This window comes from Phascolarctos cinereus, unplaced genomic scaffold (genome assembly GCF_003287225.1).
Source record: "Phascolarctos cinereus isolate Bilbo 61053 unplaced genomic scaffold, phaCin_HiC Scaffold_1;HRSCAF=81, whole genome shotgun sequence".
NCBI classification, from domain to species: Eukaryota; Metazoa; Chordata; class Mammalia; order Diprotodontia; family Phascolarctidae; genus Phascolarctos; species Phascolarctos cinereus.
This window is the reverse complement of record NW_027555514.1, coordinates 283,348,724-283,580,005: the sequence shown is the minus strand read 5'-3', so window position 1 is coordinate 283,580,005 and position 231,282 is coordinate 283,348,724. Positions and strand designations below refer to the sequence as shown.

At 45.5% G+C, this 231,282-nt stretch overlaps 2 protein-coding genes, 1 long non-coding RNA gene and 1 pseudogene across 6 annotated transcripts; 2 read left to right on the top strand and 2 right to left on the bottom strand.

The window, feature by feature from the left end:
- Nucleotides 1-7,620: 7,620 nt before the first annotated feature.
- Nucleotides 7,621-96,971, bottom strand: GRAP2 (GRB2 related adaptor protein 2). Of its 3 annotated transcripts, none has more exons than XM_020982666.2 (9): nt 96,760-96,967; nt 45,368-45,473; nt 36,638-36,721; nt 24,641-24,732; nt 22,694-22,813; nt 14,532-14,700; nt 12,050-12,307; nt 10,367-10,480; nt 7,621-8,004 (listed from the first exon to the last, which is right to left on the bottom strand). In XM_020982666.2, exons 3-9 carry the CDS (start codon nt 36,713-36,715, stop codon nt 7,825-7,827), a joined length of 1,011 nt encoding a protein of 336 aa, XP_020838325.1. In that variant the 5' UTR covers nt 36,716-36,721; nt 45,368-45,473; nt 96,760-96,967; the 3' UTR covers nt 7,621-7,824. The 3 variants fall into 3 exon arrangements, with proteins under 3 accessions (XP_020838325.1, XP_020838328.1, XP_020838326.1); XM_020982669.2 differs by having other exon boundaries at nt 12,050-12,172; nt 96,760-96,965; XM_020982667.2 differs by having other exon boundaries at nt 7,911-9,708; nt 96,760-96,971.
- On the top strand, nt 94,802-101,283 carry LOC110205812 (uncharacterized). Its single transcript, XR_002323705.2, has 3 exons — nt 94,802-94,991; nt 96,046-96,698; nt 101,021-101,283. It is a non-coding gene; the product is annotated as an uncharacterized LOC110205812 (long non-coding RNA).
- A 4,881-nt stretch (nt 101,284-106,164) lies between these two features.
- Nucleotides 106,165-226,350, top strand: ENTHD1 (ENTH domain containing 1). Of its 2 annotated transcripts, none has more exons than XM_020982663.2 (7): nt 106,165-106,379; nt 112,332-112,840; nt 137,364-137,585; nt 148,966-149,084; nt 172,488-172,608; nt 210,874-211,341; nt 225,050-226,350. In XM_020982663.2, the coding sequence occupies exons 2-7, from the start codon at nt 112,492-112,494 to the stop codon at nt 225,796-225,798; spliced, it is 2,028 nt and encodes a 675-aa protein (XP_020838322.1). In that variant the 5' UTR covers nt 106,165-106,379; nt 112,332-112,491; the 3' UTR covers nt 225,799-226,350. The 2 variants fall into 2 exon arrangements, with proteins under 2 accessions (XP_020838322.1, XP_020838323.1); XM_020982664.2 differs by lacking the exon at nt 106,165-106,379 and adding an exon at nt 106,457-106,528.
- On the bottom strand, nt 208,147-208,397 carry LOC110205811 (small ribosomal subunit protein eS21 pseudogene; annotated as a pseudogene).
- Nucleotides 226,351-231,282: the final 4,932 nt, after the last annotated feature.

Genomic DNA, 231,282 nt, shown 5'->3' with positions numbered 1-231,282 from the left:
ACTGGTGGCCTCCAAGGTCCTTTCCAGCTTTGAGATTCTGTTATTTTGATACTTTCATTCTTATGTTAAAAAAAAAATACCGGCACACTTTAGTAATTTAGGACTTTACCTTCTACAAACCTGCCTCCACTTGGCTATCCCCTCAGGGTCCAAGGGCTGGCTTCTAACATGCATCCAAGTACCTCCCCAAACTGCCATCGATCTCCACTGTCCCCAAACTCATCTGGACCTACCCTGGAGACAACTCACTTAGACCTGGGCTCAGCAGCTGCATGCCATGCACAAGCAGCTCCTGGAAAACGGGCATAGCTGGGGAAGCAGGATGCCATGCTTAAGTTGCAGATGCCCAGGGGGAAAGTTGGACCTGTCAAGTTGGAAAATGGCCAAGAGTAACACTGGTTTATTCCTGACCTGGTGGCAGTTGGCAGCCTAGGAAACCTCTGGTGGATGACAGTGACTTGCTGGGAGTCTGGCACTGACCTTGGTGCAGCCAAAGCTTCTTGGAGGGGTGAGGAGAGGTACCACTTGTGACCCTAAGGCCCTTCTGGCAGTGTGGGTTTGTGTAGGCTCCTTGGCCCTGCCCTCATGTCGGCCACTTCCCGGTTTGGTTTGGGCGTGAGAGACAGCAGGGGAGGCACAGAAAGGGCCCTGGATTAGGGGTCTGAGGACACAGCCAGGTGACCTTGGACCAGTCACTGCCCCTCTCTGAACCTCATTTAACTCACCCGTAACATGGGAATAATATCACCTGCCCTGCCCGCCTCAGAGGATCAGCTGAGACGGTGTGTGGGAAAGTGTTGTTTTGTTGATTGTGAAGCCCTATAAACGTGTAAGGGATTGTTTTAAGAGTGTGAGGAAGCACCAGGTGGAGGAAGGGTGTGTGTATATGTGTGTGTTCACAAAGGACAGTCCTTTGGCCCTCTGGCCTCAGGTTCAGAGACTTGTAGAATTCTAAAGCATGTGTTTCATTCATTTTACAGATAAAGAAACTGAGGCCTGGAGGGGTCATAAGTCTAGAGCCAGAAGGGACCTCAGAGGCTGTCTGGGCTGACCTGGTCATATCCTCAAGCCCATCCATGTTAATAAGCACATATGAAGAACATCTTTATGTTCTTACATAGCACAGGGATATTTTTTCTTTTTCTTTCTTTTTATCTATTTATTTATTTTTAACATTCATTTAAAAATTTTTTGGGTTCCCAATTCTCTGTCTCTCCAGCGCCTCACCCCCCCCATTGAGAAGGCAAGCAAAATCATAGCAATTATACAGGTGAAGTCATGCAAAATATATTTAGGATAAGGATACGTTATGCACATCCTCAGCTCCTATCCATGTTAATTAAATACTTCAGCTTGCCTCCACCGGCAGTCTAACTCACCCGTCTTCTGTTCCCAGAAATCTCAGTTTGGCTTCTGTGTCTGAAAAAGGCTTTCCCCACCACTCCCCTTGACTAGCCTCACTTGGCTATCTCCAAAGAAGGTGTGTATCCGTGCTTTTTCGGCCAGTAGTGGTGGGCCATTTCAGCTGTCCATTGAGAAGGTTCCGGAAGTTATTTCTAGCCCCAGAACTGGTAGATCGTAAGCTCCTTGAGGGCAGGGAGTGTTTCTTTCTCTGTCTTTAGATGCCTAGTGTTTCCCTAGCACAGTCTAGTTAGTTTAGCACACAGAAGGCATTTAACACCTGGCTTGATTGTTAAATTAAACTGGGAAAAAAAAGGCCAGGAAACAACTAAGACGTGGTTTCACCAGCACCTGAGTGTTCTCCCCAAAGGGATGCTGGGAGTGAGAATCCTCCTGGGCCATCTTGCCCCTGATGGCCCCAGTGTCCCGAGTGGCCCAGCTCCTTCTCCTGCTTTTTAACCTGTGTCGTGACCAGCAGAGCAAGAATCCTACTGTCCAGAGGCCAGACTGCTGGATCTGGAGGCAGCATAATTTCTCCAAAGCTTTCTCTGCTTTCTGTCTCCTGGTGTGGTCATTCTCTTGACCGCCATTTTGTATTCAACTGACTTTGCAGATATTCAGAGCTGTGTCGACATGTCCCTGAATCTGGCCATGTTGCTATGGGTTCTCTCCAATCCCCCAAATTGGATGGGAGCTGAAGAAGCCAGGTAGGCCACTCCCGGCCTCCAGGTAGGACCACACCTGGTCTATTACTTGGTGAGAGCTGAGTTGGTGTTTAGCTTCCCAGAGGTTGTACCATCCTTTTTCCTCTTTGTTTTTCCCAGTAATGAGTCTTTACAGGAATCCTGGGAGAATCTGTGACCTCTTCACTTGGGGAGCTCCCAGCTTGGGAAGTCCTTCAGCCAAGCAGATCACACACACCCTATGACTTAACTCATGCTTCTCAACCTTTGTTTGTGTGTCTGAGACCTCTCTGGCAGGCTGGTGAAGCCCCTGACCCCTTCTCAGCATGTTTTTAAATAACTGAAGGAAATACTAAGTTTCAGTTAAAGGTTAATGAAAATAAAAGTGTTATTTTTTCCCATCCAAGTTCATGGACCCCTGAAATCTGTCCATGGACTGTGAACTCCAGGATAAAAACCCCTGACTTAATAAGAGGCAAGGCCTAGGATGTTTCCTGAGGAACAAACACATGAAGTGACTTGCCCATGGTCACACAGCTAGTTTGGCAGAGAGGGATAGGAACCAGGTCTTCCTGACTCCAGGCCCATTGCTGGATTCCCTAGATCTGAGCCTGCAGCCTCGAGGCCACATGTGGCCTTCTAGGTCCTCAAGTGCGGTCCTTTGACTGAATCCAAACTTTTCTGTGAAGTCTGTGATTCTGTGAAGTTTGGATTCAGCCAAAGGGCCACACTTGAGGACCTAGAAGGCCACATGTGGCCTCAAGGCTGCAGGCTCCCCACCCCTGCTCTAGATCATGCTGTTTCTGTTACCTCTAACCAATGTTTAAAGGGTTGGCATGTGGAACAGGGATTTTTGGGTTTAGTCCCAGAAGAAAGAATCCACATCCTGGTTTTGGAGCTGGAAGGGTCCTGAGAGGCCAGCTAGCCTAACTTTTTCATTTTACAGATGAAGAAACTGAGGTCCAGAGAGGGGAAGGGACTCACCCAAGATCACACAGGCAGGAAGTGTCAGCGATGGGATTTGAACCCAGGTCCTTGGACTCCATGTGAGGTGGTGCTCTCTCTGCAGTCCTGCCCTGCCCCGGGTCACTTACCTGACGTGGTGGGGAGGGGATGGCCTCAGAATAGCTCAAGAATTCTGTGATTCTGGGGCAGCTAGGTGGCTCAGTGGATACAGCACCAGCCCTGAAGTCAGGAGGACCTGAGTTCAAATCCGGCCTCAGACCACACACTTGACACTTACTAGCTGGGTGACCCTGGGCAAGTCTCACTTAACCCCAATTGCCTAAAAAAAAAAAAGACTTCCTGATCTCCCTAGTCAGAAATGATGATGATGATGATGATACAACTGGCATTTAGATGCTGCTTTAAGATTTGCAAAGGAAACCATTCATTTATATTTATTGTGTATATACTGTGTGTTTCATTATTTATGTACATGTCTTCTCCTCCCCCACAGTAAAATGTAAGCCCTTTGAGGGCAGGCAGGGGCTGTTTTCAGGGCAGCCAGGGGTCACAAGTAGATAGAGAGCTGGCATGGGAGTCAGGAGGACCTGAGTTCAAATCCAGCCTCAGATACTTCCCAGTTGTGTAACCCTGGGAAAATTACTTGACCTTGTTTGCCTCAGTTTACTCCTCTGTAAAATGAGCTGCAGAAGGAAATGGCAAATCCCTCCAGTATCTTTGCCAAGAAAATCCCAAATGGGGTTGGAAAATGACTGAGCAAAAGGGGCCACTTCACTTTTCTCACCTTCTAGCTTAGTGCCCGGTATATAGTAAGAACTTAGTAAATGTTCAAGTCCAGTTGCCCAAATTGATCTGCCCCTCCTGGGAATTCTCTCTAAGCACTTGTGCCATTCCATTTTTAAAAAAAACAGTTCTTCATGGCCTTGTATATGTCACCTACTAGATGGTAAGCTCCCTAAGGGCAGGAGCCATAGCTGACTTCTTTTTAAAGAGGATTATAAAGTAGGTTGTCCTTCTGGGCCCTTCCAGCACTTAATACTGCCCATTGGCTTCCATTAGGCCCAAGTATGAACATGTCCTGGTTTCTCTCTTCTTAGGAATAAAGTCTAGACTTGTGATCTCACTGGTGTAGGGAACTTCCAGATGAGGAAACTCTCTCCACCAGAGCAAGCTGGCGCCTTTGCTGAAGCTTGGGGTCCCAGAGGGTTGCCTGGGCTGGCAGTGAGAGGTTCAGTGACTTGCCAGTTCTCAGGGTCAGCCTAGGAGAGGCAAGGCTCTAAGTGAGTGGTCTTGGCTCCCAAACCCTCTTTCCCTCTGTTCCCTCCAGCGGCTTTACAATTGTGGTTGTTGGCTGTTGTGAAGAAGGGCTGAGCCTTGGGCGTACAGTGGCAAGGGCCAAGTGCGCAAGTGCCCATGCAGCCTGTGCAGGCTGCCAGCAGACCTTAAACTGGTCTAACAGGAACTTATCTCTTCCCTGGAAGTTCCCTGCTCCCCAGGCACGCACAGGGCCTTCCACAGAACCCATATGCAACAAGCTGGCTGCTTCTAGATGGGCCTGCTTCGGCTGATAGTGAAAGGGACAGGCTAACTTGCGCCTGGGCATCTGGCTTCCTACCAAGGCCCTGGCACTGGCTTACTCCAGGTCCTCCTGCTCCTTCCCAGTGACAGATTTCTGTGGAAGAGGCCAGACCTTCCCAGCTGTCTAGGCTTTCTTAACCTCTCACTTGAGCCCCCAAGCTTGGTGGGAGGCCAAGGAAGACCTCGGGTGGGGTGATATCACTAGGCATCTTCAATGCATGTAGCCCCAGACAGGAGATTTTTTAAAAAATAGCATTTGAGCCAATCCTACCATCTGAGGAATTCAGGAAGCCCTAAATGTGCAGGGCAGTCCATCTTCATCTACTGCTGCATGAGCCCCCACCTTTGGTCCCTGAGGTTGGCGCCTTCCTGCCCACTCCAGCCTCTGACCAAGGCCATATGGCTGGGTGGCCTGCAGGGACCGTTGCTGATATTCCAGATTTCTTGGGTAACGGCTCAGGGAGCAGAATTTATAGGCAAGAGCCAAGACTCCTGAATCGCCTGTCTCTGCCTCAGCCTCTCTCTCTCCTGAGCCTCTTCTTCCCATTCCCCCAAGGAGAGAGCAGCCTGCTGAAAACATATGGTCCACAAATACCGTGCAACCAAAAGTTGCTTGTGACTTTTATTTACTGTAATGTTTTCTTCCAGTGACTCGGCACAGAAATAGCTCCGAGGTCTCTGCCTTTGCTCCCTTCCCTTCTCTCTCAGCACCCCGTTCTTTTTTCATGCCCTTCTGCTCTTCGCCCTGGCGCTTGCCCTCCCCACCTCTGTCTTCCTCCTTGTAACTTTGGTTCTAATTTCTCATTTTTAAGTCTCCCTACTCCTCTTTCTTTTCTCTCTCTTCCCTTTCTCTCTCCTCTTTTCTCTCTTCCCCTTTCCTTCTTTCTCTCCTCTTTTCCCCTCTCCCTCTCCTTTTTCTGTCTCCCTCCCCCCTTTCTCTCTCTCTTCCCCTTTCTCTCTCCCTCTCCCTTTTTTCTGTCTTTCTCCCTCTCCCTTCTCTCTCTCTCTCTCTCTCTCTCTCTTCTCTCTCTCTCTCTCTCTCTCTCTCTCTCTTCTTTCTCTCTCTCTCCCTCCCTCCCCCTCCCTCTGTCTCTCATTCACTCCCTCCCTTTCTCTCACTCCCCCCCTCCCCAACTTAACTCACTCTTTAAATCCCCCCTCCCCCACTTTAAATCCATTTCTCTTTGGCTGACCCCACTTAACCTCTCCCCCCTCGCCTTTCTTTTGAGCTTTTCAGGCTGTGCCCTGATCTTTGGAAATCTCTCCCCTCCTGTTTCCCCCCTTTCATTGCTTCCCTTCCCTGGGGCCGCTGAGCACTCATCTCTCATCTTCTCCTGCCCCCCACCATTTCCCGGCCATCTTCTCGTCTTTCCAGCAGACCCACTGCTGGTCCCATTGTGCGGTGCCCTTTTGCTCTGAAGGCCCTCGGGGATCAGAATGCTCATTCTTCTGGGCCAGAGCTGCTCCTCCTCCCCCACCCCTCCTTTCCTCTAGCAGGAAGTAGGGCAAGAGAAAAAGAGAGAAGGGATGTTCCCCCATCCGCCACCCTCCCCGTTGCCACACTGGCACATTTGTCTTAGCACCTTCATCGGCTTCACCGTAAAGACTTGAGAAGACCCTCAATGTGGACATGTTTGCTGGGCATGTCCCCCCACAGCGAGGAGTCTCCAGCAGTATCCTCCTCCTTTCCCCAACTCTCCTGCCAATAAGCCCTGTTCCTTGTGCCACGCCCCCCCCCCCAGTCGGTTTCAAAAACATCTGGCACTCTTCTTGAGGAGAGCTGGGGATGGGAGATGGGGGGGGAAGTGGGGAGCACTTTCTCTCCTAAGCAATGCCGGTCACTTCACAGAGGCAAGGTTAGTGGCCAGACAGAGCTTGGGATGCCTCGTAAACCTAACACCCTGCCCCCTACCAGAGTCGCATTTAATTAGCTCCTCAGGGGACATGCGCATGAAGCCAGGTCTCCTTCCGGTGCCACCAAGCCAGACATCTCCAAAACAGAGAAAATCAGGAGGGGACATCCTTGGGCGTTATCAAGACGACTGTCCCTCCCCCTCTGGCCTCCAGGTCTCAGAGCACTTTGCAAATTCCACCCTCCTCCTTCTTCTAAGGAAAAGAAAGCTCTTGTTCAAGGGGGTCTCCTGAGGCTTGAGCACCCTTGCTTGGCGTGCTGTGCCTCAGTCTCTCCATCTATGCAATGGGGACATATGAACTATATGGTAGCTTTGAGGATGGATCAGCAAATGCATGCTAAGCCATACTGATGAATGACCGATCTCAACTCAGTGTTGATTGGATGCTTAGAAGAGAGGCTTGGGAAAGCCAGGGTTTCCTCAGCTGCCCATGGCAGAATCCCCAGGACTCTTGTTCCTCTTCCCTCATGCTATATGAGAGGCAGTGTGGTTCAGTGGTAAGAGAATTAGGAGATCTGGGTTCAAATCCTGATGAGATGCTTATGACGTGTGTGACTTGCCTGGGACTCAATTTTTTCATCTCTAGAATGAGGGGATTGGATTAGAGCGGGGATTCTCATCCTGGGACCTCTGAATTTAAAAAAAAGTGTGTTTTTGGATACCTGGTTTCCTTTATAATCCTCTGTACTTTATAGTACGCATTTAAAAACGTTATTCTGAGAAGAAGCCAATAGGCTTTCCCAGACTGTCTGTCCAAGGGGTCTTCCTGATTCCCATTTCCGTGCTCTGTCCCCCACACCCCCACTTTGTGTCTCCATCCACCGCCCTTTGTCTCTGCCGGGCAGAGCTGGGTCGGGGCAGGGAGGGGGTAACAGGCTGAAACCTGCCCTGGCCAAATACCATCGCACCCCTGTGGTTCTCCACCCCACTTTGGTCTCGGCTTTCCTGATCTTGGGGAAAAGTCCAGGAGCAGGGTGGAAGAGAACGCAGAGACAACTTTTAAGGACTGTTTTCGCCCACCCACCGCTCTCTTCCTGAAGGAGAGGGAGAGATGGAATAAAAATAACCCCTCAACTGGGTGCCTTTTCTGTAAACTACTTTATCAGCCACCTCACCATAAATTACAGTAATAAAACAGTATGTGTATGCAAATACGCATCGTGGGTCTTTGCAGGAGAATCCCTGTCCCTGTCCCCTTCCGCGCTCCGTGCCTGGCTCAGAGGCTTGGCGTCCACCCGAGATGATGGGGGCAGGAGTCGGGATCTGAACCCCAAGGCTTGGCTTCAGCGGAGGAGCGGGGTCACGTAGTTGGCTGGGAAGAGGCCCAGTCTGTTGTTCAGTCTGCCGGTCCACCAGGATGGGTTGGAGCTGTCTAGGACCTCGACCACCTCACCGATGCAAAAGCCAAGCTCATCCTCTTCCTCCGCCTCAAAGTCGTACAAGGCTCGAGCCCAGCGCACTCTCTGTAGGGGGCAGGGGAGTGGGGAAGAGGCAGAAGAAAATGAATCGGGGGACTCCGAGGCTCCGCCATTTCCTCCTCCCTGCCCGGGGAGAAGCTCCCTTCCCAAAGGTCCACCCCCAGGGGCAGAACCAGGAACCTTAGGTGGAATTCAAGGCAGATTGAGGCTTGCGGTCTCCATGGGAGGCCCCAGCCCTCCTCCTCCAGCAAATTAGTCCTGCTGCATGAGGAAAGGCTTCCTAGCAAGGCTTAATTCAGACCCGGGGACTCCTGGTGTGGAAACTCTCTCCACTGGTGCAGATCAGTGACTCTGTCTCCGAGGAGAGGCTGGAGCACTGGGTTAGACAACGTGCACGTGTCAGAGGCGAGACTTGAGGCCGGGTCCAAAGATTAGAACTATCCGAAGTGGAGCTTTGGGCTGCCTTGGAGGTAGTGGGTTCCCCGTGAGTAGAGGTCCTCCGGCAGAGGCTGGACGACCCTTGCTGGGCGCTATGACGACGGGGAATTTTGTTCAGGTCGTTGGCTGTTTGTCCTTCCTTCTCAAAGAGGACCATGTACATTTCATTAGAGTGTAAGCTCTTTGAGGGCAAGGACTGTTTAAATGTTGTCTTTCTATCACATACCGACACCTAGAAGAGTGCCTGGCGCCTAGTAGGGGCTTTATAAATGCTTGTTACTTGATGGGTTGAACGACTGAGGTCTGGTTTGGGGGCAGGTGGCCTCTGAGCCCTTCGGAACAGCTGGATTCCGAGTGGTCAGGAAGAGAAACGTCTAATTCTTGACCTTCATGAGGCCCCCTTGACCTCCTGAAACCACAGGAGAGAAACTTGAAACAGAAGGACCTTCTACAAACAAGATAAGGAGACTGCCTGCCAGCTATCCCCAGTCTCCCAGCCTTGTGCCTTGGCACAGCTGGGCACCATGTTCCCTTCCCTGCTGTGCCCACTGCCTCCCTGGCTTCCCTCAGGGCCTCGGGGTGGCCTTGTCCAGCCGGCATTTCCTGACCTCCCCCCCCCCACTTGTTACTGTTCTCCTCTTCCTGAGATTATTTTGTGTTCAGGAGCTCAGCTCTAATGCTGGAAAGGACCCCAGAAGCCACTTGGTTCAGCCCTCCCACTCTACAGATGAAGGAACTGAGCCCCAGGGACATTAAGTGACTTGTCCAGGGTCTCCTGGGTAGGAGGCCGCCCAAGTCAGTGCTCTCATTTCATATGAATTGGGTATCTTCTTATTAGGGGAGGGGTTACCTCTCCCAGTTAGAATGTCCACTCCTCAAGGGCAGGGACCATTCCCCTTCTGTCTTTGTACAGTCCCCGCACATAGTAGGTGCTTATTAAAAGCTTGTTACATTGACTAGAAAGGCCAGCTGGGGAGTCCAGAGAAGTCTCTGCTCTCCAGCTAACCCCTCGAAATCACTTCTGAGATTCTTTCAGTGACAGAAACAAACTGGCCTCAAGCTTGTAATAACAGAGCTCACAGTTACTGTCACAAAGCCAGGATGGATGGGTGATGAGTTGTCTCCTGGGTAGATGCTGCCCTGAGGGTGGCAATGCCTCACTTGGGGTGTGTTCACTGGAAGCAAGGTCCCTTGGCAAATATCGGTGCCTCAAGGCCCTGGGCCGAGCTGGACCAAGGAGACGCTTCCTGCCAGGCCCCTATCTTCCCTCATCTTCACAGGGAACGGAATTCCAGGCTTGCTTAAGAACCCCTGGATTGCAGAAGAGGAAGGAACCTCTGGATAGCCATCCCTCACCCCAGTGTAAGACCTCCTATGACAATGAGGAGCCCCTGACCTCCAAGGAGGCCAACTCATTCCACCCTCTCTCAGGTCAGGCAGACAGCCTTAAATCCAAGGCCTGCCAGGGCCCGAGGAAGACCCCTCCTGTTTGTCCCTGTGCCCCAAGGCCCTCAGCGCTCTACCCTGCCACTGCAGAATGCTGGCATCCAGCTCAATCCCTGCACTTCCATCAGCCTGAGCAGGCCCAGGGAGTTAGGGTGGGGAGGAGTTCCCAGCAGGTGTGCCCCATGTGGGGGCTTACTTCTGCCCGCTGCTCTCTGGTCTCATTCCAGCAGAGGCGAGGCCAGGAACTAAGCAAGTAGGTACAAGACAGGGCAACGTGATGTGAAGGTAACAGGCTGAATCCTCCTGCCTCCATCACCTGGGGTCAAAAGGGCTGGCTCTGGGCCTGGGATGGTTCATCTAGGTCCCTGCTGCTGCCCGAAGTACTGAGGGACAAGCTACCCCCCAGGGAAGAATGGCCCTCCCCTCCTCCTCCTCTTCCTCCTCCCTCCCTCCCCACTCCCAGCCCTCTTATCTCCACCTTCTTTCTGCTGCCTGGGAGAAGTCAAAAAGGCCCAGTGCCTACCCCAATCATCTGCAGCTGCTCAGGGTCCGTATGTCTCCGGTGCATGAAGGCCGGGTTCATCTCAGGGCTCATCCGATGCCCATCGCTGATGTCAAAGCTGCCTCCTCGACGGTCCTAGGCAGGGAGAGCATTAATACTCTCTGATTGAGGGGAAAAGGACCTGATCTGGAGTGGACTCAATGTCCTCATCTGTCAAAGGAGTATAATAACATTCCAACACTGGCTACCTGTGTGGCCCTGGCCAAGCCATTCAAACCCTCCAGGCCTCAGTTTCTTCATTTGTAAAATTAAGAAGGTGGACTCAGTGACCTCTAAGGTCCCTTCCAGCTCTAATTCTGTGATCTGGTGACCTTTCCGCTACCCTTCCTCCCCCCCCAGCAGTGCTGTGAGGAAAAGGTTTAAAGCGCTCTGTAACTACAGGTTATTGTTATTATTAATATTATGAATTATTGACATAGTGGCACATGTAGATCTGAGACCTGAAGGGACCCTGGAGGCCAATTAGGCCAACCTCTCCATTTTACAGATGGGAAAACTGAGGCCGGGAATAGGGAAGTGATTTGCCCACATCTTCTGACCTCAGATCCAGTGCTCTTTGTATTAGTTAATATTCAGATGGGACTAATTAATAATACTGGCATGACCTGCCTCCCAGGGTGGGTGTGAGGAAGATACTTCGTAAGCCTTAAAGTACTTAGAGAAACATGAATGATTTGGATTTGGGTTCAAACCCTGGCTCTGCCATTTATTACCAATGTGACGTCTGGCTGAGTCATTTTACTTTTCTGGACCTCAGTTTCCCCATCTATAAAATGGGGGAGGAGGTGAACTTAGATGTTCCTTCTAGCTCAGTTTCCTCTTCTGTAAAATGAAGCACAAGATAGCCTCTGAGCTCCTTTCTAGCTCTGAAGTTAAAAACTGTTGCTTTCAGCTACTCCTTCTTGGGGGTTAGAGGCCCTGGACAATGTGAATCCAAGGAAGAGGCCAACAAGCTTCTCTCCAAGTGACCTAATGGTCACCATGGTGCTCCTTTAATGCTTCAAGGAATGGCTTCACCTGCTTGAGTCCTTTTCACACCCTTGGATGCCTCTTACAGTCAGATGGTTTTTCATCCTGACTGGCTCTCAGACATCAAACTCACCTTCTCTTTTCTCCCCCACCACCCTCATCAGAAGCTTGCCCAGCTTGGGAGGACCCAACAGAACTTACGTGCCCCAACGCCAGCTTCTGAGAACCCCTGCTCTTTGTCTTGGGGCATCAGGAGGGGCTGCGTTCAACAGGGCTAACTCTGAGTTACCACCAAGAACTCTTGGCTTGGGTTAAGGGGCACTCTGCAGAGAGGACCCAGAGTGCTCTGAACCAAAGGCTTCCCTTGCATCTAACCTTTCTTTCTTCCTCATTACTTAGTTGTGGGAGACTTTATCTCCCTTCATCCTCAAAACAACCCTGTGAGGTATTCCCATGTAACAGATGAGGAAACCGGGAGTCAGAGAAATGAGTGACTTGCCCAGGATCACACAGTAGGTCAGTGTGAGAGGGAGGATCTGAACCCATGGCCTCCTGCTCCCAAGTCTGACATCCTTTCCTCTTGGCCACACAGCCAAGACTGGTCCTGTTGTTGACCCAGCCTTAGCCCAAGCCTCCTTGCCCCTGCCACACCCCAGGTTCCTTCTCCCAGGGTACCGGCTGAAGTTGATGGTGCTGCTGGTACCGCTGTTGCGGCTGCTGCTGGTACTGCTGGGACATCATGGTAGTCAGCTGCTGCTGGGGCAGTGGCTGCTGCTGCTGTGGTGGTGACTGCTGCACCTGATAATGGGATTGCAGGGTAGAAGGGTGATCAGACAGTTTCCTGTTTGTTGAAGGACGAGTCTCTTCTCCTCCACCTCCACCGATGTGAAGCCCTTCCTGGAGACGTCGTTCTAGGCTCCCACCCCACCGGTCCTAGCAGGACAAAGGGAGCCATAGGTCACATCAGATGCCTCATAGGATGCTACATCTGAAACTGGGAGAGACTTTAGAGCTAGTCCAACCTGCTCATTTTACGAGGAAGAAACTGACGCCCAGAGACAAGTGATAAATGGCAAAGATGGGATTTGAATTCACGACTCCCAAGTCCGCAATTTAACAAGAGCTTTCCCCACAAAAACCCTGTGAGGAGATGGTACAAATATTAACTTGCCCAATTTACATATGGAGAAACTGCGGTTCAGAGAGGGAAGGTGTCTTAACCCATTTCCTCCCACCAGCTCTCAACTTTGCCTACCTAGCACCAGCCTTCTCCTGATCCAGTCAAGTTAATAAGCCTGTATTAAGTGCCTGCTAAGTACCAGGCACAGTGCTAAGCATTGGGCTCAGCTCTCCTGTGTTTCTTCCGTGACCACCAGAAGTCCAAGAAGGAGGTGTTGAGGGCCAGCTCAGAGAAAGGGATCCATTCCAGTCCCCACACTTTTTCACAAGGGGACTTCCAAATTTCCCAGATACACTAAGGTTGCTTGAAACTTGAGAAATTCCCAAGCCTGGCATCCCTCACTCACAGACTCAAGCCTTCCCCTGGGAGTTAGGTCATGCTGACCCCTCCACACCCTCTTCTGGAAGATTCCTCCCAGACCTAGATTTAGGGTTCTTCTCTTATTCTAGGACTTTCGTTCTAGCTGTATCAATCAGAGGGCAGGGTCATAGCACATGGACACATCCTGGGAATTGGAAGCCTTTATTCATTTCCCATTTCTTAACCCTAGAGCAGAAGGGCCTCCGAGGTCATCTAGTCCAATGCTTTCATTTCATAGAGGAGGAAACTGAGGCCTGGGGGAGATGGAGTGACTTGCCTAAAGACACATAAGCAGTGAGAGTGAGAGGTAGGATTTGAACCCAGGTCTTCTGACTCCAAAGTCATTGCTCTTTCCACTGTGTCATGATTCAGGGAACTTCCTGAAACTGGAGCTGCTTCATCTCTTCCTACCTGAGCTTGCATGTGTCCCTAATGACCGCACTCCCTTGCCCCCTTTCCTCAGATTTTCAGGCTGGACCCCACTTGTCCAGTGGACCAGGAGGAGTTCCCTCCCCTTTGTCCTATAGCTCTGCTCTTCTCCAACAGCTAGGCCTTTCTGCATCTCCAGCCAATGCCCCCTTCTAGGAACTGCCTCTTAACCCTCTGCTGTTTCCTCTGAAAATGAGTCGATAGCTTCTAACAGAACGGTTGAGCTAATTAAACCCGTTAGCAAGAACTACTCCCATATGCACATCTCATTTTAAGGGTTACAGCGTGCTGTCCTCCTAAGGAAGCATTGGGTTATGTCAGAGGATCCTGGAAGGACCTCACAAGTCATTTATCCCAACCTCCCTCATTTTACAGAAAAGGAAACTGAGGCTCAGAGATGGAAGTGACTTGCTCCACATAGAGAGATTCAAACCCAAGACCTCTGACTTCTGACTTAGTGGTTTTTCCCCAGCACCATGTTATTTCTAGCATCTACTCCCTTTTTACTGAGAAGGAAACTGAGACCAGAGAGGGCAGGACTCAATCCAGATCTTCTTTACCTCTGGAGTGGCTTCTGTCCATTGTGCCATTTTGTCTCCATTTTAAAGATGAGGAAACTGAGGCGAGGCGATGTGATGTGACCGCTCGGGATCTCAGAGCTAGGAAGGGCTGGAGATACTCCATCTCCTGACTATGCCTCTGCTGGCCCCCAGCCTGGAATGCACATCCTCCTTCCCCTCTACCTCTTGGCTTGCTTCAAGACTCAGCCCTAACGCTACTTTGCGTGGGAGATTTTTCCTCCTCTTGTGGGCCCAGCCCCCAGGGCTGTCACTCTGTTATCTCCCAGTTAGCCAATATGTATCTTGTATGTATCTAGTTATTGGTACCTACTGGTACCCTATTCAAACTCAGTTTTGCTCAGCGAGTGTTTATTAAGCACCCACCAAATGCAAAGCTCTACTACATTCCATCAGAATGCCAGCTTTTTGAGGGCAGAGGCTGGTTTTGCCTTCCCTTCTATTTGCCTTTCTTTTTTTGCCCCAACACTTCCTGTAGTGGCTGGCACTCAGTAGGTGCTTAATAAATGCTGACTGACTGACTAACTGACTGTTGTACAAATGGCGCCCCCAAGTCTGATGCTCTTTCTCCATGGGGTTCCCTTGCCCTGGGAGTGTCCCCGGGTGCTACCTGGTCTTCTCGGCTCCCATCCCTTAGGTAGATTTGCTTCTGCTTTGAGATGGAGGAGGTCCGGTAGAAATTCACCAGCTGGTTCAGAGACTGAAACTTCTCCGTCCACAGGAAGTAGTGGCCCTTGGCATCTCTCATGACCTTGAAGTGCTGGACATCCTCTTCGTGCCTGGGCCCAAGCAGAACCCAGAGGGTCCATTACAAAAGGAGATCCTGCCGCATAGGCACCTCCAGGAGACTCACTCAGACCAGCCTGGACGTGCAGCTCTGTCTGGGGAGGATGGGGGCCACAACCCCAAGGGGACGGCAAGCCAGGTGCTCCCACCCACACAACCGGGGATTTTATATTGGCAGAAAGCCATTCTACAAGCCAGATTCTGTCAAGGACACTCAAACCAGCATCTCTACTAGAGACAAAAAATAAAATACAATCCAATAAACCCCAACAAATGGCAAACACTGCTGTGGGTTTCTTGAGGCCAAAGGGTGGTCAAGGACTCAGTTTCAAAACTCCTCTGGTGTCTGAAGGACTGTCCTGGGGAAGAGGGATTAGCCTGATTCTGCTTGGCCCTAGACAGTGGGAGGAGGATAGCTGGGCAGGAGCACAGCGGAGAATCAGATTTCAGCTTAATGTCAGGAAAACTTTCCTAGTAATTGGATCTACCAAAAACAAACAAGCAAACCAACAAAAAAACCCAACCCCAAACAGAACAAGCTGCTTTGGAAAGTCAGGGTCCCCATCATTAAAGGGAAGGCGAGGTGGGCAGGGGCTTGATGACCAGTCATCAGATATTCTAAGGTCAAAGATCGCAGGATTGAGAAGGGGAAGGAAGCTTAGAGACAGAATCTGAGGGTTGGAAGTCAAGGGGAGGAAGGTCACTGGAGAGAGAACTTGCCCCACTCCTTCCTCAGGCAAAGGGAGGGGCTGAACCAGAAGACCCCGGGTCCCTTCCAGCTCTAAATCTGGGACTGTAAAATTTTACTGGGACGCACACACTCTTGGGGATCTTCCCTAGTCAACAAGAATTTACAATAGCGCATAATAATTAGCATTAATCTAGCACTTGAAGGTTTAGGAAGCATTTTTACAAAGTGCTTCCTCATTTGATTTTCACAACTCAAGGAGGTAGGTGCTATCATTATCCCCATTTTACAGATGATGGAACTATGGCAGAAAGTGACTTGACCAGGGTCACTTGGCTAATGAGCCTCTGAGGCTGGTTTGAACTTGGGTCTTCCTGATTTTGGGCCCAATGATCTATGCACTATGTCACTCCCTAGCTGCTGATTTTTAAAGCATCTCTTATGAAGCAGGCAACTGCATGAGTCCTATGAAATCTACAATCCTAGGATCCTTGGAGGGATTAGACTTTGTTCTGTTTGACTCCAGAAGACGGAATTAGAAGTAATGGGGGAAATGGCTAAGAGGTTTGGGTCTGGAGGTCAGGAGAAGCTTCCCAAGGATGAGAGTGGGGTAGGGCTGCCTTGAGAGATGCCTCCTCCACGGAGGTCCTCCTCAGAGGAAGCCCGGGCAGCCTGTTGGTGGGGATGGGGAAGAGAGGGGTCACAGCCGTCAATGGACTAGACTCGAGGACCTTTGAGGTTTCATGAACCATCACAAGTCCTAATTGGAGGAGGATGATCCAGGGGGTGGAGCAGCTGGATTTTTTTCACCGGTCTTTGGGATAGGAGGCAAGATCACCATGAAGCTATCTATTGTCCTTCTATCTCCAGAGAGGTGGTGGACCTCTGTGTTTGGACCTGGCCAAGGGGAGAATTTGTCTTGGAGTATGGACTATTATTTGGACTATGACTATGAGGATTTTATCTTTATTTTTTAAACAATTTGTTCAGTAAGGGGAGGGGACAGGAGGGAGAGAGAATAAATGCTTGAAAAAAATGGACAAAATCCACTGAGAGAGATGAGCTTCATTCCAGCGGAATATAGACTCCTTGAGGGCAGAGAATATTCTGTCATTTTATGCCTAGAGCATATAGCATAGTGCTCGAAACATAAGAGATGATTGAATCTATTGATTCGATCAACTAATGGAAAGATGAGTATTTATTAATTACATTATATATTATTATACATATATAAGATATGTATTATAACATATAATTAATTCTAAGTGCTATATTCCAGGCCCTGTGCCCGGAGTTAGAACCACAAAAACAAAAATAAAAGTCTTTGCCCTCCAGGAACTTACATTTTAATAGGGGGTGATAAGATGGACATATGTGAGTCCACACAGAATAGGTACAAGATAATTTGGGGGGCGAGGCACTAGATGCAGGGGTGGAGGACCTGTGGCCTCGAGGCCACGTTGGCCCTCTAGATCCTTAAGTGTGGCCCTTGTCTGAATCCGTGAACCAGTCAAAGGGCTGCACTTGAGGACCTGAAGGGCACATGTGGCTTGGAGGCTGCAGGCTCCTCACCCCTGCTAGAATAATAGATTTAGAACTCAAAGAGACCTTAGAGGCCATGGAATCATTCTATAGATAAGGAGACTGAGGCACAGAGAGGTTGTAACTTGTCTAGGGTCACACAGCTAGTAAGTTGTCTGAGGTGAAATTTGAATCCAGGGCTTGACTCCTACTCCAGTGCCCTATCCGCTATACCACACTACCTCTCAGCTAGCAACCTGGTTGGGTGGGTGGAGTTGGGAAAGGCCTTAGGGAGAATTTGAACCTTGGAGGAAACCAGGAATTCTAAGAAGCCTAAGTGAAGAGAGAATGCATTCCAGGAATCGGAGACAGCCAGTACAAAGGCTTGGAGGTGAGAGATAGAATGCCAGTGGTCAAACAGTTTAGGCCCATTTTGCAGATGATGAAATTGAGGCTCAGGGTTTGTAAGTTCCAGACCTGATCCTCAGGCTCAGGACACTACCCCTTCCCTGGCTGTTGGACCTGCCTTGCCTGTCTGACAGGGCTACCGTGAGGTTTAAATAGATCAGGGATGGGAAGCGGCTCTGTAAATTGTTAAGAGCTCTCTGGTTGTTAGCTGTTGTTATTAACTTTGTCCCTGGGTGGCAGCTCTCTCCATTTCAACCCCACGTGATGGGGCAGGCATTCACTTGTGCTTGGGGGAAGGAGAAGAAGGAGGAAAAGAAGGAGCAGTGGGGGGGTGTGTGTGGGGGGAGATATTATCCCAAGGAAGTTATGATCATTCTTTTGTTATCTTTCATCCAAGGGTTCAAGCTATAAACTACACTTTTATTATCTGGAGGATTCCAGGTTAAAGATCCTGGTCAGAGTCGTCTAACAGATTATAAACCTGAAATTCTTGTTGCAGTCAATGCGGGCAGGGGTGGGAGAGAGTACTGAGGACAGCATATCCAGGCAAAATCATCCATCCCTCCTAGGCTGAGGCTGGGCTGGGCTCCTGTGGCTGAGCCAATAGACCCCAACCCACCTTCCTTGTGAGAGGAAGCAGAGAAGGCAAACCAGGGAGGAGAGGTGGAAGGCGATGGCCCATGGTGGAGGCCAGCCTTGTTTGCACTGGCCTGGGGCAGGGGCAGCCTGGCTAGAGGGCTTGGCATCATGGACCAAGTTCTGGGTGAGCCTCAGCCACCTGGGATGGTGACTTGGATTGCTGCGGATGGAAGCCACGTGCCCCTCTGGATGCTGGCATCCTGGGGAAGAGCCCTGCTTGCCCCATGGTCATTACAGCTCCGGTTCCAGGTGCTGGTTACAAGTGGCCAGCTGGGGGCCTTTAGAAATAAGGTACCAGAACCAAGGCTGAACCGGGCAGCTATTTCAGAGGCTTACTAGCTGGGCGTGGTGATCTGCGCTGAGGACAGGGAGAGAGGATTCATATTAAAAGATGAGTCTCTGGGTGACGTGATGAGGTGTTCCTGCCCAGATTTATGAGCTGTCCAGGATGATAACAATGACGTCAGCCACACTAACAGCTACAGCAAAGGGAGGCAGCCCTCCCAGGCCCTCACTGCAGATGGTTTTGAAGTCGTAGGTAAGGTAAAGCTAACAAGAATGCTGCCTGGAGGACGTTTTTGACGTCAAGTTAAGAAGGCCCCTGGGAGATTCCCCCTTGATCTCCTCAGATGCTGGGGCCAGCTGGATCCTGAGGAAAGGTGTTTCTGAGCTGCCCGGAACAGGGGAGGCCCAGGCTCCGAGGGGAAGGGAGGGATGGTCATCAAGCCCACTGCCTTCCTCTGGATGGATGAGGAAACTGAGGCTCAGACGAGGGCAGGGACTTGCCCAGGGTCACACAGCCAGGAAGTGCCTGAGGCAGGATTCAGATCCATACCTTCCTCACTCTAAGTCCTCTGTACCCAAGGGGTGCTGGAGTCAGCTCAGGCTTGTGGTTAAATGTTCAGTGTGGGTGTTTACACCTCAGAAATTGTCCAAACAATTCGTATCAGGACTCAATTTACTATTTAGTGATTGTCCAGTCTTAAGAAAGTATTAATAATGCAGGTGAAACTCCCCTCCCCTCCTCCAGAGAGCTGTTTGTTAAACATTTGCCTGCACACTCCTGCCTATACCCAGCGGCCTTCCAAGGATTGGAGTTCAGCTCCTGTATAGTTTACTTGTGTAGCCATGGGCAAATCACTTTCCTTTCCTGGGCCTCAGTTTCCTACCCTGTAAGAGGGTGGATTTTCTGAGATCCCTCCCAGCTCAAGATTCCAGATCTATCTCAATGGGAGTTTTCAGTATGGTAATAACCCTTGACACTTCGATGCACTGGACTTTATGGCACCTAAAGTCCTTCTGCATCTTCTCTGTTATAAGAGAGGCAGTGTGGGATTGTGGGAGTGGATGACCAGAGTTCGAATCCAACCTCAGGATTTCCTGGGCCCATGAACGTGGACCTCTGTCTTCCCAACAATAAAATGAGGGGCCGGATGAGACAGCTTTCGAGGTCCAGTGTAGGACTTGAGCTAGCATCCTGGGATCCCACACTCTCGCCCTGGGGCCCCTCATTTTACAGAGGAGGGAACTGAAACTCAAAGGGGAGGTAGGACATTTGAAAGGACCTTAGAAACCATCTGATTCCATCTCTTCCTTTTACAGGTGACTAAACTGAGTCCCAGGAGGGAAAAGAGGCTTAGCCAAGGTCACGAAGCAAGTTAGAGTCAGGCCCAGGATTCCGAGCCGGGGCTCCCCACTCCATTTCAGTGCCTTTCCATTCTTATGCATTGCTTCTCTGGACCACATTGGGGGGCCCTCCTGAAGTGGTAACTCCCTTCACAGAGACATATTGCAATCTATCTGTGGTTTAGTGTTGTTCAGTTGTTTTCAGTCTTGTCCAACTCTCTGTGACCCCATTTGGAGTTTTCTTGGAAAAGATACTGGTTTACCATCTCCTTCTTTAGCTCATTTTACAGATGAGGAAACTGAGGCAAACAAGGCTAAGTGACTTGCCCAGAGCCACACAGCTTCTGAGTGTCTGAGGCCAGATTTGAATTCAGGTCTTCCTGACTGCAGGCCAGATGCTCTATTCACTGAGCCACCCAGCTGCTGATGGCTTAGTAGATAAGTGCTGAAGAGTGGGTTAGGGTTAGAGGTCAAAGTGATCTTCTCAGGGTCACTCAGCTACCAAGCGTCAGAGGAAGGATTTGAACTCAGATCTTTTTGACTTAAGCCCAGCACTCTATGCCCACTGCCTCCGATATGTATTACGGCAAAAACAGAAGCGAGATAGTCCAGCCATGGCTCTCTGGGTAACCAAACCTCACTAGTTTAACCGTCACTCATTTGGAGTTTGTGACCTTTCATACCAGACCTGGGCTGGAAAAAGCACCTGCTAAGAAAATGAATTGGGATGTTGTCTCTCTCCGGCGCTGCTCCTTTCTTTTGGTTTTTTTTCTGCCTGATACACAGGAATACTTAACAAATGCGCTGATTGATCATCGAGCTGGGACTGGTGTGTGCTTCTCATGTGACACGTGGAGACATTGAAGCCTCTTGTCCAGGACCACGCAGCACATTACTGTCGTGACCAGCTCTAGAGCGTTCTTCCACCTCCAGTTAACCAATTTCAGTTCTGCTGGATTGATTTTTATTGAAGCACCTACTACGTGCCCCAAGCAAACTTCCAAGGGGAATGTTTAACCTGCCAAAGGGATGAGGTTACATCCAAACACTGGCAACCCCACAGCTGGATGGAAGTTGTTATGCTAATTACAAATCATTTCTCTGTGGATGGAAATAGAAATGATTTGCAATCAACATGACAATAATATTAAAACAGACCTCCGCAGGACTCCTAATTTGTTAACCTAGATTGTGATTAGAGTACTTAAAAACAATAAAGCAGCAATTATTTTAAAAATAGGGTGGGATTGGAAGGAGGGCCCCCCTCTGTCCCCTACAATCAAAGAGGCTTAATGAGGTTCACTGGTGAGTCTGCCCCCCTTGCCCTTGAAGACAAAGCTCATTTCCTGCCTACACACTTGGAGGTGGTCCCCAGGAGCAGCCAAGACCCTCCGCCTCTGATTGATGACTCGACTGACCAGGCATGCTGTGTGTCTTGGCATGCCCATCTTTCCGCCCAGCTCTCCTGGTATTGGCCCGCACCAGGGTCATGTTGGGGAGGCAGCTGGGTGTGTCACAGATAGAATGATGAATGGGGTGTCAGGAAGACCTGGGTTTGTATCCCACCTCAGACACTGTGTAGGTCATGTAACGTCTCTCAGCCTCAGTTTCCTTATCCTGAAAATGGGAGTAGTAATATTATCCATGGAGTTATCGTGAGAATATGAGACGATGATAATAATAATACCTAGCAGCATTTTAATAGTATTTTACAAATATGACTGCATTGAATCCTCACAACAACACTGGGAGTAGCTCTGTTATGATCCCCATTTTACAGTGGAAGAAACTGAAGCAGGTAGAGGTTATGTGACTTGCTCAGGGCCACATAGCCAGCCTGAGGCCAGATTTGAACTCAGGGCTTCCTGACTCAATCCAGGCCTCCATTTAGATGGCTGCAGAGTGCTTTCCAAACCCTGAGGGTTAAATGAAGCCAGCTGTTAACTCTTGTCGATATTTTCAGGTGGTCATCTTCTATTCAGTGACTTGTAAGGTTGAGAGCTGGGAGGGACCTTAGACCTTGTCTAATAACAACATAATGGCCAGTGTTTCTAAAGCACTTTTCACATATCATCTAGCTTGTTTACTCCAGTCCAGAGGAGGGGACTGAGGCACAGAGCCTTTAAGTGACTCGCCCAAGGTCACTAGGCTCGACAGTCACAGGAGCAGATAGCTCTGGAGCTGGCGGGGAGACCACACATCATCTGGTCTAACTTCCTCATTTTATAGAGAAGGAAACTGAGGCTCAGAGAGGGAAAATCACTTATCCAAGATCATCTAGTTAGTAAGCACCAGTGGTGGGATTTGAACCTGGTGCTCTGCAGAGCCGATGGACTTCCCCCCCATACTATGCAGCCGCCTCCATCAGGCTTTCAGGTATATGAGGCAGCAGCATTCTCCTGCCCCAGTGCGGTCCCCTCATTTTAGAAAGGAGGAAGCTGCCGCCTAAAGAGAGAGAGAAGGTGGCTGGAGGTGATGCAGGCAGAGGCCTGAACTTGGTGTCCCAGGGACCGAGTTCAGATTCTACCTCAGCCCCTCACTTCCTGTATAGCCCTGGGAGAGTCACTTAAGTCTGTTCCAGGGCTTGGGATCCCATGATTCTATGGAACATCTGCCCTGGCCTCCAGCCTCCAGCCAGCCTTTTATCTGGCCCTCCAACTCCCCCCCCCCATGTTCTCGATGGGATTGGGGAAGCTCCCTCAGGCTAATTGTAAGCATGTCACTTGTGGATTGACTATGGGATGGGCAGGTTCTGTTTCTGAAAGATCCGTCCTCTTGCGGCCAGGCTGCTGCTGAGCCTCTCCCAATGTCGAACATTGCTCCGCCTTGGGATGCCAGACAGAGGCCAGGCCCACCCCCGGCAGGGCCTCTGAGAAGGACTTTTGTGGGGGGTCAGTGAGAGTACAGACGTGTCAGAGTTTACACTCTAAGTCAGATGGACCATCTGGGAGTCCTGGGCTCTCCCCTGCCTCCCCCACCCCCCGCCATGTCCTGATATCCACTCACACATCTCATGGCTTCCAAAGGGATGGCTCCTTTGGTAAGTCTCCCCAGGCCCCCCACACCAGGCAGGCGGCTACCTGGGTAGCACCAGGCAGTACCTGACAGAAATGGAGAAGTCCCCAGGTGAGCTCTGGCTGGCTCGGATGATGAAGAAGCCCACGTCCCTGCCCATGAGCAAGCTCTCTGCTTCATGTCGGGAGATGTCCTCATGAAACCAGCTGTAAAGAGGAGACAAAGCAAGGAGATGATGAGGAGGAGGAGGAGGGGGAGGAGGAAGGGGAGCTGAAGGGCACAGTGAGGGGAGGAGAGCAGGGAAGATGGGCCAGGGCAGAGGGCAGAGATGGACAAGGCCCTGGAGGAAATCCCTTCCTCTGAAACAAAACCAATCCTCTGATTTTTTTTTGAGGGAGTGAATCTCACCAAAGTGAGTAATTCCCTAGCTGGGAAACCTTGAGTCACGGAAATATCCTGGGTGCAGAATCAGGACAATGTGGGCGTGAGTCATTGCCAGAAGGGGCACAAGGACCAGCCTCGTGGTGAGAAGGGCTGCTGGGAGCATGTGCCAGAGGGAGAATCCTCCGTTCCTGGGTATGGGGGCTCAGGACCAGAAAACTCCACGGGAGCAGGGAGTGAAAAGAGAGTGGCAGCCTTCAGTACAATGGGGAGGCAGGGAGGTCCTGGCTGCTCGATAAACGTTCAGAGATTGAATGATCGATCGAATGATAGGGGCCTGGATTTAGAGCCACGTGGGACCTCAGGGGCCACCTCGTCCAGCCTGTCATCTTACAGAGGAGGAAACTGAGGCCCAGAGAGCTCAAGAGCCTTGTCCAACATCACCCAGGTAGTTTCTATCAGAGCCAGGATTCAACCTCAGATCTTCAGATTCTTTCCCACTGTACACGCACTCTTTCCACTGCACTGCCTGTGAGGACTAAGGAACCACTAAGGATTTCTGAGCAGGGGACTGACAGCACAGAGCAACACACATTTACTAGGCTCTTGCTGTGTGCAGACCTCTGTGCTGACGTGGCCAGATCTATGTATGAAAGAGATTCTCCTGGGCGTGACAGAAAAGATGCAGGAGGAGGAGGGGAGAGAGCAGAGCTTGGAGGGTCAAGGGAAGCGTTTTCTTTTTAGAATCAGGGAGGCCTTTGTGACTTTGAGCTAACCATTGTCCCCTCTCCAGGCCTCAGTTTCCTATTCTGAAAAACGAGAGGGCTGGGTGAACGTTGAGGTCGTTTCCTGCTCCTATGAGCCTATATCCTATGAGAGTGTTGACAGGCAGAGGGAACAGCAGCAATGATAATAATAACGATGATAATTGGTGGTGATGGCTGGTGCTTCTATAGCTCTGGGAATCAACAGCCGGGGGCAGTGTCTGAAGAGGGAGAGAGACCCACAGAGAGACAGAGAAAGACAAAGACAGAGAGAGATACAGAGACAAAGGCTCACCGAGAAAGTCTGAGAGACAGAGACAAAGGCAGAGAGTCAGAGAGATAGAGAGACAGAAAGAAAGAAACAGAGACAGAGAGGGAGAGACAGGGAGACAGAAACAGAGACGGAGAGAGAAAGCTAGAGAGACAGAGGTAGAGAGGGAGAGATGGGGAGACAGAAACAGAGATGGAGAGACAAAGACAGAGAAAGAAAGCTAGAGAGACAGAGGTAGAGAGGGAGAGACAGACAGAAACAGATGGAGAGAGACACAAAAAGACAGAGATATGGAGAGAGAAAGCAAAAGAGACAGAGATAGAAAGACAGAGACAGAGAGAGAAAAAGTGACCCCTGTGTATACATATATGTGTGTGTATACATATATATGTGTGTGTATACATATATGTGTGTATGAATACATATATGTGTGTATACATATGTGTATACACATATGTGTGTATGTATACATATATGTGTGTGTACATATATATGTGTGTGTGTATAGTATATATAGAAAACTCTTCTACACACACACACACACACACACACACACACACACACACACACAATCCCCATTACTTCAGAAGGTTCTCTGATGCCCTGATGGTACTTACCTAGGGAAGCGAATGTCTATGAAATTTTTCGGTACGTAGCCCTCTTGACTCCTCAGCTCAGCTTTGAACCATTCGTCTTGGCTACTGAGAATCTGCATGGAAAAGAACCAGGCACCCAGATGTTCTATTGGACCATTTGCTGTATTGCATGCCCTCCCATCTCCTACCTCCAAACCTTTGCAGAAGCTGTTCCTAATGCCAGGCGTGCACGTCTTCCTCGCCTCTACCACACAGAATCCCCTGGCTTCTTTCAAAGCTCAGCTTCGGGCCCACCCCGTACAGAGCCTGTCCTGAACATAGGCTGATAGAAGCTCAGGGACTTTAGATGTCACTTCATCTAACTCCCTCATTTAATAGATGAGAAAACTGAGGCTTGGTAGTAGAGTGACAGGGGCTAGTGCCTCTCCCCAGAAACTGCTTTTTATCTTTGTTTACATTTCACGTTTACTTAGCTGTCTACACATTGTCACCAAATGAAATGATATTTGTAAAGGGCTTAGCCCAGTGCCTGGCACACAGCAGGCCCTTAACAAATGCTTACTCCCCCTCCCCCCACGAGAATGTAAGCTCCTTCAGGGCAGGTATTGTTTGATTTTTGTTTTTACGTCTCCAGCACTTTGCACAGGACCAGGAGCTTGGTAGGTGCTTAAGGAGTACTGTGGAATGAATGAATGAGCCTCATAGGGAAAGAAGAAATGATTGCCAAAGGGGAGGAAGAGAGAGGGAACCTCAAAGCAGTTATCTGGCCCCAGGCAGTGCCAAGGCCCCTGCGCTGTCTGCAGCAGGGGCCACTGCCTGGCTTGGCAAGGATTCCCCCCCACCCCTTACAGCCCCATGGCTCTCCATTCAAACCTCTAGAACTCAGATGCCCTTAAGCTCAGAACCTCAGGGCTGGGCTCTCCCAGGGGTGTTCACAGATGACAATTTGCTTTTCTGATCAAGGAAGCAGGTGCTAATTTGCTAATGGAAGGAAGCCAGAGGAGATCCTCAGACACCCTGCCCCAGCCTGTGCCGGCAGGGGAGGCAGAGAGGAGGACCTGGCTTCCATTCCTAGCCCTGACCTTGGTGGAGTCATTTCTAGTACTGTGGGCTTAGGGCTAGAAGGGACCTCCATCGCCTCAGAGCACGCTTATTAAACACCTTTGGTGTGCCAGGCACGGTGCATACTACCTGCATGGGGTCTCTGAATTGTTGTTAATAATAATAAATTAATAATAAAAAATAAAATTAATAATAGCAATAATAGCTATGGTTCAAAGTTATATGAGTTAATAATAATAACAGAGTAGAGATACAAAACAATAACGAGACCTCAAGGAAATTACAGTCTACTGGGGATTCAGCTGCACACGGAGAAGTAAATAGAGGGTACTTTGAGGAGAGAGGGAGTATTAACAAGGTGGAGAGGGGAGATCTGGAAGGACTCCTCGGAGAAGGTGACCATGAACTGTGCCTGAAGGAAGGGAAGAATTCTGAGAGGTGGTGAGGAGGAAGGTCTGTCCCACTCCTGAGGTACAGTTTATGCAAATGCCCAGAGGTGGGAGATGATCTGTCACTTCTGAAGAACATCCCACAGAGCTCATGATATGAATAAGGCACCATTGGGTGTATGCTTTTATGAGCTCAAGGGATGGGGACCCTTTGCTTGGGACTGCTTTCTTCTTACTTATGGTGGGCTTGCCAATGAACAGTGTCACTGAGAAGCTTGGGGGTGTGCCCTGTAATGCCTTATCCAGGATAAGGACCTCTCCTTGGGCACCATCCAGTGGGATGACCTGGCTGTCTCTGACCCATTGGTGCTGGGTCTAAATCACCCTTTGTGCTGGGCCTGAAAGAAAAAAGGAGGGTGTATTTGAAGACCTGACACTTCTCCCTTTTGGGACAGACCCCTTTGGCATGAAAAATGTCTAGAAGGACAAAGTCGGAGCCAGATTACGGAGGGTCTTCTGTGCCAGGCTGAAGAGTGTGGTGTACATCTTTTCCTAGAGGAAGTAGGGAGCTACTGAAGATTTATGAGCAGGAGAGTCACCTGGTCAGGGTATCTTAGGATAATTATTATTGGAACTCCTCTTTGGGAGTAAATGATGAGGGTTAACAGGGCAGCTACGTGGTGCACTGGGATGGAGCATTGGACTTGGAATTAGGAAGACTCATCCTCATGAGGTCCATCTGGTCTCTGATACTTCCTAGCTGTGTGACCCTGGGCAAGTCACTTCACCCTGTTGACCTCAGTTTCTTCATCTGTGAAATGAGCTAGAGATGGAAATGGCAAACCACTTCAGTGTCTCTGCCAAGAAAACCACAAATAGGGTCACAAAGAACTCATTTAAACTTGTTTGCCTCAGTTTCCTCATGTAAAATGAGCTGGAGAAGGAAATGGCAAACCACTCCAGTATCTCTGCTAAGAAAACCCCAAGAGGGGGTGATGAAGAGTTGGACAGGACGTACACGACTGAGTAACAACATGCAGATTATCAGAGAATATGGTTCCTCTGTGTTATTGTTGTGTTGTTTGCTGGGGAACGGTTGGATGGGAGGCACCAGCTGGGGCCTGAAGAGGGGCCTAGAAATGTTCTGTGTGATGGGGGCGGCCAGCCTGCTTCCCGGGGGGCCTGCTGGGAAAGGGGTGTGACAACTCTGCAAAGTTTGCAAAAAAATATTTAACTGTGTAATTATAATAACCAAGCGTGGCCTTGGAGAAACGAGCCTTCCTTTCTTCTTTGCGGAAGTGGGGGACTGTGGGTGTGGAATAGGGTATACACCATCAGAATTGGTTGATTTGTCCGTTGGCTTTGCTGAACTGTTTTTTTTTCTCCTTTAAGAATAAGGGGAGGGGGAAGGGCTGTATTTCAATCTATCAATCTACATGTATTTAGTGCCTTCTGTGTGCCAGGCACTATGCTAAGCACTGGGGATAGAAAAGGAGGTAAAAGAGAGGCCCTGCCCTCAAGGAGCTCAAATTTAATGAAATTATTATAATAGCTAACATTTGTAGAACAGTTTAAGGTTTGCAAAGTCTGCACAATAGGGGCTATTATTCTATCCCCATTTTACAGATGAGGAAACTGAGGCAAAGAAATATTTAAGTGACTTGCTCAGAGTCATACAGCTAGTAAGTGACTGAAGCAACATTTGAACTCAGGGCTTTCTGACTCCGGACCCACTGCTCTATCCACTGTGCCACCTAGTGTCCAATAAATTAAGGTGATACAAAAACCAAAGACGATAATAACAACAGGATTTTTTTTAAAGGGGGTGGTGGTGGTGGAAATCAGTACCTCCTTTTAACAATGACTTTTTGGAAACAATGTCCTAAGCATCCCTAGGAGGGACCTGGATGGGGTGAGGCTGGTGCCATGGGAGGCTAATGGGGAAGTGATGGAACAGTAGTCAAGGCCTTGGTAGTCTGGTCAGCCCTGGCTGTTTGTGTGAACAAAGCCAGGACCAGAGCCCCTGAACCACCTCCCCCCACCTCATCTTCTTCTCCTGGTGTGTGAGCAGCGAAAGGTCAGTAGAAAGCGAGCAGACTTGGGGAGACATAGAAAGACTTATTATTCTATGTGCTTCTGTAAGAGCATGTACAGAGAGGAGCTAGAACACCGAGGTCATAGTCACAGACCGACTGTCACAGCCGGGAGGGCCCTTAACAGGAGATAGGAGGGCCTGAGAACAGGGAACACCAAAGTAGCTGACATTACTAACAAGTTCCTATCCAACTCTGCCATTCCATAGGCTTATGGAAATAGGCTTCCAGCTCTAGAGCTCAAGAAACCTTAGTGACGATCTATTCCAACCCCCTTATTGGCCAGAAGAGGAGGTGGAAGCCCAGAAATGTTAAGGGACTTACCCAAGGCCACACAGATAGCAAATGGCAGAGCTGGGATTTGAACTCAGTTATTGTGTTCATCACTATATCTGTGTGACCTTGGACAAGTCCTTTCAGTTACAGGGGCTCAGCTCTCTCATCTGTATAATGACGGGGTCAGGCCAGGGCATCTCTGAAATTCCTTCCAGTGCCAAATAGTATGAGCCTCTGGTAACTGAAGGTGGGCAGTTACACACAAAGTAGGCTATTCAGGTAGTGTGGCACAGTGGATAGAGCACTGGATTTGGAGGCAGGAAGCTCTGGGTTATAAAATAAATAAGAAAGAAGTTAAGGAAAAAGAAGCTAAGAGATAGAATTTTAGAAAAGTTAGATAGGGTAGACTTCTGAAGAAAACCGAATGGGAATAGAAGGGAGTATACCTTTTTCTCAGCTGTACATGGCACCTTCACAAAAACTGACCATGTTTTAGGGCATGAAAACCTCAATCAAATGCAGAAAAGCAGAAACATTAAGTGCATCCTTTTCAGACCATAATGCAATAAAATTATATTCAATAAAGGGCTAGGAAAACATGTATTAAAACTTAATTGGAATCTAAATAATTTAATCCTAAAGAACGAGTGGGTCAAAGAACAAATCATAGAAACAATGATTTCATTAAAGAGAGGGACGACAATGAGACGACGTACCCAAAATGGGATGTAGCTGAAGTATTACTTAGGACAAAATTTATATCTCTAAATGCTTATATCAATAACTTGGAGAAAGAGCAGATCAATGAATTGGGCATATGACTAAAAAAACCTTAAAATAGAACAATTAAAAATCTCCAACTAAACACCAAATTGGAAATTCTGAAAAATCAAAGGGAAATTAATAAAATTGAAAGTAAGAAAACCACTGAACTAATAAATAAAACTAGGAACTGGTTTTATGAAAAAATAGTAAAAGGGATAAACCATTGTTCAAATTGATTTAAAAAAAAGAAGGAAGACAATCAAATTACTGATCATCAAAAATGAAAAGTGAATTCACCACCAATGAAGGTGAAATTAAGGCAATTATTAGAAGTTATTTTACTCCATTATATATGTCAATAAATTTGACAGTCTAAGTGAAGTGGACGAATATTTACAAAAGCATAAAATGCACAGATTAACAGAAGAGGAAATAGAATACTTAAATACCTATCTTAGAAAAAGAAATTGAACAAGCCATAAATGAGCTTGTGAAGAAAAAATTCCCAGGACCAGATGGATTCATCAGTGAATTCTGCCAAACATTTAAAGAACAATTAATTCCAATACTACATAAACTATTTGAGAAAATAGGCAAACAACTACCAAATTCCTTTTATGACACAAATATGGTGCTGATTCCTAAATCAGGAAGAGCAAAAACAGAGAAAGGAAATGAGTGTAGACCAATTTCCCTAATGAATATTGATGCAAAATTTTTAAATAAAATACTAGCAAGGAGATTAAAACAATGTATCACAAAGACCATACCCTATGATAAGGTGGGATTTACGTTAGGGATGCAGAGCTAGTTCAATATTACAAACACTATCAGCATAACTGACCACATCAATAACAAAATCAGTAGAAATCATATAATTATCTCAATAGACACAGAAAAAGCTTTTGATGAACACCCCTTCCTATTAAAAACACTAGAAAGCATAGGAGTAAATGGAGCTTTCCCAGAAATGATAAGTATGATCTATCTAAAACCATCAGTAAACATTATCTGTAATGGGCATAAAGTAGAAGATCAGGGTTGAAGCTAGGATGCCCATTATGACCATGATTAGTCAATATTGTTATAGAAATGCTAGCTATAGCAATAAGAAAAGAAAAAGAAATTGAAGGAATTAGAATAGACAATGCAGAAACAAAGCTATCACTCTTCATAGATGATGTCATGGTATACTTAGAGAATACTAGAATATTGACTAAAAAACTGGTTGAAATAATCAACAACTTCAGCAAAGTTGCAGGATAGAAAATAAACCCAATAAATCATTAGCATTTCATACATTACCAACAAAGCCCAGCAGGAAGAGATAGAAAAAGAAATTCCATTTAAAGGAACTACAGATCATATAAAATACTTGGGTATCTACCTGCCAAGATAAATCTAGGAACTAACTATATGTGAACATAATTACAAAACACTTTTCACACAAATAAAGTCAGATCTAAACAACTGGAGAAATATTATTTGCTCAGGTAGGCTGGGCCAATGTAATAAAAATGTCAATTCTACTTAAATTAATTTACTTATTCAGTGCCATACCAATCAGATTACCAAAAAATATTTTATAGAGCTAGAAAAAATGCTAACACAATTCATCTGGAAGAACTTTAAAAGGTTAAGAATATCAAGGGAATCAATGAAAAAATGTGAGAGAAAGTGACTTAGCAGTACCAGATCTGAACTGTATTACAAAGTGGTCATCATCGAAGCAATTTGGTACTGGCTTAGAAATAGAATGATGGATATGTGGAATAGATGAGGTACACAAGATACAATAGTAAATGACCATAGTAATCTAGTGTTTGATAAATGCAAAGATCTAAGGTTTTGGGATAAGAAATCGCCATTTGAAAAAACTTGCTGGGAAAACTGGAAATTAGTTTGATAGAAGCTAGAAAGCAAGGAACTGGGAAAAAAATTGCCGCAAGTTTTTTTGATAAAGGCCTCATTTCTCAAGTATATAGAGAATTAAGTTAAATTTAAAAGAATATGAGTCATTCCCCAACTGATAAAAGGTCAAAGGATATGAACTGGCAGCATTCAGAAGAAGAAATCAAAGCTATCTATAGTCACACAAAAAAAAAATGCTCGAAATCACTATTGATTAGAGAAATGCAAATTAAAAGAACCCTAAGGTACACTTCATACCTATCATATTGGCTAATGTGACAGAAAAGGAAAATGGCAAATGTTGAATGGGATGTGGGAAAATTCGGACATTAAGACACTGTTTGTGGAGTTGTGAACTGATCCAACCATTCTGGAGAGAAATTTGGAACTCTGCCCAAAGGCTATGCAATGTACATAACCTTTGATCAGCAATACCACTAGCAGGTCTATATCTCAAAAAGATCAAAGAAAACTGAAAAGGACCCACATTTACAAAAATACTTATAACAGCTCTTTTTGTGGTGGCGAAGAATTGGAAATTGAGGGGATGCCATCAATTGGGGGATGGCTGAACAAGTTGTGGTATATGAATGTAATGGAATACTACTGTTCCATAAGAAATGATGAGCAGGCAGATTTTAGAAAAACCTGGGAAGACTTATATGAAGTGACGTAAAGTAAAGCGAGCAGAACCAGGAGAACATTGTGCGCAGTAACAGCAATATCATATGATGAAGAACTGTGAATGACTTAGTTGCTCTCCACAATACAGTGAACCGAGACAATCCCAAAGGACTCACGGTGAAAAATTCTGTCCACCTCCATAGAATGAACTGACGGAGTCTGAATGCAGATCGAAGCATGCATTTTTTTACTTTCTTCATTATTCTTGTTTTTTTGGTCTGCATTTTCTTTTGCAACATGGCTAGTATAGAAATATATTTTGCATGATTGCACATGTATAATCTGTACCAAATTGTTTGCCTTGGGGAAGTGGAGAGAGGGAGAAAATTTGGAATTCAAAATTTTAAAAAATGAATGTTAAAATGTTTTGTTTACATGTGAGAAAAAAATAAAACGAAAACCAAATATATAAAAAAAAAAGAGAGCTGTGGTTCAAATCTTGAACTCGTCTTTATTAGCTATGTGACGTTGAGCAAATCACTTCTTCCCTCTATGCCTCAGTTTCCTCATCTGTTAAAAGGGGAAAATAAAAGCACCCATCTCTCAGGGTTGTTGTGATGATGAAATGAGATGATATAAGTAGAATGCTTTGCAAACCTTTGTTGATATGCCTGCTATTAAATAAGTCACTAGGACCTCTCTGTGTTTTCTCATCTGAAAAATGAGCCACGCCCCTTCCTCTCAGGGCTGTTTTTGAAACTCGAACCTGGAGAATGTATCTGGAAATGACGCCTGGCTATAAAGTACTCTCCAAACGGGAGGTCTGATGGTGGTGGAAAACCACAGCTCAGAGAAGCAAGGACGGGGTCAGGAGTTCTCTGAAGATGCTGTGTGCCAAAGCTTTGAACTTAATAGATTGCATGAGGGAATAAAAATGGGTCCCGTCTTTGACAGCTCGAGAAATTGCTAAGAAAGAGCTTCCAGGGGCCTTGACCGCCTTGGCTGGTCTCCTGCAGCGTGCGTGTTCGGGCACCCGTAAGAGGCAATCAGCATTCAAGCCCGGAGAGCTGGTGCTCACATCAAAGACGTAGGAGCGTCTCACTCCCAAGAATCCGTCTTCCCCAGGGCGCAGACCCGGGGAGTTCAGTCCGGGCAGCCGACGTTTTGTGCATAGATAAGTGAGGATATTACAGAGAAAGTAATTTAGACAGGGACGGCATGTCTGGATTGCAGGATTTACAGGGAGGAGGGACCTCAGAGGTGATGTGGGCCGACCTCCTCCTTGTACAGATGGGGAAGCTGAGTACTAGAGGGACGGAAAGACTTGTCTCGTGTTACGTAGGTAGGAGGATGTGGAGCCATAACCAGGGCGGGCAGCTGGGTCTTTGCCCCAGGGTGCCGAATTTGGAAGGTGCCCCCAGCCCCTGCCACACCCAGTCCTTCAGGGCCTTTGCTCTGAGGTTCCCTCCAATGCCCTTTTTCTCTGCCTCGGTCCCTTGGAGCCTGAGTGATGAGAGCCTGGGTTTCTAGCCCAGTTCGTTGGCAGGCCATCCAGGTGTGCCAAAGGCTCGTTTTCATCCCTCCCTTTCTGTGCCTGGGCTGAGGGGATGGTGCGTGGCGGTTTCCTCCCGTCGCTGTGGCGAGGGGCCTCCTGTTTCCTGTTCTCATCTCCCCATCAGTTTGGCTTCCTTATCTTCCACACTCATTATCTGAGTGCCAGCAGAGAGTTCTGGGTAAACGAGTGACGTCATAGCCACTGAGGTTTACTGCGCTTTCATCTTTTTGAAACTGCCAGCCTTCTGGTATCAAATGAGATACTATTTAAGCTTACCAAAGTGCCTGGCGTGTAGCAGGCGCTTAATTAATGTTTATTTCCTTCCCTTCTGAGGTGTGGGAAGAGATAGGCATCATGGGCAGTGGAAGGGCTGGGTAGAACTGGAGAACTCCTGAAGACCCAGGACCATGCACTCAGAGGGAAGGGATTGTAGAGATCATTCAGTCGAACCCACCCATTTCCCAGATGGAGAAACTGAGGCCCGGGGAAGGGACGTGACTTGCCCAAGGTCACACAGATAGAAAGTGGCAGAGGCAGGATTTGAACCCAGGTCCTCCGGCTCCAGAGACGTAGCTGTTTCCATTGAACTTGCAAAAGTCCTGGTAGATCTGCCTTGAGGCAGGAGGGGAAGGAGTGTGTTGAGATTAAGTATGGGGGGGGGGAACCAAACCACAATGTGCACATCCTTCTCTGCCCTGGGCTTCCTTCTCTTCTCTTCTACTCTTTTGCTGATTGTATCAATTACCATGGGTTGGAGGGCTCAAAGATTCAGAGCTGCAAGGGACCTTAGACACCACTCAGTCCAACCTTCTTATCGTATAGATGAGCAAACTGAGGTCCAGAGGGGTCGACCAACCTGGCTGTGGTCACATAGGTAGTAAGTTGCAAAATAGAATTTGAACCCAGATCTTCTGCCTCCAAATCTGCCTCCACAGTTCTCTCTACTGCACCAACCCCCCCCCCCCAGTCCATTTTATTAAAGTATGGCTGTGGATGTTCTCACGCCCAGACAGGGTGCAATGGCCAGGCGTGCTCACTATTGTGCTCCCAGGGCTGGCTGTTCTAAGGCTTTTCACATGCTCTCGAAGGAGTCCGTACTGCTTCCACATGTTCTGTCCAATTAGCATCCCTATCAAAGCCGAGACAGGAAGAGGAAGAAAAGGAAGGAGAAGGAGGAGGAGGAAGAGGAGGAAGAGAGGGAGGAGGAAGGAGGAGGAAGGAAAGGAAGAAGGAGGAAAAGGAAGAGGAGGAGAAGGAAGAGGAGGAGGAAGAGGAAGAGAAGGAAGAGGAGGGAAGAAGGAGAAGGAAGAGGAGGGAGGAGGAAGGAGAGGAAGAAGGAGGAAAAGAAGGAAGAGGAGGAGAAGAAGGAGGAGGAGGGAAGAAGGAGGAGGAGGAGAGGAGGAGGAAGAAGAGGAAGAGAAGGAAGAGGAAGGAGGAGGAAGGAGAGGAAGAAGGAGGAAAAGGAAGAGGAGGAGAAGAAGGAGAAGGGAGGAAGGAGTAGGAGGAGGAGGAGAGGGAGAGAGAATAACACATCCCTTGACGTAGTTTGCCAGAGTTGAGAGTGTTTCTGCGGGGAACCCAACCAGGCAGTGACCCAGCAGTGGGGTAAGGGGGGGGCAGTAGGAGTGGTTGAATAACCCTCTTCACCACTCCCCCCCATCCCCACCGTAGTGATAATACAAATGACTGTGCAGCTCCGCCTCACTTAAATCCAGTTCCCGCACAAGTCAAGGCATCACCTGGGATGTCATTGGCTCTGTTCAGAAACAAAGGACGGACAGCAGCAACAATCCCACAAGCAATAAGTGACATTTGTGTGGAGTTTCCAGGTTGGTGAAGCCCTTAATGTGCATTCTGTCATTTGAATCTCACAACAACCTTTTGAGGTGGATACTACAAATATTTTTATGCTCATTTCACTGATGAGGAAACTGAGGCTTGATGAGAGAAGTGACTTGCCCAGGGTCACACAGCTAGTAAGAGTTCTAGGCAGGTTTTGAACCCAGGTCTTTGTGACTGCAGGCCCAGCACTCCTACCTAGGAGGGACACCCAGCTGCTTGTCCTTCTCTGATGGTTCCCCTGTGCCTCAGGCTCATGCTGACAAGGCCCTTCCTCTTTTTTTTCGGGGGGGAGGGGTGGGGCTCCTGGGCTGTATACCCAGGGTGGCAGATGCCTCTGGAGAAGGTAGGAAAGGCCTTTTAGAGCTCTTGGAGCCTGAGTCTTGGCATAGCAGGGGAAGGGGTCAAGGGAGAGCAGTGGCACCATTGGAATGATTGGGCAAGGATGCTGGAAGGGAAGCCCCCCATCTCATCGTCTACCATGCTGGGGGCTGGCGGGTGTGCCCAATGCCAGCAGAGAGCAAGCTCACGTGGGCTGGCATCCATGTGCTAGCCCAGACATTGCAGATCGCGGGAAGGGGAGGTCCACAGGCTGCTCATGGCAAGGCCTTGGAATGGCTGTCTGCCCTTGTGGTCAGCATCTGGTCCATCTTCAGACAGAGGCCCACCAGCTAATGAACTATTGAGCGTCCGAAGCAAATGCTGAAGTTGTACAAAGGCCTGGCAGGGCTGTGACCACACCGATACAGTCACGGGTCTCTGGAAGTGCTGAAGGTGACCTGGGTCTGAGTTTGGGCTCACCGACCAGTCAGATGGCCTTGGGAAGGTCACTTCCTTTCTCTGCCTTGGCTGCAAGGTGAGGCTGGGACCAGATAGTCTCCAAGGTCTCTGCTAGCTCAAAGCTCCATGGGTTCCCTTTTCTAGAAGTCAACAAAGCACTTCACCCCGACTCTAGAGCTAAAGCAAAAACCCCCCAAAACAGACTCTGGCGACATGGGCTTTATTGGGTCACCCCTTGTCTACTTATTTTCTGAATCTCTGCCCTGCATTTAACTGATTTTAAAATATTTTATTGACACCTTTAATTTCTTGCACTCTGTAGTTATTTCCCAAAATATTCTGCACCCCCTCACAGTAGAACTCCTCTTCCTGATAAAGTAAAGAGTAAAGAAAAGCCGAGGGACCCGGGCTCTGGGACTGGACCTTTCAGTGTATTCCACATTCCATCCCTATAGTCCTCCACTTCTCTATGGGGAGGAGGAAGATGGAGTTATATTCCCTGTTCTCCAAGATCAAGCTGGAGGTGAGTCAGAGTTCAGCTGCCTCCCTGGGTTATTTTTGCTCATGCTGGACTAGTCTTCATGCAGCAAACTCATTCTTAGAGGAAAATGGTGCGGTTCCTAATGGAACCATCCATCCGGTGCTGGGCAGATGACTTAGACTGTTCATCCTCCAATAAGCTAAAAAAAAAAAGATACATGCTTTCTGGGGTTCTGTCTCTTACCTTCAGGACGTCTCCTGTGTGAAAACTTAGCTCATCCTCTCCGGAGGCGTTGAAGTCAAACTTGGCAATGGCCTCCATCCTGGCCTGGGGGAAGAGACAATTCTGTTATTCCTCCTTTCTGCCTGGGGAGGGCCGGCTGCCCAGCTGGTGGGCTTCAGGGCCGCTGGACCAGTCCATTGAGAGAGCCATCTGACTGTTTCCGTGACTCCAGAGAGGGAAATGCCCCCCAGGGAGGGTGCCTGTTTCTGGCTCAGGCCCTAGACTCCTTGGGAGGACATTCCCCTGCATTCCAGGGGTGCTCCCAAAAGTGGGCCATTGACCACAAGGGCCCACGGAGGCGAGCCCTCCTCAGCCTCTCCATTTCCCCTTTATCTCTTTTTTTTTCCTCTGGGGGCCTTGCCAGGCCTGCCACCCACATCTTCTGTGAAGCCTGTTTCCTTCTGATAATGACCCAGGGCTAGGCCATCCCCTCAGACTTGAAGTTGGAGGGGCTGGCAGCCCGGTGGGGAGGGCAAGATTGTCTTACAAATTTTGTGGAGGTTTTTCCATGGCAACTGGATCAAAGTGAGCATTTTTACGGTCTAGAGAACAGAAAGGCACCTTTGTGGAGAGCTGGATGGACTAATCTCGCTTTTGTCAGGTTCCTGAAATTATGTGGGAAAGTCCACTCTCCTCTTCAGATCTTGGTTTTACCATGTCTAAAAAGGGGCTAACCCTCTCTCCAACTCTCCTTCAAGGCTCAGCTTAGGAGCCGCCTCCGACAGGGAGCCTTCCCTCATCCCCTTGGAGGTAGGTGACTGCTCTTTTCCTCCTCCTCAGATTACCTTCTGTTTACATACTGCATCCTCCCGGAGAATGTGAACTCCTCGAACACAGGCCTTGCTTCTTCGTCATTATCTCAGAACCCCAGCACTGGGCACGGTGCTGGGCATACAGTAGGCACTCAATAAGTGAACTCTATTAAATCCACTGAGGACTTTGTTGGGGATAAGTGAGCTCATTTACAAGAAAGACTTTAAGAGAGAAGTGCTTTCTAAATTCTTGGAATTATTGTCTTCTCCTTCCTCTGCACTCCCACAAGCTGCAGCCAAAGCCTTTTTCCATCCTTACTCCATGTGTCTAAGGCCCTCCCCTCTTGGTTAAACTATTGCATTAGCCTTCTAATTAGTCTCTCTGCCTCCGGTCCATTCCTCCTAAAACACAGACTGAGAGGCATGATAGTTCAGGGGAAAGAGCTGAATTTGGAGACAGTTGGCCTGTTTCTCAGGTTTACTGTCTGTGTGGCCTTGGCGAAGTCACTGTCCCCCATGGGCCTCATCAGTAAAAAGAAAAGGGCTGGGCTAGATGGTCTCTGAGGCCCCTTTCTAGCTCTAAAAACTTTGATCCTCTTATTCTTCTGCTCAGTAAACTGCTCCGGCTCCCTATTGCTTCTAGAAGATTCAAAAGCCTCTGCCCAGAATGAAAGCCCTCCACAGTCTGGCTCCAACCTGGTTTTCCAGACTGATTTTACATGACTCTCCCTTGTAGACAGCATCCTCCAGTCACCAAACTGCTCCCTGCACGTGACAAGCCATCTCCTCTCTCCATGCCTTTGCCTGGGCTGTGATCCATACCAGGAATGCCCCCCCCCACCTCTGTTTCTTAGATCCCTTCCCTTCAAGGCCCCATGAAAGTGCCACCTCCTACGCACAAGGCCTTCCTTCATCCCCTTCGCTGTCTGTACCACCTTCCCCATCCTTAAATGACTTTGTGGGTTCATAGATTTTAGAGCTGGAAAGGACTTTAGAGGGCGTCTGGTGTAACTCCCTCATTTTACAGATGAGGAAACTGAGGCCCCAGATCATGAAATGGCTTGTGTAAAGTCACACGGGTAATAAGGTAGGAGAGTTGGGGATTTGAACCCAGAGCCCCTGAGTCTGTTCTCTCCACTGTGCCATGCTGTGCACCCCCAAGGGAATGAAAGCTCTATCGCCGTATCCCCAGGGCCTAGCATAGTGCCAAACGCAGCACAGACACAGCTTAATAGAGTGACCAGAGCACTAGGCCTGAATTCAGGAGGACGTAATTGAGAATCCTGTTTCAGACAGTTAGCCCTGTGTGACCCTGCACAAGTCACTTCACCCTGTTTGCCTCAGTTTCCTCATCTGGAAAATGAGCTGGAGAAGGAAATGGCAAACCACTCGTGTCTCTGCCAGGAAAACCCCAAATGGGGTCATGAAGAAGAGTCAGACACGGCTGAAGAACAAGACCTTGGGTGAGTCACTTAGCCCTGTTTGCCTCAGTTTCCTCATCTCTAAAGTGGGGCTAATAGTAGCTCTGACCTCCCAGGGATGCTGTGAGGATCGCATGAAACAATATGTCTATAGGGCTCTAGAAATATGAGCTAGAGCAGATGCTCAGTAACTGTTTGCTGAACTGGATCTAGAGATTTATCCTGTTATGGTGCCAGGCTTAGCCTCTGTGACCCCTGGAGTCCTTGGGCTCTGCGGGAAAGAGACCGGCTGTCAGGAAGACAGGAATCCTCAAAGCCGCAGTTTGGCAACAAAAACATTTCTGCTGCTGCTGCTGCTGCTGCTGCTGCAAATTTGACTGCATCTCAAACGCTCACTGGAGGTTGGCTAACAAACAATTCTCCAGCAGTAAGCACTTTCAATCACTAGTAAATTGGGACAGCTCTGAGTGGGAAGGTCTCCCCCTACTTCTGCGTCATTCCGTGTGGGCTGGGAGCCAGGACATGGGAGGCAAAGGGAGGGAAGCCGAGGGCCTCCTGGGCTGGGGTAGGGGCAGCTGGGGATGCTGGGGGGCTGCCCCACAGGCTGGCATGCCCCTGATAGATGCTGGCATGACCAGCCACACGCCTCTGTGTGAGCTAAGATCACCAGAGGCCTGGGCCTCTGGAATATAGTCGACAGTCTGCTCATGAGTCATGCCTGACACGGGGGCCCCCAAACAGACTGATTTCAGGTCCACTCCAGTTTGGCTCCTCAACTGTGTATTAAGCACACACAGGTTCAAATCCCACCCTTTATATACCTGCCTGGTGTGGTGGATAGGTCACTGGAGTCAGGAGGACCTGGGTTCCAGCCCTACATCTGACATTATGCGACCTTGGACAATTACTTTCTCTTCTCTGGCCTCAGTTTCCTCTTCTGTAAAATGAGAGGACTGGACTTAATGGTCTCTGGAGGCCCTTCCAGCTCTGAATCTGTGACCCTCTAAGTTACTGAGCCTCTGCTTCCTCTGGTAGTGACAGTATGGCCCCAGCGCCCCAGGAACAGGGCAGGGACACAGACAGGTGCCGGTCCTTGAGGCCATGTGCAGGGCCCTGTCCCGAGTGCTGGGGAGGCAAAGATGAACAGCCAGATGTCTCTGTTCTCCAGGGGCTGATACCCTGCTTGGGGACAGGCAGGCATGCTGGCAAGTCTAGTGAGGGGAGGCTGGGATGGGGGCATCAGGAAAGGCTTCCTGGGGCTGAGTCGAGGAGGATTCTGAGAGGCAGCTGTGAGGAGAGGGGGCCTGGCACATGTAGGGGTGAGTAGGCAGAGGACGGGAGATTTTGCAGGGCTTTGAGAGCAGAGGGAAGGCCTCATGTGGGGCCCAGCTGGCCGCCCTACAAAGCAGGAGAATGGAAGTGTCTCTCAGGAGCTGCTTTTTTTTTTTTTTGCTATGCATCCTTAGCAAATGTGAATTTCCGTGAACCCGTAGCAGAGAAACAGAAGCGGAGCACCCAGGACCCCCGGGGGTCATTGTGCAGAATTGTTTAGTTATAGAGCTATAGCTCTAGAACTGAAAGGGATCTCGGAGGTCATTTATGCAATACCCTCACCTACAGATGAGGAAACTGAGGCCCGCAGTGGAAAGTATGTTATCCTGGGTCTTTTAGGCTATAAGAGGGAGAGTAGAAATTCGAACTCAGGTCCTCAGTCCTCCAGATCCAGTGTTCCTTTCACTGAACGAGTGGACTCCCGCTGCTGACTGAGGCAGCTGGGTGGCCCAATGGATAGAGTTTGGGGCCTGGAGTCAGGAAGATCTGAGTTCAAATCTGGTCTTGGATACTTACTGTAATGGTGCCCTTGGGCAAGTCACTTCACCTCAGCTCTCTCATTTGTAAAACAGAGATAATAATAACACCTATGTCCCAGGGTTGTTGTGAGGATGAAAGAAGACAATAATTGTGAAGCACTTAGCCCAGTGGCTGCACATAGTTATCATTGTTCAGTCATTTCAGTCGTGTCTGACTCCTCGTGACCCCATCAGGGGTTTTCCTGGCAAAAATGCTGGTCTGGTTTGCCATTTCCTTCTCCAGCCCATTTTACAGATGAGGAAATGGAGGCAAACAGGGTCAAGTGACTTGCCCAGGGTCACACGGCTAGGAAGCGTCTGAGGCCAGATTTGAACTCAGATCTTCCTGACTCCAGGCCCGGCACTCTATTCACTGCACCACCTAGCTAACACGTGGCCGGTGCAATGTAACTGTTAGCTATTCTTATTACTAAATAAAGTGTGAACTCCCTAGGCAGGTGATTTTCCCTTAACATAATGGAAACAGCACTATGATTAGACGCTTGGGGCTTGGGTTCAGATCCTAGCTCTTCTACTTAATAGCTGTATGACCGTAGGCAAATCACTTCCTCTTTTTCAGCCTCAATTTCTTCATCTGTAAAAATGAAGGAGCTGAATTACATGGCATCGGAGGCCCCTTGTGGCTCTTAATGAGCGAGCTGATATCAAAAGGCTGTAGAATCCCCACAGCGGGTCCCACTTGAACGCTACTTATATTAAGGAATATCCGTTTATCCCTGGGCTTTCTAGTGTTTTAATTAGTTTTTTGGATGACTCTTGCGGATTTTCCAAGTAAACCATCATAGCGCCCACAAAAAGTGATACTTTTGTTTCCTCTTTGCTTATTCCCTAATTTCTGTTCCTCGTCTTGTTGAGTTATCTAGTGTTTCTGGCATGAAATATTGAGTAGTAATGGCGAGAAGCAGTCATCCTTGATCTTGTTGGAAAGGTCGGTGTGCTTGTTCATTCTTCCAGACCGGACTAGGGCGTTTTCTAGGTCTTTGTGGGAGAGGTATGGCGGGGTATGAGCCTGGCTGGGCCCCTTTCTACTCTGCATGCTCATTCTGTACTCTCCCTTCCTCTTTAATTGAAAACTAAGGAACCTGAAATCCCGAAAGGGGAGCCCAATGTCCTGGGGAGGAAGGGTATGTAGCATGAGCATGGATTGGAGCCCAGGGCTTCTGGGGCTCTCTCCCCAGCTGCCTTTCCAGGGAAGCTCACCAGGAGCTGGTCACTTTCTGAAGTCCCCCTGCGGTCCAACTCTACGGAATCATTTAAGGAGTCTTAAAACTGACCCATCTCTGGCTCAAAAAAAGCCATGGTCCTCAGAATTCCAGGTACCAGCAGGGGGCAGCAGGGCACACCGAGCCAGCCTCCAAACCCATGCTTTTTCCCACTGAAAGACTTCAGTTAATGCAGCAAAGCCCCCTGTCGAGTTGGGGCTGGTTTGGAGTGACAGCCCCAGACCCCCCAACCTGCATTTTCTTGAAAAGCCTCAGGGCTCCAAGGGTTTTCTCCTTTGGGTGCCTCCTCCCAGGAGGAGCCTGGGGCAGGGGGCAGAGAGCAGCGGGTCTGGAGTCAAAGATGTCTGGGTTTGAATCCTGGCTCTGCCGCTGGCTCCCTATGCGACCTTGGGCGAACTGCTTCATCTCCCCAAGCCTCAGTTTCCCCAAGTGTAAAATGGGAGGCCTCTGAGATCCCTTCCAGAGCTAAGCCTACCATCCTGCACCCTGTGCTCAAATCTCAGTTCTTCTACTTGCTGTCCAGGTGACCCTGGGTGAGTCACTTCCACCTCCAAGTCTTAGTGTCTTCACCTATGAAATGGTGGTGGTGGGGTTTTGAACAGTGGCCTTGAAGATCTTCCCCAGTTCTGTGAACTTTCGATTGACCAGTCCGTGAGCAGATGGCAACAGTCGTGCCCATAGAAGGCTCCCAGGTCTCCAGTGGAGAGGACCTGAGAAGCCTCCAAGGTCGGTCCCCTCTTTTGACAGACAGAGCTGGCCTGCAAGGAATTCCCTAGCATGCTCTATCAGTGCCAGCCCTTACTGTCCACCCTTTGACAGAGGACGAAGCTGCGGTCCAGGGAGGTGACCTGCCCAAGGTCACACAGTCGGACAGTGGCAGAGTGGAGCCGAGAACCCGTCCCTCTCGAGGCCCAGACCAATGTTCTTGCCTTGCTTCAAGAAACCTCCACCTTAAAGATGATTTTGCACATTCAGGACATGTCATCTTTCCCCCCTCCGTAGCTAACCCATTCATTTTTCCCTTTTAAGCCCCAGGAAGGCATTAATCCCTGCAAGGAGCAGCGTGAGGGAAAGCTGGGGCTGGGAGGCCATTCTCCACGGCTTGTCAGGGAACAATCATCCATCAGCTGCTGATCTGGTCATGCCGAGCTAGGGGGGAGGCCGCCCGGCAGGCCCTTCCTTGTGGCCCGTCTATTCCTGGCCTGAGCTCAGGTAGGCTCCCCAAACGGCCATTCATCCCTGCTGCCGGCTCGGCTCTTTCTGAAAGTAGCCAGCAGGGACGTCTGCCGTGACAAGAGACTAAGGGGAAGTGACTGAATTCTTTGGGGAGGGGCGGAGAGCTGTTGCCAATGGGCAGGACAAGAGGTGTGGGGGGGGCGTAGTTCGGCACCTCCTCCCGGCCTGCCAAGTGGATCGACGCCGTCCATCGGCAGTGGCGCTGGAGCCCACTAGCAGACCCCATTAGGGGGCTGCCCCTGCGTGTCCCTGAGAGACCACAAGCTGCTATCTCTGTAGTAACACAGGACCCTCTCACTGTAAAGATGGAGAAATGAGGCCCAGAGAGATGTGGGGACCTCGGGTCAGAGGACAGCAGAGACAGGGCTGGAAAGGGCCTCGAGGCCATCGAGCCCACCCCTCCTCATTTTCCAGAGGGAGCAGATGCTCAGGCTCCCCGGGGAGTAAGTGGCTGAGGCAGGATTTGAATCCTGGTCCTCAGATCTAATCTAGTGCCTGTGGCCACGTAGGAGGCCCCGTCAGCGCTGGGGTCTCCCCGTCCTCAGCTGATGCTCTCTCTGCTCTTCCCTGTGCCAGGTTTCAGATCTGGGAGCTCTGAGAGCAGGGTCAGCTTTGCCGTCGCTCTGGGGAAAGTTGGCGAGGCTGATGCCTGCCTCCTCCTCCATCCCCGTTTAATCAGCTCCCTCCCTCCTGGCTCTGCAGGCCCTGCCTGCCTCCCCAGATTGCATTTTTCTCATGAATGCTTTTCCTCTTTTTTAATCATCTCCCTCTTCTTCCTGAGAAGGTTTTTCATGGAGAGCGAAGGAGGACAAAGAAAGGGAGGGCAGAGGGTGGGCGTGAAAGACCAGGGAAGCCTAGGCACGAGGCTGGGCTTCCTCAGCTGGAGTCCGTGGCTTGCTTTGGAAAATGCTTGGATAACTGTATTTCCGTAGAATTGGTTTTCTTTGTATTTTTCTTTTATGCCTTTAACAACTTGGTTCTGAGAAGGGGCCTCTAGGTTTCACTAGACCAAATGCGAAAGGGGACTGAGACACAGCTCCTGGCTTAGTGGAAAGAGTGCTGGCTCAGGCAGCAGGCGGATCTGGGTCTGAATCCCACCTCAGACACCATTAGCAAGCCACTTCCCCTCTCTGGGGTCCAGTTTCTTCATCTGCAAAATGGGTACAAAATAGAATTCAAAGTTTTTGTTGTGAGGCCCCAGTAGGAGCATGGATGTAAAGCTATCAGCAACTTTCAAAGGCAGTGTGGTATAATGGGTAGAGAGTGTCCTAGACGTCAGGAAGACTTGGGTTCTAGTTCTGCCCCTGGCATTTACTGGCATGTGTAACGCTGGGCAAGTCACTGAACTTTTCAGTGGCTCAGGAAATGCATCAAGGCTAGAATTTGCAGAGCACATATTGATTTGTGTTGGTAGAATTTCCTAAGGAAGTGTTCTACAGGTGTCCCTATGGCAGGCAGGGCCCTTATGTCCTCCTCACTCATTTTCGGAGGAAGAAACCAAGGGTTAGAGGGAAAGTGTGTCACATAGGTAGGTGGTCAATATCTATGCTAAGATTTGAACCCAGGACCTCTGACTCCAAACACAGCCCCTTTCTACTGTTCCATACTGTCTCCCTTTATTTGAAGATAATTTTCAAATTCCTTAATCTGGCACTCAAGGCCCTTGATAATCTGTGTCTGATTTGCTTTTCCTATCTTCTAGTCCTTCCCAATAAGACCCCTGGTACAGTCACTGCTCCCAGAACATGTCTGGCTCATTCCCACCTCCAAACCTTTGCTCACATCTGGGACAGCCTCCTGTCTCCTCTCCATGTCCTCCCCAGGCTGCAAGGCCCCTCTCCCTGAAGCCTTCTCTGGTCACTATCCACCATGAACTGTCACAGCTTTTATTCCCTCCCCTTTCAGCCAGGTTACCAGACAGCTCTACAAGAGATGGCTGGTGTATATTTTGGCAAAACATTAGATAAAGTCTGTCCTTATAGACTTTCTGAGATGCAGAGGTGAGGGATGGATGAGTCTGCATTACGTGGATTCACAGTTGGCTGAATGATTTCTGCTAAAAGGAATGAGTGGATTAACGTCTCAGCTAGACATTCTCTGGATTTCTCATTGTGCTCTGTCCTTAGCTGTCTTGTATGTGACATTAATGGCTCTGAAGTCATGAATTAAGCATTGAATGCGTGCTTACCAACGACTTGGAGAACTCGAGGCTGGCAGGGGTAGCGAGCACGCTGGGTGGCTGAAGCAGGATCCCAAATCAGGCTGGAATGGTGGGCCAAACCTGCAAGACAAAACTGAAGAGGGACAAATGTAAACTTTATCAGGGCCAAAACAGCAACAGCTCGAGTACAGGGCTTTTAGTAACTACTAACTGCGTCACCCAGGACAAGTCATTTCATTTCTGTGATTTGGTTTCCTGGAAATGAAGAATTTGGACTTGGCCTCTTCTAGCACCAACTCTATAATCCCACAAATCAACAACACCGTGTCACTGCTAAAAAAAAAAAGCTGACATTTTTTAGGTTTCAATAAGAGAACGGCATAACCTCCCAGAGTTCCACTGTCCTCTGCTGGTCAGAGCTCCTTCCGCATTTTAGAAGGGCACTGATAAATTGGAGGAGGAGCAGGAGATGTCAGGGGTGGTGGTCAATCCCATGCCAGGCAAGGACAGGTGGAAGGAAAGGAGAATGTTTTAGCTGAAGCAAAAACAGGCCGCAGGGAGATGGCATGGTGTAGATGCCGACTTTAACGAATCAATCAATAAGCATTTATTAAGTGCCTACTTTGTGCCAGGCACTGTGCTGAGTGTGCAGGCACTGTCTCACCTAGGGTTAGCTAGGTGGCATAATGGATAGAGCCCCAGGCCTGGAGTCAGGAAGATCTGAGTACAAATCCAGCCTCAGGCACCTAAGAAGCTGTGTGACCCTAGGCAAGTCACTTCACCCTATTTGCCTCAGTTTCCTCATCTGTCAAATGAGCTGGAGAAGGACACGGACAGCCACTCCAGTATCTTTGCCAAGAAAACCCCACAAGGGGTAGGACATGACTGAAACTATTGAACAACAGTCTCAGCCGGAGAGGAGTCCAGCCATCACCCCCGTGGAGGCTGGAGGGGAGGGTGGGCTCTAAGAAAGGCCAAGAAAGTGGTTGGGCTTTGAGGGTGACAGCTGGAAGGGTGGAGGTGCAGACTATGGGAGGGCCCTGAAGGGAAGTGCAGGGAGGGCGGTTCCTTTTGAGAGGAAGCGTGTGCTCCTGGAGATGAGGCGTCCCTTTCCCTTGCACACAAGCAGCCTGCAACAAGCCTCCATTGCCCCCATGCTAGGTACAGGCTTGAAGAGAAGCTGAAGTATTATGGGATGCCTGCTTCAAGGATCTTTAAGACTGTTATGTGGGAGAGAGAGCGATGTTGTTCCACTTAGAACTGGGATTAAAGAATGGTAGTTCCAAAAACAAGGTTGAATTGGAGGTCGATGTGGAGAAGGTCTAACCGAGAATGGATCGTGCATTTATTAAACGCCTACTGTGTACTAAGCACGGAGGGCACAGAGACAAAGAATAAATCAGTCCTACTCTCCCAAGGAGGCAAATACTGAATAAATACCGGCTAGTCTGGGGACGCCATGAGAGCTTGGAGAAAGCTGCTCGCCACCGGCTGGTTTGATCAAACAGCCTGACCATGCAGTTATCTGATGTAAGCCTTCGTCCTCATTCCCAAACGAGAGCTGAGGCTGGCCTCCCTCCCCCTTCCCCAGACCCCTGGCCCCGAGGAGGGTTATGGCCAAGTGCTTGAGCGGCTACTGGGCCACCAGGATCGTTCCTTTCAAAGAGCAGCTTCCCATGCACAGCTCTACGGGCCGGCCTCCTTAAAATTCAATGCAGACTGAGAAGGGAAGGGAGAAACAGAGCAGGAAGGACCCGTGTACTATGGAGGGGGCGGGGCCTGATGGGAATCCCAGCCAGGGAGCAAGATGGTGCAGGGGAAATGGTGGGTTTTTCTTATTTTTTAGGCAATGGGGTTAAGTGACTTGCCCAGGGTCACACAGCTAGTAAGTGTTACATATCTGAGACCAGATTTGAACTCCGGACCTCCTGAATCCAGGGTCGGTGCTCTATCCACGACGCCACCTACCTTCCCTGCAGGGGAAGTGGTGTTGGCGGCGGTTGTCTCCTCACTGCCTTCTTCAGAGGCGGCCTGGGGGGCTGGAAAGATCACTGGGATCTGGGCTCCCACTGGCTGCGCGATGCTGGGTAAGTCGCTTCCCCTCTGAGCCTCAGTTTCCTCATTTGTAAGACACAGTCCTCCTTCATCTTAGCGCTTCCTTCTGGGGCCAGCCCCACTCGATCCCTTCTGAATCTTGCGTGTGCATTAACTGTTTGCCTGTTGTCTCCACATTACACCACGATCTCCCCTTAGAGCAAAGACTGGTTTGGGTTTTTCCTTTCTTTGTATCTGCAGCACTTAGCCCAGTGCCTGGCACGTCGTAGGCGCTTAATAAATGCTTCTTCCCTTCTCCCCCACGACGACCTTACAGGATTTTTCTGAGGACCGAAGGAGATGAAAAGACTTTTCGAGCCTTAATGTGGGCCGTGTTAATGTCAGCTGCTGTAATGATCATTCATGATGTTTCAGTGTCGGCCGCCACGTTTGCCTCCTGAGGAGGGCTGCAAGTGACAAGCCCAGATTTTCCCCTCAGATTGATGTTTTTGAGTTCTAATGCTAATAAACCAATGTCGGTCTACTAATGAGGCTGGCCCCCGTGGCATTCAATTTCCTCTGATTCGATAACCATTTAGCAGCATGTGACTATAGAGAGAGCTGAGGTCCCCTCAGAGGCTAGGAGCTCCAACTCTTTCCTTTTACAGATTGGGAAACAGGATCACAGACACAGAGCTTGGATAACTCGCCAAAGTCACGCAGGAGCTAGTGGCAGAAAAAGAATTTGCACTCTTGTCTTCCATTCCAAATCCAGCATTTTCCCCACAGCACCAGGCTGTGACATCATAGCTGGCCTTTTTGCAGCGCGTTAAGGTCTGCAAAGCATTTTTACGAACATCATCTCATTTTATCTTCATAGTAATGCCGGGAGATGGGTGCTATTATTATCCCCATTTCACAGTTGAGGAAACTGAGGTAAAAATAAGTGAAGTGACTTGGTCAGGGTCACAGAGCTAAGTGTCTGAGGCTGGATTTGAACTCATGCCTTCCTGACAACAGGCCCAGTACTCTGGACTACGGCATCCCCTACCTTCTTCACAGAGCACTTTTCTTGAAAAAGCCCCTTCAGTGGAGCAAGGTAGAGACCTTTTGTTGTCCAGACCTGAGACACATTCAGATTCCTGGTGTAGAAACTCCCTCTGTTAACCCAGACCAGCAACTCATCTGTAACAGATTCTTTCAGAATTTTCCTTTGATTTTAATTTGTATTGATATATTTTGGATTTTTAAAAAAAATCTTCACTTCCCAATGATTTTTTCCTCCTCTCCCCCCAGAAAACCATCTATCCCTTAAATAAAATAAATAAAAAAGAGAGGTGGGGTGGGGAAAGGCGATCAGTTCAGCAGATCTAACCCTTGATGCAGTCTGACAGTTTATGCAATGTTCTCCACCCATAAGCCCCTGCCTCTATCAAACAGGGGCCAGGTGCATTTTCTCATTTTTCATTCTTTTCTAGGGCCAGGCTTGGCCATTTTAATCACATAACTTCTTGTCTAAGAGATGGGTGAATGGGAGGAAATGGAGAGGCAGCTTGGTACAAGGAGGAGAGCAGGGGACCTGGGTTCCCTTTCTGCCTCCAGGCAAATTGCTTTAATTCCCTGAGTCTCGGTTTCCTCATCTGTAAAATGGAGATAATACTAGTAGAGTTTCAGTCGTGTCTGACTCTCTGTGACCCCATTTGGGGTTTTATTAGCAAAGATACTGGAGTGGTTTGCCATTTCCTTCTCCAGGTCATTTTACAGATGAAACTGAGGCAAACAAGGCTAAGTGACTTGCCCAGGGTCACATAGCTAGGAAGTGTCTGAGGCCAGATTTGAACTCAGGAAGAGGAATCTTCTTGACTCCAGGCCTGGCCACTCAATACATATTGACTATAAAACTATTAAGCTCTTACAGTCTTAAAGAGTTGCCTGGGGAAGTTAACTGACCCTCATTGAGAAATTAAATGACCCTCAACCCTCAAAAGGGAAGGAAGAAAGATCTTAGAACAGTATAAAAAAATGAAAAGACAAATCTATCCGTTTGATGGGTGGGAAGATGGATGATGGATGGCCCTGGATGGATGGTGTCATTTTCCTGGTGGAGAGAAGGCCTCGTGAGGACATTCTCTCTGCCAATATAGATCAGTACCCCTTCTTTGACTTAGAGTCTTTGGGAGCTTCCTAGGGCACTGAGAAGGTGACTTGTCCAATGTTATACATTCATAGGTGACATTTGAACTCAGGACTCCCTGACGCCAAGAGCAGCTCACTTTCCGCTAAGATGGGGGCCTCTGATACAAGGCTAGAAAAGGCCCATATCAGTACATGACAATTGGACAAGGTGTTAGTTATGGCCGGACTTACACTTCTGTGTCAGCTATGACCTTTGTGGAAGGCCGTACACCTTGTTTTATTGCAGTCCTTCCTGACTTGACCAAGACACTGAGGTTGGCTCATATTTCCAGAGAACCTCGACTCTGCCTCAGATGCTCGTCCTTGTCCCGGGGTGACCCCGGGCTCTGTCATTGGAGCGTGAGTGCTAGCAGGTGTGGCCAGATGCAAAAGGCAGTGAGGGCAGGCCTGGGAAGCCCATTCCCCAGGCTGGCAAGGGACAGGTGAATTTTTCAACCAGACCTGATCCTAAGTCCTAGAGAGGGCACAGGGAGCTTCGAAATACTGAAAGATCATGAATTAGCTGGGTTGCTATCTCAGTCAATGTATTTCTCTAATGGCCTCTCTCGGGAAGGTAGAGGGTCTTTATTTAAGTTAATAAGCAATTACTCTTCAGAACAGAATTATACCTAGGCAACAATTACTGCATTTGTGGCATGGGATGGTGGATGAGGTGCTGGACGTGGCAGCCTGGCTTAAATCTTACCTTGGCAATTTCTAGCTGTGTGACCTTGGGAGACACACTAATCTTAGGCAACATTCTAAGGTGCTAAGTTCTATGGGGGAGGGGGAGAAGGGGAGGTGATTAGCTTGGGTGTGCAGAATTGTCACACTGCGAGTTCCTATACTGAAAGTCACAGGTCTCCTGATCACTGATCTCAAGCTGGAAGGGACCTGGGAGGCCATTTAGTCTGACCCCTTCCTTTTACAGATGGGGAAACTGAGGCCTAGAGAGTAGAAATGACTTACACATGATCACACACAGGACCACAGACCTAGACTTGGAAGGGCACTCAGGGGTCATTTAATCTGACTCCCTAATTTTACAGATGGGGAAACTAAATCCCAGAGAATGGACGCAATTTCCCTAAGGTTGCACAGACAATAAGTCTTAGAGGTTATATTCAGCCTCGGGTCTCCCCAACCCAAAGTCCAGCACTTTCACCCAATGGCCAAGAATTGTCATCTCTGTGTAATTTTGTTATGGAGAATAATTGTCTTACATAATTATAAATTATTAATAACAATAAATTATTATTAAATAATGAAAGTTTAAATAAGTAATAAGTCAGCATCAGGGTCAGGATTCAAATCTGAATTCTCTTACTTGCAATGCTTCTTCCATTAGACTATGATGTTTCAAAGAGAAATCTTTGGCAGAAATGGGGCATCCTGAAATATTGGATTCACTGGTGGTTGTTACTTGCTTCTGGACATGGACCACATGTAGCTAATATTACATATGCTCATGTATTTCTTTTTTTCCCTTCCAGTGATAACACAAATGGTGATTGATGTCTGCATGAGGGAATGTTTTAGATAAAAGACTAATACTTCAATTCAACAAACATTTATTAGGCACTTACTATATGTAAAGCACTGTGTTGGAGTTCAAACACAAAACTAAGGTGGAGCAATGTATAACTTGTCCCAGGGTGCCGAATTTAGAGGGTGCTTACAGGACTTTAATTCCTTCAGAAGTCTGAAAACCGGATAGAACATAAACCTGAGAATAGCATTATTTCATTTTTGACTTTGTATATCTCTCATGACTAGCATGGTGCTGGGCACAGGGTAAATATACTTATTTAATAAATGATTGAATGAATTATTATTGAATGCTTGATTGAAACAACAGAGCTTGGCACCTAGCTAGGAACAATAATTAGTTGAAACAAGAAGTTACCAGATGGAGGGTGGGACAATCCATTTCCACCCCACTCATTATTTTTCTTCCTTCTCTATAGTGGGGTCCTCAGGATCAGCTTTGGACTAGGGTTCTTAGGCTTTTGTCTTCCACCGATGGGGTAGTGTTCTACCTGACTTCTTCAACTGAAGGATGCTTTGTGCAAAGTGTCTGGTTATTTCTCTGTAAACAAAACATACCCTGATCGCAGGGTGTTTATAATCCATCGGTGGATGGATATACAACATAGAGATTTAGAGCCAGAAAGGACCTTTATCAGGGTGGGGGAACCTATGACTGATTTCAATCCAAATCAGTCAAAGGGCCACACTTGAGGACCTAGAGGGCCATGTGTGGCTTTGAGGCAGCAAGGTCCCCACCCCCGGCTCTAGTCCTACTCTGTTGGATACATAGATAAATAAAACAACTTAATTTGAAAGGGAGAGCACAGTAACAACTGGGACTCATTAGAGGTAGTCATGATTTTTAGATTAAGAAGAGGGAAAGCACAGACACTCCCCAGCTCAAGACCCTTAGGGGCTCCCTATCACCTGGCAGTCTGCAGCGCTTCCCACCCTGGCTCAGGCTGTTTGTGCCCTGCTCCCTTTCATGCCCCCATGGCTCAGCCTGCCTGGAATGCCCTCCCTCCCCACCTTTGGCTCTTAGGATCCCCATCTCCCATTAAAGTTCAGCTCAGGTGTTCCTCCCTACAGGAGACCTTTCCTTCCTGCCCTGCCTCGGGTGCTTGTGCCCCACTGCTCCGCACATTAATTTGGTTTTATTTTGTATGTAATTACTTGAGTGTACAGATTCCCTTCACCCATCCCCCGCCATGCACAGCAGAATGGAAGTGCCTTGAGGGCACAGCCTTCTTCCTCTGTCCTTTTGTATCCCTGGAACCCAGCCCAGTGCCTGGCACAGTAGGCGCTTTATAAATGCAGAGGAAGGTGGCAGGCTCGGGAGATGCATGGTCACCATTTTCTTTTACGCTTCAGGCTAGCAGGGTAATCTTTAAGAGAAAGAATAGATTATTGGTGGAAATGGCCGGATGCCGTGAGTAGTAATTCATGAAGAGTAAATGGAATCTGTTGGGCTTATAAAATGCCTGCGGGCATTTGTATGCGGGGCCTGAAAACAAGTTTCTAATAAGAAATCTCAGAGGATGATAAATGAGGTTTTACCCGGTGTGCTTGGAGTTATTTAAAAAAAAAACCACCACCCCAAACCCAAGCGCCGGTAAGCCGAGACCGCGTTGGCGCTCTGTATTTAAATGGAGACGCCAAGGATGAAGCGCGGCAGGGTCACCCACAGTCCAGAAGAGAAGCATCAGCTGTTCCTTCTCCCTCCGTAACAGCCAACACAATCAGCTGCTTTGTCAGCCTCCATTTGCCTCCCCTTGATTCAGGCAACGTCTCTGTCTGCTGCCCTAGCAGCGGCAGCGCAAAGGCCTGCGCGACGGGCAAGGAGGTCAATCGACGCACCTCCGAGCATTTATTAGGCGCCTGCTGTGTGCCGGGGTCACTTGGTGTGGTTGGTCAGTCGTTTACAGCTGTGTCTGCTCACCGTGACCCCGTCTGGGGTGCTCTTGGCAAAGGCACTGGAGGGGTTGGCCGTTTCCTTCCCCAGCTCTTGTGTGGGGGAGGAAACGGAAGCAAACGGGGTTGAGTGACTTGCCCAGGGTCACCTAGCCGGTAAGCGTCTGGGGCAGGATTGGAACTCAGGTCTTCCTGGGTTCAAGTCCAGTGTTGTGTTCTGCCCACTACACCATGCCAGCTCCCGTCCTACAAGTGAGGTACATATTTCCAGCGAAGTAAAGGTAAGATTACCGCGAGGGGCGGGAGAGGGAACTAACAACCGGGGGAAGCCAGAAAAGGTCTCTTGGGGGAGATGGCCCACAAGAGCATTCCAGGCGGGGGGCACAGCCAGTGCAAAAACGGTGGAGGGAGGAGATGGGGTGTCAGATGGGGGCGCAGCAAGCAGACCTCCCTGGCGCGAGGAGGAATTGCCACACACTTAGCTTGGCCAAACAGGCGGTGGTGAGACTGGAAAGGACTGAGGTGCCCACCAGAGGAGTGGCCTCAGCTAGAGGAAGGAGTGGGCGTCGTGGCCTCCCAGGTCGCAGGATCCCACGCATTTCCCAAGCTCCAGGCACACTGGATGGTTCTCTCTTCCCCGGTGGCTCTGAACGCGGGCTGTGCTGCTCCAGTCTGCCCAAGTACTAGCCATGGGGAGGCCCCCCTAAGCCTGCTCTGGCCTTGGAGGGAGGCAGCCCCCAACGCTGGCCTCTCCTCTCCCCGAGATCCCAGCCTCTGGGAGGGCCCATCCAGAGGGCAGCAATGCCCTTCGGAGACCCGCACTTGGGTCCTCCCCATCTTAAGCAAGGATCCACCCTCTCTCCCCACAGGCGCCTTCTCCTTGGTGCTCAGTGGCAAGACCCAGCTGTTCCCATCATGGAGGAGCTCTCCCCGCTCTTGGTTCACACAATCTACGTGCTCCCCACACATTCTAGTTTTGCAGGAACTTCACCACAATCTGCCCACAGGACTGGTTTGACAAATATTCTAGGAACTGACGTTCCCTCATCTGTGGCTGGGAAGGGGCCCAACCCCCTTCTTTATAATCCCAAGATGGGAGTGGGGATGGAGGAGATGGTCAACAGTAGCATCCCCCATGGGGTCCCTCCTGGCTTCCCCATCCCATAGACCATGGATGCTTTGTGAGAGGCAGCATGATGTAACTATAGTATTAGACCTGGGTTCAAATCCTGCCCCAGACACTTACTAGCTGTGTGACCCTGAGCAAGTCGCTTAACCTCAGTTGCCTAAAAAAGAAAAAAGAAGGAGGTTCGGTCCCAGATGCCCTGAGTTCAGATACTGATCCTGGGGAAACTCCAGGGGCCTCAGTTTCTTTATCAGTAAAATGTAACAATTGGACCAGATGGCCTGGGAGGTCCATTCTAACCCTCTGCCTAAGCTGCCATGATGCTGTGGCTGTGGGTAAGTCATTTCCTTTCTGGGCCTGCTAGTCTCCTAGAAAATGAGAATGTCGGACAATCTGTGGTCCGGTCATGCACGGAGGAGCTGCTACACGAACACAAGGCAGAAGATGAGGTCCACGCCCGTGTCTCAGCCTGACCCTCGCCGGGAGTGGTGATTCACGGGAGCAAGTAGCCACCCTCCTTTTCAGGCACCAAGCAACAAAATAGAGACCCAGAGGCAGAGCGAGTGTGAGTGTGTGTGTGTGTGTGAGTGTGAGTGTATGTACAAGTATGAGTGTGTGAGAGTGTATTTGAGTGTGTGTGGGTGTGTGTGAGTGTGTACGTGTGTATGTGCAAGTGTAGAGTGTGTGTGTGAGTGAGAGTGTGTGTGTGTGAGTGTGAGTGTGTGTGTGTGTGTGTGTGTGTGTGTGTGTCTCTGCCTGCCCGTCCTTCAAAAGCAAAACCCCTCAGACTGACGACGGAGGATCTGCGCGGCTTCAGAGAAATGGAAACCAACGAAAGAAAACGGCGCAGCCTGGATGGGAGCCGGCAGGTTGCAGGGTTGCGGGGGCGGGGCCTGCGGTGACTCACCGGCCGGGCTGCAGGTGTTCGAGCGGGGGATGCTCTGGTGCAGTCACAAACACGTCTTCCGTCTCTCTCTGTATGTAACTGGGGAGCGGCTGTCAGAGGGCCACCATCGAACCCACTCCCCTCTACGCTTACCACCGCCCTGTCTGCCTCCAAGATTGCCCCCGTCATCCTCCCGTCTCTCTTATCTTCGATCCCTCCCCGTCTACCGGCTCCTTCTCCACTGCCTACAAACAGGCGAGGGGCTCCCTCATCCTCAAAAACTAGACGCTCTCATTCTCTCTGGCTGGTGTCCCCTACCTCTCCTCTCCTCCCTTCCCCACCTGTCAGAGAGGCAGCTCGTGGCTCAGGGGAGGGAGCGCTGGGTCTGGAGTCAGGAAGACCCGAGTTCAAATGCAGCCTCAGTCATTTCAAGTTCTGAATCTTCGAACCTGTGATCTACGAAGCATTAAGAGAAGGGGCCAAGAGGACATCAGGTGCGTGGCCAGCCCCGCTGAAACCACGAAACTACCGGAATTTCTGAAAGGATAAGAGTCATCCGGTCACACACCCAATGTTTACTGAACCTGTGACCCTGGGCAAGTCACTTAATCTCTGCTCGCCTCAGTTTCCTCACTTATAAAATGGGGATGATAATAATCACCAAGGTTGTTGTGAGGATCACAACAAATGAGATGATACTTGTTTTTTTAAATCTCAGATTACATTTTATTTTTTCCAATTACACATAAAAACAATTTTTAACATTTAAAAAAATTTTGCATTCCATATTGAGATAATATTTGTGCTTAATGCAGTGCTTGGTACTCTCCCTCCCTGTCCCTTCCTCTCCCTTTTTTTTCCTCTTTTTTTCCTTTTCTGGTGAGGCAATCAGGGTTAAGTGACTTGCCCAGGGTCACACAGCTAGTAAGTGTCAAATGTCTGAGGCCATATTTGAACTCATGTCCTCCTGACTCCGAGGCTGGAGCTCTGTCTACTGTGCCACCTAGCTGCCCCTACTTACTTCTGAATTCTCCGAAATTTGGCTTCTGACTTCATCCCTCAACTAAAATCTCTGTCTCTGAAGTTACCGATTAATGACCTCATTGATAAGTCTAGTGTCCTTTCCTCAGTCCTTGTCCCGTCTTCTCCAGACTATTCCATGACATTCTTCTCTCTTGGTTTTCCTCCTTCCTATCTGACCACTCTTCAGTCTCCTTTGCTGGGTCTTCATCCATGTCAAGTCCACCAATCATGCATATGCCCCAAGGTTCTGTCCTGGATCCCCTTTTCTCTCTACACTCTGTCTCTTGGCGATTTCCTTGCCTCTGGTGGGTTCAACTACCATCTCTTGTAGATGACTCCCAGAGCCAGATATCTAGCTTCAGTTTGTCTCCTGAGCTCCAGGACGGAATTAGGAACTTCCCAGTGCCTGGCACAGTGCCTGGGCCATGAAGGGTGCTTCATAAATGCTTATTGACTGACATTTTGGACTGGATCTGCAGGAGGCACTCAGCCTGAACATGCCCCAGTAGAACTCCTTATCCTTCCTTCTAAACTTACCCCTCTTCTCAGCTTCCTTATATTCGTCAAGAGCACCACCGCCCTCCCTGGGATCTAGATTTGTAGCCTTAAACTGGCTCCATTGCAGAGTCCGTGGAAGGGAGAAAAGTCTAAGAGGACAGCGAGGGCAAGTTATGAACAACTTTACATGGCACAGAGGATTTTCTATCTGATCCTGTAGGTCGGTGGCATCAGACTCAAACAGAAATGGGGCCCACTGAGTCGAACATAAGGATTCCCCAGGGGCTGCGTGTTGACTTCGGTTTAAAATGTAATATTAGCTAGGTTTTACTGTAATTTTATTTATTTTGTTAAGCACTTTTCAATCACATTTGACCATCCTGGAAGTGTCACGGGTCTCATGTGGGCCGTGAGTTTGACCCCTCTGCCATAGGCCCTAGGGAGTCACCGGATTGGGGCGTGGCCAGATAACTCCTCTCACACCAGTCTTGACGCTCGCTGCACTAGCATATCCCCTCATAGACAGGGCCCTCCCTTTCCTAACTCAAGGAGCTGAACCCGAAAGTTAGATGCTGCTGAGGCGGCTTCTCTTGAGGATGGGAGGATGGGTGCAGCTCAGAACAGGGAGGGCTCCGGAGCCACATGAAAGAGCCGAGGCCTCTCGTGGGGGCAGCCTCCGAGGAAGGGGGCCTTCTTTTGTTCTGCCTGGGATCAGGCAGTCTCTGAGTCTGAGGAAAGACAGCAAAAGAGGCCACCCAGTTTGCTGGTTTTGACTTGAACTCGCTCCCTGCAAACACACTTGCACTTAAGGGTTTCCCTCTTCCAAACATTTTTTGATTGGTTATAGACAGAGATTCTCAAATCAGAAATCAAACTGAACTTGGAACAGGCCTATTCTGCCCCTAGCCGTGAGGGAGATGCCAGCTGGGGCCTCCTGTTGGGTTGGTTTCAGCCTGAGAAACCTCCTCCTGCCTTTAGTAAAGGCGTGATATTTCCCATGTCCTTAGTGCCTAACTCCCAGGTGGCTAGCAGACATTCCCATGGAGGTACCATAATGAGATTAATCTGTGACTGACCCAGGTAAATGACAGGGATGCTCTCGCCATGATGGGAGGTGATCTGTCCTCCTGGGTTCCCCAAGCTAAGCGAGGGCAGGGTGGTCATTGGGATGAAAATGAAAAGACAGCCTGTTCAGACAGCTGTTGTGTCTTGGTTAATTTTGCTTCATGGAATTGAGTGGAAGGGAGATGGGTCGAGGGACAGGAGCCCAGAGAGGTGAGGCCTCTTCAGGTAATATGCATGCAGACCCTGTGCCTCATGAGCAGCTGGGCACTCCCTGGACAAACATCAGTGGGCACTTCATTTACCATCTGGGATAGTCATCTTTCCCTGCCCCCACCCAAGCCTCAGTTTCCCTTTTTAATTATAGACACTGGCTGAAGATAGCTAGACAAGGTGCCCCTAATCTGCTCCTTCCATCAGGACCTTGGAGCTTCCTGGCCCAAGCCTGAGGGACAGCTCAAGTCAGCCCCACTTACGATCCACTGAGGCATGAAGGCCAGTTCCCCTGAGCTGTTCATGGTAATGGATTTTCCAAACTACCCCTAAAGAGCCAGCCTTTGGGAAATCCTACTTGATAGGAACATCCTGGGAAGCCAGTGTCTTCTGCAATGAACACATAGTAGGTGCTTACAAAATGTTTGTTGACTTGGCTTGACTCTCCCCACATAAAGAAATGCATTTTTTTAAAAATAGGAAAGCAAAGGGGACCTGGTGGTACATGCCTGTAATCCCTGCTATTAGGGGAGGCAATGGTGGATCACTTGAGCTCAGGAATTATGAGGCTACAGTAGGGCTAAAGCTGATGGGGTGTCTGCACTAAGTCGGGCACCTAGGAGGGGTGACCCAGTCCAGCCCAGGTTGTCAACAGAGCAGGCCAAACCTTCCCTGCCAGTGAGCATGGGGACTAGAATGGTCACTGCACATTCAGCCTGCATGAGATAGGGAGAGCTGGTCTCCAAATAAAAGCAAAAAGGGAAAACAAGACAACCCCTCTTTTCACCCTCCTCTCTAGGAGAGTTTTCTATTTTCTTTTCTCTTCTTAGGATCAGGACTTAGAGCTAACTGCCTCTCATTTTTGCCTCCTCATTTTTTTTTTTTGGCTAGGCAATGGGGTTAAGTGACTTGCCCAGGGTCACACAGTTAGTAAGAGTTAAGTGTCTGAAGCTGGATTTGAACTCAGGTTCTCCTGCCACCTAGCTGCCCCTTGCCTCCTCATTCTTCTGGATTGATTGACATATTTATGTAACAGGGCTAACGAGGGGAAATCTGACTTTTGGGACCGGGGTACCACCCACGAGGCTCAGCTTGCCCTCCAGTCTAGTCATACTATATTGTGGTAGTTATGGGATCCCAATAGATAGATAGGTGGGTAGGTAGATGGGGAGATGAATGAATAGATAGGGAGAGAGGTGGGGGGATGGATAGACAGATAGACAGATAGATAGACAGGTAGGTAGGGAAATGGATAGATAGGTAGGGAAATGGATAGATAGGTGGGGAAATGGATAGACAAATAGATAGGTAGGTAGACAGATGGATGGATGAAAGGATAGACAGACAACACATTCATTAAGTCCTTACTACACGCCAGGCAGAGTCTATTATTTATATGGGCTCAATCTCCAAAAATTCATTTTGGAGCCCAAACTGTTTTTTCCCTTTTCAGACCAACCATCACAACAAAATGTGACTTTGGAGAGAGAGGGCCATTTTGGAAAGAAGAATGTGAAACATCTTTTTTTTCCCCCCAATTGGCAAGAATCATTTCCTCCTCATGTCTTTAGCCTTTCACGTTTATTCAGGAAAGAGTGATGGCTGCCTTCAAAGGGAGCGCATGTGAAGTCCCCCAGATGCTAAATGTGTGGGGAGTGGAGTGATTGACGACAGGCACTGATGGGAGCGGAAAGTGACAATGGCTTAAAGTCCCACGATTACCGCCGAGTGCCTGGGACAATTTCATTCCTGACTCCCAATGTGCAGCCAGCATTGTGGCGATGCCAGGGGTCATTTACAAAAGAGAAACTGGCGTGAGTCCAATGAGAAAGAATTGCTCCGTCACTGATACAGAAGCTCGAGGGGAGCTGGCCCTGCCAGGCCGCAGGACAGTGTGGTGTTTGTAATGAGCTGAGTTGTCAGACCACCCTCTGGGCTGGCTGGGGTTTGTCCAGAGATACAACCGTAAGGAAATCAGGGAGAAAAATGGCTTTTCAAAACAGTTTAACCCCAGACTCACTTTTGCAAATTACAGTTGCCAACAAATCTGGTCTTACTGCAGCCCTCTTCCTCCCTATCTCTTCTTTCCTGAAAAAATAAATGAAACCCAGCAATCCAGCAGATGTTTGTTAAGGGAATTCTGTATTTGGCCGTCTTCCATGTATAATATTCCTTCTCCTGCCTGGGCCTTTGCACAGGTGGTTTCCACATCTGGAATAGAATCTTTTTCACTTTTCTGCCTCCTGGAATCTCTAGTTTCCCTCAAGTTAAAACACCACCTCTTATATGGGGCTTCCCCTAGTCCTCCCAGTTGTTAATCTCTCCTTTTTGAAACAACTGTATGATTCTGTATATATTCTATATATGCTTATGTGGATACAACTGTACTAGCCCCTTCCCTCCACCCCACTATCTCTGCTTATGGCTTATTTCTCTATGCTAAGTTTCCTCTGGGTTCAAAAGCAATCTGGTGGGTATGGATATGCTCAAAAATTACCCCAAATGCAGAGTTCTCTCTCTAGTTAACACACACACACACACACACACACACACACACACACCTTAGACTGAACTGGGAAAATTCTATTTTGTCTTCATCTCAAACTGCACTCGTGGGCTTGGACACTGGTCATTGTTAATTGTCATATATTTTAATAGCAGTATAAGTCTAATGTGGACACATTTTGCTGTGTGATCCTGGCCAAGTCACTTGCTTCTCAGTGACCCCAGGCAATCCTCAAAGACTAAGTTATAGAACAGATATTAAGATGGAGTTTTTTCCCAGGAGTTCTCTCTACAAATTATGTCTCAGCTCTAGTCCTTATAGAAACACAGATAAATTTTTAAATGAGGAATAGCAGGCTACAATATGTCTCCCAGTTTGTTTGTTTTTTTTCTTGGAGAGGGGAGTTGATTATTTCTTCCCTTCCCATCCCTACCCCTCTTCCCCCAATTGGAAGAAACATAGCCAGACTGGTAAAAGAGATAGCTAATTTCCCCCAGCAGAGCTCCAGGGAAACGTGTACTGTACTGGTGTACTGTAATCTGCTCTAACCAGGCTCAGGAAAGCTGATTGTTAAATTTTCAGTGTGAGCTCCTATACTATGGAAATTGGCAGATGCCAAAGATCGGGGCAGTCAGGTGGTGCAGTAGATAGAGCCCTGGCTCTGGAGGCAGGAGGACCCAAGTTCCTCTCAGACACTTACTAGCTGTGTGACCCTGGACAAGTCACTTAACCCTGATTGCCTCAAAAAATGCTACACATCAAGGCTCAATTTATTGTTTTATTGATTGTCTAGACTTTAAAAAGTGATAGAGAAAAGTTAATAATGACAATTAAATTTAAGTGTTCTGAGAGTCTTTCCCCAGCTCCATAGACCTGGTTGTTGAACATTCATCAGCATACCACACTGGCCTGTGACTTGTCTGCCATCTTGGCCCAATCTGTTCTTTGCTTCAATGGATCCTTAGCTCTTGCTCTGGTCCGGTCAGCCCTCACTTAGTATCTTGGTCTGATGCCTGCTTCTGCCTTTAGCCGTGGGAGGACTAGGCGCCCATCCCAAACTCACAGCTCTGCTTGGCTGGAGAAGCATGGAACCAGGCATGGTCCTACTTCCTCCTTTCTCCACCTCCTTTTGAGCCTTCTCCCCTAAAGGCTGTTCTTTCAAGGTTAAAAGGTTCAGGGACCTGGGGAAATTCTAGTGTTGTGTGAGCACACCCACACTCATACATCCTCCATCCCAAAGTCTCCAGGGCAACATCTTTTTGGGGAAGAGGGTCTAAACTTGGGCTATGATTGCCTTCATACATTTGGTTTCCTCTCCCCCTCCCTTCTCCCAGTAAAATGGGAGCTCCTTGAACGCAAGGACTATTTCAGTCTTTGTAGCTCTAGCACACCTTATACCATGCCTGGCACACTGAAGGTACTTAATAAATTGAATTACAAGTCATTGTGCCCAAGGGGCATGATTGGCAGTGTAAGCAAGGAGGAACATAACCAAGTAATGTAATCAAGGATGGATATGCTTGTGAAACCTGTGCTCCTGGCTCAGCATCCACCAGTCCATCATCAAGCCTTGTGATATGGTCCAGGCACTGTGCCAGGTGATGAGCATACAGAGACCAAGGTGAGACAATGTCTGAAGTCAATCTTCATTTTCCTGAGCAAGAATCACTTAGGATGAGAAGGGGCAGATGGGTTGACCTATATATAGACATCATATCGACTCATTTGTATACAGGCTACATCCCCCCTGTAGAATGGAAGCTCCTTGAGGACAAGGACTGTTTCCTCTTTTGTCTTTGTGTCCCTATCACCTAGTACAGGGCCTGGCACACAGTAGGTACTTAATGTTGAATTGAGTTGAGTCAAATTGAATTGGAGGGATTACCCAGCTTGATAAGGTTGAAGAGACATGGAAGATATATAGAAGTGGCCTGGCCAAGGCTTATTCACCTTCACCCATAGAACAGTACTAAAGTAACTGGCCTAGAGGGGCCTGAGCTTGGAAGCTTTGCAGGCAGAAGAGGGATGGTGAGGAACACAAGAGCTAGACTTTCATGAGAAATGTCTTTACACATCTTAAGTCTTGAGAGGATTGTCAAGAAAGGTCAATGGAAACATCAAGAAACCAGGGACAGAAAGGTCTCCTGAGGAATTCAGATTATTTGTCCTGGAAGAGATGGCCATAAAGTGATTTAACAACTGCTTGGAGAAATGGGCAATCTTAGTGCTCAGACTGGGGAGTTCTTTAGCTTTACAAAACACAGAATGAGAGGAAGGAGGCTTGCATGCCAACAGGAAGGATGGAAGTTAGACACAGAGACACCAGACTGGGTGGGGATGTAAGCATGGCTTTAATTCTTGGAACAATCATTCAACAAACATTTATGAAGCCCCTACTGTGTGCCAGGCACTAAGCTGGGTGCTGGGACCATAAAAAAAAAGGTGAAACAGCTTCTGCCCTCCAGGAACTTACATTCAATTAATGAGTCAGTCAATCCACAAGCATGCATTATGTACCTACTCTGTGCCAGGAAACATGATAGGTACTGAGGATGCAGAGGCAAAAGGGAAACAATTTCTGTCCTCCAGGAGCTTACATCGTACTGGAGTTTGGGAAGAAAAGCACGGTACTAAGGCATACCCTAGGTGCTACAAAAAGACTGGTTGAACAAGTAGATGTGAAAAAAAGATTCACAGCAAATGGAAATAATCACTATTTTTCAGTCCACTGGATATGCGCTGCCCAACATCTTGTCATCTCAAGGATGGCTAATGAAAAACCAAGGTTGTCACATCTTTGCTGCCTGTAAACAAAGTGTCCCTTAAAGCTGGCCTGAGTGGGGAAGAGCAATAACCATGGACAGCTCCTCTGGCCCTTGGTACCCATGGAATGGCACAGTGAGAGAGCTGAACTCAGAGTGGTGAAAGGCCAGAGGTGAGAGGGACCTCAGAAGAGCAGCCCCCTGGTTTGACATACAAGGAAACCAAGGAACAGGAGCAGAAGAGACGGAGAGAGGAGGGAGAGAAGACAGATTTTAGAACTGGAAGAAACCTCAGAAGCCCTCATTTTACTCATGAGGAAACTGAGGTCTGAAGAGAGAGGAAGAGCAAGTGCCTTCAGAGCTGAAAAGGACCCTAGAATTCATCAAATCCAACCCCTTTATTTTACATATAGGGAAACTGAGGCCTTAAGAAATTCACTGCCAAGATATGGTGGGGAGAGAGCCCACATCCCAGTAAGCCTGTATCCCTGGCCTCATGGTTTTATCTGAAGGGAGACATTGATGCTTCCTTGCTTAAACATCTGTGGTGGTCCCCTGTGGTCTTTCTTGGAGGGCATCCAGAGTCCTTAGCCTGGCATTTAATGGGAAGCCTTCCTGCCATCAGATTACAACCTTTCCAGCCTCATTCATAGAGGAGGGTGCAGTGGATAAAACACTGGGCCTGGAAGACTCGAGTTCAAATGTGATCTCACACACTTCCCAACAGTATGACCCCGGGCAAGTCACTTAACCTCTATCTGCCTCAGTTTCCTCATCTGCAAAATAGAAACAGTAGTAATAGCACCTACCTCTGTGGGTTGTTGTGAGATGATACTTGTAAAGTGCTTTGCAAACCTTAGAACTGTTACCACCATTGCCACTCCACCCCCATACATTCCTTCCACATCCGGACCTTTCAGAATCATCATCTTCTTTCAAAGTGTCACTCTCCCTGGAGCCTTCTCAAGTTTTCTTAGTTCTGAGCATTCTGCCTGTCCTTCAAACGGCCTTTTATTTATGCATGTAGGTTCTTCTCTGCATTGGAAAGTAACCTACCAGAGGGCAGGAACTATTTCTTTCAGTCTTTGTAACCTAGGTGCTGAATACAGTGTCTTTCAAGAAGTAGCCGTTTAATAAATGTTTCCTGAATTAAACTGAACAGAATGAAATGTTGTCAGTACCCAGGCTCTTTGTTAATTGGAATAATTACTCTCATCTGTTTTAATTACCTGATGAAGAGGCTTCTGGGAGTGCCTCTCATCCTGTGCCTTATTCTAGTGACAGAGAAATGACTGCTCTACAGAGGTCTTTGTCCTCATTCACCCCACTGTCTGAAGGGAGGCGCCCTCTTTCTCTCTGAAGAAAAGATTCAGACTCAGAGTACATTTCAGTCTAGGGACCTCGGCTAAGAAACATCCACCCCTCCCACCCTTCAGCGGCTCCCTATTGTTTACCAGATTAGGGCTGAAGTCAACTTGCTTCTTAAGGGCCCCTGGGATGGAGATCTAGCTTATGCAAGTGACCCACGAATGAAGAGAGTGCTGGATATGGGCCAGAAGATCTGGGTTCAAATTCTGATCCTGCCACTTAGTACCCATGTGATATTTAAGCCAATGGTTTCCCCTCAGACTGTATTCTTCAATATATTGTTATTATTATTATTATTAGTTTGGTGAGGCAATTGAGGTTAAGTGACTTGCCCAGGGTCACACAGCTAGTGAGTGTTATGTGTCTGAGGCCAGATTTGAACTCAGGTCCTCCTGACTCCAGGGCCAGTGCTCTCTCCACTGCACCACCTAGCTGCACCTCTTCGACCTCTTACATGAAGGTGTTGGACTAGATGCCCTCCAGGGTCTTTGCTAGGTCTAAGTCGGTTATGATCCCAAGTGACCTCTGTTCAGATTCCACCTCGGCCAACCTTGTGACCTTGAGCAACTCACTTGACTCTCGAGCTGCAGTCTCCCATTCTGTAAAGTGAGGAGTTGGACCAGGTGATCTCTGAGGTTCCCCCCAGTTCTAGATCTAGGATCCAATTCAATCTTGAAACATCCATAGAAGCACTTTTTGTGGGAGCAAAAAACTAGAAACTGTTCAGTTGCTCATGGATTGGGGAATGGCTGAATACATTATCATCCTTGAATGTAATGGAACATCACTGTCCAAAAGATAGGAGAAACAGGTAGAATAGACTCTCCCCCTTTTCACTCCCCCCTTCCTTTCTGTCTCTCCCCCTCTCCTCTCCTCTCCTCTCCTCTCCTCTCCTCTCCTCTCCTCTCCTCTCCTCTCCTCTCCTCTCCTCTCCTCTCCTCTCCTCTCCTCTCCTCTCCTCTCCTCTCCTCTCCTCTCCTCTCCTCTCCTCTCCTCTCCTCTCCTCTCCTCTCCTCTCCTCTCCTCTCCTCCTCTCCTCTCCTCCTCTCCTCCCCTCTTTCTCCTCTCCTCTCCTCTCCTCTCCTCCTCTCTCTCTCTCTTTCTCTCTCTCTCTCTCTCTCTCTCTCTCTCTCTCTCTCTCTCTCTCTCTCTCTCTCTCTCTCTCTCTCTCTCTCTCCATCCCTCCACTGGCGCTCCCTGTGACCTGGCTGTCCTTGCCCACACTGGCTGCACCTTCTCTTACACTCGTTCTGGAGAGGAGATGGGATACTGGGTCAAAGTCAGACTTTCCCTTCAGCTCCTTCACTCAGCAACATTTCCTTCTTTGAACGTCGCTCAATTACATTTTCGTCCAATCCACACCATGGTGGATTTTTTATGCAGGTGCCTGGCTCATTCTCCTTCCTTTTTCAAACACATTTAGCACCTTGCTTATCATTTCTTCTCACTTCCTGCCCTTATACCAGGGTACTCCAGCATCCAAGCTCATGTGCCTTCGAACTTCGTTAGCTTCCTAAATCCCGTAACCTGGGTCTTCACTCACCTCAGGCACACCCCCAATCTCCCCATCACTCACAAATGGAGCACCTCCTTAATTAGAAACACTGACATTCTCCTCTCTGGACATATCCCCTGTATCATTCCCTCTCTCCCTGTGTTTAGCCTTTTTAGAATGCCTCACATTGAGGCCTTTAGTTTCTCCACTTTTCAGGATGGCTGGGCAGACAAGAAGTGATGGGAACCTGGATTTGGGTGGTTGTGGTGTGACATTCCATGTTCTAAGGCCCTTCCTACCACTTACATTCCATGTTCTAAGGCCTTTCTCAGCTCTAAGATTCCATATTCTAAAGCCTTTCCCAGTTTTGACATTCCTTGCTCTGAGATTCCTCTCAGCCCTGACATTCTCTGTTCTAAGGTCTCTCCAACACTTTCTGGGTTCTAAAGCCCTCCCAGCTCTGACATCCACTGTTCTAAAGCCCTCCCAGCTCTGACATCCACTGGTCTAAACTCCCTCCCAGCTCTGACAGGCTGACTTGTGAGGAGCAGAAGTGTCAAGCACATGGACCAAGGGACTACATGTGGTCCACAACCCTCCTGAGCACAGTCAGAATCAGATTCAAATGTAATTGGGAATTATTTAACCAAATAAATAGAAATACAATAAAATACAGATGATATCAACATGGGGTTTTTTAGGTCTCCATGCACCCTTAGAGAACTTTTTTTTTTTGGCACTTGGGGTTAAGTGACTTGCCCAGGGTCACATAGCTAGTGTCAAGTGTTTGGTCTGAGGCCGGATTTGAACTCAGGTCCTCCTGACTTTCGGGCCGGCGCTCCATCCACTGCGCCACCTAGCTGCCCCCTTAGGGAATTTTATGTACAGCTTATTGGCCCCATTTCTATTTGAGCTGGCCGCCATTGGCGTACAGGACCAGAGGACGCTCCCAAATTCTGTTTTCTCCCTGCTTACAACATCACCATCGCTGCTCCCTTAAGAATGACTGTCGTCCATCTTATTGTCATCATTTGTCCTAGTACAATTTCCAAAGGATGCATCAGCTGGCATCTTCCAACAAGTTGATTCCTGAAGAGTCATACCTGACCTGGAGACTTTATTTTTTATGGCAAAGACTGGACCTGTTATTATCTCTCTTGGGAGGAAACTCCTTTCACCAACGTAGGTCAGCACCTGCTCGGCACAGCTGCCTGGACAGAGAAGTGATGGGATTTTCCCATGTCACACAGCTAGTATATGTAGGAGTCAGCATTTGAACCCGAGATTTCCACAGCACTGCCTCTCATTTTATCACAAATCCTAGAGTCTTATCAAAACAGTCTTCCCCTCTCAGAGACTACACACATAACCCTCCTTTTCCTGTTAGACTCAATGTGAGAAGATCTATAGATTAAATCATCCCAGTCAACCTGAAAAGTCAAGTGACTCAGGCCTAGCCCACAGGGCTGCCTCTTGGTGGTTCTGACTTAGGGCTGAGGGAGGGGCTCTTGTTTGGATCTCTCTTTCCCAGAAGGAACAGATGGATGTGGAACCCAGGATGTCCCAAGTCCTGTCCTTCCTGTGACCTTGGTGCTGAAGGCTCCAAGGCAGGTTGTGGGAGACCACCTAGAAAAGGAGTCTTCTGCTGACCAGAGAATAAATAAATCCCCCCATCCTCCAGGACTTATGGCCAGATCCCCTGTCTGAGTGTTCTACCTCTTGTCACCTGAGGCAAATCACTGAGGCTTCCTGAACCTCAGTTTCTCTATCTGTAAAAATGGTGGTTGAACTAGATGTACTTTCTAACCCGAGATCTGTGACCCTATGATCTTGAATCTTAGCCATGATTCTTTCCTTTCTTAATCTTTGTTCAATCTTTCTTTTTCTCAGATCCCTTTCTTCTCTCTCTTTCTCCCTCCTTCCCTTTTTAATTGATATTTTTTGTTTTTTACACCACACCCATTTCTCCCTATATGCCTCTCCACTGAACTCCCCTTTGTAACAAAGTAAAACAGTTAACAGGTGGATACACTGATGGCCCATGCCAGTGTATGCAACAGTCTGCATCCATGGTCCCTCACCTCTCTTCCAGGAGAAGGTAGGTATATTCATCCTCTGTTCTTCTGACCACAAATTAGTTAGTGCAATTAACCATCAGAGATGGAGAGCTGGAAGATGCCTTGTCTAATCTAGTCATGTGTATTTATTCTGTGCACATGGTGGACACTAACAAATGGGGAGGGGGGGATCCAGAAGGGGCTCCAGATCTTCCCGACTTCAGGCTTGGTGCTCTCTCCACTGAACCTACCTGCCCATGTACTGAACATTAGGCAGGACTTAATGAATGGCTGTGGAACTGACAAACCTATACATTTGTGAAAGTTGAACATTACAACTCTAACAAAATCATAGACATAAAATTGAACATTTCAGTAACACATCATATATATCCTATCAAATATATAACTAAATAATAATATGCCAGTATAATAAAATAATACAAATAACATAAAGATACAACTAACACCTTCCTCTTACTTCCTGTCCTCCGATCTGTGAGTACCAAATAAAATGGGCCAATTCCCCTTATCCTTTATCTTGAGCGGCTGTGTTTATTTTGCCTGATTCTTGCAAGCCTCCACTCTTTCATTACTGACTCAGATTAAATATTCCACCTCTGCAGCATCAGACTCAACCATTACCTGTGGATCCTGGGGATGGCTTTTTTTTTTTTTAAAGAAACACCACGAAGCCAGTATCCCTCCGTTCTGGGTTTTGTGATTTCCACAAAGGCAATCTGATCCTTTTTGGGGCAGCCAATTAATGTATTATTAATTGACTGCATGATCAGGCAAGGTTCTGCCTGCCCAGTTCTTGGAGCAAGGAGAAAAAAATGCAAATTTAGACCAGAGGTGTTTTCACAATTAAGGGAGCTGATGGAAATTCTGCTGTGAGTAGGTATTATTTACATAGTGCCTCTCATTGCACTTGAGTACTTGATAGAATTACAAATGTGATGAATACTGAGTGCCCTCAGAGGCAGAATACTGGAGGGGAAAAGTAGTGTGAGAATCAGAGTCCGTGGGCAAATCATGCCTCTCACCGCTCCTCAGTTTCCCCTTCTGTAAACTCAGGGGTTTGGACTAGCTGGCCTCTATGACCCTTTCCAGGCCTCCACCCGACAATTCCATGACCCTAGCTCCTTTGGACCGGGGCTTTCACTCAGCTGAGGCCCTAATATCCAGGGGGAGGGGTTTGGTTTTTTTTCCCTGCCCCAGAGACCATGGTACTAATTTTCTGATTTGTAGCCTTAGATAAGGTGACCACCAAAGTCCACCTGCCCTTTGTCGTTCTTTTAGGGCCTGGCGCTGGACACCCCTCCTCCCAGCTCTACTGCCCCAAGGACTGACTCTTGCTCCCTGCACCAGACCCCCCACCCAAACCCAGGCTCTCGAGTCAGGCCTCTTTTTACAACTTGTCTCAGGTAACAGGACAATAGAACCTGGAGCTCTGAGGCATCCGATCTTCTCCATTTGTACTTTGCTCTTTCTGTGAGAGGAAGCACCATCCTGCCAATATCCCGTGTTCATAAACTTGGGGTTTGCCTTGCTCACCAATTCCTCTTTCTCCCTCACCCCCACATAATGAGCGCCAGATCTTGCCAGTTCTACCTCCACAGCTGGGTCTGACTTCTCCCCACATCTATGCTCCAGATCAGGCCTCATTACCTCTCTTCTGGACCATTGCAATGGTCTCCCAATTGCTTTGCCTGCTTTCAGTCTTTCCCCCACACTGCTGTTGGATCTGACCACAGGACTATCCTTCTCAATAAATTCCTGTGCGGGCTTCCCTCGGCTCAGATGGAACCTTCTCTGGCTGGTAGTTCAAGCTTTTCACAACCTGGCCCCAGCTCACCTTTCTAGGTTCACTACACATTACTCCACTTACCGAACGCCTGATCTAGCCACACCGGTGTTCTCTCTGTTCTTCATACCTCTGTTCTGTACTCCCTCCCCACTTGTGTCTCAGAGAATCCTTCCCTTCCTTCAAGATGCAGTGGAAGTGCTACTTGTACAGAAACCTTTCCAGATCCCAGCAAGTGTTAGGTCATTCCCTCCCAAACTCCTTCGAATTTATTTATTTTTGAATCAATTAAGTATTTATTAAGCACCTACTGTGTACCAGGCACTGTGCTAGAGTCTGGGATATAAATGAAATGAGTGAAGCAGTCCCTCCCCATAAGAAGCTGTCATGGAGCTTTGCTGCATGTTTGTTCTATATTTATATATCCCTCCTAAGAGAATGTAAGCCCCCTGAGGACAAGCCTTGTTTCTTTTCTCTTTTTAATCTTTTCATGCCCAGAGTCCAGCACTGGGTCTGACACATAGGCACTTAATGAGTGCTTGGCGATTGATTGATTGATTATGACGGACCAGGCTGTACCTGAATTCCAATCGGCTCCACTCTCCGCCATCCCTGACAAGGGGACATTCAGTGAGGGGGGACCGAGACTCCCCCTTTCCATTTCGGGACGCTCTCACGGTTAGGAATTTTCCTTAGGAGGAACTGAAATCTCCCTCTCTCTAGCTGTTCCTAGGTCTGCCCTGTGGGACCAATCAGCCAGTTAACAAGCCTTTATCTAATTGGAGACAGCTGGTAGACAGGTGGCTGGGCTTGGAGTCAGGAAAAACAAGGTTCAGAAGGATTCAGGGTTAAAGGTTTTGTTGTATCGTTTACAGTCGCGTCCAACTCTTCACGACCCCCTTTGGGGTTTTCTTGGCAAAGATGCTGGAGGGGTTTGCCATTTGCTTCTCCAGATCATTTTCCAGATGAGGAAACTGAAGCAGAGTTAAGTGACTTGTCCAGGGTCACATAACTAGTACTGTCTGAGGCCAGATTTGAACTCAGGTCTTTCTGGCTCCAGGTCCTGGCGCCCTATTCCAAGTGCCGCCTAGCCACCGGGGTTAAAGATTAGGACCTCACAATAGAAGCTAGTTGACTGACAGAAAATGAAGAGACTGTGGAAGCTCCCCGAGGGTAGGAACGGTTTCATTTTTGTTTTTGTATACCTCCCTAACCCTTGCTACTGGGGTTGTGGCCCAGTGATGTTCGCCTTGCCCTAACTGTCCTGCATTAGTAACAGCAGCGTAACAAGCATTTATGCAATTTCAGCCACCCCCAGAGAGCGCTGCACAATGGCATACTCCAGTTTACACATCTTTTTTGCCTCTCAGGAATGTTGCAAGAATAAATGAAATGTGGCATTTAAAGCATTTCATGGTCTGGCTCCCGCCTGCCTTTCCAGCCTTATTTCACATTCCATCCCTTCGCACAGCCTGCATCCCGGCCAGACCTGCCTTCTGGCCGATCCTCATTCCCTGCCTCCGCTGAGACAGTATGGTACAGTGGGCAGAGCCCTGGGCCTGGACACAAGAAGGCCTGTCTCTCACCCTCACTGGCTGGGTGATGCTAGGCAAGTGTGTTTGCAGGGGCCATCACTTCCTCATCCCTAATGGTGTCCTCAGAGCTCCCGGCAGCTCGACCTCTGTGATCCCCATGCCACTGGATAAATGATCCCCCCTGCTTCCTGGAATCCCTGCCTTCCCACAAAGCCTGTCTTAGACACCCCCTTACTGAAGAATCCCTTTCCTGACTGTTATTACTTCACTTATTAGCACTCTTTCCCTCTTGAAATTCCTTTGTATCCATCCACCTGAAGACCTGTTGCCTCCTACCAAGAGAATGTAAGTTCACTGAGGGCAGGGTCTTCAGACGATCCTTGGCATGGATGTAATTCTTATCTGGATTGAACTAAAATGTAAACTTCTCCAGGGAAGAAATGACAAAGCTATTAAAAAAAATCCACATGGCAGAGGATTTGCCAGCGTCTGGGGCCGACGTCTACTTTGCACCAGCGTCTCTTCAATCCATCTGAGAAATCAGCATTTCTTTCATTATTCAGGCCATGACCCCGCTGCTCCTTGGGTGAGTCTAGAGAGCAAGCTTATGGGGCATAGGAGGGAGCCCTGGGAGTGCCCCACCTGATTTTCCCAAGTTCCTCGGGGCAGCCAGGTGGCATAGTGGATAGAGCGCCGGCCCTGGATTCAGGAGGACCTGAGTTCAAATCCAGCCTCAGACACATAAAACTTACTAGCTGTGTGACCCTGGGCAAGTCACTTAACCCCGTTTACCTAGCAAAAAAAAAAAAAGGCCAAGTTCCTCCCGTTTTCCTCAGTGGTCCCCGAGACCAGAAAAGGTGTCATCTGATGAGTTGCTAGCCCAGGGTGTTCTGCTCCCAAAATAACATATTCCTTCCAATTATGTTCTCCCCAGGTCCAGGGCCCACTTGAGTTAATAACCTAGTCACATATGAAGGCAGGCAGGCAGACCTTTCAATCAAGGAGGGACCAGAAGGAGCCGCTCAGCAGGAAGCCTTCAGCGGTTTTGTTAACCCCGCTTGCTGGAGGCAGGGAGACATTTCCCGTATGCCCTGAGCTGGGAGTGCCTCAGCAATTTGGCTTCCTCTTTTAACTCACTGCCTCCTTCGTCCTGGTTCCAGGGGAGAGAGTCTCTGAGAATGAAGAACTCTTGGCAGAAGAAAGGAATGGGGTGGCGTGTTGGGAAAGCTTGGCTGGGGGAGGGGGTGGCATGCCAGGGTGCCATTATATGAAGCAATTGGAAGGGAAAAACGGGGCCTCGATGAAAGGCAATAGGGCAGGTGGTGAGGCTTGGAACGAGATGGGGGCTCTAAGCCAAGACTCTGCTCCAGAAGGAGTATGATTAGAATCAAGGAGAACAGCCACTCTGGAAAATATTTCCATACCAAATCACTGTAAACAACATTATGATAATCTCTCTTGAGGACTCTTGGATGAAATAGTTCTCCTGACTTACTCAAATTCTAGGACTCTTATTTAACCAAAAATAAAGATTTTTGGAGAGGGTTCATCGCCTATTAACTCAAAACAATTAATGTCACCTTCCTTTTAAAAAGCAGCTAGGTGGCCCAGTGAGTAGAGTGTTGGCCCTTCAGTCAGGTAGGCCTAAGTTCAAATCCAGCCTCGGCTAGTGGACCTGGGCAAGTCACTTCACATTTGTCTGCCTCAGTTTCCTTATCTGTAAAATGGAGACAATAATAGCATTCACCTTGCTGGGTTATTGTCAGGATGAAATGGGAGATTATCTGTAAAGTGCTTTGTAAGCCTTAAAAATGTTATATAAATGCTGTCTTCAGTTATTATTATGGGAGTCAAGGGTATACCTTGAAGGGTTTGTAAGGAGAAGGGCCACCTCCTCATATAAGTCAAGAATGAAGGAGAGAGGGAGCAGCTAGGTGGCGCAGTGGGTAGAGCACCGGCCCTGGATTCAGGAGGACCTGAGTTCAAATCTGGCCTCAGACACATAGCACTTACTAGCCCCATTGCCTAGCCAAAAAAAAAAAAAAAGAATGAAGGAGAAAATAAGATATTTGAGTGACGATGAAGAGGAGCAGGGGAGCACGTGAACAGAAGCAAAGAAGGTGGATGGTGGGAGTGATCCAGGGCCGGGGTTTGGCAGGTTGCGGTCGAGGGAACAAGGGATTCAAGTGACTGATGCTGAAGCATCACATGAAGGCTGATGGCAGACTTTCTTTACAACAACTCTGTGACAGACACACCTCGAGAGTCATCTTACAAGGGAGGAAACTGAGGGCCTTGGACGTTGTGACCCGCCAAGGGGCTCATAGCTAGGCAATGGAAGAGGCGGGATTTGAACCCAGATCTCTCTGGTGTCCAGGTTTATAGATATTTCTACTATACCCACTTCCTATTCATTGAGTTCTTTTCACTTTGGGTACTGGGTAACAGATGAATCAGTCAATTAACATGAATTCATTAAGTGGAGGGCTCTGGAAATGCAAAGGTAGAAACGAAAAGGTCCTGACCTCAAGAAGCTTACGTTCTATTGGAGAAGACACCAGGATGTTGGAGAAGGATTTTCACAGGATGAAAGGAGACCTTAGAGGTCCTCCAGGCCAAGGACCTGTCATTTTACAAAAGAGGAAACTGAGGCCCAGAGAGGGAAAGTGATTTGCCTATGGTCACACAGCAATAGTCTGAGGCAGAATTCAGACTCAAGTCATCTTGACTCCAAATCTAACATTCTCTCTATTCCACTAGATGACCCCACAGTGCATAGCACACTGGGCCTGGAGTCAGGAAGAACTAAATTCAAATTCAGTCTCAGACACTTACAATCTGTGTGATCCTGGGCAAGTCACTTATCTTTTTTTGCCTCAGTTTCCTGATCTGTAAAATGGGGATAATAATGGTACCTACTTCCTAGGATTGTTGTGAGGATTAAATTAGATAATGTTTGTAAAGTATTTAGTACAGTGCCTGGCACATAATAGGCACTATATAAATGCTGTTATTGCAGTAATTATTATTATAACATAACAAATTGTATCATCATCATCATCACTATACCAGCTAGAGCTTCTTAAGGCAGGGCAGCCTAGCGTGGGATCACAAGCGCAGGTTCTGGAACCAGAGGACCTGAGTTCAAATCCTACTGTGATGTTTTTTGTGACCTGGGACCAGTCATTTTACCTTTCTGAGCCTCATGTTCCTTATCTGTAAAATGAAGGGCCTCTGAGCTCCTTCCTAACTCTAAATTGAGGAGCCTGAGGCCTCAGCAGGAAGGTATCTGCAGTCATAGTTATCCCTGATTCTCCCTCTGATCTCTCCCAGCCCTCTAGCCCATCGTGTCAGGACCAAGAGGTGTCCATCCCAGCCCTGGCACCAGAGCTGGAAAGGGGGCATCTCTCTCAGCTGTGTGCCTCTTCTCCTGATCTCTGTTTCCCCTGTTTTAGCTGTTCCAGGTCCTAGTTCTGCTCTGGGGCTGATCTAAATAACAACAGAAGCAGGGGAAAGTGAGGGGTGGTGAGCCATTTTTGCTAGAGCAGGGCCTTGGAAAAGGTGAGCTAGGTGGTCAAAGGTGCAGAATCTGCAGGGGAGGTGGGTGTGCAGAAGACCCACTTTATGGGACTTTGGAGGAATGCTTATGATCCTAATGCCAGAAAATCCCACTGTCACAGCCTTCGAGGACCACGACTAGAATTTATTCCTCACACGTTGCCTGGGGATGAGCATAGGCCTTGGCCCAGCCAGATTTGCCTCCTCGGCTTTACCCTTCCTGGAGAATGCTCTAATTCTCCTTCCTAGCCGTGGCAGCAGGGTCGGTGAGCCATAAGGCCTTCATGGATTCTCTGGAAGTCATCCAGAACCTCCAGAGAGCCAGAGCCATATTTTCTAAAGAATCAACTAGACGCTCAGAAAAATGAAATGTCAGAGTTGGGAGGGGCCTTGGAACCGGGGATGGGAAGATCCTCTATAGATGTTTTATGGTAAAACAGAGGCAAGAATCACATGAGATGAGAAGGTCTGGCAGGCTTACAGCCTACAGCAGTGAAGGAAGCAGCTACACCAAGGAAATCCCAGATTGCTCAAAGTGACCAAGAATCTGTTTTCCTTATTTGTGATGATCTGTATCCTCTCTGCTAGATTGGAAGCAACATGGTGGCCAGGCAACGTCTTCCTTCTTGGTTTCCTCCAGGGCCTAGTGCAGTCCTCTGTCCTCACCCATACTTAGTTAATGGTTAATTGATGAATGACTGACCTACAGCTAAATTGACAACAGTGCCCATCTTGGTATCCTGACCAAAGCAGACATTCAATGAATATTTGTTGATTGATTATAGGTGTTGGAACTTGGCATAATTGCCTCGTAATGCCTCTTGAAATCTATTAAGACGTGAAAACATACATATCAAGCAATCAATAAACATTTATTAAGCACCTACTGTATGCCAGGCACTGTGCTTAGCGCTGGGGATACAAAAAGAGGCAAAAGACCCTGCCCTCAAGAAGCTTCCAATCCAACTGGAGAGACAACAGGCAAACATATGTACAAACAAGCTCTATACAGGATAGGTAGGAAATAGAAGATCATAGGATAGAGGAGTTGGGAAAGGCTTTTAAATGGTACGTTGATAAAAGGTTGAAATAGAATAGACAGACTTTTAGGAGGGGGGAGGAAGAGAGTCAGGAATTGATGTCATTCCTGTTCCTGGCAATGAAGATCGTGGCAGGTCATTTTTACTTTTATGTAGTGAAACCATCATATCATGGAAATTTAACATTAATCGTCATAATAACAAGCTGCCGGTTTTTCAAGGTAGCCAGCAAAGTGTTGCATTTTTGCAACTCGCCACTGCCATCATCTGCACCGCGCTCTAGTGGCCTCGATTCAGAGTCAGCAACCTCATTTTGGGTCTCTGCCATTTACTCCCTGTGTGATCTGAGCACATCGCTCCCTGAGAGCCTCTTCTCTGGGAGCTTGTTTGAAGCTGGGGGCTGGAGGTCCCCTCCAGTCTCAGTTCTGTGATCCCCAGCTGCACAGAGCTCCGCCTGCCCCAACTCCGTTTACTTTTCCATTGGCCGCCATAATGGGTTTGAATCCACCGGTAGCCAAGTGAGTTAACCCCGAGGTCTGAACATTTCCTTTGCGGAGCAAGGGTTTAGTTTTATGATTTATTTGAACCATAAGCCTTCTGGCTGTGGCATGCCTTCCCTCAGGCTTGTATTCAGTCTCCTTTGGAGATCAATTCACATCATAGCTGTTTTATAGCCCATCTTTATTTGGCTGGCCTGAGGTGAAAGGTCACGTTGGCGTCTGTCAAACTCTGAAATTGTTTCAGTGGGAGTTGAAAGACAATTGTCCCCAATTCTACTAAGATTATGGTGATGGCGCCTTCCTCTGCGTCTTCCCTATCTGGCCGTTCCCTGTGGTGGATAGAGAGGTAGTATGCACACAAGTGGCACCCCACAGATCTATGTGCGTTGGCTTGGAGACATAGTCTAGGGTCGGATGGGGAAGGGTCCATGAAGTACTGAGGTTTGGATAGGGTTTGGAGTCACAGACACTCGAATTCAAAACTCACCTCAGACACTTAGGTCAGGTGACCTTGGACAAGGTCCCTGCTCCTCTTTGGGCCTCAGTTTCCACATCCGAAAAATGGGAATAACAGTGCCCACTGCACAAGGTTGTTGCGAGGCTTTCATAAGATAAATAGCTATTAATTGCACCCACATCACAGACTTGTCAGGAGGATGAAATGAGATCATACATGAAAAGTACTTTGCAAACCTTAAATCCCCATGTAAATGTGAGCTATTATTATTAATAATAAAAATAATAACAACCTTTTGATGGGACAAAGAAAAAAGATAAATACCTATTAGGTACTTTGCAAACTTCAGAGTGCTATATAATAATAATATTCATGATGAGAGCTCATATTTCCATAATGTTTTAAGGTTTGCAAAACACTTCACAAATATTATCTTACTCTATCCTAACAACCACCCTGGGAGGTAGGTGCTATTATTATCCCCATTTTACAGATGAGGAAACTGAGCTACACAAAGGTAAAATGATTTAGAATCATAGGTTTATCTCTGGAGGGAATCATAAAGACCTTCCATTCAAGCCCCTTCATTGTACGGGTGAGGCCCAGAGAGAAGCCACTTGCCTAAGGCCACTCGGGTCATGGGGATTGTAGATCTAGCAATGAAAGGGATCTCAGAGGCCGCCCTGTCTCAACCTCTCATTTTACAGATGAGGAAGCCTGGGTTTAGGCAGATGAGGGAGTGGCCCCGAGTCACAGACAGAGGGGGGGACTGGTACACAGGACGTCTATGCTTGTTGCACAGTTCAATAATGAGCTGTCATCTGTAGAGCAAGGGAGTTTGATAGAGTTACTTTTACAGGCCTTTCAGCCTGCTTTCTTTGCCTCCTTTGTGGCTGATAAAAAAAGTTCTGGTGGGGGTAGAAGACAGGAAAATGGGGTAGGTGGGTAATATCCAGCTGGACCCTCACTTAACAATGAGGAGATTAAAGTTGTGATACTGTGACTATTTGTCACTAGATTTTTCCTTTTAATGTGAACCTTCTATCCCAAATGAACCAAAATCGCTGAAGAAACCATGTTTTGGAAATAACGTTTCTGTCAGTTCAAAGAATCACCATGACGATAGTCCTAAAGCCAAGAGGTCTGTGTGAGATTTCTGATTCATCCTGAGACCAGAAGATTTTTGCTAATTATTTTTCAGAGTAAAAAATGATTTTTACAATGCCCAGCATGTATTCTGAATTCATTTATTCACTTACATACTTTTTAAACGTCAACTATGTGCAATATATATTATATTATATATTATATAACGTATAATGTTGTAATGTGATATCTCATAATAATACATAATATACAGCAATATTATAATAAATAATAATACATTATATATACTATTACATAACATATAATAATACGTAATATAAATTCTCCTAGTTGATGGCCGTGGTGGGAGAGTGAGACTGTTAGAGATGGATGCAGAGTTTCCGTTAAGCTACATTTCTTGGATTACAAATTATTTCCAGATATTTGAAATGACCTTGGATCACTAAGGACCACTGGGCCTTGCCATGTGCCCTGCGGCCGCATCCTCCCAAATACATTGCATCTCCCTGTTGGAATGTGAGTGTCTTAGCAGCAAACACTGCCTGCTTTGTTTAGGTTCCCAGTGCTTAGCAGGATGCTTGGCACGTAGTAAGCAAGAAATAAATGCTTTTTCATTCTTTCATTCCCCAGATGACATGTAGGCAGCATTTTTAAGGTCTGCAATATACCTTTTGTGCAGCGACTTAGTTGAGCCTCATCCTATTATAAACTCCATTTTATAGGTGAGGAAACTGAGGCTTCAAGGTGCTAAATGACTTTCCCCCGGCAGCCAAACAGTTAGAATAAATATGGAGCTCAGATTCAAACTCAGATCTTCTTAATTCCAAATTCGGGGCTCTTCCCACTATACCACACTGCTCCTTGGCCAACTAGCTGAGCATATTCTGTTTTTCAGGCATGGCAGTCTGAGGACTTGCGAGGAAACAGATGCCTCTCCTTATCTGGCTCACAGAAATGATAAATAATTCATTCCGAGATAAACAGAAATGTGATGTGCCTCATGAGTCTACCACGTGAATCTTACTACAACCAGATTAGAGAAGCAGGCTCCATCTTCAAGAGGCTGGGCTTGTTCTTACAACGGTGATGGAGTTTGCTCTTGAGGCAGCTCTCAGAGTCAGAAGGGGCCTTAGAGGGCATTAAACCTAACCTCCCTATGTTACAGTTGAGGAAACTGAGTCACAGAGAAGTTAAGTGACTTGTATAAGATCATACAGTTAGTAATGACCCCAAATCCTCTGACTTAAAATTAAAAGGGTCCAAATTTAGTTCTCTTAAAAAATCTGCTGGTGGAGAAATGATTTTCCCCCTCTCCACCTGCATTTTTATGGATGGTCTTGTCCTCCTGAGGATCTCAGGGTCATTAATTCGTCCTTGTAAAGGAAGTGATGGCAAACATTTTCATCCCTATTTTACAGATAGGAAAGTTGAGGTAGGGTAAGTTCAATTTAGTCGAACAAGCGCTTTTCAAGTACCTTCTGTGTGCCAAGCACTGTGCTAGGTGCCAGGGATATAGAGATAGAAATGAGACCTCCCTCAGCAAGCTTCCATTCTACTGGTGGGGGCACCTAGCATGGCCACAGAGCCGTACAAACAGAGTACCTGCGAAATCGTTTCAAGAGAGGCAGAGTTCTAATTACTGCAGGGAGAAGGCCAGTCGTGAGCTGTGGTTGCAAGGGATTCTGTAAGGTGGAGATGAGGAGGGGGCGCGCCGAGATTTGGGACAGCTCCGGAGGGAAGCCGGCAGCCAAGTCTGGCCAGCGCAGAGGGCCAGCAGTCATCACCAAAGTGACTGTTTCTGCAGCGTTACCAAGGCCTTCGTCCTCTGAACCAAAAGTGGGACAGGCAAGCATTTCTCAGGGCCAGTGGACACCAGCGGGTCTGGGAAGATGGGAGGAGAAAACAAGGCGGAGGTGGGAGGAAGGCCGGGGCTGGAAAGAGGCTCTGGGGGCAGAGCGCCTCTCAGCTGGCCTGCCCTAATGAGTGTCTGTCACAAGCCGGCTGGCCACGTTCTCATCTCCTCTCTGCAGGAGGCTCAGCACACAGGGACTTCAGGCTAAAATTCTAGGCCACCAGGAACCATTTCAAAAGGGTGCTCTTCCCTTTTGTCACCGTGGACTGATTTCACGTTACCCAAGCAGGCCGGCCTCCTTGCTGTTCCCTCGTCTGTGATACTCTATCTTCCTCTTCCGTTCCATCGCCCCGGCTGTCCCCCATCTCTGCCTCTTTACCTCCCTCTCTTGGAACCCCAGCTCCCTTCAAGGCACAGATTTTTTTTTTTTTGCTGGTCAGTCATTTTCAGTCATGTCTTCTTTTCTTGGCAAAGATATTGGAATGGTTTGCCTTTTCCTTCTCCAGCTCATTTTACAGATGAGGAAACTGAGGCAGAGTTAAGAGACTTGCCTAGTAATGTCTGAGGCTGTATTTGAACTCAGGGAGAGGAGTCTTCCTGACCGTAGACCTGGTGCTCTATTTACTGTGCCACCTGGCTCAGATGCTGCCTCCAACACAGTCTTTGGAGTTTACCACCTCCCTTGCTTGTCTGAGCTCTGCCCCTTAGGTTTCAAAATACTTTGTTGTTATTTTGTCTTTGGAGAGCCCAGGAGTCAGGAAGATCTGGGGTCGAGTCCCACCGACACATACCACTTGTATGAGCCAGGCAGCCCTTAGAGTTAGAAGGGGCCTTGGAGGGCATTCAACCTAACTTCCCTATGTTACAGCTGAAGAAACTGAGTCCCAGAGAAGTTAAATGACTTGTCTAAGATCGTACGGTTAGTAATGACCCCAAATCCTCTGATTTCAAATGCAATGCTCTTTCTACTGTCAAATTGTTCTCCTACATGTGAAGGAGATGAGAAAGTGGGCACGAGTCTAGTACGGTGCTTTTCTAAAACAATGCCCCACTGTACAATGGAAAGAGCACTGACTCCAGAATCAGAGGATCTGGGTTCAAACCTCAACCCTGTCATTACCTTGTGACCTTGAGTATTTCCCCTCTCTGGGCCTCAGGTTTTTCCTCTGTAAAATGGGGGCAGGGGGTTAGAATCAGTGACCTCTGAGGTCCCCTTCCTCCCCGTTCTAACTCTACTATTATATAATTTTAAAGCTTTTTTGTATGTAATGTCTTTGCTCTTCACACAGTCCTCTCTGCAGGAAAATAGAAGATGGAACTATTGGAGTAAAGCCCAGAGGAGGGGCTAGGGCCCAGAGCTGCTGAGAGAAGGACAGCGAGCTCACGCTCTGCTGCTCTGGCCATTGGACCATGAGCCTCTGCACAGCCCGCTAAGCTGACCCAGAAAACAGCCACCACCCTGTGCCCCCGTAAAAGAGTAGCCCAAGTCCCATTTTCTGGGCCTGAAATTCAGTTGGACAATTGAAAGAGCGAAAAGACCCGATACACAGGCTTCCCAATTTGTTCCCATCGTCTATGAAAGCCCAGGAAAGATTGCTTGCCTGCCTAAGTGGAGCCGCTGTGAGGCTGCTGTGGCTGATGGCCCCGATGGAGATCAGACAAAGAAGTGGGAAAGAAAGGAGGGGGTGGGGACAGAGAGAGGCCAGGGGTGTGCTGTGATCTGGGCAAGGCTGCTGGACTTGGGCTGACCTGTGGAGTGTAAACTGGGGCCCATTCCTCTTATCAAACTGTTGTAAAATGCAGGCGAGATCTGACAGAGGTGAAATACCTCTGCTTTAAAAGGACAGCTGAACATGTTTGCTTCTCAATGACTATGATAATGTAAGTGAGAAGAGCACAGAGACAGAGGAAACTGCTACCATACGATGACAATGTGCAACCGACCCCCCAAAAGATGAGGAAAATATACCTCCCTCCTTTCCTTGGAGAGGTGGGAGGCTCCGGGTGCAGGATGTGGCGTGCAATGTCAGCTGGGGTCACTGCATTGGCTAGCTCTGTTCAACTATGCCTCTTTGTCACAGAGGAGGGTTCACTGGGTGGGGTGAGCTTGGAGGGGGACACTATATCCCCAACTGATAGTGATAGAAAAAAAGCGCATTAATAGAAAGAGGTTTCTTGGTTATTTATTGGAAGGAAGAAAATTTGTGTATGCTCAATAATGCTTATGGCAGGCACTTAAAAATCAATCTGCAACACATTAAAATCTTCAAGACTAGATAAGAGAGTAGATCCTACAGAGCTGGGGTTCCAGCCCCATCACAGGAATTAACTCTTCATGGGACCTTAGGTAAATGACCTCCATTCAGTGGATTGGGTGCTCAAGGAGGCCAGGAAGGTCTGGGTTCAACTTTAGCCTCCAGTGACAAACAGCCGTGCGACTTGGGGAAATCCAGTTCACCCTCTGAGCCGTGGCTGCCTCCTCTGGGTGCCGATGGACTTCAGCATAGCCCATTTAAACTGAGCCCTTGTAAGGCTCAGATGAGAGACTAGGTCAGGTGTGGAGCAAATCTTAAAGCCCTACTGATTTCATAGGATCACAGTGCTGGGCACACAGTAGGCACTTAATCAATGCTTTTTTTCATTCATTCAATCATTTGTTTGTTCATTTGTTCGTTTGTTCATTCATAGATTAGAGTCATAAGGGAACTCAGAGGCCGACGAGTTCAACTTGGCCTTATTTTACAGATAAGGAATCTGAGCTAGGGGTTGAGTGACTTTCCCAGTGTCACACAGCTAGTAAGGATCTGAAGCAGGATTCAAACCCAAATCTTCCTAACTCCAGGTCCAGCGTCTTATCCTCTATAACACAGCAGCTGTTGTTAACGCTGTTGTTAAAACCAAATCCCTCCAAATGCCGTAGGAATAAAAGAAGCCAGCCCAGCCCATGGCTTGACTCTCAGGACTTCTCTAGCTTGGGTGCCGCATCAGAAGGGCCTCTAGCACATTTCCATGACATTAATGAGGCTGACTTTTAATAACGAAAAAATTAGATGGAAAAAATTAGAAAAAATTAGGTGTGTCCTTCAGAAAGAGTCACCTCTGCCAAAGAAGGCAGCTGTTCAGGCCCCCAACATAAGGCTGATTGCACTGATTATTTTCACATTAGACGTGGAATGATCTGGGGGAAAAATAAAAGTCCAGGATGTGTTTGTCAGTGCAAAGCTTGGGTGAGTCATTCAGCACTGAAGAGAAAAAAGAGAAAGGAAGAAAGGAAGGGAGGGAAAAAGAAAGAAGAGAGAAAGAAATAGAGAAAGAAAAGATGAAAGAAAAGAGGTAGAGAGGAAGGAAGGAAAGGAGGAAAGAAGGAAGAAAGGGAGAAATAAAGGAAGGAAGGAGGAAGAAAGAAAAAGAAAGAAAGAGAAGGAAGAGAGAAAGGTGGAAATAAAAAGGAAGGAAGAAAGAAAAAAGGAAGAAAGATTAAAAGAAGGGAGAAAAAATAAAGGAAGGAAGGAAAAAAGAAAGAAAGAAGAAGTGAAAGAAAAAGAAAAGGAGGAAGAGAGAAAGGAAGAAAAAAGAAAGAGAAAGGAAGGGAGAGAAGGAAATAAAAGAGAAGGGAAGAAAGAGAAAGAAATAAAAAAGAAAGGAAGGAAGGAGGTATCTATCTGAGTGGTATATACAGGGTTCTGAGAAGGGAATTGGGATTTGAGATTTATTACATGAATTGGGCACTTGATCTGAGCTCATCAAATACTGGACTTGTACAACGCCTAGCAAACTATAGGTGCTTAATAAATGCTTGTTAAATAAATGAACGGACATGAACATCTGAACACTGAATTTGGTAAGAAGACCTGAATTTGAATCCCAGCTCTGAGGTTTCCTCTCTGTGTGATTTGGGCAGATCACTTTTCTGGGCCTCAGTTTCTCCACATGTAAAATGAAGGGTTGGACTACAAGGCCCCTCCAGATCTAGCAAAGTCAGAAGCAGCTTGCCACAGTGGCTGGGGAGCCTGCCTTGGAGCTTGGAAGACCTGGGCTCGAGTCAAGTCCCCAAGCTCTTTTAACTGAACTTAACCTCTCAGTGCCCCAGGGCACTCTCAGAAGTTACCAGTTACCAGAATGCTGCTGATCTGCTTTGGTAGAGAAAGTTTCTAAGTGTAGTTTTCCGAGTGATGAAATCTAGGCCGAAAAGAAAAACCCTCGAAACAAAAGAAAAAAAAACACCATGACCGGCCTACCCTGCTCTGTGGAGCACCAACCATATCTTGGCACCCGCACCAGAAAGAGACACTTTTCCAAGTCCCTGGAGCAGCTTTAGATGGACTTCTCTGATTTCTTTGGGATTTGGTCCTGATGACTTTTCATCAGGTGACCTCCACTTGGAGGCCATCTATTCCAGAGGGGAAGTGACTTACACATGGTCACACAGCTAATTAGCAGCAGTACCTGATTAAACCTCAGGTCTCCTGAGAGGGCTGGTCTAGGTATCCTCAGAGGGCCCCTATGGCTCTTAAGAACTTGGGAACTGGTTGTGTGACATGGGAGACATTGCTACAGGACCGCCCAGCATGGTGGGCCCACGTCAGAGAAGGTGATTGCTCTATGAGCAAACCAGAACTGAATAGCTCAAAAGAAACACGAGATGCACAATTTTAGAGAATCCAACCCGGATATTCACGTGGACTATGTGTGCCGGACAGGTGGTAGAGCATTCTGAGCTCATATTGGTCTGATCAGCCACAGGCAGACGCACGGCACCTTGGCTCTAGCACAGGTTGTTGTTTCGGTCCTCTTCGAGAACGAAGGACAAAAACCGACCGCCTCAGCTCTAGATTGAGAATACGATGCCCTCTCTGGGCCTTGGTTTCCTTCTTTGTAAAATTAAGAGGTTGGACCAGATCAGGGGTTTTTAACCTCCTACCGTGTCCTGGACCCATACGGCAATCAGGCTGTTAAAGCCGCCAGAGCCCTCCCTTCCTAGAATCGTGTTGGTAAATAAATGAAGGAAACGCTCAGTTTCCGTTAGAAGTTAGTCAAAATAACAATGCCATTTTCCCCCATCCAAGCTCACAGACCCCCAGGGTAAGATGATCTCTAAGGTCCAAAATGAGCTGGAGAGTGAAATGGCAGACCACTCCAGTATCTTCACCAAGAAAACCCCAAATGGGGTTGCAGGGATTTGGATGCGATTGAAAAAAACCTGAGTGAATGGCAGCAGCATTAGCTGTGAATCGGATCTGTTCACTCAACAATTAATAAACATTTATTAAGCACCTACTGTGTGCCAGGCACTGGGTCAGGCACTAGGGTATTAAGACAAAAACAAAAGCACCCCTACCCTCAAGGATTGACCCAGAGCTATGGCCATCCTACCTTCTTTGTGCAACCCCCTAGGCCTAGGTGGATTGTAGCTGTAAAAGCAACAATAAAATTCAAATTACAAAATTAATACCTTTTATCCTTCTGCTCTTCTGTTCAAGTGTTTTCCTTTTTGTTCTTTGAAAGATTTCTTTTCTTTTCTTTTTTTACAAAAAGCATATTAGAGATGGGAGGCATCTCCTTATTATATACTGAACGCCTGTGGAGTGCTGAGCTTTCCACTGCTGACATTTCCATACAAAGTCCCCGATAAAAAAGAAAGACCATCAGCCATCCTTGCATTGTCCCATTAAGCCAGCAAAGCTTGAGGGGGAGTTGGGGGGGCACTGCAATAAAGGGAAAAGATGATTTATGACCAATTCGATCAATTAGGCAGGCTTTTCACTGGGGGAAGGGAGGCAGAACCAATTTCAGGAGGCCGGCGTGCGGGACAAGCAAAGTGGGACGGATGGTGCTTTCTTTCTCATTACTTTTTAGCTCTCCTGGGGAGTCACATTCAAGAGATTTCTCTGTCTGCTTAAACCAGGAAAGTGCTTGGTGAGGCAGGAGAGTAACCAGGCTGGCCCTCTGGGTAGGCCCTGAGAAAGCACCGTCTTATTAACCTTCTAGTCTGGTCATTCAACTCAATGAACGTTTATTAAGCATGAACTGTCCGCAAAGTCCATATGACGTTCCCACCCCATGAAACAATTCTTGCCTTCAAGAGGCTTATACGCACAACGTATTTGTAATGCTTATTATGCAAAATCTTATACAAAGCAGGTATCAGAGGGAACTCTTGTACAACCAGAGGCCTTTTATACAAGGCTGCGCAACAGCTGCTCTTTGAAGGGAGGCGGGGATTCTACGAGGCAGACGTGAGGAAGCGGTGTATTCTAGACACGAGTGGGGGGCGTGCAAAGGCAAGGAGGTGGGAGATAAAGCATCAATTATAGGAGCCAGCCGTAATAATTAACAGCAGCAATAAGCACAGGTGATATGTTTGCAGTACTTAAAGTTTTACAAAGCACTTTCCTCACAACCCTGTGAAGTAGCAGATGGAATCAGGAAGAGCTGAGTTCAAATCCTGCCTCAGACACCGGTGTGTGACCCTGGGAAAGCTACTTGATCATTGTGTGCCTCAGTTTCCTCATCTGTAGAATGGGGACAATGATAACAACCACCTCATAGGGCCATGGCTAGAATCAAATGAGATGCTGTTTGGAAAGCACTCTACAAATCGACTGCTCTAGAAATTCCAGTTTCCATGTATTATTATAATTAATAACCACATTATCTAGTTGTTATCTTTTTGGTAATGGTGATTGGATTGATTACTATCGAAGTTTTATCATCCTCATTCTATAGAGGCATGAAGAGGCTTCACCCCAGGAGCACAAAAGGCACTGTGTCAGAGCCCAATGCAGCCCAGGGTTCCCAAATCCAGCAGGCCCGCCGCTGTTTAATGCAGTTGCAATATTTCAGAGGACACGGCCTGACGCATCAGATCTATGTGATCATAGCTCAAAATATGTTGGGCGTCTACTCCACTGGTGGGAATGAAGACCCATTCCTTGTCCCCGGGAAATGGATTCATTGGAGTCATGGGTTGACCAGCTGGAGGGGACCCTAGCTGGACGTCTGGTCCGGTCCCAGCACCTTACAGAAGATGGATCTGGGACATTTGGGAAACGGAGGGGTCTGCCCAAGGTCACAGAGGTCATAAATGGCTCAGCCAGGATTCCCACGTCCAACCCTTCCTGCAATGGTCCACTCTCTGTTTCTGACAGTTCCCAGTGGTCTATGTGACCTCTGAAAGTTCCTGGAAAATGAGCGGGCTTTCCCCCATTGGCCCCCTCGCCACATCAGACTATCCTCTTGTGCCCAGAGGCTTTGAGGAAGGCCCGATAACTCTCCTACTTCTGCTATTCTGGGTTATCTCTTCCTCGTCCTGTAATTCTTCTGCATTTTCCATTTTATAGCATTATGTTTAAAGTCGCTCCTACTGCATCCTCCTGTCTGAGAGGCCAGACTCATAAACCTGATAAAGGAGCTGATGAGAGCTGACTGCGGAGGGAGGCTGGATCCTGCTGTGTGACACACCCAGCCGGGCCCAGTCATATGGAATTTGAATCCAGAGTATGGCAGCCCATGGCAGATGGCCTGGGACAAAGCTCCCCAGAACCTCAGCATTCATTCTCCCTTGGCTCACTTCCCAGTCCAGGTTTTTGGCTCAGTTTCTGGTCTCAACCCAGGTCAAGGTCACTTGTCACTATGGGCACCCAATGGTCACATACATGCTAGGCGCTCAGCAAATGTTGCTTCTGCTGCTGCTGATCAAAGGTGGAATAGAATTTAAGAGTGCAATCATTCCTTCGAATAGCTGCTTGGTGGCTTAGTAGATAGATCCCTGGCCTGAAGTCAGGTAAGCCCTGAGTTCAAATCCTGCCTTGGACACTTACCAGCTGAATGACCCTAGGCAATTCACTCTTTCTTCCTCAGTTTCCTCATCTGTCAAGTGGAGGTAATAATAATAGCACTTGCCTCCTAGGTAGTCGTGAGGATCAAATGAAATTATATTCGTACAGCATTTTGTAAACCTACGTGAATACTAGCTATGTTATTATTATTTTCATATGTGTTACCTTTTTTTTTTTAAACTGGATAGATTTATCCACTCATCTAATGGAAAAAGCACGAGGATTGTGACTTGGGGAGCCCAGTTGCTAGTGTTTGTCACTGACCTGCCGCGTGCCATTGGGCAAGTCATTTCCTCTCTTCTGGGCCTCAGTTTTCCCATTTGTAAAATGAGAGGATTAGACTAGATAATATCTCAAGTCCTTTTTCCTCCAGAATTCTATAAAACTATTGCCTTTGCGATTTTCCTAGCTATTACATATAACATGCACACAAACATATATGTACATACATGTAGTATGTATAATATATATATATGTATATGCACATATATATTTGCAAAAGTATGAATGAAAGCGGAGACAACTTGGTGCAGTTGAAAGAAGGGGAGACTTGGAGTCAGAGGTCCAGATGGACCCGTGGAAAGATCAGAGCCCAGGAGCCAGAGGCTCGGAGTTCAAGGTCTGGTGCTTACTGCCAGGGGGACCTTGGGTGAGTCGCTCAGCTTTTCTGATCTCAGTTTCCTTTTCTATAAAATGAGGAGGTGGGATCGAGACGATCTCTGAGGACCTTTCCAGTCTCTTCCCCTCCTCCCTCCCCCCGCACCCCGATGCTAAGGCCTGAGTTCAAATTCCAGCTCTTATTCTTTGTGTGACCTTAGGGAGGCGACAACCACTCTGGGCCTCAGTTTCCCCCTTGTAAAATTAGGAGATTGTGACATGCAGATCCCTTCTCCAGCTCTGTCTCAGATCTTGTATTTTAAATTTGCATTTTTATTTAAATATTTTCAATTCCCCTGATTCTAACTCCGTGCTCTTACTTTTGTCCACTTTTCACTTCTCCCATCATAACCAGCCTTGCTCAGCTCCCGTCTCTCTTGCCTAGATTATTTTTTCAGTCTCCCAAATGCTCTTCCTGCTTACCTGCACGCACAACATAAACATATACTATAGACTGTATTTCTATACTAGATATAAAATGCCTGTTGTATGTAACACATAACACACGGCACATATTGTATCTTCTGTAACACATATGTATGTATGCTCATATATAAACAATAGAAATATACATGATATACTGTATTTCTATACTAGATATAAAATGCATAACACATATATAATAGCTTGTATATATTGTATATTATATATGACACATGTGGTATATTACATACAAACAAAATATATATGATAGACTATATTTCTATACTAGATATGTAAAATATATACACATATGATATATTACATATATGATGTATAACACATGCATTTATGTAATATAGTCACATGTGGTTTAGAAATTTTGCTTATATTATATGTATTTTGCATATATTTCTACGTGTTTATGTTGCCTCCCCTCCTAGAATGTAAACTTCTTGAAAGCAGATCTGTTTCTCTTCCATCTCCATATCCCTAGAAGTTAGCATACTGCCTGGTACATAGTAGGTGCCTAATAAATGCTTGTTGATTTATTTCCCCCCCTCCCATTACCCAAACCATCCCCTTCTCATCCTACCCCCACTGTATTCGTTCACCTTGATATCTGGGGGACTTTCCTCATCTCCCACCCCTTTCTGTCTGTTGCAAGACCTTCCCTTCCTTTGACGCCTGCCTTTCAAACTACCTTCTTCCTGAAGCTTTCCTGATTCACCCGGACCCCGAAAAATTGACCTCTCTTCCCATGTCTTCTACCTCTTCCTGCGTCCCTCTCCTCTGCCACTGTCTCCTCTCTTCTCTTGTCCTTATCTCTTCTCTGTATCTTCCCTGTGCACACGTTTATTGGCAGCTCCCTCGTGAACTCCTCCAGATCAGCCCCAGAGCATTGTCTACTTTTATAACAACGAGTGTCTGCTTATAGAGGGCTTGTAACAAATTTCTGCCCATGGAACCGAATTTTTAAAAGATCTACTTCCAGTTTGATGGTGATTCCTGCAAGCTTGCAGAATAATGCACTGTGAACAGAGGAAAACATTCTTGCTTTCAAGAGCTGTGCAAAGAGAAAGCGAAGCCAGGCCTTTGGGGATGTGCTTCATTTTTGGTTTGGGGGGCCCGTGTTTTGGACAGGGCGGACACTTATGAGACCCCTGTCCTAATGCTTCCGATCCTTCAACAGAGGCTTCTGAGCTGGGGCCAGCACAAGATGCTGATCTGAAGAGGAGCCTTCTATGAGAGAAATCCCAGGGGGAGGCTTTTTTAGAGGCCAAGCCTGAAGATTTAAGGAGCTCTCCCAACCCCGGGAGGGAGATATCACTGATCTGCAGTAGCTGGGCTGCTGGCTTAGAGACAGAGGACCTGGGTTCAAATCCCAGTTCTGCCATAATACCTATGTGGCCTTAGGCAAGTCACTGTCTTGAGCCTCAGTTATCTTAGTGGTATATGAGATTGTACTGTATGACCTCTACGGTCCTCTATATCTGCAAGTAAGTGATACACTCACACATCTTTCTACCATCTATCTATTGATCAAGCTATCATTTATCAATCAATCAGTGTGTATGTGTTGGCTAAACTTGGGCTTTCATTGGCACTTTCATGGGAATTCCTGGTGAGTAAATTCCCTCCACCAAAGCAGATTGGTGCTTGCAGCGCCATTTCTAGTCTTGGAGAGTTGCCTCGAGGTACTGAGAGGGTCACTAGTCTGGAAATCTAGTCGGCGGATCCCAGGTCTTTCTTTCCACTGAGCTACCCTACCTGGGGATGAAGGGTTCCACGTGTTTATAATGTGTTTATCCCCTAGCTCGGGACCTGCTGCCGGTCAGGATGAATTCTACTTCCCAATGGCAATGATGCTTCCCTGAGCAGGTTATGTTCTCTGGGAATAAAGAGGGAGATTGGATCCCATTCAGCTCTTCTGAAGGTCAGGGAAGCAAAGAGATGCCAGAGGCTGGAAAGTGGGTGAATTTTGGCGAGTCTGGGAATAAACCATCGTTGCGTGGCAGAGAAAACGAGTGAATGAATGAATTAACAAGGACACGACGTTGCAGCCTCGTGATGAATTTTTGTGCTGGGATGCTTTGCTTCACATGGGTAAACTCATTTATTCTCCCAATATATCAGCCAAGTAGACTCGGAGTAATTAAGGCAGAGAAAAGGATTTTCATTAAGACCGAAAGTGTTGATGATATTCAAAAGGTTATTGTCTTAGCAGCAGAGGTCCAGGGCCCATCTGCCGCCTCCTTTCTCTTGGCTGACAACATTTTAAAGCAGATAGAACTCCTGGGTCCTCTTGTTGGGGAGATGCAGTAAAAGATGGATGATGGGTGGGTGGTCACCAGCTCCTTTTGTTTTCACGCAGTGTGAATGATGGATGGCCTGCCTATGGCAAACTGAGAAAACTCCCAAATGGGGTGGCCTGGTGGGATCAGGCTCTAGATCTGGTCCTGGAAAGGGCCCTCAGAGGCCGTCAAATATCCAACATCCTCATTTTACAGATGAGGAAACTAAGGCTTAGAACAGTGGAATGACTTGCAGAAAGACACTATCTAGTTCATAGCTCTAGAGCTAGAAGCACCATCAGCAGCCACATTTTACAGAAGAGGGAAATGACTTGCCTGAGGTCACACAGTAGTAAGGAGTAGAGCTAGCATTAGAACCCTACACCCTCTGCTTCCAACCTTAAGGCTTTATCCAGAGTAACATGCTGAGTTTCCTGCTGGAAGGAAGACCCTCATCTATGAAGTCACAGATGCATTGGATTATTGTGGTTTGGGGGAGGATGGAGACATATCAAACCTGGGGAGAATAAATACAATGCAGCCTGAGAGATTGCCTGGGCCACCCTGAAGGACTGAGTGCCTGGGGTCCCTGGGGCAGTGTGGTTCAGAGGTAGGATTTGAACTCCGCTCATCCTGACTGAAGCTAGTTCAGTAGCCAGTAGCCCTCATCCTCTCTTTAAGCCTCAACCAGGTTGTTGATCTGTATTGGTGGAGAGAGTTTCATCAAAGGGAAGCTTCCTTCGTTGATAAATTTACAGGTTGTCACCCACAAGCAAAGAAAAAAACAGGTTATTCTCACCAGAGCCTTTCCCACCTCACCTGTCCACTTTCTGTCCTGGGGGCTGCTAAGAACCCAGTCCAACAACAGTAATTTGGGTATAAATGAGACAATGTTTGTACAGCTCTTAGTACTGTGTCTGGTACTCGTTCAGTCATTTTTCAGTCATGTCGACTCTTCGCGACCCCATGTGGGGTTTTCTTGGCAGAGATACTAGAGTCGTTTGCCTTTTCCTTCTCCAGCTCATTTTACAGATGAGGAAACTGAGGCAAACAGGGTGAAGTGACCTGCCCAGGGTCACGCAACAGTATCTGAGGCCGGATTTGAAGTCATGAAATGAGTCTTCCTGACTCCAGGCCTGGGGCTCTATCCACTGCGCCACGCAGCTGCCCAGGTGTGACACTAGCAAGTGTTATGTCAAGAGTTATTCATTTCCTCCCCTTCCCCTGCCCCAGCACGCTCATCATGGCTCCCCTATCTGCAGCAGTTAAAACTTTCTCTACCCCCAGCAACCCTGTAAACAAGCATCACCATCTCCCTTTATAGGCTGAAGCTCAGAAAGGTTAAGGAACTCACACAGCCAGGAGACGTTGGCATTGGGATATGACCTCCGTCTCCCCAAGCCAAGTTTCATCCTCTTTCCAGGACACCACACTTTCCATATTTTTTTTACATACTTAGGTAAGTGCCCAAGTGCAAGTTGTCTTCCTGGTAGGCTCCCTGAGGGTAGGGACTCTCTCTTTTTTGTCTTTGTAGTCTTACTTCTTAGCACAGTGCCTAGCATAAACGCTGTTGAATGAATTTGTGCTTACTTATCTAGGTACATGCTAGCTTGTTTCTTCCTCTCCTCTCTCCTGCCAGGTGAACATAAGCTTCTTGCAGGCAGAGCACATTCCATTTTTGTCTTTGAACCTCCAGATCCTAGCACTTGACACACAGAAGGTTTTTGACAAATGCTTGTTAATTGACTGATTGATTTTTTTAATGTGAAGGGGAGTCTCCCCATCTCATGTATACATTTGGGAAATCTATGGTTCCATAGGCAGGACCTGGGTTCACAATCTACCTCTGATGCTTGCTCCCTTTCTGACTTTGGGTAAGTTATGTAGCCTCTCTGGATCTCAGTTTTCCTTAGAGATACCTGGTGGTTCAGGGGATAGAGCTCCAGGCCTGGAATAGGAAGACCAGAGTTCAAATCTGGCCTCAGATACTAATGTGTGACCTGGGCAAGTCACTTGACTTCATTTCCTCAACTGTGAAATGGGAATAATAGCTTAGCATAGTGCCTGGCACATAGCAGGTACTTATTCCCTTCCTTTCTTGATAAAAAGAGTTTGACTGGATGTCTATTGGGGTTATTTAAAGTGGAGATGTACTTCCGTGAAATGTACTTGCTTCCTTGCCCTTTTATGGTCGCTGAGGCAGATGCTAACCAGAGAACCAGGAGTGGCGTGTGAGGAACTTAAAAGTGTAAAGGGTTAAAAGACTTCACTGAGTCTAAGGGTTGCTGTCCTGGGGGGGCCGTGAGCACATGTCATGATCTAGCCCTCTGCCTCCAGAGAATCCATATCCTTTCAGTTCATTTGAGGACAGGACTGTAGATCTAAGCTGGGAGGAGCCTTAGAGGCCTACCCCTTTGTTTTACAGAGGAGGAAACTGAGGCATAGAGAAGTTAAGCAACTTGCCTGAGGTCACATAGCCAGTAAGTAGTATGGGGTGACAGTGACAATGGTGTGGAAGACAGCATTATGGACCTAAGGCTGGAAGGTGCAACCCTCTCCTCCAACGGAGGACAAAACCCAGGCCCAGAGGGGCTGCATCACACAGGAAGGATATTTGAACCCAAACAGTAGAGGCCTGACAGTAACTTTTAGGGCCTTTTGACACAGCTTGCTTAAATTCTCCTTGGTCTTCCACATGGGTAGGCTGAAAATGGAACTTATCATCATAGATTTAGAGCTAGAAATCACCTCAGAGGCCATCTCGATTTCCTAATCATTTTACAGATGGGGAAACTAAGGCTTAGAGAAATTAATTAACTGATAACTATAGTATCACAGATCTACAGCAGGAAGAAACCACAGAGGCCATCTCATCGAACATCCCTCCATTTAAAGATTGAAAGATGAAGACACTGGGTCTCATGAGGTTAAGTGATTCAGCTAAGGTCACACCCATAAATGGCAGAGAAAGCATTTGAACCCACAACTTTAGTCTCTAAGTACAGGTTGCTTTCCATTATACTGTGCTGATATCATCTTCTGATTTTACTTTATGTGTGCACATTCCTTCACACACATTTACTTGCATGATCTGGTCATAAAGGACTTAATGTCAAGTGTGCAAGCAGAATTAAAAAAAAAAGTCAACGACATCTTCAGGATATTTATTTAAAGCCAGTTATCAGGAAGAGAAGGAGCAAGGAGGATGAAGAATGCTCATTTCCTCAACTTGTTTTCCCAAGCTAGGCTGGCCTAGAGAAATGGAGTAACTTTAGCACAGGGTTGCACATTGACACATAGAAAATGTAAATGGCAAGGGGAGGAGAGGACCTTTGTTTCCTGGGTCACCTTGGGTAAGTTCCTCCACCTTCCTGGGCCTCAGCTTTCCTCAGTAGTAAAAGGAATGGGTTGGAGATGATGGGCCTCTGAGGTCCCTGCCAGCTCTCAAGCTGCTAGGGTCCTCTGATCCTAAGGTGGGATCTGGGATGTTAATCTTGCTCTTAGGGTTTCCTGAACATGAGCATTATTTGATTTCAGCTGAAATGTTTCAGGCGTAGCTACCGGAGATGGAAAGAATCTTTGAGATCTCCTTGTCTAACCCCCTCACCTAGAGGCAAGGAGTAAAAACTGGGATCCTCGTGAATCCAGCTCAACAAGCATTTTTTATTTATTTATTAAGTGCTTGTTATCTGCAAGGTGCTGTGCTAGGCATGGGGGATACAGAGACAACAACAACAACACACAGGAAAACAGCTCTGACTTTAGGGAGCTGACTTTCTGCTGGGTGGGGGTGGGGGAGACATACGACACTGATGAAACGAGCGCTGGAATTCTAAACAAAGGTGGTATTGGAGACCACGACGCGGCGGCAACGGTATTGACAGATCCGGAGCCAGGAAGAACGTTGGAGGTCATCTGGTCCAACTCCGCTGTTTTGTAGGTGAGGAAATTAAGAGATAAAGGGACTTGTGTGACTTGGTCGCACAGATAGTAGCAGCAGAGCCGGGACCCAGACCTAGATCACAGACTGGCTGAATTTCAGCGTTGGGAGCCTCTTCAACAGCACAAGCGGGCTCGCATCTGACAAGCGGCCACTGGTTTGGGGCTTCAAGCCTTCTAACGCCAACTTCCGAAGGCAGCGGCTCCCCATTTGGACAGCTCCATTTGTCAGGGAATCTTTCCTGCCTTCCAGCCTAGACTGACCTTTTTGTAACTTCCTCCTCACTCCCCTGCTTTATGGGACCAAGCAGAAGAAATCGAACGTCGATCGAATCTCTCCTATGTCTGACGATTTCCCCAAGTACTTCGATTCCATTTAATCCAGGCCAACAAGCACTTATGAAGCACCTGTTCTAAAGCAAGCCCAGGGGATGCAAAGATCCTCCTCCTTCCCACTGTTGGATTAAATTCTGCCGGGGTGGGGGTGAGGGGGACAGGAATGAGCTTTCCATGTTCCCCTCAAGTCAGAGGCTCCTAGATGGAGAATTTGAGAAGACATCTAGCTCAACTTCCTCATTTTACAAGTGGGGAAACTGAGACCTAGAACGAGGGAAAGTGACTTACCCGCTACATAGGGTCGTAACTCTAGAGCTAGAGGGGACTTTGGAGGCCGTCTAATCTACTTCATTTAACAGGCCCAGTGAAATGAAATGACTTACCCAGGGTCATGCAAGGAGTAAGCATGAGAGAGGGGACTGGTGGAAGCTGGGTGTCCTGACTTGAAAGCCAGAGTTGTAGCCTTTGTACTGAGGCACACAGAGACAGCAAAATGAGGGTGCTATCAGGCTATCAGACATGCCTAGAAACCTGGGGTAAGTTTTAGCACAGAGACTCAAATGGCACTTTGGAGTATGGATGCAGATCCCACTAGATAATAATACCTGGCATTGAAATGACATTTTATTTGTGATGCATTTTACAGACGCTATCTCATTTGCACCCTACAGTAATCCTGTGGGATAGGTGGTAGAATTCTCATTTCTCCCATTTTATAGATGAGAAAACAGAGGTGAAGTCACTGGTCCAAGACAAACACAACTAAAACCCAGAATCTGCGGCTCCAATTCCCGGGACTCCCTGTTCCATGATCTCACTCATAAGGAACCTTTCTCAGAGTTCATTTTGGACAACTAAACCTTCTTCGAGGAGACCTTCCTTAGCGATCACATTCCAATGAACATCATGCCAGTAAACATAACTCTCTGCAAAGCCCACTGACCTGCCAAGCTGAAGGGATAATGGGTGTAACCGTGGTTTGGTAAGACAGAAGAATTTAAACCGCCCTTTGGGGTTCGTTTTAATGAGTCGTGACTTGCAAGGAAGGCATGCAAGCTGTAAAGTTATTGAATGCCATCAGAGGATCCAATCCAAGGACCACCAAATTTCAGAGTTAGAAGGGACCACTGCAGCACTCTACTGTGATCCATCTCCCCAGAGAAATCTCGATTGTCCCCCGCCAAATAGTCATGCACCCTTGGCTTGCAGACCTGGAAGGACAGGAAGCTCACTACCTCCCGAGACAGCACATTCTGGTTTTGGACAATCCTAATTTTTAGGAAGGTTTCCACTGACACCAAACCTCAAATTGCCTTCCTGTAACTTTCACTCACTGTTCTAGGTCCTGTTCTCTGAGTCTAAGCAGAGCAAGGTAAGTATAGCCCAGTGAAATAATAATGACACAGCTTGCTAATGTATCTGTGATGACATACCTTTTCTGGGCAGCTGAGGCTGACTCTACTTCCAGGCTTGGTTCCCGTAGTCCACCTTTGCACAGAGAAAGAGGATGGCGGCCACTGTTACAATGCCCTGTATTTCAGGACTCCATGCCACCTTGCTTTCTCCTTGAGCTGAGCATGAACTGAAAGCTAGCTAGTGAGTCTGCACCCCTACTGATGAGTATGGTGGGGCCCAGACTTACCCCACCCTCCTCCAAACACATGTGTGCACCCGTCCCACCTCCTTGGGAGTACCGCCTGTTAGCCAGGCAATTGCATGCTAACCACACAGGAACTCATCGGCTCGATGCTTCTGGGAGGTGGGTGTGCAGCTCACTTTATGTGGTTTGGTTTGCTTGCTGCCAGTGTTGAACTGTAACTTGGTTCAAATAAACCCCCTGTCCCCCCCTTTTGTTCTGCTAGGTTAAGTCTTTACAGAGTTTCTCCTGAATATGAAGGTTCCCATCATAACCGTGTTTATTTGAGAGATGGTCACCCAAAGCCGGGAGGAATATTCCTGTGTCCAAGTGAAAAATAAGGATCCCTCCTCCCCCAAAAAAATCTCAGTAGGACAAACTGAATAAGATGAAATTTATTTGAGACAAATGTAGATGATGATTCCTGGGTTCACAATGAATGCTTAATAGGGCAAAAATCTAGGCTGAGGAAGGCGAGGAAGAGGATCTATATAGGGTAGAGGCGGTGACAGTCTTTCTGTCCTCTGCCCTGGTCAGAACCTACCTGAAGTATTATGTTCAGGGCTGGGGGCCAGACTTTAGGAAGGATATGGCCAAGTTGGAAAATGTCTAGAGGGTAGCCAGGTTGGTGAGGGAGGCCAAAGACTGTGCCATATGGAGAACAATTGGAGATATGGGGGGGCATTTGGCCGGGAGAAGAGAAGACTGTCCTTGAAAAAATTAACCTGCGGGAAAAGTTTACCAGACCCTGCATGGCTCTTCCTAAAAAAGATAGCAGGGTCCAATGAAAAGAGCAGGAGACAAAAGCTGTGGGTTCTCGTCACAGTTTCCCTGACAAAGATTGCAAGTTGGTGACCTGGGGTAAGCCATGACCCTTCTCCGGATTTCCCCAGCTAATAAGGGTGGGGTGGTCTTGAAAGATCGCAAGCTTTAGAGCCAGAAAGGATTTTGGGAACCATCTAATAGCCCTCCCCTTTTTTATAGAGGAGCAAGGCTGAAGCCCAGAGAGGTCGAGTCACTTCCCACATCTTGTTAAAGAGAAGAGCTGGGATCTGAATCATGTCTCCTAATTCAGAGCTAGGGCTTTTTCCTCTTCCTCCCAGTGGCTTCCTTCCAGTGCTGACATTCTGTGATCTGAAGGCTTTGCAGGGGCTCACAAGGCTCGTTCATCACAAGGCCTATTCACCAGCCTCCGTGCTTGCCTCCAAGACTTTGTAATGCCAATGCAGCTCATTCTTTCACAGCCTTCCTGTCTCCAGCTGCCATTGCAGTTGGGGGACTTAAAAGAGGTTGTCACAAAAGAGGTCAGGCAGGCCAGACAGGCACAAAGCAGCAGCCATCTATTACAGCATGTTTTAACACCCACAAGGAAGGCCCGGGGCCTAACACGAGACAGCCGGGCCGGGAATAAGGCCAATCAAGAACACTAGCGAGGAAGCCAGAACCTTGGGTTTGATGGTTTTTTAAGCCAGAGGGTGAGCACACAAGGACAGAACATGGGCTCAGAGTCTCAGAGCTGGAAGAGACCTCAGACACCATTGAGTCTCACCTCCCTCATTTCATAAAGGCCCACGGAGGGGAAATTCCTCATCCAACACCGCACAGAAAACAAGTTGTCGAGTAAGCATTTGAACCTAAGTATGCAGATTCCAAATCGCCCCAATGCTGGTCCTGTGGAGTCTGCCCTTAGACTTAGCATACCTGGTTCTCCATCACTCATCCTATCTGGGTGAGGTAGGGATGGGCTCCCAACGTCTGCACAATGGAGTAGCTCAGCCCCTCAACAAGGGGGGAGGGGGAGATTACCACCCAGGTGCATCTGATAGCAGTCTCCTTTCTGGTGTTGCAGCAAGGAGGCAGTGGAGACAGGCCATCAAGGTCCCAACCAAAGGGTACAGAACACGAAAGACTTCAGAAAATGGAGATAGTGGGTAGGCAGGCTCAAACAAACAACTTCAATCCAGACAGATGTTTGACACAGTCCCCTCTCTGTGCTCAGTGCACCCCAACCTCCTCCTTTCTTGTTCCTCTATAAACCCAGGTTTATTTTTCTTCTCTTTTCTTCTCTTTTTTTTTTATTTAGGCAATGCGGATAAGTGACTTGCCCAGGGTCACACTGCTAGTACATGTTATGTGTCTGAGGTTGGATTTGAACTCAGGTCCTCCTGAATCTAGGGCCGGTGCTCTATCCACTAGCGCCACCTAGCTGCCCCCCCCGGTTTATTTTTCAAAGAAGTCTATAGTAAGGCCTTACTATGTTCAAGGTTTTTTGTTAAGTACTGAGGATATGAAGACAAAAAAAAAACACAAAAAACCAAACCCAAAATATAGTCCATGGCCTCAAAGAACTTACCTAGAGAAAGCTGGATGGCGTAAGGGAGAACATGTTGAACTTGGAGACAGGAAGACTGAGTTCAAATTCTGTCTGAGGTGCTCAATAGCTGCACAAGTCACCTTGGGCAAGTCACTTCACGTCTCAATTTCCTCATCTATTAAATAATAATAATATAATAATATTGTAATAATAATAATAATAATAATAATAATAGTATCTACCCCATAGGGTTGTTGTGAGGGCCAAATGAAAAAATATGGGTAAAGTGCTAGGAAAATGTTAGCTATTATTATTATTATTATTATTATTGCATTATAGTGAAAGATAAACAAATAAGTCCAAGATAGTCTAAGGAAGTACAACCCATTAACAAACAAAGGGATAAATGAAGGCTTCATGGAAGGAATAGCCTCTAAGCTGAGTTTGCAGGGACCTAGGGATTCTAAGAGGCACCGCTGAGGCAGAGCCAGGGGGAGCCAGTGTGAAGATATGGGGTGAGGAGATGGCAAAGAAGACATAGAGTGCCTGGTTTGGAGAGCAGTGAGGGGGCCCAACATGGCTGTAATGTGGAGTGGGAACAGGGGAGAAATGGGAAATAAATTGGGAAGGGCAGGCTACAGGCAGATCTCAATGCCGGATGAAAAGACTATATTTTATCCTAAAGGCAACAGGGAGTCATGTGGAAGTGACATCATGGTCAGACGTGCCTTCAGACACTTCTTTTTGAGAAATGTGTTGAGGATAGATTACAGAGGGGAGATACAGGAAGCAGGAAAAGGATTGTGATGAGTTGAATGATAAGTGATGAAGATCAGATCCAGGAACTAGAGCGTTGGCTGTGTGAGTGAAAAGGAGACAGATGGGAGAGATGTGGGGGAGAAATACTTGACCACACTAGACATTTGGTTGGATGCAGGGCGGAGTAAGAGAGACAGAAGGAGCAAGGAAAACTTAGAGGTTGTCCCAGGCGTGCCTGGAAAGATAATGGTATCCTGGACAGAAATAAAGAAGTTAGGAAGAGAGGGAGAAGATAATGAGGTCTGCTCCAGATGTGAGGAGCTTGAGACATCTATGGAACATCCATATGTAAAGATCTGATGGGCAGTTGTGGATGCAGGATTGGAGGTCAGGAGAGCTGAGAGCTGAGTATATAGATCTGTGAGTCTTGGGATCATAGGTGTAGAGCTGGCAGTTGTCATTTTACAGATGAGGAATCTGAGACCCAGAGAAGTTGAGTATTTGGCCAAGGTCTCACATGGAGTAAGTGAAAGATGTGGGGTTTGAACCCTGGCCCCTAGACTCCAAGCCTATTGTGCTTTACCTGTTGCCATTTGGACAATGGTGACAACTAAAGTGTGGGAGCTGCTGAGATCTCCAAGAGAGAGACTTTATAGGGGGCATCTAGGTGGTGAAGTGGATAGAGCACTGGCCCTGGATTCAGGAGGACCTGAGTTCAAATCTGGCTTCAGACACATAACACTTACTAGCTGTGTGACCCTGGGCAAGTCAACCCCATTGTCTAGCCACCCCCCCAAAAAAGAGCCTTTAGAGAGAGGAGAAAAAGGGGCCCAGCACAGATCTTGGTGTGGGGGGCATCCATGATAATGGAGCATGAACTGGATGATGGCCCAGGGAAAGAGACTGTTTCCTCTCACCTCAGGCCAGTGGCTCTGAGAAACAGACCTGGGTGTTCAGCCTTTTTGATCTTTCTCTTCTATTCCAGGGGCAAGGAGTGGAGGAATCTCAGTTCTGGCCCAGACTCTTGAGCCACAGTCATCTGGGAGCCCAGGAATCCAGGCTGGGTGTTGCAGTCGGCCCAACAGCAACTCCCTGAAGAGCATGAGTCTGGGGATGCTACCCCAGCTGGGCTTTGGACTTGAACTTGGTGGGACTATGTAGGAACTGAGCTAAATTGTGAGCCCTGATCAGTGCCCCAGCCCTTCCCCAGAGAGCTGGCATGGGGGTGGGGGAAAGAGGATTATGACTTGGAAGCACTGGGGAAGCATTTGCGTGTTTGTTCTTGTTACCTACTTCTGTGCATATCCATTCATAAAAGCTAATCTGATATACAGTGGCTAAATGAAACTGGGGTGCTAGTCTCGTGCCCCTAAAATTGGGAGAAAACAATTGGTTTGAGCCCAGGGAGATAGCTAGGCTTCCCAAACTCCTCAGGGTTCTAGAGGACCCTTTGGGAAGGGAGATGAGATGTAACAGGCCTGACAGAGTAAGAGCAGAGCATCCACTTTACACAAAGACAAAACTGAGGTAGTCCCTGCCTTCAGGGAGTTTACATTGACCAGGTGGATTATCAAATACAAAATAACAGTCCAGGCCGTGAGTAGCAATCCAATGTGATCTAAGGGTAGTTTGTTTATAACAGAACAAGGTTCTAGAGGGAATAAGGAAGGGTAGGGTAGAGTGGGATAGGGACACCAGATAGAGATGACTTGCATAGATGGGTGGCTGGATGGAAAAGGAGTGTTGCTCAGGAAAGGGAGTCTTGGCTTAGGCAGAGGCTCTCAGTGGAACCACAGTCAGCGGATTGCCAGGTCCTTCACAGGTCCTCCTGAGAAAGAGGCAGAGAAGGGCAGGAGGAGGACAGGAATCTGCATGCTCTTATGGAGGAGGGGGCAGCCATCAGGGTCAAGAGCTGAAGGAGGGTCAAGGAAGATGGGGCTAAGAAAGGAGCCCGTGTCTCTCACAACTTAGAGATCGCTGGTAATCCTGGAGAGAGTCGTGGGGGCATGGGCGGAAGGCAAATCTGAGGGGCTGAGAAGTGAGGGGAGCCTAGGAGAGGATTCCACACGTACTGGAAACTTTTACTAGAAATCCGTCTGTGATATGGAGGAAAGAGAGAGGATGACAGCTCGTGGAACCTCCAAGGTCACAGGAGGATTTAAGGCTGTATAGGACATGGGTATGTTTTCAGACAGCGAGAAATGAGCTGATAGTTAAGGAGATATTGAAGCTGAATGAGAGAGATCATCGGATCAGAGGTTTCTAGCAGAAGGAGCCTCAGGGACCCTCTCACTGAAGGGATGAAGTCTAAGACAGAGGTGCACAGAAAAGTCCATGGACAGACTTCAGGGAATACATGAATTTGTGTTTTTTTAAAAAAAAATTTGATAATTCAATTCAAATTTATTTCAATCCAACTAATATTTTGATAACTCGATTTATATAATTCAATAGATTTTTAAAACTTCCTATGTATATTATTTTACACAATGAAAAACATTCTTCTGAAAAGGGTCGCCAAACTGCCCTAGGCACCCGGGACACAGAGCTTAAGAAGCTCTGCTCTCAGAGGAAATAGGAGAAGGTGGGAATGAGGTCATGAGGAGAAGAATTGACCTTGGCTAGGTGAAAGGTCTCCCCATCCTCAGGGTGACAAACAATAAAGGAGAATCTGTAGAGGATTTTAGGGGTGGGGGTGGGGAGAAAAATGACCTCACAAGATGGTCGTGATTGATTGACCTTTGTCAGAGAGGAGGCAAGGTTCTTTTACCAAGAAGGAGGGTGAAGGGGGCAAGGAAGATTTGAGGGGAAAGGAGGAAATTTGGAGTAACCACTGCGGGGAGCACGAGGGTCAATCAGGGCAAAAGAAAAGTATTTCTGTAAAGCAGGGAAGGCCTAGAGGAGATTATACAACATGTATTTGTAGGGGACCTAAGGACTCCCTCCAGTTACATTCAACATTATGCAAGACGGAATGGCAAATCTGGAGGGGAGGAGTGAACCTGCGCTAGGGGTTGGGCAAGGGAGGTCCCAGGGTCAAGGCTGATATGTGGAGGACGCTGATTAACTGGACAGTAAGAGCTGTGAAGAGAGGAAAGTGAGGCCTGAGTGGAGGTCACGGACTGCAAGAACAGAGAAGGGTAGAGTGGTTGGAGATCCATCAATCAAGCATTCAGTCAACAAGGATCTACTAAACACTTAGCATATGCCAGCCTTGGGCTTGCACTAGGAATACAGAGTCAAAAAAAGAAATAGCTCCTGTCCTCAGGAAACTTACATTCAATCAGGAAAGACAACATGTATCTATTTTGGGGGAAGGCTCTCTGTGTGTGGGGCAAGTAGGTGGCATAGTGGATAGAGTCAGGAAGACTTGAGTTCAAATCTGGCCTCAGACACTTACTAGCTGTGTGACCTTGGACAAGTCACTTCCCCTGTTTGTCTCAGTTTCCTCATCTGTAAAATGAGCTGGAGAAGAAAACCGCAAACCACTCCAGAATCTTTCCCAAAAAATCACCCAAATGGAGTCACAAAAAGTTGGATGTGACTGACAGGAAACAATCACCATCTCTGTGGTATGTGAAGGGGTGGAATCAGTAAAACCTTCATGTATTAGGAAGGTGTTCAAGGAGAGCTTTGGAGGAAGTTAGTCTAAGAGGTGAAAGTGAGGGGTGGGGACATTCCAGACATTGGGGCAGCATGTAGCAAGATGGGGAATGGAAGGGCATGTGTGACAAACAATAGAAAGAACAGTTTTGTGAAGAATAGGCTTAGGAGGGGGGAGGCAGAGGGGATGGGTGGTTGTGGTCATAAAAGGGATTCCAGAGGTCTTGATCATACACTACAGCCCTTCACTGATCAGGCATTTATTCAGCACCTATTATGTTCTAGGCATTGACAGAAATAAACAGATCCAGTGCCTCAAAGAACTGAGATTCTGCTTTGGAGAAGTAATATGTGCACAGATCTGTTAACACAAAATGCATGTAAAGCAAATGGAGAACGAGCGGTTTTGGGTGACAGTGAGGTCAGGGTGTGATCATCTCCCTGTGTGGCTGAGGGAGAGTGGAAATGTAGGGCTAAGGGTGGGGCCAACTGAGTAAGCTGATGAAAATACTCCTCCCACCTAAAATAAATGATAAGATGTTAGCCAAGGTGGTCTGTTGACAGTGGGTAAGAGAGCAGACAGAGCAGAGTAGAGGCAGCCTCCACACAATGCAGAGACAGGCAGAGTTGGAGCTCCAAGCTGTCAGGACTAGTGATGGAGAAGAAGGAACAGACTGGGGAAGCCTCTCTTACCAGCTGTCCACACGGCAGCCCCAGCCCCTGCCCCAGCTCTGGGCTTCTCCTTCCCTGATCCATTCCTACTTCTGGGCCACACTGGAAATGGTGCCCAGGTCGCTCCGTTCGTTATCTGAGCGCCTGTGAAATTGGGAAACCAATATGCAAGGGCATTCTGGGGTTGTCAATGAACACCTGGCAGATGCTAATATAAGAATAGTAACAGAGACCGAGGGGAGGAAATGTCTCCAAATGGCCTTCTCTGCTGCAGACTCCTCTCTCCCTCCTCCCTCAGCAGGACCTCCCTCTGCGTGGAGGTTTGGTCAGCACCAAGGTCAGGGGCTGATATAAGCAGTTGTAAATTGTGGAGGAGTGTGAAGTTGTAAAGAGAGAGAGAGACAGAGATAGAGACACAGAGAGACAGAAAGAGAGGAGACAGAGACAGAGAGACAGAGAAGGAGAGAGGAGAGAAAGACAGAGAGAGAGAGAGAGAGAGAGAGAGAGAGAGAGAGAGAGAGAGAGAGAGAGAGAGAAGAGAGAGAGAGAAACCTCTGTTCTATTTAATAACCTCAAAGCAATTTTTCCCGGAATCCCAGACGCTCTGAGTTGGAAGAGACCCAAGGCGCCAGCTAGGCCAACCCACAGTGACAAAGGATGCACCATCCTCCTACAATATACAAGACAGATGGAGGTCAGCCTCTTCTTGAGAAGGGGAAATCATCGCCTCTGCAGGCACTTTGGGATGTTCTTACACTGGGAAGTTTTTCCTGACATCAAAATGAAATCTGCCTCTACTGGCTTCCCTCTGTTGCTTCTGGCTCTTACCCTCTGGGGCCAAGCAGAACAAAGCTAATCTCGGAGACCCTGGGAGCTCCCTTTGAAAGGTATCTCTCGACCCTTTTCCATCCATTTCTTTGTTGTTGTCCATTGGTTCTGCCATGTGACAGATGACTCAGTTGAGTTTCTTAAAAATATCATTGGGGTCCCTAATCTCTGACTTTCCTCCAATTCGACGTGATGAGATTGAGACCAGAGATGTCAACAGACACGTGGGCAGTCAATGGCATGGTCATCCTTTATTGGCCTCTTGAGGTCATTACTGGTGGTGCCTTGCTCCTCCCACCAGATGTGACTTTCTTCCTTTTATCTCTGTTTTCTCTCCCTTTCCCTTTTCTCCTTCTCTCTTGCCCCACGTTACAGAATCACAGATCCTTACAGGGGCAGGGACTTTAAGAGATCCCTTCCTATCCAGATGTAGAGAAGCAGAGACTACCAATCACTTGTTGGGCAAGTGGCAGAAGGATTGTAGGATCATGGTTTAGAGTTGGAAGGGACCCCAGTGACGGTCTAGTCCAACCCCTTCATTTTTATGGGGGGCAGGGATAAAGGTGAAGTCCAGAGAGAGGCAGTGACTCCCCCAAGGTCACACAGGTTCACAGGTGGGATCTTAGGGGTCATCTAGTCCTTCCCTCTCCCCTTTCTTTTCAGCACCCAGTGAGAGTCCAGAGGGAGGCCCTGTCAGCTCTCTCCAGCTGCTGAAATGCCTTCTCCTCTAAGGCTGCCTTTCAGTAACTCTGTATGAAGCTTCTAAGTACCAAATTAGGGCCGCATTGTCCTCCAGTTAGAACATGGGGCTCTTGTGGGCAGGGGTTCCGGAGGGAAGAATGGCTTAATCAACGCTTGTTGACTGGCTACGTGACTTCATTTGGTAGGGCCTCTGCCACTGTAACGGTAGGCCAGGGGTCTAGGTCTCCAAGCGGTTTGTAAAGACCGCCCCGGGCAGCGCGTGCTCCTGGAGGGCTGAAACCTTTAGAGTCCTGGGGGCGGAGCTGAGGGAGGGGGTGGAGCTTATACGAAGCCACTCCCTCCAGGAGCCGCAGAGGGGCGGAGCGAGCGCTCCTCCGGGAAGACATCATGGCGTCGAAGACGTAGGGGAGGTGGGCGGGCCTCAGCGGCCACGCTCAGTTCTGATTGGAGGATGGCCAGGCGCCCCGGGCTTCATAAGCGACTGTTTGAATTTAGGCGGGAACGGGCCGCCAACGGCTGCGGCGCCGGCGCTTCGTCAGGTAACTGGGCCTCCCGGTCTGGGGGGAGCCCCGGGGATCCCGGGGTGCGTGGGAGGGGCTGGGCCGCAGCGGGGAGGAGCCTGCCCTGCACTAGACCCGGCCGGGGTGGGGCACTCTGGGCCTCAGTTTCCCCGCCGTAAAAAGAGCAGGTGGGCGCTCCCCGACCTCCCAGCGCTCCCCAGCCTGTGCGTCTGAGGGGCGGGTGAGAGCCCCCTCCGCCTTCCCTCCAGGGAGTGAGCCCCCCGTCACTCAGGCGGCCCGTTTTAGCTGTCCCTGCCATCAGCCTCGGGGATCCCTACTGCCCGCGGCCCCTCTGTGGCCCCTGTGCCCGCGCCTGGCGCGCAGGGGGCGCCTAATAAATGCCTGCCCCGTCCCCCGCCCCTCCAGCAAGCATTTATTGAGCGCCTCGGGTACGCGGGGCGCTTTTATTCACGCTGTGTCAGTGTAAGCGCGTCCAGGGCCCGGACGTGGGGGCCCCTGCCCTCGAGGATGGCCCAGGTTCCCCATCTTTGGGGACCTCTGGCTCAACCCCAGCATTTCACAGACAGAGAAACTGAGACCCAGGGCAGTGAGAGGGCCCACAAAGGTCGCCTGGGCCGGAAGCGTCCGTGGCAGAATTCGAACCCAGGGCCCGGGGCTGCCCTGGGTTCCTCGCCATGCTGCCCCGGATGTGTGTCCTGAGACTCTAAGCCGGCGTGTGCCCTTCGTTAGGGCTGCCCCTCCCCCCCCCCAGCCGCCGTGTCTTCTCGGGTTCTCCGTGGTCGCCGGCGGGGGCCCTGGCCGTGCCCCGTGGCGTGACCTTCCCGGCCTGGAGTCCCCTTGGGGTGAGCTTCCCCGCGTGGAGTCCCGTGGCGTGACCTTCCCCGCGTGGAGTCCCCATGGGGTGACCTTCCCGGCGTGGAGTCCCCTGGTGACCTTTCCCGCGTGGAGTCCCCTGGGTGACCTTTCCCGGTGGAGTCCCGTGGGGTGACCTTCCCGGCCTGGAGTCCCCGTGGGGTGACCTTCCCGGCCTGGAGTCCCCGTGGGTGACCTTCCCGGCCTGGAGTCCCCGTGGGTGACCTTCCCGGCCTGGAGTCCCCGTGGGGTGACCTTCCCGGCCTGGGTCCCCGTGGCGTGACCTTCCCCGCGTGGAGTCCCCGTGGGGTGACCTTCCCCGCGTGGAGTCCCGTGGGGTGACCTTCCCGGCCTGGAGTCCCCGTGGGGTGACCTTCCCCGCGTGGAGTCCCCGTGGTGACCTTCCCGGCCTGGAGTCCCCGTGGGGTGACCTTTCCCGCGTGGAGTCCCGTGGGGTGACCTTCCCGGCCTGGAGTCCCCGTGGGGTGACCTTCCCCGCGTGGAGTCCCCTGGCGTGACCTTCCCGCGTGGAGTCCCGTGGGGTGACCTTCCCGGCCTGGAGTCCCCGTGGGGTGACCTTCCCGGCCTGGAGTCCCCGTGGGGTGACCTTCCCGGCCTGGAGTCCCCGTGGAGTGACCTTCCCGGCCTGGAGTCCCCGTGGGGTGACCTTCCCGGCCTGGAGTCCCGTGGGGTGACCTTCCCCGCGTGGAGTCCCCACGCCGTGTTGCCGGGTCGAGCTGCAGCTGTTGTAATTGCACGGGGCGCCTTCTCACGGTCTTCGTTTTCCCTGCGTCTCTGGACTCTGGCTCTCGTTCGACAAATAAACCGTCCTCTGATGGTTCGCAGCGGACCCACAACACTTGCTGGGCCGTTCCTATTCAGAGGTTAGCACCTTGGCTTTTCATAGCATCACCTGGGGCTCGCTTCGGCCAGCCCAGGCTCCCACGGAGGCCCCGGAGGACGAGGACGGAGGCTCCCGCGGAGGCCCGAGGACGAGGACGGAGGCTCCCGCGGCCGCCCCGGAGGACGAGGACGGAGGCTTCGATGGACGCCTCCCGAGCCAGGCCTGCCCAGGCTTTTATCACGACCTCACCACTTCTGTGCTGAAGTCCCTTGAGCGACGAAGCTTTTGCTGACTTAATGTGGCTTCCCGTTACCTCCAGGAGGGAGCAGAACCTCCTCTGTCCTTTCCAGGGCTTCACGACTTGCCCCCTCTCCCCTTCTCAGCCTTGTACGTCACCCCTTCCTCCCCACCGCAGACCGCCAGCCTTTGCACTGGCTGCCCCGCGCTCCCCCTGCTCGCCTCCACCCCTGGAATCCCTGCCGTGGCCTCGTGTGGCAGACCTGACCCCGGGCTGCTGGCGCCTCCGCCTCGACAGCACCTCCGGCCTCCTCTGCGCGTCTTGTGGATGTGCCGGTTCGCGTCCGTGTCGTGTCCGGAGCTGGAGCGTCAGCCTCCCGAGGACGGGGACCATTTTTATCGTTGTCGTTGTTTGTATCTTTAGTGCAGAGGCTGGTATGTAGCGAACGCGTAAAAATGCGCGTTGATGGATTTGTTACAGCTTTACTGACATTGAAACAAGGATACGGCAAAGAGGAGCCGCTGGGGCTCCTCTGGGCTTTCTTTGGGCCGTGCCCCTGACTGGGGGAGGTTCAGCCGGCCAGGGGCTGGATCAAGTCGGTTAATACTAGGCACTGTGCTCTAGCTGTGTAGGGGCTCAAGCAAGGCTTCCTGCAGAAGATGGTGCTTGAACTGTGTCCTAAGAGAAGAGACGTGATGAGGCCTAGGTAAGGAGGGAGGACGGTCCAGGCACGGTGGATGGCCCCGGGCAAAGGCATAGAGTTGGGAGATGGACGTGAGGAAGAGTTTGGCTGGAGCGCCGAGTGGGGGAGGCGGGGAATAATGTCCGTGGAGGCGGGTGGGCTGCAGGGCTTCAGTGGCCCTGAGCAGCCTGTCACTTAATTCCTTGGCGTGTCCATTTCCTCTTCCAAAAATGAGTCAAGAGCCATTAGGTAATGTTATCAGTTTCATGGATTTTGGGGTAGCTTAGGGTTGGAGCTGGCCAAGGCATAAGCATCCATCAGACAAGGCGGGAAAGGGATGGAGAGAAGACATTGTAGGAGAATCGGCTAATGATGGCTAGGCCTGGGAAGCCGGGAGAGCAGGGCTGGTGGCCTGGACTAGGACCAGGGCCTCTGCAGAGGGGCTGGAGGTCACAGGGACAGGGAGAAGCAGCAGAGCAGGGAGCGGCAGAATGAGAGAAAGCTGAGCCCAGACAGGGGAATTTCAGAATTCGTGATGGTGAAGGTGCACCGCTGATGGTTGAGAATTTACATCTATTTTACAACCCGGTTTTTGTTTAAAAGCTGAACGTTTACTGTGAAGCGTGCCCAGAGGGAATGCTCACAGGATTTGAAGTCAGTCCCTAAGTTCAAAGGCCTCCATTCCTTTCTAACACAGTGTCCCACCTCTCTGGGCCTCAATTTCCTCGTTTTGAAAATGCAAGGGTTGGGCTAAATGCTTTCTAATATCCTTTCCCACTTTAAATCTATGACCTTCTGGTCCAAAATTGGCCTATTCAAAATCAATTCAGTGCCACAAAACATACCCATGTTGTTCCCCTAATGTATTGTGTGGAACAGTAAATTTAAGGACGTTATAGGAATACAGCCATGTGAGAATGGAGGTCTGAGGATGGAAAAAATCCCACCCTGGGCTGTTAATCTTGTCTCAAATGTCAACCCATTATAATGTCAAAGCTGTTTGGTCATATTGTCAATTGAGCAGCTGTATGTGGACGGATTCCCTTGCTACATAATCAACCCAAATGTCATCTACAACTTGCACTGATCAAATGAACGCTTATTAGGGGCCTGAGAAAAGACCAGCGATTGAATGAATGAGGAAAAATGGAAAATGTACTTCCTCTTTGTTTAAGCTGCCCCCGGTGAGCAGAGAATACGATTTTCCGTGATTGCATTACATTTTTGTTCTGTGTGGTGGCTAATTCCTTGTGTCAAATACATTGAAACAATCAAGCCAAGTGTCCTGGTGTTGCTGGTTGAGGTGTCTTTTTGTGGTAGGAAATGCCTTTAAAAAAACACGTCTGAGAATGTATGGTAGGCAAAAGCTCCGAAGGCCAGGACCGTCTCCCAGAAATGCAGAGAGGCAGTTATCCAAACGAGAAAGAGAGCGTTCTGCTGCCAGTTGGTACCCGTCAGCAGGGTATGAGTCAAACAGAGGTTTTTAATAGACTCGTGAAGAAACAGATCAATATTTGCTGCTATCGCCAATGTCACAGTGCATCTCTGCATCAAGTGAGATTTGGGAGAGAGAAGAAAAGACAATGGGAAAAGAAAACCTTCGTGATTGAAAATTTTAATAGCTTATTGAAACACATTATAAATCCGGGTTTTCACTGCAGGAATGACACAGATAAAAGCTGCCTCTTTCTGAAGTGCAAACAAGAGAGGGAAAGCAGAGCTGTAAAAAGGAAGAGCCAGGCCTTCCTCATGAAGACCCCTTTCTCTTTTCAGTTTCCTAGGGGTGGTGATAGTTTCCCTGAGAGATCTTAATTAAACCAATACCTTTTCCATCCTGCTGATTTGAGGGTGTGCCTACTTTGATAAGAAAGGTTAATTATCTCTCTGTTTGTCTCTGTCTCTCTGTCTCTCAGGAAAAGGTAATGGTTTGGGGGTGTTGCTTCACAGTGAAGCCTTTCTGAACATTTGCATTAATCAATCAAGCCCAAGGTGGGGTCAAAAAGGACAACAAGAGGAAACTACATAGAGAGTATAAGCACATTTGATGTGAATTCTACTATTTTTCCTTTTGTGTGTGTGCAGTTTTACTTTAAAAGCCTGATTATAGATTGTCTCAGCTTTGCTGGGTCTGGGTGCCTGTCAGGGCTTGAAATCAATTTGATACACTATCTTGGTGGCCTTCAGTGGTGACTCACGAGGGAAATTGCAAGCTGACTGACCCATCCTAATGCAAACTAATGAAAAATAGGAAGGGAGGGAGGAAATTTCATAGAGCTGTGAGTTGACAATTCACAGGCATCATTTAAAGTTTGGGGAGGTCTATACCCTTTGATGTCTGAACCTAAATGTGCCTCCTGTTGTGTGGATATACTGTGAAACCCGACAGGCACAGACTTAGCACTTCCGAGATGCTACTGTGGTTTCGGTTTATTAGGGAAATTCTTAGATTCTCCCATGGCTCTCTCTTCTCCTTTTCCTGCAGTTGAGGAAAATGGAATTAGATTCTCCTTTGGGTTGAGAAATAACACAAGCCTGTGAGGGGCAGCTCTGTGCTTCTGCAGTGGCTTCCTCCTTCCCAGAGGAAGCCGAGAGCTGGTGACCAAAGTAACGTAAGTGGAGATTAAAACAAAACGCCAAAGCTGAGACTGAATACTGTGTGATTTGAATGGCCGAGCTTGGTCCCAATTAAGAGAGGATAAAGTGTACTTCCCTCCCCTTTAGAGAGGTGGGGGGCTGTGGGTGTGGAGCATGGCATATGCTAGTAGCCTTGGTTCCTTTCTCTCTTTGATTCTTTATGAGGAGGAGTGCTGCCTGGGGAAGTGGGGAAGGACATAATGGGGAATGAGGAGAATGTAAAAATGAATGTTATCAATAAAAAAAGAAGCGAGAGCCGGTTCTGAATTTTGATCTGATTCGAATGTCACGTGATATACAAATATGCAAACACAGGTCACCTAGCCCGATTCAACCCTCTTTTTTTTTCCTTAAACCATCTTAATTGTTCTAGGCATTTCTATGATGGCGAAATATCTTCAGCATTAATTATCAGCTCTGTTTCCTTACTCTGTTCTTTGTCCACTTGACCTAATGTTTAATGCTCCTCGTACTTCGGGTGCAGTCACCCTACTTCCATCTGTGAAGGTTGATCGGCCCTGCCTGTGGCACGCTTAGGACCGGAGAGACTTCCTGTGTTCTGTTAAATAGCATACACACACCCTTTCCCCCTCCTCATTCTGACTGAGGCCGCTAAGTGACTGAATTAGAAACTGGACTGGGATTTCTCATGCTGGCTGAATCTTCTACAAGTACATTTTAAAAATGCATAAATAACGTTTTCTGTTCTTCTCTCCGCAGAAACTTGATCACTTACCAAGATGGACACTGATACATTGTTTTTGGGGGCAGTGAAGCAGGAGCCCTATTAGCTGTCCAAAGCTCCGTAGAGCAGCCACTCCGCTCCCCTTCCATTGTTTTTCCTCCTCCCTACCTTCCCCCTCTCGATTTGGTCTCATCCATGGCACTCAGGAGGCAAGTGAAAAACTTTGTGAAAAATTACTCAGAGGCGGAAATCAAAGTCCGAGAAGCAACTTCGAATGACCCTTGGGGTCCATCGAGCTCGCTGATGTTAGATATCAGTGACCTGACCTTCAATACAGTTTCTCTCTCAGAAATTATGAGTATGCTGTGGCAGAGACTAAATGACCATGGGAAGAACTGGCGCCACGTATATAAGTCCCTCACACTCATGGACTATCTTATCAAGAATGGATCCAAAAAAGTCATTCAGCTTTGCCGAGAGGGCTTCTTTAACATTCAGTCACTAAAGGATTTCCATCACATAGATGAAGCTGGAAAAGATCAAGGTAACATTTAAAGTTGATATGACCTACCCACAATTTATATATGGAGGGATAAGCTGAACCAGGAAATGAGGGAAAGTGCTTGCTTATGATATCTTTCTTCTATGAGAGATAGAGTTACCACTTTAATTATTTGTGCCAAGTCCTTAACAGATCAATAACTTTTTGTCAAATGGAGTTAGAAGAGGAAGCAATTGGGCTTCTGATGCTTATACAGAGTCTAAAGAAAATGGCTAGAGGGGCAGCTAGGCGGCGCAGTGGATAGAGCACCGGCCCTGGAGTCAGGAGGACCTGAGTTCAAATCCAATCTCAGACCAGACACTTGACACTTACTAGCTGTGTGACCCTGGGCAAGTCACTTAACCCCAATTGCCTTGTGAAAAAAAAATGGTGAGAGCAGGAACCACAGTGAGGAAGGAGTACCTGTAGGTAGTGATGGGGTGCTCAGGCCCCAGCCCTAAGATCATGTCTCTGGAAGCCTCTCAATTTCTTAGTAGGCCCCTGTCCTGTGAGAAAATTTTCTCTTGTTGCAGAGCACATTCTTTTATCAGAACAGGCAGAAGGGTCCCTGGCTTAAGGATTTTTGTCCCTGGCTGGCCCAAGGCCTCTCTTGGCACCAGACCTCCAAGGTCCATGCCTCTGACAACTCCCTCAGTGTCTGGTATACCCCCTACACTTTTCCATCCATAGTTCCCAAAGACACCTGGACCCCTAGATTACCTAATTAGTATCCCTGACGTTCCTTTTCCATGTAAGTCCCAGCACCATCCTGACTCTCTCACAGGTTCCATAAGGACCCTTGCCCACTTTTGCTAAGGCGTTATTTGTAATAAACTTTTTGCCACTTGACTAAGAGAAGGCTTGAGTGTGTGAATTCATTCCAGACAACTCTTCCTTGGCATTCTTGGGGTCCTAGCACCCCAAAACCTCATTACTAGCATACTAGTGCTAGATTTTTTTGGCACAATAAAATAACTCTCCACAGGATGGAAAATTTCTAGCTCTTCCTATATCAGAAAGCCAAATTGGTAACAGAAGAGAGGTGGTGTTTCCATGGACTCTAGAGAGTTTCCAGATGAAGGAAGGAGCTCTATGTATGACTAAGAATGCCAGGTTGTAATAGTACAAGTAACAAAGGAGAAAGGTCTGGGAAGAGCGTCCACATATAAACAGTGCTGGGGTCTGCAGGATGCTGGCCTGGCACCACAGTGCGCAGAAAGAGCCTGATGCTTACAGGGACGAGGCTGTGACCTACAGTCCAAAGATAATTGGCGTTTATAATGATGGCGCTGAACCTTCACTGTGAGTCTGTACTCTCTCTGGAGTCATGAGAGAAAGGTCACATCATAGTTGATATAACCAAAGCACATGTTTATATAGTACATTAAAGTGTACAAAGAAAGCTCTTTTCTCACAACAACCACATGAATGAATATCATCCCTATTTAACAGATAAAGAAATGGAATCTCAGAGAGCTTAAGTGATTTGCCCAGGGTCATGTAGGTGTTGAGAATTTTTTTAAAAGTCCTAATTATTTAGTAATTTAAAATCTGTATATGGCTTATATACAAAGTCAATATTAGCCAGGATTGTATTAACCAGAACACCCTATTTCCTGGCCATACAGAATAGTTACTTACTGCAATACAGTCCCGGATAATCTAGAAATACAGAGAAACTTTTTTTTAATCAGCATTCAAATTTAGCTCAGAGCCCCCAAAGATGCTGCTCTTGCAGTTAAGGTTTTCATGAATAAAAGGTTTTCATTTCTCAATTTCCTGAAAAACAGTATTAGCAAGTTTCACACAAGTAGGTAATTATCACAATTCAAATGCAATCTTGACTGAATGTCACACTAGAACAAGATTTGGAAAAGATTATTTCTCAGCACAATAAGCAATCATTTACAGGCAGATTATTTTATATTATAGTATTCAAGAAAAAAAAAAGCTGAAAATAGTCTTGTCTGGATCTAAGCCACACCCAGGAGTTGGCTACAAAGGAACTGGCAACCGAGCTATCCAATAACAGAGGACACAGTGCAATCTGTAGGGAGGAGATTATAATAATTCGGGGTATGGTCCAGCACTTTGGTTTGTATTTATTGGGGAAGGAGTTTTGTTGTAGCTATTTCTCATTATTCCTCCATCCCAGGAGTCACAAAAAAGTAGCCATTGGGGGCCAAGCTTAGGGAGGTTGGCAAATGTTGGGAAATGTCTCTTGTTGAGGCGTTTTCTTCTAGCTCATCCTTTTTGTTCTGGTACAGATTGGTTTTGACTGGGATCCAGCTGACTATGGGCACCGTCCATCCCTGTGAGAAGAAAATGTAGGGTTTCTGTTCTTATGAAGTACTATAAACATTTGTCCAATAGGAGACCAATAGCGAAGTTGGGCTAATAACTGTTAACCTATTGTCAATTTAACTAAGACGCTAAGGACTGAAGGAAGCCATGGTGGCCAAACATCCCCTTCTGTTCTGTGTTTCTTATAGATCCTGGGTGAGGCTTAATGATAGGTAGGCTGAAGAAAGCCTTCTTTGCCAACACGTACGATGCTTTATAAGTCAGAAAATGACAAGGCAGCAGTGTCCATAGGGACTAGCTTGGTGACCTCGAGATAAATGAATAAAGCGGGCAATTTTCCTGCCCTGTGTGGGGAACGCTTAGGTGAAAGAAAGAACAGGACTTCTATATGAGGGTGCCTCAGACATGCTTGTTGCTTTTCGAGCACCCTTTTTCTGTTGTTCTTTTGGATGTCATATGAAGCCCAACAAAGAACCCACCAAATGTGGAGAAGACACAGCCCCCTCCTTAAGGGGTTCACAGGTTAATGGGGAGGCAGAGCTGGGGCTGGTGGCTGGGCCTGTCATGTCATCGTTAGAGGGAGCTTCCAGATGAGGAAGGGTGTGAATTTCAACGTGTATATGCTTCTGTGCATGTATACCTGTGTGTGGCTATATTTGTATCATAAATGTCCAGGTAAGCATGCAGATACACGTTTACCTATATACAAGTACATCTGTACGGTATATATGCAGATGTTAAAGTCTCCTTCAAAAGGATGTGAAAACTTCTAACTTTGGGGAATACAAAAGCAAACACAGGTAGGGACTCTCACTTCATTAGCCTTTGTTAATATTTTAATGCATTAACATCCACAACCACAAATGGATGGGATAGGCAACATGGTATTAGGGAAAGAACAGTGGGTTTGACGTCTGAAGATATGGGTTCAAATTCTGGCTTAGCTACTTCCTACATGGGTGACCAGAGATGTCTTATCTCTGGACCTCAGTTTCCTCATCTCTACAATGGGTGGGTTGGACTAGATGGTCTCTGAGGGCTCTTCCTTCTCTAAATCAATGATGCTGCGACCATGATCCTATGAACTGAAATGTGAAGCCATGAACAGACCCTTCCTTTACGGATCATTGATCAACAGTTTGCTATCGATGGACGCTGTTACCCATTGTTGAAACATATGGGAGGATATGAAAATAATGGGTGTTGCTCATAGCTTATTTGTCTGGGAGGTGTTACAGTTAGTCATTATGTTTTAGAGGAAGGCAGAGATGTGTGCTTTAGGAGAGGAGAGTTAGAATGCCTTCCAAGCTTGTGAGTTGTACTTTATGTCTGCTTAGACACGTGAGAAGGTTGAGCAGAAGTGGAGACTGAGGGGATATTGCTTGGCTAGAGTGGAAGGTGGGTGCAGGAGAGCCAGGAGAAAAGATGCCAAGAGGCTAGCTGGTGGAAGGCCACGGAGTGGCTAGGGTTGACAGTTTGTTTTTTCTAATAACCTTTTTTTTAGGTAATTGGGGTTAAGTGACTTGCCCAAGGTCACGCAGCTAGTAAGTACCAAGTGTTTGGTCTGAGGTCAGATTTGAACTCAGGTTCTCCTGACTTCAGGGCTGGTGCTCTATCTACTGCGCCATCTAGCTGCCCCCACAGTTTGTTTTTTCAAAAAGTTATTGATGGAGATTTGAGGAGAGGAATGCATATGATCAAAATGGCTCTTGATTTGGGTGCTGTTTCAGAAGAAAAGTGGCAGAAGGTGAGGACAACAGTGATGAGACAGTTGTAGTCATCTGAATCAATTATGACCTGAGTTTTCGCCTGAATACAGATCGTTGCAGAGGGAATGGAAAAGAATGGATGTATAGGCAATGAAGTGATGTGATGTGGTTGCCAGAAGAGCTAATGCCAGTCTTGGGGTTCACTAAAAGGGACATATGGGAAAGAGAGAAGAGATGGTCCTACTGTCCTCCACCCTTGGTAGACTTCCTCCAGAGCATCGTCTTCAGTTGTGGGACCCATGGTTGAAGGCCCTGCGGAGGTTCAGCCTTGAGAAGAGAAGACTCAGGAGGCCACAACAGCTGCCTTCATGTGTTTGAAGAATTGTCCATGAAAGAGGGATCAGACCCATTCTGTTTTACCCCTGAAGTCAGAAAAGAGGCCAACAAAGGGAAATGGCAGTGAGGTCAAGTGCGGCTTCAGCATGTCGGGCGGCACCAAGAGGCGGCAGTTTCCTGTTCCTTGGAGGTCTTTGGGTGGAGGCTGGATGTCCGCGTGTCAGTTATGGGAGAGTCAGATGAGATGGGCATTGACATCTCTTCAGCTATCGGCTTCTGTGATTCTGGAGTCCGATTTGACTAACCTCCTGTAGTCTGGCCACTGCTCTGTGTCCCGACAGCAACTGCTAACAGTGAGCTTCCTTGAGGTGCTTTAGGGAAGGGGTCTCGAGGCCACATGTGGCCCTATGACTGAATCCAAACTTCATGGAACAAACCCCCTTAATAGAAGGATTTGTTCTGCAAAACTTGGACTCAGTCCTCCCACCCAAGGACCTAGAAGGCCACACTTGGCCCCAAGGCCTCAGGTTCCTCACCTTTGCCTTAGGGAGTATCCACCCAGCATGCAGCCCACCATGGTGCCTACCACAGGGCCCCGCATCTGACTAGCACTCAGTAACCGCATGTTAGATGGACTTCTCACTCCTCAGCTCCTTTTCTTCACTGTCTTTTATGTCACTTCACACCACTAGTCCCAGGGCACTTTACAGGGATCCCCCAAAGAGCTGGTTGTTTTTATGATTAACACAACACTTCTCCCCAGATCCCCAAAGGTGAACAAATAAACAAATCGCTTGAGCTGTTGATATTATTTCCTAATTTTCCTCCCATATATCACAACTTTACATTGCTACAGTTGCAGAAGAGAAATGGAGATTTCAGGAGGCCAGAGCAGGGTGGAGAAACTGCATAGGAAATAGGCTCTTTGTGTTTGTAAAATGATAGCACTATTATAAAATATTTTAAATATGGGGGTGGCAGAAAGCAGGGATTAGCATAGTATAGTGGAAAGAATGCTAGATGTGGGATCAGAGAACCTGGGTTTGAACCTTGGCTCTGCCTCTTGCCAGCGATATGACTGCTGGCAAGTTATCTGAACCTCTCTGGGACTCAGTTTCCTAATCTATAAAATGAAGGGCCTGGACTAGATGGGCTCTGAGATTCCTCCTAGCTCTAGATCTCTGATCCGATGATCCTGGGGTTAGAAAAAGAAGGGGATGGGGCAGGACTTGTGAGATTGATGGGGAAAACCTGGTGGGAATTTGTGACCAAGATGGGGAAGAGGACAGGGAAAGAGAAGATGAGGGAAAAAAGGGAGAGGAATAATTACATTATAGTACTTTATGCTATACACATACATATTTGATGCAATTCATACAAATGGTTTTGTACTTTTATATTTTTAGCAGATCGGTGGCACTAGCCTTGCCGCTAATGAAATGATGAACCATCTAGATGTCAGAACTGATGGTTGAATAAATATTTTTTTCTATTTTCCTGCGAAGAAATTGTCTTTTTTAGGGAGATTTAAATAATTGATCTTTTAAAAACATTTTAAGAGCATTTCATTGTAATATTAGAATGAATTTAATTAAAATTGTCTAAAAATACCTGTCAAGCCTGAAACCCCATTTATGTCACCAAAACGATCTCATTCTTAATTAGAACTAGGGCAATTTGCATAGTATATAGTATTTTTCATTGAGTCAATTTAAATTCTAAGAAATGAATGTGTGGATTATGGTTTTAGATATAAAGTTTATTCTCAGTGAATTAATTCATAAAACTATGGTTAATTTTGTTGAAATGGATTATTGTCATTATCATTTTTAGCAATAATACGAGTGCATTGAGAGGAAAGCAGGAAAAAAGCACATTTCTTTTTTTTGATAATTAATTAAAAAAAAATTTTCAACATTCACTTCTGTAAGATTTTGAGTTTTAAATTTTCTTCCCCTCCCATTCCTCCCCCCACTCCAACACAGTGTGCAATCTGCTATAGGCTCTACTTGTACTTTCATATTCAGCATATTTTCCCATTCATCGTGATGTAAAGAACAATTAGAACTAATGGGAGGAACCCTGAGAAGGAAGTAATAAAGCAAAACAACAAAGGAAAAGGACAGCAAGCAGTCTGCTTCCATCTGCATTCAGACTTCGTAGTTCTTTCTCTGGATGTGGATCGCATTTTGCGTGAGGAGACTTTTGGAGTTGTCTCAGATTCTTGCCTTGCTGTCTGTCAAAGTCTATCAAAGTCAGTCATCGAACAATGTGGCTATTACCATACACAATGTTCTCCTGGTTCTGCTCATTTCACTCTGCATCAGTTCATGTAAGTCTTTCCAGGTTAAAAAAGCATATTTCGAGAAGCCAAAATATAGATTTAAGTTTAGAACCCAAAATGCTTCGTAACTAGAATGTGTGTATTGGTGGGTGACATTAGTGGTATCTTGACTTTGAGAATTTACCCTCACGTAGTCAAACTAGTAAGTGTTTGGGGGTGTCTACTTCCATAGTCACAACTTTCAGATTTTCTATACTTGGACTATGTTTTTACTCTTCGTATTTTTATTTTGTGATTTGTTTTGAATTCAGCATATATTGCTACTAATAAGACTTTGAGTATTATTGTGAGTATACAGAGTATTATGATTAGTATTTTCTCAGAGAGTGCTTTGTAAATTTTTAGGCACTATATAAATGTGAATTATTATTATTATGACGATTATTACTCATGCAGAAAATAAGATGACTATGACAATCTATGTTTGTATCTAGGGCCAGTCTTGTGATTAGGCACAGTTGGTAGCTACTTCTCTTTTGCAATTTAAACGGCTCAAGAAAGGTATTCTTGCTCCCCCTCAGTATACTTGTCTTTACCAGTAAAGAAACACCACCAATTTGTGAGAAAATTCAACAGATTTTCAGCAAGGAGAAAATCACTTAATAATAGAATGCCATATCTACCACCCACGTAGGAATATTTTTCCTACCTGGTCATGCCTATCAAAATTCTATGCAGCTTTCAAAGTCCACATGAAAAGTCATCTCCTCCACAGAGCCTTTGCTAATTACTCTACTTAAAAATTATTTCTCCTTCCTATGTTCTCCTAGTATGTTATTTGTACTTCTTATCTAGCACTTTTCACATATTGTCTTATGTTCTCATTTTGTTAGAGAGGAGCTTTGCCATTTCCTGAAAGTGATCCAGCCCTCTCTCCCATTCCTGTTGAATTTGAAGCTCAACTCTGGCCATTTATGCTGTCTGTCCATACATGTGTATATTATATGTATATATATATATATATATATATATATATATATATATATATATACACATATATATATATGTATATATATATATATATACATATATATATATGTGTGTGTGTGTGTGTGTGTACATACATATATATATGTATATATATATATACATATATATATATATATATATATATATATATATATGTGTGTGTGTGTGTGTGTGTGTGTGTGTGTGTATACATACATACATGGGCAGCTAGGTGGTGAAGTGGAGAGAGTACCAGCGCTGGAGTTAGGAAGATTCATCTTCCTGACTTCAAATCTGGCCTCAGACACTGTGTGACTCTGACAAATATCCTGTTTACCTCAGTTTCCTTGTCTGTAAAATGAGCTGGAGAAGGAAATGACAAACCACTCTAGTGTCTTCACCGAGAAAACCCCAAATGGGGTCACAAAACTTTGGATGAGACTGAAAATGAATGAATAACAACAAAAATATACACATGCATCCACACAGAGATGTGTACACCCACACTGACAAGGAAGCTCTAATATATGTTGTCCTCCACCTCCTACCTGAGCATTAAGTGTTTTTTATCCACTTAGTTTTTTTCCACTGTGGATGGTTAGGCCAAACTCTTCTGAGTATTTACAGATCTTTTCCAGAAAGCTGTGCAGTGTTCCAGGGCTTCCTGGAACAGATGTGAGGTCATCAGTAAATGAATGAGAGCATTTGAGAGACCTCGCCCTCCCAAGCAGTCAATCATTGTCCAACTTGAACTCTGTGTTAGGTCTCCTCTGTCACTGAGGGGGACACTGTGGGAGAGCTCGGGTCTCTCTGTGGATTATGATCAGAGAGATTGTTGAATAAGATGATTTCTATTATATCTTTCAAAGAATACTAGATAATTTTTATGTATGGATGAGAGACGCCTTGTTGGACAAGAAGAGCTTTTAAGATGGTGCATGGCTTGGTTTGCTCTGGTAGACATCCTACTGGGAGAACTGACTCCTACTAATCTTGACTTTCTTTCTATAATTGAAACCAGAAGGAAGTAACAAAACTTTCTTAATGGCTTCTGGCTTGTTCCATAGATTTAACACCAGAATTCTCCCAGCGTTTTTAGGCTCACAGATCTAGAGCTGGAAGGGATATTAGAGGTCATCTAGCATAGCTCTTTTGTTTTAGAGATGAGGAAACTAAGGCCCACCCAGAGAGATGAAGTGATCTGCCCAAGGTCACAAGGTAGTAAATGGAGGTAGCGCATGTAGGATTGTAATCCAGGTCTTCTGACTACAGAAGACAACTATCTCTGAGAAATTAAAAGAGTGCCACACAGAGCCATGGAGAGGTGCAGGATGAGTCTGAACAGGCAGACAAATAACGAATGAGTAATTTGGAAGATCAGGAGTGAGGGATATCATTGAGGAAATGTATTAATGAAATAGTAGATGAGCTAGTCACACGGTGAGAGCCAACACTAATAGATAGACAGCCTGGATGCTCAAGGGGAATCCTTGTGATTTTAGGAGCAGTCAAGGCCGGGCCTCTACATGCTGGATGAACCTCTTGTGGCTAACTAATTGAAGGACATGATGAGAATTGTACCGGACGAGGAGGCTTGGGAAGGCAGTGATTTATGTCATCAGAGGAAACGTCAAAATCTACGAGGCGACAAATCTGCTAGAGAATATTTGATGCGCCTTTTCTTGACTACTAGAATGCAGCCTCTGTGAAAGAAGAGACCACGTATTTATTCACTTTGTACCCTTCATGACCATTTCTTCTCTGTCTCCTTGACTGGATCTTCATCTAGGTCACACCCACTAACTGTGGGTGTCCCCAGGGCTCTTGTCTTGGGTCCTCTTCTCTTCTCCCTACACTGTTTCACTTGGTGATCTTTTCAGCTTCTGTGGATTGAGTTATTTCTAGGAGGATGATTCTCCAATCTACTTATCCAGCCCTAACCTCACTACTGACCTCCGGTCTCATATGTCCAACTTCCTGTTAAAACATCTCAGACTGGCTGTCCCACAGGCATCTTAAACTCGAAATGTCCAAAACCAAACTCATCATCTTTCGCCTCCAAAGCCTTCCTTCTCCCTGACTTCCCTGTTAGGTGGAGGATACCGCCCTCCCGTTCACCCAGGCTTACATCCCAGGTGTCATCCATCACTCCTTTCTCTCAGATCCCGTATTTGATCTATTGCCGAGTCTTGTGGATTTCACCTCTCTAACATATCTTACATCTGCCCCTCTCTAATCTAGCACTGCCATCACCCTGACATAGGTCCACACCTCAGCAGCCTGCTGGGGGGTCTGCTTGCCACCAGTTTTTTCCCCACTCTAGTCCATCTTCCACTTGGCCATGCAAACGATCTTCCTCAAGTGCAGGTCCAACCATGTCACCTCCCTGCTCAATAAACTTCATCTCTTGGATGAAATAGAATAAAACTCTCTTCTTGGTGTTCAGAGTCTTTCCTAACCTCCCCACCCTTCTGGTCTCCTTATGCCATCATTTCATTAGCGGCAAGGCTAGTGCTACTGATCTGCTAAAAATATAAAAGTACAAAACCATTTGTGTTAATTGCATCAAATATGTATGTGTATAGCATAAAGGACTTCCCCTCCTGTGACACCAGAATGAAACCATCCATCTCTTCACTGGCCATCCCCTGTCATGCCTAGAATGCCTTCTTTCCTTGTTTCTGCCTCCCGCTTCTGTGGCTTCCTTCAAGTCCCAGCTGAAGTCCCACCTTCTACAAGAAACCTTTCCTGATCCCCCCTCTTTCTAATGCCTTCCCCTTGTTGATTATTTCTGCCTTATCTTGTATGTAGTTGTTTGCCGGTTGTCCGTGAGCTCTGTGAGGGCAGGTCCTGGCTTGTGCCTTTCTTTGTCTCCCCAGAACTTAGTACACTATCTAGCACGTGGTAGGTTCCAAATAGGTGCTCACTACTGACTGACTGATGACCATGGTACCATTTAAGCTGAGGGCACTGAACGAATATCTATTAAGTTAATGAATCCCAAACTTAATCAATTCATAAGTTTTAAATTGTGCATTCATTATATTTTAATTCTTTGATGGCTTTGTTATTTCATCCACTAGTGCAGATTGTGATTCATCCGTGCCTTCTCATCATGTAGTAATCGTCAACTTTCCTTAAATGTTCCCTAGCAGTTCTACCCACTGCACTAGAGGCCTCCTTCTGTTTCTACTCAGCTGCCAAAATCATCTTCCTGAAGCAGAGGTCTGATCACACTATTACCCCTCCCAAGAATCTTCAGTAACACCCCCCCCCAAGATACAATATAAATTCAGGTTGGCCTATAAAGTCCTTCACAGTCTGACTTCAGCCCAACTTTCTAAACTTACTTCACATTCCCTGTCATGCAGTCGATGTTCCACCCAAACTGGCTTACTCCCTCTGCCTTAAAACCAGTCTTCTGTTTCACCTCCATGTCTTTCTTCAGTCTGTCCACTGTGCCTAGAATGTGCTCCTTTCTGCCATCTTCTTAGAACTCCCAGCTTCCTCTAAGGCTCAGCTCACGTACTGAGACCTCCAGGAAACTCTCTGAGCCTCCCTGTATCTTAGTGTGTGTGCTCTATATCCTTGGTTATTTTATATTCTCACCTCTTCATTTGTGTGTATCCCACAGAGTGTAAGCTCTGTCAGGGCAGGGACTGCTGTTCATTTCTCTTTTCAGCACCTGGCACCTAGCAGACACTTTTCAGATGCTTTTGAATCGAATGAGCCACATTGTAGCCTGGAGATGGCTGTCAGTGGAGCTCAGGTTCTGTGAGGTTCTACCAAGCTGGAAAGGCTCCAAGGGCCATGTTGATAAGATGCTGGGTCAGCTGTTGGAATCCTGCTTGAGCTCAGTCTGGAGAAGGCTGGCAGCTGCTGGCAGAGGTGGTAGTGACTCCCTGAGCAGATAAAAGTCTCGTGACCATCACATTGTCCATGAGAAATGCTGCAGAGATAATGGTTATGTTCATTGTAAGTAATCATAACAGCTCACAAAATTTCTCCCTTTGTGGGTTACAAAATGCTTTCTTCTTTTAAGCCAAAGAGGTGGTGCCATGGATAGAGCACAGAACATGGCGTCAGGTCAGACACTCCCTAGTTGTGTGACCTTTGGCAAGTCCCTTGACCTCTCTGTGCCTCTGTTTCCTCAACTGTAAAATGGGGATAATAATAGCCCCTACCTCACAGGGTTGTTGTGAGGATCAAAGGAGTGAACACATGTAAAGCAATTTGCAGACTTTAAGCACGACAGAAGTGCTAGCTATCATCATTATTTTCATTATTTCCTCACAACAACTCTGTGAGGTGGACAGTATAAGGGTAATTATCTTCACTTTGTAGATGAGGAATTACAAAGATTAAGGGACTTGCACGTAGTTAGACCTGGAGGACTGGGAAGTATAACTCCGGATTTCCCGTTCAAATAGTCAACCAACATTAAGCACCTACTATGTGCCAGGCACTGTGATAAGCACTGGGGATGTACAGAGAAAGTAAAAAAAAAAAACAGTCCCTGTCCTCAAGTTGCTTAGCATGCCAGCGACCAAGTGCAAACAAGATCTAGGTGGAATAAATCAGAGACAATCTCAGAAGGAAGACACGAGAATTAAAAAGGATTGGGAAAGGCTTCCTGCCGAAAATGGGATGCTACCTGTGACTTGAAGCCATGAGGTACAGAGGAGGAGAGAGAACGTTCTCAGCCTGGGGGGGTCAGCCAGTGAAAGGGCCTCGAGTCAGGAGGTTCGGTGACCTCTTCAAGGAGGCCACTGTTACTGGATCACAGAGTGTATTTGCATGAGTGAGGTATAGAAAGACTGGGGAGGTAGCAAGGGGCTAGCTTATGAAAGGCTTTAAAAGTCAAATAGAGGATTTTGTGTTTGATCCTGGAGATAATAGGGAGCCATTGGAGTTTAGTGCCTAGTGGGGTGACATGGTCAGGCTGTGCTTAAGAAGCATCAGTTTCACAGCTGAGTGGAGAGTGGATCGGAGTGATTGGTTTCTTTCTTCCTGAAGGCCAGGTGTGAGGTGACGAGGGGCTGTATAGAGGTAGTGGCAGTGTCAGATGAGAGAGGTATGTCTTGAGGTTTTGTGAAGGATAGGAATGACAGGACTTGGCAAAAGATTGGATGGGAGGTGGATGAGAGAGTGAGGAGTTGAGGGTGTCTTTGAGCCTGCATGAATAACAGGACGGTGGCCCCCCTCCAGGGTAATAGAAAAGTTAGGGAGAGGGGAGGAAGGTAATGAGTTTGGTTTTGGACATGCTGAGTTTCAGATGTTTATGGGAATATAATTCTAAATATCTAATAGGCAGCTGGAGATGTGAGACTGAATGTTGGGAGAGAGGTTAACACTGGATAAGTAGATGTGAGAATCATCTGCATAGAAATGATTATTGACTACATAGAGCTGATGTGATCACCAAGCAAAATAGTATAGAGGGAGAAGGGAAGAGGGCTCAGGGTGGAGCCTTGAGGAATACCCACAGTTAGCAGGCTTGACCCGTGAAGGTCCAGTGAGGGAGACTGAAAAGGAGCAGTTAGACTCACAGGAGAAGAACCTGGTGAGAGCGGTAACCCCAAAACCCAGAGAGAAGGGAATCTTAAGGAGAAGAGGGTGACTGACAGCATCACAGGCTGTAGAGCAGTCCAGGAGGGTGGGAACTGGGAAGAGCATTTAATTTGGCAGTTAACGTCTTTGGGAGCTTCGGACAGGGCAGTTTGTGTTGAATGATGCAGTTGAAAGCCAAACCATAAAGCGTAAAGGAGAAATGGAAAGGAAAGGAAGTGGAAGCATCTATTATAGATGGGCGACCATCTCAAGGAGTTTAGCCACAAGAGGGGGTAGATATAGGCTATAATAGTGAGAATAAATGGATGAAGTGCAGGTTTTTGAGGATGGGGGAGCCATGGACATGTTTGTTGGCAGTAAGGAAGCATCCAGTAGATAGGGAGAAATTGAAAATAAATTATGAGGGGATAATGTAGGGAGCAGGCAATCTGCTGGAGATGATGAGATGGACGTGATTATTTGTGCACGTAGAGGGGTTAGGCTTGGCAAAGAAAAGGACCACCTCTTCATGGGAGGCAAGAGAGACAGAGAAAATAGTGGCAGAAAGTGTCTGAGTGATGTGAGATGAAGAGGAAGGGGGAAGAGGGAGCTCTTTGTGAATGGCCTTACATTTTTCAGCAAAATGAGGCCAGGTTCTCAGCTGAGAGGGTGGGAAGAAGGGGAGCCCTAGGAGATTTGAGAATGGATGAAAAAGTCTGGAAAAGGCATTGTGATGAGTGGATGAAGAATCGACTAAGGAGGTGTAAAAGGCTTGCCTTGCTGCAGTGAGGATGCAGTTGAACTAATGTAACATGTTCCAAAGTACACCATTCTTCTGATTGTGAAGGATTTGGTTGGCATGCAGGGAGAACCTATTTCAATATCTTTTTTCTTTTTCCACTAGTTGAATTGCCCTCTCATTCCACTCCATCTTTTATGACAATATGGCCAGTGCCCATGAGGCTAGCACTTTCTTATTGGTCAATGTGTCCTCAAGAATGAAACATGACATTTTTTATGTGTTGAGTGCCCCTAGTGACAACATTAGCTATAAAGAATCCATTAAGTTGGGAACAGAACAGTAAACAGAGGGAAAACAGACTAATTTACCTCTCATAGTTAGACAGTTGGTTATCATAGTTAGACAGCTGACAGAGAACCATGTACCCCAGGAGATATGGTAATGAGTTTGCTAATCCAGTCCTGAATATCTCAGTCTCTGGCTACATGTGCTTTATCTCCTTTTTGAGGAGATTGAAATGAACTTTGAAGTTCAAAAATTTCTGGGAAAAGACAAGTGTATTCAAAAGACAGAAAAAAATGCAAACCCCCCCCCAAAGGGAAGGGATTGCTTTGCATGGAAAGTTAAAGGCACAGGATGGCTTGAGTTTTGAATTTAGTTGCTAAAGTTTGGAGATGATTACTTGTCCAGTGGGAGTAAGATCGGGGGCATGGTAAAGATGGCCACACTTCCACGTTTTCTAGTCCTGTAGCATGTTTATTTTTATTTGTGTATGAGCAAGTGGGAGTGGCACCAAAGCAAGGAAGAAGCTGGATCAGCTCAAGTAAACGAGAGGGCTTTGTGGGAGTCAACATATTTTTGAAAGCAAGCACTGATGAATTAATTCTCAAGACATATGAAAGAAGAAGATATTGAACAATTTGAAAAAATCATGACTGTTTCTATCAAAAAAGGTGATTGAGAAGCTATTACTGTCTATTGACTTATCTGCTGCTTTGCCATCTTTATCAGAATAATTTGCACACATATTGAGGGCATTCTTGATCAGAATATGAAAAAGGGACAGAGAGGCTTTAGTGAACTATATTCTACAGCAGATCATATTTCCTCAGCTCCACAATTGACTGCAAGGTGCAGAGAATATAAGCTCCCACCATAAAAAATCATTTGATTTGGTAAAACAAAATGCCACCTGAGAAGCTGTCCTCTACAAAGAGAGCTCCCGATGTACGTGTCACGGTCATACACGATTCCTTGGGAGGTGCGACAACAGAGATAAGTGCTGTTTGATCTGATTATTGACATCAGCTTCACTTTAGGCTCGCCAGAGGTGTTTTACTCTTGTCATAGAACACAACCACAAACGCATCCCTGTCCTCCAGAAGCTCCTGTTTGTGGATGACCTTGTGCTCGGATATTGCAGAAACTCCTCAGTGAGACCTAAACTCATTTAAAAGAGCTCAGCTGGCTTACTGACACAGGAGATTCCGTTCAATAATGGAAGATGAAGATGGCGTATCGCCTGCCTCGCCTCTGGTGTACAGTTGGATTTGTTGACCGTGAAACTGGGACCCATAGTGCAGCCGGCCAGTGATCTGGGCCTAGAAGAGAAGGAAAAGAGGAGGGTGTTATCGCATCGGGGAAATTGCACTGTGACTTCCAAGCTTCTGTCCACCAAAAAACCCTGTCTTGTTAAGACACTGATGTTCTGTCTGCTTCTATGTCATGAGATACTGCAGTCTCTGAGGATTCCAAATCTCTGGTCACGCAAAAAGCACTGATGAGACATATGAAGTGGTGCCAAAGCTATCAGTGGCAGCAAGAAAACTTGTGATTTGCGTAGATTTGGAGCAAGAAGGGATGAGAGAAATCATCCGGTGCAATCCCAGAATTATATGGCTGAGGAAATGAAGACCCAGAGAGGTCAAGTCCTGAGCGGAAGAGCTGGCATTTGAAGCCAGATCCTCTGAGTCCAAATCCAGCTCTTTTCCTACTCTGCTATACTGATCAGAAAAAGACACAAGTTGGTTGGTCATGGAGTGAGCTGGGGAAGGGGGAGAAGGGCATCATAGATAGCAGTAGTATGTGCTACACACGAAGATTGCTAGAATGCCAAGAGATCAAGAGGGAGATCCTCATCATTTGGGAGTGGAGATTGTATGGGAGAGTATAGATAAGAGACACACAGGATGAAAAAGTGGGGCTACTTAACAGCCACCCCACATTCATGAGATCAGGGATCCTTTGAAGTGCTGATGTTGTTTGATGACTTTGGCTGGGTGCCTTTCATGAATGGTATTCTACTTTTATTAGTGGGCCCTAGGTGGCACAGAGTCAGGAAGACTTACCTCTGTGAGGTCAAATATGCCCTCAGATACTTAGCAGCTGTGTGACCCTGGGCAAGTCACTTAACTTTGCCTCAGTTTCCACATCCATAAAATGAGCCGGAGAAGGAAATGGCAAAACACTCCAGTATCTTTGCCAAGAAAACCCCAAATGGGGTCACAAAGAGTTAGACATGACTAAAAAACTACTAGAACGATTTTGTTAATATTTTGAGAATTATAGTTAATATTTTAGACATTTATTCTGATGGTGATGCAAGGAAAAAAAAGTTATAGATAAAATGAAAAAGCCTATCTGTTTCCTTCTGATATTTTTAGATTGTTTAAAATTTTTTTTTTAATATAGGTGAGAAAGTAGGCACATTGGTCCGTAGTTACAGATATTTTCTCAATCACTTTTTTTGTTATAATGTCTATGATTTTTCCTGCAAACATGTCATTTCTTTGCCACTTTTAGATATCTTGAAAATCAGTACTTTAGTGTTTTAGAGACTGTCACCTCCGGTACAGATTTCGTCTGGTTGTACGTGGTCTGGTTCAGGGTCTGTCCCTGACTCCATTCTTGAGTGTTATTCGCACTTTCCAAAAAGACAGCCTGTCAAGGCCTGAAGTACTAGATTCTTTTTTTTTGGGGGGGGGTTAGGCAATGGGGTTAAATAACTTGCTCAGGGGCACACAGCTAGTAGGTGTTATATAGACCGGATTTGCACTCAGGTCCTCCTGAATCCAGGGCTGGTGCTCTATGCACTGCACCACCCAGCTGCCCCTAGATACTAGATTCTTGATAGGTTGACTCCACTTTCATCGTGATGAAAACAGATTGTTCCTGAAACTCTGGCAGCTCTATTCCATCGTTTCTGCCTATTGTCGTCCTGGTTTCACCTAGAACTGCTTTTAGCATCACTTGCTTTAGTTGCGTCTCACTTTAAGAGCTTTCTACAGATTTATTTTCCTGCGTACTGCCATTCTTGTTTTGTGGGTTGATAGTGCTTGCGGTCTTCCGCCGTCCCCCTGGGCCATTTTGACACGTACAGCTTATATTCTGAATCAATGTCACCTTTGGATTCCATGTCTTTCTTAACCGTTTGCTGGCCGAGAAGGTTTCTGATGTTCTCTGGCCACCTTGTTGTGGCCGTCGCTTTACAGGAGTTAAATTTCTATAGGAAATGATCATCATGTAATCAGAGCTCTGGAGCTGGAAGAAATCTCGGAGGTCATCTTTTCCAGTGCTCTCTTCTTGCAGATGAGGAAAGTGAAGCCCGTGAGCTTGTGACATTCTGGAGATCACAGGTAGTAGGAAGCAGGACTAGAATTCAACCTCTCATCCTCTATCTCCAAATCTGCAGCATTGATTGGAATCAGGTTCTTGGGGCAGCTAGGTGGCCAGTGGTTAGAGCACTGGCCCAGGAGTCAGGAAAACCTGAGTTCAAATTCAGCCTCAGACACTTACTAGCTGTGTGACCCTGGGCAAGTCACTTAACCCTGATTGCCTCAAAAAAAAAAAAAGGAAATAGAAAAGGAATCAGGTTGTTTCCCTTGTCCACTTCCCATTTATCAGCATCAATAGCTTGTTTGAATGTAAGGCCAGCACTGTTATCATTGCATGGAATCACAGAACTTGAGAGTTGGAAGGGACATCAGTGGCCACGTAGCCCAACCTGGTATCGGGCCTCTGCCTGAAGACCTTCAAGGGAGAGGAACAGATGACCCGGAGACAAGTCATCTCACTTTTGGACAGCTTGAATTGTTGGGAAGCTGTTTTCTGAATCAAACCCAAATTGGCCTCTTTGCTATTTCTGCCCATTGTTTCTGGCTCTGCCCTCTAAGACCAGTCCCTCTGACTTGAAGACAGCTTTCACGTCCCTCCTCTTCCAGGCTAAACTTGCCCTGGGCCATCAACTGCGTCTTTTTTTTATTAATTTATTTTGTTTTATCAACTATCACTTCCATAAGCTTTTGAGTTTTAAATTTTTCTCCCCCTCCCTCCACCCCCCTTCCCAAGACAGTGCACAATCTGATATAGGCTATACATATACATTCCTATTAAACATATTTTCACATTAGTGATGTTGTAAGTAAGAATTAGAACCAGTAGGAGGAACCACCAGAAAGAGGAAACAAAACACAACAGAAAAAAAAATGGCAAATAGTATGCTTCAATCTGCATTCAAACTCCATAGTTCTTTCTTTGGGTGTGGATAGTATTTTCCATCATGAGGCCTTTGAAGATGTCTTAGATCCTTGTATTGCTGGGAAGGGTTAAGTTTATCCATATCAGTCATCACATAATGTGGCTGTTATTGTGTACAACAATCTCCTGGTTCTGCTCACTCACTCAGCATCGGACCACATGAGTCTTTCCAGGTTTTTCTGAAGTCAGCCTGCTCACCATTTCTTATAGCGTTACATTCATATACCACAACTTGTTCAGCCATTCCTCAGTTGATGGGCATCCTCTCAATTTCCAATTCTTTGCCACCACAAAAAGAGCTGCTATGAATGTTTTTGTACCCGTGGGTCCTTTTCCCATTTGTATGATCTCTCTGGGATATAGCCCTAGAAATGCTATTGCTGGGTCAAAGGGTATGTACATTTTTATAGCCCTTTGGGCATAGTTCCAAATTGCTCTCCAAAATGGTTGGGTCATTTCACAACTCCACCAACAATGCATTAGTGTTCCAATTTTCCCACATCTTCTCCAATATTTATCATTCTCCTGTTTTGTCATGTTGGCCAGTCTGATAGGGGTGGTGTGGTACCTCAGAGTTGTTTTGATTTGCATTTCTCTCATCAATAGTGGTTTAGAGCATTTTTTCATATGACTATAGATGGCTTTAACTTCTTCATCTGAGAACTGCCTGTTCATATCCTTTGACCATTTATCAATCGGAGAATGACTTGTATTCTTATAAATTTGACTTAATCCTCTATATATTTTAGAAATGAGGCCCTTATCGAAGACACTGGTTGTAAAAATTCTTTGCCAATTTTCTATTTTCCTTCTAATCTTGGTTGCATTGGCTTTGTTTGTGCAAAAACTTTTCAATTTAATGTAATCAAAGTTATCCATTTTGCTTTTCATAATGTTCTCTATGTCCTGTTTGGAACATCAACTGCTTCTTGATGTCATGAACTACAGGTTCATCATCACCTGGACACTGTCCGTTCTTGAACAGTGGTGCCCAGAACTGAACACCTCCCTCCAGGTGAGTTCTGACCAGGGAAGAGTACAACGGGGTGATCACTTGCTATTCCCAGAAGCTCCGCCCTTCCTGGGAGAGCCCAACATCAGATTGGCTTTTTGGGCTGCCACATCCCGTGACCGGCTCTTCTTGAGCTTTCAGTCCACTTAACCCTCCAGAGCCTTCTCGAAAGCAGCATCTTTTCATCTTCATCCTTTCTTTTAGTTCGATGCTCATTTTGACCTTGACTTTAACTGGTGACTCCAGTATCTGTGATGAGTCATCTCCTGTCAGTTTCATTTTTTTGTGCTGGTGTTTCTTGCCCGCCATGTGAAATACCTTCCTACTCCTTCTGGAGAAAGTATTCATGAGTGTTAGGCTTTGAGTAGCCCACTGTTCTTTGTCTTTCATTTCGTCGTCCTGAGCCATATTTCCCAATATTTTTTGCCATCCCTTTCTGTGCCAGGCTTTGTACTGAAGCATTGATGTACACATTGAGTATGTTTAGAGAATCTCGGCAAGTTCTTCAGAGCATTTTTCTATGTCTTTAATTTCTGCCACAGATGTTGGCACAACAAGCTGCCGTTATCTGTGTAGTTTGCTGTGAGCTTTCGCTCGTTAGGAGCGCTATGAGGCAAAATGACCCGTTATGTGGGAAATATTCCCAGCTGCCCCTTTCTTTGTGTCTCTGAGGAGACTCTGTAAGCCACCCTGCCATTTAGGTTCCTCAGGTCTTGGGCTTTCATCCACAATGAGAATGTTAGTGTTGCTGTGATTCTGTTCTCTCCGTGGTGTGTCAATACCCAGAGTCAACAATCTCAAGCTTTCCTTTTCGTTCCCACCTTTTGTGTTTTTCTTGGGGGTGTGCCTATCTATGGAAAAGAAATCCCAGACTACATTGTTGTTTCTTAGCCCTTTTGTTCTATAATCCAATTCTTGGATAGCTTTCCTTTTCTTTTCCTTACATCTTTTCCAGTTTAGAAATGGGAAGCCCAGTGGGTTCAAGTCTTGCTTATTCATATGCCCTCTTGTTATTTTCAAGGTTGGGTTTGGGCCCTTTGTGTCAGAATGACATTTTCCTGCTCTTCCAAGATAGAGTTGGACTAGTCTGAATCTCTGGCTCAAAGGATCACAGATCTTGAGCTGGAAGGAGCTTTAGGGATCGTGGACTCCAACTCTTTTTTTTTTTGATATAAATTTATTTATTTTTAGTTTTCAACATTTACTGCCACAAGATTTTGAGTTCCAAATTTTCACCCCATCTCACCCTCCCCCACCCAAGCATGCATTCTGAATACCCCTTCCCCTAGTCTGCCCTCTCTTCTATCTCCCCCTCCCTTCTCTTATCCCCTTCCCCTTCTATTTTCTGTAGGGCAGGATAGACTTCTGTACCCCATTTCCTGTATTTCTTATTTCCCAGTTACATGTGAAAACTTTTTTTTTAAACATGTGTTTTTAAAACTTTGGTTCCAAATTTTCTCTTCCTCCCTCCCACCCACCCTCATTGAAAAGGCAAGCAACTCAATATAGGTTATACATGTGCAGTTATGCAAAACACTTCCATAGTAGACATGTTGTGAAAAACTAACTCTGTTTCCCTTAATCCTATCCTGCCCCCCATTTATTCTATTCTTTCTTTTGACCCTGTCCCTCCTCAGAGTATTTACTTCTGGTTACCCCCTTCACAATCTGCCCTCCTCTCTATCATCCCCCTTCTCTCTTGTCCCCTCCCCCCCCATTTTTGTGGAGGGTAAGACAGATTTCCATACCTAATTGAATGTGTATGTTATTCCCTCCTTAAGCCAAATTCTATGAGAATAAGATTCACTCATTCCCTCTCACCTTCTCCCACTTCCCCTCCACTTTAAGAGCCTTTTCTTGTCTGTTTTTTTTTGTGAGATAATTTAGCCTGTTCTACCTCTCCCTTTCTTCTTCTCCTAGTATAATCCTCTCTCATCCCTTAATTTTATTCTCCAGATATGACCCCTTAATCTTCAACTCACCCTGTGCCCTCTACCTACCTACCTACCTACCTATCTATCTATATGCATACATATAATTTTTCACCCTCCAACTACCCTAATACTGACAAAGGTCTCCTGAGTTATAAATATCATCTTTCCATGCAGGAATGTAAACAGTTCAACCTTAATAAGTCTCTTATGATTTCTCTTTCCTGTTTACCTCTTCATGTTACACTTGAGTCTTGTGTTTGAAAGTCAAATTTTCTATTCAGCTCTGGTTTTTTCATTAAGAATGCTTGAAAGTCCTCTATTTCACTGAATGACCATTTTTTTTCCCCCAGAAGGATTATGTTCAGTTTTGCTGGGTAGGTGATTCTTGGTTGTAATCCTATCTCCTTTGCCTTCCAGAATATTATATTCCATGCCCTGTGGTCCTTTAATGTAGAAGCTGCTAAATCTTGTGTTATCCTGATTGTGTTTCCACAGTACTTGAACTGTTTCTTTCTGGCAGCTTGTAATATTTTCTCCTTGATCTGGGAACTCTGGAATTTGGCTACAATATTCCTAGGAGTTTTCCTTTGGGGATCTCTTTCAGGAGGAGATCAGTGGATTCTTTCAATTTTTATTTTGCCCTCTGGTTCTAATATATCGGGGCAGTTTTCCTTGATAATTTCTTGAAAGATGATGTCTAGGCTCTTTTTTTGATCATGGCTTTCAGATAGTCCAATAATTTTTAAATTCTCTCTCCTGGATCTATTTTCCAGGTCAGTTGTTTTTCCAGTGTTTTCTAATTTTTCATTCTTTTGGATTTGTTTTACAGTGTCTTGATTTCTCATGAAGTTACTATCTTCCAATTGCTCTATTCTAATTTTTAAGGCAGTATTTTCTTCAGCAATCTTTTGGACTTCCTTTTCCATTTGGCCAATTTTGCTTTTTAGGGCATTCTTCTCCTCATTGGCTTTTTGGACCTCTTTTGCCATTTGGGTTAGGCTATTTTTTAAGGTCTTATTTTCTTCAGTATTTTTTTGGGTCTCCTTTAGCAAGCTGTTGACTTGTTTTTTTGTGATTTTCTTGCATCACTCTCATTTCTCTTCCCAGTTTTTCCTCTACTTCTCTTACTTGCTTCTTAAAATCCCTTTTGAGCTCTTCCAAGGCCTGGGACTGATTCGTATTTTTCTTGGAGGCTTTGACTTTGTTGTCTTCTTCTGGTTGTATGTTTTGATCTTCTTTGTCACCAAAGTAAAAATAATATAGTCTGACTCTTTTTGCGCTGCTTGCTCATGATCACAGCCAATTACTTGAGTTTTAAACTCTTTGTTAAGGTAAGAGTCTGCTTCCAATGTGGAGAATGTACTGTCCCAGGCTTTGGGGGTTTATACAGCTGTTTTCAGAGATACTTGTAGGGACCTGTACATTTTCAGTTCTTGCAAGATGGTATGATAAGGGGCGAGGTGTTTACTCCTTTCCTGGCCTGTGCTCTGGTCTATTAGTGACCACAAGCACTCCTTTCTGTCCTGGAACTGTGAAGAAAGTTTTCTCTCCACTGCCACTCTAAGCTCCACCACGCTAGCACTCCTCCTCACCCCAGGACCACCACTCAGAGCTGTGACCCAGATCCAAGCACAGGCAAAGCAAGAGATTCCTGCCTCAGCACCAGCAGAGAGATCCCCGCAGTCCCCCTCTGATCAGCCACTTGATTCCCCCTCAGTCTGTGGGCTGGAAGCTCAGGACCCAGCCACGGCCCCGGCGCCTGGGCTTTGTGCTCTGCACTCTGCGCTCTGGAGCTGGCTCTGACCTAGCTCCTCTCTCACCACAGAAACAGACTTTTCCCACTGACCTTCTAAGTTGTCTTTGGTGTTTGTGGGTTGAGAGGTCTGGAAGCTGCCACAGCTGCCCGAGATTCAGACCTCTGAGGCCTGCATGCCCATGCCACGCTGCACTCCTCTCACCGCCCAGAGTGATATGCCTTTCTGGTCAACCATCCAGGTTATCTTGGACTGGAAATTTGCTTCACTCTGTCTTTTTGTGGGTTCTGCTGCTTTAGAATTTGTTTAGAGCCATTTTTTATAGCTATTTGGAGGGGTTTGGGGGAGAGCTCAAGCAAGTCACTGCTGTCACTCCGCCATCTTGGCTCCACCTCCCTCCCTTCTTTTACAGATGAGAAAATGGAGGCATTGCCCATGGTCACACAGCGAATAGGTGTCTGAGTCTGGATTTGAACCCAGTCCAGCACCTTGTTCGCTATGCCACAACGATAATTTTCTTTTATTCTAAGACCGGTTTTTCTTTTCCTCTGTTCACTTTTCCTATTTGTACTTGGTATCCAAGCCTCCTGTTTCACAGCTGCTTCAAATTCTGGGCCTCAATATCATTTGATAAGCTTGTTCATACCCGAGCTTGCTCTGCCAAGTTTTAGGTTATTGCTTCAGTAACTGGACAAGGGAATCGGCCCATGTGTCCTAACATACACACCTCTTCGTTATAGCCTTTGAGGAGAAATCTGGTCTGTTCTCCCTTCATGCTTGGAAATGAATATGCCCTAGTTTAGGAGGGAAGGACCACCTTGTGGGCTGTGATTGCTCTTGGGAAAGAATTACTTTCCCTTTAGCTAGCAGCCTTGAACACTCTCATTGCTCTTGGAGCATCCCAGACAAGTGTAGTGGGTCCTTAGGGACTCCTTCTGTTCCTTTGAGGTGCTGTCCACCTCTGTTTTGGGGGAGGTATTCTCCCCTGGGATGTGAGTGTTGAAAGTTACGACACTCTCATGGCAGAAAGTCGAACAGAATGTTATGCCAACAATGTATAACAATACTCCTTCATTGTAGAGGGACAAAAACTGACTTCCAAAATATTTTTGCTTGCCACGATATCACAAAATAATGCAGATTCCCTCAGATGGAGGGTACAGATGTCAGGTTTTCCCCCTTGATAGGGCAGACGGGTCTAAACAGTTGACAGTTTTTATGACTTTGTGTTGACTCTGGTTGCTAGTGACCGTGATCATTTGAGTAATTACAGTCTTGGTTTTCTTGTCTCCAAAATGAAAACGATTATAAAATCATTGACTGTTTCCTTCTCTAAGCAACCCACTGTGTTTATCAGGTTACTATGTCCGGGAAAAATCTAAGCAGATCATCACGTTGCTGATGGACGAGCAGCTGCTGCACAAAGAGCGGGAGGTGGCATGTCGGACCAGGAGGCGGACATCCTACTCCATGACGTTTCCGAAAAGACTGCCTGGCGCCAGCCCTACCCTGGCATCGGACGCCTCTGCTTCCGAGAACAAGCGCAAACTGCTCAAGGTCTCCAGGCTGCACCTCACAAGTGTGTATCTGTAAAGGGAGTCAGACTGCATGAGCGGGGTGGGCTGGGGGGCACACCCACATTTAAGAAATATATATGTAGAGGCAGGTGGGTGGCACAGTAGATGGAGCACCGGCCCTGGAGTCAGGAGGACCTGAGCTCAAATCCGACCTCAGACACATAACACTTACTAGTTATGTGACCCTGGGCAAGTCACTTAACCCCAGTTGCCTAGCTGAAAAAAAAATATAAATGTACAAGTATACACACACACACACACACACACACTTATATACGTAATATGTGTAAATACATGCATAAATATCAAAATGTAAGGTTCAGGTGTAAAGGGCAAAAGTTAAGGGGGTACACAGAGGAAAAATGATTGATTTACTACTCATACTTGTTTTATTGAACTACTCCTGAAACCAAATATACACTTGAAGCACAATTTCCTTAAGGTTAGATGTTAACCGAATTAATCCATAACGAAACAACTTGGCATCATGGCAGTTTTGAAGTGTGCGCGTGCCTGGAAAAGCAAAGTATGTCGATGCCCAGTGTGAAAGGAGTGTGATGTAGCCAGGCACAGCAGGGCGGTGGGGACAATACTGAGACTAACCGGTCTTAGGACACAAGCAAGTTATCGCCGTGGCATAGGAAACAAGGCGATGGCCTTGAAAGTATGGATGGCTGGAGTTCAAATCCACACTCAGACACTGCTTTACTGTGGGACCCTGGGCAGTGCCTCCATCTCCTCGTCTATAAAAGAAGAGGGTTGGAATCCAGATAGCCCGGCTTCAAATTCTGGCTTGATCATTCAATGCTGGTATGACATTGTGCAAGTGTCTGAACCTCTCTAGGCCTCACTTTCCTCATCTGAAAGATGGGGGGTTTGGACTAGATAGCCAGTAAGCTTCCTTTGGCTTTCACTTCCACCACAGGGGTGGGTGTGTGTTGGCATCCACCCTCTTTTTCGATTTCCATTGTGGTTTGTTAGCTAAGTCAGTCATCCCCAAATTTTCCCAGCGGGTCTGGTTTTACACAAAAGAAAAATAAAAGTAAATTCTTTGGGCTTTGAGCATGATTTTTTTCCTGGGTATTCACAGTGTCTAATGGAGCTAGGTTGCAGTGTCATATTTTGACAACAAGTGTTGCCATCTAACAAATGATGTGCCCAATAAACCCAATGACGTGAATTCATGATCTGCTTCATAAATTTCTCAGACTAATGGGTCTGTCAATTAGCTTATTTCAAGCAATGTACGATATTTCTTGTAATCAGTGTTTGAATAGTTTCCAATTTATAATGGAATCCGGTAAGAAAATAGTATTCACTTAGCTGCCCACTTTGTTGGAATACATCATTCTGTAAGATGAGGGCAGCTCTACACGAATTAATGCAGGAGTATGGGATTTTGGTTTGCTGCTGCTGTTGTCTGTATAGTGCTGGATGTCTGGCGAGGCAAAGAAGGAGGGGCCTGTTGAGGGTGTGGGGACAGGCTGATTGTTTAGCTTACATACTGGGAAAGGAAGAGGATAAGGAAGAAAGGATCAAAAATGCTGTTTGGGGCATGTTCCTAGCAAAAGTCACTACCTCGTTTCTAGTTAGGGATACAAAGGATTCATAATATTATCCTATGAGGTGCTGGAAGGTACCTCAGAGTTCATCTCCAAAATCCCCATTTTATGAATGAATGGAAAAGAAAAGGACAGGCAGGTTAAAGGACCTGTTTGGGGTCACAGAAGGGGAGTGTCAGGGGCACAGTTTGAACCCAGCACCTCTGGTTTTGGAGCCAGGATTCTTTCTACTGTGCCACAGTCACTTTAATTCAACACGCGTTCATTAAACGACAACTATGTTCAAGTCTCTGTGCTAGGCTTGGGTCACACGGATTGGGGGGAGGAGCAGGAAGAGGTGCTGGGTCCTCCAATGTGGTCCTGCATAAGCAAATAGAGAGTGACTGGATGAGGTGGAAAGCTGTGAGTCCTGGGGGCAGGGGGAGGTCTGAGAAGCCTGCACGGAGGAGCATCTTTGGAGAGATGGCGCTGAGGAGGGAGTGCATAGGGGAGATCCCAGGGGAACAGAACCTGGGGAAGGCTGAAGGCCTCAGCAACGGCTTCTTGACTTCAGGTAGCTGGATCATAATTAGAGGCGAGTTTGGCTGGTCTGATGTGAAGGGGCTGCTCCTTTATTTGCAAAATGAAGTGGAAATCAGATTGTGAAGGGCTTTAAATGACATGCCAAGAAATTTGTGTGTTTTATTTAGGAAGTTTATTTTGGCAGCTTTGTGGAGGATGGATAAAGAAGGGGGAGAATGCCTGTGGGGAGACAAGTTAGGAGGCTCTTAGAGTAATCCAGGGGAGAGAGAATGAGGACTGAGCTGGGGCGGTGGCCTCGTGGGTAAAGAGAAGGAGGTGGAAGGTGCTGCTAGCCTGATGGCCTGAGGCAGAGGGAAGAGTCTAGCGTGACTGAGGTTACACACCTGGTGTCAAGGAGCATCACGATGCTGAGAAATATGGATAGTAGAGGGGCTGCTTTAGGAGGCAAATGAGAAATTCTGTTTTGGATACGTCCAGTTTGAAATACTGGTGAGATGCTTCGGGGGAGCCATCCAGCCGCTAGACTGTCCTGCAGTTTGACAGAGAGATTAGGGCTGGATGTGTGGGTTTGATAGTCGTCTGTATAAGGCCGGTCGCTGACTCTGCAAGGATAAGTGACATCGGTGAAGGAGAGAGGGAAGTGGGGAGCAAAGTTGGAGGCACCCAAGCTTAAGATGCACAGGAGACTGAAAAGGACCAATCCGGCAGATGGAAAAAGAGCCGGGAGAAAGCTGCATCTGCCATGGCAGGGGTTCTGGGCGAGGGAGGGCTGGAGGAGGAGAGGGTGGGAGTGAGGGTCAAGGACGGTGGCTCAGGTTAAAGGGGAACTGAGAGGCTTGCCACAGGTTTGAAGGATGTGGTAGGAAGCCAATCAGGAAGGAAGAAAGGAAACACTTTTGGGACCAGCCGTGTCACGCCATCAATACGGGGAGGCCCCCGAGAACACTCTCTCTACTTAATGCGCACCTTGCGGTTTTAGAGCTGTCTAGGGGCCCTCATAGGGGTCACACAGCCAGGATGTGTCAGAGACAGGACTTGGACCCAGGTCTTCCTGACTCAGAGGCCCGATCTATCGGTATCCACAGCCCAACACTGTTTCTCCTGAGGTTGGATGACATGAATCTGTAGTGGGGACTGTTGCCGTGACCTTGGACAGCTCCAGAGGAGGAGGGGGCAGTGGACAGCAGGGATAGTCTGGCCTTGCTGGCCTCCGCAGCCCCTGCTGGCTCGAAATCAATGATCCTGAGAGGGAGGGGGAGGACAAAGTCCCAGAAGGCCACGGGAGGTCAGTGTTGATTGGAACTGGTCATTGACACGTCCTGGCCGTGAGGAATCAGAGCAAGGTGAGAGGTGGCATTCCGAATCTCGGGTTTCACCACCACCAATGTCGTAGCAGCGGAATTTATGTCTCCTACTTGTACAGGCAATTAACATCTCTACTCTCATGTTTTACAGAAATGGAAACTGAAATTTTAGAATACTTAAAAAGAACACTATGGAAGCCCCTTAAAAACACTGTTTTCCCCATCTCAGATTTTAACCTATCTGGCTTTTAAGAGCCCATCTTCCTGGGCTTAGTGTGCGCAGTGTGGGAGGAAGAATGGGGGAAAATAAAGCGACAACAGAATAGGGCCGAGAGAGAACAGATAAAAGCACCTGCATTTGGAATGAAGAATAAGAAAGAAAAACTTTCCATAGGGAGCTTCCTCAGAGATTTGGGGATGCTGCCATACTGATGCCGAGGGGAGCCCAACTTAGGCCAGGATATATGGGGGAAATAGGATGCTGAAGAGGCTAAAACGGTAGTGGAAACACAGGAGAGGGAAACCTGGAATGTGATCTACAAAACAAATGAAAATCCAAGCAGTGCAAACTTACTGATCTAGTCCCATCCACAGCCACCTAGCCTGTTTTTAAACTTTGCATTCTTTTTTTTTCAAGCTAACATTTCTGTAGCTTAAAGTTGACAAATTGTTGTCCTCATAACCCTCCTTTGAGGTAGGTTTTACCTAATCCCCACCCCATTTTAAAGATGAGGAATCTGAGGGTCAGAGTGGTGAGGTGACTGAGAGTGAAGCTTAAGCTTGGGCTCAGTATTGGGAGAAATTCGACATTGCTGATACTTGTACTTTGCTTAATCCAGAAACCGCCAAGGGGGCAGCATCCACAGGGATCACATTTGTGGCCTCAAGATGATTTTTAGAATCTTTGATTGCTTCCGTGTCAGGCGTCCTGGTATGCACCTGCTCTGTGGCTCACAGCTGTAGAGACTTGCCTGGGACATCTGAGCAGATCTCGGGGGAGTGAAGTGACTGGCCCAGGCTGATGCATTCGAGATATGTCTGAAGAAAGGAATGGACTGAACCCTTTTTGCCCCCAAGGCCAGCTCTCTGTCACTGCTCATCCTGCCTCTGTGCTCTCAAAGAAAGGAATGAAAGAAAGGCAATCGTCTCACACTCAGCAGCAAAGACACATTTTAAACGAATAGGAATTGTATGTGATGGCATCCCTGTATCTTTGTATCTTTGACCATCCTTGTAGAGCATCTGCTCTGTCTTGTTCCATTCGACATGGTATAAGGTCAGGGAAGACACAGAGCTTAAGGAACTATGAGCTTGTGGCAGAGAGAGACAACTCTGGAGGCTCTGTGCTATTGTCATCTCCATTTTACAGATGAGGAAACTGAGGCAAATAGAAATTAAGTGACTTGCCCAGGGTCACATAGCTAGTAAGTATCTAGGGTCAGATTTGAACTCAGGCCTTCCTGACCTTGAACTGGATCAGGGAATGTCAGAGCTAGGAAGGGCCTGAGAACAGGCCATGTCAGAGCTGGGAAGGGCCTTGGAACATTTCCTGATGCCATCTGGCCCTAGCTCCTCCAGCTCAAGCCAAGTTCGCATACTGGTTGTAAGAAGCAAAGGGGAATCTGGGGATTGAAGAACATTGTACATTGTGAGCTCCTTGAGAACGGGGCCTGCCTCTTGCCTTTTTATGTATGTCCAGCATTTAGCAGGGCACCTAACACATAGTAGGCACTTACTAAATATTTACTGACTGTTGAAGGAGTGTGATCTGGGTCAGTGAACCTCAGCATAGGCCTGGATGAGGTTTCACTGCTGTATGGGCCTCCCATGAGAGAGCTCCCTCTGCCAGTAGAGGCTGGCACTTTCTCTGTAACTTCTGGTCATAAAGAGTTGCTCAGGGCACTGAGAGGTTTGATGATTTGCCCAGGGTCACACAGCTAGGATGGGTCAGAGGCAAGGCTTAAACCCATCTCCCTGGCTTCTCCAGCTATTGTGTCATGTGATTTCTGAAGTGTGTATTAGGGAGAAGTAAATGAATGTGGCTTTGTACCATAAATGCAAGAAACCAGGAAAGCCCATACTGAGAGAATGTTTTTAGAAGTCTGGCTCCTGGTTTTATCCTTTCTTACATATTATAGGAATTGCAGCAACACTAAGGGTGTTCACTCATGAATGGATAATTCCACAAAACCCTTAAGTGTGTAAATTTTAAAAAACCGCTAATATTTAATACCACCCCAAAGTAATCCTGCTTTAAAAATCCCCTTTAACATTCAAGTATTGCTTTGACTTAGGCAAGAGTGCCATTGTAAATACGGTCTGTACTAAGTGGGGACTTGGTGGGGTGGTATGCAAAGGAAGCAGAGCAAGGGATCCCTTGCCCTTGGGAAGCATGTAATGTAAACAAAGAAACAGGAGAGCTCTGCAGGGGAATGTTTGTGAATTGTAAATGGCCCCTAAAACTGAGCCAAAAGATGGAGGTTCCCCCTCTGCTGGACACCTACCCATTTTCGTTTGATATCCTGCAGACACAGACCCTTTTGGAATGTTTTCCATAATGGCTTTGAATTCAAACTTGTGCCTCTGACAGACACTCAGAATAAGATGCGTTGATCACCAGTTATGGCATAATCAGCATTTGCTCTTTCTCCTCTCCTCTCCTCTCCTCTCCTCTCCTCTCCTCTCCTCTCCTTCCTCCTCTCCTCTCCTCTCCTCTCCTCCTCCCTCTCCTCTCCTCTCCTCTCTCTCCTCTCTCTCCTCCCTTCCTCTCTCTCCTCTCCTCTCCTTTTTTTTTTTAACATATCTGAACTTTATTTTTTTTGTTAATTTTTTTTTTTTTAGTGAGGCAATCGGGGTTAAGTGACTTGCCCAATGTCACACAGCTAGTACATGTCAAGTGTTTGGTCTGAGGCCGGATTTGAACTCAGGTCCTCCTGACTTCAGGGCCGGTGCTCTATCCATTCTCCTCTCCTCTCCTCCCCTCCCCTCCCCTCCCCTCTCCTGCTATTGCAGCAGCTGTGGAAAAGCCGTTGCAGGGTTTTGAGTAGGGTTGTGACCTGTGGGCAGACCTGGGCCTTAGGAAAGGTATTTTGGCAACTGTTTTGAGGATGAATTAAAGAGGGAGGACATAACTGTAGCCTTCCCTAGAGTGGAAACGGAGGCAGTAGAAAAGTGGGAGCTATATGGAAGAGATTCAATGGGACTTTGCCAACTAGATGGTTGGCAAAGGAAGGTGAGGAAGGAAGAGGCGCGCATGTCCTAGAAGTCTGGAGCCTGGGAGACAGTGAGGCCATCGGGAATAGGGATGTGGGGAAGGTCTATGCTAATGGGGCAGCAGAAGGAAGAGAAGCCCATGAAAGAGACAGAGAGGTCAGAGGGGAATAGGAGAGAAGAGCGTCTCTGATAGTGATGGAAGACACTGTGAAGGAGGACCATAAAGCCAGCAGAGCAGCATCAAGGAGGCTGAGGACCGACGGGAACCATGGCCAGTGTTTGGATTACTTCGTACTCTGCTCAGAGACCCTCAGTACTTCCTCACTGACTACCAGATAAAACACAAACTCCTTAGCCCGGCATTCAAGGCCCTCTGAATCTGGTTTCAGTGCATTCAGCCTCATCATACGCTAGCTCTCCCGTCATACTCTGTATTTCAGCAAAAGTAGAATGCCTGTCGGTTCCCACTCTCCTCCCGCCTGTCTTAGCTGCATCATCTCTGCACGTGCTGTCGTCCCTGATGCCCAGGCTGGCCTTCTTCCAAGTTCTCCTCTTAGAAATCTTTCCCTTCTCCTCTCTTAAGGTCCCAGTCAGGTGTCCTTTCCTTCTCTGATTCCCTGAATTATAAGTGCCCCCTTCTTAATGTCTCCTCCTGCTCTGTTTGGACCTCTCCTGCCCACCTACCACATATTTGTTCTGCTGATCTGTGTCCTTGACTTACTGCCCAGCCCCACATCAGAGCGGAAGCTTCTTGAGGACAGGGATTGGATTTAAAGGTGGAAAAGGCCTTAGAGATCATCTAATCTAGCCTCCTTGTTTAACAGATGAGGAAATGGAGGCCCAGAGAAATGCTTGCCCCAAATCACATAAGTATACACAGTGGCCAGCGTCTGAATCCAGGTCCTCCCGCCCATCTGACCAATTGGATGTCATGAGCTGCACATCCTGTAGATGTCTTATTCTCTTTCCTCCCAAACCCTCCCCTCTTCCTGACTTCCTGATTCCTTTTGAAAGCAGCCCCTCCCCCATCCTCACAATCACTCGGGCTTACCTGAGGATGACCTGGGCTCATCCTGGCCTCCTCTGCTTAATCGGCTACCTGGTCCTGATGTTTCTGTTCTTCACAAAATCTCCTGTCTGTGCCCTCTCCTCTCATCGGAGTCTGCCACCACCCACGGTCTCTGTGTCTCAAGCCTCTGGCCACTGCAGTCCATCCTTTACCTAGCTGTGAAACTAATCTTCCTGACCATGTCACCCCCTACCCCCATTCCATAAGATCCAGTGACTCCTTCTTACTGGCAATATAAAACCCTCTGTGTGGCAGAGGCAAAAGCACTGGATCCAGTCACAGGCCCTGGATTCAAATCCTGGCTCAGCACTTACAAACGATGTGCCTTGAGGTCCGTTTCTGTCTCATTTGTAAAGTGAGGGGGTTCAACTTTGATCTGGAACTATGCTAAAGCAAAGGCCCTTTGACCTTGCTCTTCTCCCCTACTTTGTATCATTATTTCTCTCTTTTTTTCTCTTCGAAATCTCATTTCTTTCATTCTCTCCAAAAACATCTGAATTTATCATTCCTATTTTCCCCTTAACTATCTTCATTATTTCTTTCATACCAGCCCTACCTCTACCAATGAATACCTTACTCACGCTTATCTACCAAGCTGACTTAACTCTTTCAGATTTCTTTTCAAAATTAGATGTTAAAGACACCAAATTGCTATTCTTGCTCTGGAAGACCTTCCTGGAGGGAAATAACCAAAGTAGCATAGAGGAGAAAGAAATATCGGTTTTGGAACACTTCCCTCTATCCTTTTTTAATTTGACAAACGATCATTAGCTCAGGATGCTTAGGTTTGGCAGAGTGTGGTGTGAGGACAAGAACACTGGCCTCAGCGTCTTTCCCAAGCTTATGGGGACGTGAAAATAAAAAGACAAAACGAGTATCTGCCATCTGGGAGGCTCAGCGTCCCCCCACCTCAATTTGTTGCTGATTTTGTCCGTCCTACTTATTAGTCTACTGAGCAGGTGCCAAGTCTTTCCTGTGATTGAAAGGGCAGCGACGACGTTCAGATGCTAAGTCGTAAAGGGAACACTTTGAGAACGTGTCCAGGACCAAAGGGCGAGGGGACACCTCTTCGTTCCCAAAGCAGAGCCTGGCATCCTGAATGAACCCAAGTCAGGATGTCAGCTTCCTGTCCCAGCTGACGAATGTCACAACGTTCTCGAGCACTGTTCTGTGGTATTGCCGTCTGGCCTCACAGACATGGAAATCTCACTAGATAGGTTTTTATATAGCAACTTCCAGCCTAATATGGGAGCATGTATCTTCTGATAAATCATTAGCATCATTGCCTACATCACCTCTTCAGTCTTCCTTTGAGGTTCACAGCCCAAACTGATAAAAAAAAAAACAGTTTACCATAGCAAGGCGACGCCATTTCCTGAAAGAGCCAAATGTCAATTCTTCTCATTGGTGTGCCTCTGTCTAATGGTGTCATTAGACACCGCACATTTCCAGTGTTGTGTTGTCTGGCAACAAGCTGTCCTAGAACCAAGACTACTATTCATATCCCTTCCTAACTGTAATCATAAAAAAGCCTGCCCATCTAGCTGTGTGGCTATGGAGAAGTCACCAGCTTCTCTGGGCCTCAGCTTTCTCATCCGTAAAAAAAGGAGGGGATTGGATGATGACACAAAATTCCTTCCGGCACTAAGGCTGTAACAGTGTCTCTGAGCCTCAGTTTCCTCATCTGAAAATGGTGATATAATAAGGTATAATAAGTAACTGCTTGCCAGGGTGGTAAGGTCCAGATGAAGGTAATATGTGTACTATGCTTTACAAATTTTAGAGCTTAATAGCAATGTCCGTTCTTATTGGTGGTGGTGTCTTGGTGCTTTTTAGTCTAGGGGTATCTAGCTCCTCTGTTCTTGTTCCCCTCCTGGCTTTTTCAGGCACTTTAAAGATGTCCTTCGTTGATTTATTCCATACACACACACACACACACACACACACACACACACACATCCCTGGATGTTTTATATATATATTTTCAAATCTCCAAGTCTATGGTAAATTCGCTCTTGTCTTACTTATTTTTTTATGTAAAACCCACATTTGTTGACTCATTTTGTTAACTTAAAGGACCTGACATATTCCCACAATTCCCTTCAACTGCATTTGCTCTTTAAACCCTCCTGCCCACACTCCTCTCATCCTGCCCCTGAGAGTGTTTCTCCTCCCCTTACCTTGGCTTTCTCCATGTTTTATGGCTGTCTCAAGGGCCTGCAAAAATCCCATCTTCCCCAGTAGCCTTCTCAGATTGCGCTGCCTTTTCTGCCATCATTTATCACCATGCAGTTTAGGACCTAGTTATTCTCTATTGTTGATTTGAGGTAATTTTGTCTCTGTGTCCAAGCTGTAGTGCCTTGAGGATAAGGTCCGAGTCTTATACTTCATTCATTTCCCCCACTGTCCCCCCACAGCACCAGGCACAGAATATGTGATTGACAATTGACATTATAGAAAGGACAATGTGCTTGTTTAAGAACTTAGAGATCTTCAGTCTCTAAAGGAATTCCAAAAGAATTTCATCTATGTGTTTTTTTTTATTTCTCTTCAAAGATTTTTTTTTCCAAAAGGAATGTATTTTATTTTACTCTTTGCTCAGATGATCACACAGATGTGGGATCTCATTGATTTGGAAGTTTCCTTCAACCACGTAGCCATCCATGTCTGCCCCACCAGCACGGTGAGATGGATGGAGTCCTGGACCAGGAGTCGGGAATGACTCTTACTAACTGAATGCTACTGTGGAAATCACTTCATTTCTCTGGGCCTCAATTTCCTCATCTGGAAAATGAGGGGATAGAGGGACTCACTGGCCTCTAATGGCCCCTCCACAGCTGTTGTCCTCTGATCCCATGCTGCTTGGATCCAAGTGCCCCTATAAATTTGCCCAGAGGGTCCATGCTAAGTGTGGAGGCCGCCTTCACTTCCTTCTGAAATCTGGAGATTGCCAAGGAAGGACTTTGGCTGTCCCCTTATTCCTTGTCCTCTTCACTTCACCAGTCCATCTTCTCTTCCCATCATATCATTTCTTTTGCCTTTTTTTTCCATATAACTTCTTGCCAACATCTTGTACTCCATTTCTTCTTCAGAGTGTCTCACTAGTTGCAGTTTTCTTATCAAACGGTCTAAAAATTCCTGATTTTTCTTTTATGGACTACGGAACTCATAATGCTATAATAAAGTTTCTTTTAAATGCAGATAGATATAATTATGGAGGGAGGAGGATTAATGTTGTCCCTTATTGGCCAGAAAGCTGTTTGAATAATTTTCAAACCCTATTTTCTATATTCCCATATATCCTATTTTGTTTTACAAAGTTGAGGTTATGTTTCAAATGCTGAGGCTTTCCTGCATCAGATTACATGCCATCTTGGGGAGGGGGAAAATGTAGAACTCAAAATCTTATAAAAGTGAATGTTGAAAACTAAAAATAAATTTTAAAAAATTCTGAGGCTATAGCAGTGTTGATGGGAATACAGGTAAGAATAGAAGGTCGGGGTGAATTTTTGAATCTGTTTGAGCATGTGAATGCTCACCAAGAGGTAGTAAACAATTAGTTTCATTGCTAGCCTTTGGCAGGTGGTGATAGCGTCAGGAGACCCAGGGAGGTTTCAGCAGCATTTTTCAATGTGATTAACTGAGAAATATAACATTTGTGTTGAGTAATCCTTCCTTTTCACCAAAATAATTAGGTCTCTTTCATTGACAGAAAGTACTTCCAAGACAGAACTGAGACCAGAGCAGAGCTACTGCATCCATATGCCAAGCAGAAGTGCAGTGTCCCAGGAAACACTGCCACTCAAAATGAACGTTTGGAAATCAGCAGAAGTAAGTCTTGAGACAAACTGATAGAGAATTATCTGGCCTGCTGAGGAATGAACTGTAGCTGCTGGAAAACAAATACTTCTCCATCTTCATGCGGGATCATAGGGTTAGAGTGGGAAGAACCTTTGGGGCCATTGAGTGGCCCCTTCATTTTGCACCTGAGACATGGAGGGGCTAAGGGACTTACCCAGGGTCATCCACTCATAAATCTCTAGATATTTTTCTCTCCTAGCTTTGCTTATTTTAACCTATTATTGGAGTGCTGAATATGTAAGCAAGACACCTTTGGGAATTACATTTTCCAAAAAAAAAAAAAAAGGAGATGGTACTTGGGGTGGTTGGTTTCCCCCCAGAAATGGAAATTTCTATTATATAACTTATCTACAGAGGGAGTTTAGTTGTCTCTTCCTTTGATTTCCAAAGGAGACTGGCCTCTAATTTGCCATGTCTATACAGAAATCCCTAGAAAATATGACTCTTAAAAGCAATTTGAAATCTGAAGACAGAGAAACAATTTTACTAAGAAAAGAAAGGAGCTGTCTGAAGAAGTCATTGTAGATGTGTGGGAAACTCACTGACCAATTTAGATTGAAACAAAGGCCAGGGCAGAAGAAGGAAGCGAGAATGAGTACAAAGGGAAAGAATGGTTCTGGTCGTGTGGACACAGTGAAGGTAGCCCTGAGCCCAGAAGGAGTGAGTCTGGTCGGGGAAGCTAACCCCAGCCAAAAGGCTGTTTGCTTTGATCTCTAGAAGGGAAGAGTAGGGGGTCAGGTTGGGTGGATCAAGGAAGGGCTGGAGCAGCCTCTTGGGAGGGGGATAATGGAAGTAGAGGAAAGGCACTCCTCAAAACTCTTGTATTTGTCCTATTTTTCTCTGTCAAGGTGAGGGGTCCTTGGGCTAAATAGGTCAGGATCAACATGGCCCATAGGAAGTTACTATGCAGGATAAGTAAGGAGGTGTTAAGAGAGGACCGAGCTACTAAGACTCAGGTAAATGAGAGCCTGGGTGTGACTGCTGAGCCCCTGTCTGTGGCTCTGAAAGACCCTGGGGAAGAGACATGGTGTCACAATGTGGTTGGTGCTCCTGTTTTCAAATAAGGGAAAAGGGTGGAGTCTGCCAACTCTAGACCAGTGAACTTGACTTCAGTTCCAGGAAAATTTCTGGAATCCCTTCTGAATCCTGGGCAAGCCACTTAATAACCATTTTAAAAGGATGGATATAGAGGAGGAAATGGTAATCACAGAGTCTACCTGGCTTCTTCAAGAACTGCTCTTGCCCAGCTAACCTCTTTTCCTTTTTGGTTGGGGTTACTAGAATGGTAGTTGAGAAGAGCGCCCTAGAGGTAGTTGACATAGATTTTAATGACAAAGTCTTTCATGCTGTTGTTGTGAAAGACATGGAGAGATGCAGGCGAGGAGATAGTAGAGGTAGGTGGATTTGGGCCCTGTCGGATGGCTTGCTGTCAGCTTGGAAAGAAGGCTTCTGGGTGGAATACTCCAGGATGTCCCTGGTCTTGGAATCCTCAATGTTCTTAACAACAACGTGGATGAAAGTGTTAATAAAGTGCTTATTAATTTGAAGCAGACACAAAGCTAGCAGAGAGCACTAACAAGGTAGAAGCCTGGCAGGAACCAAAAAGAAGGAGATGGGCCCCCTGCCGAGGGGAATGCAGAGGTCTGGATTTCAATAGGGACAAATCCCAAGTGTTACATTTAGGTTAGAAATCAGCCTTACAAATGCCCTTTGGAGTCTGCCTATACCAAAGACAGTAGTGATGTGATCTATGTTACTACATCTGAAAAAGGTCTGGGGGGGTTTAGTGGCCTTCAGGCTCAATATGAATCTGTCATGTAATTTGGAAATCACGAAAGCTAATGCCCTCCTCTTCTGGTGGTATTAAGGAAGGCCTAGAGGCCAGAACTAGGGAGCTAAGAATCCTGCTGTACGTTGCGCTGGGCAGGCCAAATCTGGGGGACTGTATTCAGTTCTGTTTGTCACATTTGAGGCAGGACCTCAGTGTTCGAGACAGCATCAGAGAAGGGTGGTGGAGATAGTGAAAGGCCTGGAGGTTTGGCCACATGAGGTCAGTTGGAAGAATCCAGGATGTTTCACTTGGAGAAGAGAAATTTTAGGCTCCCCATTGATTAATGTCTTAGAGCATTAAAAAAGTTACCATGAAGAAGAAGGATTGAAGCTGTTCTTGGCCAAGTGGGGAACAGTGTGAGAAATCTGTCAGATGTACATAAGGAAGAAAACTCTGGCCCCCTTAGCAGCATTCCAAAGAGTGGTGGTTTCCTTGAGGGCAGGGAGTTCTCTTTGTCCCGAGCTCTTAAAGCAGAGACTTCCCCGTGGGGTCCAGGACTCTAGAGTTTGTGGTCTGCTGGTGCGGCTCTGGACAATCCAGGGTCAGTCCTGCACTCCAATGAGGCATTCCATTAGCACCTTGGTGCAGAAGGCAGAGTCATGATCCCCAAGTTTCAAGATTTGGCGGTGTCAACGCTCACTCCCTTTTCTGGTGGAAACATGGCTCAGCTTTCTTATTGTAGGGGTAACTCACTCTCCTTGGGACTGACATCCCCCACAAGCCTGTGCAGAGCTTGGCAGGTGACTCCCCCCGCCCAGACTCTGGTGGCATGGGGGCACTTGGAGAGGGCTTGGCCAGAAGCTAGGGATGGTACTTGGGAAGGGACAGTACCCTGGAGGGGAAAAAGGGGTACAGAGCCTGAAAGCTGCCCCACAGCTTGTGTAACTCCACAAATGGGATTTTCTTCCTTTTTTTGCTGGGAAGCTGTGGCAACAGACATTCTTCTCTTTGTGATTCCAGTCCTGAGAAGCTCTGTTTGCAATCATCACTTTAGAGAGCTAATGCTGCAGTGGAATGAATGTCTTTGAGACCTTGAAGCTCTATCAAATGAGATTATATTTGTAATATATATAATATATTGTAATATTATGTAATATATATACATATATAACAACCCAGGGCTTGGCACATAGCAGGCATTCTATAAATGCTTATTCCCTTCCTCCCTGGGTTTGGTCATTGGGAGAATTGCTGCCACCCCTTCTCTCTTCCTCCTCCCTCCCACCTTTTGGGGTTGCTTCCATGTACTGATAGAGCAGCTTGGGGGGTACAGAGAAAAGGGATTTACAAATAGGCTTTTTTTCTGTTCTGGATTACAGTGCTGGGCTGATAGGCGGGTATGGGAAGCCAAGCGCTCGCCAGTCTGGGAGGTTACAGTTTGGGAACTTTCCATTCCCTACTATATGCTTTGGATTCTGTTTTAAGTAAATGCCCCTTTGCACTGATGTCATGTCTTGTGGCTAATTCTGGTGGCTTAGGAGAGGTTCGAAGGAAAACAAGGGTCTGTGAGCAGGCGTGGAATAACTGGAGACCCAAACAGGCTCCAGGAATTTGGAGACCGAGGCCGGGCTAGGAGATAGGGAGCAAGCCTTGGAATCAGAAAGACCTGGGTTCAAAATCTGCTTCTACTACATAGCCGCTCTATGACCCTCAGCAAATGACCTAGCTTTTCCATGTCTGAGGTGTCTCTGCAAGCTATAGAAAAATGGTTGACCTGCCTCAGTTAAAAGGCAGTGTTCCAAAACACACTGGGTGTTCCTCAGAGAGCTAAATCACAAGTCTAGGCCAAAAAAATGTATTTTCTACAGTGTGAAATTGTGCATTTGACACTTTTAATTTTTCCTTCACAGCATAAAGGGCTTCTACATTATTCTAACTTCTGAAAAACTTTCTATTTAAGGAACTTAGGTAATTGGAATTAGAATCTCAAGATACTTTCTTCACCTTCTGGTTGAGGTGAATGCTGTTCATTTTACAATGCTAGTGTATTTCAGAGTAACTGGTAGGGGTTATAGAACAAAGATGAATATGAACTGAAAAATGTGGCATGATGGGGGTCATCCAAAAATGGAGCTCTCCATATTTAGTGAGTCTCATTCCTTTTAACAGTGTAAATCTGATCCTATGTACAATGATTATTTTATGTTGCTTTGATAACGTAATTTTCCCCAAATGTGTCATTAAGTTTAAATGATAGACTAGCTCAAGATAGAAGGGGAAGAAAGCAAATTTTCCATATCATAGACTAGTAAGCTTGATCCTAGGAAAAATTCTAGAATGTATTATTAAAATTCTGACTTGCAAGTGCTTAGAAAGGGGTTCAGTGATCACCAGGAGCCATTATGGACTCATGAAGAACAAGTCATTCTCTTTTTAGCTAGATAATTCGAAGAAAGGGATGCAGTAACATGTTTTAATTTTAGCAGGTGATTTGACTAAGTCTCTTGTTCTATGCTTGTGGACAAGATGGAAACATGTGGGCTAGACGATCTTCCAGCTGGCAGTTTAGAACTGTTAGAACGACTCAGTGTCAATCTGAAGAGTGTCTTTAGTGGTATAGCAGTGGAGTCTGTCCCTTCCCTATTCAGTTCAATATTTTTATTAATGGCTTAGATGAGAACGTACTTATCCTGTTTGAAGATGACATGGTTGTGTTACATGATGACATGAGACTGGCTTATGTGGCAGGAGTACTTGGCTGGTGCCGTGGTTATCTGTCCTGCCCACTGGGCAGCTCATCCCTGACTTCTCTGTCTGGAGCTCCCACGCCTCTCGTCCCTCCTGGAGTTCTGCCATGTCTGCCGTCTCCTTCCTCCTCTTGGTTCTGGCTGTAGCTAGCTTTGTTTGGTCAGTCCCTCACCTTTTCCATGTAGCCCATCTTCCTGCATCTAGTCTGTACCCCTTCCACTCCGGCCTTCATGGGTTTCCCAACTCATCTTGCTAACACATGGCTCCAATCATGTCACACTTCTGCTCATGTGCCTATTGTCTGCAAGAGAAAGTATATGGGCCTGGAGATTAAGGCCTTTTGCAGTCTGGCTCCAAACTGTCCAATCTTGTCTCCTCCTGTTCCTTTTCACATACTCTATTTTCCTCCAGACTGGGTCTGTCCTGTTTCGTGATCTTGTCCTGGCCTCTTCTGTCCCTGTGTCTTTGCTCAAGCCATCCCAGATGCCTGGAATGGATGCTCCCTTCCTCATCCTCCATTTCAGATTGTGAAGGGCTTTAAAAAGAGGCATTTATATAATATCCTAGAGCTAATAGGGAGCTACCTGAGTTTACTGAGTAGGGGAGTGACATGGTCAGACCTGCCCTTATGGAAAGATTACTTTGGCAGCTGTACGGAGGATGGATTGGAGATGGGAGAAACTTTGAGGCTGGGGAGACTTTGTAACTGTCTTAGCATGAGGTGATGAGGTTCTGGGCTACAGTGGAGACTGCATTATGGGACACAAGATGTGGGGGTGGGGGTGGAAGTAGAAATGGCAAGATTTAGCAACTGACAGGGGCAGCGAGGTGGCGCCATAGTGCACAGTGCTGGGCCTACGGTCAGAAAGACTGACTCGTCTTCCTGAGTTCAAATCAGGCCTCAGGCACTTACTAGCTGTGTGACCCTGGGCAAGTCACTTCACCTTCTTTGCCTCAGTTCTTCATCTGTAAAATGAGCTGGAGAAGAAAATGGTGAATCACTCCAGTATCTTTGCCAAGAAAATCCCAAATGGGGTCACAAAAGAGTTGGACATGACTGAAAAATGACTGAGCAATGACAAAGGAGATGTGGAGTGAGGGAAAGGAGGAGCTGAGGATAATACTGAGGTTAGGAACCCCAGAGACTAGAAGGGCGGTGGTCCCTTTGATAGAAGAGAAATGAGTTTGGGGGAGAAGGTAATGAGCTCTATCTTGGACGTGCTGTACTTGACGGCTCTCTAGAATATCCAAGCTGAAATGTCTAATAGGTAGTTGGGAGATATTGGAGCTGAATCTATCTATCTATATATAATACATATACATGCATCTGTATCTTTAATATATTCCTTATATTTATACTTAAGGAATACATATCGAGGAGGGTAGACCCTTTGGACACACCCACAGTTATGGTCTGTAACATAGAGGATGAATCAGCAAAGGAGAACGAGAATGCAGGAGGAGACCAAGAGAGAGCAGTGTCATGAAAACCCTGAGAAAAGACAGCACGTATGCATGAGGAGAGACAACTAGCCATATCAGATGGAGCGAGGGATGGAGAATGGGAAAAGACCATTAGACTTGGCAATTAGAGATCATTGGCGATGGTGAAGAGGGCTGTTTAGTGGAATGGCGAGATCAGAAGCCCGACTGCAAAGGGCTAAGGAGTGAGGAAAGAGAGGAAGTGCAAGTAATGAGGATAAATGGCCTTTTCTAGAAGTTTGGCTGAGAAAAGGAGGAGAAATGGCAGTTGACAGCTTATGGGGAGGGTGTAGTGTTTTTAAGGACGTGGGAGAATTTTACATGCTTGAAAGCAATAAAAAAGAAGCCAGGAGATTGGGAGAGGAGGAAGCCTGGAGAGGTGTATGAGAGAGGAAGTAATATGTTAGTGAATATGAGAGGTGATGGGCACAAGAGCATATGTAGAGGGGGTGGCTTTGGTGTGGAGAAGGGCCTTAGAGACTAGAGCAGAGACTAGAGAAAAGGAAGAGAGAGTGAGGAAGATGTCAGGCCATTCTCAAATGGAGAGAAGAGAAATAGAAGCTCATGTTGAATGACCTTCATGATCTCAGTGAAGTCATAGATGAGGTCCTCAAACATGTGGGAGACTTGAGAGAAGAGAAGGTTTGGAATAGCTTCTGTGGGGAGTGAGATAGGAAACCAATTGTCTGAGGCTACAGGAAGTTACAAAACTGCTGGGTTGATTACAACTGATATTACCTAACCTCAACTGGGCCTTCACTGCAGCAAGGTAATTGCATGTCTTACTCTGCTCGGGACTAGGATTTGGCAGGGGGTGATTGGTATTAGAAAGAGGAAAGGGATTCTACAGTAGGACTCAATGTAGAATTGAATTGGTAAACTGGAGGGTTGCTGGAGAAAAGTAAAGTCAGAGTAGGGGTAATGGCTTGGGAAGGTATTGAGGGTTGTGGATATCACAGGCCATGATGATGGGGAAGAAGATGTTTTTAGGAGGGGTTAACATAGAAGGAGGTGGAATGGTCAGATGGCTGAATGTCAGAATTTTTGATCATGGAAATCAAATACTTATGAGTAATGGTGAAATCCAGAGCATGCCATGCTTTGGTATGGCCATCGTAGAGTTGGGAAATAGGTAATGGGATCTGAGGAAGCTGAAAAATGAAAACCTAGTGTGTTTGAGGGAGCATCATGCTGAATGTATAAGGGCAGGAGGTGGGGAGAAAGCAGTAGGTCCCATTCTTAGCTACCTGTGTCACATTCTCAGGAGGGAGAATGACCTGGGGGCAGAATTTTGCCAATCCATATCCCCTAGAAGGGAGCCAAATGAAAGGTCCTCAACTTGACCCCGGGTGAGGGCAAAGTGAGCTGTGGAGAGTGTTTATTATGAAAAAGTTCCACAAGACTGAACCCATGTCCATCTGGAAGAGATCAAGGTTTCCCCTCAAGTTATACATATTTTGACTTGTACTGTAATTATTTGTGAATGCACTTTATGCTTCATTCCTCCCTTCCCCCAGTAAATGATAAGTTCCTGAGGCCCGAGACTACATTTGGCTTTATCTTTGTATCTGTGACAACCTTCCCAGCATGTGCTGTAGGTGGATTAGTGAATTCTGTCTATATCCAGAGGAGAGAACCAGGACCACAGAATAAAATGTGACTAGGAAGAACATTAACAATTCAAGCTAGTGAACAGTCCAAAGACCTTCCTTGGGGCATTCGTGAGTTCCCTGCCAAGCACAGGTTCAGTTACCTTTCCTTGGGATGCTTTAGAGGGTGTTTGGAAGGCAGGTAGTTAATTTTTGAGGTCCCTTCTAATTCTTGGATTTATTGATTCTAGGAATAAGTAAAGTTCAGATATTTTCTCATTTTGTAATAGTTTGTGCATTGATGAAATCCAGGTTTAAAATGGATTGATACAGTAAGTAGGCAGAATTCTTTTTTAACATATTAATCCATGATGCATAAGTTACTTGATGCAGATGAAGGTGGAAGTATACTCCAACATTCTGTGAATTGGGAATCGTCTTCCATAGCCACCATCTGGTTTGGGCCCTCGTTCCCTCTTGCCTGGGCTGTTGGTCGTCTGGCAGCCAGGCCCTCCCTTCTCCCGTCTTTGCCCACACAGCTGCCAAATGGACCTCACCAAGTGAAACAGACCGAGTTCAGACCGAGTCACTTCCACAAGAAGCCAGTTTCCCTCTCTTGCCTCTGGGATAAATCCAGACTCCTCCAGTTTTTAAAGTCCTTCATGGTCTGGCTTGTGCCTCCCTACTTGGCTTTCTGCACCTTGCTTCTGTCCTGTTCTAGCCACTTCGGCCTTTGGGCCTTTCCTCAGGTGTGGTACCACAGGTTTCCATGGCTTTGCATAGGCTGCTCCCAGACCCCCATGCCTGGGGTGCACTCACTCCTCCCCTCAGATTCCTAGAATCTCTGGTTTTTTTCAAGGCTTAGCACAGGATGGAAGGTAGAACTTAGCATCAGGAAGACCTGGGTTCAAATCCCACCTCAGCCACTAGTTGTATGTAATGTCATCTTTCTGTGCCTCAGTTTTCTCATCTGTAAAATAAGGGTGTTGGCCTTTTTTTTTTAAACCCAACATATTTAGTATTTTATTTTTCCCCAGCTAAATGTAAAAACAATTTTTAACATTCATTTTTAAAACTCTGAGTTCCAAATTCTCTTTCTTCTTCTCTCCCCACCCCCTTCTTGGGAAGGCAAGTAATTTGATATAGGTTATGCATGTGTAATCATGCAAAACACTTCCATATTAGTCATGTTGTGAAAGAAAACATAGACTGAAAAAACCCCTCAAGAAAAATAAAGTAAAAAAAATCTGCTTCAGTCTGTATTCAGATACCATCAGTTCTTTCTCTGGGGGTGGATAGCATTTTTCATCATAAGTCTTCCAGAGTCGTCTCGGATTGTTATATTGCTGAGAAAAGCTAAGTCTTTCACAGCTGATCATCTTACAATATTGCTGTTACTTTGTACATAGTACGTGTCATCGTGCATCAGTCCATGCAAATCTTTCAGGCTTTTCTGAGAGTATCCTGCTCATCGTTTCTAATACCACAATAGTATTCCATCATAATCACATACCACAATCTGTTCAGCTATTCCCCGAATTGATGGGCACTCCCTTAATTTCCAATTCTTTTCCACCAGTAAAGAGCTACTATAAATATTTTGTATGTATAGGTCCTTTTCTTTTTTGTTTCTTTTTTTTTCAAATCTCTTTTGGGGTACAGACCTAGCAGTGGTATTGCTAGGTCAAAGGGTATGCATGGTTTTATATCCCTTTGGGTTGAATCAGGTTACAACTCTACCAACGGTGTATCAATGTCTCATTTTTCCCATATCCCCTACAGCATTTGTCATTTTCCTTTTCTGTCCTCTTAGCCGATATAATAGGTATGAGGCAGTACCTCAGAACTGTTTTAATTTGCATTTCTCCAATATGAGTTAGAGCATTTTTTCATATGGTTAGAGATAGCTTTGATTACTTTATCTGAAAACTGTTCATATCTTTTGATCATTTATCAATTAAGGAATGGCTCTTATTTTTATGACTGACTCTGTTTTCTTTTCTTTTCTTTTCTATTTTTTTTTTTTTGGCTAGGCAATGGGGTTAAGTGACTTGTCCAGAATCACACAGCTAGTAAGGGTTATGAGTCTGAGTCTGGATTTGAACTCAGGTCTTCCTGAATCCAGGGCCACTGCTCTATCCACTGTGCCACCTAGCTGCCCCCGACTCAGTTTTCTATGTTTGAGAAATGAGGCCTTTATCAGAGAAACTGGCTTCAAAATTTTTTTCAGTTACTATTGCTAACAGTATTTGTCTCCATACTATCCCCCCATTTATTCTTTTCTTTTCTTTCTTTCTTTTTTTATTTTTTGGCTAGGCAATGGGATTAAGTGACTTGCCCAGGGTCACACAGCTAGTAAATGTTATGTGTCTGAGAGTGGATTTGAACTCAGGTCCTCCCGAATCCACGGCTGCTCTATCCACCGTGCCACCTAGCTGACCCCCGTTTGTTCTTCTCTCTCTCTCCTTTTACCCTGTCCTTTCTCAAAAGTGTTTTGCTTCTGGTTACCCTCTTACCCCATCTGCCCTGCCTTCTCCCCCTCTTGTCTTATCCCCTTCCCCTCTTCCTTTCCTGTAGGGTGAGATAGATTTCTGTCCCCAGTTGAGGGTGCTGATCTTAGGAGCCTCTAGGGTTCTTTCTGGCTTTAACTCCATGATCCTAGTTACTACTAATACCTGGTCTTACAAAATTGAGTTTTCTAAATACCTATTATTTTCCCTCAATAAAATGTAAGCTTCTTGAAGGTAATGAGGGTTTCTTTTTTATCTTTGTTTCCCTAGTACCTAATACAGGGCCTGCACCATTTTAAGCACTTAATAAATCCTTCTTGAATAAATACAGAAAAATAAAATAGAGCCTGATTTTTCTTTGTCCTCCTTATTTCTCTGACTGTACAGGAACCTACTTGAATTGATTCGGCCCACCCTATGTCCTAAATCATTTTCCAAAAATGTGCCTCCTTGTATTGCAAAGAGGTTTAGAAGTCTGACTGCCCCCTTTTCTGCACCTCCCGGCATCACAGCAATATTCTGTTACCACGCCCACGATCATCTCTTGTTAATGTCAGTGGCATTTGAGGAAAGCCGGCGTGCCCTTTCTTCAGTCATCTGCTTTGGTAGCAGCTGATGAAACCTGGCACACGTAAGCAGTCAGTCTAATTAGTGATGCTGCACGCACTGCAGAAGGGCTGGGGGGAGCTACAGCACGGGAGGCCTGCCGTTGTCTTCTTACAGCCTAGGAACTGAAACGGGATCATTTCTTTGGTCTGATGGGCACGGGTAACACTCAGGCACATCTTTTTAAAGAAACGATTTGAAATAGAAACTGTTAACTTGTTCTCATTCCTCATATGAAGAGGAAAATTACCTCCCAAAGCAGCATCTAATGCCCCTAACAGAACGGAGCCTGCAGACGGACCCATGATTCTACTTGGTTGAGTGACGTTTTAATTCCAAAAGAAAGGTTTTTAATTTGTGCCCCTTAGACAAGAATCCATTTTGTTTCTGCACATTGTTAGTCATTTTTATTACAAAATTTGCTGATGAGCAAGCCTATTTATATTCAGATGATCACATTTCCCCCCTTGAAGCCCATTTTCTCCTCTTTGACTTGATTGGAGAATGAGGTTGTAATGTTGATTTTTTTGGGCCACAGTCATTTCTATGGCAACAGATAGAGATGATGTGAATTGGTTCAGATAAAATTAGAGCTCACCAAAACCTTTAGTCTGGTTATGAGTTACTAAGTGAGAGTAAAGAAATAGAAAGTGATTTCTCGTGTGTGTGTGTGTGTGTGTGTGTGTGTGTGTGTGTGTGTGTGTATCTCAAAGAGTTATTTCAGTGCTCAATGCCTTATTTACTAGTTTGCCTGAATGATGAGTGCTGTATATTTAAGGCATTATTAAATTTGGTACTCTATTTACAAATCACTTAGAACTCACCAGACAAAAATTTTGTACAAATGGACCCTCCGTTTTATGAAAGTTAATTATTTCTCTGTCTGCTTTCTGCATTTCTTTTTCAAGCTTGTAACTTCCTTTGGTGTTTCTGGAAATTCTTTGAGTGGGAGGCCTCCACGGACAGTCCCATACTGACCAGTAAGAGGGGATGCGTAGGGAGGGAGAGCGAGGAAGGTTAGTGCCCAGAGTGCAGTCAGTCACTGCTTATCTTGATGAGACGATGGCTTAGCAAGGATGGAGGACCTGGGCAATGACTGTTTGACCCTGGAAGGGTTTACATTTGGATTAAATCAAGTTTGACCGCATTGCATCGTGTTCCCTGAGGAAGAGCTGGGTGCTGCTCACTCTCCTCCAATTCTGGACCCTCCTTGGCCTCCCATCACTCTGCTTCCTTGTCTCCCTTGAATTTCACTCCATTTGTACAAGATGTCTTAAACGTCTTTATGAAGTTTTAAGCTTTGAAAGCTTAAGTAGTTTCAAACTACACTAAGACTTTGTAACTCCCTGTACTTATCATTGTCTTTGTTGAGATCATCCTGGCCTTCTGGCCTAAGAACTCCTTTCTTAAGGAGTTTGGTGCCAGGCAGACTTCTCCATTGCAGCTCCTTCCTTCATACTTGAGAGCTTGGCTATTCACGTGGATGTTCTTCCTAACACCCTGTTCTCCTGCTTCATCAACTTTCATTACCAGGATTTCCACTCCACCTTTGCCATCCTTAGGAGTGGCACCTTAGGCCTCATCATCACCTCAAAGTCTATTACCTTCAGGATTTGGAACTCTCAATTTTTCAATTATAATTTGCTTTTCATCTCTCCCTCTACCTCACTTTTCCCAAACCTATTTATTTTCTCTATAATCCCCCATTCCTCCCTCTTTTCTATTCTCCACATCCGTTACCTTACCTTGGACTCACTTTTTCCTCACCTTTTCACAGTCTTGACCCTAAAGTTAACCAATTCAGTTATGCATTGTTTTCTACCCATTGACTGCACTCCTCCAATGTACATGAGACTTCCTCAATAGCTCTGGGTTATATGTGTGTATAAATAGATTACATTGATATATGTGTGTATATATATATATATATATATATATATATATATATACACACACACATACATACATACATATACATATATATACACATATATACACACATATGTGCATATATGTATAAACACATGTGCATATGGAAAGTATATACACCTATATACACACATGTATGCACATACATATATACATGAACATTTATTTATATGCATACACACATACACACACACATTCTGACTGGGTACACCATGAATTTATGTTACATAATCTCCCTGCTGTCCTCACAATTGTATGACAATACTTTTATCCTTTTGTGATGAACTCTATTAAGATCTCTCCAATGGCTGGGCATAGTGGCACAAGTCTTTAGTCCTTGCTGCTGTCTGAGCTGCTGGTGTCTGCACTAAATCTGGTACCAAGATGGTGAGTCCCCAGGATTGGAGGGCCACTGGGCTGCCTAGGGAGGGGCAAATATGCCCAGGTTGGAAAAAGAGCGGCTTAAAGCTTCTGTGCCAATCAGTATTGGAATTGGGTTTGTGAGTACCTGCTGCATTTCCAGCCTGAGGAAATCAGACCTGGATAATGACCCAGAGGAGCCTGAGGAGTGATCAGCCAGAGAAAAGAATGAAGGCAGGAAGGGAATCAGGAAAAAAACAATGCCATTTAAGCCCAGGGAAAATGTGTCCAGGAGGAGGGAGTGGTCAGCAATGCCAACAGCTAGAGAGTGACCAGGAGGATGAGAATGGAGAAGAGGCCAGCAAGATTAGCTCTTAAGAGATCATTGGAAACCATTGAGAGATCTCTTTCCATAGAACGGTAGGGAAGATGCCCCTTTTTCTCTGGGAAGAGGCCAAAAAATTGAGGGAGAGGAGATCCAGTCTCAAAAAAAATCTCCAATAACTCTTTTGAATCATTTTCATTCTCCTTAAATCCTTACTCCCCATAGTTAAGAGCCTCTCACTCTTAGCAGATAGCCATGGTCCATATTTTACTGAGAAAATCATGCCCATTTGACTTTAGCTCCCTCCGCTCCTTTACTCTATACCTCAAAACCCATCTGCCACTTCATCCATCTACTCCTCCGTTTATCCAGTCTTGCCAAGACCAACCCTTCTGTTTGTGCTCTTGATCCCATCCTCTCTTGTCCTCTCCAGGAATTCATCTTATCAGTCATCCCTCTTCCATGTTCCCTCACCCCCTTACTCTCTCCTATTTACTTGCTTTTCCACTGCCTACAGATATGTTGAGGGCTCTTTTATTGTGGAAAAACTTGAAAAATGCTGTCATTACCATACCTTCAAAGTTCTCTCTCTCTCTCTCTCTCTCTCTCTCTCTCTCTCTCTCTCTCTCTCTCCCTGTTTCTCTATGTCTCTGTCTCTTTGCCTCTCTGTCTCTTCTCTCTCCCTCTCCCCTTCTCCCCTCCTCCTCTATTTCATTGCAGAACTAGAAAGAACATTTATATTCAGTGCCCTCCCTTCCTCACTCTTTCCTCACTTTTTGGCTTCTTGTAGGGGCATCTGCTCCACCCTTTTACTGGAACAGTTCTCTTAAAGGTTACCAATGATCTCTCTCCCTCTCTCCCTTTTAATGTTAAGCTTTTTTTAATTTTTAAAATCATTTCTTTATTTTTAAACATTCTTTTCTTTTTAAATTTTAAGTTACAAATTCTCTCCCTCCCTCCCACCCCTTCACCCACTCACAGAGAAGGCAAACAATATGATATCAATTATACATGTTAAATCATGCAAAACACTTTTGTATCAGCCATGTTGCAAAAAAGTAAGAAAAATAAAGAAAGCAAGAAAATTACACTTCAGTTGACACTCAGAGTTGATCAGTTCTCTCTCTGGAGGTGGAGAGCATTTTTTTTCATCATGAGTCCTCAAAGATCGTCTTGGATCATTGTATTGATCAAAATAGCCAAATCTTTTGCAGCTGATCAGCATCACAACATTGGAGCTACTGTGCAGAATGATCTCCCAGTTCTTCTCACTTCGTTTTGCATCAGTCCATATAGATACTGCCATTTTTTTTTTCTGAAACCACCCCCCTCATCATGTCTTGTAGCATTATAGTGCTCCATCATAATCATGTGCCACAACTTGTTCTCCCATTGCCCAACTGATGGGCATCCCCTCAGTTTCCAGTTCTTGGCCACCACGAAAAAGGCTACTATAAACATTTTTGTACACATAGGTCCTTTTCATCTTTCTCTGATCTCCTTGGGCTACAGACCCAGTAAAGGTATTGCTGGGTCAAAGGGTGTGCACAGTTTGATAGCCCTTTGAGTATAGCTCCAAATTGTTCTCCAGAAGGGTTGGACCAGTTCATCACTCTACTAGCAGCTTATTAGTGCACCTTTTCCCCTCTCATCCCTTCCAGCATGTGCCGTTTCTGATAGGCGTGAAGTAGAAATCAGTCATTCAGAGCCTTTTTTCATATGACTTTGTTGTTGTTTGAGTCACTTCAGGCTACGTTCAACTCTTCATGACCCCATCTGGGGTTTACTTGGCAAAGATACTGGAGTGGTTTGCCAGTTCCTTCTCCAGCTCATTTTATAGATGAGGAAACTGAGGCGAAGAGGGTTCAGTGACTTGCCCAGGGTCACACACAGCTCACACAGCTAAGTGTCTGAGGTCAGATTTGAACTCAGGTACTTCTGACTCCAGGGCCTGTGCTCTATTCGCTGTACCCACACAGCCACCTATATCATATGACTAGAGATTGCTTTGAGTTGTTCTGAAAACTGTTCATGCCCTTTGACTGTTTGTCAATTGGGGAATGGCTCTCATCTTTATAAATCTGACTTGGTTTTATACTCATATATATTTGAGAAATGAGATCTTCATCAGAGAAACTTGCCATAAAATTGTTTGATATTATTTCATTGTCTATGGTACCTTTTAGCAAAATGTAATTTCCCTGATTGTCTCCTTTTAACTAGGTCTATTTTTGCTTTTGCTTTGTCTGAGATTGTGATTGCCATTCCTGCTGAAGTATATTAGATTCTGCCGGAGCCTTTTATTTTAATTCTATATGTGTCTTTCTGTTTCAAATATATCTTTGTAAATAGATTCTGCTCCAGCCCTTTATTTTAATTCTATGTGTGTCTTTCTGTTTCAAATGTAACTTTGTAAACAGTGGTTTCTAATCCATTCTTCTATCTGCTTCTGTTTTATGGGTGAGCTCATCCCATTCACATTCACCATTATGATTACTGTGTATTTCCCTCCATCCCTATCTTCTGTTTCTTCCTCTCTCTTTTTATCCTGTCGCTCCTCAAAAGTCTATTTTGATTCTATTCACTGCCTCTCTTAATCCACCTCCCCTTTATCACCCCTCTTTCCCCTTTCTTTTATCCTTTTCCCCTCCTCTTTCCCTGTTGAGTAAGTTACATTTCTATACACAGCTGAGTGTGTATATAAATTCTTCCCTCTTTGAACCAATTCTGATGAGAGTGAGGTTCAAGCACTGCCCGCCACCTGTCCTTCCATTTTCCATTATAAAATCTTTTCCTTGCAAGCCTCTTTTATGTGAGAACATTTTACCCATTCTACCTCTCCTTTCCCCCAGTGCATCCTTTTTTTTACCTCTTAATTTTTTGGGAGATCTTTCCAACATAATTGATTCACACTCATGCCTTCCATGTAAACTCCTTTTAACTGTCCTAACAATGACAAAGTTCTTAGGAGTTGCAAGTGTCATCTTTCCATATAGGAATGTAAACAGTTTGACCTTATTGATGATTACTCTTTCTCGTTTACCTTTTTATGCTTCTCTTGAGTGTTCTGTTTGAATGTCAGATTTCCTATTCAGCTCTGGTCTGTTCATCAGGAATGCTTGAAAGCCCTCTATTTAATTAAATATCCATTTTTTTCTCCCTTAAAGATTATAGTTAGTTTTGCTCAGTAGGTGATTTTTGGTTGTAACCCTAGCTCTTTTGCTTTCTGGATTATCATGTTCCAAGCTGTCCACTCCTTTCACTTGGAAGCTGCTAAATCTTGTGTGATTCTGAATGTTGTATCACAATATTTTAATTGTTTCTTTCTGGCTGCTTTGAAGTCTTTTTTCTTTGACCTAAGAGCTCTGGAATTTGGCTATAATATTCCTGAGAGTTTTCATTTTGGATTCTCTTTCAGAAGGTAATGAGTAGATTCTTTTGATTTCTATTTTATGCTCTGGATCTAAGATATCTAGGCAGTTTTCCTTGATTATTTATTGAAATATGATGTCTAGGCTCTTTCTTTAATCATGGCTTTCAAGTAACCCAATAATTTTTAAATTATCTCTCCTTGATCTATTTTCTAGGTCAGTTGTTTTCCTGATGATATATTTTGCATGTTCTTCTATTTTTTCATTCTTTTGACTTTGTTTTATTGTTACTTGATATCTTATATCCTTTGAGCATTTATGATTTTGGAAGTGGATATATAATATACATGTATATATACATAAATACATATATATGTGCGTGTGTACATATACATACATACATACATACATACATACATACATACATACATACATCTGTGTGTGTATATCTATCTGTCTATAATCTCACCATATATATCTTGGATACCAGACCCTTATCAGAGAAATTTGATGCAAATATTTTCCCCCCATTTGACCATTTCTCTTCTTATCCTAGGTGCATTAATGTTGTCTGTGCAGTAGCTTTTCAGTTTCAACTAATCAAAAGTTATCAACTTTCTCTTCTGTAATTGCTTCTACTTCTTGTTTGGTTAAGCATACATGTCCCACCCTTCTAATTTTTTTATAGTATGATTTTAATAGTAAGGTCATGAATCCATTTAGAATATATTGTTGAATATGGTGTAAAGTGTTGATCTAAGCCTAATTTCTTGCAGAATGCTTTCTGGTTTTCTCAGAAGTTTTTGTCAAATAAGGAGTTTTTTTTTAATTGCCTAGGAAATTTATGTTTTCCACTTTATCAAAGTGGGTTATTGAGTTCTATTATTTCTGAATCTCCCTTGTCTAATCTGTTCTATTGATCTATTTTTAACCAGTACCAGATAGTTTTGATTACTGATGCTTTATACTATATTTAGAGGCCTAGAAGTGCTATTCTACCTTCATCTCTATTTCTTTTCACCTTTTTCCTTGATATCCTAGATCTTTTGTTTTTGCAAATGAATTTTGTCATTTTTTATTAAGTTCTGTAAAGTATCCCCTTGGTAATTTGATTGGTATAGAATTAAAACTGTAAATTAATTTTTGTAATAATTGTCATTTTAATTATGTTGGCATGGTCTACTGACTATTCCTCCAGGTATTTAAATTGTTTTTAAGGACAGTGCTTGTAACAAGTCTTTTGTGTACTTGGGTAGGTTTATCCCTAGATAGTTTATACATTTTGTAGTAGTTTGGAATGGGATTTCTCTTTCTATTATTGTTTTTTGTGTTTTGTTATTATTATATAGAAATCCTGTTGATTTTTGAGAATTTATTTTGTAGCTTTGGACTGCTACAGCAATTGTTCAGTATTTTTGCTGATTCCCAAGGATTGTCCAATTAATCATCATATCATCAGCAAATGGGGACAGCTTTCTTTCCTCTTTACTTATCTTTATACCTTTAATTTCTTTCTTCTTTCTAATATCTTATTGCTATTACTAGCATTTCCAGAACTATATCAAATAATAGTGGGGAGAGTGGACATCCTGGCTTCATTCTCATATTTACTGGAAAAAGTTCTAATGTATTTCCATTGTATATGATTTTGCTTTTATTTTGATTTTGGTTATGCTTTTGGTTTTATATAGATGCTTTTGATGATATTAAAAAAGGTTTATTTGACAGGATTTTGTTTAAAATTTTTGAGTTAACATTCATTAATATGTTAGTCTATACTTTTCTTCTTGTATTTTATATTTCCCTGGTTTAGGTAGTAGGACTATATTTGTCTCATAAAAGGATTCTGATAGGATTCTTTCTTTCTCAATTTTTGAGATTTATGAAGCTCACGTACTAATTATTCTCTAAAAGTTTGAAAGAATTCTCCTGGGAATCCATTAGGACCAGGAGTTTTTTCCTTTGGTAGTTCCTTTACAGATATCTACTTCCTTTTCTGAGATTGGGTTTTTTAAGATCTCTAACCAGTCTTCTAATATTTGGGGCATTTTATGTTTTTTAGGATATTCTATTTCTTTTGTGTTCTCAGTTTTGTTAGCCTATAATTGTGCATGATATGTTACAATTGTTCTTATTATTTCTTCTGGTTTTGCTGTGATTTCACCTCATTTATTTGCTATCTTACTGACTTGGTTTTTTTGCTCTCATATTTAGATCAGATTAGCAAAAAGTTTATCAGTTTTACTGGATTTTTCAAAGAACCAGTTTTTAGTTTTATTGATCATTTCTGTGGTTTTTATTTCCATTTTATCTATTTCCCCTCCAATTTTTAATATCTTCCCCTTTATGCTATTTTAGGTTTGTTTATTTTTTGGTTTTCTAATTTTTAAAAATGCATATTCAATTGATTAATTCTCTCTTTTTCTATTTTGTTAATGCATGTTTGTAAGGATATGATTTTTCCCCTGAGGACTACTTCTGCATCCCAGAAATTTTAGTATGTTGTTTCATCCTTATTGTTTTCTTTTACATAGTTATTAACTGTTTCTATGATTTGTTCTTGGACACACTCATTATTAAGGATTTCATTGTTAAGTCTCCATTTAAGTCAGTGTCTTTTGTTTGTGGTCCCTAAACCAATTATTATTTTTATTGTGTTATGGTCTGTAAAGGATATATTAACTGCCTTTTTACAATTGTTTGCAATATATCTGTGCCTTAGCACATGGTCAGTTTTTGTGAAAGTTTCATGTGGTGCTGAGAAATATGTATAATTTTTTGCTGTCCCATTTAGAAGATGCCATAAGTCTTTTAACTGTAGTTCCTCAACAATTTGTTCAGTTCTTTATTCTCCCCCTCTCCTTTATTTTTTTATTTTTCTGTTTGACTTATCCTAAACTGAGAGAAGGATATTGAATTCTCCTTCACTATTGTGTTACTGTCTATGTCTTTTTGTAGCTCAGATATGTTTCCTTTATGAATTTGAATGCTAAGGCTCTTGGAGCATACAAGCTTATTGGTTTATCACTGGATATTGGTTTGTTGTCTATGGTTCCTTTCAGCATAATATAGTTTCCTTATTTATCTTTTTTTTATTTTTTGAATGTTTATTTTGCTTTGTTAGCATGATTGCAACTCAAAGGTTTTTTTTTTATTTACTTGATATGTGGTAAATTTTTTCTATCTCTTAACTTTTATTTTATGTATGCCTTTGTTTTTTAAATATGTAATGTATAAGTAACAGATAATAGGGTATTGTTTTTTTTATCCAATCTGTCACTCTTTTTTCATTTTATTGGATTGTTTAATCCATTCACGTTTAAAGTTATGTTAGGTTTATATCTTTCTCCATCTGTCACTAAAATTGTTTTTTCTCCCAAGTTATGATTTCCCCCCTCTTGTTCTATAAACACAGTGTTATGTTCCTCCGGTTACTTTCTTTAATCTTTCTTAAGGTGGCCCTGTTCCCCTGGCTCTCTTCCCCTCACCCGTGATCCCTTCTACTTATTTTCCTTTAAGGTTTTATTAGTTTCTTTTTCTCTCCTGCTTTTATCTGCTTAAATATTTCTTCTCTGTCTTTTCCCTCTCAGGTAAGATAGATTTTCCCCTTCCTCTCCTTCACTTAAACTACTCCTATTCATTAATTTTTTAAAATTTCATTTTTCTTGCTCCTCTTTTCAAAAAGGATTTCTCTCACTCACTTTGTTACCTATCCTTTCTTTCTGTCTACTCTAGACCCTCATTCTCTGATTTACGGTCCCTACAATTATCTAGTTTCTCCATATTCTCTGTATCCTCATGCAATAAAATCTTCCCGAGTATCCAGCCATTCTAGACTCTCCCCTCTAGATGGTTTGTGTCACCGTCTTGTAGAACTCGCCCTATAGATTCCCATTTTCTACTGTGCCTAATTCCCAGAAGAAAGCCAGTTATTGCTGGTGTCAGAGAGGACATGGCCCATGGTAGAGACCCTGCCCAACCATGTTTCTGAGTATATAGCCCACCACTGATCTATAACATTCCCCGCTTATCTCTCCAACCCCCTAACTCCATTTGCCTCCTCTCTGGTTCCATGCTTTTGCACTCCCCCAGCTGCCAGTTGCCCTAAGGAATTCCAACTACCCTTCCCCAGATAAAACAAGTAGTTTTAAGGCACCACATCTCTCAGGCCATACCCAGCACAAGTTCCTGTTCCTGTCACAGACAAATCTCTCTTCACACACAGAAGCATTCATCAGTGGAACCCCTTCCTACCACCAAAGTAAGACCTCATTCTTCATTTTTCAATTCTTCCTCCATCCCCATTCCCCTGTAGGCTCTTCTCTTTCTGAGACCATAGGGTTCACCTTTCCTTCACTGATAGCTCTAGATTTGACTGGGGCACATCACACATTTCTCTATTCCTTTCTATTTCCCCTTCCCCTTCTTTCATACACTCTCCTGTGTCGATCACTGAAACACAGAGTGTCGCCAGGCTCTGTCCTCTTCACTGTTCCCTGTGCAGGTCTTCTCCTGGTGTATGTTTAGAAAGAAGCCTCTCACTGGTCTCCCTGCTATCGGTCTGTTGCTGTTGCTGTCCTTGGCTGCTGCATTTATTCAACTACTTCATTTTTGTCATTTCAGGTGTTTGAGAAGCAAATAACCTCTTCAGTTCTGGTTTTATTCTAAAAAAGTTCCAAGTGCCTCTTTTTCATTGAACTTTCCTATTTTTTCATTTATGGTCAAGCTCAGATTTGCAGGATTGGTCACCCTGGGCGGCACCCTGAGCACCATTACTCTTCAGAACACATTCTTCCATTCCCTCCTACATTTTCTGGTGGGAGCTAGTCTTGCATTTTTCAAATTTCCTTTCCTTTGTATTTGCAGGTCTTTCTCCTGATCACTTGTGGAACTTGTTTCAGAATTGAATTGTTAAATTTAGTTATTAGGCATCTTGGAGTTTGCAGCTTTGGATTTTTTCTGGAGATGGTCTGTGAATTCTTTTAGCTGATATTTCGTTTTCTATGTTTAGAGGTTCTGGGCCATTCTTTTCTCTTATTTCTTGCATTTTGGTATTCAGATTTTTTGTCCTGTCATGTTCTGGGTGACCTATGATCCTTGGGTTTTCTCTGTGCTTCCTGTCTTAGAAATCAGTATGTTTTGCTTGCATGGGGGCCGTATTTTCTTTCAGCGCTCTTGATTTTTGCTTCTCTTCTTCCAGGTTGTCTTCAGTTCTGCATGTCTGCATTCCCAAACTTCATTCTCTTTTGTTTCTTTGGTAAGACTTGCCATGACAGATTCACATCTTTCTGCTCTGCTCGTTGTTTTTGCTGCACGTGGTCATAAATTCTGATCTCATAATTCTCATTTCCCTTTTAAACAGGAACAGTGTGTTGTGGCTCTGTGATCTTCTTACCTTCCACAGGGTCCTCTGCCTCATTGAGCATGAGATCATTTTCCTTTGTTTTACAGTATTCATTCATGAATGCCCAAACTTGCTCAGTAGAGCTGTTGATGTTTTTCCTGTTGATTTATCTGTTTGTGTTAAAGGAGTTTTTTCTCCCTAACATCTTTGGTAATTTTAGTCTTTTTCCCTTCACATTTTCCTCTATTTACTTTCTGACTCTATCCCTTCTGATGGTGGTTTCCTGGGGGCTGAATCTCAAAGTATCTCAGCCTCTTCCCATGTTGGGCAGTTCACAGTTCACAGTTCACCAGCCTGGGTCTCTGCCCCAAGTGACTTTTGGGTGGTGAGAGCTGGCCTCAGCTAGATGCTGTGTTCTTTCCCTCAGGCTTAGTGGAATGCTACATAGCTTCCCTTGGTGCTATGGGGCTAACTAGTTGTCTGTCTTAGCCATAGGCACTTTCAGGGCTTTGCCACACTAGTACTACGGGGTTTTGGCCCTCAGCAGATGTTTTTGCTCCTGAAGGGCTGCCATCTGTTATTCTAGCTGTCTGTTTCTACCCAAGCAAAATTCTGCCACCTGGAGTCAGGGGTCTCCACTGCAGAGGAAAGAGGGAGGGGTGACAAGGTTGTAGGTCGACTTTTGTTGCAAGCCCTGAGCTCTGTGTCAGCTCCTTGAGTCTACCGGTACAGCCTCGCTGCTAAGAGCATGGGAGGCAGAGATTGAAGCCGGGGTCAGTTCATGTTGAAGTTTTCAACCTTCTTTTGGATTCTAGGTGTTCTAGACCATGGAGATGGCTAAAGTTGCTTTCTCTTTGGCGAACATGTTTTGTTTTGGTTTGAGAGGTCATGGGGATCAGAGAAATTGTCTAGTCCTCCATCTTGTTGCTCATGTCACTCTCAAGTCTAAATACTTAAATCGATTTGAGTTGAAATGGCTGCAAATGCCTGAAGGAATGTTAAGAGCAACCAAGGGTGGGGACCTGAATACTGACTGACTCATAAGCCAGGCTCCAGCTGGGCTAAATATGCAGCTGGGGCTGGGAGGACAATAGAAAAGCATATTCGAACCACATTTGCACAACATTACCCAATTTGTAAACTATTACATCTGATTTGGGCTCTTCACTTGTTGTGTTTATACCCTTTGAAATATTTTCACCATTTCTTCTTCCTACTTTACTTGGGTGGACGATTAAATTATAATGTTGACTAAAACCGAAAATGTCCTTATCCATCTGAAGAGGCCAGGCGGGACTCTTTGTTGCTTAACTAAGGTGCTCTCTTGTTTTCTGTAAGGACCTGATGGTATTTTATGATGAAGAACCAAAGCAGCTTTTGCCACCAGCACCTGCCGTGATCCCTCCGCCTTCATTGGTGATGGAAGAGTGTGAAGAAGGATATAGCCTTTGGGATTCAGGTAATGTAACCTAGCAGTAGGAAGCGAGCCTCAAATAGAGGCATCGGCCTGGGCTCCTTGTACTCTGGATGTGTACTTTGTGAAAGGCAACGACAAGTGACTCTTAATTATGTGTGATAACAAGAAACAGGGATAGTGTGCATAGACTGAAACCAAGTGGAAGCCATTGGCTTCAACATTCTCACAACTGAAGAAGACCTTGTTAGAAAAATCTGGCGCAAAAATCTACTACAGGAGTAAGTGAAAGAAAGCCTTTGGTACCCTTCTCTCAAGAGAAGCAGGCACATGGGCACTGGTTCAGTGGTAGAATCAACTTTTCAATGGTTAGTAAGATCTATACTCCACCCACCAGGGCTAGGATTGGTCTAATTCATCTGAGTTACACTCTTCCTGGACAGCCCATCTCATGTTTGTCCATGTTCTGTTAATTCCGTCCACTTCATGGGTCCCATGTTAAAAAATGGTGGCTATCTCCACCCTCTGGGTGTGTCAGTTAATGTTTAATAAGCTTATTAAGCAAGTGCAGTGGAGAAAAGCCTTTGCCCTGTCAAGGCCCCATCCTTGACCCCTGTGGATTGCAATGGTTTAGCCTCCAGGGCTCTTTCTTAAGGAACTAGTTGTTTACAAAATGTTTTGGTACACTTTCTGATTGGTTGAGGGACTGTCCACAAGATCTTGGAATTTTTTATCTTGCTGTGGAAGCCTAACCCTCTAAAACCTTCCATACCTTTGTCCACTCTGTCTCCACTGCTTTGAATGTACTCATTCACCTCTTTTTGACTGGGTGCTGATAAATTAAAGAATATCTATAGTTGTGACAAGAGAAACGTTTCCTTAGAAGACAAACCACTGAATGGCAAAGATTCTATTTCATCAAGATTTGTTTTGTTTCATTGGGTTCAATACATTGCAATAGGCCTAGACTGTGGAGTTTCTAGCATTTGGGTCCAGTTAAAACTTTTCTTTCCCTCAATTAGCAGAAAGGATTTTCTTTGGTGGAACATTTACAGAAAGAGAAGGACCTTTTCTGGGTAAACAAAGTCTGGTGCAACCTTAATAGACTTGATACAAAGAAGATAGTAGTGACCATCTAGGAAGTCCGATGAGAGCCCTGAGCAACAGCGGATGTTCTAACTTTCTAGAATTGTTTGTGTCCATTGGCCAGGAAACACTCTCTCTTGTAAAGCTTTTGCCTAGTTTTAGAGGAAAGCTAGATACTAATGACCTCTCATTCATGTATATTGAGGCCAAGGCAACACTGGGCCCTGTGAGTGTGACAGGCCTTCTAAACAGCGCTGGAAAGCTTTCAAGAAGAACTCTATACAGGTGTACTGAAACGCAATAATGTCTTTCCCGTGCTCTTCTGTAACTTGGCAATAGGTGTATGAGATCATTGGGCAAGGATCATCCTTTATGCTTCTTTGCATTCTATGGTGTTATACAAATAATGGGAGTAAGAATGACTGACATTTACATACTACTTTAAGATTTGCAAAGCACTAATACACTTGAAAACATTAGAGAACAATTAAGTGCTTAACTGTGTGCAAATGATTCTAAGTACAAGAACTCAGAGAAGAAATAAATCACCGTGTGCTTAAGAAGTCTGAAAGTGGAAGTGAGGTTGGACCTTGGAGGATGAGTAAAATTTTTAGCGGTTCCCAAACTTATTTGGCCTACTACCCCCTTTTAAAAAAAATTACTCAGTGCCCCCCTGGAAATCTACTTTCTTTAACCTTTTAACTTTTTGTTTTGTTTTTTAAATTTGCTTCATTTCAGAAAAAATATAGTTTTTAAAAAATGACACATCTTAAATGTAATAATTTGTTGTAAATTTGTTTTTTCCCTGCATTGAAATTTTGATGATACAATATTGCATCATGTAATTGTATAGTATCATACTGTAAACAAGTCATTACACACACATTTTGTTAAGACCTGTTGTCAGACTTGACCACTGATCAGTTATGGCTTGCAGTGTGTGTGTTTATTTGGAAACTAAAAGTCACCATGACTTTATCTCTGTTACACAACAGATGAAACATGTACAAATGGTTTTTCAAAATTTTCTCTTCTCTTCTTTCCTTATGCTTCCACTACCCCCTTATTTTTATTCAACACCTCACAATTGAACCTGATGTAGTATTGCCCACTTTGGGAGTCCATTTTTTAGATCATAGACTACAGACCACTGATTTTAGCACGGGAAGGAATAGTAAAGATTATGAAGTCCCACCGTATTTTACAGATCAGAAAATGAGGCCCAGATAGGCACCAACACTATGCTAAATAGGAAGGCTTAGATTTGAACCCAGGACCTCAGACTCCAAATCTGGAAGGCATTCTTTCTGCTATAACTTAGGTGGAAGGGGAGAGGGATGTATTTCAGATGTGGAAACAGTATAAAAATACCGTCTTTGGTACAGGGATGAACATCGTGTGTTTGGGGTATGTAGAGAAAAGTGGCTTAACTATGTGTGTATGAAATGTACAATTGAGTTTTTTTTTTTCTTTTTAGAAATCACTTTAGGGGGCAGCTAGGTGGAACAGTGCATAGAGTTCCAGCCTTGGAGTCAGGAGAATCTGAGTTCAAATCTGGCCTCAGACACTTGACACTTAACTAGCTGTATGACCCTGGGCAAGTCACTTAACCCTGATTGCTTCACCAAAACTAATAAATAAATAAATAAATAAAAGAAATCACTTTGAATCACTCCTCTGAAATGTAAGAATTTAAAAGGAACTCTTTTGTCTGCCGCAGCCTAGAGAGCAGTGTTTTCCTGTGTGTGCGTGTGCATGTATGTGTACACACGTGTGTGTGTGCATGTGTATGAATAAGCATTGCAGGTGAACATTTCAGTGCTTGCACTCTCTAAAAGATCAAATATGAAATTATGTCTATATTAAACATGTAACCACTTGCTCACTTTGCCCCCTTTATCTTGGGGAGAATTCCGTATCCTGGGGTTCATATTTATGGATTTTGTAACAGCATTTCAAGCCCACAAATGCTCACTGGATGAAACAGTTTGGAAAATACCTTTCTTTCTTTTTTTTAAGTTAATTTTTTTTTCAATTTACAAGGCTTTATTTTCTCTTGCTCCCACCTCTCCCCAAAAGAAAAAAAAAATCCTTGTAATAAATATGCACAGTCAAGCAAAACAAATTCTCATATTGGCAGTGTCCAAAATATACGTTTCATTCTGCATGTTGTATTTATCACTTCTATGTCAGAAAGTGATCTTCATTGTCATTTATCATCTCTGGAATGATATTTAATCATTTACTTTATCATATTTCTTATCATATTGGTGTTCTGATATAAATTGTTTTCCTAGTTCTATTCACTTCATTCTGCATGGGTTCATACAAGTCTTGCCAGGTTTCTTTGACCTTTATCTTTCTCCATTTCTTACATTGCATCATCACATTCATATACCACAACTTGTTCATCCATTCCCCAATTAATGGGCACCCCCTTAGTTTCTAGTTCCTTTTCACCACAAAAAGAGATGCTATATTCCTGTATGTATTGTGTATTTTTTTATTTCTTTGGGATGTAGGCCTAGTAGTGGTATAAGTGGTTCAAGGCAGATGCATAATTTAGTTACTTTTTGTATGTAAAGTTCCAAATTGCTTTCCAAAGTAGCTAGACCAGTTAATACCTCTGCAAACTATTTCACATGCCTATTTTAAAGAAGCCCTTTACAACCCTCATGATTTTCCTTTTTTTTTTTTGTCAAATTTGCCACTTTGACAGGTGTGAGAGTTGGTTTAATTTGCATTTCTCTAATTATTAGTGACCTGGAGCATTTTTTTCATAAGGCTATAGATAGCTTGGATTTCTTCCATTAATAAATACCTGTTCATATCCTTTGACCATTTATCAGTTAGGGAATGGCTCTTATATTTATAAAATTGAATCAGTTCCTTATATATCTTAGAAATGAGACCTTTATCAGAGAAACTTGCTGCAAAGATTTTTTTCCTAGTTAATTGTTTCCTTTCTAATCTTAGTGTCTTTGAATCTGTGCAAAGACTTTAATTTTGTGTAATCAAAATTGTCTGTTTCATTTTCTGTCATCCCTTTTATCGTTCATTTAGTTATGAACTCTTCCCTTATCCATGCGTCTTAAGATAATTTCTTCCTTGCTCCTCTAATTTGTTTGTGAGATCACCTTTATATCTAGATGATGTATCTATTTGGAGCTTATCTGGTATGTGGTGTAAAGTGCTGGTCCAAACCTAATTTCTGCCAGACTACTGACCAGTTTTCCCAGCAGTTTTTGTCAAGCAGTAAATCCCTACCTTAATAGTTGGGTTCTTTGGGTTTATTGAACATTGGTCCACTAGATTAATTTGCTTCTGTATGTTGTGTCCCTAATCTGTTCCTCTGGTTGATCTCTTATTTTTTGAACAGTATCACATTGTTTTGATGGTTACTGCTTTGTATCATAGTTTAAATTCTGGCACTGATCCATTTCCACTTTTTAAATTATTTCCCTGTCTGGGAGCCAAGATGGCGGAGTAAGAAGTTGCTCTTAGCCTCCCGTATTAACCTCTGAAAGCCCAGAAAATAAGGCCACAAGAAAAACGCTGGAATCTCTGAACCAGATGAAAGACTGAAGTGCAGCAATCTGGTAGCCCAGGTAGCTTGAGAGATTAATGGGAAAGGCCCCTCTTGCCCTGTGGGAAGGGGAGCAGTACAGAACGGGAGGCAACCCAGCAAGCTAGAGGAAAGCCCCACTTCAGCATACCAGGAGGAGATCCTGAAACTCAGGTGGTGGAGCAGGCAAGCACCAACACCTGGACACCCGAGTGCCTCAGTGAGGGCAGGGAATCAGTGGAAACCAGCATGGAAAACCATTAGGTTCCTTGGCATTCTACAGCAACTGGTTCTCCCAGTGCCTCAGCAAAACTAAGGGAAGCAGCACTCCAAGGGGCCTCAGGTGGATAAACACCCTGAAACATCCACCTGAAAGAAGCTGAAGAAAGCAAAAGGAAGGAAAGGCCCCAGGGAGCAGGAAATCTCCAGGAGCCACACTACCCAATCCTACCCCTACAGTTCCAGTGTTGCTGATTCCAGCCCAACACCAGGTAAGCTGCCGGAACCCTACAGCCTCCAACTGCCCACATTGGAGGCCCCAGCTGACAAAGCCAGTGACCAGGCCCTAGGTTCCCAATGCAAGAAGCTTGGGTCAATGCCCTCTGCTCCCCAGCAGGAGAGCTCAATCTCTTTAAAGGCCAGGAAATAAGCAAACACCGTGAACAAAAAGAAATGTATGAGAGATTCGTATTATGGGAACAGTGAAGATCAAGGCAGAAATTCTGAAGAGGACAACATTGTCAACAAACCCACATCTGGATCCTTAAAAGGGAATATGAACTGGGCTGAAGCCCAAAAAGCCTTCTTAGAAGAGCTCAAGAAGGATTTTAAAAGTCAAATGAGAGAGGTAGAAGAAAAAATGGGAAAAGAAATGAGAGGTATGTAAGAGAGAGTCAATAGCTTGGAAAAGGAAGGACAAAAATTAACCGTAGAAAACAAGCCCTTAAAAAATACAATTGGCCAACTGGAAAAAAAAAGTACACTAAAGAAAACAAGTCCCTAAAAAATACAATTGGCCAAATAGGGAAGGAGGTACAAAATCTAATAGAAGAAAACAATTGGCTGAAAATTAGAATTGGGCAAATGGAAGCTAATGACTCTATGAGAGAGCAAGAATCAGTCAAACAGAAACAAAAGAATGAAAAAATAGATGAAAATGTAAAATACCTCATTGGTAAAACAACTGACCTGGAAAATCAATCCGGGAGAGACAATTTAAAAATTATTGATCTACCTGAAAATCATGATGAAAAAAAGAGCCTGGATAGTATCTTTCAGGAAATCATAAAGGAAAATTGCCCTGAGGTTCTAGAACCAGAGGGTAAAATAGCCATAGAAAGAATCCACCAATCACCTCCTGAAAGAGATCCCAAATTGAAAACGCCAAGGAATATAGTAGCCAAATTCCAAAATTACCAGGTCAAAGAAAATACTGCAAGCAGCCAGAAACAATTTAAATATCATGGAACCACAGTTAGGATCACACAGGACCTTGCAGCTTCTGCATTAAAAGATCATAGGGTGTGGAATGCGATAGTCCGTAAGGCAAATGAGTTTGGATTACAACCAAGGAGCAACTACCCAGCGAAAACAAGCAGGATCTTTCAGGGGAGGAGATGGATATTCAACAAAATAGCCTTCCTGATAAAAAGACCAGAGCTTCAAATACAAGACTCAAGAGAGACATAAAAATGTAAACGGGACAAAAAGAAACAACATGTTATTAAGAAGGGCAAACAGTTTACATCCCTACAAGGAAAGATGACACTTTTAACTCTTGAGAACTACATTATTATTACACCATGTTAAAGGGGTATACATAAAGGGGGTGGGTATAAGTTGACTTTGATGTGATGATAAAAAAATCAAGTGGGTTAAATGTATCCAAGTAAATGGATTAATCTGGTCTAATTGAGAAAATGTACTGAGAGAAAAGGAAAGGAGGAGGCAGACAAGGGTAAATTACATTACAGGAAGAGGCACACAAACCTGTTACAACAGAGGGAAAGAAGGGAGGGAGATGAACATTGTTTGAACCTTACTCAGATTTGGCTCAAGAATGGAATAACAAAATCATCTAGGTATAGAAATCTAACTTGCCCTGTAGGCAGGAAGGTGGGAAAAGGGGAAAGAAAAAGGAGTGGGGATAGAAGGGAGGCGGGAGTGAGGGAGGTGGTGGTCAAAAGCAAAACACTAGCGAGGAGAGAAAAGGAGAATGGAGTAAGAAAAGCATAAAAGGGGTGGGGAGGGGAAGGATGGAGAGAAAGACACAGATAGTAATCATAACTGTGAATGTGAATGGAATGAACTCTCCCATAAAATGGAAGTGGATAGCAGAATGGATTAAAAACCATAATCCTACAATATGTTGTTTACAGGAAACACATTTGAAACAGGACACACACAGGGTAAAGGTAAAAGGCTGGAGCAGAATATATTATGCTTCAGCTGAAGTAAAAAAAGCAGAGGTAGCAATCCTGATCTCAGACAAAGCAAAAACAAAAATAGATCTTATCAAAAGAGATAAGGAAGGAAACTACATCCTGCTAAAAGGCACCATAGACGATGAAGTAATATCATTACTAAACATATATGTACAAAATGGTATAGCATCCACATTCTTAGAGGAGAAGTTCAGGGAGTAATAGGAAGAAATAGACAGCAAAACTATACTAGTGGGGGACCTCAACCTCCCCCTCTCTGAACTAGATAAATCTAACCACAAAATAAACAAGAAAGAAGTTAAGGAGGTGAATAGAATATTAGAAAAGTTAGGTATGATAGACCTCTGGAGAAAATTGAATGGGGATAGAAAGGAATATACTTTTTTCTTGGTGGTACGTGGCACATACACAAAAATTGACCATGTACTAGGGCATAAAAATCTCACAGTCCAATGTAGAAAGGCAGAAATATTAAATGCATCCTTTTCAGATCATGATGCAATAAAAATTATATGTAATAAAGGCCATGGAAAGATAGATTAAAAAATAATCGGAAACTAAATAATCTAATCCTAAAAAATGATTGGGTCAAACAACAAATCATAAAAACAATCAATAACTTCATTCAAGAGAATGACAATAATGAGGCAACATACCAAAACTTACGGAATGCAGCAAAAGCAGTTCTTAGGGGAAGTTTTATATCTCTAAATGCTTACATGAATAAAGTAGAAAAAGGGGAGATCAATGAATTGGACATCCAACTAAAAAAAACTAGAAAAAGAACAAATTAAAAATCCTCAATTAAACACCAAATTAGAAATACTGAAAACCAAAGGAAAAACTAATAAAATTAAAATTAAGAAAACTATTGAACTAGTAAATAAAGCTAAGAGCTGGTTTTATGATAAAATAGATAAACCTTTGGTTAATTTAATTAAATTATTTCCCTTTAGATCCTTGATCTTTTGTTCTTCCAGATGAATTTCATTATTTTCCTCTAGTTCTATAAAGTAATACTTTGGTAATTTGATTGTTAATACACTAAGTAAATTATTTTAAGTAGTGTTGTCATTTTTATTATGTAGTTCAGTCTACCTGTGATCAGTTAATGTTACTTCAGTTATTTAGATCTGTCTTTATGTCTGTAGTATTTTGTAGTTGTAGTTGTGTAGTTCTTGTGTATATTATGGAAGGTAGATTCCAAAGCAGTTTATATATTCTGTAGTTATTTTAAGTGGAATTTCTCTATCTCTTCTTCCTGGATTTTGCTAGTAATATACATAAATGTTGATGATGTATGTGGATTAATTTTATATCCTCCAACTTTGCTGAAGGTATTATTTCTTAACTTTTAGTTGACTTTCTAGGGTTCTCTAAGTAAACCATCGCATCACAAAAATGATCATTTTGTTTCTCCTTTGCCTGCGCTTATAACTTCAGTTTCTTTTTCTTGTCTTGTTGCTATAGCTCACATTTCCAGCACTGTATCACATAGTAGTGGTGACCGTGGTCATCCTTTCTTGGCCCCTAATCTTACTGGGGAGTACTTTTAATTAGTTCTGATTAGATATGATAATGGATATACTACTTACCATGGTGGAGGAAAGTCCATTTTATTCTTATGTTTTCTATTTTAAAAAACAGGAATGTTTATTGCATTTCCTCAAAATCCTTTTCTGTATTAATCAATATAATTACATGATTTTTATGTTCACATTATTCATAGAATTCACATAATGTTGTTCTTTATGTTTGTAGTCTTTCTAATATTGAACCACCCCGGTATTCCTGGTATTGATCCAACTTGATCATAGTATATGGTCTTTGTGCTATGTTGATGTAGGCTTTTTGCTAGTACTTTATTTAAAATTTTGCATGTATATTCATCAGGGACGTTGGTCTTTAGTTTTCATTCTCTGTTTCGACTCTACCTGATTTAGGTATCAAGATAATATTTGAATCATAGAAAATATTCAATAGGATTCCTTCTTTTTCTGTTTTTGGAAAAAGTATGTATAATATTAGAGTTCATTGTTCTTTGAATGTTTGATATAATTTGCTTATAAATCCATCTGATTTGGGGTTTTTTTCCTTTGCAAGTTAATTTATAATTTGTTCAATTTTTCTTTTTACTCTTTGATTGGATTCTTAAGTTCTATATTTCTTGTTCTTTTAATCTAGACATTTTGCATTTTTGTAAATATTCATCTATTTCATTTAAGTTGTTGGTTTTGTTGTCATGTAGTTGGGTAAAATACTTTCTAACAATATTCTTTATTTTTTCTTCATTTGTTGTGAAGAAATGCTTCTCTAAAGAATCATGGCAATGCTAGTGGTTGTAGCCATGGGAATATTGACAGAAGAAGCCCATGTAGAAGAGGATTTCTCAGAAGGCTTAGTTTGATTGGGATAAGCATCCAAAGTTTATCTTCAGGATATAATAATTACATTTTTTTCTTCCCTGCTTCACTTCTATTATCCTTTAATAACTTCTTATCTCTGGCTTCCATTCCAGTAAATATTTTTTCTTTCAATATTGCTGATAACCTTTTCTTTGGTGGATCATCCATTCCATCAGCCCTGGAAGTTTATCCCCTTGTCCTGGTCACGCTCTGCATTCAGAGGTTTTGTATGTTCAGGGGCCTTCTCTGTTGGAAGTATAGACAGTTTGTATTATACCCAAATCAAAATGGAATGATGCCCAGAAACCAGTAGAAAAGATTACAGGCTCCTAAGCCACAATGAGTTGAAACTTAGGAGTTGGAAGAGGCTTATAATAGTTTGAGTATAGAAAGAGTATGTAACCTGCCTCTCAGTATACAGGTACCTGGTGACAATGACAGTGAAGGAAGACTATGGGAAGGATGCAGAATAAGTGACCCTGATGTTTGCATGGCGTGTGTGTGTGTGTGTGGTGTTGGGAGCAGGGGTCTTTTTGAGGAGACTGCAGTAACCTCCAGAGATTTGTAACCCAGTCCATTATACTGCCCCAAGGCAGGATTGTAGCTAATCCTTTCCAGAAAAATTTAAAAAAAATTCTTTTATTCAGTTATTGCTAACTACCCAAATTGGTTTATTTTTTTAAAATTGGCATTGTTTTTTTCTCTTACAAATGCTAGTGAATATTCCCTGTAACTTTATAGACTAAGGCAAAAGGAAACATACAGTTAACTTCAGCATCCTAGAGATGAATTGCTGGCTTTTAATAGAAAAGCCTTTTCAAATCCCCTGGGAAGGGATCCCATAACCTTTTGCTGAGATCTCTTCAATGATTCGTGGCACTTATGTTCAAGAAAGACAGTTATGACTTGAAAAGCTGAAAAAAAAAACAACCAGAAGATCACTGATAAAAATATTGGTCACATCAAAGTAGATGGTGTTTTCTCTAACTAATTACTGTTAGAATACAATGGGAATGTCGGTATTTTTGCATGTTAAGTAAAGCATCAATCTTTCTATGAAGGTTCTAAGGTTCTATGAAACCTTGTTTGTGGATGTAATAGAATTCAGAAAGTGGAGTTGGAATCTCATTCTGGCTATCTGGGAGACTTTTTCAGTTTTGTTTATTGAGATGGCCTCGGAGGTCCCTTCCATCTCTGGATCTCTGATCCTCTGATATTAAGTTCTGGAGAGAGTGTCCAGGCACTGCTGCAGATGGCCGGCTGTGCTCATTAAGTGTCACCAGGAGGAAGTCTGACCCCTCTCTGGAGCTGGCACAGTGCCATGTTCCACAAAGGCCAAAATGGCCTTTATAATAGGATGCTGATAGTTGTCTGGTGTCTCTAGCATACCAAGCCTCTAACCTGCTGGAGATTTGTAAGATAGCAAAAACTACCACTCTTTGTAGATGACATGAGACAGAGTTAGAGAGCCCTAGAAAATCAGCTAAACAACTAACAGCTTTAGCAAAGTTGCAGTATATAAAATAAACCTACACAAAGCATCAGCTTTTCTATATATTGCCAACATCATAAAGCAGGAAAAGACCAAAAGAGAAATTCCATTTAAAATAACTGCAGACAATATGAAATACGTGGCAGTCTACCTGCCAAGACAAAGCCAGGAACTACATGAACACAATTACAAAACACTTTTTACACAAATAAAGACAGATCTAAACAACTAGAGAAGTATTCATTGCTCATTGGTAGGCTGAGCCAATATAATAAAATGATGATTCTACCTAAATTAGTTTAATTATTCAATGTCATACTAATCAAACTACCAAAGAATCATTTTATAGAGGTATAAAAAATAATGACAAAATTCATCTGGAAGAACAGAATATCAAGGGAATCAATGAAAAAAAATACAAAAGAAGGCAGCCTAACAGTACCAGATTTCAAATTATATTACAAAGTGGTAATCATCAAACAGTATGATAGTGGCTAAGAAAGAGAGTGGTTGATCAGTGGAACAGGCTTGATATACAAGACACAATAGTGCATGATCGCAGTAATCTAGTGTTTGGTAAACCCAAGTACCCAAGCTTCTGGGGCAAGAACTCACCATTTGACAAAAATTGCTGGGAAAACTAGAAAGCCATTTGGCAGAAACTAGGCATAAACCAACATCTCACACAGTATACCAAGATAAAGTCAAAATAGGTACATGATTCAGACAGAAAGGATGATATCATAAACAAAGTAGTGCAGCATGGAAAACTGTATCTGTCAGATCTATGGGTAAGGGAAGAGTTTGTGACCAAACAAGAGACAGAGAGGATCACAGGAAGTTTAATGAACAATTTTGATTACATGCAATTAAAAAGGGTTCGTACAAATGAAACCAATGCAACCAAAAAAATTTAACAGTGAGTTTCTCTTACAAAGGCCTCACTTCTCAAATAGACAGGGAACTGAGCCATCTTTGTAAAATAAGACCCGTTTCCCCATTGATAAGTGGTCAAAAAATATGAACAAGCAATTTTTAGAACAAATCAAAGCTATCTGTAATCATATAAAAAAAATCTTAATCACTGTTGATTAGAGAAATGCAAATTAAAAGAATTCTGAGTCACCACCTCACACCTGTCAGAAACATGACAGTAAAAGGAAAATGACAACTGCTGGAGGGGATATGGAAAAATAAGGACACTAATACACTATTGGTGGAGTTGTGAACTGGTCCAGCCATTCTGGAAAACATTGTGGAGCTATGCCCAAAGGGCTATAAAACTGTGCATACCCTTTGACCCAGCAATACCACTACTAGGTTTGTATCCCAAAGAGATTAAAGAAAAAGGAAAAGGACCTATGTGTACAAAAATATTGATAGTGGCTCTTTTTTGTGGTGGCAAAGAATTGGAAGTTGAGAGGATGTCCATTAATTAGGGAATGGCTGAACAAGTTGCAGTATATGGTTGTGATGGAATACTGTTACCATAAGAAATGCCAAGCAGGATGCTCTCAGAAAAACCTGGGAAAACTTACTGAACCTGATGCAAAATGAAATGAGCAGAATCAGAAGATCATTGTACATAGTAACAGCAATGATCAACTGTGAAAGACTTTGCTTCCCTGATCAATACAATGATCCAAGACAGTTTCTAAGGGCTCATGATGAAAAATGCTCTCCACCTCCCAGAAGAGAGAATTGATGAACTCTAAGTGCAAATTGAAGTATAACTTTTTTTGCTTTCCTTATTTTTCTTACACCTTTTTTTTTACAACATGGCTAATATGGAAATATGTTTTGCATGATTTCACATGTATAATTGATATCATATTGCTTGCCTTCTCAGTGGTCCCTTGAGGGGCTAGAGGGAGAGAGAGAATTTGGAACACAAAAGTTTAAAAAAAATGCTATAAATAAATAAATAAGGAAGATAACAGAGGAGGAGAAGTTACTAACTGATGGAGGTCTCAGAGAAGCCATAAGCATTCCACCTACCCCACCATAACCTGGGAGTAGAATTTAAGGGAAACTAGCATAGTGGAAGAATGGAGAAGAAAGTCATCTTATGTGAGGGAATCAGGTCTCCGTGAGTGCCAGCAGATGAAAGAGAGTGAAAAAGACAAGGTGTAAGATGAAGGGAAGTTTGTTAATTATGGAACAGGCATTCCAGAAGGAGCGGGCAGACAGTAAAAGGGAAGACATCTGGGAATTGGGAAGAAAGTCTGGACACTGGCAGCCAGGAGTTCAGAATCACCTGGGTGGCTGGGAGTATGCTAACCATTGAGTGATGAGTGCAGACAGAATATCAGCAGTTGGAGAGAGATCCATGGTGGGAGACATGTGATTGAACTAGTCAAAGTCCTTCTCAAGGTCCAACAGAGGAGCAGGTGGTGATGTTGGGTTCTTGGAGACCCTGGCATGCAGGTGGAGGTCGGCCTTGGGGAGCCTGGGAGTCTGTTCAGGAGACAGGAAATGACAAGCATTAAGGTGGTCTTAGAGCTAGAGAAGGCCCTGGGTTGGGGAGAAAGGTGAAGCCTGAAGCTGGGAGGTGACTGGATGGGTCTTGTGTGGAATAGGCCGCCTAGAGAAGACTCTAGGGGCAAGCCCAGCTCTGGAGGCAGATGGCCCGGTCTTGGTCCTGAGGCAAGCTGAAAGGACCCTGCACTGGAAAACTCACTAGAGCTGAACATCGGGGAAGCTAGGGATTCTAAGGGGCAGAGGTGAAGAGGGAGTACATTCCAGGCATGGGAGGAGGGTAGTCAGTGCAAAGACACGGAGATGAGAGATGGCGTGGCAAGTAGAAGGAGCTGCAATTGGCCTGCTTGGCCGGAATGCAGAGTGAAGAGGATGGGGAACCTGGAAAGGGTTGTAATCAGGTTGTGAAGGGCTTTGAACGCCCAGCAGACATCTGCATTTTATTCTGTGGGCAATTGGAACTTCTCAAGCAGGGAGATGAAATGGTCAGATCTGTGCTTTAGGAATGTGCCTTTGGTAATCGTAGAGACTGGAGACATCGTGACCAATGAGGAAGCTGCTGGGACTGTCCTGGCACGAGGCAATGAGCGCCTGAGCGAGGGCAGCGGCTGTGGCAATGGAGGGGAGGGGATATAGACTGAGATTTGGTGGAGGCTGGACAACAGGACTTGGAAATTGATGGGGCCTGGGGGTGAGGGAGACAGAGAATTTGAGGTGCCTCTGAGGTGTGGACTGGGGTGACAGTTTTCACCATCCTCCCTTTATGCCCACCTTCTCATGGAAGACACAGAATATTAAAGTCGCTATTTATTGCACTGCGCAGGGCCTCATGGAGGTTTACCTAGAATTCTTCTACTTCTTTCCTTTCTGCATCAGGGGCTGATGCACAAGCCGCCCTTTCTAATCTTCATCGGAAGGGTTTGTTTGCTTGTGTTTGTTGTGAGCACCGCTAGCCTGGATGAACACTCCCCCCAGGAAATAATGCTTCCTGTTGCCTTTGACACATGGTAACGCCAGCTCTGCCTGCTTCTTTAGCTGTCTCCCCGAGGAGGATCTGTGAGCTATCTTTCCCTTTAGCTGCACTCTTCTTATGTTCTTCTGGCCTCATTTATAGTGAGAAAGTCAATATTGATATGAGCCAATTCCTCCAGGAATGTTGACTTGACATTCAGAATGCCAGCAGTTAAAGTGATGTATTAACAGTGGTGTCCTTTTTAGTCCTGTTTGCTTCCTCTGCCGCCGCTATGCCACCAGGGCTCTGCGTGGGGCTGAAGACCGTTTTGTTGGTGGTGACTTTTTTTTCTGGGTTGCCATGGCCAAAGAATTCCTCATCTGTTGTCCAGCTTGTGGGGAAATGACTTTTTTCTGCTTAGGGCCCACCTTGGCCAGTAGACAGAGGTTGTCACTAGAGTCTGAAGTGCTCGAGGCCTTTCCATTGTCACACAGGTAATAAGTAGCAGAGCTCACATTGCAGCGCAGGTCCTCTGACTCCAAGTGCAGCACGCTCTCTGATGAGCCGTACTGCCTCCTTACTGACCATCTAGTAATGCATTCTAAGTGAATTACATTCTTTGAAAGCCATGTGTTGACTCATACTGAACATTAAATCAACTAAAATCCCTAAATGTTTATTGTAACAAACTGGGGGGCCATCTCCAGTCATCCTGATCTCTATCTGGCCACTGGACCCCGCTGGCTCTGGAGGAGAAAGTGAGACTGGTGACTTTGCACAGCCCTCCCTCACTCAAATCCAATTCACTTGCAAGTCATGGCATCACCTTCCTGATGTCAGGGTCCTCTTCAAGAACGAAGAGATCTTTTCTGGGTGCTGAGGATCTAAAATAAAGAAAGAAAAAACAGTCTGTGCCATCAAGGAATTCCCAATCTAGCCAGAGGAGAGAGACAACAGGGACATATTTAGGGACAGAAAAAATAAGTCCAAAATAGATAGCAGGTGATTTGAGGGGAAAAGGAAGGATCAGGAAAGACTTCAGAGAGAAGGATGAATTTGAGCTGATCTTTGAAGGAAACTGGGGATCCTAAGAGATGAAGGTGACACGGGAATTCCAGGAAGAGGGGATGGCTGGGGCAAAGGGACCGGCAGCAGATGAATGAAGAGGAGGAGTGTTGGATAAGGGAAGTTCTAAAGCCCTTTCAAAAACAGTCAGAAGAGTTTTACTTTATCCTAGAGGTATTAAGGAGCCATAGGAATTTATTACGTAGAGAAGTGACATGGTCATAGCTGTGTTTTCGGAAAATCATTTTGGCCCTGAGCAGCCCTCCCTCATTCTCTGGACTTAGCTTCCATCCCCCCCCCCACCCCCAGCCCCTCCTTTCTCGGGTGGTTGGAGGAATGGTGGTGTCCTCCACACAAGCAGAGATATTCAGAAGAGGGTTGAGTTGGGGGGTGGGGAAGGAAATTAGTTCAGTTTGGGATGTGTTGAGTTTGAGCTGGACATCCCATCCAAGGCTGAGACGTCTGCAGGACAGCCAGAGCCTGCCCCTGTCTCCCTCCTGCTATACTTTCCATGCTGTTTATTTTTAGAAACCCGGTAGAGAACTCTACGTGCATGTGTTTTAGATTGTATCTCATTAGCTTTGGCCTGGATCCTAATTCTGTCATCCAATTAGCTATCCTCTTCAACTTGATGTCATCTGCAACTTTGATAACCATATCACTCCTTTATGTTTTCATCCAAGTCATTTATAAGCATTTGTAAGAACAGGCCAGGGCAGAGGACTGAGCGCTGTGGTCTGCTGCTGGAGACCCCCCTTGAAGGGAGACTTAGCATTGATCCATTAATCGACATCTTCCAAGCTGGCCATTCAGCTGGTGTAACCTGCCCAGCTGTGCCCTTATCTTGTTTACCCTAGGGGCATCATGAGAGAAATTAACCTCTAAGATACAAGGCCAGAAGACACATTACTCCTGAGTCCCCGGTTGTCAGTGATCTTCCCTTCCTTAGTCAGTCAGCTAGTAAACATTTATTAACCACCTACTGTGTACATGTAAGAAGGCAACACCTAAAAGGAAGCTATGAGGAGGGGCTAGGATGAAGGTGGGAGGTGACATCCAAAGTATTGCAGCCTGGTGGGAAATGATGAGAAGGCTGGCCCAGGGCCCTCCTTAAATGGAGGGTGTGGGAAGAGCTCTCTGTCCTTCATCCCTCCCCCTCCAAATGTATTTCACATTTTGTATCCTTGGGTGATGTAGACTCTCTGCGGCTTAGCAGAGTCCCTGGCACACAGTGGGCTCTCAGTGAATGTTGACATGAAGGCTTTACATGGGCATTGAAGCACAATTTAAAATAATAGGCCTCAAGTATAGGCTATTTGCTATCGTACCACAAAGGCCAGCCCGATGCCATAAGGGGCCTCATCTGGCTGAAGTAGAAGAGGTGAGGCCGTGGGTAGTGACAGACTCTATGAGGTATTAGCAACCACAAATCCAAAAACCTTGAACCACTGGTATTTTTTGCCACACCCAACTCCACACATGGCAATCACCCTGGCTTATGACATTTTAAAGTTCTATTTCTTGACTTTTAAAAAAAAGTTGAGTTCCCTGCTGGAGTGAAGGGGGCGCTTACCCAACCAAGCTTCTTTTCCTGCTCACCCAGGCCTTGCACAGGGATGTTTGGCTGCTGGTGGACGTCTGTCAGCCTGGAGTTGTGCTTCCCAGAGCTGTGCTGAGGCACCGGGTGATTTGGCCACTGGAGAACACCGTTGCCCATGGTGGTTTTCCGAGCTGGTGTCTTCCAGGTTCCCCTGCCTGTATTGAGGCTCTTGGGGGTCCTGGTGTTGTCACTTGTCTGCTTCAATAGCCTGGGTCTCAAGATCTCCCCCTGGTATGCTGAGGTGGGGCTTGCTGGGACATCTCCCGTCCTGTACTGCTCCTCCTCCCTTAGAGTGAGAGAGGCCTTTCCCATTAATCCCCCAAACTTCCTGGGCTACAAGACTGCTGTGCCCTCTCTTTTTGCTGGTTCAGGGTTTTTCCTGGGTTGATATTTTCTGGGCTTTCAGAGGTCAATAAGTGACTTACTGCTTACTCCTCCATCTTGGCAATCGTCACTTTCTCCTCCCCATTTTTAAGTTCTAAAGACGATGTGTACGATATGAAAATAGAACTTCAGGGGAAGTGTTGCTGTCTGGTTTAAACCAACTTCTGTCCATTTTTCATTTTAGGAGGATGTGGTTAATTAATAGTTCAACATCTATTTTATAGTTTGACTAGTGGGAAACTTGTAAAGATATTGTGAGTAATTCCATATTGCTTTCCTTTGTTTTCTTCATTCATTGTTTACTTATATGAATCAGGTTCCCAGGAAACTGGTATTGGCATTAATTGGAAAGATTACTTTGTGATTTTGGAAGTAGTGTTCCTTGAAGGAGCACTTCCATTGCTTTGAGCTGTTGACAATGACCTCTGCTGGGGAAAGTTAGAGGTCATGCAGAATCTAGATTCTGGGCCAGCCTTCTTTCTGGAGCATCCCTGACGGGGGTCATTCAGGCTCTGTCTGAGCAGTTCCAGCAGTGGTGAGATCTATGGTTAGACAAGTCAAGTTGTAAGAGTCTTTTATGGCAGGCTGGTTCTCCAGATAACAAATCCCTTCTTTTCAGACACACTTTTCCACCCTCAGGGACCAAGAGTACTTGGAGGGCAGAGGCTGCCCGCAGCCCTAGTCACCCAGCAGTTTAGGTTTCTGTTTTCTAGATAGAAGCAAATGGATTTGTTTTTTCATGCTTGACATTTTCTATCTTGAATGCATCGGGAGCGGGGTGGCACTCCCATGGCATTGCATAATTTCCTTTCTCCACTAGGTTCTTTTTGACAGCAGATCTTTGCTGCTCAAATAGAGGGCTGGTGTTTGTGTCCATGAAGGTAGGGGTGGGGAGCAAAGAGGGCATACTGGGAAGTTTAAAATGGGAATCCTCTTTAAACCCTTTTCTGTTTACTTTCTTAAACTATTCCTGCCCAGTCCTCAGAATGATTCATGCTAATTCCTGCTGCTGTGGCTCATCAAATAATAACATAATTTGGAAATAATGTGAGAAAGAAAAAAACCCCACACCTTTTCTCCCAAAAGCCTGGGAAGAGAGGGATAGCGGAAAATGCTTTAGTAAATGGAAAATTACATAATAATGCTTTACGTGTATGTCGTACTGCCATTTTCAAAATTTTAAAATGCCTGGCAGCTGCCAGGCGCATGTGATATTTTCCAAATAATTGGACCTCATTCCACATGTTGTGCAGCTGGCCGAAAGCATTAGTGCTGCTAACTCCCATTTTTGAGAGCAGATGCTTTTAGAGATTCTACACATCATTTGACGGAACATTAAATAGCATACTTTAAATCCTAGGGCGGCAGGAGAAACATGAAGTGCTATCTGCGTTCCAGATTCTCTACCACCAAAGAGCTGATTCCTAAAAAGAAGCTCTGTGACCTTTGGCAAGCTGCCCTGAGAAGGTGTTAGACCACCTGGCTCCAGAACTGCTTGTAGGGGCCATTTAGCTTCTCTTTTCTCTTTGAAAATATTACTTGTCTGCAAAACCTAAGCAATGAATGTGACTTATCAGCCTGCTGTGGAAATGTTTTAAAGAGAATTCACTTTTCTGCAATTGTGAATATAATTGGCCAAAACCTCAAACAGCTGCAGGAAGAGCCAATGAAAGAATAAAGGAGCTTACAGTTCAGGAACCACTTATTAATAGGCATAGCTATGTTTTTTTTATTTATTTATCTTTTAAATTTTATTTATTTATTTATTTTTTTAGTGAGGCAATTGGGGTTAAGTGACTTGCCCAGGGTGGCACAGCTAGTGCAGGTCAAGTGTTTGGTCTGAGGCCGGATTTGAACTCAGGTCCTCCTAACTTCAGGGCCAGTGCTCTATCCACTGCACCACCTAGCCACCTAGCCTCCCCCATAGCTGTGTTTTTAAGACTCCACCTATTTGTGTTTGTTCCTCAGGCATTACCGTTGTTTCGTTACTATATATAATGCCCCAATGAAATTTGGAGGTATATTGACTTCTGAGTTATTTATGAATTCCAGGTCAAGTAGCCAACCCCAAGCCCTTTCCATATTGCTAGCGAGTGTTTTTGCCATAAAACCACATCACGTAATCACACCACTTTTTCAAGTGAGGAGACTCCGGTTTAATCCAAACCATGATGGGCTTTGTAACACTGACTGCATCCTCCTGTGCCAGGGTCCGAGCTGGCTTTAGCTGAGACCTTTCAATGTGTCTGTGTATCTAATTTCAAGTGGGAGTTAAGAGACAAACAGGGATTTAAGCTGTGGGGTGCTTACTTATAAAAACCAAAACCAAAACCAAGTACTATATAAAAGTGGAAGTGACTGAATTAGATGTAATTCTTTTTCATAATGTACTTCTTTAATTATATTTTTCTCCTTTGGTTTCTATTGCATAAGAGTTCATTATGTCCTCTTGGAAAAACCTGAGTTGCATAGTGATGTCCTGCAAATGCTTTTAAAATCAGGCTTCAGAGGAGGTTTATTGGTGGGTTTTGAAGAGATCCCCAGGAGTCGAGTGCTTCCAGATGCTGCAAGGTTATGGGTCTGGTTCATTAGCAGCTCAGGCCTCTTTTACAAGGGGATAGTCTCGGCTTGGCGGTAGGGACAGAGCAAGGAGAGTCAAGCTGAGGTGGATTCCCTCAAATGGCTGCAAGCCAGAAATACTTCTGTCTCATGGAGAGAGGGCATTCAGGGAAGGCCGAGCTAACCCAGCCATTTTCTGGTTTCTTCCTTCATTTTGATTCAAGATGTCTGAATCCAGTATATTTCTTTCGGAATAGGAGCAGCAGGTGAAAAAAACCCTTCTGCTCTGGTTTTCTATAGATGGGTCCTGAGATTCAGCAGCCCCCCCCACTCTGGGTTTTTCCATGCGAGGGCTCGGTCTGGAGCTGGCCAGCCACTGCCCCCAAATCACTCTTTTTGGCCAGAGCCCCTCTCCTCCCTGAGCTGTGTCTGAGAAACTCCAGGACATAACAGTCCATTCTAATTATCAGTCTGATCCACAGATGTGGGTGAAAAGGCTCCTAGTGCCCATAAAGCACTCAGAGTAACAATGCGTTGGTGGGGTACAGGATAGCCTTTGTTCCACTCCACAGAAACACGTATGGGACTCACACTAGCCCATAAACAATGAATACAATTTTTCTCTCTGGTGAGTAGTAGTCTTTTCCCCCAGGGTCCTAAAATCCTCCTCACTCATAGCAATACCTTGTGGTTTAGTCTCCCCTCAGAAAGTCAACAAATAAGGTTGTTAAGTGGCAACCCCCTAACATACCAGTGAGCCCCTTTTCTACCCCACAAACTGATACAATCATCCAGCCTTAGTGTTAGCCTGTGGTTCGGACTCCCCTGGAGGAAAACACTTTGAGGTTGCTAGCCAGTCCACCAGACCTCCCCCCTCCATATTGTGGTGAGAACCAGTTTCAGAAGCCAGAAGCCTCACAGGGATCCACCTTTATGATGGAATGCTGAGGGACTTAGCCTCTGTCCAGAGGAAAATGGCCTTGGCTAGGGCTGCAGGAGAAACAACCTTTCTTTTCATCAGACCTACACTACCCAAATACCTTAAGGTAACTGATGGTGGCAAGCAGAGGCCCCGGCTTATTGCAATTCTTCCTCCTCTTCTCCCTCTTCCTTGAGGCCCATCCTCTAGAAGGCACTGAAGGGCACGGGCCATACCTTCCACAGGGGGCTATGATCCCCAGTCTCAAAGGTCCACCTCCCCCTGTGAGCTCATCAAGCTGCCTGTGGATCATGGCAGTGTCCTGATCCACCCCCTCTGTGTGGTTTCTAGATGTCAGAAATCCATTCCTGCTAGCCTGACCATCCTGTAGAGATTTGGTGTCGGCCCAGGGGCCAAGATGGGAGGGTTTTTGTTATAAATAAGGTGTTATAGGCTGGAGTGTCCCAAGGGTACAGAAGCAATACCTTAGTGGTAAATTAAAAGGGTCCCTGCTGTATGTGGTCTTGAGATGAAGTGGAAAGAAGAGTTAAAGTGATGGGGTCATAGAAATGGGAAGATCCTCGCAGGAAAAATAAGAGCTGGTGGGGAGGAGGTGGAAGAGGGCACTGAAGAGGGAATTCTCAGCATCTTGCATGTCCCAAATCATTTGCTTTGTGTAACAGAATTTTGTGTGAAAGTCCCACATCTGGACAGTGTCCACAATGATCTAGAAGGCTGGGATCAGCTGACCAAACCCTTTGAATCAATGCCTGTTCCCTGGAGCCTTGGCCATCTTCTATCCCTGCTCCCAAATGATAAATTGGGCCTCAGTGAACGAGCCCCTCTGCAGCACCAGGATGCGAACACGCATGCAAATTACGACAACTCTCTGAAATAAGAATATTTTACTAAAACTTTTTAAAGGGAAAAAAAAAGAATGTTAACATCCTGTTTATTAACCACACACTGCTCTAGAAACCAGGCTTACTTTCTAAGTAATAGGCAAAATATAAGGAGAACATAGCTCTCCTTTGTAAGCAAAAAAAAATGACTCCAAATAGTCTGCTGCATCTAAGATGCAGAAATTACAGTCAAACTGCAGCTGAAGCCTCAGAAAGTAGGGCTGGGGAAAGGGGAGGACAAAGATTTTATTTGAAAGTCTATGATATTTACTCATGAAGGGAGATGAATAAGACAAGCAAAGTGTTCTTTAAGTGCCTGAAATACAGTCCTCCCATTTCTTTAATTTAAAAAAAAACAAAGAAATCTAATTTCTTTTTCTGAACTTCTCATCCTGGTTGGTGGTTGTTCGTGTGCAGAGCAGTGCAGAGATTTGAGCAGCCTCATTATCAGAAGGGGGAAAAAAACCCCAAAACCACAGGCTACAAAACCTTAAATATGGCTCATCTTCCAACCTGCAGAAGTTCTGGGAGGATATGGGCAGTTCCATGTATTCCCTCGATGCTGATTAGAGCCAGAGATGTTTCTTGAGGCTGTCTCTGTTTCCCTGAAGCCAGCAGATTGCTCACAAAATGCTAATCACGGCACTTGACTAGCTCTTCTGCGGATTGTGACGTTCCACACAACAGATTGTGGACACAGAAAATGGACAAAACAGGCAGGGCGGCATTTGACCTGATTTGGGGGAAGATGTTTCAGCCCATAAAAATATCCACTTTCTTCCTATTTAATGATTTTGCAGCCTTTTTTTCACTTTTTGCAAAACCAGTCACAGCTCTCACAGTTACCCTGTGGAAATGCCTCAGTTTTGCAGCTGCTGGTTCGACATGGAACATGGGCCCCAAGAAGGGGGATGCCCAGGGTCACAAGAAGAATTACAGATCTCTCTTTAACAGCTTTGTTCTGGCTCACCACCAGGCTGAAATGTTTGGAGCAAATATATTAAGGAAAATGCTGCCCTGCATCAGTGTGGGCATTTGTTTCACTTAGTTTAGAACAGGGCCTCATGGATAGAAAGCTGCCAGATACATTCATAATAGTCCTGTCCTACCATTGTCTTGAACAACAATTAATAATGCAATTCTGGAAACACTTATCAAACATCTCTTCTGTGCAAGGCGGTGTGCTCCGAGAGAGGGAGGTGAAAAAAGATACAGACCCTGTCCAAGAGGAGCTTGTAGTTTCACGGTGGGGGGGAGGAGATGAATTATGGCCTGTATACAAATACAGTATGGTACACATTGTGTCTGTGATGTGGGCAAAGGAGATCCAAGCACTAGGAGAAATGTGGGGAGGGGGAGCCCACTTTCCTCTAGGGTAGGGATGGGCTAGGGAAGGCTTCCTGGGAGAGGAGGCATCCTAAGCTGGGCCTTGAAGGAAAGGGGAGAGATTTCAGCAGATGCAGAGGGAGGAGAGCTAAGTTCCAAGTACGGGGAACTGTGTGGGCAACACCACAGAGGGAGGAGAATGTAGTGGGAGAGAGGAAGCTGGAGAGTGGTCCAGTTTGGCTGAGCTGGGTGTCTTGGAGCCAGATTGGAGATGGCCTTACAGGCCAGAATGCGGAGTTCCAGCTTTATTCGGTAGGCAGTGGGGACTTACCGAAGGTTGTGGTTTTTTTTTAAGGCAATTGGGGTTAAGTGACTTGCCCAGGGTCACATAGCTAGTAAGTGTCAAGTGTTTGGCCTGAGGCTGGATGTGAACTCAGGTCCTCCTGACTCCAGGGCCGGTGCTGTATCCACTGAGCCACCTGGCTGCCCCCTCACTGAAGGTTTTGAATAGAGGACTGGCCTACTTGCTGTGCTCCACATGTGAATGAATGAATCACTGGAAAAGCATTTATTCCGGGCTTACTGCAGGCCAGGCACTGTACTAAGCCCGGAACGGTCCTTGCCCTCCAGGAGCTTACATTCCAACAGATAAAGACAACCTCTGTTAGGGAGCTGTGTGCTTACCATGGCTTAGAGACGACTGGGGAGACAGCAGGCAGGCAGGCCAGCCGGGCAGCTTCAGAAGCTTCAGGCTGAATTTTATTACATGTTTTAAAAGAAAAGCAATCTGTCCGTAAGAGAGACACGCAGTCTGATGTGTACAATCCCAATGCCTGTTCTGGGTGGTTCGTAAGTTCAGAATGAAAATTCAGACTCAGCAGAGGAGATTGCTGGGAAAGGAGACTTGGGCCTGGGCAAGACAAAGGGAAAGAGCCCCAGTTTCGTTCCCCCTTCCATCCCTTTGTCCAGACTCTCCCCTGCCTGGAATGTGCTCCCCCCTCCCTCTCCCTGCTTGAACCTCAATCTTCCTGCAGGGCTTGGCCCACACTTGCCCTGCCTATGGGAGGGGCTTTTCTTGATTTCCCTTTCTGGGTCTTTCCCCTCCCCCACCAGGTGAGGAATGAGAGGAGGAAGCATGCTGGGCACTGACAGGGGTGTGCTGGCACCAGTGCCATGGTGGGAGCTGATTGTTTAATTTTCAGCGTGAGCATTTCCACCTCAGAAATGGCACATGCTCTCTATCGGGCTTGAATTATTGTTAGTTGATTGTTTAGATTTGAGAAAGCCATGGACAAAATGTTGATAGAGCAGAAGGAACTTAAAAGTGGGGTCTGTGTATTTTTTCATAGAACTAATTGTTAAATATTTACCAGCACACCCCTGACTGAAGACCCGAGTTCAAATTTTGTCTCAGTTGCTTTCTAGCTGTGTGAGCCTGGGCAAGTCATTCAACCTCCCTGTGACTCAGTTTCCTCATATCTAAAATGAGGGAATTGGGGTCACAGGCCTCTAAGGTTGCTTCCAGATCTAAAAGAGCACCTTCTCCTGACATTACTTTGTCTAGCCTTAGGATTTCTTTCTCTGTGTACTTGTACCCTCCCTCCAGTAGAAAGTCAGCTCCACAGGACATGGCCTATTTCCTGCATATAGTTCTATCCTTGACAACCAGCCCAGTGCCCTCTATTGCAAAGGCACTTAATAAATGCTTACTGAATAGAGTTGAATGAAATTGAAGTATAGTGGTATAGCAGCAAGGTGACATGGGCAATGATATGTAGGATAGCGCTTACACAAGGGAGGCGGGAAGATCTGGAGATGATGACGAGTAGATGGGAGAGCAGAAGGAAGGGCCTGGGTTAGAGAGATTGCCGAAGGAGTGGGGGAGAGGAGGAGGCCACAGGGCAGAGAGATTTTGGAAGTGAAAATGACAGGAATTGGCACCTGACCAGGCAGGAGACAGAGAAGAGTCCAAGACTGACTCCAAGTGCAGCTTGGGATCCTGGACAGATGGTGCTGCCATTCATAGAGACACAAGTTGGGGGAAAGGGACAGATCTGGGGATCAAGGGAATCCTAGCTTTTTAGAAATCCAGTTTTTCACTTGATATCATGCAGCACCCTCAACAGAAAGCTCAAGCCTGCAGGTACTTTTCATGGCGAAGCATGCCGTGGCTAGAAACAGCAGCGTCGTACTCTCCATAAGCCAAGGAGAAGCCCCCTGGGGCCCTGGCCCAGAGCAGCCCAGCCTACATTCTGGGACCTCAGGACTGCTTCTGACTTCTCTGAGCTTCTGAGCCACCTGGCCTGACACCATCCCCGGCCTTGGAGAATGCAAATTCCATGGACTCCTGACAAGGCGGATGGCCGCTCAAGGCAGCGAAGAGAGGACCATTTGGTTCAGAATCCTGCCCCTGACTATGGCTTAGTTTGATGGGGGAAATTCTCTTCTGTCTCTGTTTCTCTGGGCTGCTTCAACCACCAGCCAGTTCCCCACAGAATATGTATTCCCAGGGTGGCCCAAATGACCCCATCATCACTTCAGGTTCCGGGAATGGCCCCAATTGTCATAAACACTTTGGCCATTAGGCATCTAATGATCTCGCTGCTTTCCCGGAGTGCGGTGACTGGCCCTATGCCTAGACATTCTGGCAGCTATCAGATTGGGTTTAGATTCTGGCCGAAAAAAAGGGGAATTATTGGTATGGAAATGACCTACCTGGTTTTCAGCAATATTTATTATTGGGCAAAATTATTTATTATTGGTTGAGCACTTAGCGTTATAAAAGATGTTACTTAGCAATGAAGATTTTACACTTATTAATTCCCTCCATTTATAATGACATTTATAACTTAACCTATATTAATATTTTATTAATTGTATTGTGTGATATATTTATAATTTACTCATGTTAATTTATAATTGTTTATAATTATATCACCTCCATGATCCATTTATAAAAAAAAAGAAAAAAACTGAGCTATCTTACTAGAGATTGAAAAAAGAAGCACCTCTATTTCTTTGGGAAAATTAAATCATTATTCCAGCTTTACTTGGCTCAAAATAGGTGATTATATCCACATGCCCTGTCTCATGAGCTGATTTGAAATATTATTTTCTTATCATTGTGTTTATAGGCAATAAAGTTCAGCACTTCATGAGATGCATGATTTCATTTCACAGTCATCATCTTTGGCATCAGAGTAGTCACAGCACTCATGTTTATGGAGTGCTTTAAGGCTTAGGAAGCACAGATAATTCACTTCCTCCACGGAAAGCTGTTGCAATAAGACGCTTTCATAAGTTCTGAAGATTCACCTAAGAGCCAGTGATGAGGCTTCAAACTTACCCAGGCTGGTCCACGAACAAGAGGCCCACAGCCTTTCCAGTTTGGTATGGCCTGTTGGAGCTTGCACCCTACCAATACAAGTCAGTCAAGCAGTGAGTGCTTACTAAGCACCTGGTATGTGCCAGGCACTGTGCTAAATGCTGCAGGCCCCAGGGTCGCTCCGAGGCTCTATACAGCATCAGAGTTAGACTTCAGTGGAGGGAAAACAATACATGCTACCAGTAACATTGAATTGTTTGTCCAAATGAAGTTTTCTCCAGTTCCAGCGGGCCTGTGATTTCATCAGAACAGAGAGCTCCTGTGAGGAACATTCTGTGCCAACACAGTTTGGCACCTGCTCCTAGTCTGAGAAAACTGCCTGGGATCTGAGAGCCAGTGTGTGTTGAAGGCAGGACTTGAATCCAGGTCTTCCAAATTCCCAGACCAGCTCTCTAGCCTCAATGCCACCTTCTCTCTCTTCCCAAGATATGGACAGGAAATATATCAAAAGGAAAATACGTCTTACTTATTATAGTTTTTTTTTCTATCATATACTTGTAACCAAAAATATTTAAAAGATTTGTTTTAAGTATATTCTGTACTTTCCATCTACTCTGGTTTATATCCACAAATTTATATATATGTCACAATGTAACACCCTGTCACAATGTAAGCTCCATGAGGACAGGGACTATTTTTGCTTTTTCCTTATGTTCCTAGGACTTAGCATGGACTTAATAAACGCTTGCTGGTTGATTGGTATAATTTAACAGAAATGGTTAATGTCTATTTTAAATTAATACATTAAATATATAAATTACAGTTAGGTCCTGATTATTTAAAATAATGACTCCCCATGGAGTGGTTGCATTATTTGAACCTGCACCATTCAAAGTTATAATATATGTACAGATCAGTTCTAGTCCTGTGGAAATACGCAATGAAAATTTGAATAAGGAGATCACTTCCAATGGTTCATTATTTGCACTAACGGTAATGAGCACCTTAAATCTCTTTGCTACATTTCTTTGCCTCCAACAAAAACCTGTTCTGTATACACTTGGTCTAGCTTAACTGCTCTTCCCATCTTTGCTTTATTTGGGGCTATTTCTACTTCTTCCTGGAACACGTTAGAATATGTGATGTTAGAAGCCAAATCTGGTGAATACGGTGTAATTGAGGAAGAAGAAGAGTTTTTAATGGAAAGCATGACAGATCTTTTCCATTTTTTATTTGCTTATTGTCCTGTTTTCATCTTTAAATACCTTTCAGCCTAATCGAGTCTGTTGACAAGCTTTTTCTCAACTTTTATTTCCTCTACTGTTTCTTCCTATTTCATGAGGCAACGGCATGCATAATCTTTCCCTATCCTGCACTGTGAAATTTTACAAATGAGTTTACATTCCAAATTAGTATTGCCCTTGGCTGCTATATCTGTCTACTTGGCAAGAGGATCAAGGATTTGCTGGCTGAGGTGGTTTCTGGGTTCTTTTGGTCTCCTCACTGTAGCAATTGTTTTAAATTGTTTCAACTGTTCTTTTATTCATTCTTCTCCCCTTTTTGGAGGAGGCGGGAAGGCATCAATAACTTGTTTACACTGGCCAGATTGGAGTTGTTTCAGCTTTGTATTTTTGTTCTTTTTCCTAATTGATATTGATTTTGCTCTAACAACTCGATTGTCTGCTTGTACACAGACAAATGATTTGGAAATGCCTACCACATCCACAACCAGCCATTACCTGTCAGAATAGACAGCTTCATTTTTTGGTAACGCTTTCTGGGGCATGCCCAGGGCCTTCTGACTTTCTTCAAGAAACCGTTCCTAGTCTATAGACGCGAGGCTTCTGAGCCTGCCAGCGCTGAGCCGCAGACATTGACTATGTTACTAGTCTACAGTTGTGGGCTGACGAGCATATTGGATTCAAACGGAAAAGATTTTAAAGGCCAACCTGACAATCTGGTAGCCAGGAATGTAAAGAGCAATCAAAGTATTGGGGCCTGAGGGCAGTAGGAAGGGAGAGGAGAGAGTGGATTCCAGTGGCGAGTTTTGTTAGAGCTTGGCCACGGATTTGATATAGGGGATGAGAAAGAAGGAAGAGTCAGAGATTCCTGTTAGGGTTCAAGCGGGGTGAGTGGGACAGCAGAAATAGGGAGAACATTTGAGGAAGAAGATACTTAGTTCAGTTGAGGACAGTCATTTGTTCATTCAAAAAACATGGAGGTGCCTAATGATTCCGTGGTGCCGGGAACAGAGAACTGAATGTCCCAGCAGCCTCTGCCCTCAAGGAGAAACAACACAGGCATGGACAAAGAAGCACAGACTTCAGCCAGAGGAATTTCTGGAGGTGCGAGGGATCCAGGAGACCTAGGACAGGGGCCCTGGCAGGAGGGGCCCCTGGAGCTGAGCTGTAAAGGAGAAGAGGGATTCTATAAAGTGGAAGTGGTCAGGGAGTGCATTCCAGTCCCGATTAGGGGCCAAAAGCCTGGGGAGGTAATCTGGGGCCAGATGGTGAGGGCCTTGTCTCCATAGAAATTTTGAGAGACAGAGTTCCAAGCACAATCAATTTATTAGTTGGGCTAGCAGTAACCAATAAATCAGGTAATGGCCTCGCTTGGGCCTTTAAAACCTAGGTGTGTCTTCCTTCTGATTGGCCTGACACTGCTCGGGACCTCTCCTGGCAAAGGCGAGGTAATCCCAGTTGGGAGATACTTTCGCGAAGACAGGGGTTAAAAGTTCTCAGCTCCTCCCTATTATTCATTGTTGGGGGTGGAGGCAAGACTAATGAGGGTAGGATTAGTCTGCAGCTGGGGAAAGTGGGAAGGCCTTCAGATGTGGCTGATAATGCCTGCTCCAGCACTTGGGGAATGCTAATTGTTCTGTGAGATCCAGACAGAAGCCAGGGTCCCAACAGAGAGGGGCCCAGCCCAAGCTGGTTAAAGAGCAGATGCCTAATGGGCTAGGAGTGACCACCAGACTGGTCAGGCCTTTTAGGAATTATCTGCTCTTCAGAAGTGGGCTCCATCAGGATGAGCCAAAGGATGGAGCCCAGAGAGATATTAGTTATTAAATAACACAGCACAACATTAATCTTTCTCAGCCTCAGAAGCCAAATGAAAGAGTTTATATTTTGCTCTGGAGGTGAGGCAGCCCCCAGAGTGCCTTAGCCAGGAAGGTTATGCCGCCAGCCCCATGTGAGAGGATGCTCAATTTGGCAGCTTCCTGGATGGCGGGCCAGCTGATACTGGAACTCTGGGAAGAATCTGGGTCTGGAGATCCATAGAATTGAGAGCGATCTCAATGGAGAAAGAACTGAAACCGGCGGGATGAGGGAAGGGGGGAATTGGTAAGGGAGGGGGGACAGATTCTTGACAGGAAGGAAGAAGCTGAGAAGGTGTGGCCAGAGGGCAGGCACAGATGTCTTTGACTGCCATAGTTACAAGGTAGGCAGGTTCTCTTTCACACAGGCGTTTTTAAGCCAGTGAAAGATACATTTCAGCTTTTATCTCATGTCCTGCTTGCCAGCTCTGTGCTTTGTAATCTGTAATAGGATACTATTTATCTTACTCATAGAAGAACTGGTCACAGCAAGAGCTCCGCTGAAATGTAACACCTATTATTAGATTCACAATATGATGGCAGGTAAAATAGCACACCCTGATTATAGTACCTGAAACAAGGCAGTGGAAACATTACAAAGAAATGAAAAAGGTACCACCATATTATTTTCATACTTTATAAGCAAGTTTCTTTAATCAAATTCAAAACTAAACTTCTTTCCCAACTACCTTCGTCATGTCTCTTAATCAAGCATCTGTAAAATAAAGGGATCAGATTAGATATTCCCTAAGGTGCTTCCGTTTTTAAATTCTATTAGTGATCAATCAACCAGCCAGCATTTATTAAGCACCTACTATGTACAGTACTAGGCATTGTGCCAGGTATTGGGGATAAAAAGACAAAAGTGAAAAAAGTCTCTGCTCTCAAGGAAGTTACATTCTCATGTCTCTTGTATGCATCATTTTATTTACATGTGTTTATAAGAAAGTGGGCTTCTTGAGGGCAGAGACTGTTTTTGCCTTTCTTAGCATCTTAGCTCTTCCTACAATGCCTGACACACGCGAAGCATTTAATGCTTCTTTGTTCACCGATTGCTAAACGTCTAGACACGAGGACATACAAAAGAGGTCCAAGGTAATCTTAGTGGGGACACATTAGCCTATGAGGAAACCAAGAAGCCCATTGCACAGATGGTGGTTCTTGAGCTCAGTCTGGGAGGAAAACAGGGATTGCAGGATGTGGAGATGATGAAGGGGAGCATCCATGCATGGAGGACTGCCAGTGCAATGGCTGGGAGGTGGGAAGTGGAGCCAAGCAGGCCGGCGTGGTTGTACCACAGAGTGAGAAGACTGGGAAGGGAGGAAGGGACCAGCTTCTGAAGGGCTTTACATACAAGCAGAGAAGCTTGTATTGGATTGTAGAAATCGTAGGAAGCCAGTGGTGAGGGTAGGGAGGTCGAGGTCAGGCTTGGCTCTGGGCCTTCTTGGGACGACACCAACCCCAGGGACCAGATGATGAGGATGGTGGCTGCGGGAACGGAGACAAAGGGATGGGTACTAGAGATGCTGCTGAGATAGAAACGCAAGATCTGTCGGCTGCTTGGAGATGAGCGTGAGGGCTAGAAGGGGCAGTGGTGAATGAGAGTGAGGAGCTGAGGATGACCCTGAGGTTGTGATCCTGAAGGCTGACAGGGCAGGGCTGCCCTAGACAGTCAGAGGGAAACGCAGAAGGGGGTTGAGTTTGGGGGAAAGAGGATGAGTTCTGTTTGAGAGGCCAATGAGAAACCCGGTTTGAAATGTCCAATAGGCTGTTGGTGATGCAAGAGTGGTGCCCAGAAGAAAGACTAGGGCTGTCATAGGCATAAAGATGGCAGCTGAGCCCATGGGAGCTGAGGAGATCAACATGTGAGAGGAGCTAGATGGTAAAAAAGAAGGCCCAGAGCAGATGATTCCAGCACATACTTTCTTAGCAGTGTCTGTGCACTCCTTTTACTTAAATTCATTCAATATCTAACATTTAACAAACCTACTGTGTGCCAAGCCCCATGTCAGGTACTGAGGAAGAGACCAAGTTGAGACAAAGACACCAACCTTCTCTCCTCGTAGGACTTAGCATCTAGGTGGGTAGATGAGAAACTTAGGGAACTATAATATACATTATTTTGTGAGTCACCAAATTCAGTAAACATTCATTAAGTGGTATGGTGATGTGGCCAGGCACTGTGCTAAGCGCTGGAGATGCAAAGAGAGAAATGAAACAGCCCCTGCCCTCAAGGGGCTTCCATTCTACTGGCAAGTACTTTAGAAAGGTATAAATCATAGTGCTAAGTGAGCTCCTGGGGGAGGTAGTTGCTGAAAAGGGAGATTCCATAGAGAAATTGGCATATGAGCGAGAGGAGGAGAGGAAATTCTAGGAACGGAGAATAGTGGCTTGTGTAAAGGCACGACGTTAAGAAATTGCCAGATACGTCTACACTGTGGGGATAGGGTGAGGGTGTTAGCCCAATTTGGCCAGAGTACAGAGGACCTAGATGGGAGTCATTTGAAATAAGGCTGGAAAGGTAAGATGATGTCAGATTGTGGAGAGCCTTGAATGTCAGGAAAAGGGGTCTGGACACTACTCTGTAGGGCAATAGGAAAGGAAACATTAAACCTCAGTTATAACAGTAGCCTTTGGGTTTCCTCAGTTCTAAGATCTTCCTTCTTCAATTCTTCCTTGAAGAAAAAAGGACACAGGAATAGCCTTCCTCACTAACTGTGTTATCATGTCACTCCTCAGCATAAAAACCCCCAACTCTCCGGTGGCTCCTTCTTGCCTCTCCTCATAAATCCAAACTGCTCAGCCCCCAGCCGAAAGCCTCTGCCGCCTGGCTTCACGTTCCTCTCCAAACTGATCCGCTCTCCCCTTTGCTCAGCCTCTGGCCGGCCCAGCCAATCTGCTTGCCATTTTTTGTCCATGACCTCCCAAGTCCCCTCTCTGGGCCTTTGCTCACTCTCTTTCCTCACCTGAAATACCCTTTCTAGCAGGCTGTCACCGTGATTTCTGAGTCAGAAGTTTTAGGTAACTCAGCTCCTTCAGAGAGTCTTTCCATCCTATTGGGGTTGTTTGTTCCTTACTTCCATAGCGCCTGTGTATCCGATCTGTCCCGGAGGATCATGGGATACGTGGTATTTCCATCTCCAAAGCTTAACCGTAAGCTCTGCAAGGTCAGTGCCTGCATCCTTTATTGCTTGTAGACCTCGCCTCCTACAGTCGTCTCCTGAGGTCTCGATGTGCTGAGAAAACACCCCTGAGTTCCCAGCCTGAGGATGGACCGTAGCATCACAGACTCAGAGGCCGTCCTGTTCAGCCTCCTTCTTTTACAGCTACAGGAGCTGAGGCCCACAGTGGCACAGATCTGAAGTGGCCAAGCTGGGATTTGAACCCACAACTTCTAGCTCTCTGGAAGGCTGTGAATGGAGCAGACACTCCGGCAGGTCCTTCACAAGCTAGGGGGGCTCTGAGTAGGAGCCTGTCTGGACACTGTGTTTGACCGGTAATATGTACTGGCAGCCTTTCTCAAGGTCTTTCAGTGTTTTAGGGATGCTCTTGAAACACTCAGCCTGTCCACCTGCTGTCCTTTGCCCAGCCCCTCCCTGCTTATGCACGTCCTGGCCCCTCAGCAATGGTGTCCACACCACTTCTTTCATCCAATGTTCTATAGCCTGCATATAGTGACCAAGCATCTTTATGTTGAGATCTGGGCCACAGTAGATAGAGTGCTGGGCCTGGAGTCAGGCAGACCCGAGTTCAGATCTGGTCTCAGACACTTACTAGCTGTGTGACCCTGGGCAAATTTGTCTCTGTTTGCCTTAGTTTCCTCATCTGTAAAACGAGGTGATAAAAGCACCTCCTTCTCAGGGTTGTTGTGGTCAAATGAGACAATGACTGTAAAGTACTTAGCCCAGCACCTGGCATATAGTACATTCTAGATAAATGTTAGCTATCATTAACATCTATTATCTATGATAGGCCACCATGTCCAGTAGTGTTGCCAGGAAAATATTGGTATTGCTGAGTGTTTTCAGCGGGGACAAGTTTAAGGTTCCGGAAATGTCCCCAGAACAATCCTGCCCGCACTCTTCTTCTTCCATCTAGGGGCTGCCTCTTGGCTCACCTGCACCCAGTCTGGGCCCTATCTAGAGAAGCCTTACTTTCCCCTCATTATTCAGAATGAGGAAGTGGCATCCATCAATAAAAATCATTTGTTCAGCATTCACAAGGTGCCAAATGTTTGTAATGACGAGGCATCAATATGGAATGTGACGGACGTGGGCACACACCCAAAGGCATGATGACTTGGCTTCGGTGGTGAACAGTCCCAGTCCACTTGACTCTCGAATCTCACCCTTCGGAACTTCAGGAGCCCTGCCTTTGGCCATTTTCTTCTTTCTCCCCCATTATGGCTCCTAGCTTCTCTAACTCCACCTCTCAGAAACCCTTCTCTTTTCTTACCACAGTTGTAGGGAACTATTTGAATGACTTGGCATTTAGATTGATGGGAAGTGATGACAAGGGCAAATGATTCATATACAAATAGACATTCCTAGGCCAGACCCACCTTGAATTTCAGTTCTCTTACAGATGTGTGTCTAGTTAGAATAAATATCTTGTTTTCTCCTTTCCTCTGGAAAGTGAACTTTTCTTTTATCGAGTCTGATTATATACTGACCCATTCATTCCCCTTCCTATGCCTCTGATGGGCAAGTGTCTCCCTTCCTATCCTTCCATTTCTAGTGTTTATGTTACCAGTGATAAAAATGACACTCAGAGGTAGATCTCTCCCCCCTCCCTGACCTGCAGTGTCAGACTCAGTAAGGGCATACTGATTCCCACGGACGTCATGCTCTTTTGTGATAATTTGTGTGGGGAAAGATGACATCTGCCTGATAGTTTTTTAAATTTTGTTTTGTTTTTGTGGCATGTGGGGAGGGTTGTCTGTAGTCTGGAGTTTCTGTCTGCAGGTAGGGAAGTGTATGGTAGCTTGACAGGTGTCTTTCCTTCAATGGTCCTTTGCAGAGGAAGTAAATTGGTGAGGGACCAAGAATACAGTGGTTTTAAAGAGGTGGTGAAGAGAGAATGCTCAGGAGGCCAGTCATGTGATCTTGCCCTGCCTCATATCTGCAGGGAGAAAGTAAATAGCCAAATGACCTGTGCTTTCCCTCTAATGGCAGCCTGCTTGAGCCCAAGGTAAAAGCATTGATCTCACAAAAGTCCTCCAATCTGAGAGTCACAGTGGACCTCAGAGGCATCTAGTCTAGGGATTATTCACCCTTCTGTGTCATGGACCCCTTTGGGGCAGTCGGGTGAAGCTGAGGGAGCCCTTCTCAGAAGGCTTTTTAATGCATAAAATAAAGTACACAGGATGCAAAAGAAACATGCTATGTTCCTTTATTCATCACAGTATTTTTTTAAAAACCAAGTGGATGAACCCCAGGTGAAGAGCCCCTTGCCTAGTCCTCTTGTACTTGACCAAACCTCACCTTTTCAGCCTGCCCCCAAGTTCTCTTCCAGCCAGTGCCTGAACACCTACGGTGGGGGCGAAAATAGTGGAATGCATCATATTCCATGTTGGAAGGTGTTGTTGTTGGGGGCTTCCGCCTCAACAGAGCAATAAACATTTATTCAGTGTCTCAGACAAAAAAGAAAACATCCCAGCAGCCGTTGAGGACCTGAGCCTGGCCTGTAGCCCTGCAGTAACCCCTGCCCTGGTACTGCCCTCTGGGGCCAGGCATCTGAGGCCCTTCACCTCTCTCATCTCTCTGAAATCTTGTCTTTTCCAGGATAAACACCCCTTGTTCCGTCACCTGATCCCTCTTCTATCTACACGCCAGCTTTTCTCTGGCTTTCCTAAATTAGAGTGAGCACAGGACTCCAGAAGTGGCCTGACAAGAACAGAGTAGATTGTGTTTTACTTTGCTTTGGTTTTGTTTTTTTGCTGTTTTTCTGATTTAGTAAGACATTTTTCCACAAGATTTCTTCAATTAGAAATTCTTTGGAACAATACCATCACTTTTTGCCAGCCGGAGAATAGAGTCTTCAGATTCTCCCATTCTATGAATTGCTCCACAAATTGCATAAGTTTTAAACTGGCCATTGAATCTGCCCGTGCCATTTTCAATCACGGCCACGTTCATCTGGATGGACGCGCGGTCCTCGGTCCCGACGATCTGTTGCTCGCGGAGCATTTCCACAGCACGTACAGATCCACGAACTTGCCGGCATCGTTCTGCATGTCAAAAGCTGAGGGGCCGAGTGCAAACGTGAAAGGGCGGAAGAGAAAAAGGAGGTGGCCAACTGACCAAGTAGATCATGAGCTCCTCGAGGCCTCTTTTTGTATCCTCAGGGCTTAGCACAGAGCCTGGCACATAGTAGGGGCTTAGTAAATGCTCAGGATTGACTGAAGCCCTGGCTTCTTTAGTTGGGCAGCTCACTGGCACTCCTGTGTCTGTTTCATGGTAGCTGTGATCTGGCTATGCATCCTTCACCCTGGGTGAAGAGTCCCATGTGGGACTCTTCATTTGGCCTCGTTCAGTTTCACTGGATTAGTTCTAACCCAGTGGTCACTCTAGCCTGCTAAGATATTTTTTTATCTTGACTGCCATTTCATGCATTGAAACACTCATTCTGTGGTGTGAGCTGGCTTGCTTGACAAGCTCATTTGCCCTTTGGGCCATGTCGTTTGCACATCAGTGAGCGTGCCACCTTGCCTTCCTCAAAGTCATGGATAACGTGACAGGGACCTGGCCAACAGGGTGCCATCCACCAAGCACGACAGGCGGGCTGTGCCTGCCACCAGTCCGTGTTGAGAAGTCTGGAGGAGCTTGCTTCTAGAAAGTCATGATGGCATATGATTGAAGGACCCTGCCCTTGATTTGGAGCTAGTTACAGACAGTTTCTATGTCCAGTATGCTAACTATGTAGTAAAGAGATGGATTGTTGATCGGCTGCTGAGCCAGAACTGTGTGATGAGTCTCTGTCTCTTGCCCTTTCTGAAAGCGAGGTCTTCCCAAGACCACCCACAGTGGCTCAGCATTGCTCCTGCGCCTTTTCTCAGTGCCCTGGATGTAGTTCATCCGAATGGGCCCAGTGAGTCACACACAATAAGAGCACCTCGATTCTGCCTAACTCATTCTCACAGATAACCGTTTGGTTGTAGCCTTCTCAACCCAAAGATAGTTTTCCTTAGAAGAGAAAAGAGTAGAGTAGCATCATCCCCTCATTGTTGTCATTTTGTGCATTGTGAGCACCAGTTCTGCTCATTCTTTGAGTTTTTTCTTGCCCCATGTTACTACTAAAACAATCAAAACCCCTTATGTTTCCTTAGCATTTGTGGCCACTCTTGGCTCCCATAAGATTGAGGTAATGTTTTTTATTCGTTTTAAGTTAGCAGCCCTTAGAAACATGTCTTAGAAATCTGAATTTCCTGTGCATCCACATTGGTCTATACAGCATTCCTTCTTCATCCTCACAAGTATCACTTCTGCTTGTGTCTTCAGAATTTTATTCATGAGAGCTTCCCATCCCATTTGGGCCACCTGCCACTGAACACTTTGAAAACTGCCTTCTCAGGAATAAGGGTGCACATCAGACTGTTCTCAGATTTCTTGCCCAGTATGGCTGAGTGGTCCCTTGCCTCCCAAAGCTCCTGTAGTTTTTACTTCATCATTAGCTTTTTCTTTTTTTTTTAAGAATAAAGTTTAGAATAACTGTTCCTCTTGTTGCTTCTTTCACTTTTTGAAAGACGAAATTATCATTATGGCAAGTCACAAATCTATTAGTTTCTCTTCTTTTGGCAGAGAGAGAACACCGGCACATGCTTACATAGTTGAAATCTCCCATCACTATAATATCATGCTTCCACGCTAGTTTTGTGATCTGTCTGCCAAAGTCTTCATCTACTGCTTCCTTCTGTCCAGGTGATCTGTAATTATAGCTTTACAACCATATTGTTTCCCCACTGATTCTCATCCAAATGCCCTCCATGCTGTTTCTACCCTCAGAATCCTGAATTTGCTCATATAAGTACATTTTCTTAATAGTCAACGTTATTCTGTTCCCTTTTCTCTTTTATTTCTTTTGAATATGGTATATTCTTCCAGAGCCAAATTCTCCTCATGAATCCTATTCTGCCAAGTTGCTGTGATATCTAGGAAGTCAAATTTGCCTCTTTGCATTCAGATCTGTGTTTACTACGCGTGCTTTGTGCTTCTGTATACAGATCTCTGAGGTTATATTTGTGTATATGGGTTGTATTTTTGGCTTTTTTCTTGGATATTGTCTCCTATGAATCTTTTGTAGGTTCTTTCTCCTATTTTTCCTGCTCTGTTGTACCTGCTATCCTCTGGTGTCTGATGAAGTCTTTCACTACCCGAATATGACTTTCTCTCCAGAATCTCCTGCCTTCAGCTGGTTTGGACCCTAATTCGGCCACGGTGGGAAAGCAGTCAGTTCATTTTTCTGGATTTCAGTATTCCCACTTGTAAAGTAATAGAGTTCTATGTATTCAAGATTAGCTTGAAAACCAAAGTGACAGGAGGCAGAAGTGAAAGGTAGTAATAACCATTCATATAATGATCTGAGAAATTAGAGATGTTACTAAATGGGAGAGAATACTCCATTTAGGGCAATAGAATTATCCTTGTTGTGGTAGGAAATAGAGCATAGCAGCCTTCGTCTTCAAATCATAATGCCTGTTTGTTATTTTACAGATGCTGTTCCCGCTCCTTTGGAAAGAAGTCCATCTCTGCATACAAATTTGAGCTTGGGCAAAAGGCTAGACAGTTCTGGCATTGGCCGATTTGATTTATCAAATCTTGCACTGGAAAACACCATGCAACAATCTCTAGAGTGTCATTCCCCTCAGAAAAATTGTGATGCCTTGGGAACTGTGCAAGGCCTCTGGCCATCGGGGAGAGAAGAGGCTGTCAATACCAACATAAGGGTGTCCAAGTCTGATCCTTTCTTCCATAGATCCCAGGCTTCTGTAGAGACCCTCTATGTGTCTCCCTCCTTCAAAACCTTTGAACCTTTGAAAGAGAATTCAATTAGCAAGGAGTACCCAAAACCCATGCAGAGTCCTTCCAAACAATTTTCTGAGAACAATACACCTTTGCCAAATCTCAGCACTGACAGCATCAAGATGGATGGTATGGGCCTCAATCCTTTTGCAAGACGTGGTAAGTCTAATCAATTCAGACACACACCCATCTCTCTGCTCCCTCTTCTTCTCTCCTTTACTTTAACCTTTCTCTGTAGCCCACATCAGCTTTCTTTCTTCCTCTTTTTCTCTTAGTATATACCTGCCATGGAGTGATTTTCATCTGAGAAATTGGCCCTTTGCACTCAGGTACTAAGACACGTTCACTGTGGGCTACAGGCACTCAGGGGGCCTGCGTCACCTCAGATTGTGAGCCACAGCAGTATAGAACAAATTAGGAAGAAATCAGTATTAAGAAGAACTTTTTGTTAGACAGTTTGCTTAGATGCTGCTAGCTGTCTCAGAAAGAATTGGGATTTTTGCGTGTATTTTTTTTAGATTTTTTTTAAAGAATTTAAAAGAATCTGTATTGTGTACAGATTACATGAGAACAGATTTCTTCCTTTCTCTCTCTGCGTCCTTTCTAAAAAGCCTAAAAGAAGTTAGCAGTGTGATCTGGACTAAATGAGAGAGGGCCCGGGCCAGAGCCAGATTCTAAGCCCTTGGCTGTCTACTGTTTATGCTTTTAATTATAAAGTCATGTTTTATTCCTATAATTTAATTAGCGCCAGTACAGTTTGTTTGCTCATGCAGTTGTCTAAGTAGCAGTTTTGTTGGTTTTCAGGTATAAATCAGGTGTAATAATGCTTGCCAACTGATATTAACATAAAGCTTTTAAGTGGCTTGAACACAGACCTAAAGTAAATAAAAGTACTGAAAGTTGCTATATCAAGGATGAAGAAATCCACAGACTCGGGAGGCAAGGTCAGGGAATAGGCAAGCCTCATCCCCACCACCCCTTCTGGGACGATTGGCATTGAACCAGAAGAATGGTGAAATGGGGATTCAGTTTTGTGGACGATTTAGCTTTTCTGTGGCTGCCTGCAGAACTCCCAGAAAGGACTGGCCTGAGGATTCTGGCAACGGGACTGTGTTTGTTTCATAGAAGCTATGGAAAAGCAAAGGGAGATAATTTGAGGGTGGCTGTCAGCTTGCTACATGACTCTAGAAATCTAGGAGGAAAGGGTTCTTTAAAACTTATTGGAATAAGTATTTCCATTCTTAGATTCCTGTTTTGTTCATCCAACTAGGATTTTTAAGTGCCTATAGCTGAATGTGGCAAATATTGTGCTAATCCTGAGGAGATAAAGATAAAAAACTAAACAATCTTCTCATTAAGAAATTCATTCACAACAAGACCACAGAATATTAAATATAAAGCATATGCAAAGTGATTTCCACAGTGAAAGTTAGCACAGGGAAAAACTTCATGAAGGAGGTGAAGAAGGAGGACATACTAGGCATGGGGAACAGCCTGGATAAAGGCATGTAGATGAGAGATGGAATGGTATGTAGGGAAGCCCTTGAGTTGAGACCAGCTGAAAATCCTCACAATTTTCTTGCGCTTTACAGTTTCTGTACCTTACATGTGGATAAATTAGGGCTTTTTACCCTCTTCTGTGTCATGGACCCCTTTGACAGTCTGGGGGAGCCTAGGGACCCCACTCAGAATCAGGTTTTGAAAAGCACACAATACAATACAGAGGATTCTAGAGGAAATCAATTATATTGCAATAAAAATGCAATTTTTTTTTTACTTTCCAAGTTCATGATTCCTCTGAAATCTATCCACAAATCCCTAGGAGATTAGATTTAGGATTAGGAGCCAATGTTAACTCTGGTTGGGGGAGAGAGAGAGAGAGAGAGAGAGAGAGAGAGAGAGAGAGAGAGAGAGAGAGAGAGAGAGAGAGAGAGAGAGAGAGAACAGGACTTATTAAGTGTTTACTATACTCCAGGCACTATGCTAACAAGCAGATAGAAGATGAGCCCTATCCAACGGGAGCATCAAAGGTTGGGGTGGGGGAGTCTAGGTTTGAAGAGAGCATGGCAGGCCTGGGGCCTCCTCAAGTGGAAGCTTCAGAAGGCACTCATGCATCTGAAGAAGCTGAAGGAATAGAGGCATTACCAGTGGGGAAAGTCTGTCCCTTGGTGAGTGGAAGTGAAGTGGTGGTCAAGGGTGTCATGGGCTGCACCTGGGTCGAAGATAAATGGAGAATCAAACAACTGGTTGCTAAAAATATTTTGCTATTTTATTTCTTTTCCTATTTGCTTATTTTCTTAGAAAAAACCTTTCTCTATAGCGTCCTATATAACACAACTTTAAAGAAGAGAGAGGTTGTTGTTGCTAGAGGTATTTTAGGGAATTAAAAATGTCCTTTAACCAGACAAGTGGTCACTTGGATACCACAGACTGCCACCACCCACTCACGCCGGAGGATTTGGTGCTGGCGAAATGATGGGCTGGAAGTTAGTGAAAGGAACAGTTCTGTTACATGGGATTACAAGCTGGTGGCTGAGTTTTATTTTTTCTCCGATTATTTCTGAGTTCTAAAAAAAAAAAGCCAATGTTCTTATACCTTTTAGGGTTAGATTATTTATAGAACACTGCACTGGTGCGAATTTTGAACATTAAACACTTCCTGTGAGTTTTTCAGATTCAAAATGTGCACAGGTGATAGCCAGCCAGCCAGCCAACCACATCTGCTGCTTTTTGACACGAGAACTCAGCCACCCAATACGCCATAATTAATGCTCTTGGGTTTTCGTTTCTGTTCAGACAGCTCATTTCACTGAATTTTCCCCATTTGTTTTCTGCTGGGATCATGACAATAACAATAATAATAATAATAATAATAACTCATTAATTCAGCACTTTAAACTTTGCAAATGTAGATTATATCGTTTGATCCTCATACTCCTATGAGGTAAGTACTACATGTACTCTTATGCCCATTTGCCAATGGAGAAACTGAGGACCAGAGAGGTTAAGGGAACTGCCCATCCAATGTCAGATGTATTCGTTGAGCTGAGGTCTATGGTCCTGTTCCCCTTTTCACTCTAACCCACAGCCTCTCGGGCTCCGAGCTGCATGGCACACTTATTACCTGGTTTCCTTGCCTTTCTGTGTGCAGGAAGCTGCCTCTCATCTATCCACTCTCCCTGGCTTTCTGTGGGTCTCTTTCCTAGGGACTTCTCCCCTGTTGACCCTTTGTTGTCAGGCCGCAAGCCGATTCACAGAACCCTCTGGGCTGGGCAGTAAAGTTGACCGTTTCTGTGCTCCCTTTCCCAGAACCTCCTTATCAATCAGTGTTATGTTAATCAACAACCATTTGTTACCCGGCCTTTAGAAGCTAGGCTCCCGAGGCACTGGGGTCTCCCAAGGAAGGCACGTCTGGATATCAAGATATGCAAAAGAGATAAGGGGGGGGAGGCAAAGGCACCAGCTGCTGGGGGATCAGGGATGGAGGGGAGAAGCAGCTTTTCTAGGGGACAGACAATGTCGTGAGGCAGAGTCCCAAACAATATGTATGCACTTCCATAGAACTTGGAAAGATGTAGTTTCCTTTTTATTAATACTACTTTTTATTTTTATTCTGAACCTAATACCAACTAGAATGGGTATTTGCATATAGAAAGTAGGACAGAAAAAGAGGTTGTGCTCCTGAAACTGCTAGTCTCTATTATGTATAGCTTGCTTTTCTTTTGAATATATAATAAGGATGACGTTGGGTGCCAGACCATTGCTAGAGTATGCTAATGAGCTATGACATCTGAGAGCCAATGTGGATGCATGGGGCTAAGAGAAAGTTGGAAAGGATCAGTTAAGGGTAGAATTCTACAACCACCTTTTCTAGATTACCCAGATTGCTTGTTCAGCTCAGGGGACAGAGGAAGGGACAAGTTTAGAATCAGAAAAGTGGTCCATTGTGCTCAGAGAAGACCAAAATGGCCTCACTACGTTGGGGGGGAAGGTCCGGTGTGTCCAGCTGTGGACGATCAGATCAACACAGACTCGCAAGGCTGTGCCACAGGTTGGGCATAAATAGTCCATATGAGCATTTGGAGTAGAAATGTCTCTAAATTTGCACGTCTCACGTTTCTTTTAAGCCGCTGCAATTCTGCTTTGCTCACAGAGCGCAGCACCTGTTTTGATGGGTGTACTGCATTCTGGGCGGTCCTGCGCCAGTGTCTCCCATGCCTCATGATCAATTCCAAAGTTCTTCAGAGAGACCTTGAGAGTGTCTTTGTATCGCTTCTGACCTCTGGATGAGCACTTGCCTTGTGGGAATTCTTTGTAAAATAGTCTTTTAGGCTATGTTTGGCATTCAGACAACAGGGCCAGCCCCTTGGAGTTGCTCTCTGTACAGCAGAGTTTGAATGCTTGACAGAAAGGACCTCAGTGTCTAGTACCTTATCTTGCTGGGCAGTATACCAGCCCCATGCAGCAAACTGAATCGCTGCCATTTGAGTTGCCTTTGGAAGATTCTGAGGAGCACCCAGCACGCTAAGGTACTGCACACTAGGTAGTAGACCCTGAGGCCCTTTCTCTGAGGGCAGGGACTGCTTCTGATTTTTATTTAGGTCCTCAGTATCTAGCACAGTGCCTAGCACATAGTGAACGTTTAATAAATACTTGTTGGTTAATTGCAGTGATCCTGTTTGTCCTGAACTTGCCAAGAGGCTCAGAATCAATAGCATTTGGTGGAATACTTTGTATGTCAGGGAGCCTTCAAACTAACAAAGCAACGACCGTCCTGTCCCAGAGTGTGGCCATACTGGGCTTGCTGGAGTCTGGGTTCCTGGTTTGGTTCCACTGGTTTCTTCCTTGCTTTCACACCACTGATTCTCATCTTTGAGTATAGACTGGCTAGATTCAAGAGAGCTGCGGGAGCCTTCTGCTCATCTGGATCCCTCGCAACACCGGGGAAGTGCCAGAGCTATCAGATGTCATACGGTCGCTATTGAAGGGAAAGCCTGCTAGGGTGGGACCTGCCCTGGAAAATGCCTCACAAAGGTGCTGCTCCCTTCCTCCTCCGCCTCAGAGCCCCACATGCCTTCTTCTTCCTCCAGAGATGGAAGCTTGCTTTAGAAGATGCTGTGCCAAAGTGGGGATTGACGAGGGAGGCAGGCGGGCCAAGAGCTTTGCTTCTGTAGTCAGAGTCCTGAGCTTCAAGTCTTAACTCTGATACTTACTTGAGTGGCCTTGAGTTAGTCATTTCACCTCCCTGGGCCTTAGTGTCCTCATCTGTAAAGTTACGGGGTTGGACTCAGGAGCTTGGTCTTCTCATTCATAATTAGGGATTTAGACTTCTAGATCAGGGAGTTTTAACTTGGTGTATGTGGACAGATTTCAGAGGGTCCATGAATTTGGATGGGGGAAAATGACATCCTATTTTCATAACCTGTGGTTTCCATTGTAATCCTATTCTTCTGAGAGGCATCCATAGACTTACCAGGCTGCACAAATGGTCCTTGACACCAAAAGTCTTGTCACCTTCAGCGTCTGGCTAGCCGACAGGACTAGCCACACGATGGCCCTGCCTGCTCCAGTCTCTTCTAGGTCATCATGATTCCCTCTGAAGCAGCTCCCTAGCGTCCTTTACATGGAGATGCCATCTTAGCAAGTTGATGACACCTGCACGTGCACCAGCCTCCTCTCACTCCCAGTTACCTAAGTCTAAAGAGCTTGGATAAATTGATGCTTTCATCAATATGGGAACCTCTGCTAGTACAGATCGCATCCCCTTGGGGCTCTCTCCTCCTGTGCCATTCTTGCCCATATTTTCCCCTTAACTCTCCATAGAGGATCTGCCCAATGGTTCTCTTCATGTTTTGGGGATCCCCACGTGCTGCTTGGGCTGAGCATCTCTTGTTTCTCATTTTCACAGTGTGATCAGCCCAGCCCGTCTCCTTTCTCAGTTTGCACATCCTTGATAATGTCTTTTTGACCGCTTCTTGAAAAGCACACAAGATTTCAGGAAAAGCCTAGAGACTCCAGCTGGTGCGAAATCATAACAAATTTTAAAATATCCATACCCTTTGCCCCCACAAGGAGAACAGAGAGAGAAGGAAATTGAGATTCATCACATCCCAAGACTGATTACCATGAGACATTCTAAAAATATTTGGTCATTATCTCTCCCTTCCCTTCTTCTGAATTCACATTTGATTTGGGATGGGGAAGACTTAGACTGTTTGCCCTGTTTAGCATATTGGCCTTTGCTAACTTTCTCTTCTTCTACCTGTCTGTTCTCAGTTTTCCCCATCTCTCCCACTCTCCTTTTTATGTCTCCATTATTTGATTCCAATTTATGTTTTCAGCTGCATTCAGTGTTCACTGTACAAGAGTTCTGTGTATGGCCCTGTGAACTCTGCCACTGCAATAAATAAATACTCTTTCACCCCTACTTGGCAGGTGTCAAATTAGAAGGTGATCATCTAGGGCCGGTAGGTTTTTCCTGGTATTTTTCCTGAATGAGATGACCTCAGCTCGGTTGCAGTCATCTCATTTGACCCGTGGGTATTTAATAACTCTATTCTGGAAGTAGTTCAGTCCTCCTCTGAAGTTTTGATTCAAGTTATTTATTGGTGCCTCATCGTACTTTTAAGCCTATGATAACTCACCCCTCATATTGAAAAGGAAAAAGACAAAAGAGCTAGTGGAGACTTAGAAGCTGCCTGGGTGACTTGCATAATGTTCTCGGGAGGTAAAGTCACATCAAAGTTGATTACACTGTCCTGGGAATTGGTTCTCTAATCAGTATGTACGCTACTCTTGATAGAGCTTGGCAAACAGTCTCCTTGACCCTTCCCTCTGTGCCTGTCTCATCTGCCTCGGTTTTTGCTAGGGATGTTTTGGTTGGCAGGGCTGGCCTTTCTTTAAAGCTATTCTTCCCCTCACCTTTTGCTTGTGAAAGAAACTGAACAAGACACAAAAAGGAGCTATTAATCATGCCATTTCCCCTTTTTTATACAAAATGTCACCAGAGTTGGAACAATGAATCATTCCTCTAAAGAAAATGTGAAGAAATGACAGAAAATAGTTGAGCCAACAGTAATCCAGGTCACTGAGCCTCTCCTGGTCAGTCTGTTTTAAAAGACCTGTGGGGAGCTCCAGAGGGAGCCATCCATTGTGCCCCCCAGGGAAGCCCCACAGGTTGGGCTTACTTAGAGATAGTGCCAGCGAAGCTTTGATCTGCAGGCCTCCTATCTCATCTATGTAAGCATGAGCTAGTGTGAATTTTCAAATTCAGCAAGCCCTGAATCATATTTTATAGGCAGGTTTGTAGGATCATAGAATTTGAATCTGGAAGTAACTTTAGAGATCACCCAGTCCGCCTGGAATAGGAAACCAAGGCCTGGAGAGGGGAAGTCATTTGCCCAAAGTCACATAGGTAAGGAGCAAAAACAGGATTTGAACTCCAGTACTTTGATGCTGAATCCAGGGTTCTTTCCACTCTACCTCCCTGACTTGAAGTGATTTGACACGTCTCCCATCATCTATTATTTGATTTCCCCAGTACTGGCCGAAATCAAATGAATCAAGGGGTAGCCTGCACCTTATTTCTTTCTTATGCAATGTGCCCAATACTGCAGTAACAAGTAGGCAAATAAAGATAGGTTTCCGAATGGGGTATTTTCCACTTGTAGAAAACATCAGGAGATTTAAATCCTATGTATATAACTTCTTAACACAACAGCTATTATGTGTCAGCAGAAAGACTGAATAAGAAGATAGATTGACGAATGAAGAGCTGTCCCTGCTTTGTATGGTGAAGAATTCTGAAGGTGTTCAGCTGATGAAGAGACCTTCTGCCTTCAGATAAATCATGAATTGAATTTAGAACTAGTAGGAGTTTTCAACATAAATTTGGAGTCAATTCCCATTTCTGGAAAGTCATTTACAGTTACATTTTTGCAAGGCAGTGCTTTACACAGTACTGGGATTTTAAATTAAAAATTGTAGCATGGTTAACTTGTCTAACCTTTATTAATTCAGACTTGGACCTGTCTGAAATGACACATCTGCCCTTCAGAACAGTTTTATCAGCATCCTCTACAAACGTTTCTTAACCCCAAATGGCCCGAGGTCCACCGCCCTGATGAAATGTGGAAGTACAGCCATCCCAGGGCTGGGCAGAGCACTGGAAAAGCAAGGAGATGGATAGCAGCAGATGCCAAAGCCATGGCTGCCATGGAGGAGGCTGAAGAGGAGAAGCTGGATGAGTGAAGGACCCACTAAAGGGCAGCATGATTGTGCAATGTTTGGAGACAGCAGCCAATGGATGGGGAGCCATCAGAGAGAGGGCAGTGTTTCTGACATACAGCCCACAAGGCAAAGATGCAGAAGGTGAACAACAACACACTTTTTTTAAGTAGCAGCTGCGCCACAAGCCAGTAGGTATGCTAGTCTTTAGGTCATACCATGCACATCCATGGATAAAATGACCTTGGTATCATTGATTGCAATAGCCAATGATATGTATTTATTGAGTTGCTTCTGATAGTCTTTCTGCCCAATTAGAGGAGCCATGGGATATCAATCTGGCCAAAAAGAAACACATTCTACTGTTTCTGTAATAGAGATAGAAACTGGACTCATGATTTCATTGGTTCTGGAAACTCCCTTTATCACCTTACAGCCTTAGAGAGTTGCCTAGGATACTGAGAAGTCTGGGACCTTACCCTTGTCACACAGTGTGTGTCAGAGGTGAGACTGGAAAATCTTTTTAGCTTCAAGGCCAGCTCTAACCACTTAGGCTGTAAACATTTATGAAGCACCTGTAATGTGCCACGTTCTGTGCTGGGCACTGGAGATACAAATAAGAGGATAATCCCTCCCCTCCAGGAGAACACGTAGGAGGATAGAAGCAGATACCAAAGTTACGTTGACCCTACGGCCTCTCTATGTCTATAATATTACCAGGATTTGTATCTCTGTTAGTGTAGCGGGAAAATGCCAGACCTAGAGTCAGGAGACCTGGGTTTGAATCTATGTGACCTTGAGCAGGTCACCCCAACCTCTTGGGCCTTGGTTTCCTGTACAATGAAGGAGGTTGGACTAGGTATTTCTGTGGTTTCTTCTGACTCTAAATGTGTGATTCTATAAAGCCAATATTCTGATCTACGTCTTTATCACCTCATGTTTAGATTCTTGAAACCTATTCTCTACTGGCTTTTCTTTTTCTAGTGGCTCTCACTAGAGATTCACTAATATTCCCTAGAACTTCTCCCCAAAACATATTAGCCCACTGTTGTGACCGTCTCACTCTACTTCTAAAAAGATTCCACTGATTGTCATCTGCATCTGACTCACACATTAGCCTTCAAGGCTGTCCACCGTCTGTTCTCTGTTAAATTGATCTGGAGCCAACGTCTTCACTGGATGTTGCTCTTGCTAGACAACCTCACAGCTTCCCTCTCATTCTTTTAGTGTTCTCACTTTGGACTTTTCTCCCTCAATTTTTGAAATTCAACACAAAACAAAAAAAATTGTATAAGCCATCTACCACATGGGAGGTATTGTATGAAACACTAAGGATACAAAGATGAACTTGCCCTCAAGGGATTTACAGTCACAGGAAGGGAATAAGATGTGTGGATAAATAACTGTAGCACTGGTTACTGTCAAAGAGTGCCCTGACAGGGCAGGGAAGAGGTCACACCTAGTTGCAGTAGGGGAAGGTAGTGTCAAGGAATTTCTCCGACATTATCCTAATCCAAGTTGTTGCTTGCTTAATATTATTACTTTGTGTTTCCCCTTTAATCTCATTTCGTTCTGGGAAACTTTAGTTGATTCTGAGTTAGAAATTCTGAATCTGACCTTTTACCATCTCTCACAGCTCACCAGTAGGCATACACCTTTAAAATATAGATGGGATTGATCATCCATTCATAACCTTTCCCATGGCAAATGATTTTCCTTAGCATAGCATGAACCAAATAAATATTTTGGAAGAAAAAATGAACGCATGAACCTAACTGAAATGATAGGAAAAATTAAGATATGTACTCATATGTTTCATGGAATCATAATATCTCAGGGTTGGAAAGGGCATCAGCAGCCCTGTGAGCCAATCTTCACCTGAATAGGAATCCCTTCAACATTGTCCTTGAAATGTGGTTATCCCATCCTGGCTTGAACATCTCTAGCGATGGGGAACTCACTGTCTTCCAAAATAACCCATTTCACTTTTGGCTAATTCTATTAATTAGGGTTAGGATTTTTGTTTTGTGTTTTCAAACATTGAAGTTTCTTGTATGTTGAATGACTGGAATGCATCCCCTTGCCCAAGTATATAAAATGAAGATATCAAGCCTAGTTGTGTCCATTTGTTAATAGCATAGAGCACTTTAGAATGGAAATGTGGCATTAAATTTTATGTCGTTGTGGTGTCCTATGATTCTCAGCCAGAGAATATCAATCACTGGAAAAATACTGATGTGAAGAAGATGAGTTGTTGTATTGGAGAGCAGCTTGGGAATTGCTGAAGTTGGGTCAGTTTCCCAAATGTGATATGCCCTCCCCTTTTTCTCCTGTTCAACTCTGGGCCCAGCTTTTTGTCCACTTGCAGAGCCTGCCCCGAGATTATCTACTGGTGGGCTAGTGGGCTGACTCCCCATCCAAATGCCCAGCATATTCTGGACAACAGGCATGCTTCATCCATTTTGGTTTTCTTATGTGGATTGTTAAGCATTCCCTTTCAAGTGGCCATTGAGGAGGCTCTGTAGTCTGGGGCTTGAAGCAGTCAGTACAACGTATTTTGTAAACAGGAGCACCTGGAGAATCTCACCATCTGTAGGGAGCTCCTATTCCCTTTGAACCTTTTGGAGAGCAGTGTCCAAGACAGTGGCGAACACTTTTGGTGAGCATGTATCTATCTCTGTTTAATGATCAGTAGACATTGAACAATGTTTTCTCTGTGGAAACTTGTATGATATTAACCTGTATTTGAAAGCCATCTTGTTGGAGGAATACCTTTAAGGTTACATCTTTCATTACCAAGTCACAAGCCTTTTTTGTTTTAGCAACCAGCCATAAGCACAATGAGATCTTGTTTTCTACATGTCTTTAAGTCAGTTGTATGACTGAATATGTGCTCTATCATAGAAAATTGTTTGCAGAAATTTGACCTGTTTCCTTCTCATAGTTTCGTCAAGGTTGCCATCAGTATCTGGGTAGATCATTTTCATAAAGATTCTGTAGAGGTTAGGAAGGAGGCATTTGGGTTGGGAGTTACCTGTATCCTCTCAATCACCTTTTGGGGGGATAATGCAGCTTGACTTTTTCAGGCCATTCGCCCTCTACACAGTCATTATCTTGATGGTTTTTTGAATATTTTGCTTCTGTTCATCATGAGCACTGCAAGAGAAGATGATCCGAGGATCCTAGAAAAGAGCCTTTGGTTACAAGAGAAAACCAGCTTTGCTAGCTTCATTATTTACTTCTCCAAAGAGAGTCTGATTGACAGCCATACTTCCATTTACCTACATCTTCCTTGTTTATGGCAAGAATGTCAATACTAAGATGTCTCTGTTTCTCTGGTGTTGTGCCAACCCGTTGGCCATTGGTCCAGGATCTCGCATTTAGAGTGCCACCCGCAGCTAATGTGCTGTCAGCCTGAAAACCTGGGTTTCTTAGTTCTCTCTACCCTGTTTTCACCACTGTGACATCATCAGTGCAGAGGCAGAATAGAGCCACCCAGGTCTGAGAACTCTGTTGTGTTTCTCTTTGATTCATGGGTTGTCATAGCCAAAGAATTCATTATCTCCTGGTGACCAACCTGCTAGCGATGAACATCGTTCTATGGATCTGGGCTAATCTTTGGACAACAGGCACAGTCTGTACTGGGACCAGGCTCAAAGCCTTTTCAGCTGGAAGCGCCTCCTAGAGCTTGAGCTCCCTGGGCGTGGTTTCTGGGGCCCTGGGGACACCTCCAAGCCAAGATGAGGCATTGGAGTGGGGCCTTTGGGGTCCTTCCATAGACTTAATTACATGTTATTTTGGTGATGTGTCAGTTTTTCTTGTACTGTTCCTGGCATCTTCCAGAAATAAGTGCACATATGGGATCAAACATGTTGGCCAGCAGTCTTGGTGTGCTGGGAGCCACACTGCATTTGCTCCTCAGGGAGAAAATGTACATTTCTCACTATTAGTTAGTGGCTAATTTTGACATGGTGGTCTTTGGACGAAGATGGATTCTCTGTTTTAAGTTTGTGAGTTTTCTTACATTAAATGTCAGCTTAAAATAGTTACAGCTTTCAGAGTGAATAAACCTCAAGAAATCCTTGTTCATTTGCTTTTCTGAGTTGTCTGATGCTAAATGAAGTCCAGACCTCTTAGGCTACTCTGTGTGACAGCTCTGCACGTGGCCCATTCCCATCCATGATCCATGTACGTGTTGCCTCAGCCAACCTGGACCACTCATGGTCTTCCCATACACTAACAAGCTGTGTGACCTTGGGAACCAAAGAGGCAGTGTGGCCAAGCACAGAGAGAGTTCTGGACTTGGAGTCAGGAAGACCTGACTGGCTCCTCAGCTGTGAGACCCTGGACAAGTCACTCACCTTTCTTAACCTTGGCTTCCTTATCTGTAAAATGAGGGGGGTGAACTGTACGACCTCGAAGCTTCCTCCTAGCCCTGGAATTCTGCCACCAGCCTCCCTTTCCGGCCTTCGCCTGTACTGTTCACCTCCTCCGGTGCAGGGTCTACACTTTCCAGCCTTTGTTTGTCTTTTTTTTCTCACACTTTGCCTGTGCCTAGAATGCCCCACTCCCTCCATCACCTTCTTCATACTGAAAACCTACCCATCCTTTAAGGCCAGCTCCAATGCCACTTCCTCCCTGAGGCCTTCCCTCACTCCATCTCCAGATGCATCAGATTCCCCCCAAAAACTCCTCCCTGTTTCACCCCAAGTTATACAAAGGCAGGGACATGGTCATCATCATGGTACCTCCCCTGGCACAGTGCTCTGCATATCCATAGGGACTGCACTTCCCAGGTGAGGAAACTCCCTCCATGTTGTAGGTTGTCCCCTTCTCTGCAACGTACCATCCTAGAGTCTCCCCTGGGGACTCTGAGAGGTTGTGATGGCCAGGATGGAGAGTAGGCCCACTCTCTGCCCCATAGGCCAGTCTTCTTCTGCACCTAATAGGTCCCCAAGAAGTGTTTTTTTGAACGAACAGCTATATGAGTACAGTAAAGGAGTACATAAGGGAAAAAAAAGAGTATTTTGTGCTGTAGGTTAGGTTTCAGAGGGCAAAATAAAATATTCTGTTAGAAGAAGGTGACCATGATGGAGGCCAGGCCACAAGAGGACCATTTGAAAGAACTGAGGCTCTTCGGCCTGGAGAAGAGAAATTTAGGGGGACCTGATGGTGTATAGGGCATGTTCCAGGATTTTAAGGGGTGGTCTGTGGGAGAGGAATTAGGCTCCTTCTGCTTGGCCCTCGAGGAGAGAGCTAAAGACAATGGGCAGTTGTGGCTTGCTGAAAGGAAAAGCTTCCTTTTCATTTGAACTATCCTAGAGTGCTTCCTGGCCCTGGTCTTGCATTTTTCTAAGATACTGTGGATGGAATTCCCGGTTAGGGTGAGGTGAGAATAGATGGCTGAGGAAGTCTGCTGCAGCATTCAGATTCTGTCATTCTATTCTGGTTTAATGCTCCAGGCATTATAGATATTTCATACAACTCTAGGTGTTCTCACGTCCTGCTTTAAGTAGATCTAAGTCAATTTCATTGTGCACATTTAAAACCTTAAGTTTAATATTGTTCACTTGTCAAGGTTTTTGTTTATGATCTCATTTGGATATGGTGTGACTTTTCTCTTATTTTACATCTTTTTTAGATTCGACCATCTCTGAAGGAACATCCTCATCTTTTTCTACCTTCTCCATGTCATCCCCTGACTTAGCCACTCCAGAAAGCATCCTTTATCCTTTAGGTCGGCCCTCTGGTGGACCTTTCCTTAGGCCTTCATCCCATGGGCCTTCCTCCTCCTCTGTGCTCTTCAAGGACATGCAGGTCAGGGTTAACCACCCCTTTGCTCCTTGCCCAGCCTCTTCAGATGAAGATGACAGTGACGCCATCAACCTGTTAGACATCCACCCTGATAATTCCACTTCTGCAGACCATCGAACTCTCAGTGCTGCGAGGGGCAACTGGATCACATTCCCCATTCAGGATATGCAGTGCCTAACCTCGGCGTCGGATCCCACTTCCCTTGCCAGCAAACGACTCCCTGAGACAACTGGTACCAACACACCCATCATGGCAGAATTGGTAGAGATCAAAAACGCTCTTCGGAGATTGCATGGAGATCTGAGTGCCGTGGTCCAAGAGCTTCGCATCGTCAACAGCCATCTGGTGAGCATGGAGGCTAGGAGCAGTCCGCAAGTCCCGCAGCCAGTCGGCAAGCCTCTCCCACCCGGAGCTTCCCCATCTACGTGTGGCCCGAGTCGTTCTGACCTTCCAAAGGACGATGGTCATGCCTCCCCCTCTGCCTCCCGCAAGGTGCTAGAGGGTGGACTTTGCGGATTTCTGGTCCCAGCAGCAGGATCAGGGTGGCAGTTTCTCTTTTTCTTTTACATCTATTAGCAAATATTTCTCCAATCAGTAAGTAAATTTGGGTGGCAGTAGGAGGGTGTGTGTCTTTCTTTTGTTAAGGAAGAGAAAAGATTTTGTTTGATGCGCATTTCCAGGTTTAGATATGAACACATTGTAAACCCAAGGGAATTTTATCTTTGATGTGCTGCTTTATTTCAGAATGAACAAAGCTGTTGTAAAAGCCCTCTCTCCCAACTGGCTCCTTCTCTTGTCCAGTTCATAGACAAGGGCCATGCCAGCCCGTTTGTATTCAGTTACATGTTAATACACCTTAGCCTCAGGGTAGGAGGAGTTTGGTCCACCTGGACCGTTAAACTCATGCTGTTCTCGAGTCTGCGAATGATAAGCGGGCTTGTGGCTCCCTCTCTATGTGTGTGGTCAGCTAGGACTTAAATAGAAACAAGGCCCCTCTATGCCCCTACAGGCCCCTGCGTAGCTGTTCATTACAGCTTCTTATTGTTCCTTTAAATTAAAATATAACCAGAAACATGCTGGCTCATCTCTTCTGTTGCCAGAGGAAATAAATTGGCTGTCTTCACCTTATTTGTTGTCTTTTCTTGGTGACTAGGCTGGCCTTTCAAACGCAGACCTGACCTGTTGACTCAAGGGCAAAATGGCCCTTTGGTGATTTTTCTGGCCCCTTGCCAGTCTTCTGGGCTTTTACTACTTTCTAAGCCTGGCCGCCAGGTTTAAGAGGAAAGAGATCTAGGAATGGCGGCAAAGAGCCCATGACACTGAAAAGTCCATTCCCTAAGACAAGGGAGGGAAATCTGTGACCAGGAGGCCACATGTGGCCCTCTAGCTCCTTGGCTGTGGCCTCTTGACTGACTCCAAGTTTTATGGAACAAAGGGCCGCACCCAAGGACCTAGAGGGCCACATGTGGCCTCCAGGTCACAGGTTCCCCGCCCCTGCCGGTTAAGAAGGTTAAACTAAGGATTGAATCAGGTTTTTCCAATAACATTTAAATTGCATGCATTATTTTTGTCACATTTAGTTCTAGTAGTCAAGAGATGCCTATAAATTTAAAATTTTTTTTAAACTTTCCATCAGCTTGTCACATTTTATTTAACGAACCACTCGAGAAAGGTACAATAAATGAAATCCCCATTCTCTTTCATTCATCTGGTTTACTAGCCTTACATTGATGGTTATTTCAAGTTATTTCAAATCTTCTTATTTAAGTTCATCAACCTTGAAAGAAAGTTTGATTTTTAGGTAACTCTCATTGCAGATTTAATCACAATAACAATTATTATCAGTATGGACCTGTGATTTCCTCCCAGTGTGGAAACTCCCCACTCTGTTACAGATTGACAACTCCTCCATAACTTAAGAGTCTTAATAACTTGGGATGCTATGAGATCAGCTCATTTGCCCACAGTCACACATGCGTGTGTCAAGAAGGACTTGAACCCAGGTCTTCCTAACTCTTAGGTCAGCCCTCTCTCCCCTATGCCCATGTTGCCTCACCACTGTGGAATATACGCTGATAGACTGGAAGTTGCCTTTGGTGGCTCATTATAATTAGGAGTCCTTTTTTAAAAATCCCTCAGGTACAGTGCGGAGCACGTGGCGGCCTCTCAAAAAGTGGTTGTTGAATGAATGAATAAATGAATGAAAGGGAATGGAATATAGGATTCCTATCTGTGGTTCTGATTTTAAAGTAACCAATGTAACATGATTCATTCGAGGCTAATTAAACTGAGATGACTGATGACACAGTGCTCCACCAACCACCCCCCAAAAAAAGGCATTTCCACAGGAACTAAGAAGCAGGGATTTCGATCAGGTTGAGATTCTGCAGGATTTCTTAGGGAGCCTGGGGAAGGGACCTTCAAATACATGGATAATTTAGGGGATAGGAGACTATATCCATGTGGTGCCATTAAGAGCCTCCCTAAAAAAAAAAAATCTGTGGATATTTATTTATTTATTGGCGAGTCATTCACCTTCTCTCTCCCGCCCTACACCCATCCTATGTCCCCGGAAGCAAAGCGTCAGGTCGCCAGGAGCTTGTGACCAAGGAGGCAAAAATTAGGCCCTCTGGGAAATTGCCCCCAACATACCACTTCAAATTCCAAGTAGGTTTTACGTAGCCCATAGCCTACAATTGATTAATTAACGTAATTAACAAACACCCTCCTTTGGGTTGAAGAGGTCTAGAAGTTTGGGGGTGCTGCTGGGAACCCCCAAGATTGCGATGCTGGGCCCTGCCTGAATGAATTCAACTCAAATCTTCTTCTAGCCAGAGGAAAAGTTTATTAGTGATAAAACACATAGGCCAGGTGATGCCCGTAAGGAGGAGCAGGCATGAGATTCTCAGCATCTGAATGGGGCCGGGGTGGATCTTATATAGTGACTTTTTTACTAAAGTAACTTTGGGTGGCCAGAGGAGGGGCCTGGGAAAAGGGTAAGATCAAAAGGGTGGGGCTAGGGCTTTCAAAGGGAGATAAGGGGAGTCGATAAGGAACCCTTTGAGACGGCCCATAGACAAAAGGGAGCCAGATTCTTTTTAGGGCAAGGGGCAAAGGCGCGTCTGAGTAAGATTAAAAGGTAGGCTAAGGCTTCAAAGGGAGATGAGGGGCTGGGGCCTGTAGACAAACAGGACTCAGCTTCCCTTTGGGGCAAGAGGCTAAGATCTTGGCTTGGGGCCCCCATCAGGCTTCCCATTTTGCCTCAGCGAGCTTGGTGAGCTGAAGAGGGGACTGTATCCTGATTCAATCTGAGGTCCTTTTGTAAAAGGGAAAAAACTTCAGGAGAATAGTTGCATTTCTCCTCGGCACTAAGGGCTGCCTACTTCGAGAAAGGCCTGTTTTCGGAAATGAGTTTTCTCTTGCCTGGTTTCCTAGTTCTTACGAGAGCACGTCACCACCAAAGATTCCAGGAAACCGATAGATCAGAAATGTGCAGTTTCGTTTTCAGCCTGCCTTCAGGCGATGGTAGAAAACATCAGGATTCTGAGGTGCCAATGGGTGGCCAAAGAGAGAGGCCTAGCAGCACATAAAGGGATTGTTTTGAAAAGGAAGTACGGTAGAAAGAGTAGGATTCGAGGTGTCCCACAATCCACTTAGTTAAGAAATTGCTCAAATAGATTTGAAAAACAGACCACTGAAGGCTTTGGGGACATATCTTCCCACCAACTGCTTTCAATTTGACTGGGCTGCCCCTGGCTAGGCTTTTCCTTTTTTTCTTTTAACTACAGTACTTTTGTGGGTCTTCATTTTATCAAAAGAATATTGAGAACAGACTGTTGAATTAATAAAATAAAATTAAGGTTGGTTTGACTGTAACTTTTCCACCGGGTTGTACCTTATTTTTAAGAGAAGCATTCTGAAATGCGATGAAAGAATTTCAGTATGTAGAATGGAAGCTTTTCTTTCTTCCAGGTTCTAAGTGATTTGAGGAGGCCAAGCATATTATTGCTATACCAGAAAATATTCCCCATCTTTTATCAGCAGGCAGACTTAGGAAAAGAGCAAATTGGCTCAGAAGGAACTGCATTTCCAAGATGATCTTGTTTGGTTATCTTGAATTCTGTTTTCTCACTGAGGATGCCAAAAGTTTTCAGCAATATGGTAATTATTGTAAAATGATGGCTGCAGGCAGTCATAGCTATTCGAATAGAGGAAGAAAACCACGGTCTACATCATGGCAATATGCTTTGTGTAGTTGGTTATGTTGGGGGTCAGCCGTGGTTCCCTGGATCCCTGGTGTATCTCTTCATTGCCAGGACCTTGGGCCAGCCAGGGTTCTATGTGTCTGCACCAGTCATAGAAGGGCCTTTGTCTACTGCCATGAGGTGCAGCCTCTGAGAGTTCTCTAAATTTGTGCTTATTAAAAGATCTTAGCACATCCAAGAGTGTGAAGACATCCCTGGCAAAAAGAGGACTGTAACAATTTATCAGCTTGGTAAGCTAAACAAGTAATGTTTTGATGTGCTAACAGTCTCTAAAGACAGTAGTGATCAGTTAACTTCCCAAAAGTATTGCTCCAAATGGTTGGTAGGAATGTAGTGAGTTTTCTGGTTTGCAGATTCTTCACGGACATTGCTTTTTGCACTAGTAGATGTGCGCACGTGTCTGTACCAGTACCTACAACTACATCTGTGTATAGGGAGAGTGTATCTGTATATGCATATACAAATGTGACTTTACAAGCCTTAAATTTCCAATGATCACATACCAGCTGGGTGGCCTTTGGGGAGACAGGATAGAGGGAAAGAGGAAGAAGAAAGAGCTGAGTCAAAAACAACTGTCCTTTATTTATTGAACACCTACTATGTGTAAGTGTCTGAGAAATGCTCTCTTCAAGGTCTCCAGAGACCTCTTAATGGCCAAAGCCAATGGCTTTTTCTCAGTCCTTCTCCTCTCTGACCTTTCTGTAGCATATGATGGAATTTGCCAAGTATGAATGTTCCCTGAGGCTCTGTCTTCAGGTCTTCTCCCTTCTCTCTGTGTTCTTCCCCTAAAAGAGTGATAGTAAGCCTTGAAGTGCTGCATGAATATGTATTATTGTAATAAGTGACATGAATAGAGGGATTCAAGATCTGGAAAGCATTTTACATCCATTAGCATATGTAAACACTTAGAGTTACTTTCGTGTATCATTGTATGGAATAGCAGCAATTCTTCCCATCCTGGCCACCGCCATCTTGGAATACATTCCAGTTTGTCAACATCCTCCCTAAAAGATGACACCCGGAACTGAATCTGGTACTTCCTCCAGATGTGACCTGAAAAGGCTAGAGTTCAATGGAACTCTTACCCCCTGAGTCAGGACACTGTACTTCTATTAATGAACCCTGAGATAACTCATTAAGCTTGGGGTTCAATTATTACCTTAAGTTTTTTTAATATCATCCAACCACATCTCAGGGCAACTAGGTGGCGCCATAGTGCACAGAGCGCCAGGGCATGCTGGGCCTGAAGCTGGGAAGACTCATCTTCCCAAGTTCAAATCTGGCCTCAGACACTCACTAGCTGGGTGACCCTGGGCAAGTCACTGAACCCCGTTTGCCTCAGTTTCCTTATCTGTAAAATGAGCTAGAGAAAGAAATGGCAAACCACTCTAGTATCTTTGCCAAGAAAACCCCAAATGGGGTCACGGAGAATAGGATATGACTGAAACAAGCAAACAACGATAACAGCACATTTCTCCTATCACGTGTTCATCTATTGTGTTATGAGTACTCTCCCAACTAGAACATAAGCTCCTTGAGGTCAGGGCTCTATCTTATGAATCTTTGGACACCTCCTCTCCCAGCTTGAGTGTACAGGTGGACACACACACACACACACACACACACACACACACACCACACTGTCACCTTCAGATAACAGGTGCCTAACAGTCTAGACAGGCCCAGTGATTCCCATTTGAGAGAAGGCCGCAGAGGCTGAGTGACTTGCTTGAGGTCACGCAACGAGTAGGGGCACCCCCAGGACTAGGACATAGGATTCCTCATGTCCATTCTT

What these genes read in the sequence shown, in the direction of transcription:
- ENTHD1 (XM_020982663.2), top strand. Translation starts at nt 112,492, where the DNA reads ATGGCACTCAGGAGGCAAGTGAAAAACTTTGTGAAAAATTACTCAGAG. An exon ending in ACGTTTGGAAATCAGCAGAA is followed by an intron (nt 149,085 to 172,487) that starts GTAAGTCTTGAG and finishes GTTTTCTGTAAG; the next exon opens with GACCTGATGGTATTTTATGA. An exon ending in CAATCCTTTTGCAAGACGTG is followed by an intron (nt 211,342 to 225,049) that starts GTAAGTCTAATC and finishes CATCTTTTTTAG; the next exon opens with ATTCGACCATCTCTGAAGGA.
- GRAP2 (XM_020982666.2), bottom strand. Translation starts at nt 36,715, where the DNA reads ATGGAGGCCATTGCCAAGTTTGACTTCAACGCCTCCGGAGAGGATGAG. An exon ending in ATAGACATTCGCTTCCCTAG is followed by an intron (nt 22,814 to 24,640) that starts GTAAGTACCATC and finishes TCCTCTTTACAG; the next exon opens with CTGGTTTCATGAGGACATCT. An exon ending in AGCAGCTGCAGATGATTGGG is followed by an intron (nt 8,005 to 10,366) that starts GTAGGCACTGGG and finishes TGCCCCCTACAG; the next exon opens with AGAGTGCGCTGGGCTCGAGC.